At 46.8% G+C, this 288,358-nt stretch overlaps 1 protein-coding gene and 1 pseudogene across 2 annotated transcripts; one reads left to right on the top strand and one right to left on the bottom strand.

Moving 5' to 3' along the window:
* Window positions 1-37,200: 37,200 nt before the first annotated feature.
* On the bottom strand, window positions 37,201-57,657 carry LOC144126185 (uncharacterized; annotated as a pseudogene).
* A 39,242-nt stretch (window positions 57,658-96,899) lies between these two features.
* On the top strand, window positions 96,900-276,647 carry LOC144116042 (organic cation transporter protein-like). Of its 2 annotated transcripts, none has more exons than XM_077650709.1 (11): window positions 96,900-97,039; window positions 144,879-145,177; window positions 151,998-152,177; window positions 161,117-161,220; window positions 168,950-169,104; window positions 221,200-221,368; window positions 235,913-236,146; window positions 257,003-257,217; window positions 260,502-260,683; window positions 264,431-264,585; window positions 275,958-276,647. In XM_077650709.1, the coding sequence occupies exons 2-11, from the start codon at window positions 144,974-144,976 to the stop codon at window positions 276,004-276,006; spliced, it is 1,647 nt and encodes a 548-aa protein (XP_077506835.1). In that variant the 5' UTR covers window positions 96,900-97,039; window positions 144,879-144,973; the 3' UTR covers window positions 276,007-276,647. The 2 variants fall into 2 exon arrangements, with proteins under 2 accessions (XP_077506835.1, XP_077506834.1); XM_077650708.1 differs by lacking the exon at window positions 96,900-97,039 and adding an exon at window positions 99,570-99,830 and having other exon boundaries at window positions 275,958-276,645.
* The last annotated feature ends 11,711 nt before the right edge of the window (window positions 276,648-288,358 follow it).

Raw genomic sequence — 288,358 nt, 5'->3', positions numbered from 1 at the left:
GATGTTGGAGATAAAACGGATCCTTCAGAGTTTTCTGATTCCTCTACCAACTTAGTGGTTGAAGTCCCTCGTCGCTCATTTGCTCGGTCAGCTGTCTGGCTTTCATTCCTCGTTGGTTCACTTCCCTCCTCATTTGATTGCAACGATATGCTGGCTGGTGCGTCTCTGGCTACCTGAGGTTCGGGAATCTGACTTAGTTGAGATGCGAGCTGACGAGTTTTCGATCTTGTCAAAGCTTGTATCACCCCGCTTCCGAGTTTCTGGCCTCTCTCGCGTAGCATTTGGTCTGATCGATTCGAGAAGAGGTAAGGATATTGAAGGGGCACGGCCTTCGAAACTGCGGCCTCAGTGATTAGCTCTCCAAACGGTCCACAAATTATCACTCTAGCTATGGGAAGGCATACACTGTGTTATTCTACTGCCTGTTTTATCCACGAGACTTCTCCCGTAAAATCGTCCACTGACACGTAAGACGGGTGGACAACGTCCATCGTCGCGGCGCTATCACGAAGCACCCTGCACGGTTTCCCGTTAACGTGCAGCTCGTGCAGGTATGGCTTAAGGAGCTCTAGATTCTCGTCGTTATCCTCGACGCACGAGAACACCAAACGTTGCTTTGTACACTTGGCTGCAAAGTGCCCGACACCATTGGAGTTGTAGCAACGAAATGGCCTACTAGCCTCTAACTCTTTTTTCGCGGCTTTGTCTGCTCCCTGTCTCTTCGCCTGTTCTTCACGCTTTTCTGGCGCCACCTTCGTTGCCTCTGATTGCTCCGAACTTCTAGCACTTCGCGTCTTTCTGCTAGGCCCTTTATCTCGCATCGCGTTTCGAGCGTGTGACGCACCCTCTTCAGTGCTCAACCTTCTGCGCGAAACGTACTCCTCTGCTAGCTCAGCGGCCCTTTCAACTGTGTCGACTTTTTCCCTGTCTTGAACCCACAGTTTCACCACTTGGGGAATGCTTCGGTAAAATTGCTCAAGGCAAAAACACTCAATGATTTTGTCTCGGCTTTCATAAACCTCGGCTCCTTTTAGCCACTCTAGCAGATTCATCTTTAGTCCATACGCGAAATCCGGATAGCCCTCGCTATCGTTTTTCATTGCGTTCCTGAAGCGCTGTCGGAAAGCTTCGGCTGACAGCCGGTACCTTTTTAGCAGGCTGGCTTTGACGTTTTCGTAGTCAGCTGCGTCTTGTGTGCTAAGTCTCGCTATGACTTCAGCTACTTCACATGGCAAGAGTGTCAGAAGCCGTTGCGGCCATGTACTGCGAGCAAAGTTCTCCCTTTCCCAAGTTCTCTTAAAGTTTCCCAGGTACAATCCTATGTCCCTTCCACTTTCATAGGGCTGCATGAATCTGTTCATTCTATATGATTGTAGATCGCTTGCTCTTTCAGGAGACCCGGCTCTCGAACTGTCGCCTTTTTTCGATTTTCGCTTTCAAGCTGCAATCGCTTTAGATTTCTTTCTTCTTTTTCAGCTTCCCACTTTTGCCGTTCTTTCACTTTTTCCCATTCCGCTTCCCTTTTTCTTTTTTCTTCCTGCACCAAATTCCACGTATCTACCAGCTGATCGTCATCTACGTGTTTTTCAATGGTCTTGCATATTTCAAGTTTTGTAATTTTTCTCTGTACTTCTATTGACAGTTCCTCGCATAACAACAGCAAGTCCGACTTTGACAATTTCATAAGGTCCATGACAATGCCTTCTCCGCTTTGGCAATGCTATCTTCAAAATGTCGTGAGATTACCCTTTCTCAATTGACATACACTTCCCAGTGATTCTAGATTATTCTCTCAAAATCTGAAGCCTGGCGAATCCTATAGCAAAATGCCGAAACGCTTACCGGTTGAGAAATCACGATGTCGCACGGTCCATCCCAGCTGCTGCCAACCAGTTGTTGGGGACGAGGGGTCCTTGAGTGAGCTGACTCTTTCAGCGCCGCAGGTCCCTTCTTCGAATGACGTTGTCGGACTTGGTTATGAAGGAAACTGTACAGGGGGGTTTATTTTACATTATTTACAAGATTTTGGAACCCATTGGAGGGTGATGGGGGAAGGTCGGAGGATCTGAGAAGATCTGAGGATGATCGAGGATTCCTTCCTCACGGCACTCGTCGTCCGATTTAAAAAGGGTCCGGTCCCTAGGATTCCCCAGGTTTGAGGAAGTCTTCTCCAGGTTGGGCGTGGCCTAACTTGCGTCGTCGTACACACACACGCACACACATATAGGGACACGCCCCCGTCACATGCTTCGCCGGAGAAAGAGGGTGCCGCTGGACAATCGCCCCCACCAGAGAGAGCGTTGTCTTCGCGTCCGAACGACAGTTCTCACGCTCCAGCCGGACACGTCCTCCGGGAAGTCCGAATGGGCGAGGCGCCGGCGAGCAGGCATAGTTGAAGGGGTGAGTCACCTTTGCTCGGTTGTGGCGGTCGCTAACTGCCTCCGTGCCGCACGGTAGATCTTCCGGGAACAAGGTTTACAAACTGCAGTGGAATCCTCCGTCTCGAATCCAATAAACCACGCGAGGACCGGCCGTGGGAACCCAGATGCCTATCGCCGTGCAGGGACCCCGGCTGCAGGTGTCCTGGCCGAATACGCAGCTGAATCAGACCACCGGCTGTCGCCAGAAACCTTACAAGGCCTTGCACTCTACAAAGTGGGAGTGCTTCACACTATTCTCTTCAGGTTAGTTTAAGTGTCTCCCAGTTTTCTGTCTCAGTATATAAAAAAATTAAGCTGTGCTGAAATTTCGCATTACGAAATCTCATAATTGTTGGCCACGTTTTCTTTAATTGGCCTACATCTGTGCTACCCTTTTGCAGCACTGCCTGAACCTGCACCTTCCGTGGCCGTGGCGGCTGCATCTGCCACATCTACATCTGCGGCACCGGCACCTGCAGTAGATACCCCTTTGGCCGAGCCATTCCCGGCTCCCTCCTATCCATCTGTGGCCACCCATCGGCCACCACCAAGCCCCATTCCTGCAGCCCTGGCTCATGTTGACATCATGCAGGGTGCTTTAGGCAGCCAGGGCGAAGGACCCACAGCAGACAACACAGAAGTTTGCACGTTGAAAGAGAATAGGAGGGTACGTTTAAAAATGCAGATTAATATTTAATATTAGTAGTAACGTTACTAGTTAGCTATTTCAAATAATAATAAATTCAAGACAATGAAGCTCCTGTCTTGTGTGCCACAGGCACAAACAGGGGCGCAGAAGCGCAGTACATTCACTGCAAACAACAAATTTACAGGGTAATTACTATTTAGGCAGCCTCATTTCTTCTGTAACATTAAACATTAAATAACATTAAAGGTCCACTGACCATGTTCAGGGATTACAGTAAAAGCCTGTTAATTCGAACTCGGTTAATTCGAACTTATGATTAATTCGAACTGCCGCCAGGGTCCCGGTACAGCCCTATGTATTTCAGTGGGGGAAAACTTCCGATAATTCGAACAAGTCGGCATCCGTTGCGATTATTCTGAACTATGAGCCACTGGCTGACACCGCTCCTCGTAGATAGAAGTTGACCGATAGCGAGTAAAACAAGCTCCAAATTTACCAGAGATGTAAAACAATAAAAAAGAAAACAACTCCGAGTGCACGAGTCTCACGGAGCCCGCGGTCCGGTACACACCGTAGCATTTTTTCGCTGCCGGAGCACTGCCCGTGCCCCTGATGCTTTGGCGCGAGCCGTTCCAGTTTTCGTTGTGCCACGGTCGCTGCGTTGTGATCACGTGGTGTAAATAACGTAGAATGGCGGCAATGGCGGTTCGGGCGATGACAGCTTTTGTTGGTGCAGCGAGCACCAGCTACGTGGACAGCAGCGTGGAGACGTTGTAGCCCTAGAAAGGGCTAAAAAGTAACACCGATATAATTGAGGCTGCATGCTCTCAGAAAACGTCGCCGGGCTCACGTGCGGTGAGAACAGCCGACAGTGATGAGCCCGACAGCAGTGACGAGACTATGCCACCGCCACGTGCACATGAAGTAGCGTCGGCGCTTGACGTTGCAGCACGCCACTTCTCTGTCAATGAGAACTCTGACGTTGCGCAGGGGCTTTGGCAAGCTCCAGATGATGCTGATGGAGTGTCGGCTGAAGAAACGCAAGCAAATGCACTTCGCCGATTACTTTTAATTTTGACGCCCCTTCCCCGCAAGTAAACATGTTTGGAGCATAAATAGCATCCTGTATTCCAGCACTAAAGCTTGCTGCTCACGCGAATGCATTCCAGTACTTGTTCCTGGCGCATAACTGGCCGATCAATTTATTTCGTTTCCCACTAGGACCAGGTGAATTTACTTCTCAGAATATGCCTGCCACAAACGTGCAGTAGCGACTAGCTCGCAATAACGAGTCTAGATGTGACTGCTTCGGGTTCTGCCCACTCGCCGGGGCCTCTAACCGCTCATTCTAGCGTCCATTCAATAATTCGAACTAAGCTTAATTCGAACAATCTTCCGGTCCACTTCGAGTTCAAATTAACGACCATTTACTATACAAGCAAACAAGAACTCTTTATTAATTGGGCAGCTAATGGCAACACCTTTACTTCATTTTTGGTCTTTTCTAGCTGATAAAAGCTCTAACTTGAATGAGAGTGATCTCTACAACTATAACTTGATACAGGCCGACTTAAATTTATCCTCTGTGTTCCTCTAAATGGTAGTGCAGGAATTTCAGGAAGACACAACAGTGCTTTCACCTTTTCGTGCACTGCCGTTAATATGTGCCTGCCTTGATGGTACTGCACTTCTTTTCAATTACTGGTACCAAAAGAAAGCGCAACAAAATTTCTTGATTGTTATAGTTATATCTCCAATATTTGTCAATCATGAAATCTTTGTGGGAGGGCATTTATTGAAAGACGCTGGAAACCATTGAAATGAAACAAAAATTCAACCAGATGGTGATCAGGTGCACTTGGGTGCGAAGAAAGCAGTGTGGAATAATGAACAACTGTGGGTTACAAGTACTCCAGCCGAAATATAATTGCATAGACCCTAGGATTTGAGTTAGGCAAGAATTGTGATATATAGCTGGTTGTTTCTTAGAGATAGAATAGCTAATGAGAGGACACATATTGAAAAATTTAGGGGCTGTAAATTCGTCATGTTTGTTTTATTGCAAATCAGTGGGAGAGGCAAAGGAAAAGGCATTTTTGCAAAAGGGAAGGTAGGACTGGACATGTGACGAGACAGTTTGTCGATTTTTTATCATCCGGGTGTTACCATCTTCCATTTTTATCAGCTGCTGATGTGTATAAAGAGCAGTGTTTCCCGAATAAAAAATTCAGTTGTAAGTCCAGCGCTGTGTGTGTTGTCTTTATCTTTCAGTCCGTGTCTTTTGAGCGCAGGTATATTTTCAATGAGGCAGTTGTGTTGCCGTGAACGTAACATGGATAATTTTGATAACCCTGATTGCTTGTTAGTGCCTGCCTTTCTGGTTTTGTTATTTTATTATTCAGTCAGAGACAGCAATATTGCCATAAGCTGAGGACGGATATGAAGGTGACGCAACTTCTTTTTTGGTGCTGCAGTAGCGAACAGGAATGCATCATTCCGTCAGTAGCAAAAGGGGAAGTGAAGAAAGCCTTAGGAGAATGCAAAGGGGTAAATCAGCTGGTGAAGATCAGGTAACAGCAGATCTGTTGAAGGACGGAGGAGAGATTGCGCTAGAAAAACTAGCCACCCTCTATACTCAATGACTTACAACCTCTAGTGTACCAGAAGCTTGGAGGAACGCAACCACTATCTAAATTCATAAGAAAGGAGAAGCCAAGTACTTGAAAAATTACAGGCCAATCAACTTACTGTACGTTGCCTACAATGTATTTACTAAGATAGTCGCAATAATAGTCAGGGACACATTAGACTTCAATCAAGGAAATGATCAGGCAGGCTTTAGGGTATTCCACAATAGATCACATTCTCACAGTCAATCAGTTGATAGGGAAATGTGCAGAATATAACTAATGCTTGTATGTAGCCTCTATTGATTACGAGAAAGCATTTGACTCGATGGAGACCTCGGCAGTCATGCAGGCATTGCGGAGTGGGGGTTCAGAAGAGTCTTATGTGAAAATACTGGAAGATGTCTATAGACCAGATTCTTCTACCCTCGCACGCAGACTGCGGGAGTGCTCCTACTCTCGACACCAGTTGCCATCTGTCGGCGCGCGCGGCTCGTTGGAGTGCGGGCGGGTCAGAATGCGTGTTTGCGTGTTCTTCGCTTCCGTCGCTGATGCGCTCTATCATCTGATGTATATAGATGTGTGCTGTGCATCACTACTCAGATTTCCCCAGGCCGTTCTACGGTTATCTGACACATATTGGTACACATTGTTACACACATATCCGAGGGTAGTCGACCAGGTCGGGTGCGGATTGGAAACAGGTACTTACAAGCACAATTATGGCGTGTCGTTCGTTGCCGTATTTTACGTACGCTACCATCTATGATAATTTTATGTATCAGAATATATATTTATTGATTTGACTCGATGGTGCCGTGATGTGCAAGCGGTAACCGGATCAGCCAGCTGCTGATCGAAGGTTGTCCAGGCGAAGCGCGAGTTTTCGATCATCAGTACATCTTCGACATCCGTGCGCTGAGCTTGCTATTGTTCCTGTTAAACACATTTCGCGCACGGGGATGTACGCACGACCGCTACCAATTTAAGTTGTTATTTCCGCATGTATCTCAAAGGGATCAGCGGGGTAAAGGACTGACCCTAGTATCTCTCTGCTGCTGGTACCTGCCCGAATCACAGCAATACATGCGCGACTTTAATACGTTCTATGACACTTGGCCAAACGGCTACGTGACGCTGTCACACGCACCGAGAGCTTCCAAAGAAAATAAACGCGACTTCGGGCAGCAGAATTCGTGAAAACTGTCCTCTCTGCTGATATTGATTTAGTTTTTGATAAATTAAAAGAAAAAACGTTTTTATGCGCCAGATAGCATAAACCATGACAAAAATTGTTTTCTGTTGGCCCTGCGACTCAGGTCAGCTCACAACGATAATTTGTTGATGTAAGAGGCGCACCATGTAGATGACGAAAATTGAAAGCCCTATTTGTTGTGGGTGGTTTATGGCCGGTAGGAAGGGTTACGTGCGCATTGCATTTGAAATTGCATGCTAGGTGTACACATAATGGTTGATACTGACGAAAAAAATTTCTCTGTGATAGAGCACCAAGATGGTAGCGATATAAGAACGAGCGCCTGCTAGGCGCCGGCACAATTAACGTGATTATCAAACTAAATATCATGATTAACGCATCATTTTATCCCTTTGATAACGCAAATATTTCCCGCACACAACCACGCTGCGGAAGTATGCTGGATAATGTTTTTTAGCACCCGCAGGGCAGTAATTCAATACTACATGCAGGTGCGGCCGCGGAGCTGCCGCAGCCCCGCAGTCCCCAAGGAAACGCCCGCAACGCGGCGCGCAAATTGGCGGAAAACGGCCGCGCATGAGAGCGGCTCTGGATTCTGGTTTATAACTGCACAGGGAGACATGATCTCGCCAACGCTATTCACCGCCTGTTTACAGGAGGTATTCCGAGGTGAATTGGGAACTGTTAGAGATACAAGAGTTGATGGAGAACACCTAAATAATCTCAGATTCTCTGATGACATTGCCCTGCTGAGTAATTCAGGAGATGAATTGCAATGCATGATCAATGAGTTAATCAGGCAGAGCAGAGCGGTGGGTCTAAAAATTAACATTCTGAAAACCAAAGTAATGTTCGACAGTCTAGCAAGGGAAAAAAAGTTCACAATTGGTAGCGAGTTTTCTGGAAGTGGTAACGGAATATGTCTACTTAGGGCAGGTAGTGACCGCTAATCAGGATCATGAGAAGGAAATAACCAGAAGAATAAGAATGAAGTGGAGCGCATATGGCAGATTCTCTTATATCATGAATGACACTTTACCAATATTCCTCAAGGGAAAAGTGTAAAACCGCTTTATCTTACCAGTACTCACCTACGGAGCAGAAACGTGGTGGCTCACGAAAAGGGTTGAACTCAAGTTGACGTCCACTCAGCGAGCTATGGAAAGAAAAATGACAGGTGTAACGTTAAGAGACAGGAAGCGGGCAGAGTGGGTGAGGGAACAAACACGTGTTAATGACATCCTAGTCGAAATCAAGAGGAAGAAATGGGCTTGGGCAGGGCATGTAATGCGATGGCAAAATAATCGCTGGTCTTTAAGGGTAACGGAGTGGATTCCAAGAGAACTCAAGTGTAGCAGGGGGTGGCAGAAAGGTGGGTGGATGAGATTAAGAAGTTTGCGGGCATACAGTGGGCGCAGCTGGTAAAGAACAGGGTTAATTGGAGAGACATGTTGTCTTTTTTTTTATTCGAGAAGTGTGCCATGAGGCATAAGTTGAAAAAGGAAGGGGGGGGGGGGGAAGGAATGCACGGGATTGAAAGTTAAAAGAAGGAGTGAAGAACCGTTGCGCTGAGGTAGTCGCAGAGGTTGCAGTGGACGTAGTCCGGCTGATGATGATGATGCATTAACTGCTTAGTACAAGCTGCACTGAAAACAGAATGCCTTGCAGCAGCTGTCTGTATGGGCTATATGGCTTGGTGTGTTTACTGAATGGCTCATGGCACTTTATTAGAAGGGTTACATGCAGTTATTTTCAGTTTTGTAGTGTTTCTGAATTTAGTTCTGTTTGGTTCCATGCAGGTGCACCTTGCCAATGGCGTTTATTTGGCCGAAGGGGTCTATGACCAGTTGCTGGCGGTCCCAAAGGACTCGCACTTTGTGGAGCGAGCAGCCGTGGCCATCTGGTCGTCAGAAGTTCTAGCGAAAAGAAATGTAACTGGTACACCATCGAACCGTTTTGTGGCCCAAAGGTGGGGAGAAGCCAGCTCAACAACCGCTGACCCCCCATAAAGTCGACGCACTAAAAGGTGAATGCGGTCAATTTGTTCACTCTTCTATAAATTAACTGCAGTTTAATTAGAGAATAGCTAACAAAATGCAGTTTAATTTCAATTATGTAGTTGTTCACTTGTTTGGAGAGCTTAATAAGACACAGAGGTTTTAGGAAACTGGCTACAATTTTCTTTGAACGCACTCTGTGTCCGCAGAAATTGATTGCTGTCGGTTCTACACAAGCTGTGTGAATGATATTGTGCTTCCACCTTAAGCCATGAAACTAAATATTTAAGTGTTTTAAGAGAAAATATTGCCTGAAAGATTTGTATTTCATAGTTGGAACGTAATTGAGGAATTATTTTGATAGATAATTTTACAGCTAGTGGACGAAAAGGCCAAATGTCATCGGTGAAAATGAATGCACAACGTTCACATGCTGTGCGTAGTGTCTTGCCAACTGAGTTACAACGGCAGCCTCTCTTTTCAGTGACGTTGATTTGGTGGGATGCTGGTAAACTCTTAAAGTTGCTTGGAAGAGCAACCAGATCGCTTAAGTCCTGCCGGTGGCAGCGCCTGCCATCGCAGGGCAGTGGCACATCGCTTAACTATTGCACCACTGTGACAGGAGTGGTATGAGGACTCGCAGGGATCTTTGAATGTAAAGTCAAGAATTCGTAATTCTGAATTTATCGGCATTAACACATTAACAAAGCCACGTAATACCCTTAAGGCGGTGCTTAAGCCCTCCATTTTTTTTACGTGAGAACAGGTGCATCTTGTGATCTGTCCCTGAAGAATGGACCGAGTTGGTCCCGAAACGTTGGGTAATGTTAAAATATATTGGCGTCAGTTTTCTGTCGACTGTATGAAGAACCCAACGAGACGGACTTTCGTCGAAGATGTTTTTGTTAAATAAAGAAGAAACAACGAAAGTCTTCTAAGCAGGCAGAGCTTAAGTGACCCCTCTAATGTTTTTAATAGCTGCGTTTTAAAGTAGCCCAGGCAAATGAACTAGTGCCTAGATCCACCTTTGAGTCATTATAACACTCATCATGCATTAATGTTTCTTTTCTATGCAGTGTTCTTCAAAAATTATGCGACGAACAAGGGCGGCACGCAGGAAGAGGCGTCGAAGGCGTCAAAAAATATTAGAATGTGGCGGTCCCAGAGAGCGTGCGAGCTGCGGCGACAGAAGCCACCAAAATAAATGAACGCCTTTCGTGAGAATAGAAAATTGCATGTTTTTCATCACAGAAGCGGCATGGAATTTTTTCCCTGTGCAGCTTTCTCCATATAATGCACCATTATGTCTCGCCATACATACCGAATGCATCTGCCAACAGCACGGAGACAGCAGGGCATATTCTGCAGGCTCATATCACGACCCTCTATGCCGGCATGCATAGAAGCACCAGCCCCAAACCGTGTCTTCTCGTGTTAACACCAGACACGGCCTGGTGGATTTTATTCCCATCGGCCGGAAGCACAGCCCGTGTCCTCTGGTGTTAACATCAGACACGGCCTGATGAAATTTTACACCCATCATTCGGAAGCACCAGCCCGTGTCTTCTGGTGTTAACACCAGATACGGCCTGGTGGGTTTTTCAACCCCATGAACACCAGCCCGGAAACATCAGAACAATTCCTGAATTTCCACCCTGGTGTTCACACCAAATATGGCCTTGTGAAATTTTCGATTGGGAGCAGTGTGCTAAAATGTCAATTTTTATTTCATGCACGATTTATACGCACACGAGCACACGAGACGGAAAGTCGGCCAACGTCTTCGAACCGTCGCCTGCTATGGAGTCTTGGAGGACTGCCCATAGAACCCTGTGCGACAAGAAAGAGACCAAGACGTCACGTCGAACGGCTCCCAAGTGTTGTGCTTCTGCCGTCATGCAGTTCCAGAGTTTCTCAGTGCTCTTTTCGAGAGACTTGCACGTCTTTTGCTGCGATACGAGACTGTAGAAGACCATCTTTGTGACGCGCGATCCAAGGCCAGCCAACTTGAGTGCGTGCGGTGCTCCGAGCGCGTACCATAGGCCGTCCAGATCGGCGACTTCAATGGGAGAGTCTCCGGTTCGTACATCTCGGCCGAACATTAGCTCTCCAGTTGGAATATTCCCGCCCAAGATGGAAGACGCAGTCTGAGTGGCCTCCATCCAATTGGCCAGTGGGTCGCTGGTCATGTCTGGAAGTGAGGAGTAGAATTCTTTGCCGTAGTGGGTCTCATACCTTCTGAACACGTCCAGCACTGTTTCTTTATCATTGGCGTATGCAGGAAAGTCACCGAAGAAATGCCAGCGGCTTCAAAAATAATCATCCACGGCGCGCACAATACGTGTTACAAGATGTGTCACATCATCCTTGACCGACTCGGTGTTGATGTCGTTGAAAAGGCTGTACTGAAACGCGTAGTGCATAAAGAAGTCTGTCTGATGGAAGCAGTGCGCTCGGTGGTGGTGTGCAACGCGCTGCGAACCGTAGTAGCTGCAATGATTTTCTTGTTGGTAAAAGCGAACAGAGCTTAAACGCAGAGGTAGCCGTAGAGATCCGTGGTTTTTTGTGGTCCGAATTTTTTGTAGTGTACGAACGCAGCCAAAAAGTACGCTTTACTGTCCACTACAACAGGCACCGATTCGTTCTTGAAGATCTTGAAGTACTTGAAAAACGCTGCCTGCCAACGGTTTTCGGACACCGATTTTGTCCACTCATGCAATCGCGCAGTCCTGGTCTCTTACTGCTTCATGCCACTAAGGGCAGCATTCAGCAAAGCAAAGAGCTCCCTATGCTGATAGAATAAACCCGTGAAACGTCTGTTCAAGTCGGGCAGAGGAGTTTGTTCGTCTGAGAAGGACTCGTGAAGGGTGCGGAAAAATTCCTTGCATTTGACTTTCTCGTTTCTTGCTTACGAGTCGTCAGGATGTTGAAGAGGGCCATGGTGTTGAAAATACTAACCTTTTTTAGATTGAAAGACATCTCAAAAACAACGGGTACCCTCACGATGATAGACATGTAAAATATTGCATCAAGCAGATCGGTCTTCGCGCCAACATCGGGCCACATAATACTGCCCTTGCGGAGCAGCTCCTTGACCTCGCCCAGGTGATCCTCTGAGGCGGAGACGACGTCGTCGCATGCGGTGAAGTATCAAGCCGCCTTACCCGACGACGTCTGGTGAAGATCGGGCACCTGCATACTCCTGGCCCAATGGCTAACCTTGTCAACGAGTGTGTCCCGCATTTCTTGCGCGACACTCACCGAGCGGCCCTGCAGCCAACCTCTGCAGACGTAGTCGTGGAAGTTGTCACACGGTCGTGCACTCCGGTTCATGGCGCCAGCGAGCAGCGCGGCGAGCCTGCTACAGGACTCGCTGCCACAGGACCTAGGAGCCGGCGTTCGCCACTGCCGCCTCATCACTCCGTACGAGTGGTGGTGGCCACTTCCGCTGAACAAGACGGATGCGAAAAAGACCGTGGCCAGGAGTAAGGCAGAAACCAGCGAAGTCTTGGCTGGCGCGCGCATCACGGTCCGTGGATTCAGAGCGGAAGCCGTCTCGAGGTCCAGATGCTCAAGCGCATCTTCTGACGATTTCTCGTCCTGTACAGAAGCAAGGTGAACAGTTTTTGTGTGAGCGGTTTACGTTAGAAAGGAGAAACCATGCAAGTGTCACCCTGGAAGTGATTGTTCCGGTCCTTTTTTTGTTATCCCAAGGCTCCACAAGCAGGCGTTAGTAGATTTGTTTGAAAATACTGCGCTCCTTGTCATTCACAAACTCTTGCAGAACAATTACGATCGAAGTAAGCACTTCATCAAAAAAATTTTATCGATGACGAGTTTTTTTAATTGTGACTGCGACGTGGAAAAGAAGATGCATTCAGGACACCTTTGGACAAGGGTTTCCGCAAAGATCCCACTGACCAAATTGTTCACGTTAATCAGCGCATTACGACCACAGAACCTTGTGTGAAACTAAATAGTGGCTTCAGTGCGTTTAAAACAATGCTGACAGAGGCACGGAAAGGGCACAGCAGAAAATTTCGTCCAGGACAGCCTGAACCAACAGGCTACTGCATTCAAGTGTTTCCTGGAAAACAACTTCCCCAGTGATGAAACGTCGAGTCACCTCTACAGTGCCCACTCCATGCAGCGTTGATTGAGTTACGGCAAATGAAGATTGGAAGGCGAAGCTCTGAGCGGGCGTATAGCTGTGACCTGTCTTTTTACAGGCTAAAAAGGCGATTCTTCTGCATTTCTAGCATCCTGTCGAGTCTGAACTTTACGCCGCAGCACTGACTGGCAAGTACCGTAGTTCTGGAGTCAGGTCACGGAGAAATACCTTTCACATGCAGCACGATGCGAGTTCGCATAGCAAGTGACTGTGCTCCCGCAACCTTTTTAAAGTCTGGACTTGGTGCCCTGTAGCTTCAGTTTATTCGGGGAATGCAAAACGAACAGACTGTGGTACAACCGTCCACATTCTTGTTTACAGCGCTTGAACGGCGCACCGGGGAGTACACTTGCGTCATTTGCTGGTGGACTATAGGACTTCAACGAAGACTTTATTGCGCATACAGGTTGCCATAAGACAAAATTAACTGCTCTTTTCCTTAAAAGCTATATTAAGCCCGCCAGGAGCGGCAAGTGTCATAAATGCACAACAGAGCGTACCGTTTGAGCGCTCTAGACAGGTGCGTGGGCTACTATACATTAGCCTACTAGTGTAAATTGTCTCAGCGAAGTTACAGTCATGGGTGCGCAATGCAGTGAATCAGATCGCTTAGTTTTTACCGGCGCGTCATGGAGGCTCTCAGTGGTAGCGAAAACAATAGCCATTGGTTGGGAGTGCTCTTGAGAAATACAGTGTTGTAGGGATTAATGTGGACTCTAAAGTGTCACGCATTTCGTATTATCTGCTTAACTGGGAGGTAAATAGCACGCATTACTTTTCGAGGTAAAATTCAAAGTCGGAAGTGTAGGTCTAATTAATATTACATTGTACACAGCAGCCAAAACCGACACGGATCTTCATCAGTAATTAGAATCAACACCACCAGATATTAAATGGCGATCGGCGGCCATCATTCCCTCTGTCAGAGTCTTTTTTTTACTGGCTAGAAGGCCACCCCCATTGTAGACACAAAGCATGGAAGCACCATTACTCTCAGGGCAGAAAGGTCCGGGGTTACCTAGGTAAAAACAAAACTGATTGTCAGCGACAGAATAGCTGCATTTGTCATTGTAATTTCTATGTAATGTTATCTTGATCTAATATTTGTGCGGAACTGGGCGATTAGCAAGCCAGAAAGACAACAGAAGCTTTTAGCATGCATCCCATGAGACATGGGACGATTTTTTAACATGCAGCCCATGAGACGATGGAAGTGAACTTGAAGAGGCAGTAAATATGATGTGCGCTGTAAAAAAATGCGGCGGCTTGAAAGTACCAAAAGTTGAGCGAGTCGGTATTAGTTCATGACGGCGAACAGTACAGAGGATGACGAATCAAATAACAAGACGTGGAGTGGAGAGCGCCCAGTTCGCCCTGTGTACCTGTTCTCAGGTCCGTCATGCGCCACTTGCAGTCATGTATTAGACACAAGTGTGCCAAAGACGCTGGATACTACTCATGGACACTACCGCGGCTACTGTTTATGCATTGTCGCGGGCTTCCTGCATGCGACTAAGACTGCATGCCATTCACCACTTGTTCCATGAAAGACGGCGGCTCCTGGTCCCTCCAGCGGACGCCCAGGCTGGTGAGAGAGCGCCGTCGATCAGCGCCAGCAGCGGAAGAAGTGCGCCTCAGCGACGACCTCCTCACTGGCACGCCCTGCAGCGAGCGAGACCTGCGGGTCCCGGATGGTTCAAGGGTGGCGGGCCTTTCGTCGGAGCTGCTCTCTTCCATCAGGTTGTTGTTCTCGGACCGGTTGTGCCCTCGTCGCGGTTGTTGTTGGCCTCTGGTGGAGTGGCTTTTTTCAGTCTGCCTTCTCTTCTTTTACGCATGCTGTGATTAATAAGTGAAGGTTGCAGAAGAAACTCAGCCTTTTAATGCGCAACTGCCACTTATCGACCCAAAGCGATGATTTGTACGAGGCTAACGGCTAATTCGTAGAGGACCAGCGTTTTGCAAAAAAGGACGAAATATGCCTTGCAGTGTAGTTTAACATTCAAAGTATAAGTTGTGTCTATACTGACTTCTAAATATTGTTACAATGTGAAAAATTGAGAAAAGGGGGTTTTTGTAAAAAGGAGGTATAAGTTTTGGATCTTGTTTGGCACCTGTGCTGTCCGACATTTTTTTGGCACAGGACAATCGGAAGATATCGAGCATACTAAATAAGCGCAATATTTTACCTTGCTTTAGGTACGTCGATGATTGCCTGCTTTGCCTTCCCAACAGCCTAACTGACTCCAGAAACGTGGAAGGTATTCTTAATGAATGGAAGAGTGCTTTTTCTGGCCTTGAGTTCACATCTGAAACCCCACAGGGCTGCCAGATTAGATTCCTAGACCTGCTGGTGACTTGCAGCGACAAACACACTTGCTGGGCTTATAAGCCCAGGGCAGAAAAACCGCTGTTGCGATTTGATTCTGGTCATTCTAAAATTGTTAAACGAGCTGTAGCAACTTCTTGCCTAAAACTAGCTATAAAAAATCATGCCCCTACTCGATTATTCACAGAATTGTTCAACAGGTTTCTCGATTGAGGGCTAGTGGCTATCCGGAGCAGTTACTTGGCGGCATTGCAGAATGCCTACTAAGGGAAGTTACTGGGTCCGATAAGAATAAGAAACCGAGCTATGAGAGACGCCCCGTTGTGATGCCGTACATTCATAACATCTCCCACAGAATAAGGAAGACAGCGAACAAGTACGGAGTTGAAGTATTTTTAGCTCCCAATAAGCTCATTGGAATGTGCAAAAAGGTCGACGAGAATGAAGACCACAAAATGAAACCTGGGTGCAACGTCAAACACGACATCACCTATGTAGAGTGTGAAGAAAACATCATTTACAGCATTCCACTTAGCTGTTAACGAACCTGCGTAGGGCAAACGGGTAGATTCCTGAACAAGAGGCTCAGAGAGCACGAAAGATTATGCGAGCAAGTAGCAAAATCCATAAATCTGGCATAACATTGCGCACACTGCAAATGCACCCCGATGCTAATAAACGCCAAGGTAATAGGTCGGGCCAGAAACAAGCGGGAACACAAAATTATCGAAGCATTCGCTATGCATGTTGCTCCAAATAACCAATGCGTCAGCTCCCCTTCGGTGATGCTAGGGAGAAATGAATTAAACTACCTCAGGAATTGTAATCTTCGGCTGTTGTAAAGGAACTTGTTGGCCTTTTAAATATATATATTTTATTATTTTTTTCTTTAAATTCGCACTTGCCAGCGCCGTGTGCTTTACCCTCTTCTGTTTATGATTTGGCGTTAATATGTGTATATAGTCATGCTTCTTCAGAGAATAAACTGTTGTTACAAAGCGCTTGTTCTGTGTGTTCGTCCCTTTCTGTATTTTGATAGCGCTCACCAATACCTTCAAGGATGCATTTCCAACTAGCCCCAGTTGTAGCTCTTTAGAGAAATAATGTTGAACGGCATATAATGAACATTAAGACAATGTTTCAAATAAACACCGAAGATGATGAGTGCAAACATAACTCGTTTTTATAAAGAAGACCGTAATGACTTGTGCATTTATATACCCGTGTCCGAGTTGCCTTTCCGGTGAACGAACACACACACACACACACACACACACACACACACACACACACACACACACACACACACACACACACACACACACACACACACACACACACACACACACACACACACACACACACACACACACACACACACACACACACACACACACGCACACACACACACACACACACACACACACACACACACACACACACACACACACACACACACACACACACACACATATATATATATATACATACATGGTGACATTTTATATTGATAAGAAAAAGCCGTTCATATCTGTGATGCCTACTGACCATAACATTTACTCTTAAAGGTGCATGAGGGCTTTGCATAAAGCATATAAAATCGCTAGCTAATTTCTGTGCGTCATCACGGTCAGCAAGAGGGAACTGAGGAGGCAAACGATTCTGTGCTGCGGTTAATATTCTGTTCCTCTATTGCTCACCGTAAAATATTTTGATGTGTCTTGCATGTATTCTTATCATGATGTGTCTTGACAAGTATCTTTTCATGTTTTTGATGTGTCTTTTAATGCGTCTTGTCAGTGTTGTCAATTTATGGATTTTATTTTGCATGACCTCCTAATCGTTCGGATACTGTTATGCTGTCTAATCAAGTAGTATACATCTGTGCACAGCATGTTTTTTTATACTGTGCTGAGGCAGAATAGTTTTCTTTATTTTAGTTGCAATGACCATACACCATCTTGGAAAAAAATAAGGGCAACAACATTTGCTTGTTTATCATTTTCAGAAATTTATTTTTGTACTGAACCGATATTCGACACTCCATTCGATATTCGAAATCAGTTTTCTTCATCTTCGTATTCGATTCGTATTGGAAAATTTCAATAATCGCACAGTAATATATATATATATATATATATATATATATATATATATATATATATATATATATATATATATATATAGCAGCAGATTGGACAGCCGTCGCCGTAGCTCAGTTGGTAAGAGCATCGGACGCGATATTCGGAGGTCGTGGGTTCGGATCCCACTGGCGGCATGGTTGTTTTTCTTCTGCTCTATAAGTAGTTTTCTTTGAATCAAAGCTTAATTGAAGTATTTTTCTCCCACTAATCCGCACTATAAATTAAAAAAAACACATTCCCCAATGCACCTTGGTTTCGCTGACTGTTGGCTTCCTTCATGTATTTGTCAAACGAGCCCCTCATTTCCCTTGTCTGCTAATAGCTTAACGAGGGTCTCGGTTCTGGCAGTCTTGATGCCATAGATAGCATAAGAGCGCTCTAGCACAGTGTCCGCCCTCGCCGTTAGATGTTCCACGTCACACTCGCGGTAATACAGGACGTGCTACGTCCGCCGCTATGGACGAGGGTGGCGCTGGTGAACACTCTCAAGGTTCGCTTACACGCAATAAACATAAATACCCACGAGAGCAGCAGATTGGACAGCCGTCGCCGTAGCTCAGTTGGTAAGAGCACCGGACGCGATATTCGGAGGTCGTGGGTTCGGATCCCACCGGCGGTAGGGTTGTTTTTTCTGCTGCTCTATAAGTAGTTTTCTTTAAATCAAAGCTTAATTGAAGTATTTTTCTCCCACTAATCCGCACTATAAATTAAAAAAAAGACATTCCCCAATGCACCTTGGTTTCGGTGACTGCTGGCTTCCTTCATGTATTTGTCAAACGAGCCCCTCATTTCCCGTAACTTGTCTGCTAATATATATATATATATATATATATATATATATATATATATATACTTCACAAAAGTCTTCCCGGATCCAGAAATTTATAATGCACAAAAGAGGGGCACACGAACGGAAACGCAGATTTATTAACGATGTTTCAAACGTCGTTAATAAATTTGTGTTTCCGTTCCTGTGCCCATTTTTTCTGAATTATATATATATATATATATATATATATATATATATATATATATATATATATATATATATATATATATATATATATATATATATATATATATATATACAACCGATTTTCGGGCGTCCCACAAAACTGCATACTGGGGCCCCCACGTTTTAACATTTACCCTAATGATATTGTATAAATTGTCCCTAATGCCAGATTCGCGATATATGCCGACGATACAAGCAATTTTTCTCTGCAAGTGACAATCACTAAGTTATACAATTCTGCAATGCGACATTAAAAACACTAAAAAAATTTACACAATCTAATGTATATGCGTGTGAATGATAAAAGGACAGAACAAATAATATTTCGCCCGAAAAACAATGTCGTTGCCTCGCACGATCAGTGATAATTTTAAATGCCTTGGTATAGTGTCTTCAAATACGTAGTGGGAAGATCACCTGAACCATTGTGTCAAAGTAAGTTATTCTTATATTAATTACTACCAGCTTGTTTTGGGCACTGCACCATATTCCTGTATACAAAAACTTCAGGTTTTGAATAAAAATATTCTTCGGTACATTTTTAATGCTGACTCTAGAGCACGCAGCTGCATAAAAAAATCAGGTTTTTGAAAAAATTTTTCTTCGCTACATTTTTGATGCGAACTATAAAGAACGCAGCTCACGTTTTTTTCCTTGAAAGTGGTGCAATCAAAATTCTTGGCTGCTAAAGGAAGATTCTTCCAACACCGATCAAGCTACTTCTTTACTAATCACTATTTTATGCTCATATTAACTACTGCCAGCTTTATTGGGGTACTGCATCATATTCTTGTATACAAAAAGTTCAGGGTTTGGGGAAAAAAATTTATCCGCTACATTTTTAATGCCCAGTATAGAGCACGCAGGGGTAGTTTTTTCTTGAATGTGGTGACATCAAACGTTTACGTTTATGTAAATACCACCTGAGATTTAGTTTTAAAATAAAAGCCAAATAAAACGAGCTGCCCTATCAGACAGCCCGGAAACTGGTTGGTGCCAACAGCACGCATAAACGGAAGGAAGGAAGGCCTGAGACGTTGCTGGCACATACCCACTACAGGGGAGTGGCCAAGACACAGGCGCTTAATTGCTGGATGCAGGAAAGTTTTGACGGGAAAAGGAGTGGTAATAGTATGTAGTTTGATAGATTGGAAGACGGAAGGAGAGGGTCCTGTTAACTTGGAGATCGAGGACGGGACAATGGCTTAATGTGCATATTAGTATCATATGCCTTTAGTGTTTCAATTTCGCACTGACAGAGAGCGGGAAAAAAAATTAGAATGGGAGTCGCTGCGTTTCTTGAAGAAAATTTTGCACAGCAGAGCGAACACTCCTGTCGCTTCATCCAAGCAAAGAAGTGCCAATGGAAAGAACAACCGCGGAGGACACAGGCAAGCTCAGTTGATGAAATGAACTCTGCAAAAGACGCTTCCTCAAATGAGAGAAACGGCGGCAGAACAGCAGGAAGTGATCTATTGTCTCAGGTTCGGCACAAAAAGGGCACAATGGGGAAGCCGCCAGGCCAGATCTGTGAAGGTAGAAATGTAGAAGGGGAACCGAGCAACGCGAACTCGTGAAAGAAACCTCTAGTCTGCGCGAGCGCCAGTCTTTGCTACTCCAAGGATGCAGAAGATGGTGATATTCGGGAGATGATGTAAGAGCCGAGGCAGCAAATTCCTGAAATATTGTGTAGTAACGCCTAAACGCATAAACGCCTTGAATTAACGCCTGCAATAACCACTTCCTTTTCATCTAAACGTGTACAAATATAGGAACGTCAACTTTTTATACGCACTCATTAAGGATTGCGTTCTATGTGCAATCACTGCACTGCGAAATAATTTTGGCCATCCGCAATAAGCGTGATTTGCTTTCCCTACACTTTAAATTGTTTTTTTATTGCGGTTGTTATTTGGTAAATGAACGGCATCAGCATGTGGAAGCCTCCTTTGAGGAACACGAAATTTGCGCGGCGTGTCCTTAACTACAGATGAGATTTTATTTGAGCTGATCATTTTGTTCTGGTCTGAAATTTGCTATTTTTGTCTCATTCAATTGGAAAATAAATCTTTCATACGTGTGATTTCCTTTTGATAGCCTGTCGCTGCTGCTTGGTATATTATGGGCTGCAGCCTAGTCATTATGTTCATGACAACTTTTTGTCCAGCTCCTCATTCGTTGTAAAGTTGGAGGCTGAATTAAAGTTATTAAAATCGTGATGAAAAGACGACGAATTGTGTAGTGGGGCGGGTAGGAGTGCTCGCGCCAGCCGTCTGCCATCAAATCATCTTCTGTCCATCGTTCATCGCACCTCATTCTTCGGCTGGCAGTCACGTAACAATATTATTATTTATATAATGCTATACGGGGTGCTTTTTTTAGAGGGCCAAAAATTTATATAAAAGATAAATGGCTTAATATTTATTTTATCCCTGTGGCTATATGGAAGTACGGCGGGCACAGCGTAATGGACAGAATGCTTTAATTAGTGCGTGCATAAACTAAATACGGTAATTACTTTACTAATTAATCTTTATTTTAATAGATATTTGTATTAACAGAATTGAAGATTGTGCTCCAAACCGTCTAGATTCTATATTTGAAATCCTGCTGGATGTTTGGCAGCCGTACCGGGTTAGTATACAGTCCGACATCCGAGCACTCCGGAGCGTGGCAACCGTCGCACCAGGTAAAATAGGAGAACACTGTGTACCCAGTGGATTTATGCTCTCCAAGCCAAGCACAGAGGTGCGCTTAACGCAAGGTAACATCATTCAACCAGCCAGCCTACGCTGCTCATGACCAAGTCACCTCGCGGGACTGCAGCACCCACAACCTGCAGGCACTTGGCTCTTAAGCCACAGGAATGTAGAGACGAAAGACACCCCAGTGGGCCGTGACTTCTTCGCCACACTCGCTGACATCGACGCAGAGCTCAGGCAGGGTGAGGTGTCCTCCTTATAGGACCAGCTTCCACAGCATAAGAACCGCCCACGCCGATTCGAAGAGAACGTCATGGCTGACGTCGCAACCAAGACATCATGGCTGAGGCTGACAGTCACCATCAACTGTCCCGGGCATGTAGGGGTGGATACCTCACATCTGCAAGAGTTTTCGGACCGCTCGACATCAGTGCTGCCCGTAACAATGCGGCAAGCCCGATGCACATGGCAGAACCGGGTGCAAGACCCTGAAACGACGCTTGGCACGACAACCTCTCAGCGGCCGTGTAGCACGTTATTTGTTTACAGTGCGCTCCAAGCCTTTACGACAGGGCGGGGGAAGCCATAGGCATCCCCACCCAGGGAACTTGCCCTCACGAATTCGAGACCTGGGCCAGTGTAAATACTTCATACCCGGGTCTGTCTTCCGTCCCTTCAGCCTCAAGCTCCTTTAGGCTCGAGAGTTACCGTCGCGGACGTAAGCCGAAGCTCGGATGCGGGAAGGGCAACCGGGCGTTAGTAATATGCACCCGGGAGCGAGTAAGTTGTATTTTCTCAGAAGATTACGCAATGCTCCTCCTGCTTTAAAGCTTAATGCATACGAAACACTCGTGAGATCGTCCTTAGCGTACTCTGGTATTATTTGGAGTCCTCACCAGAAGTATTTAATCAGCAGATCAGAAAGAATTCAGAACCTAGCAGTACGCTTTGCATACTCGAACTATTTCAGGCTTTCCAACATAACTAACTTACTAAAGAAAGCAGATCTACAAAGCCTAGCTAAGCGTAGAATAGTATCAAGACTTAAGTTCTTGTACCTACTTTACTACTTTATCACGGACACTTCACTATAACAAAAGAAACATACATTCAGGAAACATTCTCCCACTCCTCGAGAACTAGCAATGTGAAAGCACTTCGCCAACCCATAAGCCACATTAAAGTCCACAAATATTCCTTGTTCTCTTGAGCTATCTGTTACTGGAATAAACTGCCATCTACTGTTGTGAACGGAAACACAGTCGAAGCTTTCTTAGAACATGTTAATCACCTTGATCTAAAGTCACTCCCATTGAGATGCCTCTGTAATGAAGAAATTATTATTTTGTGTTTATTTGTGAATATACTTGATTCTCTTGTTCATTCCGCTATTGTCATTTTTTCTACCTAGTATCCACTCCTGCATGGGCCCGAGAAGGGCCTGCAGTAGTTGTAAGTAAATAAATGAAATAAAATAAAAAAATCAGTAACAAAATTTTAGCGTGCATTAGGAGGCGCGAAAAAGCCACCCTAGAGTGCCATTCCTTATTGTGGCGCATGACAGCATCAGCCTCGGTATGGCGTCCCGGAGTGAAAGAAGGTTATGCACACAAGAGGACGTGGTTGTCACATATATAACCGTAGAGCGTCTGCGGAGCATTTCCATACTTCCAAGCAACGGCAGCGCCGGCTTCCAGCGGATATAGTAAGGATTTTCAACACAAATCCTTCCACTGGTTCTGCGTCCTCAACAAGGTGGCAAAATTTGTATGTTCTGGACGAATAGCTTGAAAAAGGCGTAATTGAGCTTGTAAGAGCGAATCCAGAAGCCAGCCTTCCACAAATAGCCCAGTGTGCCGGTGCACGCATGACGTCAGTGTGGAGAGTAAAAGTTAAGCACTGAATGTATCTTTTTCATGTGAGCCTGCACCACCAGCTCAGTGCCGCCGACTTTACATTAAAGCAGGATTTCTGTAAATGCGCCCTTATTCAGCTAGACAGAGATCCTGGCTTTTTACAGATGGCGATCAGGACGGATGAAACACAGTTCTGTCGCACTTCGTCTGTGAACTAACACAGCGCCCATTACTGGGCTGATGCGGACCCTCACTTTCTTTGAGCGTACTAACACTATCAAAGGTGGGCAGTGAACGCTTGGTGCACAATTTTCAAAGACCGAATCGTCGGCCCGAACTGTTATGAAGAGTCATTGACTAGGAGGAAGTGCTGGAAAGAAATTCTGGAAGGAGAAGTGGAAGATGCCAGTGAAGACCTGCCAGTGCTCAGGGAAGTGTGGTACCAGAACAATAGAACGCCACCGCATAATTATGGGCGGCCTGTGAAGCACCTCGACGTAGGGTTTGCACTGGAATGAACAAGATGCAACGGCCCCCTCTCAAGACCCCTAAAGTTTTCATACTTGACCCCTTTAGACTTCTTCCTGTGGGGGCACATAAAAAAGAGGTTTTCGTACATGAGCCTGCCAGTGTAAAAATATTTAAGCGGCGATAATCGAAGCGTGCGTGGAGTTCAGCTTGCAATGCTGGGGCAGGTACTTGATTGTGTGAGCGAGGGATAAATGATGTGTGCTGCTGCGGGGGACAGTGTCTCGAACATTTCTTGTGAAAGTTCTGGGTACCTCTATTACCGCTTCCAAGTTTCCATGTAAGTCCACAAATTGTTATTTTGCCACTGAAGCAACACTTCAATCAAATATTTCCATCATATCTGGACACATTCCTTAATTGTTGGGAGGTAAACAATCCATTCTTTTTTGGTGTGGTCAGAATTTGGACCTCTTAGTTTTAACTTGTTTTTTAAGATATCAATACCAGAATATTGCTGCTAATGAATTATGATAGGGATTTAAACTTCTGAACAAATTACGCGAAATAGATTTTTCCAATAGGCAAGTTTACAATAGCCCGCGATTCACAGAAATTACTTCAGCAGTGTATCAGGTATTGAACGTCACATGCACTGTCAACAAGTTAGTCGTGAGCTTTTAAAGGGTGACTTTGAGCTCCATCTAGTCCGTTAACACTGAGTGTGACCTCAATTATTGTGAGGTTTGCCGTTCATTTTGCCTCGAGCGGAATATGTGCTTTCAACAGAAAAAAATCTAAATGCACCTGCAGCTGAGCCAAATCGCGGTTTGCAATAATTACTCGCAGACAGAGACTCAAGGTTTTTTCCATCCAGGGAGTCAAGACATATTGCACCTAAGATTATTGTGCCCAGTTCTGCCTGCAAAAGACCTTTCCAATGCGAAAGCAGCCTGTGACGTGACAATGGCGTGAGCGTTTTTTTTTTGCCACTCCAACAGGTAACAGTGACCACAAAGTCGTGTTGAGGTAGTATTGCAAGTGCAATGACAGCGCGCATTGGGTTCCGACGTGGCGGCAATCCGCGAAGCGAAGCGAAACTGGCAGCGATACCGCCGGCCCGCCCATCTGAACCCCAGGTGACGTCAGCAGTGTAATGCGAAGCGCGGGGAGGAGCGATCGACGTCGGAGGCGCTGACTGACGCCGAGTTATGGTCTGAAGCCGCCTACCAGTATGGCTTTTTCTCTCCTCGTAACACGTGTTAAACATTAGTCAGGGACATTTTCTTTCCTTGGCTAGGCTGTTTGGAGGACAGTCCAAAATTCTTCTAATACAACATACCCTCCTAAAATAAAATTGAGCGAAGCTAACTGACGAGTTAAGTTAATTACCGAATAATTAAAGAATTACGCCTCTTTACTGGGGTCCATCGTAGCCTCAAATATTGCCCCAGGGCTAAACTAGATCTAAAGCAAGTCACCTTACCTTTCTCAAATTTGGGACTTTGCAAAAAAAAACACATGTATGTTATTACAATGTTTAAGAAGAAACAAAAAACTACAAATAAAGTTCGAGCGTGGGCTCTGTCACGCTCGTCAACGCACCGTTTTCAACGCAACCTCTGCCCCTCGCTCCTGACCGACCCCGAATGCCCCAACGGAGCGTCGCAAATGAATTGCACGCACTTTTCGAACGTATGTCCCCGCCACTCACTTCATGCGTGTCTCCCCTTAAAAGGGGTTCTGAAAGGACGGGCTGTTATAAAGTTGCTGTATGCCTGGGATAATAAAGGACGCCGCTTCACCAATATTGTCGAGCAAGATTTTTTTTTAATGTGTTTTTGTAGAAGCTGTGCTATCTGTGGTCAGAATTCAAATTCCAGCGTCTTCACGCCTATTCCTCTCCTCTCGTCCCTTTTTGCATGTTGGAAGGTCGCCGCTTTTCCGAATGCCCCACCTTCCGGGGAGGAGCTTCCTTACCCACCGGGAGCTGCGCGGCTTAATGGCCGCGGCAGTGGTATCTGCCTCTCGTATGAAAGAATCGAGCCAATACCCGTCTCTGAACTGATATACGCAGATGATAGCATCGGAGGAAGGAGCGAGCATGAAAAACTGGCCTAGAAGGAGTCGCCAACTTTCGTCCGTCATTGCGGGTTTTCTGCTGCGTCGAGAAGTGTACTATTTGGCTCAGGTGCTCGTGAAAACACGATAAAGTGATTAAGCGGGTTGATGTGATCTCCTCAGAAGGTGTTACAGAACCCTCTTAAGGCGGGGACATGCAGCTCGACAGGCAGCTCACCGCCTGCGTCCAACCGGGTAGATGTCAGCGATGAGCCGCATGCCCGCGCGGAGAGCGCCGGCGTCATGATGACACAGGGGCGTGCTTCTAGTGGCCGGACTGCCAAGCTGGATGCCGGCCACAGGTATCAGAAAAATGCGCTAGTATTGTTTGTTCGCGTATATAACAAGTCCTAGGATAGAAGAATGTCAAAAATAAAACCTTTTTTTGATGATCGTTGACCAATGCAGAGTTGCTGGTAAAAATAACTCCCATGCAAGCAAATTCCAAGCCATAGCCGCTTTGCTGTTGCTGTCATGAAGAAATTGGTAAAAAGCGGACACTCTCTTAGGGTCCAACGGCCCAACTGACTGTAGCGCACCAAGCGGCAGGCCGAAAAGAACTGGGCACAACTTCCTGTTTCGGTATCAGGCGCGGGCAATTTGAACGCTAGCATGCGCTGCGGCTTTCTGCGCTATCATTGTGGTTTAAGGAAAGTGAAGGAAAAATAGATTTTAAGCGCCTAGAAGTAACCAACAGAAGGTTATCTTATTGGTGGCTAAAACCAAGACAACTGCAAAATTTCATGAGTCTTGGCTAGGTGACTTGAGCCAAAGCCGGCCTTAAAAGGTTCAGCCGCCATCCATTCATCCATCCGTCCATCCATCCATCGATCCGTCCATCCATCTGTCCGTCCGTCCGTCCGTACGTACGTCCGTTCGTCCATCCATCCATCCATCCATCCGTCCATCCATCCATCGATCCGTCCATCCATCCGTCCGTCCGTCCGTCCGTCCGTCCATCCATCCATCCATCCATCCATCCATCCATCCATCCGTTGTCCGTCCGTCCGTCCGTCCGTCCGTCCGTCCGTCCATCCATCCATCCATCCATCCATCCATCCATCCATCCATCCATCCATCCATCCGTCCGTCCGTCCGTCCGTCCGTCCGTCCATATGTCCATCCATCCATCCGTCATGGCGCATTATTTCTATTCTGCATGGTCTCCTATGTTTCCTATTTTTATGTATATGATTTCGATCCAGGAAATGGAAAATAAAGTACATTCCGGCCGCTCTTCAACGGACATCAACGAAGCTGCGCCAAAGTCAATGCTCTTAGCAACCATTTCCGAAACCTCCGCTTTGATGACCTTTCGGTCAGCGCGGGAGACTCGCAATGATCGACACCGGATAGGATAGCCATCCGCGGTGTCGATGCGGTACGTCACAGAGAGCTTGGCCCAGCAGGATGTCATTGTGGCCGAAAATGTATGAAAAAGATTCTAGAAGGTCTTGAAACTATGCAGTCTGGGCGAGACAGAGATCGAAAGACATCTTGGTTGTGAAGACGTCAGTCGAAAGAGAGGTTGGCTTCTAAGGGGCTTCGGGATTATGAGAAGGAGCGGTGTCTTATGCAGTGACTTGGCACAGCAGAAGAGGGGAGATTGTGGCAACGCAAATGCCGGACGGAAGAACTTGAGGAGAAATGCCGGAGCTTAGGAAGAGCAAAAACAGTGCGTTCGCCTTTAAGGAGGAAATAGTATAGGGTAGAGAAACGTTGCGGGTCAGCAGGAGCTCAGTACTGGGCTCGAAACCCCTCCCGCGAATCGGCGACGGTGCAAAATTCCTCTCCTCCATAGATCATAGCTCCGGCTATTGGAAGACAGCAGTGGATGACCAGGATCGTGGGAACAACGCGTTTCTGACACCTGATGGGCTGTATCAGTTCAGACCTATGCCTTTAGGCTTATCGAACGCCTCGGCCACCTTCGAGCGTCTGAAGGACGCTCTTCTCCAGGGATTGAAATTGTCAGCGTGCCTCTGCAATCTTGTTGACGTCATTGTCTTTTCCCACAGCTTTTCCTCCCACCTCGATGAATGAAGATTCTCTCACTCTTCCGCCATGCCGGTTGCAGCTCAACTCCTTCAATTGCCGTTTCGCGCGTCGTCAGATCACAATCTTGGGCCATGTCGTCGAAGCAACAGGTGGTCACCCTGATCCAGCCAAGGCCCGAGCCGAGAAAGACTTACCGGTGCCGCGTTCCAGCACCGATGTGTGGAGCCCCCTGGGCTTGTGCTCACACTTCCATCGATGCGTATCAGGCTTTGCCGACATCGCCCGCCCCCTCAGTGATCTGCTCAAAAAGGACATGAGTTTCTCGTGGGGACACCTACAAGCAAGCGCATTTGCCGCGCTGATCCCGAAGCCCAACGCCTCGCCAGTCTTGGCACACATCGATGTGGCCGCTCATACTGAAGCCCGCACTGACGCCAGTGGTCATGGAATCGGCACTGTGCTTTCTCAGCGAAAATATGACTCTGACCGTATACGCCTGCCGCCTCCTCTCTCCATCAGAGCGCAATTAGTCCATTACAGAACGCTAGTGCTTGGTCCTCGTGTGAACCGTTGGGAAATTGCGCTCTTATTTACACGGCTACACTTTTACGCTTGTCACAGATCACATCTGTTCTCATTTGTGCCTGTGTTGCGGCTAAGACTGCATCAGCAACAGACCCATTTTTGTTGATGACAGCAACAGCAGCACTGCTGACTGCCTTCCAGCCTTCTGCCGCATCTGACACTTTTGCTGCTGCTTCTGCTGTTGCTCCTGCTGCACTCAATTTAACATAAGCAGCCCTTTTCTGGCTTCCACGACATCATATTCCAGCTCAACATTTCTTTCGTGCAAATGGATAGCCTCTTGGAGGTTCTGATTCTGCTGGGCTGGCTGTTAGAGGCATGGAGCCAGAGGTCTCACTGCTGCTGGTGCTTGCTTCCATCTTGTGTTCACGGCTACTAGCTCTCTAGCTGCTGCTGATGCCTGCGCTCGGGTGGCAATACTACTGCTTCCACCACCACGGGTTCTCGGACAGTGCCGTCATGCAGACACGATATGCCATCTTGATGTGGTGGGCTTCCTTAATTGCCAGCTTCTGAGCTGGCTGTCTCGCCATTTGTTTCCGCAGGATGAAATGAGTAAAGCGGTGCTTCATCGATCGCATCCGGTGCGGATTGGTAATTGGTAGTCTATGTAGTACATTTCGGTCAGACTGCTTGCATACAGCTGATGCTGTTTCTCTGGCTCATGAGCACTGCCTGGCAAAGCCTGGTCGCTGTCGTCTTCAAGGAGCCTGTATGAATTATTTGTGCATTTAGTGATCCTGTACATCAAAAGGAGAGTTTGCAGAACAAGTAAGCCCCTGGCAGGAATGCATTTCTGTTTATAGCAATAATGCTGCGGTGTACAGAGACTAGATTTGTTCCTTGAGGTTTAAGACTTATTTTACAAGACGTGCTGTAAGATGGGCTTACACTGTATCAATAATGTTTGGCATACTGCTCATAATGTTGATTGTGTGAAAGTTTTAAAGGGTTTCTCGCAAAAAAATAAGTGTCATTATGCAAGATAGCTGCCTTAAAGTCATGCTTCACAATGTAAACACACAAATCTAGTGATTCATTCCTGTAATGTGTGCGTATGCTTGCATTCTCCACTTACTATACCCCATTTTAGCGTACCTTCACTTAGCAGCAACTCAACACGATATATTGCACAATTTCCACCCCATACCACTTGCTTATAGTGGCTGACATGATGAACAGAGTGAGTGTAGTTCATTGCACTCGTGGAGTCAATATACTTACTCATCTTGTTTTACAGCATCAGGTATGCCCTCCTACATTGGGTTGTCTGCTCGAACGACGTCCCTTATAGCCTCCAGCAGGGCAGGCAGCTCAAGCTTATTAAGACCAGCACCTACACACATTAACAAACACTGCATTAGGAATTCGCATTAGCATTGCATTAGAATGTTTAGCATTACAAGTTTAAGGAAGACGATGAGCATACGCACGAGCCGCATGGCCATCGCCTAGTGCACGCTCCTGGCTGAACTAGCTGACCTCGGACTACTGTTGGCCCTGCTCCCGTTAAGAAGCATCTCCGAATAAACCCCACCTTACATTTGATGGAGGTGTGGGGTAATATCCTCTCGCCCTGAAATTCCGCAAACGAACGCTACCCCCTACCGCGATGCCTAGCCACCAAGCCGTACAAGTGAGCCCGGCCGCCGTCGTCTGTGCCGGTTCTCTCCGCCAGAGAGACCCCGCTATCTTCAGCGGCACGGACGACCATAATGTTGAGAATTGGCTCACATCGTATGAGCAGGTGAGCGCATAGAATAAGAGGGACGCGGAAACCAAACTGAACAATGTGATTTTCTATCTCTCTGGCGTGGCGAATCTGTAGTATCGGAACCACGAGGCGGACATTACATCATGATCTGTTTTCAAAGCAAACTGCTCGGAGGTATTCGGCCGCTGGGCAGTCACACAACTCCGTGCCGAACAGCGTTTGCGTGCGCGGTAGCAGCAGGTAGGCGAGAACTTAACGAGTTAAATCGAGGATGTCGTCGATCTGTACAAGATGGAGAACGCTCAGATGTCCGAAGCCGAAAAGATCATGCATATTCTCAAGGGCATTGATGACGATGCCTTTCAGAGGTTGTTGGCGCGAGACCTGTGCACCGTCGCGGAACTCATCACCCTATGTCAGAGCTTCGACAAGCTACGCAAGCAGAGGGCTCTGACACGCGAACACTCCACGAACGTCGACTCGCTTGCTGGCCTGAACGATGCAAGAGACCAGTCATCGTTCCTGCTGCACATCAAGAGCTTCATCTGTGAAGAAGTTGCTCGCCAGTTCTCGCTTATTTCATGCCATCAAGAGCCATCACCACAAATAACTCCGAATTTGCGGCACATCATTCAAGAACAGGTCGCTGAGGCTCTCCTGCAAGCCCCTCAGCCCACACCTCTCGCTGCCCCCCTAACATATGCGGACGCTGTTGCGCGACCTCATCCACCCACCTATGCTCCACCTCCTGGTCCCGTTCGAGAGCCCGCTGCTTTTATTCCGCCGCCTGCTCATCTGCAAACCTCCTGGGGCACGCCTGATAATAATCGACAGCCTGCTCAACTGGGAAACTCTTTGCGCACGCCTGAGAACCGCCCGATCTGCTACTTCTGCTTCTTGCCAGGTCATGTAGCGCGGCTTTGCCGTCACGCATGAACATCTCACGAACACCTCCTGAAGTTTCCGGTTACTGGTCCCAGCGTCAGTATACACCTCCTGCTGAGCCGCCCCTAAGCCGTTCTCTGTCTCCTGAGCGCACCTCCTTCTCTGGACGCCGTTCGCCTTCTCCAAGTCGGCGCTCCATCTCTCCGATGCCACGACGTCCCTCGACCACTCAAGAGGAAAACTAGGTACAGCAGTTCCTGTGGTAAGAACTGCGCAGTCGTCGAAATATGAAAGGCCTCGTTTATCTGCCGCTAATTTAACAGAAGTTTTTGTAGAGGGCGTATCTTTGATGGCGCTTGTCGACACCGGTGCTGCGGTTTCTGTCAAATGCAGCGCTTTGCCGATCTTTAAAGAAAGAGAAAACGCCTCTTTCGGGCATGTCGTTACGAAGTGAAAGTGCTCACCTCATCCAGCCTTTAGCAGCGTGCACTGCTGGAGTAGTCATAACAGAAATTCTATATTTGGTTGAGTTCATCGTTCTGCCGTCATGTTCGCTTTCGATCATCTTAGGCTGGGACTTCCTATCGCTTCATGACGCGGTCATCGACTGTGCTCGGGTTCAAGTAGCGCTCTCTACGTTGCCGAATCCCGTGCCAGAGACGGAAATTTGTGGTGCCCCTGTTTCTGCCAAAGCTTTTGAGGCCGACAGTACTGATATTCCTGCGTGCTCTTCCGTGATTGTGCCTCTTTCCTGTGCTTGTGTTCGCAATGCCAGTGTCCTCTTCACGCCGTCTCCTACTTTTCTGCGTCGCCATTGCCAGCCGCTGCCTTATGCCCCGCTCACTTTCTCCGCCGGCCTCACCGCACTATGGGTCTTCAACCCGTTTTCAAGCCCCTTCACTTTGCGCCGTGGAGAATGCGTCAGCACCGTGCAGCTCTTTGATTGTTTTACACTATCCAAACGCTGCCGAAGAATCACCGCCGGTCGCCATAAACGCCCTCAGCTCACCTACTCCTGTGCCCGGCCCGTTGTTGACCGACCTAAACCTTCGCTATATTGACGCCACTCTACCTCCAACTCAGCGAACCCAGCTTCTTGCGCTTCTTTAGGAGTTTCGCTGCTCCTTCGAATGCCACCAACGCGTTTTGGGGAGCACTTCGACGGTCGAGCCTCGCAATGACACCGGCGCCCTTGCCCCGCTGCACCAGCACCCATGTCGTGTTTCCGCCACTGAACGATGAGTTATTGAAGAACAGGTAGATACCATGCTTCAGAGCGGCATTATTCAGCCTTCCACCAGCCCCTGGACCTCCCCGGTTGTCCTTGTCAAGAAGGATGGCTCCCTCGATTTCCGCCGCATTAATAAGATCACACGCAAAGACGACTACCTTCTGCCCCGTATTGATGACGCTCTTGACTGTCTACAAGGCACAGAGCTTTTCCCTTGATTGGCGCTCTGGTTATTGGCAGGTCCCAATCGCAGCGGCAGTTCGTGCCAAAACCGCGTTTGTGTAACGCTCCTGCTACTTTCGAGCGAATGATGGATGCCGTTTTGCATGGCCTCATGCGGAAGATGTGCCTGTGCTACCTGGACGATATCGTTATCTTTTCACCCAACTTTCAAAGGGATCTATCTCGCCTGAAGGACGTCTTGACTTGCCTCACAAACGCAGGCCCGCAGCTGAACTTAAAACAATGCATGCACCTTTGCAGCCCATGAACTGACAATTTTAGGTCACGTTTTGTCGAAAGGCGGTGTACGCCCTGACCCCGCGAAACTTCCTGCCGCGACTGAATTTCCAAACCTTCCACCACTAAAGAACTTCGCAGCTTCCTAGGGCTCTGCTCTTATTTTAGGCGCTTCATTCGCAGCTTTGCCTCAATTGCTGCTCCTTTCATTCAGCTGCTAGGCGCCAATGCAGATTTTTCGGCTTGGTCACCCGCCTGCGACGACGCCTACAACACCTTGCGTCGTCTCCTCACAGCACCACCCATCTTGCGCCATTTCGACCCGACGGCCCCAACTGAAGTTCACACAGATGCCAGTGGTATTGGTCTCGGTGAAGTGCTCGCTCACCGCAAATATGGATACGACGAATATGTCGTTGCCTATACCAGCCGCACAATTACAAAGGCTGAGTCTCACTACTCTGTGACTGAAAAACAGTGCCTCGCCAATGTGTGGGCCTTAGGCAAGTTTCGCACTTACGTGTACGGCCGTCCTTTTGACATCGTCATGGAATATCACGCCCTTTGTTGACTTTCTTCATTGAAAGATCCTTCCGGCCACCTGCCACGATGGGCGCTGCGTCTTCAAGAATATAATATCCGAGTCGTCTACTGGTCGAGACGCAAGCATCAGGACGCCAACGCCTTGTCTCGCTCCCCGCCGAACTTACCAGCCACTGCGAAATCGGAGCCCCTACGCCGTCTCACACCGTCAGTGACATGCCTTCTGAACAATGCAAGTATCCCTGGATTCGTGCTCTTCTCGACTTTCTCTCCAACCCATCGGCGGCTACACCATCCCGCACGCTGCGCCTTCAAGCTTTCCATATTGAGATCAGAGATAACCTGCTTTATCGCCGTAATTATCATTCTGATGGACGAAAATGGCTCCTCGTCATTCCTCGCCACCTACGGTCCTATATCTGTCCATGTTTTCACACTGACTTAAAATGCGGTCACGCAGGCCTTTTCAAGACTTACACACGCCTCCGCCTCCGCTATTACTGGCGTGGCATGTACCATTTCGTTTTGAAATACGTACGCTCGTACCTCGACTGCCAGCGCCGCAAGACGCCCACTACCCGTACTGCTGGCGAGTTGCAGCCGCTATCTTGTCCGCCTCGCCCTTTCGACCGCGTTGGCATTGATTTATATGGGCCCCTCCCGTATATTGCTTCTGGCAAACGATGGATCATTGTTGCCGACGATCACCTCACGCGGTATGATGAAACCGCCGTGCTCTCTGCTGCCACGGCACTGGATGTGGCATCCTTTTTTCTGGGTCGATTCATCCTTCGACTCAGTGCCCCTCGAGAACTCCTCAGCGACAGAGGTCGTGTCTTCCTGTCTGATGTCATCAAAGCTCTGGTCCGTGAGTGCAACGTCATCCATCGGACTTCCACCGCTTACCACCCGGAGACCAACGACCTAACTGAACGCTTTAATCGCACTCTGGGGGCTAGGTACGTCGGTTCGAACCACATGAACTGGGACCTTATTTCCCCGCATATTACGTTCGCGTACAATACTGCCACGCAGTCTACGACAGGATTTTCTCCTTTCTTCAGCATTTATGGCCGCAATTCCTCCGTTCCCATTGATACTTTTCTCCCCTACCACCCGGACACATCTGAGTGCACCGTCTGCAAAGCCGCCAGGCACGCCGAAGACTGCGCCAGATCGCCCGGTCGCACACGACAGCTACCCAGTCCCTTCAAAAAACACGCCATGATGAAGATCAACGTCCCCAACATTTCTCTCCCGGCTCTCTTCTCTGGCTGTGGATACCTCCCAGTACTCCGGGCCTTTCCCCGAAACTGCTGGCTAAATATCAAGAGCCATATCGCATCTTGGAGCAAACATCTACAGTCAACTATATTGTTGAGCCCCTCACGCTGTCACCCGATCTCAGACGCCGCGGCCGTGAGACTGTCCATATCCAGCGCCTCAAGAAATACTACGACCCCGCTGTCTTGTCGGCCCCTTAAGTCGCCTGGATGGCTCCTCTTCTGTTCGGGGGCTGTTGTAAGGAACACGACAAGCATACGCACGAGCCGCATGGCTATCGCCTGGTGCACGCTCCTGGCTGGACTAGCTGACCTCGGACTGCTGTTGGCTTTGCTCCTGTTAAGAAGCTTCTCCAAATAAACCCCACCTTACACAAGGAATACTTCACAATAAAATTCAGCAATCAGCAGCCATACCCAGCAGCAAAAGTTTTGTACTGTACTTCGCATTTCTGTTCAAGACATGTCATTATGCTTACGGAATGTCGTTCCTGCTGAAGGACGAATCCAAACATAAAAACGCAACACGTTTATTCGATTAGTGATGGCAGCGGACGAGCATACCAATGCTACGTTCATCTCGGTAGGGGAAGGAAGAAAGCAGCTCTTCCCTGCCGGGCAGTTTGTATTTGTAGCCACGGTCGGTGACGCATACCTCGAGTGACGCAGCGGTGGCGCTGTATTTTATCGGTAACGCAGTCCAGCGTGTGACAGTGTTACGCTGGGCCGGATGAGAACAAGGCGAAGGCTGCGCGGAAATATGCGCAGTGTGTGTCGCCACATGCTAAAGGCTTCTTTTTTTTTACCCAGGAGCCTGTGGTATTAAAATTGTCTGTTTGTTTACTGGTACTGTCAGCCCAAGAAGGGCTTTTGAAGGAGTGGAGAAAAAAATGGAAACAGAAAAAGATAGTCTGGCTCCAAGTCGACAACAAAAACAACGACAATGCAAAGCAGTGGTAGTATATGTAGAAAGTGGCATGCAGTGAACAAGTGAAAAAAAATACGCTCGTATTATACCCCTGTCACACGGGCATTTCAAAGGCCCTCGAACCGAAAGCCTATTGTCTCAAAGGCGATCGAGCACTGCTACACGGGCAGTTTCAATGGCAATCGAGTCAATAGTCTATGGAGTCAACGGAGCAGCGCGGAACTCCATCGAGATTTCGAGGGCCTTCGAGCGGTGCCCAAGGTTGCTGGCGTTGCTTCGAGCAGCGCCAAGCGCACTTTCACAACACCTTCAAGGTACAAAAGCATGAACAAACATTAATCGCCTAGATTTTAATGCAAGCAATCTGTGCAATTAATTTAAAATTGTATCAGACGTGTTTTAAGCGCATTAGGCGCATTAATTTTGCGTTGTGGTCTTTGCGTTGCTTGCGTACTTTGCGTTGACAACATGGCGGCGCCCTGCCCGCCTGCTTCACAGCGATAAAAGCTTCGTCTCTAATCCCTCAAAGCAATATCGTGTTCTAAGCGGTTGTATTCGCTTTCGATTTGCCCATTCTTGCCCTCGCATAAATTTTCAATAGACAAATAGCTCTTGTTTTTCAGATATCAAGGCGCTTTCCGATTTCTTAAGCCTGACGAAGCAGCGCTCCACCGCAGTTGGACTGGCTTGGTTTTGGCTCGTCCTGTATTAAAGTGGCTAAAGCAGTGTCTCCATCTGTCCGTCGCGTACGTTTAAAAAAATGTTTTAATGACATTAGTATACTTTAATCAAATATTTTTGTTATTTTTACAAAATCCAAAGTAGCGATTGTGGCGCCACACAAGCTTGGTGTAATACAGGAGAACCATTTCAATGGTCATTGAGATTTGCCGAGTGGCAGCGACACAATTTCTTCGAGTTCAATGGCGATTCAGAATATCGAAGGCCCTCGACTCGATGGCCATTGAAACTGGCCGTGTGACAGGCGTATTGTACGCATCAGAAACAGAATCTACATGGACACAATCATGTCAGGGAAGAAGAGAGCCTGTAACTCAGCCGTAAAAGCACTGACAGATGAAGATATGGCAACTGAATCTGGTAGTTCATTGCATTCCTTAATCGCCCTTGGAAAAAAGTTGTATTTGAAAATACCATTCTGTATAACCGGCGGCTGTAAATATAAATTGTGCCTGTGCCTGGAGCGTTGGTCAGGTGAAATTACACGAAATTCACGTAAGTTAATCTTAACCTGGCTATGAATATTTAGAAATAAAAATTTTAAACTGTCAAACTTCGTCCTTAGTTCTAAGAGTGGAAGGTTTGCTCGTCTCCATAGTTCAGTCGGAGAGTGCCCGCGCTGGTATTTATTAAATATCAATCCTGAAGCCAGTCGTTGAATCCTGTCCAATTTATGTCTGTTAGTTGCAGTGTGTGGGTCTCATATTGTTTTAGAATATTCAATAATTGGCCGTATTAGCATATTATAGGCTATTGTTTTCACTTCATAAGGTGCATTATACAGTCTGCACCTGAAAACCCACAGAACTTTATTTGCCTCACTACATATTTCATTGATGTGCGTGTTCCACCTCAAATACGGAGTGATAATTAATCCTAAATATTTATATTCTGTAACCCTTTTTACGTCGTGTGGATCGATCGATACTGTAATTATAGCTCAGGGGCATCTTCTTCCTTGTGATAGTCATACGGACTGATTTTACTGGGTTCAGTGACATTTGCCATTCATTGCACCAGTTCAAAATTTTTCGTAAGTTGTTTCGAGCGAGTGCGCTGTTTAATACGCTTCTCGCATTTACATTGATAATTTTGAAGCAAGCATGTTGACCCTGCACTTGTCAATTATCGGTTGTCCCTGAATCACTTCCCAGCTTGAACCTTTCCTCACGCTCTTCATTCCAGCTGTACAGCGTGTTATTTACCTTCAATCTATCAAAAATAAGCTTTACCTTCCTTCCTGTATTCATTTCCTTACATTTAGATTCCCATAGTTTTTTCTCTTATTCTGTGTACTCTTTTAGAAAAATCCTTACTCATACCTTAAGCCGTCTCCTTTAGTTTAGTGCAATTCTGAATAACTAACTTTATCCCTATGATCAGCCACCATGAGGATGGCTGGTCGAGTTTTACCAGAATGTTTCTTGCCTATGCTGTGAATTCTTTGAATAGAAGTTACATTCACGCTTAGAGTAGCGCTAAACATTTCATCTCTTACTTTGTTTACAAGGGTTTCTTCGTTTTCATTTTTGTCTGCTGCTATACCTCTAATAATAAGATTATATCGTCGTGAACGATTATCCAAATCGTCGAGATGTTTGACCATACTAGAAGTATCAACCGTGCGTTCAGCTACAATTGCTTCAAGAGTAGCGAGCCTGTTCCGGGTCTCGTCTAGCATTGGTACCTTAGTTTCAATAAGAACAAGCCAGTTCTGCATGTCTAGGATTCTTGTTTCAAAATAGTCTTGCTTTTCTTGAACCACAGTAAGATTAGACAAAATTTTCCTCTGATTCCGGAGCAATTCCTTGCACATATCGTCCATTATAGGTCCTGGATTATTCTCCACATCGCCAGAGAGACCCAACAACAGGTCCGAAACGGAAGAACAGTCGCATATGCAGTAAACTACAACTCGTGGACACGGCAGCACTACAAGACCAAGAAAATCGCTATGTAAGCGATTTTCTTTTTTGGTTGCTAACCTGCATGAACAGCGGAACGTCAGGCGACATTGTAACGGCGGTGCCACCATGCCCACTGAAGCTGGTAGGCGATAGTCCCGCTTTTATGCATGCAGCTGCAGATGCATTCTGGGCATGCGTTCTGACGTCATCGTGCTCCCGGATGGTGAGCTCAAGATGCTGTCCACGTGTCGTTGATCCTGGGTACACGTGCCCTCTGCAGACTGACTGGAAACACCTCCCACACAGAAGTGTCGCGGTAGGCACGCATCGTAGCGAAGCTTGGTGCGTCGGGCGTCGAATGATTCTGTTGCGTCTCCAGCAAAGAAGCTAAGGCACGTGCAGAAAACCTGCATGAACAGCGGAACGTCAGGCGACATTGTCACGGCGGTGCCGCCGTGTCCACGGAAGCCGGTAGGCGATGGTCCCGCTTTTATGGCATGCAACTGCCGATGCATTCTGGGCATGCGTTCTGATGTCATCGTGCCCCCGGATGGTGAGCTGAACATGCTGTCCACGTGTCGTTGATCCTGGGTACATGTGCCCTCTGCAGACTGACCGGAAACACCGCCCACACAGAAGTGTCGCGGTAGGCACGCATCGTAGCGAAGCTTGGTGCGTCCAGCGTCGAATCAATCAATGAATCAAAGAGAATTTATTTCACCAACGAAGTGTACAGGTGGTGAAAAAGGGCGGCGGAGAAAAAGCTGCAAGTTTCGCAGCTTGACAAAATCTCCGTCCGCCCCTCGAGCAGTGACAGGCTATAGTACATGTAAAAAACGCGCATGCACACACTGATAACAAAGGAAAAAAAATTATAATCGATGCTGATCAAGAGTTACAAAGACAGAAATACCACTATGATATGTCATATATGATAACATATTTTGTAACAGAAAACTGTATCGAAATAGCACATGGTTATCAATCATGTAAATCTTGGAAGGCAGATGCGTGTAGTACACAAGAGAGACAGAAAAACACGATTGCACTTATAATTGAATATTTCATTCATTTTTTGTCTAGTGAAATGTGATGCATATTACCTACAAGAATAATTCTGTTAGGCGCCGATTATTTAGTGTCAATACATCGATACCTAGTTGATCAAAGTAGTTTATTAGTTTAGGTAGAGTACAACTTGCCCGCTGCCGACCGTACTCTATGCGTGAGAATGGTATTTGCCGTGGGGGTTGGTGTCTATATGGGTACACATTGTGGGTGCGTTTGAGGTTGGCATTTGGAAAAAATGAGCCCAGTTTTCCATGGACTGCACTTTTATAGCATCTTCGTAGTTTGTTATTATACACGTCTGCCCGTTTAAGTATTTTAAGTGTCTGAAAAAATCCTTCCGTATATTCAAGAAAATGTGCATTTTGTATAGCTCGTACGGCTTTCTTTTGTAAAACAGTCAATTTATGCAGGTTCTGGAACGTCGTGTTTGCCCAAACTGACACAGAGTAACAGAGATGAGAATAGAAAAGAGAATGGTGTATGAGTTTTTTTATGGCGACAGGAAGTGAATGCCGGGTTCTGTTAAGCAGGGCAACTGATTTGCAAATTTTTGTACACATAGCGTTAATATGCTCATTCCAGGACAAAGTTTTCTGAGAAAATTACTCCCAATGTTTTAACGTGTTTTTCGACTGTGATTGAGTAGGGTCCTAATGTAATGTTTCCAGTCACTTTTGTTTGAGACCCTGCTGCACGAAAAAGAACACATTTTGTTTTAGATTCATTTAGTACTAGGATATTCTTTAAAGGCCAATCTTGAAGGCTACAACACACAGAGCTTGCCTGTCATAAAATGCTTCCCAAATCCTTTCCTTCCACGTGAGTGGGCGCGGCGCATCGACTGTGGGCATGTCGCCTAACAGAACCTTCTTCTGCCTTGTGCAGGTTATCGTGCTGTTCCTTGCTGGATCGCCAGGAAACTTCGACGCGCAAGCTTTCGACACGTGTCTCTGGCACCCGTTACCGCTGATGATGCACAGTTACCTGCTCACCAACTTCACGACTGGAGCGCTACCACCGATCTACCACGTGACATCAACAGATCCTGCTTTAAAAGACATCCCGCAAGAATTCCTCTTCAGTGGGCGCGGCGCATCGACTGTGAGCATATCGCCTAACAGACCCTTCTTGTGCCTTGTGCATGTTTGTGGCTATTACTGTAGTATTAAGAGTGATTACTTGTTCCTTTTGGTTTTGCCGTGCCCACAAAAGTGCTTAGAAATTGCCTCTGATGTATATCTTGTGTGCGGATTGTTGCTCTGTGGGATGTCGAGTTGAATCCTGGTCCTGATAAACCAAACTCTCGCGAATTATTGGAGCAGTTGGTGCAAGGTCAGGACAAACTAACATCTGAAATTACAACCGTTAGGGATCGGCAGGTTAATCTTCAAAAAACAGTCAATGACCTGTGCTCTAAATTTTTGGAATTTGAAGAACATATAAATTGAATAGACACCCTTGAACTAACTGTGCGTTGTCTTCAGAACAAGATTGATGATTTAAAAGATAGAACTAGATGGTCAAATCTGCTAGTGTTCGGAGTAAAAGAAGAACCTGATGAAAGCGACGTTGATCTTAAGCAAAAGGTACTTCAAAGTATTTTTTCCGAAAAACTTGGAGTCTTCTGTAGGAAAAATCCACAGGATTGGCAGGCCAGGGAAAACAAGACCTGTCATTATCTTTTTCCAGGACTTTAATGAAAAGCAGATAGTTTTGAACAATGCTTTATAATTTAAAGGTGAAGACATATCCCTGCAAAGTGATTACTCCCGCAACACTAAGAAAACGCAGGTTTTGTGGGAAAGTACCAAACAAGAGAAAAAGGAAGGCAAAAAAGTAATTCTGATTAACGATAAGCTGCTGATGGAAGGAAAACTGCATGCATGGGATGATGTCAAGAATGCACGAGCGAAGCTGCCAGGTCAGGCTCCCAAGCAGCAGGCTGGCAGGCTAGACCATAGAGCGGCTCACAAATTCCTTGACTTGCAGCTCCCAGTGACCAACAACTCAGACTAATAAACATCAATGCACGTAGTGTCCTAAACAAAACAGAAAAACTTGAGGTTGTATTCCTAGAATATGATGCACATATTGCTGTAATTACGGAAAACTGGGTACGAGACGACATTGATGAGAGTGGCGTTTTTCCTCCCGCCTATCAAGTATACCATTGTGACAGGCCTTCTCGGGGGGGGGGGGGGGGGGGTAGCGGTTCTTGTAAAACATGGCTGCTGCGCTATCGACCTAAAGGAAATTGCTGGCCACGAAAGAATTTCGTTAAAAGCAATCTGCTGCGGCCAGTCCTACCTTGTTTTTGCAGCTTATCGACCTCAAGATTAACCAGTATTATTCCTAAATGACCTTATTGATCATATGTCCAAATTTAAGGGCGACAGAATCATACTGGTGGGAGACTTTACTCTGCCAGGAATTGACTGGGATTACCCACCTCTTTTTTCAGGCTTTGATGCCCATGCTGATAAGTTGTGACATAATGCTTAGTCATGACCTGAAGCAAGTTGTTAGAGAACCAACACATGTGCAAGGTGATTCGGCCTCGGTGCTTGATCTTGTATTCTTAAGTTGTTCTATTCAAAATTTTTCACTGTCGGTAGAATGTGGCTTATCTGATCACAGTATGGCCTACGTTTCATTTCCTGTGTATGGTGTGAACAAAAAACTTATCGCTGAAATAGTTCCTTTCAAGGATTTTTCTCACGCAAAGGACGAAAGTGTAGTCATCTACAAGCGCAGAACAAACAGGGACAAAGAAGGATGGGACACCCTGTTTGTTCTGCGCTTGTACATGACTGCAATGCACCAACTAGCCCAAAAGTCTGTGCTCTTGACGAAAGTGTGCTGGATTACTTTGAGTATTGCCTTGATTTTTTTATGGTTCTGACGTTGATGAATTATGGGAAAGGTTTAAAAAAATTTGCTTCCACTGCATAGGCAATTTTGTCCCTACGAAAGTGAAGAAAACGCCAGATAAATCCTTGGATCAGTCGAAACATAGTGCATCTTACGTGGAAAATTAAACGGTTGAAACGAAGAGGATTCACTCGATCCATAATTCAAACTATCAAATTGAACCTTACTGAAGAAATTCAGAAAGCAAAAGGGTACTACTTCGAGACCACACTACCGGACTTTATTCGTGACTCCCCCCAAAAGTTCTGGAACTATTTAACAGAAACGAAAAAGCCCATTAACCGAATTATGCATGAGGGTGCAATCCTTGTTGACAAAACTACCATTGCCGAGCACTTTAATAGGCACTTTCATAGTGTATTCTCAAATCCAAATCCATGTATTTTTCGTAGTGATGCATTTTGTTTCCCTGATCCAGACATTGTATCACTGCCAGGATTAACTTCACTGTTGTTAAATCTTAAAACTATGTCGACTTCTGGTCCGGATAAAATCCCCAACATATTTTTGCGTCGTTATGCAGAAGTTATTTCTAAATTTCTTTCAATAATATTTCGCACGTCGTTTGCAACAGGAAGACTGCCTTCCGACTGGAGGGCAGCTTGTGTTGTGCCTGTGCCTAAAAAGGGTGACATGACACTTGTTGCTATATATTATTCGATTTCACTCACTTCCACTGGTTGTAAATTGGCAGAACATAATTTAGCTAACTACATAACCAAATTTATAGATGACAATGGTGTACTTTCTTCTGTTCAAATGGTTTTAGGAAAGGCGTATCCACTGTTACTCAATTAACATCGGTTATTCACAGCTTTGCAACAGTCCTTAACCACTCGGGGCAGGTCGATGCCATTTTTTATATTTTCAAAAAGCTTTCGATGCTGTGTCACAAGCTAAAGTAATATATAAACTTGAACTAATTGGTCTTCCTAAAGTTGTAATCACGTGGGTTTCGTCATATCTCACCAACCGTGTACAGTTTTTGTACACAGGCAGTGTGCTAGGCCCGTTATTTCTGATATATATAAATGATATGATTACTGTTATATCGGAACCAGTCCAAATTAGGCTCTTTGCTGACGATTGCATTTTGTTCAACGAAATTAACAGCCCTAAAGACCAAATCCTCCTTAACTCTAGCCTCCATATAATTGACACATGGTGCAGTAATTGAGACATGCAGATTAATTCCTCGAAAACAGTGTTTATGAAAATCACCAACAAAAAATTGTACACTCATTTTCTTACACCCTCCCATCGCATCCTCTTATAGAAGTTAAGGAATATAAATACGTCGGTGTTACCATAACTAGTAATCTAACTTGGAACAGTCATATTGCCAATACATGCTCATCCTTCTACAGAAAACTTGGCCTTCTTAGCCAAAAACTTAAAAACGTTCCTTCCCGGATAAAGCAGTTAGCATACTACAGCCTCATAAGACCCAAACTAGAGTATGCTTGCACAGTCTGGGACCCTTATACCAAAAAGAATACTGATGCATTGGAGGCTGAACAGCGGAAAGTCGTGCGCCTCATCTTTTCTAAATATCGCACATCTGACTCTCCTTCCATTTTAATGAAAGAAAATGCCATCCCACTACTGCAAATACGTACAAAAATCCAGAGACTAAAATTTCTATTTCTGCTGAAAAACAAGAAACTCGCCATGAGTTCCGATGTTAACCTTGCACCCCTTGCAACGCGTCCCACAAGACATCATTATGCACATTTTTTAACGCCGTATCAAACTAAAATTAATGCCTTTAAATATTCTTTTTATCCACGCGCTATCGAGGAATGGAACAAGCTGCCTTCTGATGTCATCATGTTCATTGATTACATTGACAAAATTTTGTCTACCTCATAGTCGTGTTTCGTGTTTATGCATGTTTTATTGTAAGAGTTGAACATGTCTCAGTGTATTTTACTTACTTATGTTTCGCTCGAATAATTGTTATTCAAAATTCTGTATTTTTTTCGCCTCTCCTGCTAGGGCCCACTTAGGGCCTGCAGTATTTGTTAAATAAATAAATAAATATATAGTGCAATCGTCTGCATAGATAAAGAACTTACAGGTATTACTGATTGCTACAATATCCTTTATATAATAGAGAAAAAGTACCGGACCAAGGACGCTACCTTGCGTCACACCAGATTTTATCGGTCGGTAACTCGATTTCTCTTCGTGTATTCGGACAAACTGTCTAAGTCTGCTTGAATAAGACTTAATTAAGTTTAATGGTGTCCCACGGAAACCATAGAAGGGGTCATAAGATCACTTACCGGTTTGTCTCTCGTGCTAGCGCACGTGCTGAATGGCTTTCTTCAGCTGCTGTTTCAGATTTTGCCTTTGCTTTTTTATTTCCATCACTGCTTTCTTCGTGGTGTGATGCTAATTCAGTTCTATGGTAACTTCTGCCCAAGCGTGATCCCGTTTTTTTCTCTTACAGACGAATTAAATTTGCTGAACAAGGCAGCAGCTTATTCGCATATAATATGCACCAAGTCCATTTTCTCATCTTCGCTTCAGTGATTACTCTTGAATCGCTTGGCGGGTGGTTGCGAGGCCATGCTTGAAGTTCCTGCGTGGGTATCCCGACGTTTGAACCCGACTCCTCTGCTTCTTCAAGGGTGACAGGGGGCAGTTTGGTTTGCAGCTTAAATTTAAAGGCACAGTGTGGAGGAGGAGAAGCTTTGGGACGGAGAAGCTTTGGGACGGAGAAGCTTTGGGACGGAGAGCGGTGATGCTGATACCAAGGGTAGGAAAAGGGTACGCACTTAATTCCTGGAGCATGCTGTTGCTTTGGTTCTGCGAACTGCGGACCAAGTCTCTGTGCAGAGGTTACCTTCTGAGCGTTTTGCATTGTTCGCAGTGCTTAGAATATCTACAGTAGCAGTCTCTTCCAGGAATGAACCCTTTCTAGAACCCTAGCAGTAAACTTATCAGGTGCAGCGCTGGACTTAATTCCTATGAACTTAATTCCTACGACTGTTAGTCAATGTGCCGTTTTCCGAGAACCATGCAGGGATTACTGAAGCATGCTGTTGCTTTTGGTTCTGCAAGCTGGGAACGAAGTCTCTGTGCAGAAGTTGCCTTCTGAGCGTTTTTCATTGTTCGCAGTCCTTAGAATATCTCTAGTAGCAGTCTCTTCCAGGAATGAAGCCTCTGCAGAACCTAGAAGTCAGCTTATCAGGTGCAGCACTGAAGACAGGTACTGTCAGAATAATGCTGTGCCCCTTGCCAATGTCACTCCCTGCCACTTCCTGGGGATAACCGCGGAGTCTTGGAAATCTATGGGTGCAGTTGCCTGGAGGCCCCCTTTGAAGGGCATCCCCCCTCCACCATTCTTTACTTACACCCTACGATACACTCTTCTGCTCTGCTTTCCTGTCGAGATTAAGGGATTAAGCGCAGCTCTGCCAAACCATTGTTTTCCAGATAAAATATCCCCCCCCCCTCCGTGTTGAAATTGAGAATAGGGGGTGAAACGCAGCTGTGTGCACCCCGTAGTTTGGATCGTTAACGCTGCGTCAAACTTCTGCACTTAGGATTGGCGCGCCGCTATGAGAAAGGGGTTACCACAATGTTCAGTTTTCTGTTGTTCAAAAAGCGCGGGCGTGTGTTCGGATGTTGACATTGAATAGCGGTCGTCTATTGGACAGCTCGAATGCCTGTCGCAGCCACAACCGACTTCTGGCCCATTCCCCATATCATTCCTTGCCGGCGACTAAATTCACGGGCCTAGGTGCTAAATGTATCTACCGTCTGCAATGAGTCTGGACTGTATCTCAATTTTTTCGGTTCGTGCAAGCACACTACGTCTGCAGGGAAATCCAGACTTATCTTAGGTTATAAAAAGACGAGATTCAAATTTACGTTTGGACTTAGAGGCTCGCGTTTGTGCAAGCGGGTCAAGGGGTTCTGAGAGCTGGGCTTCGAAGAATTAGGCATTAAAATTATTAAGGAACAGCTCAGAAACTTACAACTAGGTATTCAAACTGTCCTGTTATATAATTTTCTTCGAATGATCACGCCATGATAACGTAAATAAATTGTGACCTCCACAAGTGCATGATGATGAAGCTGAGACCTGTGAAGGATTACAAAGGGATGATAGGTAGCGAGGTAGCGGAAGTAGCAAGTTCATCTATCTAGGAGAAGCAGTTCTAGCAAACCTAGATCTAGGGTGAGGAGTTAGCAGAGGAGACAGAACTGGTCAAATTTTATTCTGAGGCACTTTCAAGTGATAAGTATCAGTGTGCTGATATCCCCGTAATACAAATTTAAACAAGAAATTTCTGCCAGTACTTCGCCACGAAGCTGGAACATGTAGGCCGGTAAAACCTTAAAATGAGACTAAAGACAGCGCTGTGATTGGCAAAAGGCATTATGGCATGAATAACAACGTTAGGAGATGAGATTGTCATAAATTTTTGAACAGAAACGAGTTGTTCGAGATGAAACTTAGGAGAGAGGTTGTGGAGGACATATTAGAATAGCGAGTGGTGTATAAGAGTGAAAGGGTGAACACCAGTTGTGTGGTAACCAAAGGAACACACTTGAATTCTTTTTTGTCCCTGACTGAACTCGGCGGAGCGCTGAGATTTAAACGTTGACAGGTATGAGTTGCAGGTGTAACCGGAATCTATGACGAGTTTTGCCCTGCAGGGAACCTCCCTCAAACTGTGGTAATGACACACTTCGCAGAGGCTGAAAATAAACTTTTGCATATGGAATTGTATATAACTGTTAAATAGACCTACTTCTGTTCCACTTAGTTGAAGGACACGCCAAAGAAAACATGCCTGCGATGAGGACGTGCAGCGTGGGTTTCCTCACTGCAATTAAAATCGTAAAAGCATGTAAAGAAACTGCAATATCCCGACGACGACTCCAGAAAAAGAATGCAGAGCTCATCATCATGACTTGTTTACCATTAAAGATCCTTGGGTTAGGGCATTACATAAGCGGGAAGCATCTGAGACATAATACATTGGTGAATAATGATCCCAAAATACAAGGTGCCGGGTTCATGTTAGAACTTTGCCAGAAATGTACTCTGTTCTCGACACGCTAAGCAGAACGTACTTTTCAAAGAGCAGGTACAAGTGCAAAACATCCTTGGAACAGCAAATAAGCACCCTTTGGAACGACAAATTGCAAAACGTAGGGGGTTAGATATGCCAAAACAGTTCACGCCTGAGCTGAGGACGTTCGCTTTCACGTTGAACTTTTATTCCCCACAAGCGTACGCATATGTGAGGAATGCTTCTGACACTTGCCTGTCCCGTCCTAGAACCATAACAAAAGCTGGTACGATACAGTTGATTGAAAACCCAGCTTTTCAACTGAAGCCCTTAAGGCACTCAGAATGAAATATATGGAATCAATGGCTCAAGGGCAGCAAACAGTATGCAGGCTTAACGGAATAATGGCGCAGATCAAGTGACAGGACAGCAGAAGAGAACAAACACACACAAGCGCCAACTTACAACTTTATTGTTTGGCTGCCAATATGCCGAATTAATACAAAGCAACACGCCCATACTGTGAACAATAATCAAACAGTGACAAACGGACGCGATGTGCGAAGCGGCAAATCATGATATTGCAAGAGGCAAACATCATGACGAGTGCACTAAGCTCTACCGCAGCACGTGGAACATCCCTGTCTCAGATGACTAATTGGCAAAAAAACAAGAGGTAAAAGACGGGACGACACAAGCTAAAACCTAATCACGAGCATATCACTGAAGAAAAATTATGACGGAAGGCCACGTCACAAAACTAGGGAAATGACAAAGGAGGACTAAAAGGGCTAAAACCATGAGAATGAAACCTGAAACGTCAACAGAACACGCAAAGACTCAGTGTAAAACAAGACGCATAAAACAAAACTACAACGCCAACAAAAACACGGCTAAATTCGATGAAAGTGAATAACAAGGAACCTGGTATAAATGCGCAAAAAACACACTAAGCATGCTGACACGACCTCGGGGCCCCGTATGACGAGTAAAGGACAACAAAATCAAAACCCTTCAAATAGGTCTGCCACCTCCAGAGTGCTCTCGTTCGGTGAGGAAGGTTAATTCTTTTTTCGTTAGGCAGATTGATGCCGCGCTGATGCAAGTCTTATCAGCTCGCGCTATTTCTTGCGCTTCTACAATTTCCCGGGTGAGCTGATCTTTGTGCTTGTAAATAACAGAGCCTTTCTTCAGTAGCGCCCTGCACTTGCAGGACCTGCAGTGTTCGGCTAAATGGCCTTCAATTGCCAATTGACGTAACTTCCTGCGATGTTCTTTCAGACGCTCGTTCAGGCACCTTCCTGTTTGGCCTATGTAACTGGCACCACATGTTAGAGGGATCTTGTAAACGACTCCTTCAGAACAGGCTACGAATTGGTTCTCATGGTTGATTATGCAGTCCGGCTTCGCTTTCTTGACATGACCGGATTTCTTACAAAGGGCACAAAGTTTGACAGGAGCGGAACATACCACTCTGACTTTCGCACGAGCTCCGATCTTTTTGAGGTTGTGTGAAAATGCATAAAGATATGGTATCACAGCAACCTTGCTTTTCTTGAGCTCCTCCTTTTTCGTGGACTTGAGTCGATTCTTTTCTTCATCACTCAGACGGGTCTCTACTTTTTGTTTCCTGTGCAGGCCTTCAGCAACCGATACCAACAAGGGATCCGGATAGCCCGCTGTCTATAGGCGCGTGACCTGCGTACTGAAGCTTCTGTCCATTGCATGATGACACGACTTTCTGAGAGCATCGGTGAAACAGTGTTGCACAATGGCTCTCTTTACTAGTTTGGAGTGGGCTGACTGGTATGGCATGAGGCTTTTCTTCGCTCTGGGTTCATAGCACCAACAGATGTGGTTGTCCTTGAAGGTCAGACGAAGGTCCAAAAATCTTATAGAACCTTCACTTGCAAGCTCATGAGTTTTTAGCAGAGGCTGTAAGCCTGTCGTGAACTTCCTCAGTGTTCTATCAATGAGATCCTCATTTTGCGCGTCCAGTATATCTAAGTAATCATCTTTATAGCGAAACACTTTCGTCACGCCGGAGCCAAGTTGCTTTACCAGAGCCGCGTCCCGGCGGGCCAAAACCCTGTCACTGAGAACCCGGGCGATACACGAACCGATGCAGATGCCTTGCTTTTGCAAGTGGATCGATTTGTCGTGACAGACGAAAGTGGATGTTAGATAGAATTGCAGAAGTTCTAAAAAGGCAGACGTGTTCACACTGGCGGCGTTTTGAAATTTTACCGGGCTGTGGCGGTCTATGCACTCTTCTACGCAGGACAGAATTTCATGATGCGGCAAGGAATAATATAAATCTTTGACGTCAACCGATAAAGCCCAGAGCTTTCTGCAACCGTGCTTTTGTAAAAAACCAATTACTGACAAGGAATCCCTAGCCAGAAAAGGGTCTTCATTTGCTAACATTCCCAGGTTGCTTTGTAAGTACAGCGCAACACACTTCTGCCACGTCCCCACCTCCGAAACAATCACACGTAAAGGGCAGTCAGCCTTATGTGTACTCTCCTGCTGTCCTGTCACTTGATCTGCGCCATTATTCCGTTAAGCATGTCTGACCAACTTGCCCAATCCTTTACGCTTCTTAAACACTATACAGCCTCATTTTATTTTTATTTACTTATTTCACAATACTGTGAGCCTTTCCCAGGCTCCGACAGGAGTTGAACGACGTAACAGTACATACAAGAAAATCAAGGCGTTCCGAAACATTAATCAAAGAAACAAAGCCCACCTGCATCATCGCGTCAGTAGAGTGCACAGCTGTAAACTCTGTAATGGACACTCATGAACAACAAATAAAAAGAAAGCAGTGGCTAGCAATAATTTTTCACACAAGTGACTTTTCTTCAAAGACAGGTTCAACATTTCTAACAAAAGCTTCAAGTGACATGTCATTCATAAACCGGTGGGTCAGGCTATTCTATAATTCTATGACAAAAGGAAAAATGAAAATTTAAATACGTCACAACATGCAGCCACCGGTCTTATATCGTGATTGATTCTTTTAAAGCGGTGGTGAGGTGGCCTTAGGTAGGCGTCTTTATCTGCGCTATACAATCGGAATAAAGCAGAAAAAGAAATTTCATGCTCGCAGCCTGTCATCGGCAGTCCAACGTGGAGATCCTCGCCCTTTCGCGCAAAAGTGTCGCCCTATCATAACGTAAGTAACGAGAATAAACAAAACGGACTGCTTGGTTTTGAATTCTTAATAATTTATTTATCCGATAAGACTGATGAGGGCTGCAAACTATGCCGCTGTACTCAAGAATGTGTCTTACTAGGGTCTTGTACATCTTTACATATCAGGGTGCAGCTGACAATTTTCGTCGGATGAATTCAAGTTGTTGGTGTGCTTTTGCACAGGTGTTATCTAGGTGTGATTCCCAACTCAATTTTGAGACATGACGTTGTAGATGACGTACATGAGATGCCCATCCAAAGAACAGGTGCATTAGCAAAGAGGCAGCTTTGAGGAATACGCTGGCATTGGCACTGGTGTAGAAAGTGACTCTCTGCCACAGGCAAAAGTAGCATTGGTTATTATGACAGTGTGCATGACTGAACGCTGGAAACTGCCCCTGGGTTACTTCTTAGTCTATTATCTTGCAGAAAAACAACAGGCAAACTTGTTAACCAGCGTCTCCTTAAAATGCATGATGCCGGAGCCAAAGTTGTGACTCTCTCACATGCGATCGAACACCTGCCAACTTAGCAATACTGCAACACCTTGGCTGAAACTTCAGGGATGCAAAGCAGTTAACAACTGTTCCCCACCCTGCCACACAAGAACCATTAGCAGAATTTTTACACCCATGTCATATGTTGAAGCTCATTGAGGACACTTTTGCACAGAAGGGCTCCTTCAGTTATCGAAATGGACAAACAGTGGCTTGGAAGTGCATTGAACAGCTGCATGCCTTACAGCAGAAAGAGGGCTTGCGCTTGGCAAATAAGTTACGGAGGCAGTCATCCTGCAACTAAATGCGAAAATCAAAACAGGAATGTACATTATTTATCACAATAACATAATTGCGGGGCCCTATTAAAACTGCCATCATCCGTTACTGGCACCGCCTAGTGTTCAATAACTTTTGCTTCTCACGTTGTGTACTCCCGTCTTGGTTCACAGCTACGTAAAACTGCAGCCTGGTCATGGCAGACGTAGAGGTGAAGCATTTCTATAATATTAAGCTGTACCTAATTGTGCAATATAATCAGTGGTTATCACAGGCTCAATTTTACAGCTAAGACACAACACGATGTCGACTCTTTTCAACGCCGCTTCGACGTCGCTTTTGCTGTGCGAGAAAAAAGACAGGGTGGCGAGCATGAAAGGAGGCGCACGCGCAGTCCGATGTCTCGGCACCAGAAGTGCAACGTCAGACGGCACGGCGATGCAGTTTTATTTGATTCGGGCCACCTGTCGCATGCCCCGACTTATTTTGCCGCCGGTTGTACACAGAACCTGTCAAGTTTGACGCGACGACAATAGATCGCGCAACAAAGCTGCTCATTCTCTATGCCACTGCCTTCAGTGCCAGCTAGAACCACAATATGCTTCAATACACGCACATCGGTCGGATGCGTGCGGGTGTGCCACGCCTAGCACAACGTCGTTGGTTCGTTCGGGAGCACAATTCTTGTACGAAGGGATGAAGGCATCCGAATGTCTCTGAATGGGTGTTGCGCCGCCTCTGACTTTCCATCTAGTTGAATATTTTGTGAATTTCTGGGGAACTTGCACTGTGCATGCACTCTTGTGATGCCTTATTGTGCTTATGATGCCTAATTCCGCTTATGATGCCTCATGCCCCTGCATACGTCAAGTGCAATTGCAGAATCTGTCTTTCGTCGTCTCTGCGGTGCGCCACATGCAGTGGACCTGGCGCGATGGCCAACATATAATATTCTGGTTGTAGAAGCAGATCACTGCTAAAAATGGGTGTTGACTGGCGATTTTTAATATGATTACTGACACGCTTCAGGAAGAAGTTTGCCTAACTTGCAGGCTGGAATACAGTCAATACCCTGTACAGCAGACTGGATTTTATTGTAGACAGGCGTAGTTGTTATTCCTCACGTGTGAAGTTTCACATATAGCGTTGCCTGTTAATGGACCCACGCTTCACTTAAACCTTCAGATAGCAACATCAGACATGGTGCTCTTATGACTGAGTGTAAATAGTAGAAAGACCGTGCTGTGTTTTCAGTTGATTTTCATGCTTTTTTCCAGGTTGATAATAATAATAGCCTTTATTTCCATCAACATTATGGGGGAGGTTGGCGAAAAAAATACTGGACAGCTCGTCTGGTTCCCGCCCCCCCCCCCCATATAAAATACACAATTGCTTCCACAAAGGCAGAGCTAAGCGGACGACAGAACACATTTCAAAACTAGGCGCAGTCATAACGACAATGAAAAATAAAAATAACACGTAATAAAACAAGTTATGAAACAAAACAAACAACGTTGTTTGTACATACTGAGGTAATTGTACTGCTATTGAAGATATGTCGTATTCATATGGCTGTTGACATACACAAAACTACAAATGCATATATACACGTAGAAAATATTGTCACGTGCCTTCGCGGAACGTCGAAGGAAGAAGAAGAAGAGCAACAGTTGTACGGATCGGTGGAAGAAAACGAAGGGCTCGCCCACACACAGGCACATTTTAATCTGTTATTTATAGTGCTCTCCCAAAATTGTGCCGCACATTTGTATTGTCATCTGAACAGTCCACAAAAGTTGCAAGTATGCAGAACTCATAAAAACCTTAACTGCTTGGCAGTTCAAGCTTGCAACCGCCAATTGAGGAATGTCGCTGCGCAACCTGCACAATGCACTGCTCCTTACCTGACCGTGCCTCTAGGCAGCCAGAAAATTTAGCTCTCCTTGTGTGATGGGAAAGGGACTGCCGGTTCACATTATCTCAGCGTAAAAGGTCGAAGAAATAAACCCAGGCGGCATGTAGGAAAAAAAAGGAAACTCTATTGACAGCAACTAAGAGAAAAGGAGGTAAAAACACAAACAGGAAAGCTGACAAAGAGAACACTCGCGACAGACAAAGGACAAACAGGAATCGTTCACTCAACGTTCGGCGGAACGTTCATCGTCCTGAGTGTGCTCTGTGAAGGTGGTGCGTCGGGCGAGGAGGTGTGGCGGGGCGTTGGCGCAATCAAGCCCTCAGGTCGACGCTCTGGTGGACGACAGGGTCAGGTGGTCCGGGCACGCCGTGGTGGAGAGAAATGCAGCCCCCAGGTCTGGTAATCCGGGGATGCCGTGGTGGATAGAAAGGTGGCCACCAGGTCTGGTAATCCGGGGATGCCGTGGTGGATAGAAAGGCGACCCCCAGGTCTGGTAATCCGGGGATCAGCGGAGAAGACCAAGCAGCCCGTGTTCTGAAGCTGCCGCACAGGAAAGGAACCGCGGTGCCTAGGCCTGGTGGGCATGGCCCTCGACGACTGCTGTCCGGGTTTGGTAGCCCGGACGTCTGTGGCTAAGGCCCAAGTTTGGAAATTCGGTGAGCCAGCAGATCTTCCCCACGTCCGTCGCCGACCGCGTTCCAACCGTTCTCTCTTCCAAGCGCTCTCCGCCACGTCTCCTTTTTTTTCTTCCCCTTGAGCGTCTTCGCCCGCCGCAGTGTGGCGCTAGCTTCTGACAAAAGCCCCCTTTTCAGAGTTTTTTCCATAGGAAAAAATTACAACGTGGGGCAGCGGCACACAAGACAGAAGTTGAAGACGCGACGAGAAGACACTAGTCACTGTTGAGCACGCATCACATCACATCACCCAAGACACGCACGATGAATGGCCCCAACGGTTCTCACAACCTCAGTTCGGACTAGAAAACACTGAACACACGGCAGTCAGCCAAACATAAGGGGACACAACAGAACACAACAGGGAAGCCCCGGAACACACTCACAAAACATCAATACATTGACCATTATGTACCAGAGTTACAGGATGAGAACACTTCTGTCATTCATACCCGGCTCAAATAGTCAGCACCAATATTCGCGGACCCGTTGATATGTTCAATATGAAAAGTGTACTCTTGTAGTACAAGGCTCCAACGCAACACCCGGCTGTTTAAGTGCTTGGCCTGAGCCAAGTATGCCAAGGGCTGATCATCCGTTTGAATAGTGAACATGCGTCCGTAAAGGAAGATGTGAAACTTTTCTACCGCCCAAACTAGCGCAAGACACCCTCGCTCTATAGCTGAGTAGCGCGTTTCTCGGGGAAGGAGCTGTCGACTCGCATAAGATACGAGATGAAGGGTGCCGTCGTACTCCTGCAGAAGGACCGCCCCGAGACCGGTACCAGAAGCGTCCGTGCGGAGAATGAAATCCATTGCGAGGTCAGGGGCCTTAACAATTGGTTTGGATGTCAGGGCTTGTTTAAGCCTGTCAAAGGCCTGTTCTCGTTCTGGCGTCCACCATACACGGTTGCCTTCCGTCTTTCGCATTAACTCGACTAAAGGCTGAGCAAGATCAGCATAGTGTGGAATGAGACTGCGGTAGTAAGTAGCCAGCCAAACCGAGGAAGGAGCGAACATGCTTTTTTGTTTCGGGTCTCGCGGCAAGTTGCAGTTTTGCCACGATAGCATCTACCGGCTGGATAGCTCCATCACCCAACGTATGCCCCAGAAAAATAACGCGGGTCGCACCAATCTCGCATTTCTGATGCTTGACTGTAAGACCAGCCGCTCGAATGCGCCGAAACAACTCTGTCAAGGTGCGAAAGTGTTGCGCCCAAGTAGCAGTTGCGGCTAGGACGTTATCTATATAATGAACTACATCTGGAAGGCCTACTAAGAGTGATCTCATAAGGCGAGTGAAGATAGTAGACGCGGTCTTGATCCTAAAAGGCAAATACCGGAATTGGTAGTGTCCTGACTGAATCGAAAAGGCAGTAATAGGTCTAAATGTTTCGTCGATAGGAACTGGCCAGTAACCCTTTGTGAGGTCCAGCTCCGAGAAGTAGTTCTTAGTGCCAACCTCCGCGAACATAATGTCCGTCCTCGGGATGGGTTCGGCGTCGGCGACAAGCACACTGTTCATACGCCGGAAGTCGACACAAGTGCGGTATGTGTTATCCGGCTTCTTCACAAGGACCAAAGGTGAATTGTATGGTGAGTGGGAGCGTACAATGACCCCCAGCGCCAACATGTCAATAACTTCCTTTTCCACCACATCCCTCATGGCAAACGGTAGCGGGTACTGAGGAGTATTGATAGGTTCCTTTGTCATCAGGTCCAAGCGGCATTAAAGAAGGTTGGTCCGCCCTGGAACCTCCGAGAATGTCACCGTACGAAGCAGCAGCGAGTCCAGCTGGGCCGCCTGGGAACTGTCTAACGCATTAGAGCTTTTGATGGCTTCAATGCCGACACCCGGCTTCGCAGCGAAGGTAGGTATAGGTTGCTCCGACTTAACCTCTTCCACGACGACGAATGACGACGCTTGGAGAGCCGTCACCGGCTGACTCTCTTCATACTTTTTTTTAGCATATTGATATGAAAAAGTTTTTTCGCGTGGCCGACCTCAAGCTAGTAATCAAAGTCGTTCTTCCTGCCGGTCACAATAAAGGGGCCTTTCCAATGCATTAGCAATTTATTTTGCGACGTATTCAAAAGAAGCAGCGCGCGATCTCCAAAGCGAAGGTGCCGGCGGGTAGTGCGCCTGCCATAATATAGTTTTTCCGACTTCTGTGCCTTCGCCAAGTTGTCATGCGCAAGTCGCAACGTCTCTTGTAGCCTCGCTCTCAAGTCCAGCACGTAGCCATATGTGGTTATCGCTGGCTCGCTTAGCTGGCCCGCGGTCCAGAGCTCTTTGAGAATCGTCAGAGGTCCTCGAACTTGTCGGCCGTAAATTCAAATGGGGAAAAGCCCAGGCTAGCCTGCGGTGCCTCCCGGTACGCAAAGAGCAGAGGCGCGAGGTAACGGTCCCAAGCTTTGGGCTTCTTGAGACAACTTGCGGAGCATGCTCTTTAACGTCCCGTTGAATCGCTCCACCAAGCCATTACACATCGGGTGGTATAGTGTGGAAGACAGATGCCTGATTGCAAGCATTCCAATAACTTCCCTCATTAACGAAGACGAAAAGCTCGATGCTCGATCACAGAGGACCTCCCTTGGAAAACCAATCCGTGAGAATATTTCCAGAAGACCCTCTGCCACCGTGGCCGAGTCGATCGCAGGTAGAGGTATCGCGTCGGGATATCGTGTTGCAAAGTCCACCAACGTAAGTATATAGCGGTTTCCCTTGGATGAAGTGGGGTGCAACGGTCCAATCAGATCTACAGCCACTCGCTCAAATGGTGTATCAATGAGCGGTAGACGACCCAGGGGGGCTCTCCCTACCTTCCCTTTGGGTAGTGTCCGCTGGCTTGCGTCGCAAGACCTTACGAACCTCTTGATATCCGCCTGCACTCCTGGCCAATAAAACTCACCGAGCACCCTTTCAGTGGTCTTGCGGATGCCCTGATGGCCGGAGAGAGCACTTTCATGCGCAAGTGCTAGGACGTGATTACGCAAATTTTGTGGTACCACAGCCTGCTGCATTGTTTTTCCCGGACAACACTGGAACGAACGGAATAAAATTCCACCCTCGAAATGAAACGTATAGGCGGTGTTGTTCCTGCTTGGATATGTCTTGCCAATTCTGCTCCGACACACATCAAGTGTGGTGTCCTCCTCTTGTTCCTTTCGGAAGGTGGGACTGGACACCTCCCACACATTGAGGGATTCATTCCTGTGCGCCGGAGCAACATTCGCCGTTCCCAGCATGGCAGAGTATTCAGTCTCTCCCGTCCCCTCAGGGACAGTCAGATATCTTGGAGGCCCCGTCACGTTGATGGAAAATGGCTCCTTAGCGCCTGTCACGTTCCCAATGATGACGTGGTACAGTGGGGTCTCCAAGCACCGAGCAATAGATTTGCCCGTGAAATATGGCGACGAGATGAGGACCTCCGCCTCTGGGACCTTCAAACTACTGCCATCCACCAGGAGTAGAGTATCTCTATCTCCCGTAAGAGCTGCTACGGGAACCAGATCCCTCCGCACCACGATACTGTTAGTGCCGGTATCACGCAAAACAGAAACCGGCTGCACAGGCATGCTGACACTGAATCCAGCTGGCCGGTAACCCACATCCACACTGGCGACATCAGGCCAAACTTCAACCAAGGGCCTGGAAAGATGCATACAACAGGCTGACACCTCGCGGTCTCCTGGGTTCTTGCGCCTGCAAGACTGTGCATCGTGCCCTTTCTTGCGGCAGACCATGCAGTACGGTTGTTTCGGCCGCGTCGTGCAGTCCGAAGCTTCGTGTCCCGCCTTATCGCACAGAAAGCATCGCACCTGTGTCTTGGATCCCGGAGTACTGTCCCTCGACGTCCGGCTGTTGGGTTCCACCTTCTCCTTGAAAATGAGCAAATTAGTTTGCCGCTGAGCCTCCATAAAATTATCCGCAGCTGCTGTGATCTCGTCGACTGTCTTAAAGTCCCGTTCCCGAATGAATATCACAAGCCTCGCGTGGCAGTTACTCAGAAATTCTTCGGTGACAATCATGTCGCGAACCTCCTCGAATGTTTTGCCACGACCATTCATTTCCACCCAACGATCAAAAAAACTAAACAGTCTCGTAGCGTACTGCCTACCGGTCTCGCCGTCGTGGGGCTTACTGTGGCGAAATTTTTCGCGGTACCCCTCCGCGGTGAAACAGAACCGTTGCAGGAGTGCTAGCTTAGCTTTGGTGTAATCTAGAGAGTCTTAGGACGATAACGTTCCGAACACCCGAAGAGCTTCTCCACCCAAGCATAGGCTTAACGCTGTGGCCCACGTGTCTCTTGGCCAACCTTGACCAGTGGCCACGTGCTCAAATCGCTTGAGGTACGCGTCAAGATCATCGCGCCCTTCATTGAAAACGGGAATGAGCCTATGAGGGTTGATGGCCCCAAACGATACAGCCCTGGGAACGCTTGATTCAGCATCTGCAAGTCGCTCACCGCCCTCCATAAGCCTCATTCGTAACTCAGAAATGTGAGCCTCTAATGTCATACGCTCCTTTGTGGCATCACGCTCAGCCGCTTTTTCTTCGCGCACCTTACGTAGCTCTTTCTCCACCCACGCGCGTAACTCGGCGTCATGCAAGCCCATGCGCTCGCCTAAAGCAACCAACTCTGACGCACTCATGCTGAAGAAAAAAATTTCGCTGATCACAGGGGAAAAAAAACAAAACCCGCCGGGTCCTGTCGCGGACGACAAATTTGTGATTCGAAAGAGGACTGCAGGCTCACATTATCTCAGCGTAAAAGGTCGAAGAAATAAACCCAGGCGACATGTAGGAAAAAAAAGGAAACTCTATTGTGAGAAACTAAGAGAAAAGGAGGTAAAAACACATAAACAGGAAAGCTGACAAAGAGACCACTCGCGACAGACAAAGGAAAGTTAGAAGGACAAAGGGGAAGCGTTCACTCAACGTTCGGTGGAACGTTCATCGTCCTGAGCGTGCTCTGTGAAGTTGGTGCGTCGGGCGAGGAGGTGTGGCGGGGCGTTGGCGCAATCAAGCCCTCAGGTCGACGCTCTGGTGGACGATAGGGTCAGGTAGTCCGGGCACGCCGTGGTGGAGAGAAAGGCATCCCCAGGTCTGGTAATCCGGGGATGCCGTGGTGGATAGAAAGGCGGCCACCAGGTATAGTAATCCGGGGATGCCGTGGTGGATAGAAAGGCGGCCCCCAGGTCTGGTAATCCGGGTATCAGCGGAGAAGACCAAGCGGCCCGTGTTCTGAAGCTGCCGCACAGGAAGGGAACCGCGGTGCCTAGGTATGGTGGGCCTGGCCCTCGACGACGGCTGTCCAGGTCTGGTAGCCCGGACGTCTGTGGCTAAGGCCCAAGTCTGGAAATTCGGGGAGCCTGCAGATCTTCCCCTCGTCCGTCGCCGACCGCGTTACAACCGTTCTCTCTTCCACGCGCTCTCCGCCACGTCTCCTTTTTTTTCTTCCCCTTGAGCGTCTTCGCCCGCCGCAGTGTGGCGCTAGCTTCTGACACCTTGGTTTCTCTTGTTCGTGAGACTTTTGTGGACACTTGAGGGCACTTCTGTGAGCATTCGGCAAACACTGCTTCAGGATGCACATTACGTGACAGTGAAATATTGAGACTTGTTCTAATGCCTTCAACCCATGAATTTTTGCTGTTAAAGAAACGAAGTTGTTCTCTTCAAAACTGTTCTGTTTCCTAGCTTGACAGCAACGAAAGCATTGTTTCCTATTTTTGCAAAGCATGACAGGTGTCTTCTATCTGCTCGAGTGCCTTTCAGCTTGTTAGGGTTGCACTCTCCTAGGGCCATCTGAATGAAAATTCAAATGATCTTTTATCTATTATTGCAATGCATAGAAGCAGAATTATCTTGCTTCAGTTCTCCGCACACTTTACATCACATGCTGTGCAAGGTATCCAGCAGTTTGAATGTCTGCAGCTTTAACGCAAGCATCGCAGTTGCTCTGCCTCTTGCCTTGTTAACCTTTTCAGTAGCCATTTTTGTTTCCATTGAAAACAAACTTTTTTTTGCATGCACTGACATCGCGCAGTTCACGGGCCTCTAAAATTTCGCCTCCATCGAAATTCGACAAGTGCGGCCGCGATCGAACCCGCTTCCAACGGGTCAGCAGCTGAGCGCCATGACCACTGAGCCACCGCTGTGGCTAGTTATAAGGTTCATAAATTGCTACTTCAGGAACAGTATTACAAAATTTTATTCATATTTTTTGCAATATTCTGAGAAAGCCTAAACAACACGAGCAAGGAGAACACATGCAAATCGTCACTGTTGCGCGCCAATGCGTGTGAATTTCCCTTCACTGAGTACCGTTGGCACTTATTTCAACAGCTGCTTCTGGGACACTGGAAGAGAATTCTGGTTGCTTCCTGTTAGGAGACTTAAATGAGAGCTTCTTTGTTTTGAAAAAATGTATTTTATTCAGTTTCTGGTACAGGCAGAAGCTTGTGTAAGTGGTGAGAGGTGCTGGTGTTGAAGTCGGTCACTCTTTTAACCATATTTTAAACAAATTGCTAAACCGAATCCCCTCCTTTCTCTCAGAATACTGTTGTTGGAAGTACACTGATTTAATAAAGGTTTCCGTGCAGAGTTTCTGCCTCTTTCAGCATACCACCTGATCCCTGCTGCATGGATGAGACTGAAAATTGCAATATGCGACGGAGCCCGACACCTCAACCATTGCACACGAGGTCAGCAAGATCCAGCCCGGCATCTGTGCAAAGGGCAGCACTGAGGGCTCTGCAGCCAATGAACCGGCGAAGTACACCAGTACGAGGCAAGAGAGAAATGCTGTTGTTTGCCATTTTCCGAAAGTAGCCGCAAAAAAAGCAGAATACGACTAGCAGTGGAAATACCGTAAAACCCCGCTGATAGGTTTTTCAAGAGAAGTAGGACAAATTGAGCAAAAACAGTAGTGGGCAACAGAACGCGTTTATTGCTGTGCTAGGGCTTGACACAATCATTCTGGGTTGTCTGCCATTTTCTCACACCTGGTGAGCACAGCTTGCTTCTCCAAAATGGCAGTGCCGTGTGGCTCTCGCGATCATCACGGACCCACCTTTTCACATGGTCTTATGCCGATACAGCTGACATAAACATTTTTTGATGGTGGCTCAAAATCGATGGCACATACTGGCACATACTCACGGTGGGCGATTCGCCAGTGTGTGGTGCAAATCCAGACAGAAAAAAATTCATCTTGCTTCATCTCAAGCGGCTGATAAATATAGATAGAGGAATGTGTGAATACAAATAACGACTTTTGAGACGTCTTGAGGAAATCGGAATGAAAATTCAGGGAACAAAGCGGAAATAAATATATTGTAAAGGAATAGCCTAAATAAATTATTTTGAGAGAAAATTAAATACAACGAAAAGCTAACACAAAAATCTGCCGGTTTCGATGATATACCTGCGGAGAAGCTGACACACCTACCTAAGGGCATGCCCTTTGACGGTTGCACCGAAGGAGAGGAGGACAGGAAGAGTAAACGGCAGCTTTACTTGAGCGAGATGATTTTTGCAAAAACCGAATTCTGCCATGGAAACCACCGGCAGTAGAGGATGAATTGATCTAACGATTCAAAGTCTCCGCATGACCCACATAGACTCGACGGTGTGAAGCCAGAGCACAATAAATAAACATTGAGATGAGGAATCCTGCAGCGCAACAGCGTCATGTAAACTTCACATTGCCTTGAAGCGCATGAATTTATGTTTCGTTGGAAATTTAAATGTTCAAAGTCCGCTGTAGCAAGGATGGGCTCATGGTTCAGGTACATAAAGGTTGGTTCTGGTAGCGGCTCACCAGCTTCCTCTTCGTCACCGCTACCACTGCTGAGCGCATCGACACGCTCGGCGACGACCTAGCCAATGGTCAAAACTTCGGTGGTGGCAACGGCATCGTCCGCAGAGGCATAATTGCTCTACGCGATCCCGTTCGCGCCAAGAGCTTCCATATCCGTGTCGAGTTCTTCGAAGCTTTTCATGGATCTGTCCCCTACAAGTCCAGGTTCCTCTGCGCACTCTGCATCGCCGAAACGCTTTGCGAAACAGTTTTGGCCATTATGGCGGTGACAGCACTCAATGCCGTGGCCGAATAGTGCATGGCATCTAGGATTGTAATGCCAGTCGGCTGCTGCCCTTGGTTTCCTTAGGATGTGCGGAGCAGTTGCCATAACAAAGAATGATTTCTGCCCTGCAGCCATTTTGAGTCCATGTATGACAGAAACTCTTCAAAAATTGCGCAAGTCATCCACACCTTAGTGTTATTCTTGTAGTGGCAGGGCAGGTACTGGATATTTTTCAGGCAACATGCGTTGCTAAATTCTCTGGTGACCCATGGCTTCATCATCTTGGAGCCGTGGAAGTGGCAGCACAACAGCGTAGCGAGACGTTACTTGCTGCATTTCCCGTTTTAGTAAGCCTCGCCTTTAAGGCTCAGCGTCTTCGATGGTTGAACCTTGAAAAAGAGGCCCTCTTCATCAGCACTAAAAATGTGCCTAGGTTCATAGCCGTTTATAATGCACGCCACAGACACTCCAGTTCCCTACGATAGGATATGACGTGTCTTCTCTCAAAGCGGTCTCTGCATCCATCAGTACGCTGAAATCATAGATATCAAGCTTGTCTGCTATCTCCAGTGCTTTTTTGTCAAAATGGTGCCGTAAAAATTCGCACCTCAGGATAATGGTATCGGGGTCTGTGTTGTGGCCTCAAAGCTCTTAGAGCAGTTGTGGAGGTGCTGCAAACTCGGCCCTGCAGCCCATGCCCGCAGCTTCTTTCAGTAGAAACCGCTACTCTACTCGATGTCCGAATACTAATGCGATAGCATTAAGGGCCCTGTTCTGTGGATATTGAGAAATATGTGCGATAATAGAGGGGCAAACTAGAGAATTATTGGTTAAATTCTTGCGCGCACAAGGATCGGAAAGGAAGCCATAGACGGTAGTCGTTGACGCTGCCGTTTTATACCTTTACAAACGGAGCTAAGTGTCTGGCATAATTTTGATTGCCGACATTTTAATGATTTCTATTTTGCCAGCACTCAACCTTGTTCATTTCAGATACCACAGATTCTCAACTCAGCAATCACTGTGTATGTTTTGCATGAGTAATGTGAAGCGTTGCCTGCAGGTCTATTATTTTTTTCTGAAATCAAATAAAAACTACTCCTTTGTAATAACTGATTTGCATATCTACCTTTTGTGTTTTTAAAACACTATGGAGAAATGTACGGGCACACAGCCGAAGAAATTGAGGCAGAAGCAAAAAACATTCGCCTGTGGCTTTCACAAGAAACGTGTGAACTGAGGCGGAGGATGCCTAAAAGCTAAGAGAAAAGAATCAAATTTTTTTTTTAAACTAGACTATTCTTTCTCATGCAAAATCGTTATGTATGAATGGTGCTTCATTCATGTTGCTTCAAGTTGCATACCTGCGATGTGGTGTTCTTTCATGTTCATTACGAATTCCATGTATTTAGCGAGTTAAAGTGCTACTATATAATCGGTATACCTTGTCGAGTCGCTTCAGGCTAGTCAACGTGTAAGCGATAGGCATTTAACTTGACTGGTCATTCGATAGCAGCTGGTCTGCAGGCTGGACTGCACCGCAACGCACTAGACGAGCAGTGGAAAAAAATTATAGGAGCACTTTGCCAATCTAAAGTGCGGCAAGGCGAAAGCCTTTGGCCTTGCCGACTGCGATTCTAACTTCGCAGGTTCCCATACCCGTGGCACTCCCAAAGGCTTCTAACTTGCCACACTTTCAATCTAAGCGACGTTGTTGGGGCTTGCGGTCTGTTTCTCTGGCCTTCTTCTACTCCTTCTTCTCTGGCCTCTGGCTTCTCTGGTGGTGGCGCGTAGGTAGCGCCACCACCACCACCTATCGACCTCAGCGCTATTTCGACGCATTTTTTTGTCTTGTTTCCTTTTTCGCTATAATTCCCTGTAATTAATTACTTAAATACTCTACAGTTATCAATCTTGGCCTGGAGGTTACATTTTGTCCCCTCTGTCTGATGCTGCTATTCGTTTTCTGCTTTAATGATCAGTTGCTGCGTTATTCGTAGGGCGTCAGCGTTACGCCGGGCGCGCGTGTTGGAGCCATTAAAGGCTTTCGCCTTAAAAACACCAGACTGGGTCCTGGCGCTTGGTCACACCAGGATAACTGGGCTCATATTCACACCAGCCCGCGCACACCACCACACCGGCCCGGACACGCCAGCCCTTGCACACTAGCCCGTGCACACTAGCCCGTGCACACAAGCCCGTGTTCAATAGGCCGTGCACTCTACACCGTGCACGCTAGTCCGGAAAAGTAGCGCGGAAAACTAGCCCACTAAGACCCGTGTCGGAAATCCTGGTGTTGTGTGAACATCTCGACCCCCTCTGGTGTTTTTTTCGACCGGGCATTCAAAGCAAACGCTCAGTCACTTCTGATGGTCTTGTCACTGCCGTTTTCTGGAAACCCACTGTCACATATATTAAGGAGCCTAAATTAAATTTTAAAGGAAAAAGTTGTGAAGAAGACCACGCGAATTAACCGAAGAATAAAGAGGAAGAAGCATTCGGTGAGGTGGAGAGAAATGATTAGTGGAGAAAAGAAGACGACGACAATGCATACGTGGACAAACACCGAGGCTATAAAAGGGCGAGTGAGAGCGAGGCCCGGGGGGGAACAGCAGAGCAGCGGAGGCTCCGGCGGGTCAGGGACACTTTCGCTGGAAGAGAGCGACGCCGGCTACTGCTCCGGTGAGCTCGCGTTCTACGACATCGCACCGTGGACTTCCTGCCATGCCTGAGCCCGTTCCGGGGAATCAATGGAGGACGCTACCACCTGCTACGCCCAGGGGTATCTCCAGCGCTGTTTTCACCCATCCGGGTGGTGCCAGCAACGCCAACAACACCGGCATCATCTCCACGGGCGCTTGGACCGGGAGCTTGTACGACGCAGTCAGCGACGCCGCCAGCAACACCAACCCAAGCACGCCGAACGCCGCCTCGACACCGCCTACCGCCTACTGGATCCATACAACGCCGCAGCCACACCGAACCAACCGTGAGCACGAACGCCGACCGCTGATAGTAGAACACTAGTAGTAGACGCTAGTAGCAGTGTGCCCGGGTCGTGTGTATTTATAGTCTTTGTGTTGTGTTAGTTTTGTTAGTTTTGTGTTCTAGTGTGTGTGTCACGTTGGGTGTATTAAATGTGCGGTTGTGTAGGTACACCCGTCGCCTAGTCCATTCTTTCAGTCCGTGTGTTCTCCGGAGAGATCCGTGACAAAGATAAGTGGCGAGCCTGTGCCAGGATACATTTCCTTTTTCTTTTTGCTTTGTCTCGGCAGAAAGGATGGATTTGGCAAGAACGTTAGAACTGGCGCTCAAGCTAGGGTTAAGCAAGGAAGAGGCGATGCATCTCTATGAGGAGGAGGAAAAGAGGCAGAGAGAGGAAAGGGCGCAAGCACGCGCAGACGCTCGTGAAGCAGAAGAACGCGAGGCTAAAAGAGCTCGTGAGGCAGAAGAGCGAGAACAGAAAAGAGCTCGTGAAGCAGAAGAGCGCCAGGCGAGAAGAGCTCGCGAGGCAGAGAGAAGAGCTCGCGAAGCGGAAGAGGGAGAAGAGAAAAGAGATCGCGAGGCAGAAGAACAGGAGAAAAGAAGGATAGAACGGGAGAAGGAGTTTATTTTGTGGAAACAGGCGCATGGCGCGGGAGGATATGAGGAGATCGCGGACAATGATCAGCGTTCCTTAGCGAGTACAGAATCTCCTAGACCGGCCAGAGTTTGCCCAAGGAAGCTGATGGCTCCATTGATGACAAGAGAGATGATTTGTATGCATATCTGCAACGATTCGAGCGGATAGCTTTGGGGCAAGGCTGGGAGCGCTGTGAAGGGGCCACGGCATTGAGCATGTGTTTAGTCGGAGAGGCGTTGAATGTGTTTGGAAGGATGACTGCTGCTGATTCCATGGACTACAAGAAAGTAAAAAAGGCACTCCTGCAAAGATTCAGGCTTACGGCAGAGGGTTTCGTGAGAGATTTCGCACCGCGAAACCTGAGGATTCGGAAACCGCGAAGCAGTTTTCCTGCAGGCTGACCAACTATATAGATAGGTGGCTTGATATGTCAAACACAGAAAAGAGTTTTGAAGGGGTGCGTGACAAGCTGGTCACAGAGCAATTTTTAGCGTGTTGCAGCTCGAAGCTGGCGCTATTCCTGAAAGAAAGTTCTGTTCATTGGAAGAGTTCGCAGACACTGCAGACCAATTCCTCGAGGCTCAAGGGCTAAGAAATTTGAGTAAGGCAAAGGAGGAAACCCAAAAGACCCTAGAGACAGATGCGGCAAAACCAGGAGAATATGGCGGTGCATCTAAGGCGCCAGTAAGGCGTTTTCTCTGCGGCAAGGTAGGACACCATGCAGCTGACTGTCAGAATAGTAGCGCTGCCCAAAAAACACAGGTTGTTTGTCAAGGTTCTAAGAGGAGAGGTCCTACTCTGGATGAGTGCCGATACAGAACGCAGGACCGAGCTGCATGCGTTGTCGACTCAAGGGTAGAACTTGTCACGCCACCCGAAGTTCCACAGCTGAAAGGAGAGCAAACGCCGCTGGAAAATGAGGCAGTGAATGGAACACCCAAGTCGAAAGCAGCAATGCCAGTGGTGGTTGGGCAAATAGGGGACCGTCCTATATTGGTGCTTAGAGACAGCGGAGCCAACACAGTCTTGGTTCGCAGAAGCATGGTGAAGGACGAGGATCTCACAGGGGAAGCATCAGCCATCACTCTTGTAGATAGCCCAGTAAGGTACCTTCCTGAAGCCAGGATTCTAGTTCCCACGCCATATTATACTGGGCAGGTAGTGGCAAAATGAGTAGACCAACCCATCTACTATCTCATCTTGGGAAACATTACGGGTGCAAGAAGTGTCGAAGACCCCGATCCCGAGTGGAGGATGCTCGACGCTGAAGAACATCCAAAGGAGGAAAGGCCCGCGACAGCTCAGACGGGTGCAGTCAGTTTCTTGTCGGCAGTGGAGACAAGAGCTCAAGCGACAGCCCGAGTAACGCAGCGTCCGCTCTCTACTCCTATTAAGATGTGTCTGAGCATAACAACGAGCGAAATTGCAATCAGGCAAAAAGAAGACCCGAGCCTGAAGACCTGTTTCGAAAGAGTCGGGGAAAAGGTGAAAAGAAAGAAGAGTCGGACGTCATTCGAGTATCAAATGGTAAATGGTCTTTTGCACAGGGAATGCATATTTAGTTCAGGAAGGCGGGTCCAACGGCTGGTGTTTCCGAGAGATAAGCGAGAGACCGCGCTACGCCTAGGACATCACGCCATTATGGCCGGACACCAGGGTGTTCAAAAACGGTGTCTAGGGTCACCGAGGAGTTCTTTTGGCCGGGTGTTCAGAGTGACGTTAAGCGCTTTGTTCGCTCATGTGACGTGTGCCAGCGCACAGTTCCGAAGAGAAGAGATCGTCCCGCACCTCTTGGCAAGATTCCAGTCATCGACATCTCATTTCAGTGAGTGGCTATTGACATTGTGGGCCCAATCTCCCTAATATCCGCCAAAGGCAATAGATTTGTGCTTACTCTGTTTGACGTGGCCACTCGTTATCCTGACGCTATTCCACTGAGAACTATTGACAATATCCAGGTGTCGGAGGGTCTTGTGGAAATGTTCTCGCGTTATGGGTTCCCGAGGGAAGTTTTGAGTTACTGGGGCTCGAACTTCACATCGGAACTATTGAAGGAGGTTAACCGCCTTTTGTCAGTAAGGCAGTTACTGACGACGCCTTACCATCCCATGTGTAATGAAATGGGCTTGTAGAGCGGTTCAACGGCGCCCTCAAAAATATGATCATGAACATGTGCCAGGAGAGACCTACTGATTGGGATAGATATCTCCCAGCTCTTTTGTTCGCTTACCGCGAAGTACCGCAAACGAGTCTTGCTTTCTCGCCCTTCGATATGTTTTGTGGGAGAACCGTGACAGGTCCACTTACAGTACTCAAGGAGCTGTGGGCTAATAAGGAGATTGCATCAGATCTCAAGACAACATACACATACGTTCTTGAGTTGCGGGACAGGTTTAAGGAAACATGCAGGCTTGCACATCAAGGCCTGGAAAAGGCGAGCGAAAGCCTTAAGGGGTATAATGAAAAGAAAGCCATTCACAGGAATCTGAATCCGGACGACAGGGTTCTCTTCCTGCTACCCACGGATCATAATAAGTTACTGATGCAATGGAAGGGCCCGTACCTTGTGACACGGAAGAAAAAGGACATGGATTATGAGTTATTGATAGATGGCACAAAGAAGGTTTTCTATGTAAATATGTTGAAAAATATGAAGAAAGAGGTTCCGTACGGGGGTACTCCCCCAGCGTAGCTTGGTCCGGTAGTGGCCTAGGAGACAGGCGATGTTGCCGTGGTGCTCGCATGCAGTGGGAAGAAAAATGCAGGAGGGGATGAGGTACTAATGAAGCCCGATCTAAATCAAGACAGACCATCACAGCTCTACTCCAAATCAAGCAGAAGATGTTTTCGGATAGGCCAGGCAAAACGGAGGTCTTATGTTACAAATTAAACCTGTACACAGATAGAGCAAACTAAACAGCTCCAGGTATCTCTGGGATGTATCGTGTTCTTGTTGTTGTTATGTGATTATACAACGGAATGCGTTGTGGACATCAACATGTTTATTAGAGACTATGTATGGACAACGCTAGTGGTGTGTTACTGTTCTGAAAACGCAGTTTGGTGTGCTAAGTTAGTGGTGTACTCTTGGTGTGTGCTGGACATCTGCGGTGTGTTGTGTGCTGGGTCCAGAATCGCCACAGGAGATAGCCGGTTTCTGGATAACTTGAAGATGAGTATGACGTGAGCAGTTTTTCATGGAAAAACTCATGAGAGAGGGGACCCTTGTCACATATAATAGGGAGCCGAAAATAAAATTATGAAGGAAAGATGGGTTAAAAAGACGGCGTGGATTAACCGAAGTCTAAAGAAGATGAAGAAGCATTCGATGAGGTGGAGAGAGATGACTGGTGGAGAAGAGAAGGACAAGACGATGACAATGCTTACGTGGACTAACGCCAAGACTATAAAAGGGCGAGAGAAAGCGAGACACGGGGGGGGGGGGGGAACCGAGAAGCGGAGGCTACGGCGGGTCAGGAACGCTTCGGCAGGAAGAGAACGACACCGGCTACTGCTCCGGTGAGCTCGCGTTTTACGGCCTCGCTTCGTGGACCTCCTGCCGTGCCTGATCCCGTTCCGGGGAGTCAGCGGAAGACGCTACCACCTGCTACGGTCAGGGGTGTCTCCAGCGCTGTTGCCCCCCATCCGGGTGGTGCTCCGAACGCCAACAACACCGGCATGACCTCCACGGGCGCTTGGACCGGGAGCTTCTGCGACGCAGCCAGCGACGCCAGCCCAAGCACGTCGAACGCCGCCTCGATGTCGGCTACTGGATCCATACAACGCCGCATCCGCACCGAACAAACCTTGAGCACGAACGCCAACCACTAACAGTAGAACGCTAATAGTAGACGCTGGTAGCAGCGTTCCCGCGTCGTGTGTATTTTTATTCTTTGTGTTTTGTGTTAGTTTTGTTAGTATTGTGTTCTAGTGTGTGCGTCACGTAGGGTGCATTAAATGTGCGTCGGTGGGGGTACACCTGTCGCCTAGTCCAATCTTTCGGTCCGAGTGTTTTGGGGGGAGATCTGTGACAGTGCAATCCTCTAATTTTTTTTTCTACAGGCCACAGCTGCAACACCGTTTCTCACATTAATGTGTTGTTACAAACTTGCTCGGTAAGTGGCCACATATCTCGCATAAAATTCGTGTGCAGAAATGACTGCGGAATATCTGATGTCAGTTGACCACTGGTGCACAAAACAGTAGTTGCTACATTAGGCATTTGCCTGCTTGCCAGAAGAAATAAGGCAACATGCCAAAATGAACTGTATATAGGCCTTCTTACCAGCAGCTAAATGGCTGATGCCACGTTCGACACTAGCCTGTGGCAGGCATGTTTTCCTACAACCGAGGAGCGTCAAGGCACGAGAACCACACAGCGCTTTAGCCACGTGCCTCGAGTGCAGTACAAAGTTTTATTTTGTAAATGTCACGCACACCTAATTATGTTAATGATTGTTGGAGGCATGTTTCATGTAGATCTAAGCATGGTCAACCATTCCGGCGTCCTCTATCCTAGCCAGTTAATTCAACCACCAAATGGAACTTCAGTGTTTGTGGTTTCTTTTTGTACTAATTGTATACCTTGTATTTTAATACTTCTGCTACAATTTTTAAATCACAAAGCTGCATGCTTAAACAGAATTTCCCATAGAAAGGGTAATGTGATGAAATTATTACACAAGCATATTTATTTTCCAGAAGTGCAACCACTATGTCTGAAATTACTGTATAATTGCTTCTGCTTGGATATTTTTGTGCAGGTGTGCAAAGACGCTGTGAAGCGGCGCTGAGTTTTCTGGAGTCACGCGGGAGACACGATGAGCAGACTGAACGCCTCCGCCTTGAGCTTGAAGGGAGGAGGCTTCAGTTCGAACTCAAACGACATGAGGATCTGATGATGGTGCGTGCGTGCAAAAGAGAGGAGCGGCAGCACGAGAGCCAAGCGCACCTTGCCTCTCAAGAACTCCATGTTCGGCTGATTGAAAAACTAATTAAAAAACTTGACAAATAAACCTTGCCTGCACTGCTGTGCTGCACGTGGCAGCCATGTCTGAATTGCACCTTCATTTTTTATGTTTGCATTCGGAAAACAGCAAGAGAGCTCATGTAAGATGTGACAAAAGGTAAATACATTGCATTGTTATATACCAAACAATCATGGTTTCAATGCGGTGGCATAGCACACGAACAAGCATGACCATTACCTTCCGTTTACGGGAATAACAAGCCTCACACTGAAAGGAAAGGATTTGAAAGCCCGGCTGTTGCTGGCTTCATCAGCCATCCAAATTGCACTGTACACCATGACGACGACACAAAGAAACATGTCAGCTATCTATTCACATTTTTTATACCTTGTATCTCTTATGGAGGCAATGCACTCTTTCACTTTACTGCGAGCACCAGAAGCAGCGCCTCAAATGGGTGAACTAATTTTTCATTACCAACATCAAGCACTAGCGTCAAATGAACCAACATGCAGAACCACCAAAATCCCATTTACATTCCCTGCAGGACAAAGGCTTCTCGCATATGCCTCCTACTAACCCTATCTTTCGAGTTCCATTTTCATAGCTTGCTGTGCTGTCCTCGTTCAATTTCAAGCCTTTTTCTTTATTTTTCCTCCTCAGGGGTGTACTGGCTAGACAAGTGTTGTACTCTCAGCTTCTTGGCAAATGCATTCTGCAATTTGCCGCCACTGTGGCTCAGTGGTATTGCTTTAGCGTTTGCGATCGGCTGCAAACCATAAAAACGACGGTTCAGTCTCGGCTGCAGCGGTCATATTTCGATGGAGGCGAAATGCTAGCGGCCGGTGTGCTATGCAATGTCGGTGCACGTTAAAGAACCCCAGGTGACTGAAATAATCCGGAGCCCTCCACTACGACGTCGTGTGGTAGCCCGAGTCGATTTGGGACATTAAACCCCATAAGATTAAAAGCCTGAACCATTTCCCAGAAATATCCATTTCATGGCCTGATATGCACTTCCTATATTTTGCCCTACATGTATTCCCTCACCATTCGAAACAGCTCACTGCGTATCTTAAAATGTTCTTCACTTCTGAGACTCTTGAATATGATTTTTTCACATCAAAGGACTATACACGACAAATTTGCTTGCATGTTTTCTTTCAAACGATGCGTTAGGCATTCACATGCATGGATCACCACGGGGCATTTGCCTACGACCGCTGAATAATTTATACTTTATATTATAATTGAAACGATGGCATTTGTTGTAATTTATTGTTGTTTTAATGCTATCACTTAAAGCGAGATAGTTTAAGTGCAGCGGTGTGTTTAAACTACATGTCAACGTTTACGTTACACTTTTGTCGTGCCTCATGTGACCTAAAATTCAACTACACATCGCAGCCATAATTCACTTGAAGAAACTGCTATTGCATGAGAGAGAAATCCAGTTATAAATTATTGAGCGGTGGTAGGGGAATAAAACGCGGTGATCCCAGTATACTAATGCCTAGCGCATCATTTGAAAGAAGGAAAACGCCATACAATTAGGCGCCTGCAGTCCTTCAATGTTTACTCCCCCTATTCTGCTTTCAAACTTAGGTTGTAAGTAATGCGTTGCACTTTCTCCCGTTACTCGGCAAGCCAATCCGAGTGATATGGACATGAATTAATTAGAAAATTGCACCAGGTACTCCTGAAGGGCTGGTGGTTCTACATAAAATACTGCGAAGCTTGGCTTTCGTACAGGAAGTGTGTGCATTTGACAGTAGTGCAGCCACTTGGTACATCCGACCAATATCTTGCTGCTTGATTTTTTATTTTTTGGGAAATCAAGAAATGCGAACTCTGTGGCCACCTTGCCAAACCTCCACTCTACTGCTTGGCGTACACTTGTCATTTTTGTGTTGAACCAGGCGTCTTGAGTCTGAAACCTGGATCCCCCAAATGGCTTGAGCAGTAGGGTCCCAGAGGACAAGCCGTGTCCCCATATATAACAAAGCTGTGGATTCGGGTAATCTTTTCGAAATTGTCATGCAGGCTTGTTTTCGTGAGCATGCCTGAAATGCAATGGCATCTTAAGCATAAAAAATAGGTGCCAGATGCAGGATTTGCACTTCAGCAAAGCTGGAATTTCTAATCATTATCACAGAAATAATAATACCGTAAGCATCTGCACACAATGGGAAGAGGGTGACTTGGTGGATGACATCCATTTTCTTGGCAGCAAAAACCTGCATACACTCATTATTAAAACGCCAAATGACAGCTCAGAATTTGAACGCTAAAGCGATAAAGGCCCTTTTGCCCGTAAATACGGTGTCGGCGTTGTGAGCGAAAAATCGCGGCCATGGCTCTGGCACGTGGGCCACTCGATCTTTGACATTGCGGCGTCATCACAACGTCCCGCGAGCAGCAGCTACTGGGCGCTACATCTAGGCTTCTAAGCTAGGCCATCCTACAAGATAGCTGCAGTTAAGAGCTGATCACATCACAGTGTTTTTAACAACTTTTGGCATTTTAGGCGCGTAACTTGGGCCATTGGGCTTAAAATCCACTCAGGTGTTGGATTATGGGGGCCTTGAGTCAAGGGCAGCCAGGGTGAGTCATGAGTTGAAATGTGCGAGTGAGCTGGAATGAGTGAGCGCAGATGAGTAGTGGGTCGAAATGAGTAAGTCCAGGTGAGTCGTAAGTTGAAACGAGATAGCTCAGATGAGCCGTTGGCCGAAATGAGTGAGTGAGCTTAGATGGGTCGTGAGTCCGAGTGAAACGTGAGTCGCTATGAATGGTTGACCCCGGATGAGTGGTGAGTCTGAGTGAGTAATAATAATAATAATTGGTTTTGGGGGAAAGGAAATGGCGCAGTATCTGTCTCACATATCGTTGGACACCTGAACCGCGCCGTAAGGGAAGGGATAAAGGAGGGAGTGAAAGAAGAAAGGTAGAAGAGGTGCCGTAGGGGAGAGCTCCGGAATAATTTCGACCACCTGGGGATCTTTAACGTGCACTGACATCACACAGCACACGGGCGCCTTAGCGTTTTTCCTCCATAAAAACGCAGCCGCCGCGGTCGGGTTCGAACCCGGGAACTCCGGATCAGTAGTCGAGCGCCCTAACCACTGAGCCACCGCGGCGGGGTCTGAGTGAGCCCAAGTTGAGTTTTGATCTTAAATGAGTGAGTTGATGAATTCGATGAGCCCGAGCCTCTGTGAGTGTGAGTTTGAGTGCTGCCCAAGTTGAGTTTTCATCCCAAAATGAGTGAGTTGATGAATTCGATGAGCCCGAGCCTCTGTGAGTGTGAGTTTGAGTGAGCCCGTAGGTTGACCAAAGTTTTGTGAGTGAGCCTGAGTGAGTACTCGTTATTTTGCCGAGGTATGACAGTCATACCATGGGCACAAGCTTACCCCTGTCTGGTTCCTGGCTTCTTTATGGTAAAATGCTTGGGAAATGGGTCTTTGACCCCCACCTTGAGTAGGAGAACAAACCTCGTGCCATGACGCTCTTTAGCACTCAGATGCCCTTGCGTAATAAAAACTCATGATCATCGTTATAGATTGGCCTTCTGCATATATAATAATTAATTCATTTCTCTACTGCATCATACAATTAATTTGGGGCTTATGTACCCCTCTATTTTTTCTTCAATCTCTAGCTACCCTCTCCCTATTCATGAAGAGCAATCAATGTAAGCAGTTGCTTGATTCTGCCATGTTTTTACATTTTGCTGTGTATGAGAAGAGCCAACAAATGATCCCTAGCGCTTTACTTACAACAGCCCAAATGAAATACAAGTTGAGTTACATAACAAAATAGGTTTAGTGACGCGCCTTGTGACACGGCAGAATTGGCATTCCCAAACACATAACCATTTCATATATAAGTTTTCAACAGTGCTGAACTGCATGCAAGTGCATAGCCACTTTTCAGAGTACCACATTCATACTGACATGCAAAACAGTAGTCTATTCCGTGACATTTCTACTGCAGCTATGTCCATTATCACTGCAGAGAATGACCACTGACTTTCTACACCTGATGGCAACACAGATGCTTGCTTACAAGCAGAGGTGAGATCACTTCAGCACAAACAATTCAAATTCACCCATCCGCTTTTCTTGCCCTGTTAACACTCTTTTCTCGGGTCATTTTTCGGTGAGAGTGGCCTCCGTGTGAAAAGAATGCGATACCGCATCAATAAAGGCCAACCTTCATTAATCCTTGGTGTCCCTTTTAAAGACTAATTTGAGGCTTCATGTCCGTAATTGTTATTTGGGCCATAATGTCCTCAAGCAATTTAAACAAACTCGTATGAAGTAAATGCACCTACCAGCATCATGTCGTCGGCCTCAGAAAGGCCTTTCTAGCTGGTAAATTATGCCGTCGGGGCGCATTACGGCCTGGTATTTGAGTACCTGGCAGCGTTTGTGGGCTGAAAAGTCTTGTTCTTGCTCTGATGACGGGCGAAAGATTCGCCGAGCAGTGCCATCTACAGAACCCCAATAGTTTGTAATTTGGGCCCCTTATGCGTACACAGCCTGAATGAATTCAATAATTCCACTCAGTCCTGTTCCACGCAGATTTTACTTATTGCCCAATATTCACAAACCTAAGAACACTGAGCAACCAATCATTTCCGGAAGAGGAACTGAAAGGCTGTAAAGCTACGCTGACACCCTCATCAATAAAAGTACTGCTACATTTCAGTCCTTCATAAAGGACACAACATATTTCCTATCTGACATCGCCGAACTCAACATGCCCATGGTGTCTTGCTTGAAACCCTTGATGTTGCGTCGCTTTTATACAAACATTCCTCACTCCGATGGCATCCGGTCAGTTGTGCGGGTCTTTGAGAAGCAAAGCTAAAGTTCACATGTGGATAGCCCTACGCTAGCTATAATTTTGAAATTAATACTTGAACTTGACAACTTAGAATTGGATAGCAAACACTATGTTGAGATAAACGGGACTTCGATGGGTGCACGGATTGGTCCCAACTATGCCAACATATTTATGGGTTCATTAGAAGACCAGTTTCTTGCTACACACCCATTAAAACCCTTCTACTATAAGAGACTCATTGACGACATTTTTCTGATTTGGTAACATGGTGCAGCAGAAATTCTATCATTCATCTCTAGTTTTATTAACGCGCATGAGGCCATTACTTTCCCTGACTCTTACTCCCCAACTACAATTAGTTTTCTAGAAGAGACAGCAACAATAAGGAATGCAAACTTATCGCGGATTTATACAGGAAACCTACTGACAGACCTCAATATTTACAATTCGAAAGCCGCCATCTTAAACACTGGAAGACTGTCATCCCATATGAACCAGCCGTCTGCTTGAAACGGATATGCTCAGACAAGTGCGACTTCGAAAGAAACTGTACAAACCTCCGAAACGTCCTGATTAAACGTGAATACTCAGCGCTGCTAATAAACGATGTTGCAGAACGCGCAGGCCTTCTTGACCGCGAGGCACTCCTCAAAGCAGAAAACCAACCATCTTGGCAATTACAAATAAACCAGGCTCTAACTCACTCAGCGTCGGTTCCAAACGTCGCGGGCATTTTGAAAAAAAAAAAACGATGTCATCCTCATTGAAAGTAATCGACCCAAGCACATTTTTCGGCAAGCGCACCGTGTTGTGTATCGCCGTGGCAGAAACCTAAGTGACATTCTCATTTCTTCTAAAACATGCACAACTGTGCCAATCGGTTGTCACCCACGCGAAAAATCGCGTTGCAAAGTCTGCGCGCAAATGACAACATCAGAAATGGCTTCGAGCACAGCATGAGACTTTATAGTGAAAATTCGAGGCAACTACTCATGCGATACAATCAACGTAATCTACATGCTTCTATGTTCAATCTGTAAAATTCGATTATTGGCCAAACAGAAACACCGTTCAGATATTGTTTTAAAGATAATAAATCTCATTGCAAGACAGTGCCGAACCTTCCTATCTCTAAACGTCGGAACGATAATAAGCACCCTTCTGAAAAAAAATCAAGCAACTTTACTACAATCGGGCTTCAGGATGAACCATGAACGCGAAGTTTGTGCATCATTCTTTATACAGAAGTTCAATACTGTCTCTTGCGGTATGAATGAAAATGTTGGGAGGCTGAGTTGCCTTGCGTCATAACCGCGTTACTTTATATTGTCATGCCATGTTTCATTTATGCTGATGATTATTGTCGTCTTTGCACTGTTTTGCGCTAAGTTTGCTTCTTTAGTATAATGCCTATGGCTGAAATGACATCCCATCTCAGCCCCATATCCCATAGGCTTTCACGTGAGGCGTTTTTTTAATCACCAATGACATTGATTCGTGTTCTCCTCTATCTGATTTTTTCTGTTGTTCTTGGCCTTTTCTGGGGCATTTCAGCACACGACCAATTCTTTCGCAGTGATGTGATTCCAGTGATCCTTCATGATGCTTTAATAATTTTTGAGGGTGCTTACTAACACTTTTTCTTTCACTGCCGACCAATAGTGAGGTGTTTTTCGCTGCGACACGTAAATCGGAATGTTTCCCTCACCACGTAGTACGTGTACTTGTAAAAGCTGTGTCTTTTGCCTGTACCATATCACTTGACGAAGCCCAGATCCAGAGCCGGGTCGAAGTGTTAGAATGAAGAGCATTCTTTTTTCCATCGTCTGTGAACTTTATTCCGTTTATGTTTTACCAGATCCATCCGATCTCCACCCCCTGGTTATAGATATAGGATACGAGACGAAGTAAAGGAAATGGGGGGCTCGTTTGACAAACATATGAAGGAAGCCAACAGTCACCGAAACCAAGGTGCATCGGGGAATGTGCCAATTAATTTTTAAATGCATTCCCTTATACACCTTGGTTCCTGTGACTGTTGGCTTCCTTGTGATATATATATATATATATATATATATATATATATATATATATATATATATATATATATATATATATATATATATATCAGATTTTGAAACGAAGAAAAAGTGTATTTGTAGGGCGCAGCAGCGCGAAGGAATTGATGCTTTTTATCGCACGCGACCGAAACTCGGCGCGCAAGGAGCGCCAGAAGTAAGGCGCAAGCGAAGCGTCCGCTGATGACGTGTCGTAAGGAAGGCAGCGTCCAATTCGAAACGCGTGTGCTAACATTCCTCGCCAGAGAACCTGGGCGCTAAGCTTAGACCGCGGCCGGCGTTATTGACCGCTCCGTCGCTCGGAGTGAGAAAAATTACAGTCATCGTCTGCTACGCGGCTGTCGCTTTTGGGAACACTGATAAGCACACTTGGCGCTCTGCCTGTCTGGTTAACTACAGAGCGAGTTTTTAAATTCTTTTTTTTGTTTTTGTCACTAGCTTCCTGGAAAGGATAAAGGTACTCTTCTATGACAGCGTGTAGATTACGGTTTAACGTTAAATAGCGCCGGTATATCGACACGAGTTCTATTATTTCTGTCAAGCGTCTACTTGTTTTATGCGATATTGGTTTAGGTTTGGTTTATGGGGGTTTAACATCCCAAAGCGACTCAGGCTAGTTTTATGCGATATTGGCTTGACTGCTACATTACATGAGAATGATTTCATAGATGAAAAGATTCTAACTGAAAACACTGTGATTTTAGCACCAAGGTGCTCCGTACCGGCTGGCGCAATAAGGTTGCCGTGTGCTGGATCAGACACGCCCCGTGCTGTAAGAAGGGCTAGTACTTATATAGTAAACCTTGTCCTCATATGTTTAGCACTTTCTGTTTGTATAACAAACAGGAAAGAATGAAATTTGTACATTTTGTGGATTTAGTTGGTTGCAGCCCAACTTGGACACTCCAGGGAAGAACTAGTATATGGGATGAAAAAAAGAAAATGCTTGCCATCTATTGCGATGCACAGTAGAATGCGGTCGTTGATGGAACTCACAGCAGAAATGAGCATATGTCGGGGAATCTTTTCAGTTGATATCGTGATACGCTCCTTCAGGTCTTCGAGGTTCGCTGGCTCCGTATTGAAAACGTCGTTCTTAACGTATTCCCAGAGGAAGGTGTCCAGGGGTTACAAATCGGGCGATCTTAGCGTCGACGCTGTTTTCACCCCCCCCCCCCCGCCATAATTCATTGGTTTGGAAAGGGGCACTCCAGGAATTGCACCGAGGAACGAAAAACCTCCTTCATGGAGAAACCACCTTTTTTTTCAACACGGCCACTAGTACCTTTAAAACAAATTGAGACGGCGCCTTTTAGGGCGCAGTTTGTGTACTTTTTCCCAGTGAGGTTTCCGTCGATGAAGTAAGGACCGACAATACGGCTGTCATAAATGCCCACCAAACATTTGCTGGCCATCTTACATGGCGCTTGTGCTGGCGCAGCCAATATCCGTTCTTGTCGCACCAATAATGCGCATTGTGCAAGTTGACATTGGAGTCTCTGCAAAATTGGTCTTCGTCTGTCCAAAGCATTATGTGCAGGAATTCCGGGTCTTCATCACATTTATTTAGGCACCAGTTGCAAAAATCGAGCCGTTTGAGAAAGTCAGTAGGTGTCAGGTCCTGGTGAAGACACGTGAGAGGGGTGGTAGCTGTGTCTTGATAGTGACCTCCAAACTGATGCAGTGCTGGTTCCGTACACGTTGGCGAGTTCTCTGACACTTTATTATGGCCTGACAGAAACGTACGTCAGGACACCAATTTCAAAATCGTGACTTGCACTCCCTGGTCTCTTCCTTTTCTGAACACGAAATGAACCAGTAGACATAAATCGATTAAATATCAATACGAACGTAACATGAGCCGGCACACGATGACCAGGATTTTGGGCAACATACAGTCTGGATGCCAGCTCCGCGTCCATTTGCGCGCTCACATAAGCGATCACAATGTCCACCTTCTCGGCAGTGGAGTATCGGAGTTGCGCTGGCGCGGCCATTCCAACAATTCACACAATGCGGCGGGACGTTTTAATCCTAGGCTGCACTTCAGACATTCAAGTGATTTGAAACACTTGAACTGCAATGGCCTTATGACACGCGCACCTCCAAGACAAGCACCTGAAATGGTAACGACTGCGCTCTATTGGGAAACAAACTAACACACGCTAACACGATCGCAAGAACTGCCCGATTGTCCACACCCACTGACGTTACAAGTTCTCCTTGCCACGCTGACAAAGCTTTTCTCTTTCGGACGTGGTTCCTGATGCGCGGCGATTATAAGAAAACAGAAGATTACCTATTGAGTAAATCAATTTATGATGACGAAAAAAAAAGAGCCCGTCGGGTAGCCATACCATTAGTGGCGCACACACACACACGCACAAAAAACGCCTGCAGATGCGCCCATCAGGGCTCTCAAAACCGATGTTCCATTAACTGACGATGACTATAATTTTTCTCACTCTGAGCTATGAAGCAGGAGATGACGCTGGCAGCAGTCTAAGCTGAGCGCCGATGTTCTCTAGTCAGGTAAGTTACACATGCGTCTGGAAGTGGGCGCTGCATTCATTACGACATGTCATCAGCGGACGCTTCGCTTGCGCCATACATCCGGCGCTCCTCGTGGGCTCAGTTTCGGTAGCGTGCGGTAAAAGGCGTGAGATTAAAAAGCGTCGGTAAAAAGCGCCCCTGCAGGGCTCTAGAAATTTGAGTTTTTCTCCGTTTCAAAAACTGATATGACATCATCTTGTGCCCGGCATCAAAACTCCCAAATGAGACTACGATAATTAAAAAGTTCATGAGTGGGGTTTTGTTAATTACGTGGATAATTAGGGGGTGTTACTGCATATTGTGTCCCCCAGGGCACAGTGTGTGATCCTACACCTATTGTTTGCTATATTGAAGCCAATATTTTCAGGCATCTTTGACAGTGTTCGCTGAAGTACCCGGTATATAAATATATATACAGGGTGGCCCGGCTAACTTGGACCAAGTTATTAAAAAAGCATAAGCGTCCTTCGCAACTGAAATCGCGTAGATGCTGTTAGGGTTTACCTAAAGTTTCAGTACAATTTTTTTGCTCATTTTACTTGAATAACAATTCTAGATAAATTAATTAGTTCTTTTTTAAATATAGCTTGAAACGTTGAGGCGTTAGTAGGTAATTTGTGGAGCTCCATAAATAATGCCCAACCCAGGCACTTCCAACGAAATAGCCTTAAAGTGGTCGTTTTTATTCGGGAAAAACGAAAGCCCGCGGAGTTCAAAACATACAACAGTGGCAGCGCGCTCCGTGCGCCAGAATGCGCCGCGATTACAGAGCTCTCATCCGTGATTTGTAAAAAACAGCGCCAGCATCGCGCCTTTTCTTCGCTTGTACGAAAAAAGGGCTTCTATCTTTGCTCAGCTCTGACGTTACCGGCGGCGGCTGCCGACGGATTCTGCAATCTGCTAGCGTGAGAGCGCAATTATCGCCGCAGAAATGGGAGCCGGCTTTCTTTGAACTGTCGCCCGAACCCGCTGGAGCTTCTATTGGATCCAACCAAAACGCGAAGCTATGTCGTGTGCAGCACGGAAGGCGCGAAGCGAGCGATGGTTTTTAGAAAGCACGAATGAGAGCGCTGTAATCGCGGCGCGTTCGGGCCCGCGGAGTGCGCCGTCACATGGTATTTTTAAACTCCACGGGCTTCAGTTTTTCCCGAATTAAGGCGGCCACGCTGTCTATCTCGTTGCAAATGTCTGGGTTGGACAATATTTGTGGAGCTCCACAAATTTCCTGTTGACGCCTGAACGTTTCAAGCTAAACTTAAAAATTCAATTTATCTCGACTAATTATTTAAGTAGGACGATCAAAAAATGATACTGTAACTTCAGATAAGCCTTAGCAACATCCACGCGATTTCATTTGTGAAGAACACTTAGGTTTTTTGAAAACCTTTGTCCAAGTTAGCTGCGACACCCTGTATAGATATACATATACAAATACATATACATATACATAGCAAACTGGCCAGCGTGTCAGACGGTGCGGCTAATTTAATATTAAGAGGCTGGTCGGGAATAGCAACCTGGGCAACACCAGAGCACGAGCAACAGCAGAATCGAAGGAAAAACCGAACTGCTATCGCACCTAATTCGCGTAGTGTCTAACTACTTAAATCGGCCATCATTTCATTTTAACGCGATAGCGTTTAGCCTGACATTCTTCAGAAAATACGCCATCGGCGGTGTTGTGAGCGAGAAAACCCCGGAGGAGCAACCTTATTGGGCCACCTAGGTCACGTGACCTTGTGGCATCATCACAACTTGCCCTCCGGATTACAGGTGGCAGTTAAATTAATAGTTAGTCGCGAGAGGTTGCTCGGGAAGAGCAGCCTGAGTCTCACTAGCCCCACAGATGGTAGCATCTTCCATTGCAGGGCAGCGGCGCATCGCTTAACCGCTGCACCACTGTGCCAGGAGGGGTACGACTTCCAGCGATCTACGAATGTAAAGTAGAGAATGACCAACTCTGCATATATGGGTATTAACCCATTAGCGCTATCGCGTCCTGCCCCTAAGGCGGAACTTAAGTGCCCCCTCCAATTTTTTTTTTCAGTTTCTCAAGATGTGCAGGTGCGGCCAGAATAATACGGAGCACGCGACAGGCGACACATCAAGGAGAAACTAAAGTCACTGGAAAAGGAAAAGTACCGCCAAGGCGGATTTATAGTGGTGGCGAAGGCTGGGCCGAAAAGTGGTTTAGCGCGACTGCAGCACAACCAGAGGATGGGGGGGCAAACACTCATATAAATAAATGATAAAACTACAAAATTGGAATGTAATCTGCCAATAGAAAAGAAAAAATATATTAGCACCTTGTTTTATGAAAGAGGTAAGTCATTTTATTAAAACCTGGCAAATTTTGTATTTTTGCAACACTCTTCACCTGCCCCCTATTCATGAGTGTGCGGTGCATTACAGCGCGTCTTTGCAGGCCTTGTTTCGATACCCGGCTAACCCGGCCACAGTGGTGGGAGCTTACGAAGCGATCTCTTATCGCCAGCTGTCTGCGATGGCGCGCCTGGTAAAGCGTATAAATTTAGCTCGCTGGTCTCAAAATGCTCCTTTTGCGAAGTTTTCGTCGTCCTTGCACGTCGCTTCTTTGTCACCGTTCGGTAAGATTTGCACCCCGCTGCACCGCTGCGGCAGTTTTCTCGGTTTTGTCGTTTCCTTCGGCGTGCGGCCAGTGCGAAGTCTTTTTCCGTCTTTGCACGCTTCGCGCTCTTCTTTTGAAGCGCTTAGCGCTTCATTTCAAGATGAGCTTGCGGCATGTGAAGAAACGATGCTCCGTGGTACACTGCGACAGCGTGGATAGTACCATTGGTGTCACGCTACACCGATTCCCGCTGGACTTTCACAGGTGTGTCGTCTGCTCTAGGTATGCGCGATAGCTTCGATATGATTTCGCCGGGCTGTTCGCTCGTGTTTCATAGCTGGCTGTAACCCGTTCGTGCGTACTTGGCTTCATGTTTTCGGGGATATTTATGTACAGCCGCGGTCAAAAATACGCGGCCCACGGCTCCGGTGCAAGGAGCGGCTGCGGGGCCGCACCGCGGCGCTGCTACCTCCGTCGGGCTACGTCGGTCGCTGGCTGCGAGGGTGCACAGAGTGACGACAAAGCTTCGCCCTCACTCTCTCCTGGGGACGCAACACGACTGATAATTGTCAAGTGCGGCGTTCTGCTGAAGGGGAGTGCGCGCGGTTCGCCGTTGCCGCCTCGATTCTGCTTCGCTCTCGTATGTCCCGCGCGCCCATGCGTGGTGAGCCTTGGTGCAAGGGCATTACGGTGCTCAAGAAATAGCGCAGAACAAGTTATTGTCGCGTCAGGACCCCGGTCTGTGAACTCGGTGAAGGCCTGTTTTGTTTCTGGTGGTGTGTTACTCGTAATTTCGTTGCAGCAGGAACGTGCTTAGATTTTTTCTAGCTTTGAATTAACAATTTTAAAGGAGCGAGCTCCAGCTACTAATTAGAGTTAACCCGACCAAGCACCGGGCGCTGGAGTGCGGCGTACACGAACGCGAGACGCGCGGAAGTATGGAATGCGAACCGAACTCGGACGCGTCGCAGGCAGACGCGCTTAGTCGAACTGCAGAACGCGCGCCTGCCGTAGCCAGTCTGTGCATAGGGAATACGAGATATCCGAGTTGGCGATGAAAGTCACACGCAGCACGCATTGCAGAGCTCTCTTTCGTACGGACCGTCAGCCGCGAAACAGTTGAACGCTGCACTTAACATTCATCAGCCGTGTGGCGTGCTCAGGGAAGAGTGAGGGCGAAGCTTTGTCGTCACTCTCTACACCCTCGCACTGAGCGCCCGACGCAGGTAGCAGCGCCGCGGTGCGGCCCCGCAGCCGCTCCTTGCGCCGGAGCCGTGGGCCGCGTATTTTTGACCGCGGCTGTACTACACTGCAGGGCACACACTTTCAGTGCTGAGGTGTGCGAAAGCTGGCTTTAACATTGCCTTGCAGATGTAAACGCACCTGCTATATTCTTTCAGCTGAAGAAATTAAATGTGAAGAATAATCCCAGTGTGCTCTATGGTCTGTGTTGATGCGCCTACTTATGTCATGTTATGTTTGCTTCAATTGAAGCTGTCGTAGCATTGTTTTCTATACTTTTCAATTTCCTAACTGACTACGTTCGTGGCACTTCAGGGCTTTTTCCTTCTGCACTGTGACTATTGAGATGATTAGCCAACTTAAACAATACTGCTTGTGCTGCCTGTGACATGTATTTTTTGTTTGTGTGCCAAGGGTGTGCTTTGTGACTGTATTTGTTTGGTTGCTGCAATAAACAATGAATATGAAACTATGAAAACCATACTTGCCGTACACTCTATTGCGAACTGTGCACTTGAGCCAGTGCTTTGTGCATCATACCTTACATCATACATTGCTGTACTCAAAAGCTCTCAAAAGTACTAGCACCAGTATTTGCACTACGAATCATGCATGCTTCGCCAGTGTCTGGAAGTGTTGCTGCCTTTCTATGCTGCCCCTCCTTTACCAGTCACTTTCATTGCGTTCCCAATTGCACATTAACAAGGCCATAACTAGCAGGAACTCGAGCACATTTGACTGGCAAAGGTTGGGGCGCGCTGAAAGGCAGCAACCTTCGAGAGGTACGGGCTCGAAAACGCGGATTCTACAGAAATACTTGTATTTGGGCGTGTTGGTTCATATCTTTTCAGGAGGACACAGGGGCGCAACAAAAACACACGGACATAGAAGTAGACAGGGACGAGCGCTCGTCCCTGTCTACTTCTATGTCCGTGTGTTTTTGTTGCGCCCCTGTGTCCTTCTGAAAAAAAAAATTCTACAGAAAGACCGCTTTATAATTCGCGCCAAAAGCATACGTATGAGTGACGTCATTCTACGTCACGTTTGCGTAGTTTGCCCCCCAAAATCCAGGGGGCGCTGGAGTGCCCATGAGCCGCCATTTTTTGGACCAATGGGCGTCTATGGAGCCTTCGCTACCAGTATACATCTACCTTGGTACCGCTTTCGTTGTCTCTCGCCACCGCCCCGGCGGGCCAGAGCGCGCGCGCTCCCGATTCGTTCTCCGCGGTGACGTGTCATTCCTCGCCGCCGCCCCGGCGGGCCAGAGCGCGCGCGCTCCCGATTCGTTCTCCGCGGTGGCGTGTCATTCCCCGCCATAAATGGTCCGCTCGCTTCTTTTTCGCGGCCGCCGGCACACAGATAATCCGGAGCATTACGCAGCGCTTGCACTTATGCGCCGAGATAAACGTGCACAGCATTGCCAGTCGCGTAGTGACGCTTGTGCAGTTCATCCCTGCGTAGAGACTGCGCGCGGCCGTCGCTTCAGCTGCGCTGGACCAAATATGGCGGCTGGTTGCGGTACTTTTCCCGTTCCAGTGACTTTAGGAGAAACTGCATCTAAGAGCCACCTATCAACGACAGAAAGAAACACTGTTCTCCGCGCGCAGCGTCAGTACCCGCGACCGAGCGCTCCACTCTTTGCTTCAACCCTGGCGTTACGTTTGCTCGAAAGATGCTGATCTGTTCCGAGCAATTCCGCCAGGTGATGCCTTCCTCCAAGCGGCCTGAGTTTATCGCCGATATCCCGCGCCGATTGCCAAGTTGTGTTGCGCTATGAAGCGCCCAGCCTTTTCTTTGCTGCAGGCAAGCAGACTATACGTTAGGCAGCGCCCCCTATATTTTTACAATGCCTGCCGAATGCGGCCGATCCGACCGTCCAACGCCCTCTCCTATCCTCCTTTCCTAATCTCCCCCGTCGGCTAGCCTTGGCGCCTGCTCTACATTTGTGAGGGAGAGTGACCATCTGAGTGGCGCCTGACGACGGAAAACGGACGAAGACAGTTTTTGAAACGTTGCCTCTTTCTTCGTGAGGCGGCGCTCTGCATCCCTCATACTAATCAGGCTGCCTGCCAGGTAGGCGACCGGTCTCGAGGAGCGCGCGCCGCCGCCGCTACTCGAGCCCGGCCGTGTCAGGAATTGACGCGTCATCGAGCGCGCCGTGCGTGGCGCTGCTCATCGTGGAGCCACTGCAGGCGCTGGTTTTAAAAGGGGCCACAGAGAGTGGGGTACAGCAGTGTTAGCTACAAAAGATTGCGGCGACTTGTTCGAATCGTGTATCTATTTTAGCTACAGTGCCGAAACATTCCGTAAGAAGTACTGAAACTTCTTGGCGGAAATGTGAAATCACAGGGCAAAGGTAGTTAGTAATAGGTTTGCTATATTGGTTTGTGTTTCATTCATGTTTAGTAACGAATATGAGAGAAGAAAAAAAGAACACGTTAAATGTCGTAAATCCTCACGAGAAGGCATTTTTCTAAACTAGCAAGTATCAACAGTTTCAAGCCGTCTCTCTAGTTTTCCCAGGTAAGCTGTCATCGGTACGACATTGTTTTTCTCTGTTTGTGGCATCTGTCCGCAACAATTGTTTTGAACGCGCATTCTATTCTCAAATGCATCTCGCCGCAAGTGATGCCAAAGCACTTCCTGGCTGCCAGGTTACCGGCTTATCCTCAGTTTTATAATTATGCGATGATGAGATTTATTTGTCGTAGTATTCTGCTTAGCAGCGATTGCGTGTTCAACCCAAGACCGTGGTGGCCTCATTTTGGTAAACAGTGAATGGAAAAACGCTCGTGTATTGACACTTAAGCACACGTTAATCTGCAGGCCTGCATTATGACACGCCTCGAATACGGCATGCCCCAATTAATCAACCTATTATCGCCTAAAATGTTTGAATAAGGTTGTACACATGTAGTAAAGGCGTGCGTGCCATGGTGCTTCGGCAAATACAACACGCTGCCTCGACGAGAACACGATGCGCTACAGAAATTTTAGTAGAGAAGGGCATTCTTGGCCAGCACCTCACACTTTGTGTGATACTGTGCGTTTTGTGAGTATTGTTGCTATAATAACATACGCGCGTCGTTGCTAAATAGTCGCTTATCAATTTTCACGAGAAATAATGTAACATGCAGCAGTAGTGGATGTTTCATGCTTCAAAGACGCGGTGCTTTCCGAAAAGATGTTTTTGCGTTGCTAATTTGAGCTCGTGTGCAGCGTATGCAGTGGCTCAGGTTTTCGCGTCCGTTGAGGTCAGTGCACTCGTCGGCCATGTAACAAAGCTCCTTAAGCATCAAAACAGGGGTTTGCTCTGTTTTCAAGAGTTCAGTTCTTCACCATTGCCGCTTCCAAATAGTCGGCTGAATTCCTTGCAGAAAGGTCATGGAGATTTGTGGGTCTTCCCCTGAAGCACTGCTAGATCAAGATTCACAATGGCAAACGTACTGAACTTCCTACCACGTGGAAGTCTTGGTTACTTTCACCACAAACCAGCTATGAACGATGTGCCCTTTCGGGTATCTGCTCTTCTTCCTGCGCTATTAAATAAAATTTCTCGTCGGGTGTAAAAAAACATTGGCAACTTAGGGAGGCAAGAGGGGGGGGGGGGAGCTTCGGAAAAACCAGCGCCTCCTCTATGTTTAGAAATAGAGGACGCGCTGGGAAAAACAGTTAAGGGGTGCGTACGTAGGAAACTCACTTTCGGCGACTCACTGTACGGACGTTCTGCTCGGTGCTGACGGCAACAAACGGCTGTGAAAGCGATACGAAAATGAAAAAGCGCGGATAGAAGAAGAGGCAAATAAAACAAAAATCATGTCCGGTTCAGGACGTGGTCAGACGCAGTCATCGTAACATCGATGAGTCAGCGCGACCAAACCGAATTTTCATACCGACCGGTTCAGTAACTGCTCGAGATAAGATACGTGTTCACGTCTTCAGCTTCAACGCTTGGAAGCTAGCTTTTACCTCGTATTCCTTGCTTCTTTTCCTAAGGTGATACAGTGCAGTCTGCGGGATTCCATTTTTCGGTGCACGATGCGTTACTGCTGTGGGCGATCGTGCAGGTCGATGACAGACAGCATCGATGCTAATGTCTCGTTTCACGAGATTCCCAGTGACGATGTGCTGCGTGCGCAATGGCTGAAAGTGATAGGACGCAAGGACTGGCCACCCAACTACGCGCCGTCTCGCTCCACCGTCTGCAGCAAGCATTTTCTACCTGAGGACTTCAGAGAGGGCTGCAAGAGGCGCACACTGAAAAAAGGGTCGGTTCCGAGTATTCTCACCTCATGTGCCCCGCAAATGAAAGCAGCGAGCTCGCCTGGAAGCTGCAGTTATATTCCGGCCAAACGTCTGTCAGAGGCGGGACACGAACTCGACGAGGACGGCGCAGCAGTCAAAAAGCCTCGCAAGGAACAGCTCCAAACCTCTTGTGATGAGCTCTCTGTTGATGCTGCGGGAGGCACGTTTGGTGGTCCTGTTCCTTACATCACCGGTGACCATATGGATGTAACCAGCTCTGTCGCCTCTTCAGTACCATCCTTGCACAACATCTCACAGGATTTTACGCCGACGGCTGAAGGAGCGTCTACAGAGCCAGGAACAATCAACGCTGTGACCGTAGTTACACCTAGCGCAGAAATGACCAGTTCGGCATATGTATCTCGGCAACACAACCATGCACACCCGAGCCTGTTGGTCGTGGGATCACCTTCTGTGAACGCGCTTTTGAAACCTACCACTTCTCTCATCCCTGCATCCCACCCGCAAGCGATGTATACTGCAACAAAGGCGCTTTCACTGCCTGGCAGTGGTCGGAGGGACGCCAACAGTGTCCGTGCGCCGAAACGTAACACCGTTACTGAAAAGAAGTTACAGCTGTCAGATGGACCCCATCAAAACAAGTTTCAGAATCGTCGTGGAACGCAGGAAATGGAAACGAAAAGAAAGAGCCCTTCTACAAAAGATAAACACCCTTACGCAAACGATGGTGCGTTACAAGGAAGAGGTGCGCAAGTTGAAAGAAGATTCTGGAGTGAGCGCATTCTTGAGAATTGTAGAAGCTTCCATGGAAAACGATCTGCAAGCGTCATTTATGCACATCTAGTGAATAACTACGGACAAAAACGGCCGTCATGGTCGGAAGCGACAATCAGATATTCCACCATCCTCCGCAACCTCTCTGCAAAGGCATACGAATACCTGCGGTCAGAATGCCTCCTTCGTTTGCCTTGCCGGAGCACTTTGCAAAAGTACCTTGGATTCACAGCCGGACAAGTCGGTTTCAGTACTGTCGTAAGCTGCAGGCTGGAGGCAGAATTGCTTTGCTGACCCTAACTGCTCCTCAGGCAAGAGCATGCCGCTTAATAGTTGATGAAATGCGAATCAAGGAACGGCTGCTGTATCATAAGCAGCGTGACGCTTTTTTGGGAGAAGTCGACATGAGCCCAGAATTACAGCACTTGGTGGGCACCGAAAATTATGAACATGCCAACAGTTTGCTATGTTTTTTGCTCTGTGGTCTTAGCGCACGCTTTAAGATTCCTGTCGCCTATTTCTTCACGAAAGTTAGCACCGGAGTCCAGGTTGCTGAGACCATGACGTACGTCATCAAGAAAACTGAAGAAATTGGTTTTGAGATCGTGCGCTTGGTGACAGACAACCATAAAAGCTATGTCGCTGCAATGGGCATCCTCTGCAAAGGGTCTCCCACGGCCATTGCTCCACACCCTTTGGACGAGTCCAGGCACATTTTCCTTGCATTCGACCAGAGCCACATCATAAAGAATGTAAGGTCGCAGTTCCTGGCAAAGGATATGGGGGGCAACAAACAAATTACAGCCACACCGCTGAAGAAGCTCTACAAATGCAGCGAGGCTCAACAGTGAAGCCGGTGAGGTTCTTCACGCGTCGCCACTTGTACCCGTCCAACATCGAGAAGCTGAGCGTAAAGACTGCTGTACAGATTTTTTCCCCTCTGGTTACAGCAGCCCTGATGTGGAGTTCGCTGACCATTCCGCGAACTCGTTGGTCTTGTGTCCGCAAGGAAGGCCGCTCCAGTGGGGTCGGAAGTCCCCAACAAAGGAGCCCGTCCCGTCCCTGCCTCCCCTTCGTGCAGCGGACGTCCTCGTTTACGCCACGCCGTCACGGGGATGACCCGCCAGGAAAAACGCTAACCATGTACAGCTGTCGGCATGTGGTTGTTAAGGGGCTGACGAGGTTTCGGGGGCGCACAAGATACGGCTGAGTATTAGCCGAGTGACCGGAAACCAACTATTCCCGTAACGACTGTGCTCGTCTCGTGCGGTGTATTCTGTAAACACTTTAGGGATCGTTTTGTCGCGTGTGCGAAAGAAAGTGGTAACGGCTGGGCCGTGGGTGCCGTGGGAGAGGGAGGTCGCGTTTGTGCTGTTTGTCTATTTGATTGCAACCTCTCCTTTCCCAAATGTTTAATCAGCACTCTTTCCCCAATCTGTGATTAGTTGGCGGAAATCCTTATTTTCCTTTCCCTGACCCCTGATTGGCGAGATGGGTCGTCTGTTATCTTATTGGTTGCTGTCCCCGATAAGGGCGGAGACAGAGGATTTAAAACCAAGCGCTCTGGGTTGAGCGGGGGCTGAATTCGTCTGATCCACGATTTAGTCAAGTAAATAGTTTTCTCCTTGCTTTGTTTCTTCTCATTTTTTTTACCTATGTTGTAAATAAATAGTTAACCTTCTCCTCTCCTTGAGTAATGTGAATGTTTGCGAGCAGAACCACCGGGTCATCAAGAAACCCCGATTTCATCATCAAGTAGTTTCCTCTCATCGCCACCGGAAGGGGAAACTCAACTGGCGCAGTCGACACAGGATCGCAACTGGCGCAGTCGACACAGGATCGCAACTTCTTTCTACTCAAGGCACTGGACGGAAGGCGAGAAGAACAAGTCGGTGGACAAGCTGTTTGTCCTAAAGGAGAAAACGTGAAGCTGCGTCGAAAGACTGACGTCGAAAGCTTCAGGATCACGGGTCGAGTTCGAGAGGACGTCGGAGGCTCAAGTTAGCTAGGAGCTGAAGGAGCCGGGCAACAACAAGCCATTGAGGGTTCGAGTCAGCGAGCTGCTGAAAAGAACCAGGCGTCCACATCGAACGGGTTCGAGTCAGCGAGCTGCTGAAAAGTAACCAGGCGACTAAGTCAAGCCAGTCGAACGAGGCAGAAGTCAGCGAGCTGCTGAGAGATCCAGAGCTCAAGTCGTCCGCATCGAGAGCCTGTCGTCATCACTGAGGACGACGAGATCACCGGGGCAGAGAGCAACCAGTAAGGTGGGATACCTTTCTGCTTTCTCCGAATTCACCATGTCGGTGTAGTGTTAGTGGTAGAAACGATAGCACGGAAAACGAGATGGCTGCCGTACGGTATGATCAGGAGGGCAGGATGCGACGTGTTGAGCAGGAGGAGGCTGAACAGCTGAGTGAAATTGAAAATTTGAAACTCCAAATTGAACTAGAAAAGAAAAAACTTGCACAGATGCAATTAAAATTACTACAGGAGGCGAAAGTCGATAGCGAGATCTTATTCGCATCAGTTCAATGTTTTGTCTGCATGAAATTTGGGCATTCGATGATTGAGTGTTCGAAAAAGCAAGAACAAGATATTCCCGCGGTGAGGAGAGAGGTGTGCGAGCTAGTAGCTCAGGTGGAGGTACTGGCGCCTGATAAACCAAGTTCCCAGTCGGAGATGGCTGTTGATAAGGTCAGTCAACCAGATAGGGTAGACGATCTGGCATGCCGCAACTTGGAATCCGAAGGTCAAAATTCTGAAGCCTGTGTGGATTCAGGGACCGAAATTACAAAATGGCAGTGTGCGGTTCTCCAAAGAGCACAAGCTGATCTAACGTTGTGTGCCGTGCCAGAACAGATCGCTGAAGGCATAGAGGCGTTAGTCACACCTGTGAAGCACGCGCTGTCAGAGCGAGCAGATATAGAGCACACCCAGGAGGCGCAGAAGTGTACTTCTCGCAAACAAGCGTTCAGCATTGTGCAAGATCTGGTCGGAGCTAACTCTGAAGCAGCGGGAACGCGCGAGGAAGAGGTAAATCAGGATATGATAGCGGGCACACTCCTTGCAGGTGATGGTAAGCTAGCTGCCATAGATGAGTTGGTTATCCAGCTGGAGCTTATACTGTGCGCAGCGACAGCCGATGTAGCTGTAGGTGTAGGGAAGTTGATAACACTTGAGACGCCCGCGCTGCTAGAGCAGCCAGAAAAGGTGCAGCTGCAGGAAGAAAATGAGAAAGCTGATGTCAAAGAGCATTTCAAAATTCTGTGCGAATCCGTTAATGACAAACCTGAGGCTTCAGTAGAGCTTAAAGCAGATTCGGAAGCTGCAAATGTCTCTGCAGCAGATTGGGAGTTAACAGCGACAACTGCAAAGAGTTTCACAGCAGGTAGGGAACTCGGAGATCCGGAAACTGCATTCATCCCTGTAAGTCTAAACATGAAGCATGATACCTCATTACCAGAAGTGCGGAACCAAGCTGGTCAAGGTAATTGTGGGGCAAGAATGCTTGAGGAGATGGTTTTTCTTCATGAGAACATCGGCTGCAAGCTCTGCAAACAGCTAGCCTCACCTGAAACCCGATGTGAAGCTGCATGTGAAGTAGCAGATCTGAGAACTATCCCAACTGTGAAATTCAAAGAGGCAGAGAACGCAGACACGATGGCAGCAGCAATCTTGGTAGAATGCAGGGAGCTGGTGAGCTTTGTTGCTTTTGATGAAAACGACGATGTAGACCCGATAACGGCGGTAGCCTTCACAACCGGCGCCGTGCCGGATAAATTGGAATTTTGGTCCAATCTTGTGGACAAAGCTAAAAGGAAACATCTAATTTTTCGAGACGTAGGTGGCTAGAAATCATTCTGCCAATTTTGTGCACCGATCTGACATGGGGGATTATGGAATGTGCAGATTGGTGTCCTAACCTTGTGTGCACGGAACGTGTTGAGGCTGTGTATGTGTGTGCGCAGTGCTGCTTGGAACCTTGTGGCCGGACTTTAATGTCACACTGACAGCAAGTGTCCGCGTGACATTCTTGGTTGGGAGGTGTGGAGTTCGCTGACCATTCCGCGAACTCGTTGGTCTTGTGTCCGCAAGGAAGGCCGCTCCAATGGGGTCGGAAGTCCCCAACAAAGGAGCCCGTCCCGTCCCTGCCTCCCCTTCGTGCAGCGGACGTCCTCGTTTACGACACGCCGTCACGGGGATGACCCGCCAGGAAAAACGCTAACCATGTACAGCTGTCGACATGTGGTTGTTAAGGGGCTGACGAGGTTTCGGGGGCGCACAAGATACGGCTGAGTATTAGCCGAGTGACCGGAAACCCACTATTCCCGTAACGACTGTGTTCGTCTCGTGCGGTGTATACTGTAAACACTTTAGGGATCGTTTTGTCGCGTGTGCGAAAGAAAGTGGTAACGGCTGGGCCGTGGGTGCCGTGGGAGAGGGATGTCGCGTTTGTGCTGTTTGTCTATTTGATTGCAACCTCTCTTTTCCCAAATGTTTAATCAGCACTCTTTCCCCAATCTGTGATTAGTTGGCGGAAATCCTTATTTTCCTTTCCCTGACCCCTGATTGGCGAGATGGGTCGTCTGTTATCTTATTGGTTGCTGTCCCCGATAAGGGCGGAGACAGAGGGTTTAAAACCAAGCGCTCTGGGTTGAGCGGGGGCTGAATTCGTCTGATCCACGATTTAGTCGTGTAAATAGTTTTCTCCTTGCTTTGTTTCTTCTCATTTTTTTACCTATGTTGTAAATAAATAGTTAACCTTCTCCTCTCCTTGAGTAATGTGAATGTTTGCGAGTAGAACCACCGGGTCATCAAGAAACCCCGATTTCATCATCAAGTAGTTTCCTCTCATCGCCACCGGAAGGGGAAACTCAACTGGCACAGTCGACACAGGATCGCAACTGGCGCAGTCGACACGATCGCAACTCCTGGAATACATGAAAAATCAGGCCGGACACACATGCGATGCGGAGTTCGTGTTATTGGGCCCAACGGTCGAATTCATGCTGTTAATGCGCCGATGGTTTGTCTTCATGGATGTTAGCAATACAGCGCAACACATTCACAAGAACGACCGGACATCCGACCGTTCACCGACGCCGAGGACCCGAGACTAGAATGGCTCGAGCACGACTTCATTTCTTACCTGTCGAGGCTGAAAGAAGAAAGCAGCCAAGAGAGCTACCTCAGCAATGAGACACACCACGCACTCTTGCTCACCACCCAATGGAATGTGGAGTGCATACGTTTTTTATTGAAGGACAAGGGCTTCAAATTTGTGCTCACTCGAAAGTTTTCCAGTGATTCAATTGAGGCATTATTCGGATTTTTGCGAAGGTCCGCTAGTTGCAACGAAACTATGGATGTGGCCAGTGCAATATCAGGACTGGAAAAGATGCTAAAAACAGGCATCGTGTCTTCCTCGATGTCAAGCAATGTGAACTGCTCTACATCATTCTGCAGTGTTACTGCCATTTCTGCTAAAGTGACCCCCAACAGTTGTTCGACAAAAGCTTTTTTCCCCACTGCCGCCGAGGAAAAACTATTGCAACTGTGGATATCTCCAAGTCAGCGCCTTCCGGATCCAGAGTTAGCCAGCATCTCGATGATTGGCGGATACATCGTTCGAGTTATAACAGAAAACTGGAGCTGCGAACGCTGAATTCAACTTGTACAAAAGCCAGTCGGAGGCTCACCGATCGACTGCCTCATCAAATACCAAGATCGTGGAGGGCTGAAATACCCTACAAAGGAACTTGTTTCTGTGTTGATGGCGCTTAAGGCCTTTTTGAACGTTGTGCTGCAACACAGAAAGGCCATTAAGCCACTCAGAATGAGCGTCGAACACGCCGTTAAAGTTTTAATGAAGGCTCCTGCGCTGGTGTGTGACAACGAAGGCCTTGCTCACAGAAGAATGTTTTTAGAGCTTTTGTGCACGAAGTTTATTAGGCCCCTCCTTAGCAACCATGCCCTTGATATTACGGACCAGAAGTCTGTGGCCAAATTATACGCGAAAAAGCCACTCTCACGCAAGTGCTCAAACTGTGACTATATGTGATGTTGAGGGTGCATGGATGTTGGTAAAGGTGGCATCACTTTTATTGCTGAGTCCGGCCAGCCATATATAAGAGCTAGATGATGGAGCTGGCCCAGTACAGAGAGATAGCTGCGGCTCCATCCGGGCGTTAGGTGAGTTTTGTTTCGTTCGCTACTGCGATTCGCTCGCGTACGAGGTGCTTCGTCCTGCTCCCGTGTACGAAAGTGGTTGTCCTACACTGAAAATTTCGTTTGACTGTAAATGAAAGTTAATAGACAGAAGTTCTGTAAGCGTAAATGGCTGTAGATTCAAAGAGTTGTAATTTATATAGCATCAGACACATGCAAAGTCTTGCATATGTTAATACTGTATATAGTTGTAAATATATGTGAATAAACGTACGTAAACACCACCTTCTTTTATACATTCTATGCCGTGAATTCTTCAGCTCCACATAGATAACCTTAAAAACTCCCAGACTTCACGCAAAACTGAAAGCAGCAGACGTAAGGCAGATAATTAAATGGTGCCCTTTTACTGCTGCTACGATGACAACAGTTTGTCAGCTTCGCGGACCACATCATTTACCCGCACAAAACAATTTTCTTTAACAATGCGGCCACGAAACGAAGTAAAGTAACAGCTTGCAACGCTTTATTCGTCTGCAAGGAACAGCAAATATTCAGGGAGGGGGGGGGGGCACTTTGTTGACCGAAAGTGCGGTGAGGCGAAAACCTTTTGCGCGGTGTTGCTGCTTGTGTCGCTGATGTGTGGTGGAGATGTTGATTAAAGAGTGCGCAATTGTTTATGAATTTTCGAATATCTTTACTTGAATGTAACGTAATCAGCAGGGTGAATGTCTGCTTCTAGGACATATTTCTAGCTGGGGGCAAATTTTGGAGTGGCCTAGGCCAAATTTGGAGGTCACTATCGTGTTTGTCGTTGTGAAATTAGGTTGAAAATCGATTTTGGTCCAAATTTTTCGAATTCGTATTTCGGGGGTGGGGAGGTCAAATTTGGAGGTCACCATCGTGTTGGCCGTAGTGACATTAGGTTGGACATAGATTTGGTCCAAATCGGCCTTGCAGTTATAAGCCTATAGTTGCTTTCGTATTAATAAGTGGCGCAAACACTCCAAGCAGCGCCTAAAATATGCCAGCCGCAATCGTCAAGTGATCAGCGGCGCGAACGCCTAGCCCGCCTCTGCGAACAGCGAGCAAAGCTCCAGCCGCTGGCGCTGGAAGAAGCGCCGCGCCGCGGATGAAACGAGAGCTACACAAGAAGGCGTACGAAGCCAGAATCTGACAGACGCATGGGGTAGGAGAGGGGCAGAGCGATAACCAGAATGCCAAGAGCGCGCGCCTATACCTAAGCATGACGCAAAAAGTCCAACCATCTGGGTAGCGCCACAGCGCGGCAACTAACTGAAGTGAGCCGTACCGGCGGCTCCCATTGCGAAGCGGGCGATTCGGCTGGCATTGTAAAAATAGAGGAGGCGCTGCGTTAGGCCTGCGGCAAAAAAGTGGGTCCGAGCCCCCGGCGCCTCTCTGCGCGTGCCGACACGCATAGTTCCCGACGCTCATGCTAGGTAGCGTGCATGAGCAGTCCTCCGTGAAGTCACTGGAACGGTGACTTTAGTTTTCCGCAGCTCTGTGACCGTTCCTGTGCTCCGTATTATTCTGGCCGCACCTGTACGTGGACCATAAAAATTTTCATAACCTCACTTATACACATAAGACGGCGACTATTGAATGACACCCTTCAGACGTTTTCTGTCCATACCAAGGTCCCGATAGTTTAACGCAGTAAGGTATTTAAATGTTTTTTTTTTTCGTGTAGGCAGCGAAGTAACGCTGCGTGCAATGAGGCCTGCATTATGTAGTGCTCCTGATAAATTCAAACACGCGCTGTTCTCCAACGCGCACCAAAATTCCGGCACAGGAGCGTTTTCACGTTTAGCCTCCCTCGAATGCGGCCTGCACGGCCAAGGTAGAAACCGCCAACACGTGCACTGCACTTGAAAGGTGTAGCCAGTGAGCCTCCATCTTGGCGCGTGTAATTCCTGGAACAGCTCCCATAATCCACGACGCGGTGCACCGACTTGTGCACACTTTCCGCCATTCCGCAAGATTAGCTGGCCACCACTGCACTTCGAAGCGACCAGATAGGAAACAAACATTAAAAGCCAAGAGGCCAACGTCGTATCCGACCGAGATTGGGCGCGCGTGCCCAGTCGTTTGACAGCTTGAGGCGTGTCCCGCTTGCAGCACACGCCAACGTCGACGAGGACCACATCCTCATTCACGCTTTCCGCGCGGCTCGAGTGGTCGGTATTCTTGGCGGTGGCGACAAGTGGGCATCGGCAGCTCATCGGCGACGTTGCAAGTGAGGCGTCTTTTCGTTCTTACTTCCACGCGCTCCGCGCAGACAAGGAAGGTGCAGCATAAAAACAAGCAAGATTGCCGCCAATAGGTTCTTATTAACCAAGGTATTGTTTAGACAACTCTTTCTTTAACTGCCGTTAATTTTACAAGTTGCTTTCGAAGCCGGAATATACCGTTCTGACCAATGTTTGCAATAAGGGTTAATTACTCATCAGCACTCACTCGAACGCCGCATGTGGCTACAAAGGAATGCTACGCAGCTTTTGCAGAAATCAAGAGTTGGACGAAAACTCGTCTGGTCGGGGTGAATCATAAAACGTGACATTGAAGACGCCGACCAGAACGAAGAAAAGAACACAGAAAAGACGTTTCGGCTCCGATACGGGAGCCTCGTTCACAGTAAAAAAACGAGAAGCGGGTGCGCGAGCTTATGTATGCTTCAAAAGGGGGCGCAGGGGGCGTGCGTAAGCGCCCCCTTTTCAAGCATACATAAGTTCGCGCACCCGCTTCTCGTTTTTTTACTGTGAACAAGGCTCCCGTATGGGAGCCGAAAAGTCTTTTCTGTGTTCTTTCCTTTGTTGTGGTCGGCGTCTTCAATGTCACGTTTTATAGCTTTTGCAGAAACTTTGTATTTGGGGAAAAATTCTTCTCGATCCGCCCTTCGAACCCGGGATCACCGACTGACCAAAGCTACTCGGAGACGGTAGGAAGAGAGCAAGTTGAGGAACAACTCGAAGTGATAATTACTACCTTGTTACAAATCTACTACAGCTTGGAGGATACTGACTAATGTTTGCTTGAGCGTTCTAGGAGGAAACCTTTATTGCTTCTTTCGCTTGTGTGTCATCACGAAACGAAATCTACGGCAGTGAGGAACAATTTGGTGTCAGCAGTGGCAGAGGAATGGTTCCGGGGAAGGATATATATCAACGAGCAACGACTCTTAGATTTCTGAATAGTTGAACTCAACTGGACTATCGAAACTGTGTAAATTTTTAGAGCATTTTGTTTATATGTGTTGACACTTAAGCTTTAAGGAAGGAACGCATAGCAGCAAACAGGATATTCGTCATAATTCACCGCGCAGGTACATGTGGATTCTTTAAAAGTGGTTATATCAGGTGATCATTTCAAGGTGTCCTGACACATTGCCTGTCTGCCCCTAGTTCTATCCGCGGCCCTCCTGGCTCATCTCTTTGAGATCGGGTAGGTCAGGTCCTTGATGCCGACTTGATCTTCATCGGCGGCAGTGTGCAGGGGAGTATGGTAGTTCTGCTTGTCGAACTTTTCCTACGAAGGGTTACGTGAGTGGTACTTCGAGAAAGCGCTGGAAATCTTTTGCCTTTTGCTATGCGAGCGCCGCATTTGGTCGAAGAAATGGGCAATGTCTACCGCTTACACACAATGAGCGCTCACGTCACGGGTTCTAACGATCAGCAGGCGCGGCGAAAAGATATGAAGTTGTAAAATAATGTCATTTTCAAGCGAAGAAGCGCGAGAGACAGAGCAGGAGGGAAGGGTTTACAGACCAGTTTGACAGCGAGCTCGACTGGAGGAGAGGAAGCGGCGAAATAAACGGTCACTTGCGGCAGGGATCTCGCGGTACTCTGAGGGCTAAACATCTTCATGCATAAAGAGAGAAGCGTGCTTCCGGAGTGGGACTTCTAGTGCAAAGTTAAAAGAGGCTGGAATGAGGCGCGAACTGCGGTGATGGACAGAACGCAATATTTACCAGTTTTACGCGCGGCTATTGCAAGAACGAGCATTTGTCATGTTTCTGCCTAAAGTGTCCTGCGAAGTGCAAATCCATAAATCGGTAGTGCAGCGTCGCCACACCGCTATCATCGGCGCTACGTCTTCTGCCTCGTAGCAAGCGCCTGCTGCAATATCACGCGCACAGCTTCTTGGCCTCTTCCGCCGACGGACACGCCCTGTAACTTGTAGGAGAAAATTCCCGGTAATATGCGCGTACATGGATGTCGCGCTGCACGTTTGAGGAAGAAAGCGCTTTATTCCTGCCCGGTGGCAATTAGACAAATGTAAGTAAGGGGGCTAGTTGGTTTTCCGTAATTCGGTAAGAAGGATGGGCTTACTTTGCGACAAGGTTGTGTACACGGTGGAAAGAACACGGCTTGTCTCTTCTCTTGTCCCAAATTCAGTGCGCAGAAATATGAAACACAAACAAAACCTGTTCAACAGACTTGCAACATTCGTTTGTTTAAAAGAGCACAGCTCTGTTTCCCCACTTTTTCATTACTCGGTCTGTATCTCAAAGCACGGATGAATTTTGGGGGTAGAATTATGGCTGTCGCTCTTGAGCTTCCTATACAAAGCCTGAGGAGTGCCAGCTAACTTCAATGGGCGATGCGTAAGCGACACCTCACTGAGCGGCCACTGGTGTCCGACAAGACTGTCTCAAGAATCCCCTTCGCACAAAGAAGCGTGCTCCTTATCGTTGCCACCAGACGATTAGAGGTGCTCTGAGTGTGGCGGGGCCGGCCATAATTCCTTATCAAAGAAAACAGAGCCGCCGCACTTCGTCTTCCGACCTTCTTCCACGCTTCTGCCGAGTCAAGAGGTGCTGTCGCAAGTTTCTCGCGTCTCGTCATGCACCGGCGCCCGTATAGAGCGTTGTGAGGCAGGTGTGGCCACCTAATCTTCGACTGGGCTCGACACTTGCGGTCCAAAGGCGCTCACGCTTTGTGGCTTCGCAATATTGGATTCCTGCGAGAAAGTCGCGAAAGGTGGACCAAGGAATCTCCTCAAATCAGCCAACCCCTGTCGTCACGACTGTAAGTCCCGGGTGCCATAGCTGCATCACAGCACGCGTTCACGCGGTTCGCTGCATGCTTATTTCTTTCCCAGGGAGGTCTTTTCAAAAACAGCAGAGAAGCATTGCCACTCCTTCTACTTGTACACATAAGCACAGCGATGCATTTATCTCGTTTTTGCGTAGCAATCATTGCTGAACTTTCTTCAAGACAGGTGCCTTGTTGCCTTCCTCTGGAGGAAGGCCTCTTCGCCGCCACCCACAGAGTGTTGCGCTGCGGGTGGCGACGAAGAAAGGTCAAGAAAGCAGTTTTTTTTTACTACTTGTCGCAAATGTTTTTTCGTCGCACCCGTCTCGGTTGCCCATTTGCTTTTCCTTGAGAACTTACAGGGGGACTCAGCCAAGCTTTCAACCAGAGAATTGTTCGAGAACTAATAATTGGCCATCAACTTACGAAGAAAAACGATTGAATAAACAAACGAAAGAAGACATCGTCTAACTGCCGGTCAACGCTCGAAATACATTTGTACTTTTTTGTGTTTTTCGACTGTGGCATGAAGCCAGATTTTTTCTTTATTGAATGCAAAACACCGTTTTTTGCCGGCCACGCCTGTGCAGTATAATTAGAGGTCGTAATATGCAGCATTACACTTCCAATTCACTTTTCCTGTTTGCCGATAGTCATAACCGTCATTGATGCAGAACCAGCGACTGACCATGATTTCCTGCAGATATCAGCTCTGAGGCCACAAGCGGTAGATACCGAAGGAGCATACGGTTGAAGAAAAAAGTGGGGAAAAATGCTGCAGAATATTATCTCATCCAGCAGTGCTGTAATACTGTGCTGAAAATATAATGAGTAAAACTCAGGAGAATACATATAAGCGCCTATTAGGTGCGATCTTTCGGGCACAAGTACACACCACGCGAATTCTTCCGGGAGAGACAGCTTATCAACCGTGCTAGCTCCGAATGGTTTTATGGCGATCTATGACGTGAACCTTCCAGAGTCTAAATATTCCAATCAACACAGGAAATGGCACAGAGACCTTTATATGTTTTTGTAAATAGGGAAGTCAAAATGCAAATGTTGCATTGACGGATTTTTTCAATATAGTCCGTTGGAAGACATTCCGAAAGAGGGACCTTCACGGCAAGGAACAAAGCAGTGGTCAATAGCTTCACACTGATGAAAAGAAAGAAGTTCCTAGACCACAGCACGCACAAACGACTCCTCTACGTGAACGGCAGGCACCATAATACGACCCAGAACGAAGAATACGGTACAGCGCTTGCGTCTTTCGTGGTTGTCGTCCTGCGATCGCACTGCAGTTGGAAAGAAAAATTAAGTAATCGTTGTATTCTTTTCAAACACATCATTAACGCGCAGTGAGACTTTAGTAGGTAGAGGTAACTCATGCAGGTTAGCAAGAACACTTTTTCTTCAGTCAAAATACTGGTTGGTTTGGTTTCTGGGTGTTTAACGTCCCAAAGCGACTCAGGCTATGAGAGACGCCGTAGTGAAGGGCTCCGGAAATTTCGACTACCTGGGGTTTTTTAACGTGCACTGACATCGCACAGTACACGAGCCTCTAGAATTTCGCCCCCATCGAAATTCGACCGCCGCGGCCGGGATCGAACCTGCGTCTTTTGGGCCAGCAGCCGAGCGCCGTAACCGCTCTGCCACCGTGGCGGCTTTAAAATACTGATATGCCACATACAATTCTATGCATTCTCATCAAGGACTCTTCAATAAGACTGCCGATACACGCTTGCTGATAATTCACCGTTAGTGAAAACATGTGTGACATGCCTCCTAGCGATGCTGCATAAACTGTGAATAGAAAACCATGTCGAAAGAAACAGAAGGAAGTGTAAGAAAGGGGGAACTGCAACCCACATCATGTCCAAGATCTGACATGTGAATGAAAGGGGAACAAGAACTTGGACGAATACAGCTTCTATTAGCGATCAAGAGACAGCGCTTCAATTGATCCGCTACCGCTCCCGGGGTGAGCCTATGTGGAATCGCGCTTGTTTTAATTTCGCCCTTTTCGTTTTCAATCGGCATCGCTTGAGTCAAACAGTATATTTACTCTTGGCTGTAAAAAAATAAACGAGAATAAATCCCTGTGTGGAGCTTGAAAACGGCAGGCATAAAGGCGGAGCGGTAGACGGTCCAAGAACTAGTTGGAGAGAATTTAAAGTCAATGACATCGACGATATATAAATTGTGTACATCGTGTAAATGGCAAAACTGTACAATAAACCATTTTGCACCCTTAGAGACAGAATGTTGTCTATATTATTATTACAACATCCACGAATTTCCTGAGAAGAGTGTCGCCTTAAGGTTTTTGCACACCGCTTTATTATCTAGGGTGTTAAATCGGCAGTTTTCCTTAGATACACACCAGCAGGTCGTTGGGGTACAAGGTTGCATGTGGTTTATTCAGTACAAACAATAAATATTGTAGTCGCTTATCCTCATGGTACGAACAGTTATCAGTTGGCCTAAGGATTGACCCAATGATGACGGCAAGCATTACTGCCACTGTCAGTGATCTCCACCGCTTCCACCCAACTGCCCCTGAAGAAGCACGAAAAGGAGAAATGTGTACTCTGCACTGGGCATTATCTGGGTTACAGGCTCTGGTTTGAATTCGGTTACCCAAGTTGGCATCCTGCTGAGAGTGGAGGCCAGAGTATAGAGATAAAGCTTCTAATCTGGCACCTTTGTAGATTAGTGTATAGTTCCCTTCATTGATGAGTTCCCTTATTATGTCGCTCGGAGGGAAGACGGTTGTCCTGCAGTTGGTCGTTGAGGGTCTACAACAGGTACTATAAACTGTGGGCCACCACCAGTGGTGGGTCAGATGTCAACGCAACAAACCGCGTGCCATTCCCAATAAAGCCGCCGTCGCACTACAGGGGGAAAGAACGAGCACTGTGCGTTCAAGCTGACCACGAACCGGAACCGTGGCTTAATCAGCAGTGACCTAAACGCATTTACGTATGCGTTCCGCAGCGTAAAAAAAGTCATCAACAAACTCAGCATGACGTCCACTGATGTACGCGACAGCGTCAAAAACGTTTGCGGGCCATGACCAACAACTATGTGGTCGTTTCGCAGTATGGACTTGATCATATATGGGGAACTTGCGTTTGCTACCTCTCAGGACTCAGCGGTGCGAGCGGCCCAAGCGGAAGCGCTAGGGAAAAGACGCAAAAATTCAGCTGTGCCAGACGCAGAACTGGAACCAAGGAGTAGAAAGTGCGAAGCGTTAGGCGACGCGAGACGGTTGATAAGCTCCTGTCGCAGGTTTGTTCGATCACATCGTGGTGATCGCCTGTCAATCTTTGCATCGTGTTTTGTAATGCTGCTTCTACCCAAACAAGCTAAAAAAATTTGGCAGTCACTTTTGCTTTATTTTGCATGATGGAACTATGCTATTTTTGTTGTCTTGCTCATAAATCATGTTTAGCATGTGGTACGTAAAGAAAAATAGGTTTCTGACCCTATGTATACAGCTGGAAAACGAGAGAAATTATGCTGCCTTTTCCCCGGCGCTTTGTTCTCGGAACAACAAACCGCGCTTTGACCCCACAGTTTTTTTCCGTAAGCTGTAGATGGACGGCATGTAATGAAAGCAAAGCCGCTACGATGAAATTGTTTTTGTTCATTTCTATTCGATTATTCTCATCCGCCCGCCAGTCCAACTGACTCCAGCGTCAGCGGGCACTCGAACAGTCGAAGTGAAAAAATAATCCGAATAATATAGGATTGGCACGGTATCAGTACATCCCCCTCCCCCTCGGTGGGTAAAAGAGTTCTATGTCACCATCCACGGACGCCGTAATACGGCCTGCAGCTGCAGAAAGAGTCGCGGACAAAACTCTTTGCTTTAGCAAAGCGCCCCTTTGTCGCGCGTGCTCGGAGATGTTTCTTCTTTAACATATGGCGCCACGTACTTGCATAGTTTATTAAAATCAATTTTTTTTCAGAAATACTGGCTGACTGCCTAATCTGGCACAGCCCCGCGACCTGCAGCGTGGAAAGCTCCTATTCGCATGCTCTGTTTCTATTGCTGGCACGAAGAAAATCATCTAGTGACACATAGCGGCTCTTCTATTTCGTAAGCTTGCAGACAACAGTATTACAGCGCTCTCAAGAAATTTTTCCACAGCAGAATCCTCACAGGAACGTCGGAATGGTAACCACTAACGCAACGTTGCAAACGACGTGGTTCCACGCGCAGATCGTTCTTAGCCTACTTCACGGTGCCGCCACGGCCTAGCGGCATAAACAAAGGATCTATCGATATGAAAGTGAAACTTTGCGACCGCTGTTGATGGACAAGCTAGTGCCCGAGAGCTGGTCATCAAAATTTACAGAAATAGAATGATCACCCTGACGTGCAGGTCACAATGGTAGTGTTACAACTCGGGTAGCAGCATCCCACCGCTGCCACCAATTGTTACGATGCAGGGCAGCGTGGTTTGGGCCGAAGAAGGGACGAGGAAAAATGGAAGCTTGAACTTTGGGAAAACGAAAACAAGTGGGTTTAACTGCACTTTGGTGTAGCTTATTTACATGTTGCCACACTGCTCACATTCTGCGAGCGCCGCCATGCGGCCGAGCGGCATTACTGGGCTCGTGGGGTAGCGAAGAAGAGGACGTCCCCGTTCGAACGCGCGCTGCTGGGTTTCTGGCCTTCGGATTAACAAAAGCCGTTTTTTCTTGCCGCCCTACGTTTGTCGGCGACATTTTGGTGGAGCCGCTGGGTATCGTTCTATGAACGCTCACCCCGAGGGCAACTCTGACGCTGATCAGCGACGCTTGGACACAACACCCGTCCACAAAGCGAGCCGCCGCCTGCGAGGCCTGCAACCTGAGTGTCAGCCACTGACGAGGCCGGTGCGTACCATGACGTCTACTACAGGCAGTCAGACAGGCCAGCCTTCCGGCACTGTCCCGCCCGTTGTAGTTCTCACCCCTCGCTCACCACCATCCTTCCACGGCGATCGGTTTGAGGACGTCGAGGACTGGTTGTCCAGCTTTGACCGTGTGGCCACTTTTAACCAGTGGGACGACGACCGAAAACTACGAAACGTCTATTTCTCGTTCCAAGACTCTGCGAAGACATGGTTCGAGAACCATGAGGCATCCTTTACGAACTGGGAAGCGTTCCGCCGTCAGTTGCTGGCTACCTTCAGCACAAACGCACGCAAGGAAAATGCCGAACTCGCCCTTCGCACCAGGTCCCAGCAGGCGAACGAAAGCGTCGCTATGTTTATTGAAGACATGGCACGTCTTTTCAATCGGGCTGACCCTGCCATGCCAGAGGCTACCAAGTGCGCCACCTCATGCGTGGTGTGAAGCAGCAGCTCTTCGCTGGCCTCATACGCGACCCACCAAGAACCGTCGCTGACTTCGCTAAAGAAGCCACAGGCATGGAACGTTCCTTACAGGAACGCAGTGCGCAGTACGGTCGTCCGGGAAGTGTTGCGGCCAGCAACTATTGTGCGTCCCTGCCAGTCGCCGGGGAAGAGGCTCTTCGGGAGCTTGTGCGGAGTGTAGTTCGCGAAGAACTGCCCAACCTCCGCTTAGATGCTCCACTTGCCAGTGTTGCAGCTGTAGCCGATGCCGTCCGCGAGGAAATTCGGCGAGCAGTCCAGCCATCACCGGCACCACAGCCGGAGCCGTACGCCAGCAGCTACAACGAAGCCCTACGGACACCGCAGCCGGAGCCGTACATCATGAGCTACAGTGAAGCTCTGCGGAGACCTGCGCCAGTTCCACATGCGTTCCGCCCTGCTGCCGAACAAACGCAGGGGTACTTTCCCTCCGCCGAGCTGCGTGACCCGCGCCCTGTTCGAAAAGCTGACGTGTGGCGCACACCCAACAACCGGCCACTATGCTACCACTGCGGGGAGCCCGGCCATATCCTCCGCAACTGCCCCTACCGGCGGATGGGATTAAGAGGATTTCCACCGAGCGCACCTCGACCGCGCTATGGTGAGAGACCGCGAGACATTGAGCAGTACCTGGCCGATAATGTGCTGCCCTCACTGCCTCAACGACGGCAGTCTAGGTCGCCGTCTCTAAGACGAGTTCCTCCACCCAGTCATGCACCATCATCTGGCCAATTCAGAGGCACGTCTCCCCGCCGGGAAAACTGAAGACGGCGTCCTCTGGGGGTTGGACCGCCGCTGCCGCAGACAGTGAACAGCCTCCATCCGACTATTTTATGCGACGACCCCACCCGCCGACCTTAAAGACGATCCCACCGCCGACCTCACCGACGACCTCAGCGACGACCCCATCGACGACGGCACCAAAAACCTCGGCGACAAAGTGTCAAACAATTGTTTCCGCCGCCGAAATTCTTGTTGCCGCCGATGGCTATGACGTATCTGCACTCGTCGATACCGGAGCCGGCTTTTCTGTCATGAGTAGTAACCTAGCCGCAACCCTCAGAAAGGTTCTAACACCTTGGCATGGACCGCAGATACGCACAGCTGGTTGCCATGTGGTAACGCCGGTTGGCGTCTGCACCAGCCGTATAAACATCCGCGGTGCAACTTTCACTGGCTCCTTCGCCGTGCTACGAGAGTGCTCTAAAGAACTGATTCTCGGCATGGACTTCCTTAAAGAGTATGGGGCGGTCATCAACCTGCACGAGCAATTGGTATCGTTTTCGACACAGCGAGCCGTTGATACCGACCCCGAGCCGCACAGAGCACCATTACGCATCTCTGATGACCACACAACGATACCGCCGAGAGAAAGCAAGTTTGTCATAGTCCAGTGTGATACGAGCTCCGGTACTCGGGGCATTGCCGAAGCGAATATGTCGCTGCTACTGTCTCGGCAAGTTTGCGTTGCTCGCGCCCTTGTCGACCTTGTTCACGCGCGCACCACGATCTTAGTGACCAACTTTAGTTGTGAACCCCAACATTTGACGAAAAACACGGTGATTGCCCATTTTGAAGAACTTGGCGAGCATGCCGGCCAATGTGCCTTATCAACAACGGCCCCCGAAATAGCTGAACAGGACACTGCAACAGCCATTAGGACCGACGGGAACCCTGACCTTCTGACCAATCAGAAACGCCGCGTGGAAGCCTTATTGACTCTTTCCGCGACTGTTTTGCATCAACATCCAAGGTTCGCCAGACGCCAATAACTAAGCACCGTATTATCGTCGACAGTGACCAGAGACCGCTATGTCAGCGTCCTTATCGTGTTTCGTCGAAGGAGCGCGATGCTATCCGCCGCCAAGTTGCCGAAATGCTCCACGACGACGTCATACAACCATCGACGAGCCCCTGGGCGTCACCTGTTGTTCTCGTCGCAAAGAAGGACGGCAGCCTACGGTTGTGTGTAGATTATAGACGTCTCAATAACGTTACCAAAAAAGATGTCTATCCACTGCCGCGCATTGATGACTCATTAGACCGCCTCCGCCATGCTACCTACTTTTCGTCACTCGACCTTCGTAGCGGTTATTGGCAAATCGAGGTCGACGAACGTGACCGAGAAAAGACCGCCTTCGTTACTCCTGACGGACTTTATGAATTTAAGGTGCTTCCTTTCGGCTTGTGTTCAGCCCCTGCGACGTTCCAACGTATGATGGACACCGTACTAACTGACCTGAAGTGGCAGTCCTGCTTTGTCTATCTCGACGACGTCGTGATTTTCTCCGACACGTTCGAGGAGCACCTGAAACGTTTGCGTGCCGTCTTCGAAGCAATTCGTTCTGCGGGTCTGTCTCTCAAGCCTGAAAAGTGCCACTTCGCATTTCGGGAGCTCAAGTTTCTTGGCCACATTGTGAGCGCTCAGGGCGTTAGCCCCGACCCAGAAAAGACCGCCGCCGTTGCTGCATTTCCCCAGCCAACAGATAAACGAAGCTTGCGGCGTTTCCTGGGGCTTTGCGCCTATTATCGGAGGTTCGTTCAAAACTTCTCCAAGCTCGCAGAGCCGCTGACTCGCCTGACAAAAGACTCCGAACCCTTTTTCTGGGGCCAAGATCAGGAAAAAGCTTTCATAGAGCTTAAGGCCCGCCTCCAATCTACGCCTATCCTTGCCCACTTCAACGAGCAGGCCGACACGGAACTGCACACAGATGCCAGCAATGTGGGCCTCGGTGCGGTGATTGTGCAGTGGCAAGACGGTGTGGAACGCGTGATCGCATACGCAAGTCGCACTTTGTCCCGTTCCGAAGTGAATTATTCCACAACGGAAAAGGAGTGTCTCGCTGTTGTGTGGGCAATCACAAAATTTCGTCCATACCTGTACGGTCGCCAGCGATCATCACTCCTTGTGCTGGTTTACGAACCTCATAGATCCATCGGGGCGACTTGCACGGTGGAGCCTTCGGTTGCAAGAGTTCGACGTCACCATCGTGTATAAGTCGGGTCGGCAACATAGCGATGCAGACTGTCTCTACCGAGCTCCTCTTCCGTGCCCACCAGATGAGTCCGACGACGATTCTGCTTTCCTCGGCGCTGTCACCACATCCGACCTTGCTCACCACCAGAGGGCCGACTGCGAACTGCTGCCTCTAATCGAGTACCTCGAAGGAACCGCTCCGTCTCCGCCCAGACTCTTCTCGCGCGGACTTTCGTCGTTTTGCATAATAGATGGAGTCCTCTACAAGAAAAACTACGGTCCGACCGACACTGCGTATCTCCTCGTTGTCCCAACCGTGCTTCGTAAGGAAGTTCTCTCTGCATGCCACGACGACCTTTCTTCTGGCCACCTCGGTTTTTCCAGAACATTGGGACGCCTCCGCCACAAGTACTACTGGCCACGGCTTGCTGCGGTCGTCCAACGCTACGTTCGAACCTGCCGTGAGTGTCAACGACGGAAGGTACCACCGACAAAACCGGCCGGCCTTCTGAAGCCAATTGATCCACCGCAAATCCCATTCCAACAAGTCGGCATGGACTTACTGGGCCCATTCCCGGTGTCCTCCATGGAAAACCGGTATATTGTTGTTGCCACGGACTACCTAAGCCGCTATTGTGAAACCAAGGCTCTTCCCCGTGGCACCGCGGCTGAAATTGCACAGTTCTTTGTTCACCACATCGTGGTCGCCACGGCGCCCCCGTGGTTGTATTAACTGATCGGGGAACCGCGTTTACGTCGGCTCTTACACACGAGGTCCTCCGTCTTAGTGGCACCAGTCATAGAAAAACGACTGCTTACCATCCTCAAACGAATGGACTTACTGAGAGGCTGAACAAGACCATCACAGATATGATGTCTATGTATGTCGACGGTGACCATCGCAACTGGGACTAAATACTTCCCTACATCACGTTTGCGTACAACACCGCCCTCCAAGAAACGACGCGCTTCACCCCCTTCCGTTTGGTGTATGGCCGAGATGCCCTGACCATGCTTGACGCCATGCTGCTCCCGGATTGTACCCCCTCGTCTGTCCCAGGCGCTGACCAATTCGTTCGCGATGCAGAAGCCGCTCGCCACCTTTCTTGACAACGCATTCGCCACGAGCAGACAACTGACGCCCGGCGTTACAACCTCCGCCACAGGGAGGTGATTTACCAACCCGGCGAGCACGTCTGGGTATGGAGCCCTATACGTGTGCGCGGTCGCTCTGAAAAGCTTCTGCGGCGCTACTTCGGTCCCTACGAGGTGCTACGTCAACTCAGCGATGTGAACTATGAAGTGTACCCGCAAGGAGTTGTCCGGTCTTCTCGCCCGCCCAAGTCTGAAGTCGTCCACGTGTCCCGCATGAAACCGTATTACGCCCGTTAGCCCCTGCCGGAGTTCACATTCAGAGCTGCCACCACACGCCATCGCGCTTTCGGTGTCTCCACACTCTTTATCCCCCTTGCCGGAGGCATCAAGGCAATGCCTCTTGAAAGGAGGGGGGCAATGCCACACTGCTCACATTCTGCGAGCGCCACCATGCGGCCGAGTGGCATTACTGGGCTCGTGGGGGAGCGAAGAAGAGGACGTCCCCGTTCGAACGCGCGCTGCTGGGTTTCTGGCCTTCGAATTAACAAAAGCCCTTTTTTCGTGCCGCCCTACGTTTGTCGGCGACAATATTTAAAAGGAAGCAAAGAGCCAAAATTCAAGAGTTCATGCATCGAGTGACTGGATGAGCCTTGTCGCCAGGGCCCACCGCCTCCGTTCTCACTCAGCACGCTCTTTAAATTCCCTCATTTTTCACCCCTTCATCAGGCGGTGGCCAATCGAACACGTGGTACATTTCTTCAAGATGGGAAAGTTGCACAGCACTGTGGCAAGCGGAGTCACCCATGGAAATGGGCGTGGAGAAATCACAAGTCCGCTGCTATTTCTTACACTGTAGCAATAGTGTCACAAGTGACACGTGTCCATCGAAAAACAACAGGTGATGCGTGCGGCGCCGCTGGCCTGAACTGCGGCGACCTCTCTATGGTGTGTCCGGCTTCTGTCGAACACGGCTAATTACTTGACGTGCCCTCCTTTTATTCCCTCGTTGTCTGCCCGTCGTCGGCAGCTGCTCCAAGCGTCCATCTCTGGAAACGAGTTAACGGGGGAAGGTCATTCGCACCGAGGCAAGCGCGAGAAAATGTCCACAGGGAGTCAGTCCTTTTTTTGTGCAGTCGTCGGCCACCTGACGCTGTCGAAATTGCCGCTGCTGTCGCCGAAACCGTAGTCATCCCGATAGAGAGAGTCAGCGGCTGAAACCACTTCGGCTGGTGTGCATCACGTTCATAAGAGTGGATTGGGGCCCCGCATAAAGGTTTTTCTGATTTTGTGCGCCGCTAGTATTTTTCTTGCGGAATGCAGCGCTTGTGAGACAAGGCTATTTTTCACAACGATGCAGAATTGCAGACCTCAGACCGAGTGAAGACAGATTGTTCGTGTTTGACAGGTGAAATGTGCAACGTCTTATTCCAACTACAACCAACTGTTGCGATTCTGCTGCAAACGAACTGCTATAAATTGGATTTTTTTGCAGTGGTTTATTGGGCGTGTTGGTACATGATTTCAGGCTCAGCAGCGCAAAAGAAATGGGGACATAGTAGACTGACGAGGACGAACGCCTCCGAGTATTTACTTGTGCAGCTGAAATAAACCATATAGAAGTATTTTATATTGCTGGTGGAGCGCGCAGTCCATCGAAGAGTAAAAAAAGCAACTTGGCGCCATATAATCGTCGGTGGCGATGAGCATACAATGAATGGCTGCCGCAATAACGCTGACCCTGGCTGCAATTAGCATCTATTTCAAGCACAACTCGGCTTCCTGACGTGGGGTCCTTTCTCACTGTCACGATCCGGGAGCGAGTGTGTAAAATTAAGTGCAGTAGAGAGCTGGGCAAGTTGTGCATAACTACAAATTTAAAACCAACCGAATACAAGCCGATGCAGTGCAGAACACAGGACAGCACTGGACTATAAATTTGGTGATGATCACACATACTATACCCTTCAGCAATGCACTGAAATAAGTTGGTTCTCTCGCAACTTCCACCCTCGCCGTTCGGTCATGTTCCAATTGACATTCGCAGTAATACAGGACATGGGACGTCTACCACTATATGGACGAGGGTTGCCCTGCTCTAAAATGTTAGTTTACATGCAATATTAAGTCCGGACAGCCGCTACCGTAGCACAGTTGGTTGTGCACCGTATGCAGAATTCGGGGGTCTTGGGTTAGGATCTCAACAGCGGCATGTGGTTGTTTTTAAGCTGTCTTTAAACCATACAATAATTACAATATTAATTCGCTTTTGATCAAAGCCGCAAGTTACAAAGAGATAAAAACATTGCCCTATGCTTTCCTTGGTTTCTGTCGCTGTTGGCGTCCTTCACATGTAAGTGATAACGAGCCCATCATATTCTTAACCTTGTCTGCTTTTGAGCAATGAAACCAGGCAAGCGCGCACACTATAGTTCTAATGAAAAAAAAGAGAAAAATTTAACATTGGAAGGACGCCCTTCACACTGCCCACTCGATAGTAACCTATGCCTGCGCTAAACAGTTTAGATATCCAATTTCCTTATCGAACAGGCTCAAGGAAGCGTTACTTCACTTCATGGTGTGACGTGCCTTTAACATTTTGCTTTGTCTTTTTGTCTTTCACACGCCCAAGTATTGCGGTTTTACGTGCTTTCTTTAATCTCTTTAGAGCAGTCATAGATGACTATCGAGTGCACAGTGCAACGGCAATTTTTCCTCAATTGTTGAATTTTTGTCTTTTTTGTATACGTCTTGTTTCTTTTATGCAGGGTGTATACCTATGCGATCATCACTAAATTACGGTCGGTTGACAGTCGAGCGTCGTGCTGCATTTTTCAGTGCATCTGTGCTCATTTCGCTGACTTTATTCTTGTAAGAGTGTCCAGTTAACCACTTATACAGGGTGTCCAGGATAACTTTAGCCAGGGGTTAAAAAAAATATATATTTGAGGTAGGCCAGAGAAATCAGTTAATTACATCTACCAACCTGCTTGCGCATCACAGGCATTTTTTTTGTTTTGCAGTGAATTAATTAGCAATTAAGATAATTTTTCTAAATGCGTAAATATTGACTTTAGGCAGCAAATGTGAATAGCAAAGTTGGAGAACACCTTCAGAAACTCCCATTTCATTTATTTGCGATAACGAAAGCATCACGTGTATCTTTTTTGCGATCTCCAAAGAAAGCCCGCGAAATACAAAAAAGTCACGTGACTAGCGCATTCGCGCGACACGATTGTGCTGCTCTCAATCCTGGCTTGAGTGAAGGAAATCAGCTGCTGGCAAGGCGCGGCGACCCCATTGCTCCGGCAGGCTGATATCTCGACGGTGGTTGCGACGCCCGCGCGAGCCAGTCTGCAAGCCGCAACCACCGTCGAGATATCGGCCTGCCAGAGCAGTGGGGTCGTTGCGCCTTGCCAGCAGCTGATTTCGTTCATTCAAGCCAAGATTGAGAGCTGCACAGTCGTGTCGCGCGAATGCGCTAGTCACGTGACTTTTTTGTATTTCGCGAGCTTTCTTTGGACCTCGCAAAAAAGAATACACGTGATGCTTTCATTATCGCAAATAAATGAAATGGGGGTTTCTGAAGGTGCTCTACAAATTCGCTATTCACATTTGCTGCCTAAAGTCAATATTTACGCATTTGAAAAAATTACCTTAATAGCTAAATAATTAATTGCAAGAACAATCGCCTATGATGCGCAAGCCGGTCGGCAGGTGTATCTAAGTAGTTTTCCTGGCCTACCTCAAATTTCTTATTTTTTAACCCCTGGATAAAGTTAGCCTGGACAGCCTGTATATTTTCCGATTGTGTAAGTTTGCATGCGCGCGAGCAGTTGCTGGACAAGAAAAGGAACATTAGAGCAATGATGATTGTACGGCTCCTGGTTCTTCTCTCGTCCGGTAGTTGTGCTGTTTGGTCATGCTGCTGTGCGCTCGAGCTCCTTCGAGAATTCCTCGAGGCGCCTCTCTTCTCTATAACTTACGTAAAGGCGTAGGCTATTGGCAAGGATTACGGTCCGCGAATTGTTCAATTTCGGCAATGGCCGCTCTGTTGAAGGGAACCAGATCGGCTCAAGACTAGCCTTGCATTTCAGTCTTCTTCGTCAGTCTCACGAAATGGTGAATAAAATGCGCGTTTCCGTTGCACGTGACGTAGAGTGACGCATACACGGTGCGCTCAACTCGCCTTGACGGCTGTGTTTGTACGCACTGCAGCAAGGAGTGAGGGACAGAGAAGAAGAAATAACTTTTTGATGATGTCAGGACGGCGCGAAAATAACAAGGACAAAAGAGGCACACGAACACAACAGGACCGGCGCCAACTTGCAACTGAGTTTTATTCGCCCAAACCCTTACATTTTATGAAGCACCCGAGCCGTATCGCAGAAGCCTATCACACAAGAATAAGAGATTGTAAGCAATAATCAGAATTCAGGAAGTAGGTTCCTACTTCAAACAGTCCGTAAGATACATTCATGCATTCAGCACTAGTACGTACACTCCTGATAAAAGCAAACTAGGTCCCAAGATTATCCGAGCGCAAAACCAACAGGAGAGCAATTCATCCTCACAACAAAGATCCACGCTTGGCCAAGGCAAACAGATCGCAATATCAAAATTCTTGCTTTAATACATCGTGTGACAATGAATGAGAAGTCCTATGGGCGTCTGTGGAAAAAGCTGTATCCGTCTATGGCCTTTTATGAACGTCTATAAGAGCCCATAGAGGTGCTTATTGCCAGCTATTGAAAAATATATGCCACTAAAGCTATAGCTTTGGAACCATACAATTGTCTTAAGCTCTCTATTGAAAAATATATCAGCCTGTATAGACAGCTATAGACAAGAAATAGGAAAGGTCTGTAGCTATTTGGGCCAAAATTCTATAGCCGGCCATTGGACATTTTTGTATGGGAATGAGCAACAAAAAACTCGGAAAAATTGATGGACATGAAAACCTAAAACCTTCGAGAAATCGTCTCAGCGTCAAAGTACTAAAACAGATGTGTCAAAACTTAAAACCTTCGAGAAATCCTCTCATCATCAAAGAACTAAATGTATTGGATTCCACACAAGTCACGTTTGGCTGTTTAAACTCATTCAGGAACAACAAACAATGCCGAGGAAACTTCAACACATTAAAATCTAAAGACACCCTTCGAGAAAAGCCACCTCAGCGTCACTGATTTAAATGAACGGTTTACTAACGCATGCGCTTCCCGATTTCTTAGTAAATAATGCCTCTACTACTTCTCGCCCAAACTTGTCTTTTCCGCTCTTCAAAAAAATTGTTTTGTCTAGTTCCGGACGACATTCTTTGCAGGTTTTGCAGTGGTCTGCAAGGAAGCTTCCATATTGGTTGCGCACATTCCGCAAGTGCTCACTGGCACGTTCATTGAAACATCAACCGGTTGGCCCTATGTAAACGAGACCACAGCTTAGAGGAATCTGATACACAACTTGTGATCTGCACTTGGTGAACTGTTTTTGACGTTTAATAGGGCAAACCGGTCGTTTCTTCTCCAGTTTAGTCATAGTACAGATCTTTGACAGCTTTGATGGGGCCGAAAACACAACTTGCACCTGATGTTTGCTTGCGACTTTTTTATGCCATGGGAAACCTTGTAAATGTAAGTAATGACGGGGACAGATGTCTTTCGTGCTTCCAGAAGTCTCTTATCTTACGAAATACATCTGTCCCCGTCATTCCTTATGTTCACAAAGTTTCCCATGGCATAAAAAAAGTCGCAAGCAAACATCAGGTGCAAGTTGTGTTTGTGGCCCCATCAAAGCTGTCAAAGATCTGTACTATGACTAAACTGGAGAAGAAAGGACCGGTTTGCACTATTAAACATCAAAAAGAGTTCACCGAATGCAGGTCACAAGTCGTGTATCAGATTTCTCTAAGCTGTGGTCTCGTTTACATAGGGCAAACCGGCCGATGTTTCAATGAACGTGCCAGTGAGCACTTTCGGAATCTGCGCAACCAACATGGAAGCTTCCTTGCAGACCACTGCCAAACCTGCAAAGAGTGTCGTCCGGAACAAGACAAAACATTTTTTTTTTGAAGAGCTGAAAAGACAAGTTTGAGCGAGAAGTAGTAGAGGCATATTTTATTAAGAAAGCGGGAAGCGCATTCGTTAGTAAACCGTTCATTTCAATCAGTGACGCTGAGGTGTCTTTTCTCGAAGGATGTCTTTAGGTTGTAATGTGTTGAAGTTTCCTCGGCATAATTTGTTGTTCCTGAATGTGTTTTAACAGCCAAACGAGAATTGTGTAGAATCCAATACTTATAGTTCTGTGACGATGAGAGGATTTCTCGAAGGTTTTAAGTTTTGAAACTTTGTTTTAGTATTTTGACGCTGAGAGGATTTCTCGAAGGTTTTAAGTTTCCATGTCCATCATTTTTTTCGAATTTGTTGTTCCTCATTCATTCATCATCACACGATGTATTAAAGCAAGAATTGTGATATTGCGATCTGTTTGCCTTGGCCAAGCGTGGGTCTTTGTTGTCAGGATGAATTGCTCTCCTGTTGGTTTTGCGCTCGGATAATCTTGGGACCTAGTTTGCTTTTATGAGGAGTGTAGTGCTGAATGCATGAATGTATCTTACGGTCTGTTAGAAGTAGCACCTACTTCCTGAATTCTGATTATTCTTTACAATCTCTTATTCTTTTGTGATAGGATTCTGCGATACGGCTCGGGTGCTTCCTAAAATGTAAGGGTTTGGGCGAATAAACCTCAGTTGCAAGTTGGCGCCGGTCCTGTTGTGTCCGTGTGCCTCTTTTGTCTTTGTTATTTTCGCGCCGTCCTGACATCATCAGAAAGCTAGCACCAACTAGGCCAAACCAAAATACTTCTTAAGAAGAAATAAGGCCGGGTACAAGTGGTGTGTTTGTGCCTTTGTTTTGATGATTTTCCATTGACGCTGTTGTCCAGAAGAGTGCCTTCAAATTCCGCCGCCCTCAACATGTCGCTCTTCAGACCTGGTGCCTCCACGACAACATGAACGTGTTTAGGGCTGAAAATATTGTACTTTTCTAAGATTTCGGGCAGGCGCTTAGAGTTCTTTGAATGAAAACTTTCCAGTATAGTTGCGCAAATGCTCCATTTTGGGCCATGTTCTCGCGAGCATTGCGCGCGTTCTATCGGTTGCGGCCTGAAATTATTTCTCTGCAATCTAGTAGAAAAATTTAGGAGGTTGTTTATTCATAATGTCAACAACGACGCTTTGCTCGTCATAGAGAATGAGCTTCAGCGGCGTTGCACACGGGGAACATAGCTTTTTGAATTTTATGTGGACTTTCATGGAGATCTACAGCTGAACGGGAAACAAAAATAAAGTGAAACAGATGAAAGGGAATTCTGTAGAAGAATTCTGAACACATCTCAAGCAAGATGTGATTCTACCTCTCAGGCCTGATCTGCTGGATTTTCTCATTAGGTACACATTACTTCTCATGTGCATGGGAACATAGGACGAAGTGCACATGAAGGACACAGGCGCTGACTGAAGTTTATCCGAAGCTGCACCACAATAAGTAGTCTTGAGGCGTCAATGTCGGGGGTGATGTAAAGCGCCGAATAAAATCGATAAAATTCTCAACAAGGGACGATGGTTTGAGACTGTGGGCAAATGAAAAGTCGAAGAGAGAGAGAGAGAGAAATAACATTTATTAGCACCCGTCAAAAGGATGATGGGTATCCGAGGCGCCGCTCGGTCCCAGCCATGTCCTCCCCCTCAGCCGTCGACCGGGATCTCTTGGATCTCAGCAGCGGCAAGGGCAAGACGGATGACTTCACGTTGTTTAGTTTCGTCCTCGTTGTGAAGCGATGCCTCCCAGGACTCATCTGTTCGGTCAAGTTGTCAAAAGCTCGGACATGTCCATACCATATGGATCATGTCCGCTATGCCGTCGCAACGTTTGCACCTGAGGCTGAAAATCTCAGGGTGCCACTTGCTATAAAGCTGAGAGTTAGGGAATACTCCGGTTTGGAGCTTGCGCCACACAACCTCTTCGTTTTTGGTTAGCTGCTTACTTGCTTTTGGAAGTACCGCTCGGCCTAATTTGTAATTGTTTAGGATTTCCTGATACGTGTTAAGATCGTCATCGAACTGTAGGAGCTCCTCATCGCGCGAGTGGGACTGGGTTGTGCACAAGGCGCCACTGGGATCCAGGAAAGTAGCTAATCCTCGGGCCAGTGCGTGCGCTTTCTCGTTTCCCCTCAACCCTTGGTGCACGGGTGTCCAAATGAGCGCTACCAGTTCTGCCGGTGGTGGACTGCCGGCCAACACTCGTGCTGCTGTAGCTGAAATGCAGCGCGCGTTAAAGTTTCTAATCGCTGATTTTGATTTTGAAAAGTTGAAACAACAAGGTAGGTCGCGATAAATGGACGCTGAATCTCAGTGCTTGTAGATGCGGTAAAAGGGGTAAAGAAGATAAGTAGCTGAAAGAATAGTTGATAGGCTAAAAAGGCATTTAAGGTAGGCGAGATTGCTTGCTTTCCAGATAGGCTGTCCATTTGTTTTTGTTGAGCTTCCATATTCACATTACAGAAAACTTCACAAAACTTGTTTGGTCCCAAAGCCAGACCGGCTAGCAGCGGGACCAATTGTTCAGTGTACCAAAAAGATTTAAGCAAGCGGTTCCAACAGTGACAAAATGAAACAAATTCTAAATACAAGCACAGGACACCCACGTACCAATACTCAACAGGGTGACATCAAATGAAAGGTTACCATTGTTCCAATCAACCTGCTTGTTCACTTAGCATGAAACGCTTCATGGACACGGAAAAACAGCGTGCTGCTTTCACATCTGTTGGTATGTATGAACGTCCAAATAAGAGCACCATGAAAGTGTATCATCCTCCGACCGTAAGCATTTCTGGAATTAGTAAGTTAAAGCAATTGTTCGCAGCAGCCCTTCTACAGCATGCAGGTAACGTCAAGGTGTTCAATGGGAGAAGGTCATCCTGCATTAATATTTTATGTATTACGCCAGCGACACTTGATACATGAACAGAGTCGAGCGGAAGTATACGCATCAGGTGAAGCAGTTGTTTTGTGGTATCCGCCGTTTGTAAATGTAATAATTCTTATTGCCTTCTTTTGTAGGCGAATAAGAGATTTCAAGTACGTTTTATATGTGTTGCCCCATGATGCTAGGAAGTAACTCAGATGACTGCGTATAAATACGAAATAAAAAATACGCAAGACCATGGCGCCAAAACATTCACGGGCTTTAAGTAACATGTGGTAACCATAATATAGTTTCGAACAAGTCTAACTTATATGTGATGATCAGTACATATCTGAATCAAACATGACCCCTAGGTATTTAAACTAGGCTACTCGCTGTAGCAGAGCAGTCTGTAAAAATAAATTAAACCTGTCAAAATTTAGCTGTTTCTTCCTGGAGTGAAAAACCATGTACTGAGTTTTGTTAGTATGAAAAATTTAAGCGATTTCTTCTAAACCATGAAATAACACGGTGAATTTCCTAATTGATTTTACCTTCCATCTCACCTAAATTGTCACCGACAAAGATTAGTGCCGTATCGTCAGCGTACAATAAAGCATCGGAGTATAGTAAAATGGGGGGAAAATAGTTAACATAGAGTGAGAAAAGAATGTGTCCGATAACTGAGCCTTGTGGTAGCCCGGCGAGAAGTGACTGCTTTGAGGACACTACAGCGTCTACCACTACTCGTTGCCGCCGGTGGAAAATGTAGCGTTTAAAGAAAATAGAGAATTTTGCCTCTGAAACCATAGTCCTGAAGCTTAGTTAATAGAATATAGTGATCAACAGAATCGATGGCTTTCCTTGTGTCTAGAAAAACAACAAGAGCAATCTTATTGTCATGCGAGGCTTTGGTAATCTGTTGGGTTAGTATATGAACTGCAGTAGATGTTGGCCTGCATGATCGGAAACCATGCTGGTTAGTTGGTCAATGTACGGATACCTGACACACGTGACACCACGGTTTGGAATCAAGTATGCCCCAAAAATCTCGTGTGCGTTTTTCGGGATATCGTCTTAACATCTTTGTACTGTCGAAGGCTTGCATGCAAGAGTACTTCTAAGAATGAATACGTAAACTGCTGAGTAAGCTGGAATATTCCCGCAGATGCTCGTTGATACATCTGCTTGTCTGTCCAATGTAGGGCGCTCGAGTTGATAGCGGTATCTTGTAGCCAACAGAGGACACGCATGGATTCAAAAATCGCAATCTTTGCTTTATCGTGCTTTTATTTTTTGGCTGATCGTCTGGGTTAACTTTTTTGTAGAGGCGTAATTTGCTGGGTGCCGCAAAAGCTATGCGAACTTCGAGTTTCCCGGTTATCTTCTTAAGTCTACGGCTCACTTCAAGGATGTACGGAATAACCGCTGCTCTGGGCCGATCCGTGTCGCACTCAGTGCGGTATAGGTTTGGCACAGCTCTCGCAGCATTTTTTCCGCCAAGCTTCCGAGGAGCAACAAGGGGAAACCCGCTTTTGTTAACAGTTCGACTTGCACCCGGAATCTGGTCGGGACACAGTAAGCGCACACTCTTTGAAGTGAGTTGTTTGGAGCCTATATGGCAATGCTGCGTTTCACGCTTCACCAGCGTCGAGCGCGCTGAGGAGTAGGAAAGGAGGCGCTTCATTGAGCATGACGCGTACTTACAGCAGTTGTGATCCGGCATTATTGGGAGGGCCATGTCAAGGAAGCTAAGTTCGTCGCTTGCTGGTAGTTCTGAAGTTAATGAGCGGCCTGCCAGCTTGGACTTAAACAGACCTATGACGCGTTCAGGTGTTGTGAACTGGTTGCCGGCGATCGTTTTGAATAGGACGAGATAGTCATCATTATGCAGCATGATCTTGACAGCCCCACAGTTTTTCACGAATGGCACAATTCTCCTGTAATATTGGGCTAGCAACAGGTCGCTCAGTACCAGTGCCAGGCGGGACCGTATGCAGACGCCGTCCTTTTGGCTGCAATGGGTCTATTCAAAGCAGACTGCGGAAGACTGAAGGCAGAACCGCAGCAGGTCGAGGAACCTGGCGACGCTGATGTCACAGGTGTTTTGAAAATGAATTGTTCCGTGCGGTTGGGTTGCGCCATTACCGGCTGCCGGGAGGCACAAAGCACGTGCCGATCACAAACAGTGAAAAACTGCTGCGTTTCTGGCAGATAACCCGTCTAATGGCCACAAACGGTGAATCACTTTGCAACCCTATTGCCGCCAGCTTTGCAAGAACTTGAGTAACGTGGTTGCCACTGAACCAACCAAAAATGACCCCGTCGCGTCATATACTATGCTTCACACAATGAGGTGACTCCATCTGTTTCATTATGATCTCTGCACACTAAACAAGTCTCACTTCACATTGCCAGAGTACAAAGCACAGTCGAAAACTGCCAAACAACGGGTGCGTCCTACAGCGTGATCAGCCGAGCTGCATCCTCTGGATACCGTAAAAGAGGGGATACAAAGACAGCCGCGCCCCCGCACGCCGTACTGCACGCGGTTTTTGGGCAAACTTGCGCCTGCTATTCGCAAAACTCCTTGCACTTGCGGTTTCACTGGAGACGGCGGCTGTGGCCCCCGTAGGTGATGCGAGCGCTCCTAGTACCCTTGACTGGAGGGCTTTCATTTGGCTTTCCTTATCGTCGTGTTATCTGCGTCTGGCTGCGCTGTGAACAAATATAGGTCGGCCGGTTAGCGGGAATTAAGAACAGAGATTCACGACGCTTACGATCACTCTAAGTTGCTACCTTCTGCATTATTTTTACTTCAAGCCAAACATGCTCCGAAGACCGTAATTCCTCCGTACGCAGAAAAAAAAAACATTACTGAAGGTAACTGCAAAGGCTTGGGAGACATAGGCAGGCGTTTCCGAGAGGTCGGTAGAGGGAATTCGGGGAGAAATGCGAAGCTGTCAGACGGAGTCTCAGTTCTTGGTCAAATCGCCTCCAGTGGCCGCTACAGCTGCCAGCCGTCGAGGGATCTTGCCGTAGAACCCAGCCGCAAAGTGTAAAGCGCGTAGGTGCCCCCACTCCCCTTGTACTGCAGCGGCCCGCATGGTAATCATAGGAGCTGCACTGGAGAAGCAGCCGCGAAAATGCCTTCTTCGTAGCACCCCACAGGTTTTCGCATAGGTTCATGCCAACGCCTTGTGGAGGCCATGTGTATGGGGCTGCTGTCCTGCTGGAAGTAGTACAGGCTCTCGTGGAATTGGGCCGTTGGGAGCATATATGGCACCACGACATTCTCGATGACGTCGCGGTAAGCTAGAGCGTTGAACTTGCCCTACAGGCGAACCAACGGTCCAAGGCCATCCTTGGGGATCGCTCCCCATACTCGGGCGGAGCAGTGGCCGCTGCTTGCAATGCGTTGAAGGTTCGGGGGCTCAAAACCTGAACAAAAACCGAGGATTGTGTGGCTTATGTTATAATTTTACTATCACCTGAGACGGCGAAATGCTTCCTGAATACGTTGCACGAAAGATATACAGATACGGGCCAAATATGGATAGAAAACATAATAAAACGAGAGGGTCTTTTCACTTCGCAATACTAAATATGGCAGATTGTATTAAGGGCACAGGGTGAGGTAAAATTAGAAAAAAATCGTTTTTTTTCTTTTGGAATTTTAGAAGTTCAATTCTTTCTACACATGTTCCATGATCGCACTTTCCTCAGAAAGCAATATTTACGGCTGAAAAACGCTTTTTCCGAAACCAAGTAGTGAGCGGCCACGCCCCCTTTCAGGATTAACGTCAATTTTTTCAACCAAAAAGTTCACCACCTGATTTCAAAACTTGTCTAAAATCAGCTACATATAAAAAACTCTCTGGCAACTATTGTACAGCTCCTCGTTTTTAGCCAAGACAATCCTGAGACGCTTTGCACGTTTTTTCCACGTTTCTGCAACCTTCATGCAGCTGCGTCCGAGTGCTATCCCTTTCGATCAGTATTGTAAATTGTGCCGGTGTTGGTTGCTGCTGATAAGTTGAGATGCCCAGGGCAAAGAAGGCCTTCGTCAGGCGTGAATTTCACGGCAACCGCTACGCTCATCGTGAAAAAGCAAAAGGATGTCCACGACCGAATGAGATCCCGAACGCCGAACGCGCCAGCTCCTCGACATCGAAGCTTTCAAGATTTTCTCTGTGCTTCCAATAGGATGTGCTACAGAGCAGCAGCCAATATGCCTTAATGGACATGGACGGCATTTGTGCCGCAATTACACAGATTTGTGTGTGCAGAGAGTGCGGTGGAAGTGTTGAGCTCATCGAAATTGTGACAAAACGGGTAGGTGTTGCAAGCGTTTACAGTTTGAACTGTGAAGTGTGTAGTGCCGCACAACGATTTGAGACGTCGAAGAAAACTACTTCTGGCCTCTATGAAGCCAACCTCAGGTTAGTGTATGCCTTGAGGTCCATTGGTAAGGGAATGGCTGCAGGAAATATACTCTGTGCTATGCTAAACCTTCCTAAGCTGCCGACAAAGTTTGCGAAATACAATCAAGAGCTTCTAGGTCACATCGAAGCTGCTGCTCAGGAGTCGATGAAAAGGGCAGCTGACGAAGCTGTGCAACTGAATGAGGGGGATAAAGACATCGCAGTTGCTCTTGATGGAAGCTGGCAGAAGCGAGGCCATACTTCCAATAACGGCATAGTCTCTGCGACCAGTGTAGACTCTGGGAAAGTGCTGGATGCGGAGGTTTTGTCTAAACGTTGTCCAAAGTGCAGCATCAAGGTTACAAACAGTGACCCCCTTCATAGAGAGGTGTGCCAAAGCAACTACCAAGGCACCAGCGGTGGAGTGGAACCCGCGGGAGCACTGAAAATTTTCGGCAGGAGTGAGGAGCTTCACGGCGTTCGATACGTCAAATACCTTGGGGATGGTGACAGCAAGGCTTTTATGGCTGTGAAGGCACAAATGCCATATGGGGATTCCGTTGAAATATCCAAGGTTGAGTGCATAGGGCACGTGCAAAAAAGGATGGGCACAAGGTTACAAAGGCTAAAAAAAGGAAACAAAGCAGGAAAACTCTCTGATGGAAAGAGCCTCTCGGGCCGAGGCCGACTGACTGATGCAGTAATAGACAAGCTCCAGACGTACTATGGTTTGGCCATCAGAAGAAATGTAGGAAACCTGGATGAAATGCGAAAGGCCGTTTGGGCAACCTTCTTCCACTTTTCGGCCACAGACGATGACCCATGCCATGGACTTTGCCCGAAGGGACCTGATACGTGGTGTGCCTTCAACAGAGGTCAGTCAGAGGGCAAGCCATTTTTCCACAAGGAGAGTTTGCCTGCATCTGTCTTGGAGGCTATCAAACCCATTTATAGGGAGCTATCGAAGGCTGAGCTCCTAGAGAAGTGCCTGCATGGGCGAACTCAAAATGCAAATGAGCCGTTCAACCATGTTGTTTGGGAACGCGCGCCAAAGAATGTGCTTGTTAGGCTTCGGACCCTACGGATGGCAACACTGGATGCTGTTCTTTCATTTAATGATGGTAGCATCGCTCGGGCCAACGTTTTGAAGGCGTGTGGATTGAACCCAGGGAGGAACACCATCAAGTGGCTGAGGGAAGCTGACCATAAGCGCATGTACTTTGCGGACCGAGCAACACGACAGCTTACAAAAGAGGCCCGACAGTCAAAACAACAAGCCGAAAAGCGAAACAATGACGGCGACAGTGACTACGAAGCAGAGGGCTATTAAACCAATTACTATGGAGGCGTTTCTGCGAATAAAAAATGGTTTTTCACATCTTTTTCCTCTTTACGCTCTATTATGTCAAAACAGTGTTTTTTTTACAAAGGTACCATTACTTCCAATGCCTTTCAAGACAGACGGCTGATTTTTTTTTGCAATCATCTACATAGGTGTTGCCAACTACTGAACTAGAATTAAGCAATTTCACTGAGCAGTTATTCTGTTATGAATTTTGAAATGCGCAAAGAAAGGCCAGATTTGTGTACTACCGGAAAAAATTTTATTAAAAATCGAATTTTCAGCACATTTCAAATTATCTAGTTCAGTAAAAAGAGCACAAAATTTGGCAAACAATGATATATGTATTATTAGGCTACTGTTATTAGTTAGTGAGAAACCTGTACCTCAACATGGCCTAAAATGCATGGGAAGTATAGGGCATACCCTGTGCCCTTAAAGAAACTCTATCCTCGGTATGGAAGGGTAGACAAGAACATATGGCAGGAAACAAACCCCTTGTGTTTTCGGCTCCCGAAATTTGCTGACTCTGGTTCAAGCGTGTTGAAAACTTTTACCAGTCAGATAAAATCACGCATCTCGTTATGCACCGTCGATGATACGCGGTCTTGTGAAACGCAAATATTACGTTCCTGTTTGCTTCTGCGACGGTACCCGGTTTCACAGAGTAGCCTCGTGTAGACGACGTCTAATATTTTACGTTCTGGAACAGAACTGAAAAGTGTCCATAATCTCACGCGCCGTAATGTTGGGTGTGTTTGCTGCAGAGGCTACAATAAGGTGTTGATCCTTGCCTGTAGCCCGCTGTCTGTGCCCACAGGGCAAGCTTCCGACCTGTCCCTCTTCACGGAATACCTGGCAAATTGTTAATTGTAGACAGTGGACGACCCGTTTCCTTTCTCAAGTAGCAGCGCAGAACGGAGACGGGAGCACGAGACAGAAGGCGGCACAATGAGCGCTGATTTTGTGGAAAGTCCGCTCTTGTGTCGCTTCTTGCTCGCGCTCCCATCCATGTTCTGTGCAGCTAATTCAGGATGAAAAACGAACAAGCACAATCTCCTGTTCTGGCCGTTTCCTTTGCAGCGGAACGCTGCTGCGCAGCGTGACAGTAAACAGAAATGATTCGCTAGTTTTCTTCCAATCCTACGCCTGGCACTGTCAGTTTCAAATGACGCGTGAATGTGCGTAAATGTTCGGTTGCCAATGTATTTCAGCGTTTCTGGTGGCGATCAAGTTACGCTCTCCACCAGAACAGCGTTCCTTGCGTGGTAAGCTGCTTTCTTTCAGTCACGTTGGGATCCATAACGCTTGCAGACGAAGGCACAAAGTCGACAACAACACATAGCGCAGTCTGCGTATCGTTTTCGTCTTTTAGAGCCTCAAGGTCTTATCCGCGCGTTTCGGGTCCCAGCGTTATAAAGCAAATCTTAACCCAGTGGTTGCCATGATAACCAATTTGGATACATAATGGATTAAAATAATAACCATGATATGTGAGTGTAGCGAAAACCGGGGCAACGGACAAAGAAAGACGTACACAACACAGGCGTTATGTTGCGCCTGTTATGTGCGTGTTTGTCTGCTGTCCCGTTTTGCGCTACACTCACTATGTGAGTGTAGCGAAAAACGGGGCAACGGACAAAGAAAGACGTACACAACACAGGCGTTATGTTGCGCCTGTTATGTGCGTGTTTGTCTGCTGTCCCGTTTTGCGCTACACTCACATACACCATGGATCTCCGTTTACGACTCGCCCAACTTCCTACCCTTGAAAATAATAACACGCGGCAGCGTGACGCCCCGGTGCCACAAATCGAAGCTACGCTACATCGATCCGAATTATATATATATCTCCGTCAGGCAGGCGTCAAACTCGGGCCACTCAGTCCCGACATTCGTGCAAAATTTATGGGCCAACCGTATGCCACAGGATGTTGCGGATGGTGTCATACGATTCAGCGTTTCGAGCCGCATAAGCTTACTAGTTATGTTAGAGCCTAACTTGAGGCAGGGATTCGAACCGGAGACCAATGTTCGGTGTGTTACCGCTCACTATTCGATCGCTTTCTCTGCGTCGGCTCAATTTTTGCCTTCGTGTACAAGCGCTGTGGATTCCATAAGGACTTATAACAAGAAGTAAATGATTCAGGAAATGCCAATCTGGGCACCGACCACAACCCGATAGGTTTCGTAGCGATAGCTACACTACGCCAGCCACTTTGCGAGGTCAGCGTGGCTGCGCGCTGAGCCGTGGCACCACCGCTCCGACAGCTGTGCGAATGCGCGGAGTAAAGTCATAGCCCACATCTGGTGTGCGCGCCTCGCCGCTGCGCTGACGGCGGAGCAGACACCGCCCGCCTCGTCAGTTGTGCGCATGCGCGGAGTGACGTCAGAGGACGCGGCTGGTGTGCGCGCCACGCGCCTACATTGCGCTAGCATTTCGAGCCTTCAGTGTGGCGCCGCTGTGGCCACCGTGACAGCTGCCGGCGGCGCGGCGCGCCGGTGAAACTGAGTGTAGGAGAAATGGAGAGAAAGGGGGGAGAGCGTGAATCCTTGTCCAGGGACGAAGATCAAGAAGAAATGCCCGGTGAAACGCAGCGGCGAAAGGCTGACTTTGCAATTTGAATGAGCGAGTTCCACTCGGCCAGCTGTAGCTATCGCGGTGCTCCGGGGCTGAACCACAGCCAATTTTTTTCAACGTTTGCTTCGCAGCGAGACGCTGAAAACACGGCGATGACGCAAGCAAAATCAAAGCGCCGCAGGCCAGCGAGCTAAGAATGCTCACTTCACTCACGCGCTCCAATGGCAAAACGAAAACGAATGCCACAGGAAACACAAGCAAAATTTTCGCAAATCGGATAAGCGCGCTATTTTCTGATGACGACAGGCTGGGTGCCAAAGCTGGAGATTTTCAAAGCGCTTCGCTATTAGCATTTCATTTGACGCCTGTAGCAGATCCGTTCGCTCGTATAGGCGCCAACAACCCCTGGCTGTATACTCTCCTACGAGGTTATTTCACTGAGACCGCACCATTGCATGCTTTTCGCCGCGAACCAGCAGAACTATGTTTGTTTTAAATGCGGGTTTTCTGCGGTGGTTCCAGCGTCCAGAAGTGTAAATAATGGGTCTTAGCTAACTGATCTGTTCAGACTAAACCGTAAACTACGTCTTCTTGCCGTCAGCGGCTGCCAGGAATGTAGCGCTGGTTCTATGCTCGGACAATGCATTATCATTTTAAGAAGCCTTGGCTCAAATTACATGGGATGCAGCGTATATCAGACTTTCACGGCAGCAGAATCTCCATAGTCCACTCCTTTGTGAGCGGTTGTGTCCTCTGCTGCTCTACACAGAGTCTAAACAAACTTTGACCGACGTAGTAAGCTTAGTAAGGCCTGCTGCAAGCAGCAAGTACAGTTAGACAATATATTATAAGCCTTTAGTAACGATCGCATTTTTTCCGGTTGCGGTGTATCTGCGTTTCTCCTTTCCTGCGTCTTTTCTTCGGTCCCTTCAGTGGTCCCACGGTCCTTCGGTCCCTTCTTCAGTCCCACGAACGAACTAGCCCCGCAGATAAGGTTACCAAATTATTTTGGAATGTTGAAGTTCATTCGGAAACTAACCTCTCTCGAGGGATTTCATGATGTTTTCGTTGAGGATAACACTTATCAGAAAAGTTGCCACGATTTACCTGACTTTGCTAAATGAGATTTATACGTGCGCTAGCGCGTTTGCCCTTGCTCATCGTTGTTCATCTTTGCTCGCCCTTTTACGACGCTGAAAAGTCGAGTTGGCCCAAAAGGTCTTGGAGCCGTTCCGCGGCTTTCCTCGTGCATTAAGCTGCTAGTTGCGATTCGAGTCGCCGTTTCCTCCGTTCCCATATCTCTGGAGGCACTTGCAGCCTCCGATCGATTCCACGTTCCTCCGGCTACTCCATCATTCGCCTCTACTTTCTCATGTGAGTCAAGCATTCTTGGACACAAATTTCGAATAGCTGAATATTGTAAGGTACTGTTATGGTAATATTGTAGTTAATGATCCAATATCTCGATGCGTGCCAAAATCCTTTTTTGAAGTTTTTTCATCGCTCGCATTGAGTAGTTAAGACTGCCTTAGATAACCAATAGGGAATTTTTTCACAACAGCAAAAACGATAATAGCGAAGAAATGCAAGGCTTCCGAGGGGAGGTCTGCGGATATATTTATTGCTACAATATATACAAAAATGCCTTCATAAACTCTTTGCCTAGTAACACACTCGGGGGGGGGGGGGGGTGGCTAGTTGGTGCATGGTTTTGAAAAACGACGATGCGTCAAACAGACAACACCGGTGGAAGACAGACGAAACATGCGCATCTTGCAACTGTTCATTCACTTAGGACGCGAGTGAATATATAGGCAACAACAGAGAAGCGGACCCACACATGCGCACGACTGGAAACAAAAAGACAACAATTTCCTATAGAAAAACTTTTCTCAGCACATATTTCAAAAAACACTTCACTTTTTGTAAACTTTATTCGATACTATATTCCGCTTATTTCCCTCGCTTCCTAAGCTAATAAAGAATTGCGAGTTGCGCTTGTTTCGACTGTTTTCCTCCTGTTTTGTTTGTTTCGCCCATCGTCTTTTTTCAAAACTGTTTGCCGTTGAAAACTGTTTTTGTCCAGAATTAATAGTTATGCTCCTTCACGCTTATCGCTCTTCATTTGTTTCTGCACACCGTTTAGCGAAGTTATACCGTCTTCGCCGCTCTGTTTCGGCTAGCCGCCTCGCTGTAAGGAATGCAGGAAGGCCTTAGACGTTGCTGGCACATACCCACTACGGGGGAGTGGGCAAGACACAGGCGGTTAATTGCTGGATACAGGAAAGTTTTGACGGGAAAATGAGTGGTAAAAGGATGTAGTCTGATAGATTGGAAGACGGAAGGAGAGGGTCCTGTTAACTTGGAGATCGAGGACGGGACAATTTCTTAAAGTGCATAATAGTATACAATGCCTGTAATGTTTCAATGTCGTACTGACTGAGAGCGGGAAAAAAAATTAGAATGGGAGTCGCTGCGTTTCTTGAAGAAAATTTTGCACAGCACAGCGAACACTCCTGTCGCTTCATCCAAGCAAAGAAGTGCCAATGGAAAGAACAACCGCGGATGACACAGGCAAGCTCAGTTGATGAAATGGAATTTGCAAAAGACGCTTCCTCAAATGAGAGAAACGGCGACAGAACAGAAGGAAGTGATCTATTGTCTCAGGTTCGGCACAAAAAGGGCACAGTGGGGAAGCTGCCAGGCCATATCTGTGAAGGTAGAAATTTAGAAGGGGAACCCGGCAACGCAAGCGCGTGAAAGAGACCACTAGTCTGCGTGAGGGCCAGTGTTTGCTACTCCAAGGATGCAGAAGATGCTGATATTCGGGAGATGATGTAAGAGCCGAGGCAGCAAATTCCTGAAATATTGTGTAGCTGCGAAACCTCGCCGCAGCTGTATATACACACGATGGCAGGACAGCAACAATTGGGCCGCTGAGAGAGGTTCTTGCTAAGCAATATGCAACCTCATTTAAGTGAAAGCCCATGTGACAGGGTACGCAAAGCAACATTACCGAATTTAGATGGAGCGGAATCAGGAACTTAAAGAGGCGTAATGGCCGAGAGTCAGTGGGTGAGGATAAGGAAGAGCAAATGGACAGAGAGTCTGTCATAACCACGACCTGGGAAACGGTAGATTCTAATTTTCGTAAGGCTAAGATTACTGCTAATAATTCAGCCAGAAAAATTGGAGTGAAGTCAGGAAGACGGAGAGAAAAATACCAATGCAGTGAAGGCGATGAAATTTCTACACCTGCCTTTTCGCGATCCTGCGAGGCATCAGTAGCAATAAGAACATGAGAGGGAAAGGACCTTAGGTGGTCCTGCAATAGAACCTGAAGAAGCGGGAAGGACTGCAGCTTTGCATTCGATGGGAAGATGTCATCGAATTGAATCTGGACAGATGAGGAGTTGTTATATATTTGGCGGACATCTGTGAAATGAATATTTATGCGATCAAGGAGGGACTGCACGTAACATATCTGCGGGGTATGAAATCGAGACCAGGCAGCACTACAAAGGCGGAAGGTTGACTAAGAAATATTATACTGGAAGCGTGAAGAGGTGAGTCGCACAATTTTAAAAATGTTTGAACTGTTAAAAGGCAAAACCTAGCTGATAACGAAGGCATTCGCGCCTCAAGGTGCAGAACAGCATTGGCGACATATTTTGGAAGCCCCAGACAAAGGCGCAACGCCTCACGCTCCAAAAGCACAAGAGGGCGAAGTTTATAGGCAGGAGCTCCTGAGAATAAGACACACCCGAACTCCAAAATAGGGCGGACGTACATTTTATAAATCATCAGAAGCGTATGCCTTCTCATGCCTGACCTAGCACTACAAAGCCTGCGCAGGATGCCAATGGCCCGAACTCCTTTTGCAGAAACTTGCTCAATGTGTGGCCGCCAGGAGAGAGTAGAGTCGTATATTACACCGAGATACTTCACCGTCTGAACTTGAGCTATGTTATTTCTATAGACCAGGCAGATATTTACAGGAACAGAAACTGGAAATACTAACAATGCGCATTTCTTCACATTAAGAGACAGATGAATTCTTCCTAGCCAGTTGTCAAGAACATTGAGGTAATTTGGCAGGGTTCGATAAAGAGTGTGAATGTCACCTGCTGATGCAAAAAATGATATATCGTCAGCGTACACATAAGTTTTCACATTTTGAATGCATGAAATTGAGCTTAGAAAAATGTTAAAAAGAACAGGTGAGAGAACTGATCCTTGCGGAACACCTCTTGTCTGTGGAAATCTCCTTGAGGAAACACCATTTTGGCAGCAGTAAAATTCTCTTTTGTCCAAAAAAAAACAGAAATCCAGGCTACAAAATAGCTTGGGAAGTTCAGTTCCTGTAATCTTAGTAATAGAGTCGAGTGCTCCAAGCTGTCGTATGCTTTACTGACATCCAAGGTGACAAGCGCAGCAAACTTTTTTCTATTGCGAGCTAATTTAATACGACTCTCAAGGTCAGTATGAGCACACCAAATTGAACAACCTGGCCTGAAACCAATTTGACATGAATTCAATACAGCATTTTCTGAAATGAATGACATGACACGGCTGAGAAGGACCCTTTCCACCAATTTCACTAGGTTCGATGTTAACGAAATAAGGCGTATATTGTCTAAAGTTAAGCCCTCCCCTTGCCTTTTAAGCAATGGAACTATTTCAGCAAGACGCCGCTCATGCGGTATCCAAGGACCTTTAATAGAATGGTTAATTAGAGCCAACAGGTCTGCAGGAGATTCATTGAACAAAATTTTGATCATAGATGAAGTGACCTTATCGGGGCCAGGAGCCGCTGGGGATAAGCGCAGAACAATTTGCGACAGCTCAGGCATAGGGACCTCAGTGAAATCACTTGAGGTGCATGTGAATATAGTAGGAGAAGGTAAAGCAGATGTAAAGCGAAGCTCTAGGCCACACGCAATATCCTCTAAGGCCTTTGCGATGTCAGCAGGGGACTGAACGAGGGATTCAATGTTGGCAGTCGGAGGAATCACCTTGTTGCGCCTCATAAAATAAACAAAGCTCGTTTATTTCCTGATTGGGAAAGGAAATCATAATGATTTGTATTATACTCCTCCTTTGCACAGGCGACAGTGCGCTTAATTGTTGCTGCAACATACTTATAATCCAGCCAATTTTTTGGGCATTGATTGATGAGAAGTTTCTTCCAAGCTGCTTTCCGTCGTCTATATGCACGCGTGCACTCAGCATTCCACCAATTGTTCGCGATTGCACCCTTTGTTCTCTTAAGCAAAAATTCAGACTTTTGCCTTGCATGGTCCAGTACTGAGCATAGATGTGCAGCCTTGCTTTCGGCACTTCTCTGAGCGCGAGTGTCTGAAGTGATTTGGAGGGCTAATTTTAGCGTGTATTTAAAGCAATTGTAATTTATTAACGTGCGCTGATGTCGCTCAGGAAGAGTTAATTTACACGCAAACTTGAAAATAATCGGTAGATGATCACTGTTTGTTGCACAGTCAGCAGGCGCCCAAGACATAACAGAGACTCCTGGGGAGGAAAAAGTTAAATCCAAGGCAGAGCGGCATTGACTGCGAACAAACGTAGGCAATCCGGAATTGTTGCAGATCAAGTTGTTGCCAGAAGCCCAATCAAATAGTCTAGAACCAACGCTGTCTGTTTTAAACCCCCAAGTCACATGGTGCGAATTGAAGTCGCCAAGTAATAGAACCTGAGATCGGCTACTAGACATGAGTGAGTCAAGGGGCCGAGTGTCACGCACACCAGACGGGAAATATGCATTAGCTACCGTAAAGGGCTGTTGACCTGGGACACTGAGGTCAACCGCAAGGATTTCAGATTCATTGTCCGCATATTGAAAAGAAATGCATGCCCTGTGGCAAAACTTTGTAGATATGGGCACTAACAACCCTTCCCCTCGTGATGACCGGTCAAGCCGGAACGGATGGTAATCCTTGAGATGACAATTGAAATTTGAAGTTAGCCATGTTTCCTGTAAAGCAACTAAATCTGGTAGAAGCTGATTGCGTAGGCAATTTAAATCTGTTGAAGCTGATAATATAGATCGACAATTCCACTGGAGTACACTTAAGAACCCTATCTCGGCGAAAGTGCCGCAGCCGCGACTGCCTTTTCTAGAATCCTGGTCTTAGCGTTTTGACTTGCGTTACTTTTGTTTGTCTTTGACTGGGGGCAAGATGGACCTGCAATATTCAGAAGAGACCCACTTCGTTTCTGGGCGCGGAGATCAGACTCCATATCCATACAATCCATAGAGGATGCGTCCATAACGCTATGCGAAGGAGAGGCCTGAGAGGTCTTTTGTTGCTCACATTGTTTTTGGCCCTGTGGAGCGGAATCGATTAATACAGAAGGAGGGGTAGCTTCCGAAGCCGAAGAAGACAAGAGCGGAGCTGTGGACGCCTGCAGAAGATTGATCATCTGAGCAGCTATGACCTGCGAAATGCACGTGGACACGGTTTCCATAATGCGATTCATTGAATTTGCCACAGCTTTCTCAACTGCCGCTGTAATAGCCTGGGACCAACTAGAATCCAATATGGGTGGGCATTTGGCGGTCACACTAGAGTAGGCTGAGGCTCTCTCCTTGACTGCGGCAAAAGCCTCTCTCCGCGTGCATCTGCGCTTGTCTATAAGCTCGAGCACCTGAACTTCTTGTGCTCGTGCAGGACAGTCAGGCGAATCAGCAGGGTGAGTACCGCTACATAAACAACATTTCTCTTGCTGTTCAGGACATTCCTCTCTGCAATGACGTTCCCCACAGGCACAGCAGCGTAAGGCCGATTTGCAGGCTTTGCCGCTGTGGCCAAATCGCCAGCAGTTTTGACACTGAAGGGGCCGAGAGTTAAAGGCATCTACTCGAAAAACCAATGGCCACACCTTAATCTCTGACGGGCAAAATATTCCTGCATGGACCGCCTTCATCCACGATTTACCAATTGCTGCCACTGCACGTTCCTTCGGCGACTTCATCCTTCGCCCCTTCTTTCTGGTATCTCCATGTGCACGCAGCCCCGTTAATCACTCTACCCCTTCACACCCCGTCTCCACTCGGGTGCAGCTGGTGCGACGCTGCGCCCAACTTACCCGCGTCCCTCCGAAGCTTCAACATAACGAATTACCGCTTCTTCGCTAGTGACCCAGCTAGTGCTAGCGGACGAAAACTGCTTGCCGTGTTTATCAAATGTATTGACTGCTCAAACTTGAGAAGTGTAAAAAGAGTATCGTAATCAGCTTAACGGATAGCTTAAGTCGGGAAGTTTAACTACTACTATACTTTCTCGTCGACGTATGGCAAAAATGCTACCGCAGGATAATATCAACGTAATAAAATTGGAACGGACACTCAACCTTAGTCTTAAGGGTATGACGTGATAGCGTTAGCGTAGCGGGTTAATTCCCATACACGCAGAAGGTCATTATCTGCTTAACATTCATAAACCCCTGGTGTCCTCAGCGGTTAGGCGGTGCGCCACCGCCCTCCGATGACAGGGGCTGCCAGCCTTGTGCGGCCCAGGTTGCTCTTTCCGATCTACCAATTAGTAATTTAACTGGATTTTCCACTAAGTGCAGTTTGCTCCCTATCCGGTGGGAAGGTTGTGATGACGCCGCAAAGTCACTTGACCTAGGTGGCACACCTTGCCTCCTAGGTTGCTCTCTGGGGTCCACCTCTTAGAGCCATAGGCGTGATTTTTCGCTGAAAACGCGGACGCCGAATACCCTGACACCGGAATTTTTAGTAAGGGGGAGAGGGGGGGGGGCTTAACGCTGTCGTTTTAAAACACCGAAATCGCAATCCCGAAACTCCTGTCACTTCAATAATGAAAGACGGCATAGTTATCAGCGGGAAAGGTCTGTAGATTTGAGCACCGCAAGAACTGTTTCAGCGACGCGCATGAAGCTTACGCTTTCTAACTGCAACTGCCCATGACCATATTTTTGTCTTCGCCTCTAGTGAAACTGAAGTCTTAACTATATCTAGCAACCTTCAGTCCAGTTGAATCGAGACCAGAGATGGCTTTCGGATAAAACGCGTTAAGTTTATTACTGCGTAAGCTTTCTATGGCTAATAATAATAATAATAATAATAATAATAATAATATTAATAATAATAGGTTTTTGGAAAAGAAAATGGCGCAGCATCTGTCTCATATATCGTTGGACACCTGACGCGCGCCGTAAGGGAAGGCATAAAGGAGGGAGTGAAAGAAGAAAGGAAGTGAGAGGTGCCGTAGTGGAGGGCTCCGGAATAATTTCATGGCTATGTTTGCGCTTTTGTGTCATCACGATAACGTTCGAACGAATTGAATTATAAGAAAAAAAGAATTGTATAAGATAGAGCCTCAAAAAATCTCGCAGGGGAATTCATTAGGTGCATCTGGGCAAAATAGTTAATTAATTAGAGCCAAAAATGCTCAAAAAGTGGGCGGGGCCACAGAAAAAGTGGCGTCAAATTTGAAGACAACGGAAGTAGATGAAGCTAAACCGTGGCGCCAAAATTTGAAAAAGCGGAAATGTGGATGGTGCGAAGCGTGAGTAAAGAGTAAATAGAGGCAAAGAGGGGCGAGGAGGCGTCAATGCTAACGCATTCCTCCAGTGCGGGTGCTGCAGTGATCCCTTAATTTTGTTGCCTGACCTGTCTCCCGTTAACTCTCATCGATGACCTTGTACTCGCTATCCATTTTTTTTTTCGAACGATATCTGAATTTCCAAAATTTTTTGCCGTCCATAAAGGAGGCGCAGCATCCGAGTTGCCAAATTATCAGTTAATTTCTCTCCTGCAAGAGTTATCGAAGGGATTGGAAAATATTTTGTGCTCGAGAATAACCAAATTTCTAGGTACACATTATTGTGTCGCAAACCCAGTTCGGCTGTATACCTAAAAATAACGACGGAAACAGCGTTGAGTAACAGAAATGTAATAATTACTGCCTTTGAGAAGAAGCATTTTGTCCGTGGCTTTTATGCCGGCTTTTCACACGCGCTTGACTTCCATAACCACAACTTGCTCTTACAAAAATTTGAACATTACGGAATTAGAGCAGACATTTTAACTCTGCTACAGTCATAGTTAACACATTGCTAACAAACAGTTGCTCACAATCACACTGATACCGACCCTGAGCAGCTTCAGTCTGGTGTACCCCAGGGCACCATACTGGGACCCTTATTATTCGATGCATATGCTGATGTATACGACCACTACCTTACTGGACGTCGCAGTCGACAGTGTTCCTGTTCGCTTCCTCATTGAAATGTTGTTAAATAATGCACTTCAGAAGCTTGTTCCCTGGTGTGAGCATTGGCAGACGTTCGTAAATTTCTGAGAAAACTGTTTATATGTGTATTACTAATAAAAAGAATAAGCTTAATTTCAATTACTCAGCTCACAATATTTTTCTTTCTACAGAAACAGAATACAAATACATTGGCCTGTGGATAACTAACAACCTCAAATGGAATCGTCACATTGATAAAGTAACCGCTAACACCTGCCGTAAATTGTTTTTTTATCAGAAGACCCTTAGAACTGTCCACAATCAATGTCCATTTACTTGCATATAACACAATTATACTTCCGGTACTCGATTACGCTGCAACTATCTGGGACCCTTATACACAAACTAACTTAAAGAAAACTTGAACGGGTGCAGAAAAAGGCGGTTCGCTTTATCTACAACAATTTCTCCCGTACATCAGTCATAGCAAATTTAAAACGAGCCAACTTGCCGCAACTGACCCAGCGTAATCGAGTTTCCCGACTAAAATTTATGTATCACATTCTAACTAGACACTGAAACGTTAATATCTCTGATATAATTACAGTTTCTTCCGGATATGCCACAAGGTGGAGGCATCAACTAATTGTGACACCATTCCATGTAAAAAATAATTGTTTTAAATATTCTTTTTTTTTCGCAAGGACACTGACTGAAATAACTTAAATAATACGGCAGTGACTCAACCTTCCCTTTCCTTGTTTACCGCCAGAATCTGCTGACGGCGCAATAGCGCATATATGCCTATTTTGCTTTTTTGCAGTTCATATTTTGCCTAATTTTCAGTTCATTGCGTTGAAAAATGGCGTTTGTTGTAGTGACCAGGCAGTGTACTTCTTCACTTTGTTCTTTTGCCTGCGATTATTTTTGTGATTTGTTATATTCCCACTCTGTTAAAATTTCTTGTGGATTGCGGTATCTTTAAATAAATAAAATAAAAATAAATTGACACTGCTGCGCATGTATACGTGATGAGTACCGACCTTCGCTGTCTTCTTCACAAAGTTCTCACGCTTGCAATGTGCGCGTCGCGGATGTGGGCACACCTAGTGTTGACGGACAGCTCGCACCACTGTTGCCGGACACAGTGCAGTTATCCCTTTGGCTACCTGCTCCCACGCCATCATTCTCAGCACGGATTTCCTCTACGATAATTCACACTGATCGACTGCGCGCAGCGCGTCTTCCAACTCGAGCTTTCACAACTCGGTTCCGAGCTCCTCGATCTCTCTCTCAGCTTGTTAAATGGAGACTGTGGTCATCTGCCCTCCCCCCCCCCCCTGTTCCCGATGAAACTACCTCGTTGTGCTAACCACTGATCTCCTGCTGACCCGCAACGTTGCCCTGCTATATACCATCGCTTTTGTCCAGGCGAACTCACTGTCTCTGCCATTCCTAAACTTCGGCTTCTCTCCCCAAGCTCTACCGTCCGGTATTTCCTTTGCTGAGCTCTCTCCCCTCGCTCCGTGCTAAGTCGCTGCATTAGACAACGGTCCTTTTGATGATCTCACTGCCCATCACTCTCTTCCCTCTCTTTCGACGGACGCCTCATCGACAGTGGCTCCCTATGATCTCTATCCTGCCCAAACTGCAAGCTTCGAGACACTCTAGATTCTTCTTTGGACATTTTCTATCTCTCAGTTATATCCCGCTGGGACAAGCACTTTCTGTGACGCACCGCATGGACAACGGGAATGGTTCTCCTATCCATCATCAGCTTGACTACGCCCACTGCAGGGCAAAGGCCTCTCCCATGTCCCTCCAATTAACCCTGTCTTAAGCCAGCTGCGCCCACGGTATGCCCGGAAATTTCCTAATCTCATCCGCCCACCTAACCTTCTGCCACCCCCTGCTACGCTTGCCTTCTCCTATCCGCCGTCCTCCATCTCAAATCTCCCACGCTGAGCAACAGGTCATAAACTAAGAGGTTACGAAAATGCTCGCTAAGAACATTATCGAACCCTTCCACAGCCCCTGGGCCCCGCCAGTCGTCCTTGTGAGGAAAAAGATGCCTCAAGGCGTTTTTGCGTTTGTTATCGCACCCTAAACAAGACGCCCTTGTTTGCCTCTACGGTTCGAATTTCTTCTCCTTCATAAATGTTCCCTCCAGCTATTGGCAGATAGCAGTGGCAGATGGGTGGCCAGGACAGTGAAGACTGTGTTTGCGACACCTGTTGGGCTCTATCAGTTCAGAGTTATGCCTTTTGGCTGTGCATGGTGGGAGAACAGCGCAACACAGGCGGGACAAAGGCAAGAGAAGCGCTTTCTTGCTCTGCTCTCCCACCATGAATGCTTACCAACTCGCCCGAATCTCAGCTTTACTCAATGTTTCGGCTGTGCACCGCGCCGGCCACCTTCAAGAACATGATGGACGTCCTTCTCCACGGCTTCAAGTGGCCCACGTGTCTGCTATCTCCTCGATTTCATTGCATTCTCGCCCAGATTTTCTTCCCACCTCCGTGACCTTTCCAGTATTCTTTACCTTTTCCGTCATGCCGGCTGAACTCCTCGAAATTCCGTTTCGCATGTCGTCGGATCACAATCCTCGGTCATGTGGTCGACGCTACGGGTGTTCACCCTGACCCATTCAACATTCCAGCTGTGAAACACTTCCCGGTGTCGCGTTTCTGCAACGAAGTGCGAAGCTTCCTTGGGCTCTCCTCCTACTTCCGTCGATTTGTGCCAGGCTTTGCGGACATCGCCCGTCCCCTCCGTGATATGCTCAAAAATTACAAGAAAACTTTCGAAAGCGCTGCGACAGGGGACACGAAGAGAAAGACACGAAGGACAAGCGCTACTATCAATTGAAGTTTATTGGAAAAAACACAAGGCTAAATAGCTCACACAAGGCAGTCAGCCGCGCGTGCGCATACCCCGAAATGACAAAACGAATCACTGTGTTGAACCAAGATACCAAATTTCACAATCATGGATTACAACAGATGGTGTGCTCACGCACATGGAGTTTTTGTGAATATGATATGCCTCAGATAAACCCATTGTTAGCTGATTGGAATGCTTATAGAGAATGTTTGTTCTATTGAGCAGAGGTACACATGAATTTTTGTGCAACGGCTCGAATTGTTAAGTTCGCAGTCTCTGTAGTGCAGAGCCAAATTAGACATTCGTTGACATTCATCAACACTGTTATCGTCAGTGGCAGTTTCACGCACCCGTATTGCAAATATACTCGTTGAGGCTGCCAGTGTTTAATATTTTATTTGATTTAGCATGCAACTAAGCATATGCAGTTCAAGCGGTTAACTTCCGCCCACAATATTCAACCTACAACTCCCAGTGAAGTCCGCAATGACGCCAGCGGTCATTGGACTTGCGTTCTTATTTCTCAGCGGCAATTTGGGTCTGACCGTGTCATCGCCTGCGCTAGTCGACTCTTCTATGCATCAGAGCACAATTACTCTATCACGGAACGCGAGTGCTTGGCCTTCGTGTGAGTCGTTGGGAAATTTCGCCCTTATTTATACGGCTGCCATTTTACGGTTGTCACAGGCCACCATGCACTCTGCGGGCTCTCCTCTCTGAAAAATCCCACGGGCCAGCTAGGTCGTGGGGCTTTACGCCTACACGACTGATTGCACCGTGGTATCCAAGACCGGTCGGCTACACATAGATGCCGACTTCCTCCCTCGATATCCCGTTGAACCTTCTGACCAATCTCGCACTGACTGCGACGCCGACCTGTTCTCGCTCTCTGGCGTTGCTCACATTGACGATGTACAGCGATGGGATACCGAGCTGCGCTCTATTACTGATCACCTCTACTCCTCCCCATATGACCTGGCTATGCGCCGGTTTCTGCTGCATAATGACACTTTATAACACATAAAACATAAGGCCCGCCAGCCCCGACCTCCTGCTCGTTGTGCCCAAGCATATTACCACCGATGTCCTCCAAGAGCTCCATAACCTCCTCAGTACTGGACATCTGTGTGTCTCGCGTACTTATGCCCGCGTGCGTCGTCGCTTCTTTTGACTCCGCCTCTACCCGTCTGTACGCCGCTATGTTCATGCCTGCGACCAGCGCCCAGCGCCGGAAACGCTCTTCCACTCTCTCACCGGGCATTCCTCAACGTGCCTCCCGAACATTTCTGTCGTGTCGGCTTAGACCTTTTGGGCCCGTTTCATGAGAACACCTCCGGAAACAAACGGGCTGCTGTCGCCAGAGATTGCGCCTCTCGCCACGCAATAATTAGGGCCCTCCCCACCAACACTGCTACTGACGTTGCCAACTTTCTCCTGTACGAACTCATCCTCCACCATGGTGCCCCTAGCCAGCTTCTCACCGACCGCGGAGCTGCTTCCTGGCTAATGTTTTTCGAGGACATTCTCTGCTTCTGCTCGACTGAACATAAACTGACCACCATCTATCACCCCCAAAGAAACGACCTCACAGAGCGCCTCAACCGCACTCTCACCGACATGCTCGCAAAGTACATTTCACTGGACCATCGCTACTGGGATACCGCCCTCCCACACGTGACATTCTCACACAACTCCCGTCATGGCCCTGCCGGTTACTCTCCGTTATACCTTTTGTACTGCCGCGAGCCCCAATTACTTCTGGACGCGCTGCTTCCTAACCCTACTTCTCCGCCTTCTGAATGCGCACTGGCGCAATTGACCATGCAGACCACCCCCGCCATCCAGACTACTAGCCTGGCGCCCTCACAGCAGTACTACTAAGACCGCCACCATCTTATGGTCTCCTTCCCCCTGGCTCCCTAGTCTTCCATTGGTTGCCATCTCTCCGCGTCGGGCTTTCCGAAAAACTCCTGTCCTGATTTTCGACCCAGATTTCCGCTGATCTTGTTAGTTTTGTAATAACTTCATAGCAATTCTCTCGGGTAGCACAGAAGAGCACATATTTTGAAGAGCCAATTAGTTCCAAACATATCTCGACGTGTGGTAGGAATATGTAGATGAACTATCTTAAGGTGACTCGTGGAAGGCAAGTTATAGCCTTCGTAACCCCTTGGCTGACGTCTTCGAAACGATCCGCTTGAGCCCTGGCTTAAAGTGGGCTTGATGAATGAGTCGCAGTTGCATAGCCACTGTCTCGGAATATGTAGTGCGAAATGTGCGCAGGCTACGTAACTTCTGGGCGCAGTACGTCCAATCAGACTTAATGTCTGTGTCTGCACCTTTTAGCTTGAGCCAGCCTAGTAGTCCCGAACTGGTGGATCGCCAAACTGAGAATTTTAGCTGTAGACAATTCGACATTGCAGCTAATTTTGGCATTTTTCTCCTGCAGGCCCCACAACAGAAATTTGCTTATACGAAGGCGGGTTTTCACAATTTTGGCATTTTTGTCCTGCAGGCCCCACAACGGAAGTTTGCTTATACGAAGGCGGGTTTTGAGCTCTCGCAGCTTGTAGGAGAGGCAAAAAATACTGGTATAAGTCATTGGACGCTTGCGAGTCTAAGCGTCGCAAATGAACAGGTGTAATGTAAAATAGCTTGGTCACCATGAACTGTTGTAACGTTGAAGTACATTTATTTAACAGTGCAGACCACCGCGGAAAAATCAATCAATAATACTGGTGGGTGGCACGTGGCCGATGGTGCGGCCGTATTGATAGGAGTAATTATACAGGTTGTTTCACCTAAAACTTTCCGTAACTTTTAAAAAACACTCTTATTTCGAAGATCGGCGTTTTCGTCATTGAAATGTAAGCGGTGCAGTACATCAGAGTACAGCTTAGACGTGATAACTAGCAGGACGGTTAACTGAAAATGAATACGTAACTTTGCAATTATTACTGTTAGTGCACGTCACGCCATTGCAGGTAACTCGTCCAAATAGCCAAAATGTGCTGGGCCATAGCGCCGAGAGTAACCACGTATTCGAAATTGTAAAATCTAATATTGCCACACTACTAACTCCTCTAGTGGCGCATTGCGCGGATAAACTGCATTTCCTGGCAGTTGGCAAGCCTTGAGATATCTCGGGGCTAGATGCTTTGCCGTCTTCATCTCTCGTGCTGCCTGTTGCCTTGCTCGTCTCAACGTCCTGCGCGTATAATTAACGCAAGTAAACCAGCAATGCTTCCGTCAACCGTTTCTCGGTGACAATATTGACATTACTTACGGTGGGCTACACGCCTCTCAGTAATTAAAGATCCTAACAATAATAGTTGAAGAGTTAACTATTCAGTATTAGTAAACAACGCTTCTAGTTCGCAAGTCTTAGCTATATACCGATCTGGTACACCACTGGCACTGCTATGCCGAAAACAGCACCCTGGTAACTCAAAAAACCTACTTTTGAAAATTGTGGAAATTCTTAGTTGAGGCACCTTGTATATCAGGGTGCCCGTCTCTGGCAAGCTAGCGATTCGCATAGTCGTTGGAGCTTAGATACGTCCAGTAAAAGGCGCGCAATTTGGCCCTCAACTGCTGCATGCCATCACGTGGAAGTTCCGGGATGTTATGCTGTTTTGTAGCCTGCTGCTGGCGACGTCGCTTACGCATTTTATTGCTGTAATTCGGTTGGGCAGGGATTATGTGCGATTCAGGCTTGGGAAGCTCCGGCGAGTATAGTTATCATCCCACTAGCAAGCAGTAAACCGGTTGGTGGTCTGCACGGGTGATGTGGTTTGTGGTTTGGTAGTTCGTGGTTTGGTTTATGGGGGTTTAACGTACCAAAGTGAGTCAGGCTATGAGGAAGGCCGTAGTGAAGGGCTCCGGAAATTTCGACCACCCGGGGGTCTTTAACGTGCGCTGACATCGCATAGTACACGAGCGTCTAGAATTTCGCCTCCATCGAAATTCCATCGCCATGGCCGGGATTGCACTCGCCCAAGTCGGATCAGCAGCCGACCGCCGTAACTACTGAGCAACCGCGGTGGCTTGCACGGGTGATATGTTCACAGGTTTTGGTGTGTGGTGCCCACGAAGAGCCTTTATATTTGCCTTTTGTTTTGTGTCGCAGGTTGGCGATGTAATGCTTCTTCGTGAAGTTTGCTAAGACCGGATGCGTGAGTTACTGTGCCTTCAGCCATCCTGGGTTGTGAGAGTGCCGGATCTGCTTAAGGGGCCAGGTCAAAAACAACTGTAGCAGTACACAAGGGGTGGGCTTGTATGGCCGATGCAGTAGCGTACATCCATAATAATACAGGCAGGCTTGGGGTGTACACGGGTCTTGCTGGGTGGCGACGCAAGAGCAGCCCTTTCCGACACACTGCACTTGATAACACGGTAAGTGGGACAGTAGAGCTCACACTGAAGAGCGGCCTTGTCCTCGTTAATGTCGACGTTGCAGACAGCGCAACGTTGCAGCTCCTATATTTCGGCCAGATACAAGTGGACAGGCACCAAGTCTCCATCTGTAATCGAAATACTCTGGAGCGTTTGCAGCCACACGTCGATGGTGTTCAACTTCTTCCGTGTCATAAAACCGTGAAAACTTTTGGTTCCGAGACATTCGTTCTGGGTGGTCTAAAGAATTCTGTTCGGTACATCTGCTAGAGTCTTTGTTGCAGAGATTTTATAGTCGCCATGTGAGAGACAGTTCCTAGCGTAGACATAAATGGGTTTTCATTTCTTAAGCAGGAGCGTACCCTGGCTGAACACAATGATTAAAAAAACAAAACAACTGGAGTGACGTCCAGCACAAAACGGATGAAATAGTATTCAGTCTTCGTGGCTCGGAGCTTTTGACTATGAATGTGATCAATACACCATATTCAAGAACATACTTTTTGACAATGCCTGATTTATTAAAAAAGATTTCAGTGATTGCAATGTTCAAAAGTGGTAAGTTCACCGGAAAGACACATCTACGCAAGCAGCGTGGCAGTAATGTTGAAAGCTCTAGAGGGCAGATCTTTACTTGTTGCACGAGAATACACTGTATATTTACCTTTTTATTTATGAGCGCCTGCTGTTATTATTTTTATGCTTCGGGAAATAGACGTGTGATGGTAACAATATATGGCCTAATATTTCAAAACGGACAAGTGAACCTACCTCTGTATTCGTCCATTCCATATTACTGTCAGTTGCGTTCCGTTCTTCGCAGACGAAAACCATGTGTGTCATCCGTTGCAAAGATTCTGGCCACTGGGTAAGCTTTTAGGCCATGAATATTAAAGCCAGGGCCTCAAAACACGAGACCATGACACCATTCGTCCTTAACCTACCGAAATTCCCAATTATCGTATGCTCTTCACCACATGGTGCAAGAGGAATCTCGGTTGCCTAAGAATTCCTTAAAAGAAAAGCTCTGCAATGTCACCAAACGTAACAGCCCCACCATGGAGCGCAGTGTGCGCTCTTTGACTCAAGATTATGAGGGCGCAGTTTCAGTCTGAGAAGATTAAACTGTGGCTAATTTCGTAGAGGCTCAACGCAGCCAAATTGATATTTCTCGCAGGAGAAGCTTGTGGGCAATTACTTCCCAGCCAGAAAAAGTTTTTCCTAGTGTTTCTGTAAATATCACCGGTACCAAAAGGACTGAAAATACAGCCATGGACAAAAGTTCGAGAGATGCGAGTTCGCGGAACTTTTTTTTCGCGTTGCCTCATCAGTCAGTCAGCTGATATTTTTCCTCTTAATGGATTATGCAGGTTCCCTCGTTTTCAGTACTTTTCATCAACTTTCTTTGCCCAACGGCACAGAAGTAAATTATTTCCCGTGAATCTGCATCCCTCAAACTTTTGTCCATGACTGTACAATAGAGAAAAACAGTCTCTGGTCCAGGCGTACGACAAACGAAGCCGATACTTCTACTACTATCTCGCGGCTGTAGCCCACACTTGTAGTGGTAAAAATCAAAACTTTCTTCTTTCACCGCCGGAAGTGTGGTCTCCAGCCGCCAGGTTAATAACAGAGCTATGGACTTCGATTACAAAACGCGTGGTCCAGAGACTTTTGTCCCCGGCTGTACATTTCTGACTTTGCAAATAACAGACGTGCCTCTTTATTTCCGCTCTATTCGACAATTTTCCAGGAAAGCCGCATGTAAGCGGCGGCCGCCCCAGGAGGAGTCTCAGTACAAAGCCTTGACAGCTTGGAGGCAGTAAGCGCGCTGTTCTGAGTCCCACCATGCTGGATGTTTCGGACGTGGTAGGCCAGCTGGGCTGGTACCACTTGGCCGTGGGAGCCATCACTGTGCTTCGGGCGTTCCCGACGTCATGGACGCTGCTCATCGCCCCCTTTATCGTACCAGACGTTGAACACTGGTGCGCCAAGCCTTCCTGGCTTGCCAACAACTGGACGGAAGAGGAGTGGAGGGAGCTCGCCGTACCAGTGAGCGATTAGGAGTGCACTTGTAGCCGCTTCGCACCTATTTCTCTTCTTGAGCCTGCAGCATTTAAAGAGGCCCTGCAAAACTTTTCGGCATCTTAAATAAACTGCCCATCGTTAGATTGTATCGCCATGAACATCCCATCTAGATATCAAATCTCCACACACGCAGCAGCGAAAGTAGAATTCTTAGTAATTCGCTTGCAATTTCCTTGGACATTTCAAAGTTGGCGCCTCCTTCCTGTTACATGTCTACGCGTAAAAACTTCAAATTGGCTATCCTTCAGATGCTTTGATATCTCACATGAGCGCAACACTGGTAAGAATAAGAAACGCAATCCCTTCAGCTGTGGGCGAAGCGCCGCCCCTGGCCACGTCCGCAGCCGGCTAAGTCACATGTGCCACGACTCTAAATACGTGATTCGGGAGATAAATAAGGAGCTAAAACCAAAGCATGACCTGATACGTCAGCGATGACGTTCCATTGGACGCAGCCTCGTACGAGGGACTCCTTGTATTGAAGTGGTATGTGGGCTTTAACGTGCGTTAGCCATGAGCGTTCCAGGACTCACGAGGGCAGAAGGAAAGGCGCAAAGGATAAATCTCAATTCCCAATAGATCCACTTATTCAAAACGCATTCTATAAACATTTGCTGGGCGAGATTCATGAAGCAGTCGATTATTAGCTTTCAGCATGGATTAATAACACGCGTACATTGTTGGGAAAGTATTTCTGGGCGCATTTAAATATTTATGCAGTGTCTAAAACTGTTAAAATTCTGTTTTACCTAATTACGATAATGACGGCGAAGATGTGGTCAGTTTCCGTGTCTGTCTAGTCGCATAACGTACATGTGCGGAAAGAAGTAAACGGAGAACGCTATCTTGTTCTAATTGCAATCACGCCTTTCGTATCGGGCAAAAAGGAAAGTTATTTCTTTATAAGAACGCGCACTCCCATCCACTACCAGCCTGCACATAGCAAAGTTGCAATTTTTAGTTAGGAAATGCGTGAAAAATGTAAGGAAGGCAATAGCATGCTCCCTTTGCTTTTGTCCGCAACTGTACGTATATAAACAGCTATAGCGTACTTGTCATCGATTATTAACGCGCAAGCATTACTCGACTACATCGGCGGGGTCGTGCCATCAATACGTGTGGAGAACAGATGTGACGTACTTAGAAGAGTTAGGATCAAAGGAATAGTTGTAATCGATGCAGTATTTTCTCAGAATTCTGCGCAAAGAAATTATGTTGACAGGGTGACTAGTACATTAGAGCCAAAAATGTCGAAAAACCGTCGAAATAGTGCGGACCTCGATATAGTGATTAGACGGGAAAACAAGCGTGTATGCCAAAATAGTGGAAAAATAGGCAAAGGAGCAGAAATGAGTTTGAAATTAATTGAATTGGGTTTAATGAGTGATAATTAAGTGAAAAAAGTTTCAGTGACATAGAATAAGTAGTCAATTAATTACGCGCAGATTGCGTTAGACGGTTGAATAGGCTGAACGGTGATATAGTTCGCCGACGGGAAAGCAGACTACCGCCACATTTGAAAACGAATATGTGATTGGAGTGACAGGAGATGTCGCCAACAGTTTTGCTAAGGTAATGCGTGACGTCATGTCACCTCAACAAGTGTTGTCACCGTGACGTCAGAGAAGAGGGCGGCGCCAAGGTGCAGTGAACGGTGGCGCGATGGAAAGAACCTTCTACAACGCATTGAAGAAGCGTAGCTTGTTGGGCCAGGTGGTGCATGGTACGTGAAAAACCAGCGGAAAGGAGGCGTTCACCCGCAGGTGAACTACACAGGACCACGCTATTAACACAACTGAAATTTTCTTTGCTTGGTGAAAATGCCAACAACAGAACAGGGCGCAGATGCGCGAGAGAAACAACACACGCTGGCAAACCAACAGGAACAAAATATTGATTGAGCGGGAGCAGATAACCTGTGTCCCACTATGTGCCATTCATGAACCTGTACTGTTTTGCCGTGAACCTGAGAGAGCTGTCGCTAACTCCCTAACTGCTTGATTCTAAAGGCTTCTAAGATTTCTCGATCTATCTGCGTTTTCCTGCGGCCAATGATTCTGAAATTGCTCAACAGAGGGGAGCAGTTTTTATCGTGGTTGCAGCGTTCTGGAAGATTTGCTGTGTTGCCTGGCTGGAGTAAAGAGCGGTGTTGCCTTATACGCCCGTTAATGCTGTGACCAGTTTTACCCATGTAGGCCTTTCCACAGGACCGTGGAAGCGAGTAAACAACATATCGCTTGTGAATTTGGTAAATATGGTTCAATAGAGTAAATTTCTGGGCTAGATGGTCCATAATCTGCAATGGTGGAACCAGCGAAACAGTCGCAGGACAAGAAAAAGGAGGCATACACACCATACCGCTGGACTTCAATTTTTTTGTGCTGCTTTTTAGGGATACGGGAACAATGTGACGGGAGTTTAGTGGGTGCAGAAAAGGCAACTTTAACAACGTATTTCATGGCTACCTTTTTTAACTTGCCGCATAGCGTTAAAGAGACACGGACGCAGGCAGACAAACAGGACGGGCGCCGTCTGTGTCTGTTTAGCGCTCTGCGGCAAGTGAACCGTCGTCAAATCGCCCAAGCTTCCATTCTACCTTTTTAACGTTATGCGAGACTATAGAAGAATAGCATTACTGCTGGTTTAGTTTCTTCACAAGGCGTATCATGTTTTTAGGTAAGTACTGTGACTTAAACTTACTGGAAAAAGTCTCAGCAATCTAAAACAGGACGTGCTCAGGGTAGTCCGCTGACCGCAAGCGGGGAAGCTGCCTTACTTTCGCCTCTGTAATGCCCTGCAGAGATCTTCTTGACACAGTATGCAGAAGAGTTTCTTATGGCGGCGTGACCGCTTGCAGTCAGTGGGCTACCCTTAGGGCGTCCTGGTTTCTATTGCTGGGACTTTGTCCAATAAGTTTAAGTCACAGTACTTACTTAAAAAAAGATGAAACGCCTTGTGAAAAAATTATATCTGCTCTAATGCCATACTTGCATCAAGTCTCGCATAATGTTAAAAAGGTAACCATGAAATGGGGCGTTAAGGTTGCTTTTTCTGCACCCACAAAACTGTCGTCACTTTCTTCCCGGATCTCTAAATGTAGCAGCCCAAAAAAGAAGTGTAATGTTATGCAGCAGAGCATTTTCACCAATTGCAAAACCGATGTTGTTTACTCGCTTCCACTGTCCTGTGGAAGGGCCACCATAGGCTAACCTGCTGAGTGCATTAACGGGAATATAAGGTAACACCGCTCTTCGCTCCAGTCAGGCAACACAGCAAATCTGCCAAAACATTGCAACCACTGTAAAAACTACACCCCTCTGTTCCACAATGTCAGAATTATCGGCCTCAGGAAAACGCAGATGGATCGAGAAATCTCAGAAGCATTTAAAATCAAGCAGTTAGGCATTGACTGCGTCAGCGAGAGCTCTGTCAGGTTCACGGCAAAAGAGTACAAGTTCATCAATGGCCCATAGTTTGACACAAGTTATATTCTCCCGCTCAATACATATTTTGTTCCTGTTGGTTTGATAACTTGTGTGGTTGCTCTCGCGCATGTGCGCATTGTTTTTTTGTTGGCATTTTCACCAAGCAAAGAAAATTTCAGTTGTGTTTCCGGTTTTGTCTTGTGTACTTCTCCTGCCTGTGAACGCGTCCTTTCCGCTGGTTTTCCACGTACCTTCTAAAACGTACGTGCGCGTTGGCCCTGCTTCGGTGGTAGTGTAGAACATTTATTTGTGCTGTTTAGAAAAAGGTATTCCACCTGCCCTGAAGGGCCGGGCCCTCAGAATCACTAGCAGGGGTCCATAGTGGGGAACCCCTGTGGCGTCAGCGGAGGCCTAGGCTCTTGTCAGTCCAGGGCTCGTTGGTCCTGGAGAGTTGAGTAGCCGAGCAGGGCAGCCTCCCAGTCTTCTCGGGTGGGGTAGAGGTGGGGTGGGAAAGCACGATTGGGAGAGCACGCCCACACCATGTGGTTCGTGTCCGCAAACACTCCCCCACAGTGTGGACACTCGCCCAAAAAGGCCGAATTGAAATGTTTAAGCACTGCCGGGCACAGTACCATGTTGGTGTAGAGGCGGAGAAGGCAGCGCTCTTCCGCCTCCTTGAGGCCTTTACAGGGAGCTGGGTATCAGCCGTGAGAAATTTGATATGGTAGAGATTTCCCGAAAAGTAATAACCGGATTGAAATCAGGAGCCGAATCAGGCAGCGGGAGAGGCGATGCCCGGTGGTTGTAGCATCCGCTACCTTATTCCCTTCTATCCCCGCATGTGATGGTGCCCTGGGTTGGGAAACCCGGGTACTGACATCTATGTAAATTTCTGATGGCACGACCTGGAAGTCGTCCCTCTTCGAAATTGCGGCCAGCTGCCCTTGAGTCGTTGATAATGACTCGGGACGCTGGATGCGCGGATGCAAGTGCGATAGCAACTTCCTCCTGGAATCTAATGTTGGGGGCACAGGAGGTGAGGAACTGAACTGGAGTGTTTTGGTGGACGACGGCCGCCGCCGGTCTCGTCCGTGTAAAATATCCCTCGACGAGCTCAATACTGCTCGGAAATGGCCTCCGCTCCCTCGTGGCGGTGGCCATCATGGGCATCCTTTGTCATGTTATACGGGAGGGGGCGAAACTGCAGGGCGAAGCGCCAGGCATCGGGCAGGGACACCCGCTTTTCCTGTTGGGCTATGTAAGTGATGGGAAGGCGGGTCAGAAGGCGGCTACGCGCGAGTGTTTTGCTAATCTGCAAATATTGGTTGCTGAGATGAACCTCGCGCAGCTCCTCATAGGTGTTCGTCATCCCCACACCGAGGAGACGTTGCTTGGACGTGGCTATGGGGTGGTCGAGAGCTCTATTCGGCGCTTCCGTCTTGCGTATGTCGTTGCCTCGCCACCGTCGAGTGCGCGGGTTCCTTTCTGATGCGTCGAACGGTAAGGTATCTGGTTGCATGACTGTGTGCGCGTTTACGCGTTTGCTTTCCCATTCTCCCAATGCGGTTCGCCGCAGTGATATCTAACGCTGTTTTTTTTTAATTGTGACGAACTAATTTTCAATAACCGGTATGGGGGAGAATATTAACCTCTGGGTAGCAAAAAAAAAAGGATAGAAATAGGCTGTGAACACCACAGTAAGCTATACAATAAAAAAGACAGGCGTATCGGGTGTACCAGAAGTAGTGCCAGCTTCTTATTGGGCACTCAAATCGGCGATCCGGAGCCGCTCTCTGAATTCAAAGAAGGAGCAAAATATCCGTCCTGGTTCAATCAAAACTCAGGATCCGAATCCCGATCAGCTATTAAAACATGCCCTTTGGTTTTTCTGAGCAGAATAACTTGTTCCCGATTGCCAATTGTAATGCGCCAATATGGAAGCGCGCCGGTTCGTCTCAACATCTTACCACTGGCCAGCGGGTACCTGTCTACGAAATCCATTGATAAAACGCATTTTGCCCCGCTGTCGACGAGCTACCTTTGATGAGCTAAGGCTGCGGATAGGAAGTGCAAATGTGGTTGAGCACTTTGCCTGAACTGTGGAGGTCGTTTGTGCAGCTACGAGATGATGCGTTGCTTCCACCATAAGGCGCATTGTCTCATTATGACATGAGCTGTTTCTTCTCGCATGTTATATTCTCCGAAGTTCACCTAATTCGGAATGCGTATAGAAAAAAAATTGTTTTTGTTAGACATGACTATATTTTACCGTCGAAAGTATTTTCGAACGCACCGCGCAGAATGGCTGCCGATCCTACACGTGCCACCTTCAAGTCGAACATTATTTTTGAAGTAAATGCTGAGACTCTGCTTTTTCAGAAAACGTGACCCCATGGAGGAATTCCTCTTTCATTAATGCGAAAGCATTAGACGGCTATGTCTAGAGTTTCGTGTCAGCAAAATCTCATCCGCAAGATTACGTCGTTCTTTGATGACAAACGTGTAAAACTTTGGTTGCGTTAGATAGTGTGATGATGTCTTGGTGTGGGCAAAATTTGCTCGATGTGGTATTAGTAGTTAATTAATTAAGCACGGATATTACTCTTAGACGTCACAATAGGCGTGGGCGTTGACATAGCATCTCCGCACTATTGGGTCATTTTGTAAAGATAAATGTGCAAAAGTTTGATTCTTTTAGATAGTGCGTGATGAGATCTCGTGGTGAGAAAATTTTTGTTAATGAATTCTAATTAATTAACTAAACGCGTAAACTACAATATGACGTCACAAAATTGCCCGTGTTTATGCCCCGTGCTTCCACTCGGCAAGACATTCTCCGCACGATTAGGTCGTTCTTTGAAGATAAATGAGCAAAATTTTGATCGTGTTAGTGTGTCATGACATCTTGCTGTGGGAAACTTTTAGTTGTTGAATTGCAATTAGATAATTAATTACACTTCGACGACACAATAGCCACGGACGTCGACATAACACCTGGACGTGAAAATTAAAATAACAAGAAATGAAAATAAAAATAGAAAATAAGATAATAAAAATAAAATAAATAACACTAAAGATAATGTTAAAACTAGAGCGCGTACTTCCGTCGCGGAAAAAACCCGCGTTCTAGAAAGTTCCTTGCGTTCGCATTCCCCGACTTAAGCAGACTTAAAGGCGCTGGCAATTTTCTATAGAAGCCAACGGTGTGTGCAACTTTGACGATCAACAAGAGATATATACAATGCAAATAAATTCTACCTTGGCATCAAAAAGGACAAACAGCCGGTCTCTAACGTGCTTTCTGTGCGAGAAGCATTCGCGAGCTGACTGCTCCATGGCCGCTACCCATCTTTCTTCAGGTGGTGCACACGGATGGCGCCACCGGGAACATCGGCGCTGAATACATCCGACAACCCAAGTTTGAACGCTGCCGCCACCGAGCCGTCTGGGAGAACGGCACCATTGATCACGAGACACTGGTGACCTGCGACGCGTGGAGCTACAAGGAGACAGTCCCCGGATCGTCTGCAGTGCCCGAGGTGAGCTCCAACGCCAGGAGGGCATTCCTCCTCACAAATTTGTAATCGCGGAAGGTTACGCTTGTGCTCACTGCTTTAGGCGATGCATTGCCGCAGCGCCTGACCTGGGCTGCGTCCTTTGACCGTAGATGGCCAATATGCTTGCCCACAGGCCTCTGTTATGGGCCAAACTAGTGGCAGCAGTCAATAACGATCACAATAATATGTTGTGCTTCACATTGGTTATGAGAGACGCCGTGTTGAAGGGTTCCGGGTAAAATTTCACCCGATGGGGTACGTGCACGGGCACATTTCGCACTGTTGCTGGGCTTCCATTCCGCGTTTTTGGTGTCCGGTAGCCTAATTCCGATGCCTGGGATTACTCTTCGTCGATCCTGACGAATCAGTGCAAGGCGCTTTCTTTATGTCTGTTGTACTGTTCGCCGCTTCTAAACTCTGACCTCAAACCTGTGATAGTAAATTGGTGTGCCCACCATACGCACACTACAGTTGGGCGGGTTAACTCTTATTGTTTTCCTCAAACAGCCCCGGACTGGGATCAACTTTCTGCAGACGCTGTTCACCGTCCACTCTAGCCGCGGCCGCTTGAATGTCGGACACAGGAAAGCTCACTGCAGCGACCCACACTTAATGTAATAGCGCATCGCGGGGGATTGCCGGCATCTGTAAAGGAATTTCAGCCCGGCAGCGTTCAGACGCTGGCTTCAGAATTGGAGAATCAAGACTGAAGGAAATCTTCGCGTCCTTGACATACGGTCCAGCCTCAAAGAAGCGCAACGACCAAAAGTGACGTCACCGCAATTGTGAAATGTTGGTGGCCTCTTTTTTTAGCCCATTTCAGTTTGCAAAAGTAACTGGAATGCGGTAATCGAATCCTACTGGCCAACTCCCATTAATCCAAGTGTCACTTTCACAAAGATTGTAGCACTTATTTCCTCGCAGTGAGAACATATCCAACACAATGATAGCAACAAAAATGCACTTCATGGTGGCGAAGGCTTCTGTGGCTGCACTCGGAATGGCTGCAGCTATGCAACGCTGGAAAGCGCGAGATGCAGGTGGGAAGCGTTCGCCGAGGTATTAGCTGCGGTGCCGTCCGCGGTGGAAGACGTGGCGCGAGGAAGGAGATAAGAGCTCAAGAGACTAGTCACCGCAACTTATCTGGTAGTTCTATCTCATTGCTCATTGCACTTCAGGTGCCGAGCACGTGCATCCGTTAACCACTGCTAGCTCATTGCGAGCGAGGCTGATCGGCCTAGTTGGCAATTAATGACAGGTAGAATAGAACGCAGCGCATCTTAACACACGGAAAAAGAAATGCGGGACATCACCGGGCTGGCGTTCTCCCGTCTATCCTTCGTCCGTGTCTTAAGTTGCGCTGTGTTCTATTCCTAGATGAGTGGTAGGCCACTTCGCCTTGCATTTGTTCGCGATTCCACATAGATATTTATATATTTATACTGCTATGCTCTAGTATAAGATTATAGCAGAGAGGGGAGGTATACGTCAAACATACAGACACTTTAATAACTGTCTTATATATTTGGACCTCAAATAACTGGCTTGGTTAAATACAGAAGTACTTGTATTTGGGCGTGTTGGTTCATATCTTTTCAGGAGGACACAGGGGCGCAACAAAAACACACGGACATAGAAGTAGACAGGGACGAGCGCTTACTATCAACAGGCTTTATTTGACGTAGACCGGTAATATACTTTCGCCTACCCAAGCGCCACTGTGCGAATCACAAGCACGTGGGTAACAGAAAACAGCAAAAGAAATCGAAAGGTAGGCGATTACAGAAATCTATCTAAGAAAACCGTTTCAGATCGGCGAAGCATTACAGACGAATCACTGATGCAGTTATCTCCTTTTTTTCTGATGTAATAGGCTTCCACCAGTTCCCGTTCAATCTGATCGCGGCTTCTCAACAATACTCTACAGTCCGATAATCGGGGAAAACAGGCGACCTTAGTCTTCTTAGTGCATTCTTGGCAATGGTCCGGTAGATGGGCGCCTGTCTTCTTTAAAGAATTTTTGTGCTCCAGAAGGCGCTGGTTGAGGCAGCGTCCAGTTTGCCCAACGTAAACCTTCCCGCAAGTGAGCGGGAACTCATACACAACTCCCTTTTTGCAGGTTACGTGGGGCTTACGGTGTTTTACGCCACACTCTTGCCGTTTTTCTTTTCTTCTTATGCGTGCGCACAGACCGGACAACTTTCGCGGAGCAGAAAAAAACAACTTCTACTCCGTACTTCTTGGCCACCTTCTTGATGTTGTGGGAAGTTCTGTGTACGTATGGTACCACCTCCGGCCTTGAACACTTCGTTGGGTCTTTCGCGTTGCTCTGCTTGCTGCCCTTCAATTTTTTGACCAAGGACTGCGTCACAGCAAGAATGAGGGAATCAGGGAAGCCTGCCTTTTCCAGCCTTGAGACCTGTGACAAGAAGCCAGCGTACACAGCGTGGTGACAGGACTTCGTTAGTGCCGATGAAAGACATTGTAAAGCGATAGCCCTTTTGACCGTCTTAGAATGATTAGAATGAAATGGTAGCAAATGTTTCTTGGCGCGCGGACAATACCGCCAGCAAACATGTGAAGGGTTAAATGTTAAGGTGATATCTAAAAACTGCAGTTGGTTATCACTGCTTGGCTTTTCGTGGGTAAAGGTGAGTCCCATGCCTTTCCTACCAAACGTATCTAAAACATCAGCTACGGCCTCGTCAACACTAAAATCACTTTCCTTCAACAGAACCAGGTAGTCATCGACATATCTGAAGACATGAGCTATACGGTCTGAGTCAAAAGTTTCACTCAAAGAGCGGTGAACTTGCGATAAAAAAATAGTAGAAAGAACCGGGGCTACGCAAGAGCCAATGCAAATACCTTGCTTTTGAAGATAGGTACAATCATTAAATTCAATAAAAGTGGCATTCAGGTAAAGCTCTAGTAATGACATGAAGTTGTCCACGTTCAAACCAGTGGCATTTTGAAACGCGGTGATAGCATTTCTATCTATACAATCACGCACCGCGGTGAACAGGGGCTGGTGTGGAATAGAATAGAAAAGATCCTTAACATCGATTGAGAAACCGGTCTTAATATTCCTCGCAGACTGGGCAAAACGACGTTTTGGACAGCTAAGAACAGAGCCCAGATATGACCGCTTAACTATTTCAAGCGCTGCAAACTGAACTGTGTAAATGAATTCACAACTTTTTGAAAAAATGTTCTAACTCCATAGGTGTGCATTTCTTCATTTCAGATAGTTTTATCGCCCTTTATGCCATAACTCGGGTGCTTTTTCGTGTTCGCTAGAAAAGACAGTAAACAGAATTTCTCCGAGTGGTGAGCTTGGAAACGCATTGCAGAACAGTTGAGATCGGGGCCAGTTGGTACATAGTTAGGCGAAAAACCACTAAAGAGGCCAGGGACAAGAAGGAGGAATGCACACGACGATGATTGACCAGCAACTGTGCTTTATTGAACAGGGCACCTTCCTAGCAAGGCTCAGAGGGCATGCGCAGTAAAACCAAACCCATCACCAGACAAAGACATCAGACAGATCAGTAGCGCAACTATCGCCCGTGCGCCAAAAAAGCCTTTTTCAAGCAGGCCTACCAATCTTGTGCTAATGCAATCTTCATCATGCAACCTGATGTAGTAGGCTTCTAAACTATAGCGTTCTTTTTTCCCCTTCCTCTTCCAAGACAGGTAATGTGGCCAAAGAGCGGGTAGCAGCCACACACGCGACAGTGGCGGGGCAAGTTTTGTTCATCTGTAGAGCCCAATGAGTTTTTTTGTTCGCGCAACCGGTCATTGATACATCAGCCTCTTTGCCGATATAAACCTTTTCGCATGTGGGGGGAAACGTATATAGCAGACCTGTGAAACATTTCGTGAAATCATTTTCTTGGTACATTGTACAACTAGGAATTATAGAATTTCCTGATATACGCGAGCACAGGTCTGATAGCTTGCAGAGAGCGCAAAAAATACAACGTTAACGCCCTGCTTAACGGCAACTTTATTAATGTGGTAGGCTAGCCAGTGCACATAGGGCATAACTTCAAATCTTTTTTGTTTTGCGTCAACGACATTAAGCAGCCTCGCATTGTCTTTTTTCTGTGAGCCCCACTGGGAAGGTGTCCTGTTAAATAAAGCACTGTTGCTAGTCCAGTCTTCGTTTTCTGCATTCCTCCTTCCTGTCCCTCGTCTTTCTGACTAGTATTTCGCATAAATTGGAAACGCACTTTTCGACACATTCGTGTAAACAGATTTACTCACACGCAATATTTCTTTTTCTGCGTTTCTAGCGTCATGCAACTTAAAAACATAAAGGCCACAGGGCATGCTTTTTGGCAGTGCAGTGGAGCGTTCAAGCAGCCTACAAGCTGGAATCGGCTCTAAATTGAAAAATAACCTGTGTCCTAGACTTTCAACAGCCTTTACGCTTTCAGAGTGTCCTTAGTCTGCCACTATATGTATTTGAAAACGAGACCGTGAGGCCTGAAAAATTTTGATGAAGACTGTATATTCGAAATAAAAGTACATGATAACCTGATTCCGCGAAAACTCACCTGAGAAATCATCGTGTTGCAGGTACGCACTATTTTGTGCTTGATTGTGAAAGAACCAAAAACAAAAATAAGCACTGCAAATTTACGTACCAAACCTGACTAAATGTGGGTCCTGTAGCCTGTATATTCTCTTTAGGCCGATTCACAAGTTCTGAAGGAAAACTGTGTGGTGACGGCTTAAAGCAGTAATCTTAAAACCCCATTTGGTTTCAGTAGCGACAGATTGACTGTAGTTAATTCAGTTGGAAAAATTATTGCGTTGTTTTGGTGCTGCATATAAACCAGAATTCGTATAATGATTTCGGTTCATTGCAGCTCTTCTTGTTTGTCGCGTCTGAATTTAAAATAAAATAAAAATTGAGCAGAGCAAAACTAGTGAAGTAGGAGCACACAGAAAAAAAAACGAACAAGTAAAAGACGATGACTAGAGGGGAAAAATACTCCCATGCGAGCGCGAACAGGATGACTCTGTTGCAAACTCTGCTTAAGGAATTCGATGCTACGATTTTATAATTCGGAACACTGATCCGGAGGTTCAGAGCCTATCAAAACTGTCTATTGCCGATATCTGTCTGCCTAAAAAAAAAGAGGCGGAACAGTGAATCACGTCAATGTGCCGCTATGAGTGGGAGTTGAATCCACGGCGATGCAATCAGATCAGCCTCAGAGTTCGCTGCGCGAGAGCACGAAGCCATCGCCGCTTTTTTCTTTATTAAACTAAGCCATCGCCGTACTTTAGTTTTTTTAATTGCTTGGAAATAGTGCCGAAAAAAAAAATAGGCATGCATACGCAACAACAGACCAGGCCACCATACCCCTGCACGACGCCACCTTGCAAAAGTCTGGGAGGCACAAAAATATGCATCCAGATAGGGGAGCCAGCTTGGCGGCTCTTGCAGGGCAGCATATACTCCCCGCACGAAAGCGCATTGCTCACGAAACAAAGATTTCGACGACCATGATGACTCGGCGTGCGGTCCATCACGCGGCTTTTCCAGAGAATAAATAGTCCTAGCGACAAAAAAAAAATCATATGGCACGACACAGTTTTTATTCACAGGCAAGGAACGGATACTGTTGGATGTGATGTCAATGTCCATCTTAATTGTTCGTTGTAATATATCCCAGAAATACATAGCATCAATTTCAAAGAAGAAAACAACGGTCAACTGTCTCTGGTGTATTGCACAGGCGGCATTTCACCGTCCATGGCGCGAGCATCTCCTCAGCATGTAGCCATGCCTTCACAGGCAGCGTGGATGTGTGCAGCTTAAAAATCAGTGTCTTGGCGCGAGTAGAAATGCACATTCGCCTAACAAGTTTTAAAACACCGCTGTCAAGGAACTCCAGACAAAATTGCCGATACAACGGTACAGGTAACAAATATTCTGTAAGTGCCTGAGTCATCTGCCTGCTGGAGAGGCTTTACAGGTAGTCTAAAGAAAAGTGCACAGTGAGGAAATCGAAGTCATCTGCAACTTCCTTAAGAAATCCCCTTAAGGCCCCTCACGAGTGTGTCCATTCGATGCGAATACGAAAGGAAAATGAGCACTGAGACGCCTGATTAGCAAAACTACTAAAAAAGGGTGGTTTACCAATTTGAAAAAGAAAAAACACGCGATACAAGCTGACGCACGAATAAGTGAACAAGGACTATTCCGCCAGAATTTAGAGAAACAGGTTATCGCGACGCATGTGTTCCCATTGGGAACGCCATACGATGGCAGCAAATATTCCGTGCATCAGCTGCACTTTCTTCCTTGCACAGTGGAGAACCTGCAGCGCATAGGCAAGTTTTGCGAACTAAAATGTTGCAGACTTGAGCGCGAGCAAACACTGACAGGTCCCTATTGATCCAAGCCTGGGTTCGTCGCCTCATGAAGATTATATGTGAATCCCAGTTGGCTTCATTGTTGCGAATTTGTTGAAGAGGAACCCCTATGTACTGAAGGGTCCCGTAGTCCCAGCTTATGCCACCGCAAATCACTTAGCGTTGTACCGAAATGATGTAATACCTCTTGGATATATCTAAATTAAGAGCCGCACCTGATATCTCACAAAACTGTTCAGTCAAATGTAATGCCTCAAGCACCCTCTCTTTGCGATAACAAAACATGGCTGCATAGGCTAAAATCTTAATTTGACATTGCGCCATGGAGAAACCACTATCCGTGGGTTCTTCCTGGCAGCTTTCTTTTTTCCCAACATGCCTCGTGTTACACTGTACCACTCTTGCGCGGTGCACTGCAGAGCGTCATCTTCATCAACCTGCATCTGCTCCATCCGGTGGCACTACCCGGTCATCGTCGTATTCTTCGTAGCACAAATCCGTGCTTTTGTATTGACTCGAATGCGGTAGATATTCTGTGGTGTTTAATTTTTTTTCCAATCCTTTGTGAATTTTTTTTTCTTCAAAATTTTATTCTGCTGTATCAGTTTTTGAGGTACAGGCCTCTTCTTTCTTGAACTGATGTGCAACTTTTCCGGAATATCAGAGTCTCCTCGTGGAGAGGCAAATATTCAGGTGACGTTGCCGTACAGCACGTTCGCGCGTTTTACGACGGAGTATAAACGCGCCTTAACAGAGAGTGCGGTTAACCGCTAACCAACGTATTCGGTGGCGGCATCTTTGGGAGCCACTGAAGCCCCCCGTAAACTCACTGAATAAAAAAGAAACTGTGCCAAGGCTCGGAATCTAACCAGGGCCTTTGGCGTTTGAGGCGGAGAAGCTGCCTCCAGCTTTAACCATGAATAAAGGCGCATCTAGTGTAGGCACTCTTCCCATGCAGAAGTCTTCGCCCTTTCGCTACGTATATGCTGGCCTAACAGAGCTAGGCCATCAGCAATTTTTTTTTCTGGATACGATAGAAGCATTGCTTCAGACAATCTGGTGGTCATTGTCGTGTGCATGGCACGCGAGCGCATTTGGGGCATGCTTGTCGTTTGTCACATCACGTTGATGCTCCTTTATGCGTCTTCACGGCTTTGCTGTCTCAGCGATGTAGGCATGATTACAGTTCAGGCAAGGTACTTTGTGGATCACTCCTAGAAACTGGTCATTTGGTAGTCGGTCTTTTACGTTCATTAGTTGATTCCGCAGCTTGCTGACAGGGATGTTGGCCACGCACAAGCCGTATTTTGAAGACACACGAGAGAGCACTTCGCTTCTGCCACGCACGTACGGAATGCCTGCTCGCATGCCTGTCAGCAAGCTGCGGAATAAACCAATGAACTTACAAGACCCACTACCAAATGAACAGTTTCCAGGAGGTATAGCTACAAGATACCATGCTTGAGCTGTAAACATGCCTACATCGGTGACTGAAAAGTTCTCAAGAAGCATAAAATAGAATCAACGTGATGTGACATGCCCAAAGTGAAGCATGCCCAAAATGCGCTCGCAGGCCATGCACACGACACTGGCCACCAGATTGGCTGAGGCAATGCATCTATCGTATCCGGAAAAAAGGAACCTGACGACGCGGTTTCTGCTACAATCAATATTCATCCATGCGACGCAAGCAACTTTAAACAAGAACGCTGGCCCCATGCCAAGCATCTATTCCCGATCTTTACGTTGCATTCTTTGGTATTAAATTCGCCAGTGCTCTCTTTCTGCTCACTCTGAGCAAGTAACCTGCATGGGTTTGGAAGCGTCTCTCCTTCTTTTCGACTACGATCAGTGACTGCTACCTCATTTCATTGCATGGGGCATGGTGACTTCCTTTGACTCTACGAGCGTTGCAATTGGGTTAGAAGTTCAGGTTTGCGTGTCTGCGTTAGAATATGATGCCACTTTGTGTGACAGAGAACCCTGTTTTTAAGCCTGAGCATTACCTATTTTACATTCCAGCAGGCGTTTAAAAACAAGCTCACGGCGCAGCCATAGCCACTTCTGTTTCAGTAACTCCTGCAAACCGACACTGGAATGGCTGGAACACATTATCGGATCTTTTAACGGATCTGAGCAGCACCGAAAAGGACATCCAGTTCACAGTCGAGAAAGAAGTAAACGGGTAGCTAGATTTTTTTGGACGTCCTAGTGAAACGAAACCAATCTGCGCTTCACTCAGCGTGCACAGAATGAGCGCTCACAGTGGCCGCTATCTAAATTGTAATTCCTGCCGCGCAGCCAAACACAAGAGGTTAGTTGTTGCCACTCCATCGAGCGGAACGCACACAAATAAAGCATACGCACAAAGCTACCGCCCGTTATTAACATTTAAACGCCGCTACGCTCGAGCAATTGCCGCAGAGTAATAAAAAAACTAACCCCCCTCTTAGCTTGCCAGGTCAACCTGCCAGCCTCCTGGAACTGCTTCTGTCCGCAGTCGCTGACAAGTTGCTTTGTAATCGCAGTGGGACCTGGTCTGCTCCAACGACTGGCAACGATCGCTGATGCAGAGCGTCGTGTTCGTTGGATCCCTGGTAGGCGCTCTCGCCTTGGGTCGCCTGTCCGACAGGTGGGCATAAATTTTTCTCACATAATGGGAGACTTTTCTCCCGGATCACACTACAGATCGCACGCTCAAGCCAATTGCCGAACATACCTCTGGCGCTCAAAAATGGCTTGTGTCTATGTGGCGAATGTGACTTCTGTTGCTACTGGAACCCGGCATCATAAAGGCATGGTCAACGAGAGGCCAATATTTATAGTGGAATGCCTGCCTTGCTCACACCACTGCAGTGCCAGCAAAGGATGGGCTAAAGTGCAACTTTCGCTATCAATTCGTTGCAAGTGCATCGCCTCGAGCGTATGGCACAGTCATCTATATGTAGGATGAGCTCAAACTTGGTGCGAATAATTTTGTCCGACCGATCTAGCTCTACTCTAAAGGCTGTATGGGTGCTTAGTACTGTCAGTACTAAGAATCGCTCGCTTAGGAATGAGCCCGTTTAGATTTAGGCTAGTTTTAGATCAAGGCTAATTCGTTAAAGGGCTCGCGAAAGAGCAGGTCAGTGACCTAACGACCGGGCCTTTTCCGGCCGGCAGCTATAGATTTGCAGGGCTAATTTGTGAGTTAACTGGCTTAAACAGGTAGTTAGTATTCCTTTCTAGATGATTGGCTTTTGCGGTAGGTAGAATTTTATTTGAGCACGTGGTTGCAAGTGGTTTTTTTTATTTTCTAGCATTTTGTGGTAGTAATACTAGAGTGCTACTAGGATGGTCAAGCAACTGAAGGTTAAATGCAAGGAGTGTGAGGCGTCGGTGAATTTGAAGGACACGCGGTTCGAATCTGTAGAGGAGGCCGAAGGCACGGAGTTTATGTGCAAATGCTGCGTATTAAGCGCATGCCTGGGCAGGGCTGACGAAGCGAACACCAGCTTAGCGCTACGTATGGATGCCCTAGAAAAAGAGCTGCAGGTAGAGAGGACAGAGAAGCGGAAACTTCAAGACCAGCTTAGTCAAGTGTTGGAGGCAAAAAAGGCTGACACCGCCAAGCGAAGCCACATTGGCGGACATTACAGCGCCAGCCACGTGGATGGGACCTGCGCTGGCATGGACAGCGATAAGGAATCAGGTCAGGCAGCTTCAGTTTCAGACAAAAACAGCTACGCACACGTGGCAGCTAGGACGTCTGGAGGAGATGGAGAGAAGGGGAACAAGCTAACTTCCAGGAATGAGGTCGCAGTCACAGATAAGAGGCGGCATAATATTCCGGAAGTTAGGATGGAGGAAGGGAATAGCCAAGTGCTTATCGGTGGTGACTCAAATATGAGTACGTACACAAAAACTATAATGGAGCGTGTAAAGGGTGATAAGCGGGTAGCAGTCGGAGCATTCCCAGGCAGGAAAATGGACGCAGTACTGAGAGACAAAAAACGAACTTTCTAAGAATGTTGTAGAGCGCAATTTGGTAGTGATAGCGGCGGGGCTAAATGATGTCTTGAATGGTGAAGCCGCAAAAGTAGTGGAAAGATTAGCAGAGGGAGTTCACGATTTAAGGGCGATAGCACTGCAAGTCCAGATCGTTGTGTGTGTGCACAGTGCCGGAAGTGCAAGGACGGAACGGAGAAATTGCCAAGGACGTTGTGGCTGTTAATCGGGATATAAGGAAGTTAAGCCAGGCGATAGCACAGCAAGTCCAGATCGTTGTGTGCGTGCACAGTGCCGGAAGTGCAAGGACGGGACGGAGAAATTGCCAAGGACGTTGTGGCTGTTAATCGGGATATAAGGAAGTTAAGCCAGGAAAAAGGCTTTGAAGTGGCAGACATAAACAGGGAAGTCCATAGAGCAGGCTTTGGCGGAGGATTTACACGAGATGGTATCCACTTTAATGGAAGGCTAGGAGCCGAGATCGGGTGCCGCCTGCCAGGCCGGGCAGTAGCATTTTTAGGGGCTCCACTGCGGCTCAGGGCATAGGGTAGGTAGAAGCAAAGTAGAAAGTGTAGCAATGGAGGCTGACGCCAATAAAACGGCCACTAGGAGGTTCAGGAAGAAAATTACGAAAAAGAAATTTAACACCAGGATCAGGTACATAAACATGCAAGGCGGTAGAAAGAGAGCGAAGTGGTTAGAGATAGAACAGCAGTTGAAGGACGAAGAAGTAGGTGTATACGCGCTATGCGAGACACATCTCAGGGATCTAAAAGACCCACAATTTATTGATGGCTACGTCTGGGAAGGGAGCAACAGAACAACAACGGAGAGGAAAGGAGGAGGAGTAGGTATGCTTATACATCAAGGAACAAATTGGCAAAGAATAAAGTCAACTTGCAAAGAACATGTCTTGGTATCGGGTACAATTGCCGGTAAAAGGACATGACTAGGAGTAGTTTATTTGGGGACAGGGAACAAATGCAGGCAAGAGAACACGGATCTAGTTAAGTGTCTCAATGACGATATAAAGCAACTTGGAGAAGGCGCCGATATTATTCGGTTGGGGGACATAAATGGCCACATCGAGGATCTCAATGGATACACACATTGTAACGGGAAGATGATGCTAGACTTCCGTGAGCGACACAACCTAGTTATTGTAAATAGAGAAACTAAGGGTGAGGGAAAAATCACGTGGGAATTCCGTAGCAGGCAAACGACCATTGACTACTGCTTAATCTCGCAGGGAATGTATAGCAAGCTCGGAATAATGGAAATAGTCGAAGAGGGGAAGTACAGCCTCGGTAGTGATCATAAGCGTGTTAGTCTATAGTTTGGAGCGCTGGTGAAAAGAGAAATGAAGGGAAGTCAAAAAGAGTACGCAAAATTAAACGACGAACAAATAGCGCAAATAGCGGCCTGCATAGAGGACGCAATAGAGACACGTCCCATGAAAAAGTGCAATTTTATTAAATTAGAACTACTCATTAGTACAAAAATAAAACAAGTAAAAGGAGTAAACCACTAGAGAGGAAAGAGAAAGCCACGAAGTTGGTGGAATAAGGAAATTAGGGAGGCCATCGACCAACGACGGTTGGCATCACGGGAACACAGAGAAGCAAAGAGGGCGCAGTTATCTGGAGAGGAAATAGGCCGAAAATTGGTATCTTATCGACAAAAGAAACAGCAAGTGCAGGTCATCGTCCAGGCTAAAATAAAACAGTCCTCTGATCGCTGGCTGGCTGAAGTTCGCGATGCAACTAAAGGGGGCCAAGAAAATTCTGGAACCATATAAGCGGGCTGGGCAAAGCGAATCACAGAAAACAGGAACAGAATCACGATGCCGAGGGAAAATGTTTAGTGGGAGATGACGCTGTGAACTACATTTAATCAATTATAGCTGAGTCATTTAAGAAAGACGATAGAGTAATCACCCCAAATGAGGGAGCAACACAGGACCGCACAATAGAAAACAGCGTGGAACTGACGAATCTTAACTGGAAAAAGGCGGAAGCAAATATTACAAGATGTACGTCGCAAGGATCGACGAAATTCCAATCAAGCTAATTAATGAACTTTGCCCAAGAGGCAAGTAAACGCTGATAAAAGTATTGGAGGCAGTCATAACAAATCAGCAAATTCTGCACAGCTGGAAACAGAGTAAAATAAATTTGATTTATAAAGTGAAAAACAATAAGACGAGCATAAAATCCTTCCGACCGATCATGATAACATCAATTACATACAAGCTGGCGATGGAGGCGGTGAAAATAAAAATGCAGTCATGTGTAGAAAGTAATAGAATACTCGGAGAACTTCAGAACGGGTTCAGAAGTGGTAGGCGCTTAGATGATTGCCTGTTCGTGCTTACCCTGTGCATAGAGAGAGCTAAGGCGGAAAACAGACCTCTGTATTTAGCCTTCCTGGACATAAACGGTGCATACGACAACGTGAACAGGGAACTCCTGTGTAACATATTAAAAGGTGAAGGTGTCGGTCATGAGGTAATTAATTTTCTACAGGAAATAGATCAAGAAAATGAAGTTGAAATAACATGGGAAGGAATTAAGAGTACAACAACTGTCCGGTACACAAAGGATTAAGGCAAGGTTGTCCTCTATCACCGCGTGCTGTTCATGCTTTAGATGTTAAGCATGGAAAGAAGGCTACAAGGAAACAATCTAGGTTATGATCTGTCGTACACATTAGGCGGAAAGGTTGTTGAGCAACGACTACTGTGTTTAATATATGCGGACGATATTGTACTGTTAGCAGAAAGCCAGGAATATTTGCAAACTTTAATGAATTGCTGTGAATACGAAGGAGACAGTCTAGGTTTCAGTTTTAGCGCAACTAAGTCAGGTGTGATGGTTTTCAACGGTACAACTGATCAGGAGCTTACAATACAAGGCCATGAAATACCCCGAGTGGCCGAATACAAATATCTCGGGGTATGGGTAAACTAAGGGCATATGTACACGGAAAAGCACGAACAATCTCTCATAGCAAAATGGCGAAGAGATGCAGGGATAATGAAACATAGGGCATTGTGGGGGTACAACCGGTATGAAGTCCTCAGAGGTATTTGGAAAGGAATAATGGCGCCGGGGCTTACTTTCGGGAATGCGGTTCTATGCTTAAGGGCTGAAGTTCAGTCGAGATTAGAAGTAAATCAGAGAACTGTTGGAAGATTACCACTAGGTTCCCACTGGAAAACCACAAACGAGGCAGTACAGGGGGAGGATATGGGCTGGGCAACGTTCGAAGCACGGGAAGGTCAGATTAAAGTACTATACGAAGAACGCCTGAGGAAATTGGACGATAACAGACGGGCAGCTGAGGTAAATACCTGTACAGAAAGAGCGTTGACCCACAGTGGCGGAAACGAACTAGAAAGCTGGTCAGTAAGTTTGTCAGAGACGAGGAAGGAGAAAGAAAGAGCATTAAACGACAGGTTAAAAACGTCGAAGGTAAAAGTTGGATAGATTCAATGAAAAAGAAGCATAGTGTAGAACTATATCGATGCTGGAAAAGGCAGATCAGAGAGGAAACGTTTTATGATAACTCAAAAGGCAGTGCCCTCCTCTTTGAAGTTAGGTCAGGGTGTCTTAGAACGCGCAGCTACAAAAAGAAATTTGACGAAGAAGATGACACATGTGCTGTGTGTGGTAAATCGGTACAAACAATAGAACACCTCATTCTAAAATGTGATGGTATCCATCCCGATGTCGATGCAGGCACAGCCACTCTTCCTGAGGCCTTAGTGTTTAGAGCTAACAATAGTCACGCAAATAAATCTGCGGTGGAAATTAGGAAAAAGCGATTGGAGATTTGGCGGCTCAAAGGCAGAGAGATGACATGAGTTTTAAATTGTAGGAAGACGTATTTTAAAGAAAATGGCGAATTTTATTAACAACTTACAGCAGAGTTAAACAAATATAAAGGAAAATAAACTGAGCATGGTGGCAACTACCACTGCACCGTTTCAATGGGGACGCTCCTACCTTCCTTCGATCCATTCATCGGTTGCTCAAGCTGTTGGCATGAGTGCCGTACGCTTTAAGTCTCTTAAAATAAATTTGATTTATAGGGAGGGTTGGGAACGACCCCCTATTCGGTCATTCCAGCTCCTATAAGTGGCGCGGCGGCAGTACGACATGACGGACGAGGAGGGGATGGCGCCGATGCTATAGCGAGCGTCTCTATGGGAGCAAAGCGGCTTCTTGACGTTGTGGCACTTTTGGTGCGATTTTTGGAGTCTAGATAACCAGCAATAAATGATTGTCGGTTGTTAATATGTTCCTATACTTATATTTGGCTGCATTACAGGCTTGAAATAAATTTTTGTCGATATGAACATGGAATCGCTAGTTAGCAAGTGCCGCAATAACTCCGAAGCTTGCGAATTCTTAAGTGCGACAAACACTTTCAACTGTTTTTTGGCGCGTCCACTTTCTTGTTCTTTGGGCACTCACCCGAAAGCGGAAATAAACTACTTTAATGACCCAGACAGTCTGATGCACTAGTTCGTGCCTACACGAGTGCAGCCCTTACCTCATAAATATGGTATGTGTATTTATTGTGCGCTCACCTTATACGGACAGAACTGAAAAAAAATCAGCAGTTGGTAATACTGGCCACGGTTCACGGCGTAGTATAATTGCCCTTAACAATCACAACAGTAATCAAAATGAACTTTATAATGTTGGGCTGTTTACCAAACCAGCCAGGAACACCAAAATCATTGAGCCTACAATTTCGACTCGTGATTGGCTGCTTCTTCAGGTGAGCAGAAGAGTTGGACCAGCTGTCTACATTTTCTCACGGAGGATTTCTGTTCGGTGGTCCTGAATGTGGGCGGAGCTTTATTGCAGATTCAATTGTATCCGACTATAGGTCATCGATCTTCCGCGTACGTTGGTCACATATGCGGTAATAGAAGAGGTAGTGTAGCTGTTTGAAGCGGCAGCCAGGAGGTCATTCGAGCTTTAGAATACATTCGAAATGAGCGCTCAAAATGTGTTTTTGACTAGCGGGAGAAAACGCTGTGATTGAGTGAGCAGACGACAGTTGCCAAGAAGCGTTTGCGGTTGGTTATTCATCCACTCAGCGCAATATATCTGAGAACTGAATGTGCAATTGTGAAGTTACTGCCGTTAATATAGCTATTTAGCAGTCATGTTGTGGCCAGAAAGCCGTGTTTAATCTAAGCCAGAATGGACTGAAGCATGAAGAAAAATCAGTTTTCTGCAACCGTCCACCTTAAAATATTGCCAATATACTTCATATCAGCTCAGTGTTTAAGCACTGCACTGCTTTCATGCAGCTGTCATACTCTACGTTGGTCGCATGAGCACTTCAAATACAAATGCATTGACGACACTTAACACAGTATATCGCTGAGGAACAGACGGGTCATTGGGCTCAAACACGTTATCAACCTGCAGAATGCACTTAATCACTGCTTTTTGAACTCTTTACATGTTTGCAGAAACTGCATGTTTGCTGTTTTGAGTGTTCGCACATCGTAGAAAAACAGATTATGCTCATTTTTGACGCGTATCTTGAGCTCCAATCCACTGCGATTGCACGCCCCGCGCAGAGCAATCACCGGCTCGCCGCTTCAGGAAGAGCCCGCGTGGCGCCGCCATCGTCTCTGGAACGACCGAATAAGGCGCCGCCTCGCGACAAAAAATAGCTAGTATTGCTAGTATTCGGCGCACGCCTGTCACTGCACAAGCCGAACGGGAACAAATGAAAAAGTGGAAGAAGTTGCAGCAGGTAAAGGTTTTCTCCACTGTAGCTTGGCCAATCCCCCCGCGTGGGCATGTGCCATATTTACTGACGTGAATAATAATAATAATAATAATAATAATAATAATAATAATAATAATAATAATAATAATAATAATAATAATAATAATAATAATAATAATAATAATAATAATGTGAAGGTTTGATTTGTGGGATTATCCATGATTACACAAATGCAACTGGTAGGTAGATTTGCTCATTCTTTTAACATTCTTCGAGCTCTTCTTTTTTTCACTTAATGTCTGTCTGTTATTTAACTTTAAATATTCTTCTGTCGTTTTTATTGCTACATTTTTCAAAGTTCACGCTTGGTGCTGAAATTTTGTCGTAATCTCCTATGGAAAGTTCTTTGTTTATGCCACTGCACCTTCGCCAATCCCCCCGCGTGGGTATGTGCCATCTTTACTGGGGTAAAGACGAAGAAGAAGAAGAAAATTTGACGAAACCGGATCGTCTGGCCGGCATAGAATCAAAGCGAGTGCTGGTCACTATCGAGAATGGCCGTTCTTTCGGGCTCAACCTCATTCCTTTCCTTTTTAACGTTCCACACCTCGCAGGTTCGGTCGCCGCCTCATATTCTTCGCCTCGACATTCGCCTTCATCCTGTTCGCGTCGGTCTCGTCGGCGTCTACCACGGCGACATGGTACAACAGCCTGCGCTTCGTCACGGCCATCTGTGTCGCCGGCATGCAGATGACCTCCGCTTCGCTCTGTAAGCATAGCACGGGGTTTCTGCATGACTGCTGTCGCGCTGAGCGGCAAGGGTGTGGGAAATTTAGTGGCGGCATGGTTACGGTGAACGAGGCATGACGTAGGAAGCCGACGCTATAAAATAGCCACACCACGACTTTCCAAGGACTGATGGAGGAACGCGGCACGCACGCGGTGAAACCGAGGCTGAAAATAGCTATGCCCTATTTTAAAACCGGTATGCTTTCATTAAAGCATATAAGGGGTATTTAAAGGATCCGTATAGGAGCCAACTGGCCTCTTCGACTCCTTATAAGTGGCGTCTGGAAGGCGCAGAGGTACGTGCAGGTGCACATAGGCGCCATTCGGCGGGCATACAGGTATCGACTAGTTGCCGTAGGAGCCGTCTCATAGGCAAATATTTATGTATAGGTCCTCTAGGATTACTATTGTGGCGAACTGGTTTAAACAGGTCTGGCGTGAACTTCCTGCTTCATTCAGGCTTGAGCGGGACTAACTTGGGCTACTTGTACAGGTTCAAGGTGGGCCTGTCAAGATTGACTGTTTCGCAAGCACACATTTCGAACGCCAATTTGAAACACTTCTGCGCTTTTCATGAACATGCTGCGCCACGTGCCTGGAAGCTAAGAAATTGCACTTAACTTTTCTCTTCAGTTCGTCTCTTTAGCACAGCGGCAATTATTCAACCGCTTGTGAGCGCAGCCGCGTGTACAAGTTTAAAATGGCTGCCTCTGACACCGTGCGCGTGCCCTGAAACCCGGGACTCTATCAGCTTCGACCACGGTTGTTTTGCCGAAGATCGAGGTAGCAATTTTTCTTAGTGATGCTGCCAGTGATGCTGATGCTGCAGCGAACAGTGATGCTGCCTCATCATCGGACTTTAGACCGAGGGACGAAGAATGCCCGAGGAAGGAGCCCAGCAAATGGCTCTGTTAGTTCTTGCTCGACTCGGTCCCGTTTAGAAAAAGTAGCACTTTACTAATGTCATTTGATGAATTTGTTGGGCTTGCAAACCATTTGGGCACGATTTGAAGCCGCCTGCGCTGCAAAGGGTTTGCCCGACTGTTTCACCCAACGGCGTGTTCAACTATATAGGGCACAAAGTGATTTTTTGCTAGCCGGAAAACTGCGCGCACTTGAATTATAGTGTAAGTTTAATTTTGTTTTCTGCGCACGTATTTGCTATTGAATGGGCAGGTCGATATTTAGTACACTGGAAAGCTTCCTTCAATATTTTTCTGTTGTGTTAGAAGCATATCTCTGCAGGTTTTGTTCCAGTGTTATCTAAGAACCTTGATTCCGGGAATGAAATTTGGTAGTAAGACATCAAAACACATAAACGAAGGTCATAATATTAAATAGTATGTTTAATTGCCGTAATATTTATGCACTGAAGCAAAATTTTGAATTTTAAAGTTTTTGAACCGGAAAAGCTTAACGAACACCTCGCATAGTATGCCGTTTTTTACAGGGTAGGGGAAGAGTTAATATATAATTTTCTCGCGTACATTCAGAAATTAACAACATGGCGACATATTAGCTATGTACTAGTCTTTGACCTGTAATACGGTTTTAAGTAACAATTAACTGTTATTCATTACTTGTTGCTGCACAATCTTAATTACGATAGCAATGCCAATCGCACTTAAGGTTATACACTGCCGCAGTTAAACCTCTTTTTAGAGTACGTCTGCGAAATTCCGGGCGATGCATGTACGGCGACGATGGCCGCATCTATTGATCATTTTGACAGCGTGCACGTACAGAAGTACCTGGCCGACGTGTTTGGACACATTTAACATTTTGTACTCTTTCTATTCGAACTGATATGGTTATCGCTAAAACCGACGCGCTTTCCGGGTCAGAGGGCAACCGAGAATGTGAACGGTAACGTCGTTTAATTTGCCACATGAAAGTTGCTAAAGAGTGCATTTTATTCACCCGTGCAGAGACTGCCGCGCACAACGTAGATCGGATTCCGGATTTGTTTCAACGCTGCCACATTGTCTGTCTGGCTGCTAATTAGATGCGCAACTGCCACTATGACGTTGCTAGTTTTCTGCAAATGCATCGCACTATTCGTATTCCGCTGTGAAAGTCGTTACTCTGCCTAGTGCCGCAACCGCTGAAAATATAAACATTGGCTCATAAAAACGGTAATCGACCGAAATTGATGCGAACGAATAGCGCAATATTAAGAATGCACACTCCAAGCACCCGACTGTTGATCAATGAGCGCGGTCCGCGAAAGACAAGTGGTGATAATCGCAGTGACTTCTGTGGACACCGATGCGGCCGGATACATGCTTTAAAGAAATTTGTTTCTGCTACGCCTCCGATGAAATTGAAACAACTAATTCTCTGTTGCCAGGTGGCCACCCGTATAACATAGAGAAATTTTATAAACATCGCCCACTGGGCGAAAACTTTTCGCAGGGATTGCGTTATGGCTGAGGATCTCTTCCCTCCGTTTAGCGGCGCCACCACCATGGGCGTGATCGCGGGAAACTTGGGTGATCGAGCACACTAAGGCACAATGAAGCTGGGAGACGGTTGTCCGCGCATGCGAGCGTGCAGAATCTTTCGTTATTGCGCGCAGATCCTTATTCATTTATTGTGCATATGCTGCAATTCCTAATGATAATTTCAACTGGGTGGGATACATATAAGTTTGGTTTATGGGGTTTAAATTCCCCCAAAAGTGACGCAGGCTATAAGATACGCCGTAGTGAAGGGTTTCGGAAATTTCGACCACCTGGGGACGCGCACTGACATCGCACAGTACACGGGTCTTTAGAATTTCGCCTCCGGATACATATAAGTAAAGACAACATAGTAACACAGAAAATGTGCACAGGAACGAATTATATCAACGCAGCTTAAACATTTTGGAAAACAAGCACAGACTACGCATTTTCACACAATACTGCAAAAGAAATGTCGACATAGACGATTTCGAAACATGGTCATTGGTTAGCAAATTCCATTACCTTACTGTTCGCGGATACAAAGAATACTTAAGACAGTTATTACGCGTGATTAAAGGAGTTATTGTAGGGTTATGTCTTTGCCTGGTGGCATATCCCAATGAAAATTAGATTATTCCCGTGAGATCTGTCTTATAGTGGCCGTTACTGATTTTAAAAAGGAATTTTATTCGTGATACACGGTATCTCTGCGTGAATGGTGGCAAGTCGGCTTAAGTGTTCTTTCACTGAAGTATTTCCAAACCTATTATAATTGAACCTAGGTGCTTTTCTTTACACCATTTCTGTCTTGTTAGTCCAAGTTTTAGTGAAAAGTTCACAAAAAATTCATGCATAATCTAGTATCGGCAGGAATACAGTTGTGTATGCGAGTTGGCGGACAGAAGGACTGGAAAGTCTCAAAGCTCTCCTCAGAAAGAAGAACTTGTCATTAGCGTTAGCTATTACATAGTCGACGTGCTTCGTCCAAGTGAGGTGGGATCAAGAGTCTGATTCGTTAAAACGGATGCTTGGGCGAGTTGTTAAGTCATTATAGACAGAACAGCACGCAGTTTGACAGGGACAACGAGGGAGACACGACACAGACGAGCGTTGTCTCTTTCAAACTGCGGGCTGTTCTGTCTAAAATAAAACAACAGTCCGAGATACAATGTGTTACTTGAGAGAGATATATGTTATTAGTAGCATATGTAAACTTCAATTTATGCTTCTGGCGTGTAATGGACATAAAAACAGGTTTCTGAAAGTCAATGGACATTTGGCAAGCCATATCCCGACTTGTCTCAACGCATGATTCAGCAGCTCCTGATCTGCGGTGTTCTCTATTTCAGAGTACAATACACAGTTGTCAGCATAGATCTTCAGCCTTAAAGGAAATATCATTCAGCACATCATTGATAAAAAAAAGGAACCGAAGAGGCCCAAGTACCGAGTTCTGGGAAACCCCACAGTCTACTGAAAATCGGTCTCTATGGTGATCATTGAAAGCAACAAATTGTTCCCGGTTCTTAAGATGTGCTGGGGCTGTTAGCCGCTTTATTAGTCGAGAATTCTTTAGTATCTTGCTCAGTTTGTGAACAGTTTTCTGTGCGATACTTCGTCGAAAGCCCTCGAAAACTCCAAAAAAAGCTTCTATTTGTTTCCCATCGTTAATTGCTTTAGGAGTGTCCTGCAGTGTTAGAACCAATTGAGTGCAAGTAGAGTAGCCTTTTCTAAAACCATGTTGATTCTTTCTTAAACTATTATATTGCTCCAGGTCGCAAGTTTGCACGTGGTAGATCTGAAACAAATTGGGCTGTAGTTTTGAATGCAGTTGTTTTTTTCTGTTTTATGTAGTGGTTTCATTCTAGCGGTCCTTCAGTCACTCGGCGCTTGTTCCTCGCACAAAGATCTTGTGAACACTGCGGGAACCTTTGACGTCTACTCCGTATGCCGTATTAAAAATACGTTCGGAATGTTGTCAAGTTCAGGAGTCTTTTTATAGTTCAAATTTAAAAGCATGTTTAATATACCTAATTCACTTATTCGAACTAGTGTATAAGAGGAACCAAGAGTTCAAAAGGTGGCTTTACGCCGACATCATTAGTAAATGCAGACTTGAAATGTTTATTAAATGCATTTGCGATTTTTCTACCGTCTTGAACTGTCTGACCATTAGCCTTAAATGCAATACATTGCCTGGATTTCGGATATATACAGCTCCAAAATTTTTCAGTAGCTGCGGTAATAAAACTAGGCAGTTATTCTCCATAATAACGTTATTTATCAGCTCGTAATTGATTTCTGAGCTGTGAGGAGACGTCGTGATTTTTTTTAATTGACTGCGCTCCTTGCATATTTAGTTTCTGTTTTTAGCCGTTTCAATAGCCTTTGGAGCCGTAATGTATCGCATGAAATCAAAAGGTTCTTGCCTTTTTATTTTCTTTTTCGTTATCTGAGGGACAAGATTTTCAGTCCCCTCTTCTTCTTTAAACCTGCAGAAAATCGAATGCGCATCACCTGTGCATCTTCAAAAGACATTGCAGGTAAGCGAAAGAGTGTCAGTAATCGACACATCATCAGCGCGAGAAAAGTAAAGATAGGATGAATGTTTAGGTTTGTTATCTAAAACGGCGTCTGCAATGGTGAGCACTACAACTTTGTGGTCCGATATTTTATGTACTATCAGGTAATTTGTTTTGGCAGCAATTATTCAGCTAATAAAAACGGGTAGAGAATCAACGGATTGAAAATTGCCCTGAAATCTGGTATTTCTTCTACAGTTCGCAGTAGGTCGAAGGCAAAAGCAATGTCCAACATAGCTTCAACTTGAGAGTCATGCTTTTAAACTTGCAATTAGAGCAGCCCGTTCAGGTAAATTAATATCTCTTGAAAATATCATGCGATTATCGGGTTTAACGTTTGCGCGCAAATATTGCTTCAGTTCGCCTAAAATGGTAAAGGTGGAGTTGATGGGCCTGTACATTGCTTTGATAATATATCGAGCTTTTCCGTAGTACGCTGTACAAAAAATACACCATATTAGGAACATCAGGCACTGGAAAAAGTCGCAGGGATGATTTAAACCGAATGCTGACACCTACACCTCTACCTTCACGATCCTTTCGGTATGAACTGTAGCCAGTAGTAGCTAAACCCACTGTCATACACTCTATTCTTAAGCCAAGTATCTGTCAAAACCTCTATTTCAGGGCTATTCAAAAGCAGAAGAGCCTGCACCTAGGTTTTCTGGTTTCGGACACTTCTGCAATTAACACTTAGTGTTTTCAGGGTCTGAGATCTGTTAGTCTGGAGAAAGTTTGATTTCGTTGTAAGCCTCAAGCGAGAAGCTTTTGTTTCATCAAAACACTCTCAGAACGCTATCAACGCTTATATATATAGCTTGTCATAGATTAGCTTTGCCTTGGCGTCCTCTTTTCTGTCTTCTTAAGAGCTTTTGCACAATTGTTTTCACACTTACCTTACTCGTATAGAAAAGTCCTCAGCTACTGATGTGCTGGTGTTTTTGAGGCTATGGCGTAATCGTAGTGTTGACATTTTTTTCACGGAAGCCGAGGAGTTTCGAAATGACCGGTTGCACTCCGTTTCTTTTTAAATTTTTACCCATCCTGTGGCATCTGTCGACACCACTCACTGTTAAACCTAGCTCTTCCAGAAAACCTAGCTCTTCCTTCAGTTACTTCCTTTTCCATTCCCTCGCTAGACTCCTTTATACCGTAAATGTTAGGGTTATATCTCCCGTCTCCGTTTTCTAAATCGTCTCTCTGGTTCCTAACTGTACTGAGCTGCTTTGACACTTTCTGCGCGTGTCGCTTGATGCCATTCATGCGGCGCCAGCAGAGCGAGAAGGACCTGAATCGCAAAGGAAAAAGGATTGCTTAGCACGTTGCCTCTGCTGCTGCCATGCCCGCTGCGTGTATTTTCGTCGCTGTTGTTCTTCGACACGGAATTCGTGGGGTTTCCGACAACGCCAAGGTGAGAAGTGTTTTATTTGCCGTACTACGCTGCATTTCAAGCAGTGCAAGCTGGTCACGCCGGCCGGTGTCTTAATTTCGCAGTTCGTGATAGGGTGCACGCGTTTTGTGGCCTGCCGGCTGTTGCAGCGCGGTTCGTGTCACTCCTGCGGTTTCCGACAGAGTAGAAAAAATAGTTTAAAAGAACTGAAAGAAAAATGCCCGGCCTGCACCACCAGAGGCACAACTGCAAGGTGAGAAATGTTTTTTGTTGTCAAACTACGCTGCACTGCAAGCAGTTTATGCTGAGCATGCCGGCCAAGCCGGCCGGTGTCAGGAACTGCGCGCCTGCCGTGACTCGGACACTTTTGTGTTGAATCTCACGGAGATGTGCCATTTTTTATGACCACAGTGATGCATACTTGGTTTCAGTTCATTTGTTGACGGTGGGGCAGACTGCGGTAAAGTTAAAAAAAGAAATGGGCAAATGTGTCGAAGGCAAGCGTTCTGTAATAGCATATAGGAGTGCGCTTTTGATGATGGCCGGAGAAAATATAAGGCATTGGACTAAAATCTCTAAAATCAGGAACTTGCGCTTCGAAAATTTCGTCGTCTGCGCTATTGAAAACACATATTGCACCCCCGCATTTGTTCTTAGTTCAACCAGGAGGCATTCAGTGCAAAATTGGGGGACGCTTCAGCGTCGCCTTTAACAGTGGAACGAGACAGCTAGCGTGATGCAGCGCTGCCAGGGGGTCCACGGAGAGCCATCACCCGTTGGTCATGACGCCTTGCCAGTTGGAAACACCTTTGAACGCGTTTTTCTCTTTTAATTGTTTCGATTATTTAATTTATTAATTACCACTGTAAAATTTCTTAATTGGCATCGTTAAGCATTGACTTTTTCATTCTGTGCATTCTGAACCCTTTGAACTCCATGTTTCGAGTTTTTTCATTTTTAACTAATAAGTTTTTGAATGAATTACAATGATTTCATTAACTGGCCATCGCCTATCACACCAGTTATCAATCACTGAAGCCATGATATGATTTTTTTTACGCAGCCCCCGACTATTTCCGGTGCGCACTGCCAGCTGCAACTAGGCGGACGGCTTTTCGGCCGAACGAGCTGTATACGGTGTCGCGTAAAACGCCTTTATGCAGACCACAAAAAGGGGCCCAAGCATTGAGTGCACTCTGCTCTTTTTAACGGTCCCTATGTGCACAACTTTCGAGCATCGTGGTGCTCGCACAGTTTCGGGAGCTCAACTCTTACAACCTGTGCGTCGTAGTAGATTTCTCTGCGCCACGTCGTTTCTGAGTTAAGCTTGGTTCATGTGAGCGTCTTTTTTTTCTCTTTTACAACACCACGCAGACGCTGGCTAGCCACAGTGCCACATGATCATGCTGTGTTTGTTATTTTTCTTTGCTATGATATTTGAAGAGTTTCTGAAAAGTTTCTTGTTATCATAGGGGGATGGCTGTATCACGCACCCAATTGTTTGTTGCAGGAACCCATGTCTTGAACAATTTATTTTGCAATATTTTTTCATGCCAAAGCCAGTGTTTGGGTGCGTCTATCGACTTCTTTGCGGTTGTATATTATTGCTTATCGTAAATGGATGTCTGCAGGTAATACGTCTGCCTTCATTAGAATCGGAGCCCATTAGTTTTATCGCCACCGTATTGAATCAACATAGTGCATTATAAGTTGCTGCTATAGCGCTTGTTTCTACGGCCCACGTTAAATGTTAGATTCTATTGTCGCAATCTTTACTTTGCCCTTTCTCAGAAAACTGCTGTTTGGAGCACTTGAAATAACCTAGGATTTATATGTTTACCTACTCCTTTTAAGTGTCAGAATGGACACTTTGGAAGCCAGTTCGAGTTTTACGTCGAATTTTGCTGTGCTTACAGTCATTGCATTTGATGACTTAAGTGCCAGTGGTCCGTGGTATCGTTTGCATTATTTGATTTGATAGTGATAAAAAAACTCAAGCTGTCGCAACCCTTGAGAGCTGCCATTTGCAGCTCACGGAAAGATATGCACAGTTGGCATCTACGCCAGTGAAATTAATCTTGTGGTGTGCATTCTCCATGTTAATGAATCATCGACTCCTTAAGTTTGCAGGGTGTTTCATTTGAGTGCAGCTATGTTCGTTGTATTCGTGACATTTGTTTGCGCCAAGTGCAGCAACAACTGTGGAAGGTACGTCACGATATTATCCAACTAATTCTCTATCAAGAAGATTTTAGAGGCCCAATGAAAGAAAACGACGATGCTTATGGTTTAGAGGGGTTTAACGTCCCAAAGCGACTCAGGCTATGAGAGACGCCGTAGTGAAGGGCTCCGGGAATTTCGACCACCTGGGGTTCTTTAACGTGCAATTACATCGCACAGTACACGGGCCTCTAGAATTTCGCGTCCATCGAAATTCGACCGCCGCGGCCGGCATCGAACCCGCGTCTTTCGGGCCAGCAGCCGAGCGCCATAACCACTCAGCCACCGTGGCGGCAAAGATTTAATTGACGATGCTTAGCCCACAACGACGGGGCTTGCTTAAGGCGCACGATAAACGTACGAACTACGAACATGATAATTTTTCGCATAAACCAATGGGTTTAAGTTTCGCTTTTTCCTTAATACTATCGCGGAGTGGAATCGCCTCCCTTCGGGTTTATGCAAATCGAAGTACTTCGTGAAGGAGTTTGAGAATATTTTGTATGGCTCCTAGTATTTTTCTTGTGATGACTGCTGCATCTGATATCTTGTATATAACCCTGCGGCTGTTCCGGCTGCTAGTTTTGTGGGCTTTATATTTCACTTCTGAGCCCCTCCTGCTTGAGCCGAATTTATGGCTCGCAGTATGTACAAACAAATAAAAAAACGCAACATTCTTGTCCGTGGCGTTTCGCGATTACGCTGCCTTGAGAGAGGTTGATGCTTTTGATCTGCTGAAACATTCCCCGCACTGAACAAGCGCTGAACGGATCAGCTATGAGTTACAGCTTTCAGTAACAGGGTGCGCATTCGCAAGTGGATGCAATTCGAAGAATGCATACACTGTAACCTGTTAATAAACATGGCCGTCGTAGCAGTGAGCTATCAAAGGTGATGTCGCATACGAGCTACGAGCTATGAACGGCAAGAATGAGTGAGTTGTCTAGCTTGACACAAAATCCTTGTTCAGTGAATAAAAAGCGTATCTGCCGTGTTTTTTTTTCTGAATGTGAATCACGAACTACCAAAGTAACGTGGCCGTGCTTTTGCGGATATTTCGGTTCATATGTGAAGAACCGCAAGATGCTTGGAACTCTGGTCCGCAGTGGACCCAGTTGTTGTCTCGTTGTGCAAATATCCTTTAATTATTAACCATTTCCTAGAAACTACTGTTTCAGGTGATACGTCGAATGAACGAACGGGGGTATTATTTTCTTTAGTGGTGAGCGAAAAAATATTCGTCATAAACCTTTTACAACACTGCGGAAAGCTGTGATAGGCACTCAACGCAGCGCCGGGTCCATAGCGGCAGCATCTCCGCTCCTTAATCTTTCGTCTCAGCCTCTTGACCAATCACAGGCGGCGGCACGACCCACGGCGTGCCTCACGCCAACGGCTGCATATTTTTGTTTAAATAACAACTCGCGCTTTTATTTGCCTGATATCGGTTAGATATTCAAGTAAGCAGCATGAAGAACTGCAGGACGCAGATGTGAGCCCGATTAGCAAAAAGAATGTTTCAGTCTCTCTTTAAACCTTGGCGTCCATAGCAGAAACCACAGCTGTGGTTTGCACAGGCGCCATCGCAGAAACACCCTCTAAACCAACTTCTTTAAGATTAGTGGGAGATGTGTGAGGCGTTTTACATTTCTATGGAAGCGCTGTTCTTTGCCTCGGGAACTGCGGGTTCAGGATTTCCTTTTTTAGCATGAGTAGAGCTACGTCGAATCAGATACAGGGAGCGTCGACGTTTTAAAGGAAAACGGCGAATACAATAGACGGAGTTACTGATCCGGAGTTTCCGGGTTCGAACCCGACCGCGGCGGCTGCGTTTTTATGGAGTAAAAACGCTAAGGCGCCCGTGTGCTGTGCGATGTCAGTGCACGTTAAAGATCCCCAGGTGGTCGAAATTTTTCCGGAGCCCTCCACTACGGCACCTCCTTCTTCCCTTCTTCTTTCACTCCCTCCCTTGTCCCTTCCCTTACTGCGCGGTTCAGGTGTCCAACGATATATGAGACAGATACTGCGCCATTTCCTTTCCCCAAAAACCAATTATTAATTATTGTTAGACGGAGAAGTTCGAGGACAAGGGACGGCTTTGTTGCAGCTCGGAAAGCGCGGTTCGCGGAGTCTGGGTTGGCCAGTAAGCGCGCGTGCGTTGAGGGGATCGATAGATGAGCAGGCGATGACGGCAAAGGCGTCTCGCATCACCCACAACGGAGGACTTGTGTCAGCATACACGTATGTGAGCAGAGAATCGGCAGGCCCGGGCTGACACAGTAGTGGGATAGCCTCGTTCATCTGTTCCTGAAGGGAGGGCTGGAGGCAGAGAAGATGATGGCGCTTGACTCGTCGACAGGAGGGATAGCTTGCGTGCAACGACTTCTCGAACGATCTCCTTTACTTGCGGGAGCAGTGAGGAGCACTCTGCGGCGGCTCTCAGGCTGGCAAGCGGCTCAGCCTGTGCTGAGTGTTGGCAAGTTGGGACACTATTTTTGCGCACTCTGCAACGATGCACAGGTCCTCGTGCGCTCAGAGCCTCCGAAACACATCATCAACACCTTTTAAACTGTGTCTGTTCTTGTCGGTGGCCGACGTCTGCGCGTTCGCCCACTTGCATAGGTAGACCACGTCCTCGATATAACTGATGCAGTTATCACTAGCTGGCTGCGACCTCACGTATAGGCACTGTTCTGCGTACAGCTTTCGGGCGGCAGGGCGACCGAAGGCTACAGTGAAGCCTGTTTTAAAAACATTCAGCCTTACGGTTGCAGTATCAGAAGTTTGCCACGCCACTCAGGTAAAAGTTACATAGTCAACTTCACCTTGTACACCCATTTAGTATAGGTTCTGACGTGTTCGTAGGACGTGAGCCACTCCTCTACATCGCTCTCATCCGTCTCGCTAGCGGCAGAAGTGTGCAGAAATGACTGCCGGTCTAACCTGGACGGCTTAATAGCTCGTGTCCGCGGGCATCCATAGCGTCGGTAGTACGCGACTGCAGAGCGCCAGGGTAAGTATACGATTGCCGCATCTCCTCCAAGTGTAAGCTGGGGGTTTATTCTGAGAAATGGAGCAGCGGTGAAGGAAATCCAAGGGCAGACAGTTCGAGCATAGGTACACACGCAGCAATAACTATGCCGCTGAACCAATGCCCGTTGTCTCCTTTGCATTCAATTTTTGAACATTCAATTCGTGCGAGGCACTTGAGCATTCAATTCGTGCGAGACCCGTAATGGCCCTTGAAATTTCAGTGGCCATTTGCGAACCTCCCTTGAGTCAATCGACATCTACACTGACGTGCGGCGCCAGCGAAGTAATTTCGAGTGCGATGTCCATTGACCCAATGGGCATTCAAACTGCCCCTGTGACAGGGGTGTCAGAAATTACATATCTTGTGGAATTGAACAAATTCTTCACATGTGAATCATTTCATAAGAACGCAGAATGGTATTTGAAGGACTCGCTGCAAGCTTGACGCCCATCGGTGGTTGACACCCGAACTGACCTTTTCATTCATTATTATTTAATTTCCTTTTATGAAGTGTTTTTCTCCCTATTGCATACCGGATGTTTCCGAAAAAAAACAATTTAAAAATATCTGGGGACGGAGGTGCGGAGACACGCCGGCCTGGCCGATGTCACGAATGCGGCTAATTTATGGTGAAAGCCTGTGTCGGGGCACGTGAACGTTACTGAGACATCCGTCCCTTCTCTTTCACACTAGCCTGTTCGGTGCGTAAGAGGAGGAACGGCAGGACCAGCGCTCCTGTGATGTCACCTCCATTCTGTTGTCGGTGAGTGCCCTAAAACAGCTTTTCGCTGTAAAATCCTTCGAGGAAAAATTGTCATTCGTGGTGGACATCACTTACTCCGAAATGTCCCCCTAAATATGTAATCTTTAGGGTTACTAGACTGGAGAGTTTTTTTCTACTGGACCAGACACAGGCGACATCATCAGAGGGATGTCTGACCACAACATTCCCATTTGCGTACTACCCCTGGGAATCTTAATAACACCTCGAACTGTGTTAACAACTGTGCGTAAGTTTGACATGGCTGACGGAGTAAGCAAACTCACCTATGTTGAACATGAATTTCCCCTATTCCTTGCTTTCACCCAATACAGATGCAGATATTAACGCTCTCTGGCTTACATTTAGGCTTACATTTGTCTGTTTGCGCTGTAAACCCCATAAGTATGCACCAACTAGACTGCAGAAACGGTCTCGGCCATGCACGTTGTCATTTTTGCGCTTTATGTTTGTTTGCCTATCAATGCCTTTCCTGCCTTTTCTGTGGAAATTAAACGTTACAAAACATGGAAATATACCAACAGCGGAGGCGCTACACACAGTAATTAAAGTTAAGATAACAAATCACCACACGTAGGTGATGCGTCTGTCTTGCCAGCCCTCGAGCCCAGTCGCTCAATCGAGCTCTGAAAGCAGCTCATTGCCTTGTTTTTCAGCATTACGCGAGCACTTGCATGTATTCCCAGCATGTGTTCACCAGCAGCCATCTCCAACAACTTTGATTACAAACGCACTCAGAATGAGGACACCCTAAAAATAGCACGAACCAAAGCGCGTGATGCGCACGCTGTATACCCGAGCAGGACAACAGTGTCTTTATTTTAATTGCTTGAACAGCCATCTACAAGAAGCATTTACTCGGGGCATAGCATGCTTCTTAGTGTAGTCTAACTTAGCACCTGCCAACCGAAGAATGATGTGTGTACGCTTGCATGGACAGCTGTCTGCTTGGCTCACATAGAGGATCATGATTGAACTGCGCGAAAGAAACGGGGACCAAGAAGAAACACGTACACCCACACAGCGCAGTGTGTGAGTGCGCTGTGTGTGTGTGTACGTGTTTCTTCTTGGTCCACGTTTCTTTCGCGCAGTTCAATCATGAACGAAATCCACCAACTAGCCCGCCTCAAAATCCTTCACATAGAGGAAGCCACCTCGGAGGTGGGAGTAGAAAAGAGATGACAAAATGTATCCTAACAATAATTCTGACACCGCATCTAGCCAGCACCTCAACCGTACACAAATAATCACGTATTGAAAAGGCAAAGTTCTTATTACTGAAAGCAATACTCTTCACCAAGTTTAAATGCTGAAATAGTGGACATTACTATAAAGCTGCGCTGGTGCGGATCAACACTACATCACACAAAAGAAGAGTTGCCACAACTGAAAAACGAGACAAGCAAAAGCATGGATACTTAAGCAGTTTTGATAATGCGCTGATGTTTCAATGTAATGACATGGAAGCCATATCGCGCGCACGCATAACCTATGACAAAATTTAGTTCAATAACATGTTCTTGCGCGCACATTCAGTCAGTTCATGTTCAATCTTTCCGTAATAAGGGTGTCTTAACTCTTAATTGTCAGAGTTCCCTCACTCCCACAGCCTGCCCCCACATGTACTTGAGCCTTTCATGCACACCTCTGCTGTTGTTGCGAAAGCTGGCTGGGTTACATACAATTCCAGCACATCGCTGTCCGAGCAAGGCAGCCAGGGGTGGAGTGGGCGTACTCCGTTTGGCTTACACTTTAGCGGTGTTCTCTTTGGTCGAAAACGCGCTTACGAAGTAAGATCGCTCATCGCACGACGTGCGTACAAAGCAGCCTGCGCAGAGCGCACTTAAATCGCACATTATCTACTTCGACACTTCTGCTGGCTTGCTGCGCACTGAAGTCGCGCGCTGTCATGGTGGATGTAGCATTCGAGCGCGCAATAGGCATCGTCATGCATGTTCTGGTCATCTCCAGATATCCATGATAACCTGCTGGTTATCACGCACTTGCGCGTGGCGTTTTGGTGGAATACATCAGACACCTCTATTGGTAATACTGTTTCTCTGTCACTACAAGAGAATTTTGATTCGCCTGGCGATACTCGTGCTGCCCACCTGTCCAAACCCGAGTCCTCTGACTTGTGGCACGCCACTGCTACAGCTGGTGTTGCTGTCTGAACCACAACTGTTATGCTACAAACTACGCGTCCAACTGTTTCCGTTTCGTTTGGATACGATTGGTTGCTTTGGGGAGGTGTGCATGGCAAATAGCCCAGATCATCACGAGTCATTCTCAGTTTTCCTGAATACAGCGTGGCGTCAACTTATTTGTCCATCCTAGGATCTCCTCTTCTAGCTGGCTCCGATACTGACTCGTGGGCACCGCTGCTAGGCGCTGGGTTTGCCGCCTGAACCTCGCAAGTTGCGTTGCAACCCACGTGGAGTGCTGCTTCTGCGTAGGTCGTCAACGAGATACCGCACTGGGCACCTACGCTTGGCGAGCAGCTCACGTCACCATGCTTCTGCAGTTGCGTGCCTTCAGTGACCTTAGTGTCGGCTCCTCTGTACCATCCCATGCGTATTTATTTCGATTTTGTTCTCTAAAAAAAAGCTACATTGGAGTTGGTGATGACTATCCCTTTCTTTTCACCAAGTTCCGAAGCAAAAGAACATGCCTAGAGTGGCATAATCGAAGAGGCAGTTTGAATTGGATGCTGCAGGCACTGCAGCACATCAGCGGTCATTGCATTTGCAGCGAGCTTCCTGCGCGCTTCTTATTTGTTTGTCTTCGGAGGAAAAAGTGGCAGGTTGTTCGCGCTTTAGTGCAGTAGAAAATGCATTTTCTTCGTTACCAAAACTGAAATGGCATCTTTTTGTCCATGGCTTCGTACTCGGCAGTTAATTACCTAGGAGATCAGAACATTTTTATAACCGACATACACAACAGCTGCCAGCATGTTTCTGAAAATTTCTTTTCTGCTTCAAACTTCCTATTTTGAGAGAAAGTGTTCGCTCAGGTAACCATTATTTATTTGTAACAGCTATACTTTAATATTATACTTTCTTATATTTAATAATCATACATATATTTTTTTTATATTGTTCATGCTACATCTGTATCTTGCCGGTCGTCACCTACGGGGCAGTAACGTGGAGGCAAAAAAGGGTTCAGCTTAAGTTAAGGACAACAAAGCCGGTCATGAAAAGAAAAATAATAGGTGTAACGTTAAGAAACCAGAAGCGGGAAAAGTGGTTGAGGAACAAACTCGAGTTAATGACATTCTAGTCGAAATTACGAGGAAGAAATCGCCTTGGGCACGGCATTTGATACGAAGGCAAGGCAATCGCTGGACCTTAGCGGTAACGGAGTGGATTCCAAGAGAAGGCAAGCTTAGCAGGGGCCGGCAGAAAGTTAGGTGGGCGGTTGACATTAAGAAGTTCGCAGGCAAAAGGTGCATGCACCTGGCAAAGGACCGGCTTAATTGGAGAGACATTGGAGAGGCCTTTTCCCTGCAGTGGGTGCAGTTAGGATAATAATATTATTATTAATAATAATAATAATAATAATAATAATAATAATAATAATAATAATAATAATAATAATAATAATAATAATAATAATAATAATAATAATAATAATAATAATAATAATAATAATAATAATATTAATAATAATAATATTAATAATAATAATTTATTTCCATCACCATACAGTATTGGAGGGAATGGGAATAAAAGCGGTTATCGCTTGAAAAGGTTCCCACCCCCTGTACAGCAAGTGGGCATTGGCATGCGGCGGCACTTCTGTGAACAGACAAATACACAATAACCAGTGTGTGTAAAAAATAATTACGGGTTGAAGCAATAACAATAAAAGCAACAGAAAAACGCTGTTATATTGATTATAACAACAGCAATCAATACAAGAAACAAAAATCTTTAAAGTAGAACTACTAGGAAAATGTGGCTTCAGAAATAAAGTAGGCGAAGAGGTCAGAACAGCTAATGTTTCCTATGTCGGTCTTTGCAGCAATTCATCTATTCAGGAGTGAGGGAAGTTGGAATGTTACCATTTGGCGTCCATAGTTGGTTCTCGCTACAGGTACTACACAATGCGTTCTGGGTTTTTTGCGCAAAAGACACGACACAAAAGAAACGAGGTAGACAGGACAAGCGCTTACTAACAATACGGTTTGCGATGGCGTGGGTACGTGCACTGAAATAACTGAATCGGGACTAAGTCAGATGTATTTGTTGACCATCTTTCTTCTATTTTATAGGTGCGCAATAGTTTATAAGCATACAGGATGAAAACGTTAATATTGTGCCTGCAAAATACGTATTTAGTTGAGTATCTAATTCGCAGGATATGAACAATTTTGAGGGCCCTACTTTCAAGGACAGCAAGTTGTTTCAGACTCGTTTGTGTAGCAGTACCCCAGACTAATAAGCAGTAGTTTAGAGGTGAGCGAAATAATGCACAATACAACAGAAGTTTTACCTTTTGCAGGAGACAACATTTCAAACGTGTCATAAATCCTATGGCTCGAGATGTATTTCATGCTGTATGATTTGTGTAATCGTCCCATTGCATATCTTCAGTGAATATTACACCAAGAGATTTGAATGACTTTACTAACTCAATCTGATCTCGATTGTAACGTAGCTCACCGAATTCGCTGCATGTTTTGTCTTTTAGATGAAAGAGTACTGCCTTATATTTTGTTGCATTAACTGAAAGAAGATTGTTATCGGACCATGTCTTTAATTTTTCCATGAGTATGTTTGCATTTTCCAGTAACTTACTACCAGAGCCGTCGGATAAAAACAAACTGGTGTCATCAGTGTAATTTATAAACCAAGCGTTATTATCCACACTAATGATGTGGTTAATATACAGATTGAATAGCAATTGTGCAAGGATACTTCCTTGGGCACTCCACCGGTGACTGTTTGAAGAGTTGACTTGTATTCATTTATTTTGACATACTGTTTTCTATTGGCCAAGTGAGATTTAAGTAAGAGTAACGCTGTGCCTCTAATTCCATAACATTCAAGTGTTTCCAACAAGATGCTATGGTTTACCCAGTCAAATGCTTTGCTCTATCTAAGGAAATTCCCAAGTCCAGGTTTCTATTTTCAAAATTCTTCAATATATATTACTTCAGGTGTAAAATAGCAAGTTCTGTTGACCGCTTTTTTCTGAAGGCATACTGGCAGTCGGTAATTATGGCGTGTTCATTTAAAAACCTTTCAACTCGTTTAAGAATCAGTTTCTCGAATGCTTTGGAGAAGCCGGGCAAAATAATAATTGGTTTATAGTATCCAAAACTGTTTTTGTTTCCTTTTTTGTATATGACTGATACTCTAGAAATCTGCATTCTTGCAGGGAAGGTGGAAGTTTGTATGCACAGGTTTGCATATGTGCTCCAATAGCGCGCCGATAATGTCGGCGACTTATTTTACTGGACGCATCTGAATATTATCCGCATGACACGAGGTACTGTTCTTTAGGTCACTAAAAATTGACAAAATTTCTCAGGTAGAGACAGGTTCAAGGAACAAAGAAGGGGGCGCCTGTCAATGGATACGTGAGATGTATCAGCAGAGGGGTTCAATGCGGGAGTAAAATACTTATTAAAGTCTTCTGCCAGACGGTTACCTATGTATTATATGCCATTGTTAGAAAATTTATCGGGTTTGTCAGCATGTGAAACGCCAGAGTCAAGCGACCGCATTTTACGGCAGTGTTTATCAGGGCGATTATATGTATCTGCGAAGTAGTTATCGTAATACCTTAATTTTGCCACTCGTATGTCAGACCTTAAATATTTCTATTCTTCTTGAAGTGGTCAAAAATAAGGATATATTAGGAGTGAATAAATAGCTTATATGATGATGATGATGTTCATTGCTTTGGTACACTCATCTTATCTTTTGCAATTTTACTCACCTGTTGTATTTTAGACGATCTCCTCCCTAAGAACCCGGCTCTTTCGGATCACTTCCTGCATTTTTTTTGCTGTATTTGTTGGCAATGTGTAGGAGTGTGCCTTCAAAGATGAAATGGTTCGGCGTGCAAGAGAACGAAAGTATGTGCGCTGGAAAACTTGTTGCTTGGTGCGTTTCTATCATGACAGATGCCATGGTGCTGGGCAGGGCGGCACTTGACAAGCTTGCCAAGTCCGGCGGTACACTGTAAAAAATAATGCTCCGCAGTACAGAGAAACCCGCTGGTAATGCGTTGCCGGAGGGTTTTCCGCAACATGAGGTACGGACTAAATGTGAGAAACAGAGACTCCGTATGACGACTGTCACATTCTTGGTAACGGAAAGTTACGCCATGCTATGCACGAGACCGAAATCGTTTTTTCACAACGAATGCTTCTGTTTTGTTCTTATTGAAGTTTCCGCAATGTGTATGCATACGTCCTCCGTTCACTCGGAAGTCATTTCATCTAGAGCGGAAATTATCTGTATTGTAATTATGTACTTTCTGTAGTACATGAACATGCGTCTTCATACAGCTTCTGCCCGCAATGTTCACTGCAGATATAGCCGCCCAGGTGACGAAGAAATGAGTATTATGTACAAGGCTTTCCTTTACGCATAATATGTATTGCATACGTACAAAGAATGCAGCTTAGAATGAAAGAGTGGTAAGTGTTTGGGTGAGTACAAGTACATACGTTTTATTTTCATGGCAAAGTACACACATTGTACATCTGCACATTGCTGTCAGATCCATCTGAAAAGCATAAAAACAATCCTCATTTAGTGGTCACACAACACGAAATATAAATTTCACAAATACATTTCAAACATCCGCTATTGAACAATCGGCTTTCGTAGAAGCTTTCAAAAGCCATTCACTGAGAACCAACCCGTTATAATTTATTGCCTAAAATTCATTTCTCATAACAGTAAACAGTAAAAACCACAGGTCCAGAAAGAAGCAGACAAAATGTTCTTTCCCGGGCGGCACTGTGCGCATGAAAGCCTTTACAGTTGTTTATCATTTTCTGCAAATAGAAAGTAGCTCAGGATGAGGGCCAGATGCAATTCAATGCAAGTGCCTTTCTGTACATTGTACTAAATGCACAACATAGCGAGCAAGGAACATTGGTAACATCTGAAAAAGGCGGGACGCTTGCTAAATTTATCGTCCATCCAATTTGTTATAGGCAAGACAAGACAAAGCGAAAGTCTCGCACTCAGTTTATATCCCGTTCCCGGGCATGCCCGTTGCGGCAGATTATGACGCTTTTTATTATGACACAAACTTTGAATACGGCCCCAGGAAGCACACTTCCCCCAAACCGCATGTTTTCACTCATAGTTTCCATTATCTCAGCATGTGCAAGAAAATGTACTAATATCTGATGTCAGTGAAAATGCAGTCACACGTACCGGAAGCAGCTCACTAAGGCATTCCAATATCTCTGCAGTGTGCCTCACGAGGAACGGATGCTCAAGTTTCAAAAAAGGGCTCTTGGCAGAAATTTTACTAAAGGCCGTTGCCTTGTGAACCTTTTCAAAATGATGACCCAGAAAGACGAAGTGTCCTCATGTGTCTGATGCAAAAGGATGAAGGCATGAGTCTTTCTGCTTTTTGAACAGCCGTGATACGTTTTTTACTGGTACTGCTTGGCGCAGCTTCAGTCTCCTTCTTGACATTTTGTGAAATAATTATATATCTGCGAAAGATCTCGCTAGCAAACATTTTGGCACTAATGGAGAAGCAAAAAGACCCATGTATTAGGCCTTTTTTTGTGACACTAAAGGAAGGCTCGCCTTTTAGGGTCATTGATTACGAAGAGGTCCATGTGGCAACAAACTATGAGAGAATTCCTGCAAGGGCTCTATGTTCTGATGCCCAAGAATTTCTCATGAGGTGCCCTGTAGATATATCACAACACCTCAGTGAGCTGTTACCAGCCCTGTGAGTGCACTGTCACTTGACATCAAAGGTATGTACTTTTCCTCGCCACATGCAGCAATGATGTATATGTCAAGCGAAAGGATAAAAGATTTCTAAGTGCAATTCCAGATTGCTTGCGGAGGAAAGCACAAGAGTGGCCATGCTCAGCTGTTACCTTTGTTTCTTGCTTGAGTTCTACAGTGAGTACTACGTAAAGACAGAAGGTGTCTGCACCAACTCATATTTTACACCCGTCCTGTGCGACCTCCATCTTGCATTACATGACAGGCAACTTCATAACACCCTTCATGCAAAGAGTGTCATCAGGGTCAGTGTGTTCTGTCAGTTTCCTGGTCGTGCGGTTTGTGCTGTGTTTTCTACTCTTAAATTATTTACTGCTTTTATTCTCCACTCCATGAAGCCTGAATGTGCTACAATGGGCTGCTCCACGCGTCGTGGAGCAGCCCAGTGGCCTTTTTTTCATACGTCGGAGGCACTCAGCTCGAAAGCCATGCTTACTATATTCAGCAGACAAGGGTACATGTGAGACACATCATTAATAACTAATTCTCACAGTGGTATCTGGTGCAAGAATACCTAAATACTACTCAATTGTTGCTTAAGTTTTCATATACACTCTCAGATTAAAAACATAATTTGGCTACATTAGCAGAAGCACAGCACCAAGGTACTCACCAATTGCCTGAAGCACTGTACGCAAGTTCTCGTGCCATCATGAATACAGCACACTGTCCACGTCTTCATCATGCCATGTCACTCCAGCACTTCGGTAGCAAAATTTTCCTTTAAAAAAAGAGTAGTTTTGTTTATGTTAGACTGGTCATATTTAATTTTACTATATACTATGTACTTCTCATTGTACTGCCCCCGACTAAAAAATAGCATTGATCACGCTTTGAATTATGTCATATATGATCACCAAATTTGGTGTAATTAATATGTTCTTAGAAATTCTGATTGAAATAAATCTGACAAAATATTATTTCAGAAAATGTGGCACAAGGAAGAAGGACGCTAGCTAGATAACCTGGACGAATGTTTTCAGTGGCATGTAGCCATCGGCACCATTGCACACAAAATGTACAATAAAGTGGGTTTTACCTTTCCGAATAGAATTTAATGCTGCAAACATTTAAGCAAAAAATTTCAACCTTCCATTCCGCATAAAGGGAAGAAAATTCCTCTATTTTTTTTCACAAGCCTCTGCCAGTACACAATTCAGTGAATCTACTCTACAAGTACTTGAATCTATCAGCACGAGACAGGGACGAGAAAAGAAACAAAACAGGCACTGACTCGCAACTGAAGTTTATTGAAGTGAACAGAGAGTATACAGAAAAGCCACACACCACAAACTACACAATTACACATAAGCTACATCACAACATAAGTAAAAGATTGTCCTTAACATTCCTCTCATCTAGACAGTCCAACCCGTTGCATGTTAACGCTATGGGCAGCATACTCACACATTCGTCACCGAGTCATAAGATGTGTCTAGCCTCGATAATTTTCTGGTTAATCTGCTGTGAACGTAGCGCCAAAATGCGTGTTGCCGAAAGGAATGGCTAGCAGCCTTCACATCCTTTGTAATATGCAGATAAGTTACAACCCCTACCAATTTCCAAATACCTCTCGTGCTCCTGTAGTCTTACATTGATACACATTCCAGTTTCACCAACATAAACTCAACCACATGATAATGGTATCCGACACACCACATACATTTTGCAAGGCACATATATGTTGCCACGTTTCACTCGACACATGTGCTTTTCCCTAACGAAATTCACAAAATTATTAACAATTTTACAGATTGTAGACAATTTATTAGGGGCCGAACACACCATTTTTACGTCATACCTTTTGGCCACAGTTTTCAAATTTTGCAACAATCAATGTATGTACAGTAGCACAGTCAGTCTTTTGGAATCTCACTGGCTGGCCCCGGCCTGATCATGCCAGTCCCTGCAAAGGGTTTCAGCTTTTAACATGCTAAAGGGAAGAATGGCGCAGCATCAAGTAACGAGGAAAACAGGACAGCACACCCACGCACAAGTGCAACCCTAGAGCAGATACAAAATCCAAGAGCGCGTGCTTGACATTCAGCGTTGACAGTCAAGGAAACGAGGAAACACGGATTTGAACGCTAAAGATTGAACGATCCCGATCCTTGCTGTCAACGCTGAATGTTAAGTACGCGCTCTTAGATTCTGCATCCGCTCCAAGGATGGCACTTGTGCGTGGGTGTGCTCTCCTGTTGTCCTCGTTGCTTAATGCTGCGTCATTCTTATCTTTAGCATGTCAGACCAACTTGCCCAATCTTATATGCTCAGGTTTAACAATTTATCGCACGCTCCTGCAATAGCATGGTTGGGAAATCATGCTTTCATTAGCCTTAAAATCTTCTCTTGGAAACCAGTTGTCAAGCTGTAAAAGCATGGCTTCACCAATACCGAGCCTAGACTTGACGACGCAATGCTCTCTTTCACTAGCTTAGAATCGTTCGACCAAGAGTCAAGTAGCTGCTTAACACTCCTGGGTGAATATCGCTAGCACACATGGCGTGTGCAGAACATCAAGGTAAGGTTCAGAAATCGCAGCTCTTTTTGTTGGGACATTTTCTCCAAGGTAAACTTAAGACAAAGGCCTTGCTCCTTAAACAAGTTCACAATATGTTCACAGTCACAGGTCATAGGTCCCACAGGTCCCAAGTTCACAGGTTCACACTATCACAACCTTTGTAAAAGACCAGAAAATCATAGACGTAGCGAAAGATTTCCTCCCCAGCCCATGCAATTTCCTGGCAATCATTCCATCCATCCTGCTTAAGAGAATATTGCTTAGCACAGGGGCAACCTTCGAATCGATACATTTAGCAGACATTTGAACATATGCCGCACTGCCATACTCCACAAACATGCTCTTCACTTCAAATAAAAGGAGGCAAGTGCCAAAAAAGACTTAAAAACAAGCTCATCGTTGTGCTCCGATATACACATTCATAAACTTTTCACAAGATCTTCATACGGGATAGAATAAAATAGTTCTACATCGACACTAATCACAAGACAATCCGCTCGATTGTCATTCTTAAGACACTCAACCACACTGCGAATTGAGTACAACAAATGGATCTTCAAGATGCGAAATAGACAGATGCTTTTGCAAATAACCAGAGATAATTTTGCATGAATCCTTTTCTGAAATTTATCTGAAGAGCATGTTATTGAATAGCATTTATTTGAAGAGCATGATTGTAGAGTAGTGCAGTGCGGTATGTGTTCTAAAGTCTCGAATATGTAGTCGTTCGAAGGTTGACCTTGTGCTAAGCGATATTTCCTTGAGTAGGGTGGATAGAATAATTTTCCAGAATGTGCATGGGCTGGGGGAAAAATCTTGCTATGTCGATGCTTTTCTGGTCTTTTATAACGGCTGTGATAGTTCGGGACCTGTACATCTTCTCAAGTTGTTTAAGGAGCAAGGCCTTTATCTCAGGTTTACCTTGGAGCAAATGTGCCAAGAAAAAGAGCTGTGGTTTCTGGACCTTACCTTGATGTTCAGCACACTTCATGTGTGCTGGCGAGTGTTAAGCTGCTACCTGGCTACATGTCGACCATTCCAAGCTAGTGAAAGATAGCATTGCACTTTCTAGCGCGGGCTCAGAATTGATGAAATTATGCTTTCACAGCATGACGACTAGTTTCCAAGAGCAGATTTTAAGGTTAACGAACGCAGGATTTCCCAACCTTGTTACTTCAAGAGCATATGATAAATTGTTAAAGAAGCTGAGACAGTTTCGCGGTGACCGGCACAAACAGGCTGGGGCCAGCCAGCGAGATGCCAAAAGACCAGTTGTGTTACCGTATATACATAAATTGTCGCACAATTTCAAAAATGTGGCCAGAAGGTATGATGTAGAAGTGGCTTTCTCGGCCCCTAATAAGTTGTCTAAAGTATGTAAAATTTTAAGAATAATTCTGTGAATATGGCTCGAGAAAAGTACAGGTGTAGAGTGAAATGTATATGTACCTTGTAAAATGAATGTGGTATCAGATATTATTATCTTGTGGTCTGGTTTATGTAGGTGCAACTGGAAGGTGTATGAATGCAAGACTACAGGAACACAAGTGGGTAGGGGCTTGGCTAGGTGGTTGGGGTAACTCTGCTGTACACTGCACGGGATGTGAAGTCTGCCACCCTTTCCTTTTGGCAACGCGCATTTTGGCAGTAAATTCAGAGAGATTAAATGGGAGATTATCGAGGCGACACATCCTATGACTCCGTGAAGAATGTGTGTTTTGTCTATCGTGTTAACACGCAATGAGTTGGACTATCTCGATCAGGGAAAAGTTGAGGGCGATTTTTGACTCATGTTGTCCTGTATGCTTATCTGTAACTGCGTGGTTTATGGTATTGCTTGGCTTTTTATATATTCCCTGTTCACGCCAATAAACTTTAGTCGCGAGTCAGCACCTGTCTTGTCTCCTTTCTCGTCCCTGTCTTTCGCGCTGGTGGATTCGCCGCGATGGCTCACCTCTGCAGAAATCCATGACATTTTCCTCTTCACACTCGTGGTCCAGCGCATAATACAGCAAAGGCTTTTCAATTCCAAGGAAAGTTCATGGCTCCATTGAACACTGCCTCCTGCTTACAAGACACAGAGCAGCAATCACTGTAGATTCTACCTGTGACACAAAGAGCAAAGTTTTAGTTTGAGTGGACTAAACTAGGAAAGCAGCACAATATATCTATAGCCAAATAACTGAACTGAAAGAAACAGAGGGTAGTGTGATAGTGAACACACTGATATATTGCAAGTGAGATATATGCATGATATATTGTAATATCCAATGCTGCTACCATTGCCTTAGCCAACTACTTCATAAATAACAATAAATGCAGTATCACAAAAATACTGATAACGTACTATTAGTGTTAATAGTAGCAGTACAGGTTCCATGAACAAAAAAGGGCCCAGTGCTGACTGTCGTTCCCACAGCAGCCTTGTGACCAATGGCCGGTGTAAAGGAAAGAGGAGGAATGACTAAAAAGAGAAAGAGCCAGGGGGAAGGAAGATAGGTATAGAAGGGCTTAGGATATGATAGGCAAATAAGGTTGTTTAGACAGTGAGCACAAAATAAACATAACCACACAAGTAAAGACATACAAGACCAAACATATATATCATTGGCAGAGTGGCAAACTTGATGCCATTAAGCCCAAAATATGTTTTCAATAAAGTGATTATAATTATTAATAGAATAACTGACCGAATGAAACCAAAACAGGGATGAACAAGGAAGTTGTTAATATTCTGGCAGAAATTAAAAGAAGAAAATGGATCTGGCCAGGGCATACAATGCAGAGAATGAATCACCAATGGTATCTTAGGGCAACAAAATGAATCTGGTGGATTTTAATGGCACAAGGGCATCTGTGGCCAAAGAGTGCCTTAGCACAAGTTAATTTCGTCTACTCAAGGTGAGATCAGAGACCCATTTCCCAAGCATTTCATTCCAGATAAGCTGAGCACCACGCCAGGAAACAGCTTGTGCATTGTATTGCAACAAAATGAATTTCATCCTAAGGAAAATATAGCAGGAGACAGCTGATTATAAGCTCACTAGATAAGATTCGGAGATTTCTGATAGTGTGGCATGTAGCTGGTGCAAGACACAGATAATTAAACTGGAAAAGGCCATTGTCCTGAGGTGAATGTAAACTAAGCGACGAGGATAATGAAATTCGCTACACTAGAGCTGTTAAGAATCAGCTCAAGTTCCATGCTTCAAGATGATGCAAGTTTGCTCAGTGAAAAAAAATCATAAGTTCCCCCAAGAATTGGTATCTTGGCGGTATCAGGCTGCAGGTGCAGATGAATTAATCCTGCCTCAGAGAAGAGCTACAAAGAGCACAAAACATTTTAGGCCAGTCCTACACTGACAGCTGTTAATAAATATTTTAAAACTGTTTTTCATTGCACAAACAATAATACCGAGTTTGTGTTGGTCATGTGATTATGTTACTGAGGCTCTCCTAAAAATTCTAGCCAGAGCTAAAATACAAGCTGTCTCAACTTAGTTTCTATATCAACAATGAAGAACATAAACACATGCAGAATATTCAAGTAGAAGTTTTATTCTTAATGGCGTGCCCTACAAATTTTAAATTATACTGAAAAGTAATAGAGTGGAGTGCTTGTGCCACAAAAACTAAACCTCAACAACAAAGAGAACACAAGATAAAGGCAACAACATATTGCCCAAAATTTAAATGTTTGACAGAACAAATATGAAAAGAAAACCTCTCCACAACTGGAACAAAACAGCGTGATACCGAGCGCACATTTGAAAATTGTTTCATCCAAATCCCCAGTCTGGTGCTGCAGCACTCGTCAGCCAGCATGTCATGAAATGTACCATAGTTCTGGTAGCTGTAAAGAGTATACAGCTGATCCAGCATTTTGATATGTGAACAGTAACCCTCAATGACCGCCAGGCTGAATACTTTCAAGAGGCTGTTCTAGTAACAAGACTGCAGTGAAACACTTAGCAAGTTATGCTGGCGTAATAATGCAAACCGTTAATCTGAGAGTTCCCTACCACGCAACTCTGTAGTAACTCCTAAAGTGTTGCAATCAAATGAAATAAAGGACTGCCTATTATATAAACAAGTCAAGAGGCTGCAATGCAATGCCACGACAGAAGTGCTGCAATACAGCAACAGCGATACAATGTACACTTTAAGCAACACAATGAAACATGATCTTTTATCCTTAATTATCAGAATTTAATTATCCGTTTTCCTTGCCCTCTTGCAAAATTAAGTTTAGATCGTGAAAGCGCTCTAAAAGACAAGGATACAGAAAGAGATTTCCACACAGTGCGCTTACTTCCAGTGACCTTTTGAGCACATCCACTATCTAAACATGGTAACCCAACTAGTCTAAATGCTGTCGTTATTCCAAAATTAGGCCTTCACAAAGTGGGAGCACCTTTCCCCATACAAGGTGCACCATAACTAATCCAACACTTTTTTCAAGATATGTTTTCTCTGAGAATAAACACTGCTTGAAGATTTTGCAAAAATACTTGTCTTTTCGATTCTACGAATGTATCATGCAAGTGTTCAATGAAATGACCATCTGCCCATCTTGATCATTGCTCAAAATCAGGGTATAATGCACCATGAAGGGCTGGCTCTGCTTGATTTTTATGTTTTCCTAACGAAGCATGTACGTGCAACCCTTCTGCTGGCTTGTATGCAGCAGGTTTGTCTAGCTAGGCGAACTGTGGTTTTTCTATAAAGTTGAAATGGTACTTTGGAAGTGAATGGCTTTCTAAAATGCATTTAACATACATACCGGGGCTTTAACAGCACCTGGTGTAAGCAACATCAGTGGGGAGACCGCAGGAGTGGCCTAGTGGTCCGAGCATCTGCCTCGCAAGCAGGAGGTGCGGAGTTCGATCCCCAGTGCCACAAGGTAACCAGTGGTGATACAATGGGTCGTTTCAATAGCCAGTTTAAAACTTGAAATAACCATGCTGCAATATATACAAAAAATGAGTTGTGTGCTCTCTCTTACATGACATAGTTAATCATATCATAGGGTTGGTAGTACACAAAATGCATGTGCGGAACATATACATGCACAGTTTTTGTTCATATCTTACCTGCTATGTGCTGTTATGGCATGTTATGTGCTGGGAAAGCAACAGGTAGTGAGCAATGTTGTGTTGCAGCCTTTCTTCTGGTGGAATTTGAATCGTGAGGTGCAGCTGAAAGAAATTGTTTCATACATAAGTATATTTCATGCAACACAACAAAAAGTACACAGCCGCATCATGAGTTGCGGTTTAAACTAACAGCGAGCTTTTTACTGCTCTATTTAACATATGATGCCAGTCAGTGATGCTGGAGGCACAAAACTAAATACTGTGAGGTAACAAGAGCTAATATGGACAATCATGCCTTTAAGAGATATTGTCAATATATATTTTCCTGAATGAACTAAAGTTATCCTTAGAAGCATCCAGAGGAAGATAATTTTGCTAAATGCCTTTTGCCAGAATAGGCCTTTTATGAACCAGCTGCAAATGAAAAGAATAACTTTAAGACCATGCTATGCATGCTCTAACGCCAAAGTAGTTGCATACAAGCAGCATACTATGCCCCGAGTTTTATGGTGGGCCTGTACTGCACAATTTTCACGCAAGGTAGTGGAAAGTATGTGCCATGAAACAGACCTCTGCTCGCTGAAACTGGCAAATAAATACTGGGTTTTTAAGGCAGGAAAGAAGTTACAAAGTTGCTTCTGCACGTTTTGAACTTCAGGTTAGTTATTTGAAAAATATCGATCTCTGACCTGCAATGATTGAAGTTTTTAGCAAATAACAGTTCCATTGTAACAGTGGAAACGCTCTTTTATTTGAGGAACGACTTTTCAAAAGCCTGCGTTTCATGCTGGCTGTCAAGTAGCCCTGATAAAGAGAAACCAGTCACGACACACAACCAAGCCTTCGTAGCACATTTTCAACTATACCCTCATGATATAGCTTTAAAGTAAGTGTTAAGCAATACAAATACAAATCCCTTGATTTCCTTCATGACTTATCACTGGTGTATACATACAAAGATAACCGTACAAGATGTGGAGTGCATGGTACAGAGAGAGTAGGCAGATGGTTTCTTCACACTCACAAAGTGAACAAGGGAAGGAAAAATGTCAGGATGCTTGCCAACGTTTCTACAAGACAACTTGTTTTCGTCTGGGGTCAACATATACAGAGGAAACTTAGAATCTCTCAAGTACAGGGTTGTCCACTCTTAGTGCGAACACGCGAGCACATGGCTGTGCTCTTTGGGCCACTGTGTCTGTCAATGCCACACATTGAAGTGTAACAGATGACACGAAGCACCACATCCAGGTGCATCTCCTCCTGTGCCATTTTGCAGTGATGAGTGGCTGCGCCGCACACAGTGGACCTCTAAAGAGTGCGGCCATGCGCTCACATGTTTGCACTAAAAGTGGCCAGCTCTGTACATTCCGGAATTGGCGTAATTATTTGAAAAGGCCTTGCACATGGTCAGAGGTTTCCCAACCCATAATTTTGACCTCCTTTCCTGCTTTCTTTAATTTATCCTTATACTTTAACCTTACGCCCTGCACCTCCTGATTTCACTTCTCGGAACCTTGGCTGCCACACTCCTCCCCCTTCTTTTTGCCTTTTCTCCGAACCTGCCCTCATTTTTCTCTTTTTCCTTCAAATTATTTTGCCCCCCCCCCCGGTATTTTATTCTGCCATGCTGCTTAATTCCTTTATCCTAGTTTTTCAGGAAAAGGCAGCCAGCCTTACCAAGCCACCTGTTGCGGTTGGACATAAAGCCATTCAAGCCCACTATCCACACTCCATACCCCGAGATTCGTTTCTACCGAATTGAGATTTTTTGTTTTCACAGTTTTGCAGGTCAACTCGTTAATCTTCTTCACTGCTCCTTTAAGCTTTCGCTCCTTTGGTGAAAAATGATGCCAGCGCCGTGTCGTTCGCCTTCTTGTCTTTTGTGCTCGTCTTTGTTCGCGCTGTTTGTTCAAGATGCTTAACCAACTAGCCCGCCAAAACGTGTTAACGCCTTTGCTGGAAAGGCCTTCAAGGAATGCCGTGTGACAGGGGTATAAAGCACATTTTTTACTGACACGAAAGACTCAGTGCCTTTAGTTCAGACAACTTTCTGAATCATGCTTTGGTGGCTTAGCATATCAAAATACTGGACATGTCAAAATCTGCTAATTAGTGAGGGCTATTATTTGCTATAGGTAAAATTATAACATCCTCCTAAAATAATAAAAAGAAACTACAAGCACTGACATCAATGTACAATTTGGCTGTAACATACTGACATGACAATATAGTTACACGTAAATTCCCTTTTCGCACTTCAAAACTGCATGCATTATTTCTAGAAAGTGTGAGAACAGAAGCTCATACATAGTGCCAAAGAAAAGAGTGCACAATAGTACCACTTATGAGGTGTTTATCGGCAACTGCAATGAGCAAGGCTATGTAAATGGCAATCCAGAGTTATTATGTGTCTTACGAGCGCATGCACATAGGAGCTGATAGCAGCTGTGGACGCAGCTGTCCATCGCAGTTTTGAGTCTGTCGAGATAACACATGGGGTAAGGTATTCCCTGTTTTGCTGCCGAAGGCAAAATTGTCAGCGAGTGGAGTTGCCTTGCTGTTCACTGTCAATATCTACTGCTCAAATTAAAGGAAAATAGGGTATAAAAAATACAGCATTTCATATTATGCTTTGGCCAAATGCAGTGCGAATGAAACAGACTAGAGACTTGTCTTATGATGTTTGCACTCTTTACTTTGCACCAGAGGAAAATAAATTTGTGTACAGTTAACCTACTGCTTGCCACAGTCCTAAGAGAAATGAATCCAGGTCTCAGAAATTCTACCGAGAAAATACTGATGCTGCATGTGCATTTCTCTGAACTGTTCTGAAATATGCATAAGTTACCAATTTTGTTTTACTACCTGATTACATACTGTAATCTTTGCAAGGAATATGAGGTTAACGGACTGGGAAAAAATGTCAGGAATGGTACCTTAGGTACTCGGCACTTGGTCAAACAAATGACCCACTGGGCGTCCCCAGGAGCTCTGCTACCAGGCACCCCTAGCAACAGTAGTCAATTTTGCAGATCCAAAGGAGCCATGCGAATGATTGCCGAAAAGTCAAGTTTAAGGACAGCAGATGCATGAACACAAAACAGTTTTCCAACTTTGTTTCAGTGTGATCAATGGTTTCAAATCTCTAGACTATATCTGGTAGGACACAAATTATCAGAAGACCATCTCCCGCTCAGAATCGTCTCAAAACACATTCGACACGCAGTACCAACATGGACAGTTCGTGCTTAATTGAATCCAAAAGTTTACGCTGATCGACCAATGTTACTTGAAATAGAGACAGAAAGCGCATGCACGTTGTACTGATGTTATCGTGAACGTAACATGCGACGAGACGCAGGGTTACAATACAAACAAAAAACCACTTTCAAAAATTGAGAACAAAAGGCTCACTTTCTAACAAGTTCGCCAAACCGGAGACGTTGCCGAGTGGCTGCCGCCAAAGTCACTCGCAATGCACAGAAACAATAAAAATGCAGTGCCGCTGACTTTCCTTCAGCAATTCCAGTCGATTAAACTTCAATCTGTTCGCACCGACTACCTCTGCAAGCATGTCTACAAGTTAGCGGCGCAGCCACGCCATTTGCAATTTACAGAGCTGCACGGTAAATTCATAGCGCCATTCGCGTATTCGCGCTCAAGCTCACGTCGCTGATGTCGCAAAGGCGCACAACGGCAAAAACATATAAGATGTATTTAATTTTACGGTAGCTTTTTTAGCTGACAACCTGAATCGTTTGATATATTGTTTTTTTTTCGTTGCATGAACGTTATAACCACCAGCGGCAGCGCAACTTGGCCATGGCTAGCCATGGCGAAGTCGAAGCGCTAGCCGAGCCCGCAGTCGGAAACATGTGCGCAGTTAGCGCAGTGTGGAGTTGAACGAACAGGCAGGCGCTTTGGAATGGGTTTTTGTTCTTCCGTGTTCGCTGCGTGCGTCCTGCGCGTTGTGTGTCTTTAGTATGTGTGTGTGTATGTGTGTGGCCCGAACGTTGCATTGGAGTGTACATACAACAGCTTGCTGTCCCGTGCGGCATCGGTGCGTAGTAAAACGATCATGCAGAATGTGCGTTACAATGCCAGTGGCCCTGCACGAAAGAGGAGACTTGAAGCCGACGGAAAAGCTGCTCTCCCTCGTGGGACTGCAAGAATCTGGCGAGTAACAGTCGACGCGCGTTTCGGTGGATGATTCCGTTCACCACGCCAAAAAATTCAGCACTGGCCAACAGCAATGATGAACTGCTGCTGCATCATCACCTGTGTGATGTTTGTGACAAGCTTGTTAGATATGAACGTGGCCATGAATGGTATTCGCCGAGCAGTGGCCCTCAGGGCGTGGCACCAGTGGATACCTGAAGACGATTACTGTTTGCCCGCGCCCTGGCGCCTCGCATTCAACCGAATGTTTTGGCGCTAATTATTTATATCTGAATTTCACATGTAGTTGGACTCGCAAATATTACAGCGTACAAACGTACCGTCGGAAGAGCACCCTTTTTCATTTTCTTTAGGGAGGGGATGGGGGAATTACCGTCTGCTCAAATTTAATGTCACTAATATTTTGAGCTTATTTTCTAAACAAGTGCCGTGGTGGCACTGTAAGCAGCGCATTTATTGGGCAGAAGTTTTTTTTATGTTGTGTTGGCACAAGGTTAATGATTGTCATTGTACTGTGGTGCCATGTTCAAACAAAACACATCATTGTACTCTTTCTTTGCAGAATGTCTAATGAGGTAATAAATTACTGAGCAGCGAGTATGCACTGTGGTAAATGCGAGGAACGTTACTGAATTACTTCACACTTGTCATGTTGTCATTAGTGATTACGTATGCCTTGGTGTCAGCTGCTTTCCAGTGTAGGGGTCGAGAGGCATGTCGAGCTCCACTTAGCAGCTTTTTTCCTTCCACTCTCTACTGGCCAACATGGTAAAATAAACTCAACATAATGCGTGATTGCAGATTAGACTACCATTTCACTTATTTACTCTCAGGGCCGATTGACATCGAAGAGAGGAGAGCGACTAACATAAATACATGTGTAGGCAGATTAATTAAAATGATCATACACAGCAGACTTGAAGGCATTGGATGCAGTGGTGGACATGACGAAGGCAGAGAAGATGTGACAGCTGGAAACAGAAAAGTGGGGATCTGCGTGAGTTTGTACGCGACTTAAGGTGAACGCTAGCAAAAAATTAAGAAGGCGCAGAAGACTGAGGCCAGAGTTAAAACTGTAGTTTAACAGAGGAAAGCACCTCCCAGCAAGCCAGAATGTGCACATGCAAGCAGTTATGTGAACACAGAACATAGAAAATTAAACTCATTTTTGGATAGAAGGAAAGCTAAGGCACATTGCTTATTGTGATGTTGCTTGAAAAGTTGGTGTCTAGCTGTTGCCCTTCATATCTGGTCCTTCCACACCCAGCAACTGAAATGCCATCAAAAAGGAGCATCTCCAAACATTCTAATTACATGAAAGGTACACATCGCCAGATGTCAGAGACTTGGTGTCTCATCTTGCAGACTAGCTAGTTTGGCAGATTTAAACTTTACCGCATGTAAGAGGCATGCGGTAGCCTTGAAGGGGAGTATTTCATAAGTGTTACAGCATATTGTACAGTGCTGGCATGCTTCATTATTTACATCGCAGTAATATGCTACCACAGGCTGGAAAGTTTGTAAGTGAACAGAAAAAAACAATGTTCATGCCATATCTTAGCCACATTCTCAGTATTGTATAAAAAGTGCAAATAAGGAATTCCTCATTTTTTGTCAGCTTTTTCTTTCTGTGCATTGATCTTTTGCAAGTTAGCAAGGTTCTGCAGTCTTCTGTGCTTATCGCTGGCCCCCTTGTTTGTCAAAGCTACCGAGTACACAATGGGTCGTGTCAGTGCAAGCTAAGTAAACGATGGATAGAAAATTCATGCTATCAGAGTATTTCCAGAAAAAACTGCTTTTATTTCCTACTCAGGATGGGGGAACAGCATCGATGGTGCACATCCTCCTTGTCACTGCAGCAATTATGGCTGCTCGCTGCTTTTTGGCGGCGTTTCATTTATCTGCAGGAAGAGCAGGCATGAATGGGCGGCAATAGGTACCTACTAAATTAAATATTGCAATGAGCAATATGTTGTTGTGTCTGTGCTTTTGTTATCCATGAAGGAGTTGGTGTTTTTGATTAATGGTTGTGTAGCAAAGATGTAACTGCTACATTGCACTGCATTCACAGATTTGTTTACCCATGCTTTTGGTTTTCTCAGTGGTTCATTTCCTTACCAAATGGCAGATGGAAATTCGGCTTTCAACTAGTGCACTTTCATCATGTTTGCAATGTACTTTCAGCTGGTGTTCAGTTTCACTTTGGAGAAGTTGTCCAACCATTGTCTGTGTCTAAATGTTTTCTAACAGTTGACCTCATTATGCAGCATTTCTCACAGAAAGCAAATGTTGCAGTAACATTTTTATTAAATGTTACTCTATCATGTGGCTAGCAATGTAGCGAAAACATTTTTTCATCAAGTCAGCTTTTAACATTATAGCAAATTAAGGCCTTTGTTATTTAACGTTGCTCACAATTTGTACCAATCACTCAACCTTGAAGCAACGTAATGCGTTATCACCCTTGCTCGGCTCTTCATTGTGTTAATCGCATTAGACATGCTTACGGTCGTTCGCATGCTAGTTTGCGGACATTGTTGGCTAAGAGTAAAGCAGACAAATAAAAAATCGGACGTCATGTGATGCCTATAGTCCGCGGGACAGCAGTTCGTGTAAAAGTGGCGTCACATCATAAGCATCTTGTGTTTTTGCTGTCTTTAAGCAAGTTATTAGTGCGTTTGGTGCAACATATAGTCGATGGGGTGAACCGTCCTGTCGTGTTAAGTTTTGATCCCTAAAATTGAATGTTTAGTATATTTTCCTGCAACGACTACAGAGGAACACGGACGTTTCCTTCAATACTGGACTGAATATACGGTCATTCTCTACGTTTCATTGAAAGCAGAAGTGGTTCTGTTTTTAAAACGTACATAGTCTACGTTATAGGTACGGACTTTTTTTACAGTGTATAAGTCTACGTTATAGGTACGGAATTTTTTTACAGTGTATAACAAGTTCTGAGGCGTGGCCTCCTGCCACCCTCATCACCTGTCAGCACAACCAGTGCGTCCGACAGCGGTGGACTCTTAGGGTTTCATAAAGGTGCCCAGGCTCTCGCTCCCACAGAGGCAAGGATACCCGATATGAACCCCTTATTCCTTCTCCCTCTCCATTCACCCGCGATACATTAGTGGTGCGGGAGAGTCCCAATCTAGGGCCTCAATCTACTCTGTCCCTCTCCATTAAACACCGTCATTTATTATGAAAGCCCAGCACGAGCATGCCCAAGCAACTTTAGTCACAGTGGCCACCGCCTAGCGCCGCAAGCGGCATGTGAGGTGCGTGTGCAATAAATTTATTACTGAAATAAACACTTTACCTGCCTAGTTTGATAATTTACTTGCCCAGAACAACCAGCGCAGTGTGTTGAAAAGGGTGCCCATAGCATGCAGGTGCCACAGGCAAAATCTGCGGTGCGTGGCCCCAGCATACAGGTACATTTTCTTCTTTGCGGTAGTTCTAGAAATAAACACATTACGCGTGCATTCAGGCTCCTTGTCCTGAGCTACGCAGTGCTCCACTCGGTTTATTCGCAAGCCACAAGCCATACTGCACGCGGTAGTAGAACGCACTGCCGCCGCATACATTTTAATATCGCTTGCCGAGGAAAAATATTGTGAATATGCGCGTAATGCGTATATTTCAAGAATTGCTCACAAATAATATTGCCCAACGGAAAACATTTCGAATAAAAATATAAATATAAATTATTGCGTACACATGAGCTGAGCCCATGCGGATACATGTGTTGTACTCGCATGTGCGGGCTACCATTTTAAGCCAACTGAGCGGCGTTTCGCTGCTTGGCCACGGAAGATGCCTAAGTGGGCAGATAACGCGTTTATTTCAATAATATTACGATTAAACACGAGCGTCCGTGGTATTAGTGTGTGCTGATGCGAATATGCTCACACGCACTGGCTATTTCACATGTGGTAACAGGCGACGGCTGCTCGCACCAGCGTTGCTCTTAAAAGCTCGGTTGTTAGGCGGTAAAGTGAAGTGCGCAAGGCGGTGGGAAGCGCGTGAAAATAAGCGGCGGCGTTCATAAAAAGAGAAGTGGTTTATTGCCTTCGGGGGCACTGACTTGTTTCCGGACACTTCAGGGACCGGAAGCATCGAGGGGGAGAGCGAATGATGCGGGGAGGCAGAGGTGTGAGAATAAGCGGCAGTGTTCAATGGAGCCACTGTAGATCGAACCCCGCTCCTTCCTCATCCGCGGGATATGTGGAGGGAGAGAAGAGATGCTTCTGACGGGCCTAGCACCAGTTATAAAGCTAAACTGAAAGCGTAATGTAGCAACACTGAGGAAGCCGCAACATGGGTCCAGTAAAGGTTTCCCGGTGGTGTTGGTCCGGTGATTTCCAGAAACTGGATGCACCGCGTGAAGGAGTTTCGATGATATGACTTGCAGGCGAAGCGATTTAGTGAGAAACGAACTTTTATACAGGCTATATACAGATGGGTACAAACAAGGTCAGTATACGGCCACAACTACCCGCGGCCGGCCTAGCCGACCGCATGCACAGAGGCGAGGGACACCGCGTCCCAACAGTCAAACTGGCGCGCCTTGCACAAGCTCTCAACGGTCACTACCTCCGCACTCGGCCAGACCGAGCGCCTCCCAGCTAGGAGTAGCTATAGAGACAAAAGCACACGGGCGCGGTTCCCTTCGCGGGTACATCCCCAAGATGCCCGCGCCCCTTTCCACACGTAAAAATAAACTGCTAACTGCGGCTCATCAGTTTTGACGAATAGGAAGGCTCAGAACTAATTTCAGCGTTTTCCCTTACCCCAGAGTTCCTCCCTAGGTGGTCTCGCAATCCTTCGCCAAGGGGACAGGGGTCCAAGGTCGAGGCCGGCAGATAGCCCCGACGTCCCGAGCGGCGAAGGAAACCGCAAGGACGAACGGGGAGACTAACCAAAAAGGCATGAGTCCCCTTCTAACGGCGTGCACCAAAGCAAAACAAAATAAAACAAAACCGGACGCGCAGCCTAGGTCTCTGCCCTCTCGCGGAATATTCGCAACACATGTACAAAAAAGATGCGACAGCGCGCCGAACCCTACACCTTCCCCCCCAAGACTCGGCTAATCTATTCAGAGATAAGCCAAGGCAACAAACAACTAAAAGGGTTCGGCAAGTGGCGGTTGAGGACCTCTGCACGAGCAAGCAACCGGAGCCTGCGAGCCCGCATGCTGCGACCCTTCGTCACACACTCACACCCATTCCGAGGACAATGCTAATGGCAATGCTAATGACAGTGCCAATTACAAATACTCCCAATCTTGTAATAAGACAGCCCATTATTCTCGGGCCACTCAAGAATCTGTAATATGCAAACAAAGACAGTTCCGAGCAGTTTATATCACACTGTCCGTAATCACTGAAGCACACAAGGTAAAATCAGCATAACTGCCGCACAAAAACATTCGGCCATGTCCATGTTTGTAGTCCCTGAACACTGAGTCCTGCCAACTCTGGATCCCCCACACTCACCTACTGCATCCGCGCTTACTCGAGCCTTTTGTTTCATCTCGAGACGTGCTACCAAGGCTAGCTGTGTTGCATACCTGCGCACGGGTCCTTGTTGGGACATGGCGAGGCCTGTTAAAGGTGGAGTGGGCATGGCCAACGCAGCCAACGATTCAGCGGCGTCCTCCCGGGTCGAACACTCGCACCCGCCGTCTACGACTGAATATCGGTGCGGCACAGGCGGTCAGCGCAGTGACATTCCGTTGGCGCTGCTGTCTATCCAACTTACGACCCTAGTTGGCGGTCAGCGCACTCAGGCCACGCGCCTTCACTATGGACAGAGCCATGTTTTCTGAGGCCTCACATGCTTTGCGTGCTCAACTGCTGTAGCGTCTTTACGCTGGATGCTAGTCCCTCGGGCTGCATAGGCAAAGGCACGCCAAGATCATGCCGTGATTTGGCGTGCGTCGCAAACTTTTGACGTGTTTCCGTGCTCTGTTCACGGTAAAGGACGCAGACACTGTCCACACCAGCTTATCTGCCGTATGGCAATCTCTCCACTGTAGCATTGCTTGTACCCGTGTCCGCTGTCTCAGAATCAGCTCTAGTCAGCTGCGACACATGCGCCTCAAGCGACGCCGCTACCGGTGAGCTCGATGATTCATCCGCGTCATTGGCGAAACGCCCCTGACGCACCGCTTCCATGTCGATGCGCAAAGAAAGTTCACACTGGACGCCTGCGCCTGGCGAGTCGCCCTTTTCCTCATGCTCATGAGGTTCAGCGCAAAAGTCCGTCATGCCCTCACGCGCGTCCGTCGCCCACCGGATGGGCTTTATCGGCCTTCCCCTCCACGGGGCTTATCTCCAAGCGAGCAGGTAGGGACCGCTGTTCTCTTTCAACCTGGATTGCTGACTGAGCAGCATCCGGCAACTCAGCGCCAGCAATCTCTAAATTGTTTGCCGGGACTTGCGCTTCGCTCGAAGCGCTTTCGATCCCTACCGCCTTAAAGCTGCAGCAACACATCTCTTCTGTTACACTGCTCAGCGATTCGTTGCCATCTCCTCCACCAGGAGGGGGTGATCGGCTCTGAGCTCGCTCTAGCGGTACCACCACCTGCTGCGCACTTCGCTCTTTCTGGAGAGATTCTTTCATCTCCTTATACTCTTGTTTGGCTATCGCTAGTTTGCGCTCGAGAGATTCCAGACTGACGTCGTCCAGCTTATTTTCGAGGTAACTACCCCGCCCGGACCATAAGGCGAACCTGGCATAATGCCCACTCGAGCACCTGAATGCGGCGGCAACGATCTCTACATTGTTTGCCGGGACTTTCGCTTTGCTCGAAGCGCTCTCAATTCCTACCGGCTTCAAGCTGCAGCTACCAACCACATCATCTGTTACACTGCTCAGCGATTCGTTGCCGTCTCCTCTACCCGGAGGGGGTGATCGGCTCTAAGCTCGCTCTAGCGGTACCACCTCCTGCTGCGCACTTCGCTCTTTCTGGAGAGATTCTTTCGTCTCATTGTACTTTCGTTTGGCTATCGCTAGTTCGCGCTCGAGGGATTCCAGGCTGACATCGTCCAGCCTGGCCCATAAGGCGCGCCTGGCGTATTGCCCACTCGAACATCTGAATGCGGCCATCACACCCGTTGCTCCCTAACCCTGCGGCTCGAGCGCTACGGAGGCAAGCAAATGGGAAGGGGGACTCACTCTGCCGTCGCGTCGCTGCCCATGGCTCCTGCGACCTCTCCGAACCTCTAAGTCAGATGCCGCCTCGTTCTTTCCCACGGCTGCAGCACTCTCTTCCTCGGAGGCCTCTTTTTGCCACCTCGTTGATCCGCAGATTTGCACCACCAGTCTTCGTCCAAGACACTCCTCAGCTGGCGTCCCCTCTTCGTCTCCAACAGCTCCAGAGGCTTCGCACCAGAATGTCGCCTCTCTTCGCTCCCAACAGTCTCCGAAGCCCGTCACCAGGAGCTCGCTTACTTCCTCCGCAACGGCGCTCACTTGTCGCGATGATGAGCCACAGCGGCGGGGCCTCTCACCAAGGTGTCGCCCTCCGCTGGTGTCCCCTAGCGCCCGTGTCCGCTCCGCAGAAAGCCGTGTCCGCTTGAATCTTCCAACTGCCGCCGTTGCTCAGGGATACCACTCTGTGTCTGTTGAAGGCCTTGTCTTCGGCGTTTCACGCCCGATGCGGTTCGCACCTTCGTACCCCCGTAGCCTGTCGTCATTTCGGTATCTCGCCTTGGATGCCGAAATTCGTCGTTCTCTCCGTGGATGTCTTCGTCCGTTCCTCGGGGCCGCTGCAGAGCACCAATCCTGCCGACTGCACCAGTAAAAGTTTGCCGGTGCTGTTCGTCCGGTGATTTCCAGAAACTGGATGCACCGCTTGAAGGCTTCTCGATGATATGACTTGCAGGCGAAGCGATTTAGTCAGAAACGAACTTTTATACAGGTTATTTATAGATGGGTACAAACAAAAGTCAGTATTACGGCCACAACTATCCGCGGCCGGCCTAGCCGACCGCCTGCGTAGAGGCGAGGGACACCGAGTCCCAACAGTCAAACTGGTGCGCCTTGCACCAGCTCTAAACGGTCACTCCCTCCGCACTCGGCCAGACCGAGCGCCTGCCAGCTAGGAGACGCTAGAGACAAAAGCACACGGGCGCGGCTCCCTTCGCGGGTACACCCCGAAGATGCCCGCGCCCCTTTCCACACGTAAAAATAAACTGCTAACAGCGGCTCATCAGTTTTGACGAATAGAAAGGCTCAGAACTAATGTCAGCGTTTTCCCTCGCACCCGAGTTCCTCTTTAAGTGGTCTCGCAATCCTTCGCCAAGGAGAGAGGGGTCCAAGGTCGAGGCCGGCAGATAGCCCCGCCGTCCCGAGCGGCGAAGGAAATCGCAAGGACGAATGGGGAGACTAACCAAAAAGGCATGAGTCCCCTTCTAACGGCGTGCACCAAAGCAAAACAAAATAAAACAAAACCGAACGCGCAGCCTAGGTCACTGTCCTCTCGCGGAATATTCGCAACACATGTACAAAAAAGATGCGACAGCGCGCTGAACCCTACAGGTCCCCTTTACAAAACCCCTTTACATGACGGGCAACCTTATGTGGCCAACCGCCGGGCCCATTGTAGGACTTTACCTTTCCTGCTGTAGGCTTCTTTTTTGGCCCCTTACGCATTGCCTTGCGTGCTTACTGTTCCGCCATGTGTTAGCACACTTCTTATTTGTGTGTGTGTGTGTGTGTGTGTGTGTGTGTGTGTGTGTGTGTGTGTGTGTGTGTGTGTGTGTGTGTGTGTGTGTGTGTGTGTGTGTGTGTGTGTGTGTGTGTGTGTGTGTGTGCGTGCGTGTGCGTGCGTGCGTGTGTGTGTGTGTGTGTGTGTGTGTGTGTGTGTGCGTGCGTGCGTGTGCGTGCGCGCGCGCGCGCACTCACTGTGTTCGAAGCTATCCACTGGACTTGCGCCGTATCCTGCCAACACAGTGCCGTCCTTGTTATGAAATAAAGTTCAGTTAGATATTAACCTTGTGGCAAAAATTTGCACTAAACTCTAGAAAGTCATCTCAACCTGGCAGACCTGTCCTACAGTGCGAACGCACTCAGAAAGGGCTGGTCCTCGACATAGACGAGTCCCGAGTGAAACAGGTCGTTCCCCACTAGTACAGGTGATCTGCGGCTGATACAGGTTCCCGAAGAACGCAGGTGCCCCGAGTAATGCACGTGCCCTGAATGATATAGGTCCTATTTCATAATTTCCGTCTGTGAACCTGTTCATACCTGTACAGATTTTTCAGTCGGGAAGGTGCGACTGTAGATACGACAGCTTCACAGGGGCCAGAGAATCTGATGGCGTGGAAGCATAATCACAGGCTCCAGAAGAATCAACGCTTCCTCTATTTCTTTCACGACAGCATATTACGCCATTGCTGCGGCTGTAGAAAAAAGTGACGAAAAACATAAAAGAACAGCGTTACCAATACTGACTCCCTCAGTGTAATTACGGCAGTAAACTCCATAAATGCAGTCCAACCTATAACCTATAGCAGGGGACATATAATATGTGATGTAATAAAAGCTAACACACAATAACGTGAAATAAAGTCCTTATGGGTTCCTAGTCATGTGGGAATCATCGGAAACGAGTGCGCCGATCCATGTGCCGCACATGCCTGTAATGAAGAAGCAAAACAAGTAAACACACCTCAAAAGGACTGCATCAGGTTAGTACAAAACAAACTGAGAGCAAAATGGCAGGTTTCATGGGACAACGAAGTTAACAACAAGCTTCACTTCGTAAAGCCTGTCCTGGGAGAATGGAAGAGCAGCAGGCACAAGGAACGTTTCATAGAAGTAATTTTATGTCGTCGTCTACGCATTTTACACATGCACCTTAAACACAATTTCCTGCTGACATGACAGGACATGAACTTACATTTAATCACATTTTACCCTCATGCGTTAAACTTGCAAAGTAACGAAAAGTATTTTACTCAGTTTTATTATGAATACATTCCATTTAACCCGACGCTGCTGTTAGGTGATAATGCAACTGTAGACATATCTTGTGTTTTTGGCTTTTTAAAAGACCAAGGCTTTCTCTAGCAACTCTAAATTTTAACCCACTGCTTCGCTGTTTTCTATGATACGCCTCTGTCGCTTTCTGATTCCTGAGAAGAAGAAGGCTGAGGTTTATTTTGTTTTGTTGGGAGCCTCCAGATTCTTGCTCAGCCGAGGCTGGTGGTTGAGGTTACCCGGCCCTGTTGAATGCTTTTACTATTATCTCTTTCTGAAATTCATTTTCTTGGCCATCTCTAGGCAGTACAAAGTGACTTTTTAGGTCCTTTACACCACCAATTATTTTTCACATCTCAATAATATTCTGCGGAAAGCTTTTCCTATACCTTGAGTTTGGCACGTGACGGCCTTGGTTACCTATGTGCATTAAAACCCAACACAACACAACTCTTCCCTTATTTCACTGCCGCTGGTTTCGGCAAATCAGGCACTTCCCTAGGCTTCTCCTACGCTCTCCCTTCTGCTAGCCTTCATGCTCTCTCCGCGTGTGTGCTTTGAGGGAAAGCATCTTATTACCGAGGGAAATTTGCGAACACGATGTCTGTTGAGGTCACGTTTCCTTGCTGCGTCGCTTCCTTGTTGGTGTAACATGAAGGAGTGGAAGGAGGACATGCAAGAGGGACGGCAAGATAGGTGAAACGCGCCTCGATGATCGGTATGCACAAAGTACAGTCATAGGTGACATCCCGAACGCGTCATTGCACCCCGCCAGGCACCACCCCGCACCCCTCCAGCCATACTCTACATCTCGTCTGTTTCCCTAGCTGCGATGGTTACGCCGGAGGCATGCGCGAGCTTGCGTGCGCCCTAGACCCGTACCACTCAAAGGACTCACATAGCCTTACTTGTGGCGCTAATGCGAGTGTAGCGAGATATAAACAACACCCCACACCACTACCCTAAGCTACCTAACGCTCAACAATATCAGCATTTTCAGCTGTGGCTTAAATTCGCATTACCGCAGGATAAACGTCCGGTGAAGATTTTCTCTTTTTCTTCAGAAGACAGCGCTTTATAAGGAACTATCGCCAGCCATACCGGCTCGCAAAAAGTGGGGCCAGGACAAATTGAACGATTGGCATAAGTTTCGAACACCGGACATACCGCCGATGCTCTTTTCCGACGGATATGCGGAGTGGGCAAAACAGTGGGACACGATACAGAGAAAACACGTCACGACACTTCAGATCCCCGAAGAGATCCCTTCAGTGAACAGTCATCTCCTGCATTTGTGGGAAGCGCGACGGAGCCTTACCAAATGATGGAAGAAGCATAAGCTCAATCGCAAGCTTAAGGCTTGAGTTGTCGACGTCACGGAGAAGGCTGCGGCGTATGCTGCCTAGCTTGTCGATTCAAGCTGGACAGGGAAGTGTAATTCGGCAGTGCGCCTGATGAGCTTGAAAGGGACATGGCGCCTGTTTCGCAGTGTCATTGACCTCGCTCAAACGAGAGGGGAGATGCAACGAAAGCTCCGGCGGGCTTTACATAGGTACCCAGGTACGGCGGCTCAACTCGCGGACACCCTGTGCGACAGGTATTTCAGCCACACAGAGGACCAGGTTGGGCCCTAGTACGAGCACGCGGGCAAGGAAAATCACGACACTGATACCCCTTTTGAGTTACGCGAACTTAAGGCGGCCTTAGCTAAATGCGGCGCGGGAAGGCTCCGGGCTGGGATTGCATAACAGTCAAACTCTTGGCGAATCAACCCCTTCTCGGCTCATCTATACCTTCTAGAGTACATCAACGAGGTTTGGGATGGGCGTCCGCTCCCTCCTGACTGCAAGACCTCCTTGGTTACTTTAATTCCCAAGCCAGGCAAGACGGTGAATACCGACAATCTGAGGCCCATCTCACGGACCTCGTGTGTGGGCAAGCTTATGGAGATGATGGTTAGGGATCCCCTTTCTCCAGACATGGAGTCTAAGGACCTCATTGCAGACAATATGTGTGGGTTCCGACCACATATGAGTACAAAGGACGTCCTCCGCTAAAACAACGCGACATAGTACTGCCCACTGCCATGCGCCCCGACGACAAGGCCATCTTTGCCCTCAATCTTAAGGGGGCCATTGACAACGTCCGTCATGGCCGCACCCTGGCCGACTTGAGTGCCTCCGATTGTGGGCGCAAGGCATGTGCCTATGTCCGATACTTTCTCTCGGAGTGTCAGACGCTCCTCAAGATCGAGGACGACGGATACGGATCATACACAATGGGTACGCGGGGTACACCTCAAGGGGCAGTCTTTTCACCGCTTCTTTTAACATTGCCACGGTGCGGCTTCCTCACCAATTGCCAGGGTGGACGGCACCTATCACGTACTCTACGCGGATGTCTAACAATTTGGACCACGGAAGGGAACCTTGGGGAAATGGAGTGCCGCCTCCAGCGGGCCGCCATCATAGTCGCTATCGACTTTGCTCTCCAATGTGCTTCCGGGAAATTGGAAGTTCTGCACATCAGAACCAATTATAAAGACAACAGAAGCTTGCGAATTTCTCTGACGGGAGGTCCTATCGAGAGGTCGAGGAGCTACGCATACTGGGGCGTTTCACCCATAACAGGCTGAGCCCGGAATCCACTATTGCCAAACTCAAGCGCGTAGGCGGACAGGTCGGTGTCACGACCCATCGCGTTTCTAACTAACGCGGAGGGTTGCAGTGTAGGAACGCGCTTCGGCTCGCCCATGCATTCGTGACCAGCAGGATCCTCTGCTCAATTCCCTATCTTCGCACTGCGAAACAACACGTGACACGAATCCACGCCATCATTACAATGCTACAAAGCAAGCACTTCACCTCACAGTGGCCATGTCCAACGCTAAGTTATCGGAGTTGGGAGTGCTGGACTACTACTAGGAGTTACGGGAGACCTACCTTGTGAACTAGTATACGCGACTCTCGTAGACGGCATCCAGGCGCCGCCTGCCAGACCGCCTGCACATCCAACACGAGTGCACTCCAAAGGATACGTGTCGAATTCCGGAGCTATGGTGTCGCAAGCTCTGGGTCCTTCCACTCCAGCGCAACATGGACACGTAGACTCACGGATGCAGACGAGAGGCGCGCACTCGGGTCCTCGAACAACAGCACGGATCCAGTCAGGGTATATACTACGTTGACGTGGCAGGGCCGTCGCCCATTGGATTATATAAGGCCTCCGTAGGTCCACAGGACCCCAACACATTAATGGCCTCTCATATCGAGCACCAAATTCAGCGCAGGCCGAGGAGTTGGCCATTGCGCTTGGCGTCTCGGACCCAAATTCGAAGGTAATCATCACAGATTCTCATCGATCCTGGGAACACTGCCTGGCTGGTGAGGTTTCACGTCTAGCCTACCGATACTCATCTACGGGGCAGAAACGTGGAGGCTCACTAAAACGGTTCTGCTGAAGTTAACAAAAACGCACTGAGCTACGGAAAGAAAAATTATGGGTGTAACGTTAAGAGACCGGAAGGGGGCAGAAAGGGTGAGGGAGCAAACGCAGGTTAATGATATCCTAGTCGAAATCAAGAGGAAGAAATGGGCTTGGGCAGGACATGTAATGCGAAGGCGAGATAACTGCCGGTCCGTAAGAGTGACGGAGTAGATTCCAAGAGAAGGCAAGCGTAGCAGGGGGTGGCAGGAGGTTAGGTGGGCGAATGAGATTAAGTTTGCGGGCTTACGGTGGGCACAGCTGGCACAGGACAGGGTTAATTAGACATGAGAGAGGCCTTTGCCTTGCAATGGGCGTAGTCAGGCTGATGATGATAAATCTTAAGTGGAAGTATGGGAATCGGTTCCTTCCCCCAAACGCATAGTCCGGACTCCGGGACATCAGGGCCCTGAGGTAACGAGGCTGCGGACGCGGTCGCCCTAGCGCATACCCACCGGGCACCTCATCTATGCTCCTCCGTCTCAGAGATTCGGCAACCGCTTTTGCGGTTCAGGGAAATTCTGTAATACTATTGCGAACGGCACCGGCTTTTACCGGTCTTTGCTAAGGGCCTGAGTAAACTCTATGAGCGAACTGTGAGGCGCCTGCAGACCAACGCTTCGTAGTGTCCTGCAAAACGAAACATTTTGGCCCCAAAATTGATGGGCGCTGCCCTGACTGTGGGGAACTTTCTGATAACTTACACGTGGTTTGGGCCCGTCAGAACAATTTTCCCTTCCCTCAAATCCTTTCTCTTCCAGAGAGGTATGGAAAGCCGCTCTGCTCAACTGCTCAGGGCTGGAGTGCCAAAGGGCTCTAGTCCAATGGCCACAAGTAGTGGCCTCGTCCTGCGGTGTCTCGGACTAAGGACTCAACCTTTGTGAAGGGCAATTTTTGGCCTGCAATCTCACATTTCATTGGATTAAAAGTTTTCACAACAACCAACACCACCATACCGGCAGCTGTTTCTATGAAGCAAGTCACCGCAGAATCACAGTGCGACGACCAAATGAATAGAGATTTTCGAGACCTTTCATTGCGCAGTGAGCGATGTGGCTGGCATCCAAATACAGTTGGCGTTGGAGAATCATCCAGCCTTCGGTACTCTTGCCTTTCTGGGCGTTGATTTCTTTCCCAGTATTGTCGACAGGTGGCGCTTCGACAAAATGGTATCTGAAATCACAGGAACTCGGGAACTACCTCAGATGTTCTCATCATCACTGCTACTTTTATTGGCCAGGTTCGAAAGCGCGGTTTCGTCGCCATAGTCGGCTGCGTGGCGTATTCAACATGGTACCCAACGCAGTTGCTTTTCGTTTTGTGGTTTCGTGGTGCGCCTTTAAAACACGCATAACGTGATATCTGGTTGGTCGCCGATTGTTTCGGGTGCTCGTAATTATAGTATTTGGCATGGCAATAAACAAGTATAGCGAGGGAACAAAAGCGCTTTCTTATTTTGCCTCCGGTGAAAGCAATAAAACATAGCATTGCTATTTTCTTAAAGAAGCCGCCGCGGTGGCCGAGTGGTTATGGCGCTTGGCTGCTGGCCCGAAAGACGCGGGTTCGATCCTGGCCGCGGCGGTCGAATTTGGATGGAGGCGAAATTCTAGAGGCCCGTGTCCTGTGCGATGTCAGTGCACGTTAAAGAACCCCAGGTGGTCGAAATTTCCGGAGCCCTTCACTACGGCGTCTCTCATAGCCTGAGTCGCTTTGGGACGTTAAACCACCATAAACCAAACCTATTTTCTTAAAGAAATTTTTTTTTGAAGCGAAAAACTTCACTACGCCAGCTTTTCGAGTCGTCATCGGGGCCGCAAGTTTGACCTTGAATGAATGGATGAATGAAAAATTCATTGTTCACCGACAAGGAGCGCCCATTCTCCCGGCCCTGCACGCACGCCTGGGACTCGGGCAGGGGATGCTCCGCAGACTAAGGACAAGTAAGGACAAGTGAAGATGAATTGTTTCTTCACGGCCTCAGCCGCCAGGCGGGTAGCTTGTTGCTCGATGGCGGGGTTCTCGCTCCGCAGCAAAACTTCCCAGGCTTCTCTACTGTTGATGCTTAAGCCGCCGCCCGGGGGATCAGCGCATTCCCAAACTATGTGATGAAGAGCGCCCCTTTCACCATAATGTTTACATTATGAATCTTTTTCTTCTCCGGTCTGTGTCACGTAGACCCAGACTGGCCAGATGTAATTTCCAGCTTCTAACCGCCTCCGAATGCGCGCCTCATTATTGGAGAGAGACCGATCTTGGATGCAGCTAGAGGTCAAACAAAGAAATTACGCCTGTCTCACAGATCTCGGTGGACACCCGAACCGCGCCCGTAAGAGAAGAAAAATGAAATGAAAATTGGTTTTATGGAAAGAAATTAACGCCTGTCTCACTTATCTCGGTGCACACATGAACCCCGCCGTACGCGAAGGAAAAAAAGTTCGTTTCAAGAAAAGGAAATGACGCCTGTCTCACATTGCGCCATTTCTTTTCCCCAAGAAAACAATTTCTTTTTCAATACGGCTTTCTAAAATTATCTGCAGGGTTTGGGCGTTGTTTGGAACCGGATTTTGTTCTGTATCTCTTTGTACAACGAGCAATAATACGGTTTTAAACATCACCGAAGCTATATTAGATATATACTGTCTTGAGTGAGCGCCTTTGATGTCGTTTAGAAGAAAGCAAGATGTTTAAGAAATAAAAAAAATGTCTACTACTGTGTGTGTGTCAGTGTGGCTATCTATGGAAACCGCCAGTCGCAGGACCACAAACGTAGCCAGGGAGATGCAGCTTTTCTCTTTCTACCAGGGTTAACCAGAGCTAAACCACCCGCAATTTTTTTGATAAACTTCAGTATAAGGTACGCAAGCTGTGTTTTTTGGCGCGGTCCAGGAGTAATGACAGGGTGCATTGAGAAACAATTCCACAGCGTATCCAAATGAACGGGACACACTGACCGGCGATGCGGTCCGCACATGTCAGCCTTTGAAGTGGCGGAATGAGGAGTTTAGAAACAAAACATTTCATTCAGAACAAGCAACAACACACGTGTTATTGCAACAGATAAAGGTTAATACGAGGAAATATAAGCACGCAAAATGTTCAAGACTACAAGTTCAAAATTAAGTAATTCAAAGCTGGAACATGCAGACGAAAGCCATAAATGAGAGGTTTCAATTACGACAGTAATATTTAACAGATACTGATAAAAGTGAAAAGCTTATGAAATGTTACGCCAGCAGAGAAAGTGTACTAGACAGTACTACCAAGAATAGTTTGTGAGATCGGGGGAAAAGCGACTACGGTTTCCAAGGCTTGGTCCCAGCCCGCGGACCTCACTGGGCTGCGGAGCTGGTGTGACGTCAAAGATTCACATAAGCAGTGGCACGCGATGGTCTTTTCGGAAGCACGCAATAACGGCGGTCGGCGAGCCGCGGTTCGGCTGAAGTTTTCCGTACGCCGACTGGTCTCCTTCGCGGAGGCCGGTAGAACACGTCCGCCCGGTGAAATTTCGCCGAATGCTCTATCCGGCTCGGCGCTTCATTTGCTGTCAAGCCTGTTGGCTTAGTACACAAGGAGCCCGCTAGGTTAGAGCGTCATGCCGTGATCAGCGCTATACCAGCATTGTCCTGCTGCATAAACTTTCAATGAGTGACGACAATGCACAGGAGTTGACCTAGTTTTGTAATAGTGCCGTCATGCCGCGCAGGGCAGAATTCATGGACGAGGCAATTGCTCAAAATATTGTGGCTTTATCCTAATAACGAAAAGTTAGGATCGTAATTCAGTCTTGTGAATTTAGTGTTCAAAAAATAATCAGGATAAATAAATCTTGAAGTGGGATTCTAGAGAAAGGGCGATTTGTGTGGTTAAAAAAAAAATGAAGGGTCTGAGGATGCAATGATAGTTTAGGTAAGTTCGACAAGGTGGTGCCTTTCTTTTTTTTTTCCTGGCGTAAGAACTCTTGCAAAGTTATACTTTCACGCAGTTCAGCTCACCAAGAAACGTTTTTACTAATATTCAAGAAGTAAGCATGAAATTCACAGCAGGAAAAACGTGCTGCACCCTAGCACGGCTCACAGACGCTGAAAGCCGCAGATGAGTATTGGGGAGCGTCCCTCTTCAGCCACTCTCCTTTCTTTAGCTTTTGTTAACGAGCGACAGGGCGCCGGATTTGTTTGCCGCTTTGCGTGTGAGGCGACCCGGGATGGTGCCAGCAAAGAGCGCTGTGACTCTCGACAGGGCCAAACATTTCTAGAAATCACGTACAAGCGCATTTATGAAAGGAAGTTGTTTATGAACGCCATTTCTTTCCACTATAACAATTTATCCACTATACAATCAATATACGCACAAAACTCCCATCGAGAGGCTTGCATTTTTTTGCTATTGGCGTTCTTGCTACGGCCAAAAACGTTCCCCACTGGTTTTCTACTCCAGTGTTAACTACTCGATGTGGGCGTAGACAAATTTTAAAAGAAAGGTTTTACTACGCATCGGAAAAATAGAGTATCACCTTCAATATTTACATAGCAGTACCGTACAATATTCTACAGTTAACTCAGAGTTCAAATTGATATTCAAGAATCCTGCACTTGCGCTGCCTTACCGCCTCCGCCGACCAATCGTCGATGAACAAGCGATTAGAGCTGGTTACTGACCGTGTCGATGGGTGGTGCCATGGCATCTATATTCTACGGTTTGCGTGCTTTACGTAACGACAGCAGCTCATGCGGAGCTGTCGCCTCACTTACCAATGCCACTAGGACTGCGCGTGCGCCTCTCGGTCTGCAGCGCAGGACTTCGTCGCGCCGCGTGACGGCTTTGCCCGCCATGTAACCAAGAAGATTATTGTTGACCAATACACTGCTCCGGCGGCACCGCAGCAAGTAGGGACCAGGGGTGAACTGAAAGTTCCGCCAAAGCTCACTTATATTCGCCTCCGTGTTCTCCCTCTGTCCTGGCACGGATGTCACGTGCGGCGAGCCGACAACTGCAAGTAAATGTATTTCATGCTTAAAACTTTCGTAGCGGGAATGTAATTGTAATAAACTCCAATTTTAATGCGAGAGTATTACAAATCCCACGTAGGAAAAATCTGCCTTTACAGAGCAAAAGCGCTGAAAGATGCAACCTCCAAATGCGCTACGGAACGGCTGGTGCGTACCAAGCAGAACAGCCCACCAGAGGACACTCGCAGGAGGATATGTGCGCCCGCTCTTTCGCGCACATTCGCTGCCGGCGCCGCAGCACCGGACTCTCGCTGCAGTTTACAAAAAAAACACGTACACCGTCTTTGTTTCAGCTGTGCACAACGTGCTGTCCTCGTCCTCAATTCACATCAACACCCTTGATTTCGAAAGGGCTTTATAAGATCAGGGTGCGCGGTCCCAGCGCATGAGGATATACGTTGGTCAGGTTTTCGCTTGTATTTCGACCACAAAAGTCAGCGAGCGGGCAAATTCGAGAACATTACTCCCAACGGTTCGGCTTTTCTTTTAAAGCGAAAGTTTTACTGGCCGCGAACTTGCAATTTCGCCGTGGCGGTACTCAGAGGAGAGACATGACGTCACAACGCGCGCCTCGTAGCGAATATTTATCTCTCTCCCTAGTCACTACTGCGCATGTGTCACTAGTAGCACCGAGCCACAGGTGTTCCGCCACTGCGCAGCGCTGCGCCTTTCCTCAAAATCGAACTTTTAATTTTCAGTTTTCTTTCCCTCACTCTTTTATCCCTTCCTTTACGGCGCGGTTCGGGTGTCCACTGAGATATGTGAGTCGGTTACTGTGCCATTTCCTTTCCTAAAAACCCAAACAAAACATGTGAGCTGACGGTGTTCATAGATTTCACTGGCGTTGACAACTTTGCAACGGCCGTTCATTTTCACGAATGGAAATGCGCACAACCGGCTCCATGGGTCAATGGAAACCTCAATCTCGCTTTCATGCCCGTGGCGTTGGTGTCCAACTGCAAAAGCCTGCTTTGATTGCGTTCCACACACTGAATAGGCAGCGCGCCCTCCCTGCCACCCTGGGAGGTGGCATGCACTTAATGGTTGATCGCGAGAGATTGATCACCAAATCAACGCTGCAGTGCCGCATGTCAGCCACAACGCTGTCAGCGCTAGTGCATTCAGGCCACATCTCTCTCTCACCACCGCCACATGTATCAATGAACGAACGAGGCGTCTGCATATCCAGGGAACCAGTTATGCGCCCTTTCTTTCCTCAAGGCCATCGCTGTCTAGAACATTGTCAACGCCAACGCCAATGAACACAGTTAACGCCGACATCTTTTGCTTTGTATATCCGCAGCTAATCCACATTCTTTTTTTTTCCTTCCTGCACACGGCAGTCACCGAGATCGTGGAGCCCCGGCATCGTACGTTGCTCAACATTGGCTTCTCGCTGGGCTTCACCGCGCCAACGCTCGTGCTGCCCGGCGTCGCGTACCTGGTGGGAAGCTGGAAGCACCTGCAGCTGGTCGCCGGCCTAAGTGGGCTACTCCTGGTGCCCTTCATCTTGTGAGTCGCGGGCGGCTCTCTCATGAGCTAATATGGGTGCAAAGAAGCTTAAAACTGGAAGTAGCCCCGTCCAATGTCGTTCACGATTATTCCCTCTCTACAGCCACAATATCGTTTAGCGTGAAAGCGGGAGTGTGTAGAAACAGCTCGCGTTTGACGAGGTTCTTCCCGCCGCAAAAGTAGTCTTGCGATCGTCTTGTTCGGCCTTCCATTTCTCGGCGAAGGATGACCTGTTTCACTCGTTTGCCTTTTATTCATTTATTTAAGTTACCCTCAGGGCCATTGTCATTAGAGAGGGTAGGGGTTACAGTTTGAGATGTGTCTACTCGTGCAATGATAGATAGGGCTTTCTTGAAAAGCCGGTAATCTTTGGTGGTTGCTGTCAGTGAGGGAAGGTTATTCTACTCTGCTGCTGTACGAAGTGAAAAGACTCAAATAAAGCATTAGTTCGGCAAGTTAGGTCACCGACTTTGTAGGCATGATCTAATCGCGTTAGCAGGTGATGCGGGGGAGGAATAAATTCACTCCGCAAGTGTGGATGGTGGAACGTCTCATGAAACAGGTAGAACCGAAACTAATTGCTACGTGATGCTAGGATGGTATGTTAAGTCTTGATTTTATTGAATATATGCTAGTGGTCCTGTAGTAGTGGAAGGGATGAGTTCTGCTGGACCATTTCCAGTGAATGAATTAAGTTTTTGATGAGGGTCCCAGATGGATGCGCCGTATTTCAATTTTAGACGTATTAACGTCTTGTGCAAGAGAAGTTTGAGGGACGAAGGCGCTTTAGCGAAGTTGCGGCGGATGTATTGAAGCATAAGATTGACATTGTTAACTGTATATGTGGTATGTAGAGACCAAATGAGAGTGGAAGGTATCTGTCTACACCAAAGTACATCTACAAACGCACTGATTCTAAGAAAACGTCTTTAAGAAATAGTGGGGGTACTGTTGAAAGTTCTGGATACGCGAAGAAATTTGCACTTATTCATATTAAATTCCATTAGCCATGTTTTACGCCACGAGGAAATAGCATTCAGGTCTGATTCAAGGGTTGTTACGTCGTCGCTGCATGTTATTTGCCAAAAAATTACACGATCGTCAGCAGAAAAACGGATATGAGAGGAAGCAGAAGAAGGGAAACGCTAATGTAAATTAGAAAAACAAGAGGACCAAGTACGGAGCCTTTTGGAATGGCGGTATGTACAGGATTTGATTGAGAGTTCAGATTATTAGCTGCCACGTACTGCGAACGGTTAGTAATGAAACATTAAATCCATGTAAGAACTTTGATGCTCATGTTTCTGAGCTGTAATTTGTAAAGTAACAGCTCATTGCACGCCTATCGAAAGCCTTGGAGTAGTCAAGAAAGATAAAATCTGCCATTGAACCATAATTATGTGGAAAGGAAGCTAGTTGAGTTTCGCAAAAATACGTTTATCGAAAGCCATGCTGTGAGCTGGAAAAAAAATAAGTTTGACTCGAGAAAGTTCGCAAGATATGAATATGCAATAGGCTCTAATATTTTGCACGGGATACTCACCGTGGTGGCTCAGTGGTTACGGTACTCGGCTGCTGGTCCAGAAGACGCGAGTGTCATCCCGGCCACGGCGGTCGAATTTGGCAGAGGCGAAATTCTAGAGGCCCGTGTACTGTGCGATATCAGTGCACGTTAAAGAGCCCCAGGTGGTTGAAATTTCTGGAGCCCTCCACTACGGCGTCCCTCAGAGCCTTATTCGTTTTGAGACCTTAAACCCAATAAACCAATGAACCATTTTCACGGGATACTGGTTAGTGGAATAGGTCAGTAAGTGAGGGGAGAATGCGTGCCACCTGATTTATAGAGTGGAATCACCTTACCTTCTTTCCAATCAAGGGAACGACTAAGCAAGGGAATGACTAAGTGCCAACACAGGTGAACACAAGTGACATGGATAAGCGATTTCGCCTGTTTTTGCGCTTAATCGTTCCGTAATATGCACCAACTAGCCCAGCAAAAAGCTCTGCTTGGCAGGTATCCTGCCTGAAGGGATTGATGAAAAATGTTTCCTAGCGCAATAATGAACTAAACAACAGTGGTACGCAAAAATGTCAAGGTAATTAGGTCACAACCTGGAGCATAGGAGAGTCGAAGTGATTTTATCATTGTTTTAACTCCACATGGCTGAAATGGGAACATATCGTGGTGGTCGTAGCAAGGTGCACTGCGTAGCGAAACACTGCAGGTCGCAGAAAATTTTTGGGTAAATATGTCATTAAGATCGGACGCGTTCTGATTAGGAGGTATAGCATTTCCAGAGTTGTCTACAAGGGTTATAGTGTCGTGCTGTGTTTAATTAATTACGCGCCAGAATTTTTTGGTATCATTTGCTAGGATGGACGGCAACGTGGGGCATAAAAAGTTCTTCCTGGGAATTTTTAGTGCTGATACATATTTATAGGAACTCCAAAGATCTTCACTCGAAGAAAATTTGGCTTCTTTTTATTTAATAGGCGTCTTATGCGAGCATTAACTAAGGAGCGTCCGGTTTGTAGGTTATAGTGCGAAGAGGAATACACTGTTGAGCAGCCCTGTCTAGAGCGCGCCGACGGTGCTATGCGGTAGGATGCCTGAATGCCAGCGCCGGGGTGGAGGCAACTTCACTGGCGCCGCCATATTGAATCACACGGGATCAGCGGCGCTAGCGTTTGTAACGGCACCGTTCATGCTCTCGGCGCGCTTCAAAGTGCTTTGACTTGAACGGCCTTTTGCAGCCAGAGCTACACTGGGCTACCAGTCGAGCATTTCGCGGTACGTGGGAGAGGCCAGTTATGGTTCAATATGGCGGCGTCGCTTAAGTTGTCTCCACCCGGGAACGGCGGCGCTGGCATCGAGGCACCTTAGCTATGAAGAGCAAGTCAGTGCCATCTAGCGTTAAGATCTGGGTTTGAGTTATGCGTCCCGTGCTCATGCGCGGCAAAAACAGAGGGACGCCAACTCATCGCTTCCAGAAAGCAACCAGTTGTCGCTCATTCCAGGAACGTGACTAATGTTGCAAACTAAGCTGGACTGTGAAGTGAGAGGAAGGTAAAGTGTATTAGCAACAGACTGCGTTGTCGCGATAAGCTCTTCGAGAGAAAAAACCGAGCACATTTCTAAAAATTCTTAAGCTAACGTGGAAGGTTGACGCGTTGAAGGGAGAGTGTTAGACCAGTTTATGTTGGCATATTCAAATCTCCGAGCAGACGTAATGTGCAGTTTGGAAAACGAGAAGATGAAAATTGCATCATGCAATTCGGTAACGAAGTTCTGGGTATAGGCAGATGACCGGTAACGGAGCTCAATAATAACTTTGCTCTTTATTTAAAATGAGGCACGCCCAAACAAATTCTCAAAGGATCTTAAGATAGGTTCATTGCGAAGCGAAATTTTTCGTGACAGCGAGCAGAGCACTTCCTCCTTACGGCCAACACGATCGGAGCGACAGAATGAGAAATTATTTGAGACAAGATAACGTGCGTGATATCGAATTTCTGAACGTAACCAGGTCTGCGTTAGTATTGCAATATCAGCATGCATGTGTCGATGGCGGAGCTAAGACAGTGAAGTTTGCTTATAATACTGCGGATGTTAGTAAAAAGAACGGTTATCTAAAGAAGAACGTCCACATCCCCTCGCGCGTCCCTACGAACTTCTGTGCTGATAGGATTATCATTATCTAAAAGCAGTTGCTGGGCTAGCTCTTTATCAAAGTTAGTGCGATGATTATCACCTGAACGCGGCTGCTGCACATGTTTTTTAACAGAGTTAGTTTCAGGTTCATATACGTAGCATTTCTTAATTATTAGTAAGTACTTATTAGTAAGTAAGTACTTATTACTTATTAGTAAGATACAACAAAGTACTTTGTTGTATCTTAGCTGAAACGAACCGCTGTCAGATTCTCTTTTGGCGAATTTGGTTAATTTCTTCCCAGCCTGACGTGTGGCAGGCGAGTAATCTTCATTAAGTACAACATCTTCCCCTTTCAGTTTTTGCAGGCGGAAGGGACCATCTCATTTACATTGAAGTTTGGAAATTTCACAATGACCGGGCGCAGTTCTTTTTAGCGAGTATTGTCTTAGGCGATGAGCTCGTTCATTAGACGAGTTTGGAACAGTGCCAAGTCGCTCAGCTAAAACTGCTTTTATTTTTTCTTTGGACTCTGAACACGATTGCCGGCAGTTATCTATTACATAAAAATAAGGTTGCAGCGTCCTGACTGACCTTCTAGTTCGGTCAGCCGTGATTGCTAAGGCGGAATTGGCAGACAGTGATTATATTGAGGTTTGCCCGGTAGCGATTTCGCGATCAATTGGTCATGGGAGTTCGTTTTATCTTCCAGGTCTACTAGTCTTTTTTCGATAGTGCCAATTTTCATCCCAATTTATTGTCCCGCTGGCTTTGATGACTCTTATGTCAGAGACCATAACACTCTGGCTCTTTTCTGCTTGCACGGATCGAGCCTGAAGATCTTTTAAAGTGAAATATGACCTTCATCTCCTCGGACGGGTCATCAGCAAAGGCTATGGTTCAGCAAAGGACTGGGAACTAGGGTGAGGGGGGGAGATAATTAGTTCAACGCAGCAGGAAACCTGCGCTGAAGTTTGCCATGTCGATGGCGGCGCCGCAACACACAGCCGAGCGAGTGGTGCTGGCAGTTTTTGGTGCACTTCTTGTGCTTTTACAAGCCACTTTATTGCGCTTAATAGCATGAGCTTCCGTGCTCTAAGCCCACGTGCCGTGCGTCAGCTTTCTCAGCTACACAGAGAAAATATAGGCGAATCAGCCAAACGGGGAAATCTAATCGTTCAGAATGTGCTTTCACGTTTGGTGCTGCCAAAGCGGCTGACAGCAGCAGTTTTAGTCGCCGAATGAAACAATAGTAGTGCCATGTGGGTTGCGCAGGCTCCCTTTGAAATCAACCAAAAATTTTACCAAACACTCGTGGGCGCGAGAGCAAAAACAAGAAGTAAAGAGAAAAAAAAATTCCGACGATTACGTTGCTTCCTAAAGCGAAATTTGAGCGCAGCTGAGTAGTCGTTTCAGCTTTTCGATAGTTGAGGCAAAGAATTCGAGCAAGACATGTATGTACAACTTGTTATTTATCACACATATTCCTTCTTCAACAAACACTCCACTAACAGTTCTTGGTTGTCATGAAGGAAGCTTCGTGGTCGGAGAAATAGATGGATGCATGCTCGACTTGCTGCGCCAATGCGCGGCTCGCAAAGACGAGGTCCATGCAAGTATTTCGCGACGTTGTCACAGCCGTGGGAGGCGTTACGAACGAGAGGAACGGGATGTTCTGCATAAGTGGTAAGAAATTAATCTTTGTCTTTGTGTCTACATTAAAGTCCCCCACTACTTACATTGGTGTGGATCGATGGGCGGTTAATGCGAGTCGCGGGACACGACGTGTTTGGCGAGCGCGGCATACGGGAGCAGACAGCCACTACCAGTAAGCTGTTGGCCAACATTGCTGCGCACAGTTCACGAACTTCATCCGGCGCGTCGAACATTTCGATCGGTATTGCAGAGAGACCCGGACGCAAGTAGAAAGCCACACCCGCCGCTCCGTTGTGGTCGCTGCGACCGCCACAGCAGTTCTGGTAACCTATGATTTCGATAGGCTCTTCGGGCTACATCAGGGTTTCCGCTCTTGGGATGCACGCACCGTGACCCGCTGATACCCAGCCGGCGCTTCGGCCACCGGAGACCACTGCGCGCTATCGCGCGACCGCCGCCACGTAGGAAGAAGGCGGGGGGGGGGGGGGGGGGGGGGGGGTACAAGCAGTGGCGAACGGCGGCGGCTATGCGTACCGGCTTGGCCATGCGAGAGAAATGGCTCCAGGAGCGCGCGCAGCTAGAGCAACGCGCTGCCGCGGCTGCGGAGCTGGTTACGATGGACAACGGCGACGCTGCGAAACGCCGGAACGGGCTCCAAAGAGCGGCGCTCTGAAATACGAATCGGTTATCGCTTCTTCTGGCGTACTGCATAAAAAAAAAAACATTAGACAACTGTAATGCGCAACCGCGTGGTGCTGGAGACATGTCGGTGATGGTCCCGCACCCGCTGAAGAAACTGTCGCACTGAAACCTTCGGCGGTGGCTCAACTGTTTTTTTGGGTGATGAGAAGATGGGAAGACTATCCGGTCAGCAGAGTTATTTGCTTATTTATTTATTTATTCTCAGGGCCGAACAATTGCAAAGAGGAGAGGGTAGTAATAAATAAAATATACAGTAACAATATCGGAACATCAGGATTAGATTATATAATCACAACATTCTTAAATAACTCGGAGTTTGTAATGGATGCGATGGAAACGGGAAGGTGGTTCCATTTCTTAGCGGTCTTGGGGATGAAAGAGACAAAATGAAAGTTTGTGCGACTGCTTGGCACTTCAACCTTAATCTGACGGTCATTGAAGGAAGAAATATATGACGGTGGCAGAAGTAACGAGTCTCTTCAAAGAGGGTTATAATGCTAGATTTTGGGAAATAGACAAACGCGCAATTCTTCGCCGAACGGAAAGATAAGGAAGGCTTATATTAGACTTCATTGCAGTTGCACTGGCAGTTCGGTTATAGTTAGGAAAAATGAAACGCGCCGCCCGGTTTTGGATGGATGCGATCTTCAGAAATAGTGAGGCAAGGTGAGTGTCCCATACTGATGATGCATATAATAGCTTTGGCCTGACTAGTGTTTTGTAAAATATAAGTATCGTGGTGCAGGAGATAGCGGTGCGCCGTTGATAGGATTGGGCTGGACGGTCATTCTGTTTTATCCGTAGTCGGCCATGTGGTGGACAGCACGAAAAGCAGCAGGAACGCCTGTAATGGGCAACAGCACGCAGCGTGAGACATGCTGTCGGTGATGGCCCCGCATCCGCTAATTCATTCCTTATGCACTCGGCGACAACAAGCACTGCTGTCTTCACTCCCACTGTGCCGTAGTTTAGTGCGGCTCTCCACCAGTGTTGGAGTCTGAATTATTCGGCCTTAATTCTAAAGAATGAGACATTTCTCTGAACGACCTTTCCCAAGTGTTACTATATCGTTCGAAAAGGCATGTAATACAAAGCAAGCATAAAGGGAAAGAAAGACTGTATAGCACGTCGTAATACAAACAACACGCAGTTCTTTTGACGGTACTGTGGATATGTGAGTGCTTGTTTTCTTAAATATGTTCTTTAGAAGTGCAGGCAAGAGAAATTTTAATATTTGTGTGTCGCGATTTGGTCCGAACTTAAGACATTCCATGATTCCAGGCAGCTTTATAGTGTAACTAGTTAAGAGTAACTAATATTGTTATATTGTAACTACGCTAGGAATAGAGTAACTATTTTGTAGTAATACGAATTAACATTGGGGCCACAGTTTATAATCATAGACTGATGTTGGGCTTTTTAAACGATAAACGATGTTGGGCTTTTTAAATTCCTGCAGTGTGGGAATGATAGTGTACTTGCATCCCAGGCGTGAAACTTGGTCGCAAGAAAGAAAGTGCGCTAATGTTTCCATTTGTTTTGTAAATCATACAGGAAACACGTAGTTTAATAAAGAAGAAATTAAAGAATTGTGCGAGAGTATATTAACGAAGGTAGGGAACTGATAGTGGGGACTGATAGTAGGGAAATGATGATGCCTGTTTTTCGACATAGTGTTTTAATAACATAGCTCTAATGATCATACCATATGTCGTGTTTTCTGAGAAATACAGGCCCAGATATTTAATCTTTTTTACTATTTCAGTTTTGCTGTTGAACAAAATTGGGGGCAGCTGGACATATCGGTGACAGCCTTGGTTTTTTCAGTGTTTAATTTTGGGCAGTTTATTTGGGAACATGCATTTACTCCGGATAATGCACTATTGGCTCTACTAACCAAATCGACACATAATAATTGAAAAGAATAAACTGGTATCTTCGCAATAGGCTATGTATCCGCCTGTTAACTCAGTGCGGACAATTTTATTGATACAAAGTGTAAATAGAAAAGGTCCCTCTCTGTTTTCATCCCTCTTACTGTGGACTGTTTTTCTTCAATCACGACATAATGTAAACTCTATTGCGAAGCAATTTGTGTGCTTCACCTCCAATTCCATAACAATCTAATTTGATAAAGAAAGTTACACGATCATAGAGGTAAAAAGGCTTTGAAAAGTAAAAAAGTGGACGTACAATATTTCTACATTCGAAATTTCCAAGCATGAATTCTTTTTGAGCCAGGAGTGCGAGCCACGTACAGACTTATTTAAAAATACACGGCCCATGGCTTCAGTCTGCGGAGCGGTTGTTGGACGACACCGCAGCACTGCTATCTGCGTTCAGATGTTCAAGAAAGGTTAGAAATCAAACAACGTGGCGTATGGAGGCTAGCTTTGGGAGCGCATGGCAATACACCAAATCAGGGGGTATAGGGTGATATGGGATGGGCGTCGTTCGAGAGCAGAGAAGCTAGCAGTAAGATAGCATTTCAGGAGCGATTGAGAAAAATAGGGGAAAAGCAGTGGGCTAGGAAAGCATTCAGATACCTTTACATGAGGAATGTTGACACGAAATGGAGAAAGCGAACAAGAAAATTGACAAGCAAATATCTGGACAGCAGTAGGGGGGGGGGGGGCAAATCAGCAATTATCGGTTAAGAAAAAGGGTAAATAATCAGAGTTCTGCGGAAAACAGGGGTGCTGACGAAATCGGCACTGGGAACATACATGATCTTTAAGCAGGAAATTGCCAAAGAAAATATCTATAATAATTGTAGTGGAAGCTCTTTGTTGTTCGAGACCAGGACGGGAGTTCTGCGGACTAAGACATATCGAATCAGGTACCACGAGTTAGACACGTTGTGCGTTGCGTGCGGAGAGGAGGAGGAAACGGCTAAACACTTGATACTTTTGTATAAAAGGGCTTCACCCTACACTGGAAAGCAGCGCGGCTGATTTATCCAAAGCATTGGGGTTTAAGGAGAACGAAGGAGAAATAGATTTCAAGCGGGCAGAAGTAACCAAGCGAAGGTTATCTGATTGGTGGCTAAAATCAAGACGAGAAAAAATTTCACAAGTCATGGCTAGGTGGCTTGAACCACCACCTGATTTAAGGGTTTGAGCCTTATCCATCCATCCATCCATCCATCCATCCATCCATCCATCCATCCATCCATCCATCCATCCATCCGTCCGTCCGTCCGTCCGTCCGTCCGTCCGTCCGTCCGTCCGTCCGTCCGTCCGTCCGTCCGTCCGTCCATCCATCCATCCATCCATCCATCCATCCATCCGTCCGTCCGTCCGTCCGTCCGTCCGTCCGTCCGTCCATCCATCCATCCATCCATCGGCGCCCGCTGCGAGTGTGTCCTGTGTGACGACAGCCTTTACCCTCACTCTCGCGTTTTCACATAGTAGGACTGATGAACTGGATGTGCGGCGTTAGTCTGTTTCGCCGCTGTCGCTCGCTACGAAAGAGGACGCTTACATGTTCGCGAGTTTCTCCGCGAGCTTTTTTCGTCGCTCGCCGTGCACACATCAAGGCGCGAAAAAAAGAGTGGCATGAAAAGATGCTTGTGCTTTGCCGCGCAGTCTTGCCGCGCCGTCACAGCAAGAATAAGGTCGCGGAGCATTGAGGAACGACTCTTTGCAGTGGCGAGGTATTGTTTCTGTGTTCTTATTTCGCTTCGCATGTATAGTTTTGGCGAAAGGGTGGTTTAAAATGTTTTTTGCGGAACCACTCACACGCTCACCAACACCGACCAAGAATTTTCAGACCTTGACCGTTCTTCTGCCGTTGCCTTGCAAGAGGAACGCCAAGTTTGTTAAAACTTTGTGAAAAAAATAACAAACAGTTACCTACAAATTTGGCCTACAATTTGCCTATAACGTAGATGATCAATGATGTCAAAAGCTTTCAACAAGGCTATGAAGCACACTCCGGCAAGTTTTTTTAATCTATTGCAATTCTTCATTCGTATGTTAATGTTATGAAAGCAAGTTAAGTGGAAAAGACAGAACAAAGTCACACCAACATGGCGTTAGACTATTAAACATATCTAAATGCTTGACGAGACGATTTGCAGTCAGTTTCTCAAGAACTTTAATAAAACAAAAAGCATGCAAATCAAACGATGCCTAGTCACTAAGGATGATCTTGCTTAAAGACAGAGATAATAATTCTGCGTTTTAGGTCTTGAAAACGAATGCCGGTTTTCAATATTAGGTTCACTTACTGTGACAAAACATCCCTGATGATATGTGCAATCTTTTTAATGTGATATCGATGAATATTAGAAGGGCAGGACTGATTGCGGATTATGTAAATTGCTTCATTTGGAGTGGTTTGAAATAGAACAAAAACTGTGGGAGGCGTCTGGATAATAGGTGTTCGTGCACATTATTGCGGGGCTTGTTTCTCTCAATGAAACAGTTTACGAATGAGCCACAATTTTTATTGGTTTTGCTATACTCGAATATCTCCTGCTTCTTTTGCGTATTCTCTGAGTCCTTCAATACATTTCTGCTGTTCACGAAACTTCCGAGGAAGTTTGATGTAAGAGTAGAAGCTGCCGTTAGGTGCCCAGCGGGAAGTCAGGAGGCAACAAAACGGCGTCCGCATTACAGGGCTATGGAACAAGCTACTACTATAAAAAAGCGCTTGTATTAATATATGATTATTTCTTATTTTGTCATCATGTGAGTATAGGTAAGGCACGTCTACAGAACAAAGATTTCGATGTGCTTTGTGCGGAAACGAAATACGGGAGACGTCTACAGCGTCAAGCAATGCGTAGACTCTTTGCATGACTCAGTGCAGCTCCGAAGTGCCGCGGTCACTGCTTGGCAGGTACGTATTTAAGCAGTATTTCTAAGAAAGAATAAGGTCGACAGAACCAGGCACAACCGCCGCAAGGAAAGTGCAACTTTACCAACGAGATTTCAAGTCCTACATTATATGAGGAAACTTTCCGCAGAGTGCACAACCTTTCGAAGGCGAACATTGACAGGAGGTATAAGGCAAACGAGTTTGTATACAATTTCACATCTTTGTGTCTGAACTGCACAGATATTCAAAATATATTCGTTATAAAACAAACAAACAAACACGCATGTGCCAAGTTTCAGTGAACCATTTATTATCACCCCACAGCGTGTTAAAAAGCGTCCATAAGTTATAAAAAAATTCAATACCCGTTTATCTTCCGCCATGGCGAGGAGGCCGCACCCATACATCTGTGCCCTTTCGCAATTAAACAAAAAAAAAGGTCAAGCATAGAAAGCTCCTGTGTCTACAGCGCGAACAGAAGACGCGAACGAAAGACGCGAACAGAAAACAAAGCACACAGCTGCTGCCCTGCTGCATGCTAGTCATCGTTTATATCAGCTGCGCTGCAGACGTTCGAGTAAGGGATGTGAATCACTTTCTCCTGTGTCCTGATAAGGCGACAGATGTAGATAGCATTCTTCGTGTTGATAGCGCGTATACGGTCGAGATATCAATCCCGACATCGACAAACACTCTGGGTGGCCTTTGTTTACGAGCCGGAGCAGTCAGGACAGCGTGCGTCCGTCCTGTACTCTTACGACAGGAGCGAGTTTCACCTCCTCTCCCACTGCGACAGACGGCAGCTTGGATGGCACGAATGATGTCGCTAACGTCAAAATGGTTTCAGCAGGCGCGCACGTTCGAAGAGTCCAAAGAAGAAACCGCCGTTTCATGCCCTCGCATGGTTTATTAAATAAGGCCACTGCGAACAGTTCGCACACACACGGCGTGGTGGAAAACGACGCATTTCCTTGCATTTTCCTGCAGCCAAACTGGCAGCGCGGTGCGCAGCACATCTTCATTCGCCGTCGGTATCCCACGCAGCATTTCTCTCGCACTGCACAGATTGAACTGAAGAAATTCAGCGTCAATTTGTTACGATGGCAGCCCGTTATATCACCCCGTTATATCTATGACCGCCTTCCATGCTGGCCTGCACGCTGCCGCTAGCGGTGTGGCGCGCCCACTCCTGGCAGAGCACGAACTTTTCTATAGTGTTACATGGGCAGAAAACTATTGAAGGACTATAGTATTGTTACCACATTAATCAGTCAATTGTTCATACTAAGTTCTTTTAGCTGCTTTCAGTAATGCAGATAGAGTGTTCTTATTTCTTGCAGCTAAGGCCGAAGGGCTTCTTTTTTTTTGTAGAGGAAGGTTCACTTTCTTGATGATTGTTTGACGTAGACTTTATGTGAATTAGGGCGTCTGTGTTGCGTGAAGTTTTGTTTTTTACATTTCCTCATTCCTGAGTGAGAATTAAGTAATGAGTTCAGAGGTGTAAAAACTGCGTGTAGGGTTGTTAGGGGTCATTCATGAAACATAATCGAATGCAAGTCGCCGTCTGTCATTGCAGTCCAATATTTTTTTCTTTAAGAGAAACTTAATGTTTAAGGTCGTAATATGACTTAGAGTTGTGCTAGGAAAGCGCATGATTGCCAGGAAATGAACTGTGATGTCTCTGTCTAGGACGCCTGCTTCTGGAAGAGATAACTTATTAGCCCAAGCAACATCAATAAGCGTGTTACTATCAGCAGTGCCACATCGAGTAGGAGCAGTCAAGATTCATTCGAAGCCAAAGCTATGGAGTGAGCTGCTGTAGTTTGTGCTATCAATAAAAATTTCCCCGAGAAGTTAATGTTGAGGTCCCCTTTTGGTACAACATTCACGTTTTGTCGCAGCGGTGGCTGAGTGATTATGGCGCTCGGCTTCTAACCGGAAAGCCGTGGATTCTATTCCGGCCGCGGCGGCCGCATTTCGATGTATGCGAAATGTTAGAGGCCCGTGCACTGTGCGATTTCCGTCCACGTTAAAGAACCCCAGGTTGTCTAAATTTCCGGAGCCCTTCACTGCGGCGTCCCTCATGCTCTGAGTCGCTTTGGGACGTCAAACCTCCATAAATCTAAACGAAACATAAGCGTTTTAAGATAGCAGAATGCTTAATTTATTTCTAAGTGCTGTACAGAACTCGAATACTGGCGATAACGGTGACCGGTAGATACAGGCAAATATAAATTTTATGCTATCAATACCAAGGAATAAGTATTCATATTTGATCAAGACGGATTTACAGTGATGTATGTTGAACTCTAAATCCGTTCATCTATCACATGTTAACTTACGAGACTTGTATACGGCAGCTCCGCTATGCTTAGATAACTGTCTGTGGGAGAATTCTGAAGCGTGTCAAGGAAACGAGAACGAACTTAATACGTCATCATCACTCAAACATGTCACTGAGGTACTAATGATTGAAAATGGATTGGGGAGCGTTAAAGGTCTGTTGTAGATTAAATTATAGCGTTTTCGAATACTTCTTGCATTTAAGTGTATTGCTGAACAAATGATATTGAAGTAGACGTTCTTGAGGTAAATAGTTGAAAATTAGGTCTAGATCCTAAGAACAGCAGCCGTTAATCTTATTGAGACAGCTCTCTCAACAATTTTTGACAGGTAAGACTGGTTAGTCATGCGATACACAGTACTCTCTGTCATCTCCCTCGGCTTAATCATTCAGTTGTCCATCCAGAGGAGCCACCCGTTTTTCTGTTTCTTCAGTGACAGAGCTTTGAAGAATAATGCCCTGTTATCCGCAGTCAATGGATCGTCGACATAAAAGGGACTCTCATCGGAAATCTTCCCTCTCTCTGCGCAGACTTCGACACTGGCCGCCTGACATCGAAATATCAGGCGGCCATTGTCAAAGTCAGCACAAGGAGAAATAAGCGCTATAGCTGTGTCCATCCCGATGTCACTGCTGCCAATAATGTCGCTAGCCGAATCTTCCGCGCTGAAATAGGGAGCAGAGTTGTTGTTCCCCGCCATGCCCGGTAGGGCCGCAGTGCAGCTGTCTTGAAGCGATGGTTCAGCTCAAATGATGGGTTCCTTGCACCTGCCTTCGGCGAGCGTTACTAAGTAACGCTCGCCAAAGCTTCTGCAGTGAAGTACGGAGGATCGGTTGTCTGCTTTTCCCACTAGGGTCTTAGCGTAGCTATCTTGAAGCGATGATGAAACTAAAATATTGGGCCTATTCTGTGAGTCTTGATGTTAGGCGGCCGGTGTCGGAACCTGCACAAGGAGAAAACTGCGTTAAAGGGGTGTGCACTACACTGTCGCTGCTGCCATTAATGGAAGAGCATGCGGAATCGAACGTGCCAGGTTCGATTCCAAGTGCTGAAGGTTGAAATTCCTGGGGAAGGGTCGGTGACTCTTTCCGCCTTCAAGCAACTTAAATTCGCCTTGTGCGGTAAAAGCCTATTTGGGACCCTGTTTGAAAAGCCGGTTTGAGTAAACGTCAAATAGCCACTACCACTGCTAGTGGTACTATTAGTGCTATACTACTCCTGCCGTTACTCGCAGCTACCACTACTTTTGCTGCTACTCTACTACCTCTTCTACTACTGCTGTGCTACTACTACGGTACTACTGCTGGTACTATTAACACAGTACTGCTACGTACGAACGTGACCGGTGGGCGTCTCGCCCGACAGCATCGTGCAGGAGTCTCCGCGGTGGCTGGTGTCCACCCACCGGGAGAAGGAGGCCCGAGCGGCCATCCTGAAAATTTTGCGCATCAATGGCCGGCCGGCGCCGGACATGGAATCCACCATGCGGGAGCTGATTGAAAAGTCCAAGGCCGACGCCCAGCTGGCTTCCACCAGTCCCGTCGAGATCCTGAGACACAGGAGGCTCCTGCGTAACGCTATTTGCCTCTTCGTTGTCTGGTACGTAACAATACTGCTTGGATTATTTTAATATATGAATATCGTAAAACTGTCGTGTACGGTCCGTGCCATAGTAAGTTTATCTCTATTCCTTTTTGTTATTTTAGGTGATTGCCTGGAGCGATTTTATCATATACCTTACAACTACAGTGAAGCGTGTACCGTCACTACAGAATTAAGCACACCACTATCAGCAAAGTGCGCAAGGCTCAGTTTTATAAGTGCCTAATAATGGCTTGATAAGTGTTTACCCATACTTTCTTAAAGAGTGTGCAAACGCTGAAAGAGGATACGTTATCTGTTAATACCTCGCGTGGCACGTAATAGTGGACTTCGTAGGTGGAAGCCGTAACATGCGTGTTTGTTTAAAACAGCGTATATATTTTCTTCGCAAGTGGTTCAAAATGTCACTTTCAATTGCGCCGGGTATGCTCTGCATCATAAGGAATTCATGTGAATTTTATTTACGACTGTAATAAAATGTCTGGGTCAGCTAATAACGAAAATTCTCTCATTTCTGTGGCGCTGCAAAAATTCTTGATCAGTGCTGCGCTGAAACATGAAGGGCCCCTGCTGACTCCATTTGTGGCCGTGTTAATGGATCGCGTAGTAATCACACTTTGTGCTGCCTTAAATGCGCTGGCTTACCCAGCGTGGCATGTAATTAGCTGACACAACTGAGCTAAGCAGATAGCGCCTATCTTATAGAACGGCAGGCGACAATGAAACTTTTTATACTAGAGCACAACCAGGCAGTGGGGGGGGGGGGGGGGGGGCGATTGTTCAGCCACTGCGAACGATGCGATGCGCACGGATGTTGATAGCTTGGCTTCGGACGTGTCTTCACTCGATTTTCCTGCACCCTCGCGCCCTGTACCGTTCGTGTGCATCCAATTCTTCAGTCCGAACAATACGGCATCAAAACCTCTTTACCACAGACGTGACTCAGCTTATCTCGTAATAGGCACAGAGCTGTTGAGCACGCGCCATCAAAGGCGAGAGGGGTAGTGGTCAGGCATCCAGAACTTCAGTGTCGGTTCTTTTTACTAGCATCAGAAATGTTTATCAAGTATAACTCTCTATCATCAGCTATCGACACTTGTTACGCTAAAATAATCGCGTTAACATAAACTGGGCTTACTGCGCATGCTCGCGACACGAATATCTTTTTCGATGTTCATGCTCATCGTTTTTTGTTTTTCCGCTGTGATCTGGGCACGCAAAAAAGCGGCGGAGTGCTTCTCGCCATTTCAAATGATATCCCATCATCCTGTATACATGTCCAGACTAATCTAGAAATAGTACACACTAAGCACAAATCAACCCAGATGGGTGTTTTTGGCTTGTCCTCTAGCGTCCTCCCAAATCGAGGTTCGATATACACCGTTAGGCTCGGAGTAGATTTCAGCACCAACAAATACGGAGAACTTACGGTTGGCGAAGGGAGCAGATTGGGTGTAAATGTTTACACCAAAAAATATGAAGCACTTGCGGTTGACAATGAGAGTATATTTGGTGTAGATTTTTACACCAAAAAATACGATGCACTTCCGGTTTGCAGTGGGAGGTTTCAACCGCGGCGATACGCTGAGCGGTGGCTGCGGTGTCGTGTTTATGCAGGCGGCGATTTTGCAACGCCGGCATCTAGGAGGAGGTGATGACAGCGGTCCGTTTTTCAATATTGCATTTTTGCTCTTTCTTACAGGGCTACTAGAACTGCTAACTATATAGGCGGAACGGTGCTAGTTAGTTAATCACAGTAATCAAGTTCGAATGCGCTTTGTAATCATGAACAAAGCCCAATCGAACTTAAAGTTTGAGATATAACGAGCCCCGTTCCGTCCATGCCGTTACGAAGTAGTACTGTAAGGAACAGGGCAAGAACGCTGGATACAAAGTGCATCGGACCGCTGTCTTCACCTCCTCCTGGATGCCTGCGTTGCACGATCGTGGCGCCACGCATACACACGACGCCCCAGTCACGTCGCAGCATACTGCCGTACATCGCGGAAACAAAACGAGACCAGCGGTGGCGGCAAGGAAACGCCTTTATTCTGACTCCGCTGAGTATACGGCACTTCTGTAAAAAATACACAAACCATGGCTCCGGCGCTAGCCGAAAGTATCTTGACGGGGTGGTTCGCAATGGGCAAGAAAAGCAGAGTTCGGGAGACGACAGGCAATGAAACTGAAAACAAGACCGTGGTAACGGATCTACTTGCCAAATTCCTGCAACACATTTTTCTTCTCGTAAAAGTATAACATCTCTTCACTGTGGTCCAAAAACCGAATCCCTTAAGGTAAAGAACCTGAATGGTGCACAAGCCACTTGCTGGCAGCACCACATTGGACAAATAATGTTTGCCATCTCTCTGACTTTAGAAGTTTTTGAAAAGAATGCATTTGTATATGGTATCCTTAAAATCCGTTCATTACTGTTACTTATTTTTGCAGCCCATAATGGACCTCTTTAAAGAAAATTTTGAATTCCGTGCTCCACTCGCGCATTGAAAATATTTTTCGAGCACTATTTTCATCCAGTCTATAAATCCTCAAAGTCGATAAAATCAGGATTCGCAGTAAGGATTACACAAAAAAACATTGCATATAGCTTGTGCTCTGTGGTTTTATTTTCGAACAAAAATATAGTACTTGGATTTTACCTTCATAGTTCAAGGTAGGTGTGTTAGTTTAACAAACTTTTTTTTTTTCGAGACTGCAGTTTTAAGCACTTTACAGAACATTGTTACTAGCACGTCCTCGAAACACTGTACGCAATTTAACTTGTGCATGCAACTTACATTCATTCCGTTGGATGTTCCAAAATACTGAATTACGCAGACCACCACTACAAATAGCACTGGATTATCACAAATGTCAATTACTAACCTACACACATATCTGAAATACTAGCACCCGCAGCATTAAAATTCTGCTTAACATGTCAAGCTTATTCAATTGAAAAGAAATTGAAGAGCCTGCGTAAAGTAAAGAAAAGGTCACATGACCTGTAGATTACAATATTATTTTTTAAATGGAGGACAATAAACAACATTTGAAACCACAATTCTTGGACAGGTATTAGAGATAAGGAATAACTTGAAATCAGCACCTAAAAGTAATCAAAACGATATAATAGCAAATCTTGAAAAAATGCAGAGTTGACTTGAAAACTTATTCGCTACACTTCAGGCTAACTGGTGCTGTCAGATAAGATTAGTTAAAAAATGTTATGCACCAGACAATTCCCAGTGGCTAATTCCAAGTGGCTAACTTCAAGATGCAGATTACAAACTTGTGGGTTTCTCAGTAGGCACTGGCCACTACCCACCGCCGTGACGCATAGGCCTTCAGGTCGGCGATGTGGGCACGGCTGGTTTTCCCCGTAAGGGGATCCTCCAACAGGTAGCGAGCGGCGACCAGACTCTGACCACTCGGTACGGACCAAGCCACTTAGGAGCGAGCGAGGCTGAGAACCCCTTGCTCGCATCACTAAGAACGTGGTTGCGCTTCAGGACAAGATCACCCGCCTGAAAAGTCAGGCTGCGGTGCTTGCGGTCATACTGAGCTTTCTGTTGGGCTCTGGCTGCCGCCAAACTCTGCCTTGCTCTGTTGAGAGCCCGACCAAGCCGGTCCCGAAGCGTCGACGCATAAGCAGAGCAGTCTGCCCGCGTCTGCTCATCCCCGAGCTGGCTCTGCACGACGTTTGACATCGGATTCGCCAGCTCCCTCCCGAAATTGAGGAAGGCGGGAGAGAAACCAGTTGAGCGATTCTCAGCTGTTCGAATGGCGAACGCAAATTCGCTCAAATGGTCTGCCCAGTCCTTTTGACACTCGGCAAAGGCCGCCAGCATTGGCTTGAGCGTTCGGTTGATTCGCTCGGTCAAGTTGGACTGGGGATGGTAGAGTGAAGTGGTGTAGTGCTCAATTCCGAGGGAACGGCACGTGTTACCGAACACCCGAGCGGTGAAATAGGACGCATTGTCCGTGATCAGTCTTTCCGGAAAGCCGAACCGACAGAACACTTCCTGGAGTTTATCCAGCACCGCTCGTGCTGACACTTTCCGAAGCGGGTACAACTCGACCCATTTGGAAAAATGGTCAGCTACTACCATCAGGTGAATGAACCCCTGCTTACTCCTGGGGAAAGGCCCCATCAGATCGCAGGTGGCCATCTGCCACGGACGCACACTGTCCATTGGTTTCATCATTCCGGGCAGCTTGCCGCCCCTTGACTTCACCGCTTGACAGACATGGCAGGAACGGCAATAGCGGAAAATGTCACGCTTCATGCCGGGCCACGTCACCGATTGACTCAGTTTTGCAAAAACTTTGGAGCCACTCAGGTGACCGGCCAGTGGTTTGTCATGAGAAAATCGCAACAGTGCGCCTCTCAGACTTTTGGGATAACCACCTTGAACGGGTCAATGGACTCATCATCGGTGGCTATGTATTTCAGCACGAGCCCGTCATGGTCCAGCAAATATGAATCCCCCGGGGCTCGCCGCGACACACGCTGGCTTTTACCCCCTGCGCAGCGGTGCAGCGCAGGCTGTCCGTCTCCTGTAGGAGTAGGGATCGAGAGCTCGTTCGCTCAACTCCCATACTTCGTTTTGCCCACTAACGGCTGCAGAGGCAGCGTGTGCGGGTGGTCGCCGGTTTGGTCGGGGCATGGCCCCTCTCCATGCACAGCGTGGCTCGAGGGCCTCGCTTGCCGGCGGTGGCGGACGATAGGCGCGCGCGGCGAGAATGTCGCCTTGAATGCGCTTTGCCTCGGCGGCCAGCTCCTCAAAATCTCTAAACCGGCCTCCGCGCAGGTATGCCGAAAAAGTCGGATGTGCCTGCCTGATCGTCCTTTCCACACGTTCCTCGTTCGAGGCTCTGGGCTCGGCGATTGAGAAAAGGTCCTCCATCGCACGTACGTACTCCAGCACTGACTCATCCGGAGCCTGTGTACGGAGCTCCAACTCTAGCCACATCCTACGCTCATAGTCAGCGGGCAGGAATTCGCGCAAGAATGCTGCACGGAACTCCTCGAGAGTCGCTGCCCGGTGGCCGGAGAGCCGATGCCACCTAGCTGCCGTGTCAGTCAGTGCTGCGGGATGATGTGTGCAAGCACAACCTGATCAGTAAGACCCATAGCTCTCTGGTAATGGGTGAGGGACTCAAGGAAGTCCCGGGCACTGAGGAGGTCATCATACCCGCGGTATGTTGGCATGGGCAACTTGACCGCGGGGTGAGACACCTTCGGCGCGGCCAAAAGCGTCTCAACCGCCCCTAACAGCGACTGAATCATCTGGGCAGCACTTCTTAGCAGCGACTGCGCCCCGGCCTCAGAGGAGGCTTGGGCAGGCTGCACGAACGCAGGAGGCAAGGCGCCCAGTTCGATGAGCGGCGCGGATTATAAAGGGAGCCGGGCCAGCGCCTCACCATTCCCAGAGCAGAATTGACGGCTCGCGGGGCACGGCTGCTGCTGTGCAGGACGGCTGGTTGCGGCAGCGTCGCACGCACCGCTTTCGCACGGGGCGCAAAGCACGCACAGCGGAGGCATGTGATTGACGGGTGCACCGCAGGGTGCTCCCGATACAACTCCAATGGGAGCTGCGTGATCGACGTTGGGGTTTGTAGCGCCGTATGCCCCAATGGGAGCCGCGACCAACCACGGTGTTTGGCTATTCGAAGAAACAGCCGCCAACGGATCAAAGGACGCTACGACTCCTAAGGGAGCCGACACGTAGCTGCCGAGTGCCCCGATGGAGGTGGCAGACATGGTGCGCAAGCGTGATCGTCAAGGCGACCTGCTCGGCAAATGTGCTATCAAAGGCTAAGAGCTAGTGACTTAGCACGTTGGGCGCCAGTTGTAGGTTTCTCAGTAGGCACTGGCCACTACCCACCGCGGGTTCGAGCTTCGCGCGAGCCAAGGGCCCCAATCAGCCGTCACCACACGCACCCTGGGGCACCGCTGCGGCAGCGTTGAACCTCTGCAGAGAGGAGAGCGACTCGCCGCAAGAAACAGGCCTCCAAGTTCACAAAGGAGACGTTTATTGACGCCGTCCTCCAGCGGTACACACAAACACTCAACAGTCACCCCGTCCCGGGGCGCGCTCAGAGCAAGGCTCCGGTGCGCGCTCGGGGCAACAAGAGAAATGCGCGCCGCTAGCACGCCGCTGCAGGAGATTGTCCCCGCGGCAGTGCTGTGATCTCTCTCGTGTCGGCCGTTGGGCCGTTTGCGAGAGAGAGTGGGCAGTCAACGCAAGGTGCGCCTGTCAGAGGTCGTTGGACCCCTGGACAGGCTCGAGCCGTGGCGGATCGAGGACCCACGCTGGCGAGCTCGAGTATGAACTGGTCCGAACGGCAGAGGCCGGCCCGGACAAACAGCAACGTACCCACCTTACGCTGTCTCGTAGGGGTCTCTCCCTGGGCTCCGCTCGGACGGTCGCGCTCTGCGCGACCACCCCAAACGGGTCCCGAATGCCCGCCAAAAGTCACCAATGGCAAAGGCCCTTGGGAAGCCGGGGGCGGAGCTGCTGCCGAATGACAGCGATTAGCCACCAGCCGTCTCTCCGCCGCCCGAGGCGGGAGAAAGGGAAAGAGGGCGACGCGGGATGCCGCGCAGACGCCACGGCGGGAATCTAGCAGGCTTCCCACAAACTACAGTAAAAGAAATTAAACAGACATCCTAAAGCAGCCCACTAAATCTACAGTAAAATATCAGGTATCCAACCTCTAATGTTTGTGTTTGTTCTTGAGAAACACATAGGATGAAAACGTATACAATACATTCAATTTAACACAATCACATAAAAAGAACACAAAACAAAACTTTACACTCAATATATGGAGGCCTATGATCTACAGAAAGTTTATGTGCCCCGAAAGATATGTAAGCCACCCATTTGAAGGAGCCTGTCGGAAATAAAATGCAGCACTCATAACTTATATGGAAAAAATTAGAATACAGAAACACATGCACACATGCTTTTCAATCTAGCTAACAAGTAATGACATGTTGAAACACAAGGAATTAGTCAACCTGGTATTACGTGACTGTGCGCACTACAAGCAAAGCAAAAACACATGGGCTAAGGTCAAAGTGCTCAGGACACAGGTATTCTCTTTGATCGCGAGAAAGGTATTCATCACCTTCACTTTAGGACGAAGTGAAGAAAAATTCCAGAAAAGTTCCCATGGCAACTGATCAAACTAAGGACTAGTAACTTTGTGATTAAATTGTAATTGAATTTCTGAAGACCTGTGTCTAAGCACATATTTGTTTGAAAACATAATTTTCCACCACATCCATTATCACCATTATTTTTTTCTAATTAAAGGATATGTATAAATGCTAGCAAATGTGTCATGTGGCAGAATGGGAAGTCCATTAAAAAACAAAAAAAAAATGCTGACAGTGCTCCCAGGAAGCTGTCCGAGCTAGATGCAAGAAGATAAAAACCATGACTAGCCCATGCAGGGACAAGAAACCAGTGGGGTGATGATTCTTAGGGTCAACGAAATGTTGCTGTTCCTGTTTGTCATGTCTCCATGCTGTCACATAATGCGAGTACAGCATTTGTCGAAGTTTAGAGCCCAAGGAATTCGCTTCTGAGCCTTGTTGTGCATCGCTAGCATTCCAGATCTCTTGAAGGTACAGAAAATGTTGCCCTGACCACCGTGAATGTTGGACATCCATGGATGCTCAGAAGCCTTATTACACGGCTTAGAAGCCAAGCCCTCTGGCTCTGTACTTTTTGACTAAGGCTATACGTCAGCGTTCTCACAGATTCATGCTGATATTGTCTGCATTTTTCTTCGCTCTGGCCAACTTTATCATGTTAACATTTATAAGTTATAGCAGCACAGTTTGTGTTCCACTACCAGTATTCCAAACAGTACTAAAAAACTAGACATGTAAAACATCTACAGGCAGATAGAAGAGGCCGCAGTGAAGGAAAGACGAAGTGGTTTTTAAAAACTGATGAGCTCAAAACCATCGAAGCGTGGTTTATTTTAAGACAAATATCTAAAAGCACTCTCAAGAAAAGTCAGCAAACAGAGTGCCTTCTTTAGATTTTCCAAACAGAACACCCAGAAGGCTGCGAACAGCAAAATCCCCACAGAAGCGATGAGGTTTTCACTACAGGGTGATGGCCAATGAACAGGAAAACTGCGCCTTGATAGGTGAGGAGTCATGCTGTGAGTGCTTGGCCCTGCAAAATTAAAAACGAAATATCACTGACATTTCTAACACTTGTAGAAGTGCAAAATAATACTGTTGCATTTCAGTATAATGCACATTATGACTACACTATCCTAGGGATGAATTCATGAGGGGGTGGTCTCCCCTCCTCAAAAGGAAAAATTTTACATAGAAAAACCATGCTCAACCCAATTTTTTCAAGAATAAAGTCAAAGAAATGCGAGGTTCAAACATGTCACTGACCGATTTTTAAAGATAATGGTAACCAGGCTAATGTACTTGGACCTATCAACACTGTCTAGCTTCAACTTCATTGCCCACCACTATGTGCAGGAGACCTTGGTGACAAGTTTTGTATCAAAACTTTTTCATTCATGATTCGTTAGTATGGATGAATCACTTTGCGAGAATTTTGCTTGGAAACCAAAGTGTCCATATTACAGAGGTGCAACTATACATATGATTTGTCCATTAGAGCCATGATCACATTTAGTGGGCCCCCACAACTATGCAAAAGTTAAACAAAATGCTGCAATGACCACCCTGCCAAAGATTTGAAAACCATATTCTAGCTATAAGACAACTGAGCTGCTCAATCTCATTTAATTGCAACCAGTGCAGCAACAGCCTAACTCTAATCGAACTAGGGGCTAAAGAAACAATGGTGAGCCACTGCTCATAAGGAAGTGTGATACAAAGTGCGTATTTTAAAAGGTACAGCTGCACACGAAAGCTACCACTCTTGCTTTATCCGTGACATTTGATACATATGGTGACTACAGGAATTTTTGCTGAGCATCGAAGAAGCAAATGTTCTCTGGGGAATCACATTTTGAGCACCTACAACCGCCCGGGAAGCAACAATCAGTACTCCCCATGAATCATATTTGCGTGTGTATAATGAAGACCTAAAAATACAAAACTGGTATGGTGTTGTTCAAAGTGTATATCGCCATTATACACAGCTTGTGAAATAGCACTCCACAATGATTGGATGCCATCGAAGACTACAACACAAAACACTCTTTTCCAACTGAAAATAAAAAAATAGCTGCACCGTATCCAGACCTCATTACCATTTGTCAATAAAATGAAAAAAACCACAGTCGCAAAAGCAAATAATGGTGATTGCCTCTCCATAATTTCGTGCAAGTCTAAAGAAACCACAACCGTCTGAACATTGGATTATTGGTTAGTTGAAAAGAGTGGGAGTAAACACGCATGAAAATGAGACAGTAGCAATGCAAATCCCAAAATAGCAGCGTGTCAGTACGCTGTATCTGGTGTAGTCATGAAATTACTCTATTTTCAGAACTGAGCATAGTTGCAGCAGTTACACTGGCTCCTTATTCCTACTATTCTTTTTTTTTTGCACAAGTAACTATGCCTGAATTTTAACGAAAATCCCCTGGGGGTCAGCCGCTCCTTACTGTCACTGTCTGCATCCCGCCTCTTTGCAATATAACGAAACACCAGGGCTTCGTGCCAGCCCCATTCTAAAATAAATAATCACAAAACCCAAGCTTTGCTAAGGCTCGTGACATCAATTACTAAATTTGAGTAAATTCTGTGCCTAAAAGGTAGTCATCAGATCGTCAGATAAATACTGAGCTGCTATTTTTGTACAAAAATTTCAGTTCCTGCCTATGCCCACCAATAATTTGCACAAAAATACCTACAAGTGTTGCAGGGGGCATCTTTCTTTGCGACTTAACTCTGTACTGTTTGGTACTGCTTGTAGATTAAACTGATGCAACCTTGGAGGTATTCATAGATTAGAACCTGTATAGAACAATGTCCAGTCAGGTTTGATACCAAACAAATCATTATGAATAAAATGTATGTCGTTCGAATTACTTACTCTAATAATGATAGGTGAGCAAGGCAATGAAGTATGCGATGCTTTGAAATTAAAGCAGCTGTTATATTTTCACGAATAGTGACAGCACGTTTGTACTGCACCCATCGACGTTATGCCGCAACAAACCGCAGAGCATAAGGCAAGAACTGACAGCCGTCTTTCTCGCTTTCACTCGTGTTCCAGTGACAAAGAGATTGCGCCATTGACTGAAAGCAACAAATAATCAGATTGGAATTCTTAATGTGGTGGCCGAATCTATGACGGCAGAATACAAGTATGCACTTCAGAAGCTTTGAGCACATTCATAAATTTGCTACGACGCGCACGATAAGCAAAATTATGTTTTTTGTGGGGAACCATGGCATTTTAGAAAAAGCGACCTTATTTTTTTTATGTTAATAGCGATGCCGCATACCTCGTTTTGCGAACATGCATGAAACTAAGAGTGGCCAAAAATGCTGCACATATCCAAACTACAATGACACAAATGCTTCGGAGGGCACTAAAATAACAATGCCGAAAACCTACAGCCGCTTGCCAGGTGTACTTCAGTGCTGACGCAAGCAGACTTGTACAGAGCGCTCGTTCGGGCTTTGCGGAATGAAGGCGAACTTATAACGCAGGCAGTGGGATTGACTGACAATGCAGGCGCTCAAGCGCTGGCGCATAGTCATATAAAACAACCCATACACTGGCAGCGCGTCGTTAAGAAAACTGCGCGAATATTTTGCTCCATTCCGCTGCACAGTGCTTCAGCGCTCCACACAAGCCTGCTCACGTCTTTATCGTACAACGATTTTTAAGACGCAAAATCACTTACCATGACGGCGAGACGGATGTGAGACGGCAGGGATTCAAAAATATCCTTCCGGGCAGCAGTGTCGAGGTAGAAATTTCTCTCCCGCTGGCCAAGGGCGCGGCAAAGCCAGCGCTCGTCTCAATTCGCTCACAACGGCGCCGTACCGCCGTTCGCAAACCAGAGCAAGGGGCAAGCTCAGCCGTCGTTTACGATACCCACTTCGGTGAACTCGGTTAAGCATCCATCTTCCCTTTCTCCGTCGCGCATCGAAAAGCAGCAGCGGCAAACTCACAGTCGCCGCTCACGATATCCGTTCCAAGAGAGGCTCCAGACAACCCGCCGCGCTCACTTCTGCGACGCAATCCGAGACGGCCCCGCTGGCGCTGCTAGGCCTAGCGCCTACGCCGCTTCGGTCACAGCGTCCGCACTCACGAGTCACGACTCTCTCGCCGTCTTCTGATCCTTTGCGCCGCCTGCTGTCGATTGCATCTCGACCTCAACCAAAACTTGCTGCTTCGTTCCGGAACTAAGCGAAACAGATAAAAGTACACAGTTCCACTGGCGCGTTCTTTTGAACAGCAGCAGGAATTCGACCTCGCTCGGTCTCAGTTACCGTACAGTTTTTTTTTCTACACTTCCGAATGGCGACAACCACTCCGTTAGAGACGGCTGATGAACGATTGCGGACCTCGTTAGCACACCGTCAGTTCTAGCTGGTGTTGCTTCGGTGTTTATGATATCATCTGCACCGTTTGACCGGTGTTCTCGTCTGGCGATGCGGTGTTTTAAAGCGGACGAACACGGATAAACCTCCCATCTCGTGTCATTCGTGTTTAGTGTGTATGGTCTGAGCTCACTCTTAATCACCTGAGAGTTCTAATAGGCGTATGCTACCGTCCAACTTCCTCGTCGCCTACGTTTGGTGACGAACGTTGCGATGCTATTAATATCGTCGCAACACGCTTTCTTTCATCCCCACTATTCTTATTCGGCGATTTCAATTTTTCGAACATAACATTGAATACCGACTCCCCTTTAATGTCCCCGTTCTCCTCTCAAGGTCGCGAATTTTAGATGTGTGCTCAGTTTTCTCGCTAGTGCACTTGTGCGCACAAGCAACTAGAGTAACAGACAGCGCGCGAATACACTAGATTTAATCTTGACAAATCGATCTGACATAGCCTCACCTATTACATACCTGCCGGGCATCAGCGACCACTTGCTAATGCAATTTGACATTAACCTAGGCCCTCCGAATACGAACAGAAAGAAAAAAAATATACGGGACTACAACAAAGCAAATTTCCAGGCTATAAATAATGAGCTGTCTCTTTTTATCGATGCGTTCCTTGACAGCTTTGATAACTGCAGTGTTGAAACTAACTGGAGCATGTTCAGAGCTAGTGTCTCCCAACTCACTGAACAATACATTCCTCAACACACTGTTACCACCCACCCAAACGCTCCCTGGTACAATAATCACAATAAGCGTTTATCTAACAAAAAGAAACGCCTCTACCGCATCGCAAAGCTCTCGCCAACTAGTGAGCGTTGGGCATCGTATACGGCGGCTTCCAGCACGCATGTTCAGGCGCTCAAAGACGCTAAAAAGCACTTCCACTCGCATGTTCTGCCCGCTATGTTAACGACCAATGTGAAAAATTCGAGCGGGTCATTAATCCTTCCACCGATGACAGCATCGCCTTATCTGACCTATCAGGCGACCCCACTCCTTCCGACATTTGCGCCACGATTCTGATCCGCGCATTCACTGACAACTTTACATCCATGTCTGATGTAACAACTCACCACTTCAACTCGGTTTCCATGCCACCTATAGCTGTTGCTACTCCAGGTGTCGGTAAGCTTATTGATGCATTCAGTGTTCATTCCGCTCCAGGTTACGACTGCATTAACCCAATGTTCTTAAAAAGTACTTCAACTTTTTCTTCCATTATACTTACCAAGCTTTTCCAGCAATCACTTGACCAATCAACGCTACCTACTGTGTGTAAAATCGGAAATGTGGTTCCAGTCTACAAATTCGGCAGCAAAGCATCCCCTGGTCATTATCGTCCCATATCCCATACCAGTAATTGGCGCAAAATTCTTGCACATATAATATTCAGGAACCTTGTTAACTTACTCGAATATACCTCCTTTTTTACGTCTGCGCAACATGGTTTCCGGAAATTTTACTCTTGCGAAACACAGCTAATATCGTTTACGCATACATTGCATCGTATTCTAGACCTATCATCACTATCTGACTGTATATTTCTAGACTTTTGAACGGCTTACTACAAGGTATGTCGCAAACTTTTATTTCACAAACTAAAACAACTCAATATTGACTGAGTGTTATTGAAATGGATTGAATGTTTTCTACTTAGTCACCCACAATTTGTTTTTGGTAACGGTTCTAACTCCAGTTTTACCCAGATGTCTTCCGGGGTTCCCCAAGGTTCAATTCTTGGACCCCTACTGCTTCTAATTTACATTAATGTTCTTCCCTCTCTTGTGAACTCTCATATTCACCTATTCACTGATGATTGCGTCATTTTTAGAGAAATAACCAACGCTAACGAAATTACAATATTTCAGCCAGATATAACACAATAGAGAACTGGTGCAAAGATTGGCTGATGCAGCTAAATATTAACAAATGCAAAGTCATGCGTGTATCAAGAAAAGCTTCCGCCCCGCCTCACTACTACATTGATAACGTTTCGTTGGAATCAGTGTCGTCATATAAATACGGAGCCGTTCACATTACTTCAAATCTTAATTGGTCTCTTCATTCTGAGAACATAATTAAAAATGCTAATCGCATGCTAGGATACTTACGTCGCAACTTTTTAATGTTCCTTCGAATTTGAAACTATTGTTTTATAAAACACTAATACGACCTAAACTCGAGTATGCAACTCTGTACGTTTCATCCTTGCTAACTACAACCGCACAGAGAGTATAACTGCTAAGAAATATAATAACTGCCTCGCAACAGAGACCTCGCGTAGAAAAGTGTTTCGTCTCGCCCTGTTCCACAAGCTGTATCGTCATCCCGCTTCGCGTGATCACCTCATCCCCCAGCCAATTAATGTATCCCGCCGCATTGAAAACGAAAACGAGTGTTAAAAAATTTTGGCGCGTTATACACTCTGCGAACGACCCATTAATTAGACTACAAGACGCCTCCGGTAAACTTATCCGTAATGATCTTTGTGCTTCCGTGCTGAATGACACATTCGTTTAAAGCTTTTCCTCCATTTCAAGCGTTAATCTTCCATTCATACCGCACCACAGGTTCCCGACAATGCCACCCATAACTGTCGATCCACCTGGTGTAGCCAAATTAATTGAATCTTTAAAAAATGATTCTTCACCTGGTTCCGATGCGATTAGCGCTAAATTCCTAAAAAATACTTGTGCTTATAGTTCGGTTATACTAACCAAACGTTTTCAACAGTCACTCGACACAGCAAGCCTTCCTAACGACTGGAAAATTGGGAAAGGTGGTTCCACTACACAAGTCCGGTGGTAAGGACTGCCCTCAAAACTTTCGTCTCATTTCGCTCACCAGCGCATGCTGCAAATTACTAGAACATATTTTCAAGAATGTCTTTACCTTTCTCGATGAGAATTCATTTTTCACGCCTGCGCAACATGGATTTCATCAAACATACTCCTGTGAAACTCAATTACTTGCCTTTACTGGTAAGCTATACCGCATACTTGACAACTCATCTTGCGCTGACTGCATTTTTTTTTAACTTTTCCAAAGCCTTTGATAAAGTATGCCATAAATTGCCACTACATAAAATGAGTCATCTTAATCTATATCCTAAGGTCTTCCAAAGGATTAAATCTTTCCTTCTAAACCGTTGGCAATTTGTGCATGCTAATAACACTTATTCACCGATTGCTAACGTGCTATCTGGTGTTCCACAGAGAGCGGTCTTTGGACCACTCCTATTCTTAATCTATATTAAGGACCTTCCTTCTGCCATATCTTCTAACATTCACCTTTTTTTGCGGACGATTGTGTAATATTTCGGGAAATAAATAACATCAATGATACTGACACTCTCCAGTCAGACCTTAATTTGGTGTCAAACTGGTGCACTACATGGAATATGAAATTAAACACTAATAAATGTAAAGCTTTGCGTGTTTCCCGGACATCTAACGCTCTTCCTTCATATTATCTTGATGGCACTCCTCTTGATTGGGTAAAAGCATGTAAGTACTTAGGTATTCATATCAGTCAAAACTTAACGTGCTCTATTCATATTGACTACGTGATTAATAACGCTAACCTCATGTTAGGATACTTACGTTGCAATTTCTCTGGTGCTTCCTCATCCCTTAAACTTCTCCTCTATAAAACACTCATACGTCCTAACCTAGAATACGCCGCATCAATATGGGACCCTACACATGAAAACTTCACATATTCCATGGAATTAGTCCAAAATAATTTCCTTCGCTTCATTCTTTCAAATTACAGCCGTGCGGCAAGCATCACAGCCATGAAATCTAACGTCTCACTCACACCGTTACAATCTCGCCGCAAAATTGGTCGCCTAACACTATTTCACAAGCTATATCATCACGTTGCGCTTCACAACTATTTCATGTCACCCCCCGAATACATTTCACGTCGCATCGATCACCGCACAAAGTTGGCATCCCAACATGCCGCATAAAATCTTGTTTTCAGTCATACCTTCCCCGCACATCTGTGGAATGGAACCGCCTCCCGATATTGCAGCCATTGCTGATAATAGAATCTTTCATGACGCTGTAGCTAATATCGTTCATTCTGAAGAAAGTTGATTGTGTGCTATATCTGCTTCCACTGTATTGTATCCTTGTTTCTATACTATTTACGTTTTCTGGATGTTGTTATTTGTTTTATTCTGGAGCAAATTTATTTTGTAATGTCTATTTTAACTGTATTCTATTTCATTGTTGTTTATCCTAATCAACCCACTCCCCTCTGTAATGCCTTTGGCCCTGAGGGTACAATAAATAAATAAATAAATAAATAAATAAATAAATAAATAAATAAATAAATAAATAATCACGAAGTCGAAATTGTGTCATGCAACGCGAGGTGCTTCTCGCAGTCATTCCTGCTGCGAACCTCACGTGACTGGAACCACCTTCCCGCAGAAGTTGCTGGCATTGTAAATTCTGAGCAGTTCTGCTTAGCAATAGCTAATATTGCATATTCCGATGCTATTTAAACATCCTTGTAAGCAACCATATTTTTCTCTCTGTTTTTGTATATCAACCACTTCCCCTCGGTAATGCCACTGGCCCTGAGGGGTTATGTATATAAATAAATAAACAAATAAATAAATAAATAAATAAATAAATAAATAAATAAATAAATAAATAAATAAATAAATAAATAAAATTATCCTACACTTGAGCAGTTCCAGTAGCTTTTTTGGCAGTTTCAGTGTACGGGAAGCGTATTTTAAATCATGTTCGTTGTGTATTTTTATAATGTATTTTTAATAAGCAAAAATCGGATTTATGCTTAAAGAGGCATGCATAGAAATGTCATTACCAATATTTATAAGATAGTTATTGCAGCTGAGGAGTTCTATACAGATGTAAATATTGGCCGAAGAAGTCTGGACGATACTGGGAGAAATAGTAGAGCTGAGAAATTGGACATTGCACCTGTAACGAAGTAAGAAAGCCTAGAAGCATTGCACAGGGGGAAAGCAACTGGTGTGGACCAGACAAAATCACGTCTGTTGAAGGACAGGGGCGAAATTGCGCTAAAAAATTGAACACCCTGTTTACTAAATTCCTCATCACCTCGAGTGTACAGGAATATTGAAAGAATGCGAATTTTCTCAGAAACTGTACGCAAGAGAACTTGCAGGACTCTGTCCAACATTCGTGGACAATAATTATCACGGCTCACCGTTGGTAAATAGTATATACACAGCTCTGTATTGACGTGAAAGACGGTGGCTCCGCCCCCGTTGGCAAGCAGAGTATCTATCTCCATGATTGATCTGTTTGTTTACTCAAATTCCTTCTATATGACGCCACCGTCATACAGCATCGCAAGTTGCCCAGCTCTTCATCATTTGACTTTGACCTTGAGCATGGAGAGATTAGGGGATGTCCACCATCTTGGTTTGGCATATACGCGGCACTATTGCCTACGGGACTTTTCTCCGCGGTTGGACCTCTGAAGCTTTTCAAGGTCATAAACGGAACTACACTACCCTCTTGAAAACCTGGCGTAGTGATGCTTTCGCTTCAAAAAACTTACGCATCTTGGAGCATCATTTTTCGCTGACGGTAGTGGAAAGGAGCGATTTATATACTGAGGAAAAATTTCAGCGTAAATTTGCTATTCCGTCTTCTCCCATTATTGTCGTGAAAACACAATCTTTTAGGAAGACAATTTTTAGAGTGATGTCTGCGATTATTTTCCGGCGAATTGCAAGAGCCAAAGTTGTTTTTTTTTTTCAATGAATTAGACAGGTAAGTGTGCATATTATTACTGAAAAAAAAAGATTCAGGTTCCGCTAGCTTTTACTTTTCTTTTGCGGGGTTCAAACTCGCTGTTTTGTAAACTTGCGAAAGCGACATTTTCCGCCTCGTGGGATATGCTATTTATTTTCTTAGTCAACCGTTTCCTGGGAAAATAAGCCGCATTCCTTGGCGGCTACACATCCGCATATAACAAAAAAAAAAACATTTCATTGCAACCAATCAATGGTCACAGGACATCGATTAACTTCCTTCTCTGAACATACCGCTGTAATTTTCTCATGCTGACCGCAGTGACCAAATTCTGTGAAGAATATTTGCATGTACACATGCAAGCAATGCAGCAAGTTGGTCGTCCTCATCATTCCTTCGCACCTGAGGATGAGCAAAACCGATGCTGAGCCCTGGTCCATCCTGCAGCTTATATACTCCGGCTCTTCCGTACTAAGTCCTCCCCCTCGCCACACAGCTGGAGAAATTATGCAACCTCTTTTTTGACAGAGGGAAGCTATCTTTGCTAGGGCTTGTTGCGGCGTTACTTGTCTCGTAATTAAAAAGCACCAGACGTGGGAGACAGGTCCGTGCTCGCCTATACAGTCTCTGCTCCATGCTGATCTATTGTAGCATGTGGTCATGCTCTCAATTTCTATGGAGGACTCTGTTACGTGTAAGGCATGCGCGTCACGTTTTTCATCCTGAGCAGTGTCCGCGCTGGAGAACCCACCCGGATGTATCGGTAAAAGCCACATGCGTGTTTTGCGGCGTGGGCAGAGCGAGACTATGCCATCCAAGTGAGTTTGAAAGAAGGATGTTATTACCATTGTTTGGAATGAATTTCTCCCACAGTTGCATCCAGCGATTCACGCGTGTATCTTCAATTATTCCTTACCCCTTGCATTGTCGTCGACACAAAGAGCTGCAAAGCAAAAGACGCCTTCGCTGCAACGAACGCGTAGAGGGCGGAAAGTTCATCGGGCGCTTCTAAAATTTTCACGTGGCACGGCGAGATTTAAACAGATTGAGGCTCGTTCTCACCAAGGAAGCTTCCAGCCGTGCGCGTCCCCTTAAGAGCCCTTCCTCAACAGCCTACTTTTTGCACAACGCCCTGTTAGCATGGGGCGCAGTTTGGGACCAAAAAAAATGGCAGGGTTTTCATATGGTTGAACCGAGTAGGACGTGCGAACGCACTTGAGACAACACTTCCTCAAAGGCAACCACGTGCAATATCGCATCGTCGGCCGCTATCGGCAGCCGCAAGCGGGGAGGAGGGGGGGGGGGGGGGGGGGGGGGGTGCCGGTTCTTTTCGTATAGGCAGCCGCTTACAGCAGCCGTGCCGGGGTGCCGGTTCCGTGTGTTGACAGTGCAGCTGCGCAAGGCCTCCGCCGCTGGCGGCCCGTGAAACGACAGAGGTTGATGCTTCACACATACCTCGGACTTTGCTAGTAAAATAGTGCTTTCTCATTAAAAACAAAGGGTAGTTGTATGAAATGATCATGCTGCTAATGATCATGCTGCTGAAAACGCCCATTTGCTCACTGTGAGCAGAATGTTTCCACAGTTGAGGTGAACGCGCTTAGCGATCACAGAATCTCACGCGAGCGTGTATATTTCTTTATTATGCAATGATTATTCTGTAGGAAACGATGTCAGAGCGCCCTGTGTTATAATATTTTTTTCTTTTTTGAAAACTTACGATTGCTGGTATGAACACAAAGACAAGTTCTTAGTACCGGGCTCACAAACAGCAACAGGAGCGGCTCTTCCGAACAGTGAATAGACTAAATGGCATTTGGCTGCACAATCCAAGAGCTCCTGCGAGGCTAAACGCACAGCGTAGTGCATGATTATTTGAGCCGGACGAGTGGGGAAAGTGAAACTCACGCAAGTAAATGGTGCACGCTGCGGACTTTCTACTCTGTACGTTGTCTAACGAAAATTGGGAGGTCTGGCACGTGCCATCGCGGGCGAAATCTCTACAACAATCTAAAAGCGATCTATGTGCATACGCCTTCCAACAATCAACTCATTTAAGCACCATGCATTCAAGCGCGCAAGCTACACAGCACATGTGCGGTCGCTCAACTCAATAAAAAATTAAAAAACGATCCGCAAATGCTTACGCACGAAGTTAAGAGCCCCCCTATGCGCAGATATATCGTTCAACAGACCGTCGTACGCAACACGCTAGAGGAGGAGACAGCCGCGCATCATGAAGCTCAGCACCACCGCTTGACGACTTCCCGGCAAGGCGGGGCTATACTGAAAACACTCGGACACAGCACATCGCACCTGCCACCAATCCCCGATTTTCGACCTCCATGGTACCATCTACCCCGTGTCACCATACTGCCTATACCCCGCAACATGAGCTCGCAGAGGGATTAGGCACGCTGTGAAGCAAGAGTATGTCACCTGAGGACTCCATCCCATGACACCTACTACAGAGAGAAAACTTCGCTGACTCCAACGCTATAACTTCGTCTGTAGGCCCTAGCCATCCGGAAGTCCGTCATCACACCGGCGTTCCTGATCCCTCCTCAGCTGAAGCACAAGCAATCGCATAGTCGTTCCTTCACCACCCTCACCAAACAAACACCATCATAGTGCGCACAGACATCCGCAACGCACCGCTGTGACTCCGTCAGCAGCATGCTTCAGGGGCATATCGAAACCCAGATAAACACCTGCTTTCACCAGCACCCAAACCTGCACGTTCTTGTGGAATGGGTCCCCGGTCAACAGGGAATAGAAGGGAACGAACGGGCACATGCCCTTGCTCGCCACATGGTCTCCGAGCAACCCTCCCCGCGGGCCGTATGCTTACAACCCCAAGGATGAGCAGGCTATGCACAGAAAATACTCAATAGAAAGTCTGGAAGAACTAGGACACTTCCGCTCCCCCCTCCTCCTAATCTTACTCGTCGCGAATCTACTTTCAGTAGACAAGACGCAAAAAAAATTCCCGCCATGTGATCTGGGCAACCGCCACACACTCAAGCGCTATGGCCACCCCCTATTTCAGGTACGTGTTGCCTACCCTGACAACACACACACATATGGGACTTCCCCACGTGTCGCACAGTCCCCACACTACCTCCAATGTAGATTCCTAGCCACCCAGGCACCCTATTCTTGGGGGAGCTGGGCCGCGCCTCCTGTTGCACTCCGCAGAATACTGTAGCATAATTAAGAAACTGTGGCCACTGCTCGTGGCCCATATCGCCCACGTCTTGGACGAGTTTTGACTTTCCGATCTGAGACAGTGACCCGGGCCATGGTCGGCAAATACTTCCTCTTTCTATCTCTCTCTCTCTCGAGCCACCTATAAATAGTAGCGATACTGGCATCGATTGCCGCTCACGCGGACTGTAGGCTGGCATTCATGGCTGGCACGGCTTCTCTGGATATGCCATCATTTATGCTTACTAGACGTGCTTCTGTTAGGAGAGTAACGCCGCTTCTGGGGCGCAGGTTCTGCGACAACCTGCTTCTGTTTGCCACGACGCTGTCCTCGGTCGACCTTGGCGGCAGCCGGTTCGTGAACTTCGCCCTGTCGGCGGCGGGCGAGATCCCCGGTGGCCTGATAAGTATGCCGCTGGTGCGCTACTGCCGCCGCCGGAGGTCGCAAGCGGCGTTCCTGCTGCTCGCTGGCCTGGCTGCCATCCTCATCTCGGTGCTCCCGCTCGGTGAGACCCCCTCTCGCAAGGCCTGGGAAGCCACCTGCGGAAGTTCTATGTTTTGCACTGAGTCGAAAAAACTTCCCTCAACCTATGCATGGCCGAAAACCCGTTACTGACTTGAAGTGGAAATGTCCGATAGCATGCTGGGCCAAAGTATTTCAGTATTCACGACTGCAATTCTCGAGACATTTCTCCCTGGTGTCAATGTCTCTCTTTGCACAGACCGTACATGCAGTGGTCGATTACTGAAAATCGGGCTAATACATAAAAAGAGAAAAACAAATTTTCGTCCTTTCCTGAAAACTTCCCATATTCCTTTGTATATTGTTTGTGAAAAATAAACATGTGATGAATTTCTGCAATAGTTAAGTACCGCGCGTTAGGTAAACACGGTTCAGTACATTTCATGCGACAAAAAAATTGTAGGTCCCTAATTACCATTACATGATGACATTGCGATAGCATTGTGTCCTTTTACTGAATTTCACTGCTTCTAATCTGCCGCAGTTTTGTGGGGCTTGCTGCAGGCTCGTCTAACGGCGCTTTCACAGTGATGAACACGAAAGCTTCTAAACCACAGCGCAAGAGACTGGCCGTTTAACACGCGGGATACTAAGCCGCGGCGATGGCGTTGTGGTCCGAAGCACTGACCAGCGGAACTATTTGTTTATTTGGTAGTTGGCCTACCCCCAACACTGGGTTCGCCCACCCCCACTCTTATTGCGAACACGCGAGCGCATTTTCGTTCTCTTTGGAAGACCACTGCGTGGGACACCGCCGCTCATCGCACCAAAGTGGTGCTATGGAAGATGCACCTAGATGTGGTGCTTCGCGGCGTCTGCCACTTCACTTCTGTGCGCGCCGTGTCGGACGCAGTGGCCCTTCAAAGAGCACGGGAATGCGCTCGCGTGTTCGCACTAAGAGTGGCCGACCCTTTACATCTCCCCTCCCCCGCTTGTCCAATTTCCAAAACACCCCCTTTGCCTCCGTCTCACCCCCCCCCCCCCCCCCCCACAACCCACCTAAACCTTCCAGTAGCCTCCACCCACCAGAAGCTGCCCACAAAGCAGCTGGACGAAAATGCGACTGCGAATTAGTGTTCAAATTGCCCAGTTTTCATCTTTTATGCGCGAGCAATAAAATCCCTATCTAAGATTTCTGTGGTGTTTGTCTGTCCGCAGCTTCTCTGCATGGCATGGAGGTTGCTCGGAAAGTGCAACTTACAGTGGTGAGCAGCCTAGTCTAGAGCGCGCCGACGGTTCTTTGCGGAGCAGGTCAGCGCCATCTAACGTTAGGCTCTGGGTTTGAGTTATGCGTACCGTGAGCATGCGGGGCAAAAACGGAGGGAAGCCTGCTCATCGTTTCCTTGTCGATCACACGTCCCACGCGAGTTCGTTTCGTGCCGACAAGGCCCCACTGCCTGCATTTGGGACGCTGTGACGATGCCCAGGGCGTCGCCATGCCGCTGTGGTTCACGAGTGTAACGAGATGGCCAGGCAAGCAAACGCGAGTGATAGCGGATGATCGCGCGTTTCTGTATTCAAGTTCCTTGATCTGTACGAATGCCAAATGCGGTGTCCCTCTTAGCTGATAGCGCAGCGCAAAGGCACGCCATCAAACAATACGCCTGCAACGCATTGTGCGTTTGGTAACGCGCAACCTTATACGGACGAGACGAAAGCAGGCAACAAACTAGGCCCAATTCTCGCACACGCAGTCTCATGCGTGTTTGAAACGCGCGGTCACCCGATATCACTTGCTTGCCTAGCCGTCTCGTGATTAGCGCGAAGCACGTTGGTTTTCCGGCCGCTGTTACATATATTGAGCGCAGCCCTGGCGGCGTGAAGCGCAAACACTGAGCGGAAAAGATGCCGAGAACCCACTTTATTTTTGCCGCGCATGCGCACGGGACGCATAACTCGACACAGAGCCTAACGTTACATGGCGCTGACTTGTTCCGCTGAGCACCGTCAGCACGCTCTAGACAGGGCTGCTCACCACTGTACGTCTCACAAACCCCAGAAGTGGCTCCACATGCCATCGCAGGGCAGTGGCGCATCGCTTAGCTGCTGCTTCACTGCGCCAGGAGGGTATCAGGACACCCAGCGATCTACGAATGTAAAGTAGTGAATGACCAATTCTGCATATATGGGCATTAACCCATTAACGCTATCGCGTTATACCCTGAAGGCTGAGCGTAAGCCCTATTTTGCCCATATTTGTCTGAAGCCAGTTTGACCATGAAACCCGAGCCTTGAGTTTAAACCCAAGTGCTTGCGCACCTAATTCACATTTGGCCTAACGACGCTAAATCGTCCGCTATTTTATTCTCTTTCAGCGCTCAAGTATATCGTTGAGTAGCGAAATAGGAAACACGCCACCTCTTTCCTTTCAACGACACGGACGCGTTCATCTGCAACTCTTTCATCATTATGTTTCGCCACCTGATGGACGCGTGGAGAACTGGACAGTCAACCGCTATCTAAACTGGTCTAAGAAATCTGTAAATCAACAACGCACATGGGCGCTTTTTGTGTGTATTCGGGAACCTTTTTTATTTGTTCTTTGTTTATTCCGGCACGCGAAGCTCTTTCTTCTTAGTTACACTCCCAGCTCGCTGGGACGGACCGCTGTTCCAAGGGGTCAAAAAGCTTACAACAGGGCGCAGGACTAGGAGTGGGATCATTCAAGGAAAGGAAGTTCTCCTAACCTCCTGCATAAGACTACTGTGTTGTGTTCAAGTCCTGGATTCTTGCACATCAGATTTAATTGTGAGGCAATTGTGCAGTATTGCAAGGTACTGCTATGAAAACATTAAAGGGAATGGTCGTTCTTTCTATCCGTAACAAGACTCAAAACCTTTGATAGTTTGTCCATCGCTCGCATCGAATAGTTCAGACTTTCATAGAAAACCAATGGGGAACGTTGTGACGAGAGCAAAAACGTTAATAGCAACAAAATGCAAGCCTACCGAGGGGAGATATGCGGATAATGGAATCTTACGATAAATGGAAAAGTACGTTCATTAACGACTAAGCGTTCGTAAATGGCTCAGAAATGCTGCCTCCTATCATGGTACCAGCCAAGATCACACGCCCTCACAAAATCTGTGTCGGAGCGGTAGCCTACCGAAAGGCGCTACCAAAATGGCTTCCACCGCGGTTAGCGTGGCTATGAGGGTGGGGGCCACTGCTATGGTCAGTATACGTTAACGGTGTTCGTGACTGTGACGTTCATAGCGGCGGCATTTTTTTGTCAGCCTGCTCACCTCGCAGTATACTTCTGTGCAGAAAACCTGTGGCTCCGATTGGGCCTGAACATGACGTCTCGCTTCCTTCTGGTCATATCGGGCGCCATAAAGTGGGTCTACACCATGGAGCTCTTCCCCACGGCTACGCGGAGCTTCGGGTTCGCGGCCTGCTTCACAATGGGCCGCATAGGGGGCATCGTGGCACCCTTCATGAGGGACCTGGTGAGACGCGCTTTTTATGCGAAGCATAATAGGGACACTACTTAGCTCAACCATAGCCCAGCCTAGCGCGGCCGCGACCACCAAGGCTAACTCCCGCTACTCCCGCTAGGGGCGCTGCAGCCGAGCACGTGGTCTGACGTCACGACAGCTGAGGAGAGACGGGGCTCAACTCGCGCGGTCGCCGCGCGGCCGCGACCACCAAGGCTAACTCCCGCTCCTCCCGCTAGGGGCGCTGCAGCCGAGCACGTGGTCTGACGTCACGCCAGCTGTGGAGAAACGGGGCTCAACTCGCGCGGTCGCCGCGCGGCCGCGACCACCAAGGCTAACTCCCGCTCCTCCAGGAGATTGCTAAACAACGAAGAGACTAGCCGGACTTACGGGCAGGCGATACCGAATCCCTTTCACAAATCTATTATGCTTCGCATCCTAGGCTTAACCTTAGCTAAGCCAGGCCATTTTTTGACGAGGAGTCGCTTCTTCCCGTCCTCTTCTCAGGGGTACGCTTATTGCTACTGCGGGTGCATGTCGCGACTGGCAGGCGTGTGTGGAATGACGCCTACTCAGAACAGGGCCAAAGTTCCTTTTGTCAATGTCACTCAAAATGTAATCCTCAGGTGTCTGGGTCTTCCGTGAGGACATACGGAAGGTTTTCCAGCCGTAGGTCGAGCCATTTTTTTTCTTTATGACCTATCTACGTGACACGGATCTCAATGCCGTGGGTTGAGCTAGTTGGTCGTTACGAGGAATAGCCGAAGAAATGCAACGGCATAAGTGGCAGGTTAAGAGCAGTCATGGCAGCTACATGGCTACCGTGAACAGTACTTAAATAATAGAAGCATACTTCATCAAGAAAAGGGGCCGACTTGCGTGAGGAAACGGTCCATGCCTCGAGCTTATGCTCTTTTTTAATATAAATAATCAATTAATTGTAATAAAATAAATAAAATATAATGCCGTTTTTGAAAGGTTCGGTGCGGCATTTTAATCTTTTGACTTTTTTTTGCTTTCCTTAGTGTACCTTAGCGTTCTTTGTGTCAGTTCCAGTTACTTTATGCAGCGTGTGCTCATGTTCGGATGTAGAGGGGGTTTTTTTTCGAAAAACTAAACTCTGGTGGTAGTTGACGGCCGGCCTGTCTATTGTGTTTCTTCCTTGTTTTTCCTTGCCGGTAAATTTCTTCAGCTGCCTTCATAAACATGTAATGGTGTTTAATGATGCGTGTTGAGTGTGGTTTTAGGTGGTTTAACGAACCTATGCGACTCAGTTATCAGGCACGTCGTAATGGAAGGCTCCGAGTAATTTCAACCCCCTGGGGTTTTTTAACATGCACTGATATCGCTCAGCACACGGGATTATAGAATTTCGCCTCCATCGAAATTCGAGCCGCGGCCGGGATGGAACCGACATCTGTTGTGTCAGTAGCCGAGTGCCATAGCCATTGAGCCACCGCGGCACCTCACGTGGATGCATGTTTAATTAGACACATACGCGGCACAATACATACTTAAATTAACAATCTGAAGCAGTCTCATGGCAGAGCGGGAGAAACTGAGGAGATATCTGAGCAAAAAGTTGATTTAGACACAATCCACTTCGAAGGGTGCTCTGAGCATCCCTATGGATACACGGGGCTTGAAACAGGGAGAACTATGCGAGGGCACAGTGAGTGCGCTCTCAATTCCGGCGGCAGATAGGCTATATACAGATGTGATGCGATTTTTTTAATGGCGTAAAAGTCTAACGAGCATGATAACGCGCGCGGGGTTTGAAGGATGGGCCAGCTTATGTGCACTTCACGTTTTGTAAGCGCATTGTCTGGCTGGTGCTACGTGGTAGTGCTTGTAACTCCGCCTGGAAGAAATGTGTGCCGTGACATGAACCGCGTCGTGCTTGTTTTTCGTGGGTGCCCTTCCTGTTGCCATAATTTTAGTTTCGCACAGGAGCATTATTTAAATTCAAAAGATGCCTAAAAATTACGGTCTGTCATTAATAAATTTCATCAGAACAGCTATTCGTGATTTTTTGAGGCGTCCTGTCATGATTTGCTATGGCATAAAGGCTGCACTAGCACCTGTACGGAGCTCGCTCAGACGGTTTCTCGTTGCCGATGATGGCACGTCAGGGTCACGTAAGCCGCGCAGGTCACATGATGTGTTACTTCGACGCTAGACGCCAGAAATGAGCCATTAACACTTTTGCTTAAAAAAAAGGTCAGCATATACAGTCATCAAACAGCTTACGAAGCCTTAATCCTAGCTGCGAGCTCCGCGTGTTTCTGCGATCGCACTGATAATCTTGTGAGCAGTCATTTCATTTCCAATGAACCTTTTATTACCTCTGGCTAGGTTGCTGTTCTGGCTGCGTTCAGTCTTTCTCAGATGTGTTGCTCTCGAAGTTTTGACGTGCTGTCAGAAATTGTACCGAAACGACGACAGAGCTGACTTGAAAAGTCGCCTTGCTTTTCATGGCTTTGTGTGCCGAAGGATTTGGGCAATCTAGTACTCAGTAGAAGGGTTGACGAGAGCCTAGTCATCGCTCACTGTTCACTGTTGAACCTAATACTAATATATTCTTCCCTTTTGCTCGGAATAAACTGCAATTAGTGTTTATCGCATTAATGGTACTTTTTATCCTCTTCTGTAGTGTAATCAGTCTGACATTTGCGGAGTAAAATAATTGTTTGGTACGAATTGATATTCAAAAATATGCTTGTGTTGTCCGCGTAAATGGTCAATTGTGTTCAACCGGTAATGTTTACATTGCCACTTATATACATATTAAAGAGAATGGGCCCTAAAATGCTGTCCAACCGAATTCTGCAACTTAGAAACCTGGAGCTGATCTAAGACAAAGCCATCTATGTAACCTATTGACTTCCATGTTACAAATGAGACTATCCTGAAGGTACAGCTTTCCCACCAAAACCATACTGCTCAAATTACGGAGTTAACGTTTCATAACTAATGCATATGAATGGTTTTGAAAAGCGCAAAAATATTCTGAGTAATTATTATCTTCAACTTTGGGAAACACAGAAAAAAGCAAGAAAAAGTACTGAAGACCAGTCTAGCGAGAGGCTCTCTGCTTAGCACGTACTTAAAGAATAAATAGACTTCACCCAAGACCTTCGGTCGATAAGTGATGCGTTTGAGTGCCGTTTCTCTGTGCGAGATCAGTTCCTTTAATTTACAGTTTGCTCAACTCGTCTGCGTGACTTTGCTTGTGTAACTTAAGTGTTCACTGTTGTAAATTCTGTATATATATTCCTTGATTTTCTTCATCTGCATTCATCGATCGTCTCCTCCTTCATCACCGCCGAATCATCCACATTTGGAGAGGCTTGAGCGCCTGCGAAGAAAGGCAACGAACCATTCTTAAAAAATTACTATTAGTGTCTAAGACGCTGTTCTAAAAGGCTGCTTCTATTTTTTTATTCTATAACGTGAAGCGGTACTCTCTCTGTAAATAATGCCAACTTACTCCTTGGGGAGCTCTGGGTGTAGTACGGCTGGACAAACTTGGTAAGGATTGGCGCTGCATCAGTGAAGAAGTGTTGCGCCCTGTTTCATGTGTTTATTAGGATGTCTGAAAAAACGTTCGGTGTGTTGTTGGATGTGGCTTTGAGGAAGCTGGATTAAAGATGTTTCTTCGAAAAGTGTTTGTCGACTGCCAGACGGCGAGCAGAGACCTCAGCTCAGTGATGGTACCGATGGTGTGGCTCCGCTGATTGCGACGTGTTTCCTCCACAGGGAATCCATGTGCACACTATAGCACCCACTATCGTGCTCAGCGGCGCTGGAGTGTCTGGAGCCGCTGCTGCCTACTTCCTACCTGAGACTCTAGGGAGGCCACTTCCGGACACGTTCGAAGAGGCCAACGACCTTGGGCTCGAGAAGAAAGAGAGGTAAGCTTCTCCGCAAGTCAGGGAGACAAAGCCTGTGAACAAGAGTGCTGAAATTTTTTCCCGCGGATAAAATCTGGCAATATGCTGTATTGCGTAGGGGACGGGATTTCCGGGAATAATTTCGACATAAGAAAAGTACAAAAAATAGTAAAGGGAAGGAAAATGTTCGAAAAAAGTGGGACTTGAGGTGCAGGCGTTTCAAGTTACGAAGGAAAAAAAATTTCAGATTTTCTCTGGAAGTTCAGTGCCCTGAAGAGAGGACGGCAGAGAATTAATGCATGGCGCTTCTTCTATGGGCAGGAACAGGGGTCTCACATTTATATAATTTTCATTGGCATTAGTGTAAGCACATCGATTTTGAACTCGTAAGTTTTTCTCTCGCATGTATGCTTTCGACATCCGAAGAGAATTTTCTCCATAGATACAAATTATCCGCTCTTTTCCCAATAAGGACTGACTGTTTCTCCTTCCTAAACGATATCGGTAGTTGTTCATGAATTGAGTGCTCGGACATAGTCGATGGCCGATAGTTCGCTGTTGACGAGACAATTGATGCAGAAGCCACGATTTCAACTGTGGGTCAGCCGAATGCTGGAATCTTCAAATAAGCCCTGAAACAAGTTCTTAGTAACTCCAGCATTTATCAGACTTACAAGGCATTCACGCGTGTTCTGCAAGTTCGCATCAATCTTTCAGCCCGGGCCCTCTATTTTTGTGGGATAGAGAAAATTGGCCGCTTACGTTAATGAGTGCTTTACTTTGTTAGACTCACTGTTTTACAAGCTCAAAGTGAGCAAGAGCGTGATGTGGGAAGGTGTTAGGGTGGGGAGCGTGAACTTGAAATTCTTGTCCAGGCAGGATAGCTGGCATAAGGGGTGGGGGGGGGTCTTGAGAGGAGTCTAAACTTCTAAATGTGTTTCTTTTAACCGCTCATATACCTTCGTTATATAAGTGACATTTTTATGATACAGGAAGACAGGTCTGAGAAATAAAAGCTTTAATCTCGCACCTTGATTCCACTATAGCATTAAATTTACCGCCCATTTCACTCGACACTGCTGTTTGTTCAGAAGATAGCCAGCTTAAAACAACACTCTACAGGAAGTCTACAGACACGCGTAAATAGTTAGGTTTCACTAGCCATCATACAAAATACTCTAACCACGGCCTATTTGTAGGGCAGGCAACGCGCCTATGTATAATATGTACCAATAACGATGACTGTTTGAAACACCTCTGAAAAAAAAACACCCTATAGTTGATAGAAACCATCGGAAGAAACCTCCTAATTATGCTTTCCAACAAACAACCACTCTAAAGCGCGGTGATATTTAAGAAACGAACAAAAGTTAACAATGAGCGGCCCCCTTCACTTGCAACGAAATACTCGTATGCCTCTCCGAACATAAACAATATTCTGCGCAAATGCCACCCCAATTTGACTAGCAACGATCGTCCCAAGACAATAATTCCCGATGCTCCAAGGGTAACATACAGACGAAACACAAACCTGAGAGATATCCTAGTACACCTCAATGGCAAGACGGGCGAGCTGATGATACATACTTAAGGGAAATAGCGCAAAAGACGGGGACAAGTGAAGAAAACAAAAGGACCAGCGCTAACTCAAAGCTGAAGGTTTATTCACAGGAAACAAGGAATATAAAAAGCGCAATCAAACAACAGAACAATGCAAACAAATGTGTAGCTATATAAGATCGAGTAATCGAACTTCACTATAATGCAGGCAAACCGACAGGCTGCTAACGCACAATCTAGTTTTTTTCTTCATATAGAACGCCTCCATAATCTCCCTAGTTAACTGCGTTGGGTAATTTTACAAAACATCACAGTATGAAAAGAAGGGATGCAAGATTTGCAGTCTCTGACATGATCGACTAGATTCGTAGGTTTGTTAGCCTCCAATGTATTAGCATGCTCAGTTAGGCGCGTGTTAATACAACGACCCGTGTGGCCAATATATACTTGTCCGCAAGAAAAAGGAATTTTATAAACAACCCCTTCAAAGCATGGAACATACTTAGTTTTATGTTTAATTCCACAGGTACTTTGGGATTCGTTTTGTTTTTCAGCCTGTCTTTCCACCTTAGCACATAAGCTTTTAAGTCTTTTTAGGAGCTGAAAAGACAACCCCTATTTTATACCTGTTCGCCACTTTTTTCAGGTTATGCGAAAGGCGGTGCACCTCCGGGAGAACTGAAACCTTCTTCCTTTCCTTCTTTCTGCCTTACCCAGGCTTAGCAGCCGAAGTATGAAGTTTTTTGGCTATTTGCTGCAGCCCAACAAGATGGCATCATTCGTGTACCCTGCTTCTCTTAATCTTATAGCCTGTTCGTTGAAGCTCTGATTAATCAAATGGTCACGAGATTTGGACAACGCAGAAAACAACGATGAGACAACAATTCCTGTTTTTACTGTTTTAGAATGATGTGACTTGTAATTCAACAACGGCTTGACGACCGTAGGCCTTGTATAATAAGCTGCAGGTTTTAGATTTGGGCCTGGAAGTTCATACGGGACATATTTGCTTGGAATACTTGTGGGAATTAATGCGGCTAATTGGGCGTGTTGGTACATAATTACAGGTACAGCAGCGCACAAGATACGTGAACAGAGCGGAAAGTGTCACCCTTGTCTGTCCACTCTGTCACCGTCTCTTGTGTGCTGCTGCTTAATTCCTTTATCCGAGTTTTCCAGTTCAGCGCAGCCAGTCATATCAAGCCACCTATCGAAGTGGACAAACAGCCTTTCAAGCCCACATTCGCTTTCTCCACGCTCCACGACCTAGGATTTCTTTCTGATGAGCGGGCCTATTTCTTTACAACAGATTTGCAGGTCCACACGTCGATCCCCTTAAGCCAAACATCCTGCTGGGACAAGATTTTCAAGTTCGCGCTCTCCACCCTTCCCACATCACACCCTCCTCCCCCACATCAGCCTTTGTACTCGGAGTTAAGGCCCTATTTAAACCCCGCCAATGATTAACGGTTTACCCAGACAAAGACAAATCCGCTTGTCGAAATGTTACCGAGGCTTTCCCCTCCCTTGTCCTCTTTGTGAGTGTCAAGGAAAGATCTACCTACCCCCTGTCTACAATTTATTACAAGGTATTCGCTAAGGACCACAGTAGACTCAAGTGTTGGAAGTGTACAGTCGTCCACAGACCTGTCTAGAGCACTCGAACTCATCGCCGTCTGCGCTCTGCTGCGTGCAGAGTGACGTCTAGCGGCAGCGCCTGGTTCGAAATAGCACATATCTGATGCTCAGAGGCCACTCAAAGACGACAGGTGCTGCCGCTAGACGTCACTCTGCACGCTGCGTAGCGCAGACGGCACGCAGTTTGAGCGGTTTATACAGGTCTGTGGACGTCTGTACGTGTATGCAGAGCTGAGATTTATTGCATCAGCGAAAAACGTAGCTATTGAAGGAAGACTACGGTCGAGTGATGCCGTGAACACGTGAGAAAAACGCCACAACTATGCTACCGCTTGAGGACACGCCGAATAACTCCTAAGCGTTCGAGGCCACACACCCCAGAAGCGCGGCTACGGAGCGCTGCCACACCATATCCGTTTTTCGGTACAACAAATATGCTATACGTTTCTTGCATACCAGAGACATATAAGCACAAACGGTTTCAAATCAAATCAAATCAAATCATATTTTATTCTCCAGAAAGTATCTGGATGGTCACCTGGGCTAAAAGCTGTACGAACAGCTTGACGAAGGCCCAGGAAACCATTACATGGCAGCAGCAGCGGACGCCTCCTGCGTACGAGCAGTGAGATGGGTGGGGCCGAGTAGGGCTACTGCGCATGCGCAGTCCGCGCCCCGTAAACCGATATGCATCTACGCTATTACGTGTCCGGTATGCTAAAAACGTGTAATAGAGAGATTAGGCATAGCGGATAACTGCTAGAGTAGACGTATAGCGATTTGTCAGACGAGTCCTGCGCTAATATTTGTGGCACGTGTGCCGCCAGGTGTTCCGTGCCCCCGCTTGTGCATGCAAAAAGCAGGCATTTGTTAATTCAGTATGCGTCTACTCTAATGCGGCCGGGTCCGCTGTGCTAACACTCTTAGATACTTTAGAGTCCTGCGTGTTCGAGCTTATGGTGCATTATTATATTTATAAAACGAATCTCCTGCGCTTGCTCGACTGCGCCACGGAAAAGCATTTATTTTATAGAGGACCATCAAATGAGGTAGGCGCTATATTTCAGACCAAAAATGGCACGAGTAATTTGGCACCCACCCTACTGCAGCATGAATGCAAGCTCTTGCCACACACTCTTCTGAGAATGATAAGTATTTTTTGGATTTGCAGAGAACATATTAGAAAATCAACTTAGCTAAAAGCACAGTAGGAAAAATGTAAAACATGTTATTTTTGTGTTTAAAGGTTAGAAAAGCATGCAGGTCGTTTCACTGCATTGATATTAAATAACGAATCGTTTAGCAACTTCTTTCGCAGGTGCATTACACTGACAGCTCAGTGTTTTCTCGGTTACTACGAGGTGAAGTAAAAGAGCAATCATGGCCCACAGAGAAAGCCTAATGCAATTTGAACTCCGTACGAAATTAGATAAGACATCTAAACATAGAGAATTTGTTTTTTTTTAAAGCTCTGTAACTGCGGTCTCACAAGTTGTATGGTTTCGCGCACAGGAAGTGGCGCTAACCCAACAAACACAAAACTTCCTCAAAATCTCCCAGAAATATCCCATCAGGACATTTGGAATGTCCCCAGGAGGTTCTCATTTTTCCCAAAGACGTCCAAAAAACGTCCCCACAACTAGCCGTGTCCAAAACGTTGTGCGTCCAAGGGACAGCCCCAAAAGGTTAATGCTAGATTTATCGGCTCTGGCTCAAAAAAATTATTCTTTTTCATGCAGACTTCAGGCATCTAAGCGCACATATGTGCCAATTTTCAGGCACATGCTTACGTTACAGGTGGTGTAATACATCTGTAAACTCGCGTGAATTCTTGCTGGCTAGGCCATTCAGACTTACCTGTTTACATGAAATATGCTTTAACAAGGTGAAAATTTGGGCTGGTTGGTGCATGATCTTGTGACGGGAGCAGTGCAGCACGAGACAGAGAGGCGGGACACGACGCTGAATAACAACCAGATTTTTAATGCACGTTCGTCGAATATATACATCTCGCTCGTATAAGAAGGAAAGGAAAGAGGCTTGAAAAACACACAAGATGTACACGTGGTGAAATATTAAGACATCGCACGCAGATAATCGATTTCTCTGTCACGAAGCGCTATTGAAGGTATGCAGACGCATATGTCGCTCTATGGTCGAATGTTGAAGGCTTCTACAATCTCTCTGGTCCGTTGATTAAAATACGATGGGTTGATCATTGTCTTCATAAGCTGCGGAGCGCATTCATGCTCTCTGCAATGTTTTGCTAATTCACTGCTGATGGCGCCTTTAGGGATCGTTTGTGTTCTCGAAGCCGTTTATTCAAACAGCGCCCTGTTTGACCAATGTATGTGCGTCCGCATGACATAGTTATTTTATAAACCCCGCTTTTTACACATTTCAGATGTTTTTTCAGGTGTTTTTTTCTTGGATAGATTTTTTTCTTTGCACGCTGTTGACTTTGCCGCACAGGCTCCTTAACTTGTTGGGTGCTGACATGAGCACTTTTACACTAGCTCTTGCTCTTACCCTTTTGAGACTCTGGGAAATGCCATTAATGCAAGGAATGACCGCGTACGCCTTCCTTTATTCTGATGTGGATGTGACATATTTTCTGCCTCTAGGTGCTTGCAGAATCCCTTCTGCGACACTCGTTAGCTGTGTCGCGGGCAACCTGCTGCTTTCAGCCGACGGTTCTGGGTGTCAAAATTGCATTGAACCTTATGATGACTGGATCTCGTCAATGCGGCTCTCATTGCTGTTTTTTTCTACCCCCGCTTGATGATCTTGTAGTGCGCAGATGTGTAGGGGAGCAGTCCCTTTTAGCTTCGTGTTCCGTACCGCCAGCATAAGTGAGCGCCTAGAAAGGCTATCGTCAAGTCAAGAAATCACATAGCGTTGTTTTCTGGGAGTTAAATTGCTATTTCTAGTCCTACTTCTTCTAGTCCTTAGCAAAAGTAGCAATGAGAGCCGCATTGACGAGATCCGGTCATCGTGAAGTTCGAGGAAGTTTTGACGCCCAGAACAGTCGGCTGAAAGCAGCAGTTTACCCGATGAGACTGCTATCCAGTGTCGCAGAAGGGATTCTGCAAGCGCTTAGAGGCAGAAAATATGTCACAACAACATCAGAAGAAAAGAAGCCGTGCGCGGTCATTCCTTACATTAATAGCATTTCCCACAGTCTCAAAAAGGTAGGCGCAAGAGCTGGTGTAAAAGTGCTCATGTCAGCACCCAACAAATTAAGAAGCCTGTGCGCCAAAGTCAAGAGCGAGCAAAGAAAAATCAATGCAAGAAAAAGCACCGGAAATAAACATGTGAAATGTGTGAAAAGCGGGATTTAGGAAATACCTCTGTCATGCGGACGCACCTACATTGGTCAAACAGGGAACTGTTTGAATGAATGGCTTCGAGAGCACAAAATATCCCTAAAGAGCGCCATGAGCAGTGAATTAGCAAAACATTGCAGAGAGCATGAATGCGCTCCGCAGCTTGTCAACACAATGGTAATCCCTTCGTATTTTATGAAACGGACCAGGGAGATTGAAGAAGCGTTCAACATCGGGCAAAAGAGCGACGTATATGCGTCAGCATACTTTCGATAGCGTTTCGTGACAGCAAAATTGATTGCCTGTGTGCGTTGTCCTAATCTTTTACCTTGTGTACATCTTATGCGTTTGTAATGCTTCTGTACTTTCCTTTTTGCACGAGCGAGATGTATATTTTCGATCGAACGTGGATTAAGAATCTGGTTGTTAGTCAGCGTTGATTCCCGCCTCTCTCTTCTTTGTTTCGTGCTGCGCTGCTCCCGCCACAATAACATTAAATGTGCTACAATTTTACACCACAAAGGAAATATTAATTAAAAAGTCGCCCGATCCCGCCTGTATAACAGGAAATATCAGCGCAATGCTGATGTAATTTGAGTTTATTAGATGTGCTCTTGGCATTTAAATGAATATAAACAGGAGACGCATAAGTATGCACCATTTAACACACAGTGTACGGAGCAGTACGACACCAGCAAATAATAATGGCCAAAATTTTCTGTAGCTGTGAGAAATCTGAAAAAAAGAGCAATAAAAACATAATACAGGCTGAAAGTTGATGCACCTTAAGCAAACATTCTAAAGGGTACCAAAGCATGTATGCACACGCAAAAGCAAACGCATGTAAAGAGCAACCTGGGTGCCAAATGAAAAGACTATATGGGCGTACGATACAGACACGCGGTTTCAGGTTACGGATATTCTGCAGGGTGAAACCTCCCTCTCGCTTTGCCTCTCGCACGAGTCTCGGAGTAATCTTGACCGTGTTATCAAAACAGGAAAAAAATTAATTCTACGAGGCGAAAATAAAAAACGAGCATAAACCACATACCTTGACGACGTTGCCAACAGAAACCCGGGGATGAAATAAAATGCTGCAACCATATATAGGAGTTCAGCGCAGTCTTCTGTCCTACGCCTTCTCACGGCACAGCGAACGCTCAAACATACGCGTTGCATCCTCGTTACACCCCGTTTTATTTTCTTGTGACTAAGTGTGGAGATAAGACTGCTTGGAGCAGGACGGAAAGGGGGGACGTCTTGAGGTAGGAGCCCAGGCTCGCCGCACCCATGGTACTGCAGACCACGCGTGCGGCACAATACGGCGTGGGAGGCAAGATCAAGGTGATCAAGGCACAAGTAATCCGGTGGGGGTGGATTGGGAGTCAGCGACGCGAACACAACACAAACTATACCGCTGCGACAGGACGGCAATGTAGGTAGAGCAGGTTAATCCATGGGCACTCGCAGCAAGAGTATGGTGGGCTTCCGAAGATCTCTCCCGCCTATGACCGCAGTGGACGGCCACGCTGCCACCATCAACGCGCCACAGTCGCCGGAGGCACTGAGGGATGCAGAGTGCGCGCTAGGAGTCGCCCATTGCCTCGAAATCCGCTGCCGCGAACGACGCCTGCAAGAGCGCCATTATGGTGTAGGGCCGTGAAGCTGTGCAAAAGACTTGCGATGCGCCGCGCGCTGCTGCACCAGTTCCAAAAGGAATTATGTGGGCACGCAGAGATGCGCGGGAAAGCTGCCATGAATCCGCAGCTACGAAGTTCACGACAGCCCAGTGATGAGAGCAAGAGCTGGTGCGCGCTGGGGCTTGCGCGCGAGCGGCTAGGGGCTGCGCGAATACGTGTGCACAAGATGATTTCCTTCCAGCGAGGAAGCCGGGCGAGCGACAGGAGGCCCATTACTGCGCCTCTGCTAGACAGCGGCGCAAAGAGGGCTGCTGATAGTTAGAGATGCCTGCAGGGACCACCGTACCGTGCTGAAGTTGGAAACACTATTGAAGACGGGCACGTTGGTGACCGCCGCTCCCGGCGATGCGATGAAAAGGCAGACCGCCGTCGCCTGCGTGCTTCCAGCATGGAGCCGACGCCCACGAGAGAGATGCGGGATGAACTGCGCTTCCTTCGGCTGTTCGAACAAAACTGTCTGATCTCTCAAAACGGCGAGTGCAAGCGCAAAACCTTCTCTCCCCGTAGCTTTTGGCACGAGGGAGAGAGAAAAGAGAGCGAGGAGTCAATTTGTATTTTTTGTTGAAAAGCATTGGTCCCAAAACGTTCTCCTAGTTCCCTTTCTGTGACCAAAATGCTATTTGTTTTTGTTTCTGCTTAACATCCTCGAAAAAACGTTTCTAGGACATTAGTGGGCGCACTTCTCTTTTGCTTGTGTTTCTATGTCAAGCCTCTATGGCCTGGAAATGTTCGATAAATGTTGTACTTGGGACAGGGACATTCCATCCTTTCTGGGCTCTCCTGGGGAGGTACGTTGTTTGCTGGGAAACGACACGAGAGTGGAAGGCAGACAAAATTCGCGCGCACTCTCGTCGTGTCAACTTGCGTTTAGCGTTCTCTTTCTTCGCGAAATATCCTAGTTTTGAAAGCATATATTGAAAGCATATACCAATAGGCCCAAGGAGCCACACTTCACGACTTGTACGGCTTCGTTATAGTTAACAGTGAAAAGAACGATTAAGTCGGATGAGGGCGCACGCACGCACTTCGCTGTTAAAACTTATGGGTAAGAAATATCTGCACCGTGCATGTTCACCTAAGTATTTATTCCGACGGGCTTTCGAGCAGTGACAGTCACCGATTTCGCAGAGGTGCGAAAGCGGTGTCCTGCAACATACAGTCACACATCTTTCGCCAGTGAACGCACTGAGGTGCTGAGTACTTATGCGGCAGTGGTGTGGAACAGACGGACATGTTTCGCAGATCTCAGCATATCCTGTACACCAGTAAACTTGAATGTCACACGCCACAGCAAAAGACACCACCCGGGTTTTACTTTGTCCTGCATCGATCTTTCTCAGTCACAGTGAATCAACGGTGCTTTGAGGTTCAGCTCAAATAACTTGCTCCGTCTCGTGTCTTCTACGCCGTTTAGTAAACATGAGCGCGAGGCTTTGTGTTTGAGAGCTCTGTGATTCGCTAGCGTGCGCAAGAACGTTAGCTGTAACTGTCGCTTCGCAGTCGCTGCATCTGAATCATTGAGTCGGAAGCTATGAAAGGAAATGCGCACTTCCAGCGCTTCTGTCACCAATCTACAGTGTAGTGAATGTCATTTTCTAGCAGTACTTTAATCCATTAGTAATTCCGACAGACTACAGGGTATGCCAGCGTGGACGATGGGCTAGAAACAGTAAGGTGAACGAATTCTCCAGGAGACCTTCGGACGCATTATTTAGAACCGCTTAAATCACGCATCTCATCTATTGCTCTGTCACAAAACCACGACACCATTCCGCAGATTTAACGGCAGCAAACAACGCCCAAAAGGATCACCTCACAGCATGCAAACCAGTGCCTCTGTCAGACACAGGAGTAATGGCTAAGTTACTCCGGGTGTCAGGTACATGCGCAGTTAAATCTATGCCTTTTGTTTTTATTGCGCCGTTTTAAGCATACAATGCTTGTGTATAGGCGAATGAGAGTAACTGCTTGCCCGCTACGAATTCCTTGGCGCATTAGTCTGTGACAACGTCGAGACCTTGAATTTGAGCATTGCTGCCACGGCCCATGACTACTGCGACATTTCTTTAGGAGAAACCTATCGAGGTTCATTCAGTTTTCCTTTTTATGCTATTATGCCCATCTCGAAATGGAACAGTGGTATGTTGCGTTTGCAAGCGCTCGAGCACGATCCAGCGGAGCAATCCCGCCGGCATCGCTGCGGTAGGAACTAGTATGCGAAGCCTGTTTTGTCTACGCTACGAAAACCGCTATCAGCGCGACCACATGCACCTACGTCACATCACGGCGTGAACAAGGTGTCGCGGAAACCCCAGGCTCAGCTAAGCTGAGCGAGCGCGGCACCCCGGGCGGCAGCACTGTAAGGACGAACGCGAGATGTGGCCATCCAGTCCCAGTGTTGTAGCCGCGTTTGCACCCGCATGCCTGGGAAATGTATCCGAAGGTCAAAGCTCGCTACGCTTTCCCTCGTTGTTTACCCTGTCGCCGCAAAAAAGCGGAGTACGTTTGGTGTGCGCGTTGCGACGATGCAAAAAATGTCCTACACTTTACGAAAGGTTATGTAACCAGACAGAAAATTCTGCCGACATGTTTAGTTTTCAGGAAGGGAAATCAGAACACGTTGCTTGTGACATGAAGGATCAGTTATAATTCCTTTACGCCTCATTATTCGCATAACGAAGGCTCTCACCTATGCGCCAGAAATGTCGTGGCTAACGGAAAATGTTCAACTTAAGAACACCGCAGCGAGCTAAGAAAAGATAAATGATAGGTGTAACGTTAAGAGACATGACCTGGACAAAGCGGGTCATCCTAGTCAAAATCAAGAGGAAGAAATGGGCTTGGGCAGGGCATGTAATGCGAAGGCACGATAACTGCTAGTCCTTAAGGGTAACAGACTAGATTCCGAAGTAAGGGAAGGGTATAGGGGAGGCAGAAACTTAACTAACGCAGCTGATTCTGCAGCGCAATTAAGTTTGAGCTTTCTCTACCGATGCAACTTGCTCACGATAAGCGTATTGTCAGGGCCTGCAGAGAGGTGCTGCTAGGGCCGGAAAACCTGAGTAATATGGACAGTAACAGGCACTGCGATAGTTCTCGTGGTGGCAGGGCCTATTTCCGTGAGAGCGGTGCATGATCTTGTTAGTGTGCTGATTGTGTTCTCTCGCAGGTCGCGCCGCTCTGGAGACGCTGCAGGTGCCATGCATTCCGGCAAGTGACCAACTGACCATTGCCTTCAGCAACCCAAGGTGCAGATATTCGTCGGCTTGCAAGCTATTGAAAGGTTCTAATCGACATCGCTACGGTTGAAAATGAACTGTCATATAAAATGTCACCCCCCCCCCCCCCCGAAAAAAATCAAGTTTCTTTTCTGTGTGCCAATGTTTCTCACGCTGGACATATAAACATGCCCACGACGGATTCTTTGGGCAGTGCCCTCGAGGCATGTTTCATTGAGCAGTGCATGTTGTTGGGCAAGTCGGTCGTTCCTTTTAGCAATGGACTCCGCTACACAATGGCAGGACTATGCTCTTCATGCCCGAGTTGCGCCGTCCTATGCAATGCATGATTCAGTGCGCTAGAGCACCGGTAAGAAGCTCACGTGAAATGAAATTCCTTTCATGCGCGGTGATAAAAGTAACCTGCAGTAGAGCCATGCGACCAAAAGCACATAGCTGCGAGCTACGCCCATGTGATATTTATAATATGGTTCGACGCATTTCGGGACACCCCACTTGCTTTGCTTTACTGTAAAGTCCCGTTGTTACAAAGAATGTAATTTTGATATTATTCCAGTACTGTATGGTGTCACGTCGTATGGAACTTCACTATTAAAATCGTTATTGGTTTCATCATCATTATCATCACCATCAACATCTTCAGCCTGACTACACCCACTGCAGGGCAAAGGCCTCTCCCATGTCTCTCCAAACAACCCTTTCCTATGCCATGTGTATCCACCCTTTGCATGCAAACATTTTAATCTCATCCGCCCACCTAACCTACTGCCGCCCCCTGCTACCCTTGCCTTCTCTTGGAATTCACTCTGTTACCCTTAAGGACCAGCTGTTATCTTGCCTTCGCATTACAGTTCAGTTCAGTCAAGTTCCCGAGCCGAAGAGGAGTGCTGTCTTTCGCACGTGCGTGCAGTAAACACGGCGTCCGTAGTGGCGCTTCCGTGGCTTAGTTACTAGAGGCTCTCTCGTCTCTTTCAGTGCCTCCTGTCGCAAATGGTTGGTTGTGACCATGAGGTTGCTTATTCCCGGCGCAAGAAGGACAAGTAACAGTGTAAATGTGCCGAGAATGCTTGATTAGGAATGGAACACAAAGTTGTTATTAACAACAACAGCACTGGAATGCCTAAGGTTGTATCCCGTAATGGCTCTGTACTGGAAATTTATTCATGCATTTACGTGCGAAATATAAAATCTGTTCTAGGGCGTAAGCAAATTACCATAGTTGCTGTTGCGCATTATTGAATTATACAAAGACCTTCAATGAGGGCATAAACAGAATGTACAGGATAAATATGCAGGCAAAAAGCACCGAATCCGAAGAAGACAAGCAGGTTCTCATTTCAAAACTATCGAGGCTATTTCTACCTATTACACTGCCAGCAGTGACCCCCACATTTGTCTAGCGCAGGCAAAGAACTTGACAGGCACAGAAGGAAGCCCCACACTAGTAGACGGCACCGGCTCCATCATACACGTGTGTCAGGAGCAAGCAAGTACCCGCTCTTTAATGAATGATTGATAAAAAATTTAATATTCCACCGGATAAAAGAGGCCTCCTACTTTCCGCCCCCGGCTGCGCAGGCCTGGGAGACGGGGGCCTCCGCGACTAAAAGCAGGCGTAGAAGTCTTGATCTCTCGCTGCTTTTCCTGCCAGGTGGAGGGCTTGGCGCTGAAGAACAGGGACCTTGCTCCGCAGTAGGACTTCCCAGGCTTCCCTAGAGCTGATATTCTTTTTAGCCCCTGAGGAGCTAGAACTTTCCCAAAAATTAGGTCCAGGGTCTCTCTTGCCCCACAGAGTCTTCAGGTATCTTGCCTGTCCCCCGGTTTGAGCATGGAGTGCCCAAACCAGGTTTGTGAAGTTTCCAACCTGCAGGCGTCGCCATGCAATCGCCTCTCTGTTTAAACGTTTGTCTCGTGATGACACCAGCCTTCTGCTTAATCTACAACCTTTGTCCGTAAAGTTTCAAGTCTGATTTATTTTCTTCTCTAGAAATGATTCCTAAAAACAAATGTTGGTGCGTATGTGTAGCGCCATATTTTCGGGCTAACCTGAGCTATTTATGTTAATTGCTGTGGCAGCCGCTAGACGACACTACATGTAGAAAAGTACATTGTCACTAGTCGTCTGTGCATTCTACTTTGAGTGAATGGGGAGAGATGGACGTGCACCTCGAACTGCGTGTAAACATATAATTCTGTGTGAAGCTTAGCAAGGCAGCCAAAAAGGCGTATAAGCTCTTTCGTGACGCTACGGCAACGAGACATTATCGCGAGTGCGAGTTTTAGAGTGGCACAAGAGGTTCGTTTCGGGCAGAACGTCGGTGGAAGACAACACAAGGCAGGGGCGCCCTTCAACCTCACCGAATGAAAACAACGTGGCTCGGATCAGGGAAATCATACAGGAAGACCTCACCATTACAGTCCGCATGCTGTCAGATGCTCTCGACCTTACTAAGACAACATGCCTCCAAATTTTGCACCAATACTTAGGGAAACGAAAGCTGAATGCCACACTTGTGCTGCACTCCCTCACACAGAACCAGAAGTACACGCGGCCATCAGTGAGCGCTGATTTCCTCTCCGAGGCTGAGAATAACGCTGCAATCTTCGACAGCATCACTTCTGAAGCCGAAACATGGTGTTTTCAATACGATCCTCAAACAAAGAGGCAGAGCGCCGAATGGCGGTCTACAAGCTTTTCGGTGTCGAGAAAAGTGCGGTGACAGAAGACCAAAACAAAGACGATGCTGATAGTTTTTTTCGGTGCTTGAGGTGTCATACGCCACGAGTTGCTCCTACAAGTGCAGACGGTGTATCAAGAGGTTTATATTCCCGTGCTGCAACACCTGCGTGATGCACTGCGACGCCATCGCCATGTTTTCTGGTCATCTGGACAATGCAGCCTTCTCCACGATAACGCAAGGCCACAAACTGCTCTCAGCGTGACAAAATATCTCGCCAAGCACAGCATTACTGTACTTCCTCATCCGCCATATTCGCCTGACCTCTCCCCATGCGATTTTTCCCTGTTTCCTCGTCTGAAGAAAGCCCTAAAAGGTCGCTGGATGGGAGCGTGGAGGCCATTCAAGACGCCACTACAAAGGAGCTGACAGCCCTGTGAAAAGAAGTGTTTTCCAACTGTTTCCTAGACCTCAAGAAGCGTTGGAAGCTGTGTATAGACTGCAAGGGAGACTATTACGAAGGGGTGCTGCACAAATGATTTCAATATTAAACGCATATTTTTTTTAGCGAGAGCTGCATTACTGTAGTCGCTTCGCCTCTTCAGCATGGTCACACTTTCGACGTGGTTGCGCCCCGGCCGTGGTCTCACCGCTCGGCGCGCCATCTGGCATGAAGTTACTCCGCCGTTGCGCTCGTCGTGGAGCCGACGCCGCTCGCCTCGCCAGTTGTGCGCATGCGTAGTCAGAGGGGCTGTCGTAGTGCGTATATACATACGGATCGGCTTAGCGGGAGGCGAGCCGCAGCGTTTGTTCAGCGTCGCGTCAGTGTCTCGTCTACTGGCGTCATTGCTCGGAGCCCGCAGGAGAGGGCAACTAAACACATAAGGGCATACGAACTGGCGTCTCCAGATGGGGGTGGGGAGACATTGTGGGTAAAGCCCCTCAGTTATCCCCTGTCCGAAGCCAATCGTCCCAATAAGCGGCGACGATAACCTTGTGCAGGGGCAATGGGGACAATAGCAAGGGTACAGAAGGGACGCTGCTGCCTTCGCAGAAATGGGCAACGGTTTTTGGCCCCACCAACCCCACCTACGAGGTATTTTTGGCGCTGACGCCCAGATCTGGCCGCGCCAGATATCTACGTCTCCCTGCATCGCCTCGCTCCAAGCGCCAAATTGTCGCCTCCGGCGACGCTAGTAGCCCACACGCTGACGCGGCGCCGAAAAAACACTGCCTTGTGCTTCGGCCATTATGGAGAACGATGAGTTGGCTAGGCTGAAAGAGCCAGACTTCGGCGTCGGAACGAAACGAGGACAAGACAGCGTGCCCAAGAGACCGAAGAAGAGGATGTCAAACGTCTCTGTAAGCGTCGTATTGACGACGCGGCTAGACGAGCTCGCTTAGCCTCTAACAGTGAATCCGCGACGGTAGAAGACGACGTGTTGAGTCTGGCGTTTCTGAAAGAAGCCAGACTTCAGCGTTGGAACGAAACAAGCATAGACAGAGATTAGTCAAGTAAATCATCAGTAGCATTACATCGCTTAACCACAGCGAAGCCTAAGCGTAGTGATGGCCTGTAGCTCTCGCTACCTACAAGGTTTAACCAGAGCTAAACCACAGACAATGTTTTTAATCGACTCAGTCTCTGAAATTTACGGACAAAGGTTGTATAATTTTCCACAATTTCTGTATAGTTTTGCAAACGCTGGCCCATGCCCCAGCAGCCCGCTTATTACCATACACATACCGGCAACACTCTGCGCTGTTTCTAGAGGCCCCCGTGAGCAAGCGAAACGTTCTCGACTCCGCTTCCTCAAGGACGAACGGTGACGTCGCACTCGCTCACAGCGCTGCTGCTGGCGTCCGCGAGGAGTGGAAAGATTGCACATGATTTTTCGCTCATGAATGATGCGAAGAAGTAGCGGCAGCCATATCGCGGGTTCACACTTGGGCATTCGGGGGCGAGAGCGAGCAAAATCAGCCGCCGCCCGAATGCTACCTCTTTCGCACTTTCCGGCGGACATGCTCTGCGGACAAATGCGTTGCTTACGTATCACCTGCTCACCGCGGACACAGATATGGTAAGAAATGAGATTGATTGACGCTTTCTACACACCATAAACGTTTTGTGGTGGAAATGGGGTGGGTAAATACATTCTCCCTGCTTATCGGTGGCCGAGACATTTGAAAATAGCCGAACCCGAACCTTGATCGCGTATGCTATTGAGCGCACGCCGACCACGGCGGGACTTACTCTGAGGAAAGCGAGGGCACGACACTTTGGCTTACACAGACTCGGCATTTATTTATGTGAAACATTATATTTCCCATTTGGAAGAAAAGCAGTAGCCAGAATTTGTCCGCAGAGCGTGTCCGAAAAATGCGTCCACAGGAAGTGGTACCTCTCACGTGACCTCACACGTTAGAACCACATTTAATCGACTCAATGAGGTTGACAGTTCAAATGTAGATGAAATCCCAGCGATGGCATCACTGGCTGACCTCAACGTTGTACCAGCATTCCCGACTACATTCTCGCTAACATTTTGAGCATCCTCGTACAGTGTTCTGGTGTAGTACTGCTGTAGTATGTCGTGCCAATTTCCACGTTATGAGTGAGAAAAAAGATAAGAGCAAAGACATGCTTAAGGATTCCTTCACGTAAGCAGACTGAAGTCAATCACGGCAGCTAGGAACAAAATACGCGAAAGTATCGAGGTCGTCCGGCTCACCTGCACGGTTACAAGCGGACGTTCGCCCATGATAGGGCAAGGGAGAAACTCCGAGGCCGGACAGGACGATATGCGGGAGAATGTTCTCGCCCTCGAGGCCTCGCCCCGCTGGCGAATAGCGGAGCGCAGCGCCGAAACGTCACCATTCGTCGAGTTCCCGAGCCGAAAAGGAGAGCCGTCTTCCGCCCGCGCGCGCAGCAATCGCGCCGTCTGTCATGGCGCTCGCGTCGCTTAAAATCGCTGGAGGCTCTGACCCCCGTATTCACAAACTGGCATTACCTTTACCTTACTTTAACTCGAAGGGCGACTTTCAGAAAGGTTACTGAAAGTGAAAGGCAAGGGAAAGGCCAAGCTGTGTTTCAGAAATCCACCTTTCGGCAGCCTTACGAAAAGTGCCCTTATCCACAGAAGTAAGAGGTATGGTAACAAGGCTAAAGAAATATAAATGCTTGCCGCATCAGTCGATGTACTGATAACTTGTTTTGTATACTATGGAAAGCAGTAAAACATATACTTTAGCTGTCATAATCATTCAGTGCACTATATTAACTAGCCTGACTCAAAATTTTACGCATGTTCTCTCCGTCTAGCCACAATGATAGGCAACCGTCGCTACAAGAAGATTTGTTGAGTTGAAGTAGGTTTTTGTTTATTTTCTTGCGCCTCTATCGTGGTGTGTTGTGCTTGTGCGCGTTTTTTGTTGTTGTTTTGCGCTGAACGTCAAAAATGTACCTTTCTTGAGGATTGTTGGCCTATATGGAGATGCTGGTAGAAGGAACAAGTGCGATACTAGGAAATTTAACCCCATAGCCGCTTTGCTGCTGCCGCTGCCGCTGCCGCCGCCGCAACCGCCGCCCCGCCGCATATGGCAGTTTCTCGCAGATCATGAATGGCAGTTTACCAATTCCCCTCAAGAGAAAAGTGTACAACAGCTTTATCTTACCGGTACTCACCTACGGGGCAGAAACGTGGAGGCTAAAGAAGAGTTCAGCTTAAGTTAAGGACAACGCAGCGAGCCATGGAAAGAAAAATAATAGGTGTAACGTTAAGAGACCGGAAGCGGGCAGAGTGGGTGAGGGAACAAACGTGGGTTAATGATATCCTAGTCGAAATCAAGAGAAATGGGCTTGGGCTGGGCATGTAATGCGAAGGCAAGATAACCGCTGGTCCTTAACGGTAACGGAGTGGATTCCAAGAGAAAGCGTAGCAGGGGGCGGCAGAAGGTTAGGTGGGCGGATGAGATTAAGAAGTTTGCAGGCAAAGGGTGGATGCAGCTGGCAAAGGACAGGGTTAATTGAAGAGACATAGGAGAGGCCTTTGCCCTGCAGTGGGTGTAGTAAGGCTGATGATGATGATGACGACTTTGGGACGGGTTCACAGTGAAGGGGTGACGAGAGTATTATTTTATTATAGCGCTTGCCTGTTCCGAAGCGCCCTCAGCTGCGGCATCGATGCGCAACTAGCTATGCTCAGCGACGAGCAAGGCAGTCAGGAAGCAGCGTAGTCCGTCGCCCGGCGCGCCCACAGGCGGTGTCGTTGCCGGAAGGTGGGCTCTCGCGAAGGCATGCTGTCTTTGCTCAAATATTGCAGACTTTTTGATAGCATGGCTGTTTTGTTATTCCTGGTGCGAACATGAAGTACACCAAGCCAGCTGGCCGGCCGGCCTAGCTGAATCCCGTGCGCCGGCTTCAAAAAATGAGCTGAAGGTTGTTCTTGACGTAAAAAATAAAATATGGGCTAGAAAAATGTCAACAATGTATCATTTTTGTGGAGTACTGGCCACAACTGAGTTGCTGGTAAAAGCGACAACTGTGATTCGAGCAAATTTCTTGCGAGAACCGCCTCGCAGCTTCCGCTCGCCCGCCGTTGCGGTCTGGCTCGCTTGGCGTCCGCCAGCTCCGGTGCCGAAGGCGTCGAGCAAATCAACCATATTTTTAGTTTATTGCGAAATGTAGCTTGATATCAATAGTGCGCCATTATTACAGCGCAGGCGACTTCTGAAGCTCTGTGCGCTGCTGCATCGATGCGAAACAGGCTATAAGTCTAGCGACGACTGGGGCAGCCGGGCGCAGTTCGTAGCGCGGCGTGCCCGCGGGTGGGGCTGTATTCGAAAGCTCGCTACTTGCTCAGGCATGCTTTGTCGCTGCTCGACGATAGTAGGCAGTCTTTCTGATAACAGAGATGATTTGTCTTTTCTGGTGCGAACTTCAAAGCGTGACACCGGCCGTGGGTGGCGCTTGAGCCGAGCTGCGCATCGATGCTTGCCGATCGGTGTTTCCCTGCTTGCAGTGGGGCGGCAGTTCGCAAGCGGCGACCACCGCTACGCACCGACTATGTTTTCGCACATGTCTCTCGTACATTAGTTTTTGCATATCTTCGGTTTAGGGAAACTTGATCAGTGCTGGAAACAATGTTGCTGCGATTACGGCGGATACAATCGATACCACCGGTAAGGATACATCGACAGGGTAGCCGCCGACAACTTGGAAAGTCCCCGCACCGTAAAAGCGAAGTGTGGTAAGCAGTCGCAGCAGCAGCGGCACGGGGCAACCTCGTCCGCTAGGGCAGCGGTTCAGCGGCAGCACAGGCAAGAGTTCGAGCATGGCAGGCTTCAAAAAGCGGTACCTCGCGAGAAGGTCATCGTCGAACAGCTCCATCGGGTACTGGCGATCACTCAGCACTCGCCGTGCCGGCTTCGCACGATAGGGCACCGGATCGATTCCTTCCATTAACTCGGTGAACTTGATAAATCTGAAAAGCGGTCGTCGATCGTACTCGGTTGCCATGTTGAACTGACGAAAGGAGCTGCTAAAGGTAGGTCAGGGGCTACCTTTGCGAACACGCCCTTTCTGAGGCCGAAAGGGCGGCTAAAGGTGCAGTTTAAGGGCAAGGTTGGTTTCTGAATCCCGGAAAGGAGCCGTAAAGGTAAGGAAGGACCTCGAAAAAGAAGGTAAATGACTGTTTGTGAATACGGAGGTGAAAGTACGGCGATCAGGGTGCGGCGCGCGGGCAAGATTGGGCTGTTGCCAGAAATGGTCCAGCGGGGCGAGCGCGTCGTCTGCTAGGCGAAAAAAGCCTCACTTACTGCCGCCTTGCTAATCGATTTTGATCAAAAAATAACCAACGAAAGTATTCATGATGGAGTGCTTAGATGAGATGGGGGCTGAGTCTTGAAAGCGTCGTACGACAGCAGCGCAGCCTCTAGTTTTCTTGAATCGTCGGGTGTGCGCGGACGACGCAAGAAGCAGGCTTGTCTAACGCTTTCTGCGAGGCTCGGCAGTGCATGTTGTCGGGACTCCGAAAATTTTAAAGTGGGCAGGCTGGGTACATACGAGCGGGATATAGCAAAACGTTTAGCAAATCGGTTCGCTTGGAAGTGTAATGCGTCGAAAACGTTCCCTTTATAATTGCTGTTTCCAGCCCGCCTGTTCTTCCCTCCATGCTGTCAGTCGCCGGCCGGAGGCTTGTGGCAGGTAGTTGGGCGACCCGAAGGTCGACGCGCGGGTCAACGCTCTAACTGTGCGGCCACATGGTCACCCGATAAAATCATTTCGTTACTGCTTACAGGCGGTGGAGGACATAGTGACGGATGCAGCCTGTAGGCTAAAGAAACGCAAAGACGAGGGGAGCGGTTCAGGAATAAGCGTGTGTCTCAGCGAGCGAATGAAAATGGTCGGCTAACGGAAAACTCCAGCCGAAACGCGATTCGTCGACAGCGGGGAGTTCGCGCTCCTGAATTCACTGAAGAGACCAGGACGCGTTGCGTGCCCGTCAGCACCTTTACACCTCGTTTGTCGCACAGCGAGTTGCCGAACCATCTTACTCGCAGTAAAGTTGCTACTCTTTGCTAATTGATCAGCTTTCCCTTGCTGTCAGCAACTGTTCCTTTTTTCTTTGTCCTGTAGGTACGTACCTCGCCTTCTTTTGTTCTGTTGTTCACGTAATGCTTTGTAAACTCTTACGTCTGCATGCAATTCATGCCCATAGCTTTTGAATTAGTATTCATGCATTCTTTGATTTGCTATTTGTCAATGTTGACAATTTGCCAGCTTATACTGCTTCGTGTAACATTTGTTTCGTGTAGATATTTTGTGCGGTGCCATGTTCTGGGAAACTGCTTGTTTGAAATTTCTCCTTCTACCACCTTTGGCACGAGGCTGATCAGGTGGACCGCAAAAATAGCATGCAGAAAAGTGCGAGAGTCGAGCTAGAAGGTAAAAAATTCGTTTTTCAGGAAAGGAAATTGCTCAGTAACTGTCTCACATATCTCGGCGGCACCCGAACCACGCAGTAAGGTAAGGAAGGAAGGTGGGAGTGAAAGAAAGGAAAAAAAGTTGCCGCAGTTGAGGGGTCCGACATAATTTCGACCGCCTGGGGATCTTTAACGTGCACTAACATCGCACAGCACACGGGCGCCTTTTGCGTTTCGCCTCCATCGAACTCGGGCACTCCGGATTAGTTGCCGAGCGCCCTAACCACTGAGCCACCGCGGCGGTTGGTGCATGTTCTGGAATTACGTACAGAGCAGCTGACAAGTATATGCGAGCACAAGGGCAGGAGTTTGTCTTCAATGTGTTCCTGCCTATCACTTCAGTTGCGATCCCAGATCAAGCTGTCTGTAGTCACCGCTTGCGAAGTGCATTTGTTTTGCACGGTGCAGAACTGCTTTTCTCTCCACCCCGTCTATACCTGAACGTGGCAGCGGACGCAGCCTTTCTTCTGCTGCATCCCCAGCTTTTCAACAGCCGTAATGAAATGCACTTGCCTAAATGCGCCAACAGAGTATTGGTTTTACTGAGATTGTTTGTACCCTAGAAATTTAATTGTTTAGAGCTCTAATTCGGTTCATGCCTGCCTTTATAATGGTATACTTTCAACTCGTAAGGAAGGTTTAGAATCAGTTGCGCTGGACATATGCCCCGTCTGTATGCAATCCCTATTCCCAATCTACAGCATGCCTAGAATGCATAAAAACTTATCACAATTTCATATATGTTCGAACCACAACAGAAGACAAATCACCATATTTAATCATTTAGCCTCATGCTCAACGCATACCTAAAAATTCTTTACAAAAGCATTCTTGAGCTGGAAGACGTTTATGAACGCAATTTTTTATATAATGTTAGCTTTCACTATAACAATCAATATATCCGCAGATCACCCTAGGGCAGTCTTGCGTATTATTTCCAGCACTAGCGGGCAGGAGAAACCGGCGATACATTTCATTTATTAAGCTGGTTAACAAGTAGCTAACAAACCTTTTGACTGTCAAAGTTATGCGCATGGTTGGAATTGGAGATTTGTAGCCGGTCGTTAGTAGTATCCATATCAGTTTTTAGAACTTCCAAAATAAGCTTACCCTCGGCACTGCGGCCGAACAGACTGGCTACTTCATGCCAAAACACATGCGCTTTCGAAAAGCATGCAGGGAAAGCCATTCTGGCAGCGCACGTAACCAGTCGAAATGGCCAAACTTTGTCGAGCCACAGCGCCGAGGCTAAAGGTGTTTTAGAAATTCTGAAGATGTTTTTAGAAGTTAACCACCGCCAACAAATCTGTAATAGGAACTAGACGCCTAACTCATATAGTTGAGAAATTAACTACTAGAAACCAGTTAACCAACTTGCTACTTAAGATTATTCACTAGTTTTCCTGTGTCCGACAGCATTGCTAATCCTAGGCAATTAAAGCCGTATTTTTGCCTCAGAAAATCCATTTTTAAAATTACTTTAAATCTTCCTTGAAACCCCTGGTACATTGGGTAGGCTTGAACAGGCTATCATCTAAGCGCCTAGCGCTCCTGAACGAGTTCTGAAGTAATCAAGGTATTTTATTATTATTATCTACCTATGTTAGCAATTTTAATTTCACCAACTTCATTTTCAACTTGTATGTAGCAGACGTTATCGTAACTGGTCTGACGGGTTTACGTTGGTCCATCTTCTTTCTTTTTAAAAATCAAATTAATTTTGCTCTGTTGCCACCTGTCCGGAATTCTCTTGGTTGACATAACTGTTTCGATCGCTTTTAACATCACTTGCTTGCTCGTTGGATCATTTTCACTAATTAACTCAGGTTGTACTTTCTTGTATCCCGGCGGTGGTGCATATAGGAATATTTGCTCCGCCTTTTTCTAGTGAAAATTGGTTAGTTCTAAACTCAATTTCCTTATAGTGTCCTGTGCTGCATCTTCACGCAAGGAGATTCACCTATCGGTGCTCCTAAATGACTCTGCTATAACTGCTAAAACTAAAAAAATGCTTCTCTAAACAGTTGCCCTATGCTTTTTAAACCAGTTCCTTCTTTGATTCTTTTCACCCAAAGCATTCAATTCATATAGACCCAGAATTATCTTGTCCCACATTTATTTCTTTCGCAAACTTCAGCCATCCGGCGATGAGTGCACTGATTAATTTTGCCGTGGACGAGGATCTGTACTTTCAGTTTCTTTTCGTCGGTAAGATTCCCATTTCTTTCGTCTATTTCATGGGGAGGAAGCTGCACCTTCCTTACCTCCCTGTTTTCCAACCACCTGCCGCTGCTCGACTGCCTGTTTAATTTCTTTAAAGCTTCCGTAAGCTGCGCGCCTTGTCGTAAAATTGAAGAAATTTTACGAAACCGGGTAAATGAGCCATTAAGAGCGCTCATTGTCATTGGTTCTGCGGCACATAGATTGCCGCTACGTTTTGCTTAAAAATCCTCTTACTAACAACAAAATCTTTTTTTTTTCACCCCAAGGATTACAAGCACGCTAATCACTTCTTGTCTCTCACATGTGTGCCTAACTTTTTAGTATACATTTAGACGCTTTTAAGCCCAAATTGCCAAACCTCAAAAGGCTGCCAGAAGCAACTGTCAGAAAACGAAAGCTGATGTGCTGTACCGTTTGGAGAACAGAATTACGTGTAACTCGGATTG

The sequence above is a fragment of the Amblyomma americanum genome, chromosome 1 (assembly GCF_052857255.1).
Source record: "Amblyomma americanum isolate KBUSLIRL-KWMA chromosome 1, ASM5285725v1, whole genome shotgun sequence".
Taxonomy (NCBI): Eukaryota; Metazoa; Arthropoda; class Arachnida; order Ixodida; family Ixodidae; genus Amblyomma; species Amblyomma americanum.
This window is presented reverse-complemented; position numbering and strand designations above follow the sequence as displayed.

Excerpts from the sequence above, each read along its gene's own strand:
- LOC144116042 (XM_077650709.1), top strand. The coding sequence starts at position 144,974 with ATGCTGGATGTTTCGGACGTGGTAGGCCAGCTGGGCTGGTACCACTTG. Across the intron at positions 169,105-221,199 it reads GATGACCTCCGCTTCGCTCT|TCACCGAGATCGTGGAGCCC; the intron begins GTAAGCATAGCA and ends TGCACACGGCAG. Across the intron at positions 257,218-260,501 it reads CATCTCGGTGCTCCCGCTCG|AAAACCTGTGGCTCCGATTG; the intron begins GTGAGACCCCCT and ends ACTTCTGTGCAG.